This window comes from Pseudophryne corroboree, chromosome 1 (genome assembly GCF_028390025.1).
Source record: "Pseudophryne corroboree isolate aPseCor3 chromosome 1, aPseCor3.hap2, whole genome shotgun sequence".
NCBI lineage: Eukaryota > Metazoa > Chordata > Amphibia > Anura > Myobatrachidae > Pseudophryne > Pseudophryne corroboree.
Genome location: NC_086444.1, coordinates 938,965,789 through 939,254,146, shown reverse-complemented (window position 1 = coordinate 939,254,146; position 288,358 = coordinate 938,965,789). Strand labels below are relative to the sequence as shown.

The 288,358-nt window shown below is 45.9% G+C and overlaps 1 long non-coding RNA gene and 1 pseudogene across 1 annotated transcript; one reads left to right on the top strand and one right to left on the bottom strand.

Annotated features, from left to right (window-relative positions):
• Positions 1-65,240: 65,240 nt before the first annotated feature.
• On the bottom strand, positions 65,241-184,636 carry LOC134972046 (uncharacterized). Its single transcript, XR_010190269.1, has 4 exons — positions 184,309-184,636; positions 155,914-156,027; positions 122,757-122,865; positions 65,241-65,321 (listed from the first exon to the last, which is right to left on the bottom strand). It is a non-coding gene; the product is annotated as an uncharacterized LOC134972046 (long non-coding RNA).
• An 8,799-nt stretch (positions 184,637-193,435) lies between these two features.
• On the top strand, positions 193,436-193,553 carry LOC134944718 (5S ribosomal RNA; annotated as a pseudogene).
• The last annotated feature ends 94,805 nt before the right edge of the window (positions 193,554-288,358 follow it).

Genomic DNA, 288,358 nt, shown 5'->3' with positions numbered 1-288,358 from the left:
AGAACAGAAACCACAACAGAGGTTTTTTTAGACAAACGCCCAAACAAATTACATTGGGATCAAATACCACATGCGAACGAACAACAGATATCATCAAAAAGAGGAAGAAGAAGAAGTACAGATTCAGAGGTAGAAGAGGGGGTAAGAAAGAAAAATACAAGAAACTAAATAGAAATAAGAATAAGGGTACAAAGACCTCCACTATTTTCAATCTATCTACAAAGGTTCTTTCAGACTCTGAAATTACCCTCCTAAATAAGGGCCTGAAATTCTCCCCATCCACTCCCCCAAACATCTTCACTCTGTTTGTGGAACTTAATAGATATATTAGAACCTTATGTCATAAAAGATTCTTCGCCAAACAACATATAAAACAAAGGAAAGAGGAAGCTATACCTATAGTGCTTGATGATGGGGACCAGATAGCTCTGGATATATTGGAGGAATTGGTCAGTACAGAACAATGTACCCCCAACAAAACAGAGAAACTGTACGACATATCTAGAAAGAACTTTAAACAGAGGTCAGAATTTTTCCCAATTAAATCTAAAGGCTCAAGCATAGAAACCTTTTATAAGGTGACTATGGACGATTTTAAGACAATGTGCTCTGACATCTATCTCAATCCACAAAAAAATAAATCTAACCTGTCTAGACAAGAGAAGAGGGCTATTAATAACCTAACCAGGGATAAATCCATTATTATTAAGGAAGCTGACAAGGGGGGAGGGCTTGTCATACAGAACAAGACAGATTATATACTGGAGGCCACAAGACAGTTAGAAAACCCCGAGTTCTACACCAAATTAAGTAGTGATCCCACCCAAGAATTCCTCCTGGAGCTTGCTACTCTTCTGGGGGGGGCCCTAGATGATGAAGTCATATCCAAAGACGAATACAATTTTCTTTATTCCGCACACCCTGTCACCCCGGTTTATTATCATTTACCTAAGATACACAAATCCCTCACCTCACCCCCAGGGCGCCCTATTATTTCTGGTATTCACTCCCTCACATCCAACCTATCCTATTACGTAGATTCGTACCTACAACCACGTGTACCTACACTCAGGTCCCACATCAAGGACACTACTCACTTTTTATCCCTCATCAAAGATGTGAAATGGCTAAATTCATATGCTTTCCTCACCTTGGATGTCCAAAGCCTCTATTCAAATATCCCACACGAGAAAGGCTTACTCACAATATCTAATCGACTCACCCAAGATGGGGACCTGAGTGAGATACACAAGAAATTTATAATTGACTCAATTTCCTATATCCTTCATCACAATTATTTTTTGTTTCTTCAATCTCACTATTTACAAGTCAAGGGTACCGCCATGGGGACCAGGTTCGCCCCCAGCTATGCCAACCTATATGTGGGTGAACTGGAGGAACAACTTATTTGGAGGGGAGGCTGGGAGGCGCACCTGGTCCTATATGGCAGGTACATTGACGATCTTTTTATTATTTGGGATGGGGATTCACACTCAGCACAGTTATTTGTTGATTCCCTTAACTCTAACACTTATGGTTTAACTTTCACTCACCAATATCACTCCCAATGTATCAACTTTTTGGACGTGTCACTTGAAGCCAAAGATGATACAATCTACACCACTAATTATGCCAAGGAAGTGGGTACTAATGCATATTTACATTATTCCAGTGCACATTACCCCCCCTGGAAGAGGAACATCCCCAGGGGACAACTTATACGCCTCAGACGTAACTGCTCCGATATAATATCTTTTGAAGCCCAAGCATCTGAGATGCTAAAATCGTTTGAACAGAGAGGGTACCCTACAGTCCTCCTAAATAAAGCACTCGAAGAAGTTAGAAAAATAGATAGAAACATATTACTAACCAATAAGAAAAAGGACAGAGCTAACTTAATAGAAGATGAGAAACCAATAGCATTTATTTCTACTTATAATAGTCACTGTTCCCAAATTAAACAAATTATAAAGAAAAATCATAATATTCTCAAACAGGATTATTTGATAGCCCCCCTGTTACCAAGTGACCCTGTTTTTATCTTCAAGAAAAATAGATCCCTTAGAAATTCATTGGCACCTAGTTTCTTGAAACCTGATCTAAAATCCACAGCCCAATTAGACTCCTGGCCTCCATCCAATACTAAGGGGTTTTTCAAATGTGGAGCAACCAGGTGTATCACCTGCAACTATATAGATAATAGAACTAAGACCATTAAAACTGAAGATAATGGGGCACTATACGAAATTAAACATTTCATTAATTGTAATTCATCATATGTTATATATATACTCTCATGTGAATGTGGACTCAAATATGTAGGGCGTACTACCAGAAAACTTAAAATCAGGTTTCTTGAACACCGCAGAAATATTATTAAAAGACTGTCATCCCATAGTGTTTCCCAACACTTCCATGAGTCCCATCAAGGCAACCCCAACAGTCTTAAATTAATTGGAGTGGAGCACATCCCAGTAACTAATAGGGGTGGGGACCGTTACAAAAAACTATGCCAACAAGAAACATATTGGATGTTCAAAATGGGCTCCATTTACCCTGGGGGTCTCAATGATGCCATAGAACTAAACACTATAATATGATATACTGCCAATAATTAATTCTTTCCCCTACATGGAGTATATATAGCTTCCCTCCAAAGATTACAACTCTCTTCATATATTAGTGTCTCGCCTTCCTAGTGCTCTGTTCACCTCGCTGAAACTTATGAATAATTATTCAAATTAAATCAAAATTATAATAAATTATAAAGGGGACATCTATATGGTCCCTATACCATCATATTTATCATAATATATAGATAAAATCATTATACCGAGTAATAATTAGTTATGAGCACCACATCTTACTGATCCGTTTGGGAAACTAATATTCTGGCCCTTATTTAATGGATGCGATAATATAATGTTTAAAATATTTGCTACTAGAACTGAAATATATCTCCCTATCCATAGTTCGAACATTGGCCCTGCTGGGTCAGATCCTTAAGCTACCTAAAAGGTTCGAGTTTCAATTGAATTTAAATTTAAATATAAGCCCTATCTCTGATTACTTGGTTGGCGGAAGTACTATGCCTCTGACGGACTGGTGGGCGGAAGCAATGCCTATGTTGATTCATAGGCATTGACGTAATCACGTCTTTCCTAACACACGGACCAGGGCGGATAAGCCGCTACGGACCCTGGTCTGTGCAACTAACTATGCTACCAGGTTGCTTAGCAACCGTCTCCCCGCTCTCCCGCACGCTATAGACATACAATACAAAGCCCCGATCACGTGACATAAGTCACGTGATCGGAACAATTACCAGGAAATACGTAATTTCAGTACCGCTCTCTACATGTTCCCCCACCTATAATGCAAGCTGTCAATATCATCTCTATGACAACAAGATCCACAACAAACTCACCCATTGGCTAATGCTTTCTAATACACTTCCTGTTTGCCTCTATTTATTTATTTATATACCAATAAAAACCTTTAAACAACTCGGTTTTTATGAATAATCTATACATCTGTTACCTATTATACTCCACTTGAAGTAGGTCTGTCTCAGCTCATAAGTTCATTTTGATTTTATATATCCAGCCCTAAAGTGATTATGCAATTGCACAACCAGGTGTTTCTAGGGGCTAATTAGCCACCATATTAGAGGTGGTATATAAACCCCACATGTTTTAAACTGCACATACCTTTGAGAAAGCTGCCAGCTGATCGCAGCGAAACGCGTCAGGTGAACCAGGGACCCCTGCCAGGAATTGACTCTAAGGAGGACCGAACCATTCCCCAAGTTTTTGTCCAGACGACTTTTCGAAATTCTCAGACTCTACATGGCAAACATCACATAAAAGGACTGCACCAACCGTAATGCATGAGGAGCTCTCCACTAAAGATTCCGGAGCACACTACCCTCTAACGGTAACTAGTCCATTCATTGGACCCTGCCTAAACTCTGAGACTATTGTATAAGCTGGACTATTATGATATAGGGGATAAACATCTGGAACGGTCACTGCATATATCTCCACAAAGTCTAATTTCCTTACCTGGCGAATTGGGAAGTCCCTTGGGATGTCTATCTAAATTTTAGAAATTATATCATTTTTTATTTCATACATGTACTTATTTCATTAATATAATTCTTATACACCGATTGTACAATTTTAGGAATAAACTTGTTTTATTGATTATACTAATAGTGTTGTATTCATCAAACTTAGCGCAGTCTCATTATCCTTTTCTTCTGTGTATCACAACGGGAGTGACTTCCCTTTTTCTGAGACTGCAGCTCGGCGAAACATCTCATACCTAAAGCGCCCAAGTACCTCTGGGTAACCAATCTTTCTACACGTACACATAGTCAACCTTGGGCTGCTAAGATATGAGCTGCTTCGCCAAATTTGATGAAAGAGCAAATAGAAGACAGACCTACTTCTCGAGATGGGACACTGGGAATGATGATAGAGGTGAAAAGTCTGAGCCACACCTGAGATTAACGGAGGAATTCTATAAATTAGAAGACCTATTAAAATCTGAGCTGAAACAATGGCTAGATGGTGTAAATTTACAAAAATACATCGATAAGAAAATGATCCCGAGGGGACTCAGACTTTTCAAACCCTCTATTTTTCAAGAGAATAAATCATTTCAGGAACAATGGGAGAATATTCTTGACAGATGCTCCTTTTCTTTAATGGAGCTAGTCATTAAATATAGAATAGAAAGAGCTAAACAAATAGAACAAGAAATTGAGGAAGTTAAAAAGAGACTCGAACCACATGCTAATATGCCTGAATTTAAAGAAAGGGACAGGATCGTTACTGAAAAAATTGATAAATTTGAACAAACGCTTCTAGACACTAAATGTAAAAAAATTAGACGAGATTTTGATGATTATACGAAAGGAACAGTGAGAACTTATAAATTAAAGAACAGGGAGGAACAGATAGAACAGCGAGGGAGACCATATGAAAAACTACGAGGTCGACCATATAATAAATCAACATCTAATAGACGTAGGAATTTCTCCACTAGAAAAACCTATCCCTCTCCTTATAGGAACTCCAACTACCCCCAACATAGAGAAGGGGAATATACGAGACACTACTGGCCCAATAGCTCTCCTTCTTCTAGGAGAAATAAAAGAAATGAAATAGAAACCCCCCATTCTAGATATCCCCATCCAGTATCCCCTAGAATACAGGATAGACCAACCTATGACACACAGAGCAGAGGGGCGAGACCTAAAGAGAGAGATTTAAATATGAGTAGAACAGAAACCACAACAGAGGTTTTTTTAGACAAACGCCCAAACAAATTACATTGGGATCAAATACCACATGCGAACGAACAACAGATATCATCAAAAAGAGGAAGAAGAAGAAGTACAGATTCAGAGGTAGAAGAGGGGGTAAGAAAGAAAAATACAAGAAACTAAATAGAAATAAGAATAAGGGTACAAAGACCTCCACTATTTTCAATCTATCTACAAAGGTTCTTTCAGACTCTGAAATTACCCTCCTAAATAAGGGCCTGAAATTCTCCCCATCCACTCCCCCAAACATCTTCACTCTGTTTGTGGAACTTAATAGATATATTAGAACCTTATGTCGTAAAAGATTCTTCGCCAAACAACATATAAAACAAAGGAAAGAGGAAGCTATACCTATAGTGCTTGATGATGGGGACCAGATAGCTCTGGATATATTGGAGGAATTGGTCAGTACAGAACAATGTACCCCCAACAAAACAGAGAAACTGTACGACATATCTAGAAAGAACTTTAAACAGAGGTCAGAATTTTTCCCAATTAAATCTAAAGGCTCAAGCATAGAAACCTTTTATAAGGTGACTATGGACGATTTTAAGACAATGTGCTCTGACATCTATCTCAATCCACAAAAAAATAAATCTAACCTGTCTAGACAAGAGAAGAGGGCTATTAATAACCTAACCAGGGATAAATCCATTATTATTAAGGAAGCTGACAAGGGGGGAGGGCTTGTCATACAGAACAAGACAGATTATATACTGGAGGCCACAAGACAGTTAGAAAACCCAGAGTTCTACACCAAATTAAGTAGTGATCCCACCCAAGAATTCCTCCTGGAGCTTGCTACTCTTCTGGGGGGGGCCCTAGATGATGAAGTCATATCCAAAGACGAATACAATTTTCTTTATTCCGCACACCCTGTCACCCCGGTTTATTATCATTTACCTAAGATACACAAATCCCTCACCTCACCCCCAGGGCGCCCTATTATTTCTGGTATTCACTCCCTCACATCCAACCTATCCTATTACGTAGATTCGTACCTACAACCACGTGTACCTACACTCAGGTCCCACATCAAGGACACTACTCACTTTTTATCCCTCATCAAAGATGTGAAATGGCTAAATTCATATGCTTTCCTCACCTTGGATGTCCAAAGCCTCTATTCAAATATCCCACACGAGAAAGGCTTACTCACAATATCTAATCGACTCACCCAAGATGGGGACCTGAGTGAGATACACAAGAAATTTATAATTGACTCAATTTCCTATATCCTTCATCACAATTATTTTTTGTTTCTTCAATCTCACTATTTACAAGTCAAGGGTACCGCCATGGGGACCAGGTTCGCCCCCAGCTATGCCAACCTATATGTGGGTGAACTGGAGGAACAACTTATTTGGAGGGGAGGCTGGGAGGCGCACCTGGTCCTATATGGCAGGTACATTGACGATCTTTTTATTATTTGGGATGGGGATTCACACTCAGCACAGTTATTTGTTGATTCCCTTAACTCTAACACTTATGGTTTAACTTTCACTCACCAATATCACTCCCAATGTATCAACTTTTTGGACGTGTCACTTGAAGCCAAAGATGATACAATCTACACCACTAATTATGCCAAGGAAGTGGGTACTAATGCATATTTACATTATTCCAGTGCACATTACCCCCCCTGGAAGAGGAACATCCCCAGGGGACAACTTATACGCCTCAGACGTAACTGCTCCGATATAATATCTTTTGAAGCCCAAGCATCTGAGATGCTAAAATCGTTTGAACAGAGAGGGTACCCTACAGTCCTCCTAAATAAAGCACTCGAAGAAGTTAGAAAAATAGATAGAAACATATTACTAACCAATAAGAAAAAGGACAGAGCTAACTTAATAGAAGATGAGAAACCAATAGCATTTATTTCTACTTATAATAGTCACTGTTCCCAAATTAAACAAATTATAAAGAAAAATCATAATATTCTCAAACAGGATTATTTGATAGCCCCCCTGTTACCAAGTGACCCTGTTTTTATCTTCAAGAAAAATAGATCCCTTAGAAATTCATTGGCACCTAGTTTCTTGAAACCTGATCTAAAATCCACAGCCCAATTAGACTCCTGGCTTCCATCCAATACTAAGGGGTTTTTCAAATGTGGAGCAACCAGGTGTATCACCTGCAACTATATAGATAATAGAACTAAGACCATTAAAACTGAAGATAATGGGGCACTATACGAAATTAAACATTTCATTAATTGTAATTCATCATATGTTATATATATACTCTCATGTGAATGTGGACTCAAATATGTAGGGCGTACTACCAGAAAACTTAAAATCAGGTTTCTTGAACACCGCAGAAATATTATTAAAAGACTGTCATCCCATAGTGTTTCCCAACACTTCCATGAGTCCCATCAAGGCAACCCCAACAGTCTTAAATTAATTGGAGTGGAGCACATCCCAGTAACTAATAGGGGTGGGGACCGTTACAAAAAACTATGCCAACAAGAAACATATTGGATGTTCAAAATGGGCTCCATTTACCCTGGGGGTCTCAATGATGCCATAGAACTAAACACTATAATATGATATACTGCCAATAATTAATTCTTTCCCCTACATGGAGTATATATAGCTTCCCTCCAAAGATTACAACTCTCTTCATATATTAGTGTCTCGCCTTCCTAGTGCTCTGTTCACCTCGCTGAAACTTATGAATAATTATTCAAATTAAATCAAAATTATAATAAATTATAAAGGGGACATCTATATGGTCCCTATACCATCATATTTATCATAATATATAGATAAAATCATTATACCGAGTAATAATTAGTTATGAGCACCACATCTTACTGATCCGTTTGGGAAACTAATATTCTGACCCTTATTTAATGGATGCGATAATATAATGTTTAAAATATTTGCTACTAGAACTGAAATATATCTCCCTATCCATAGTTCGAACATTGGCCCTGCTGGGTCAGATCCTTAAGCTACCTAAAAGGTTCGAGTTTCAATTGAATTTAAATTTAAATATAAGCCCTATCTCTGATTACTTGGTTGGCGGAAGTACTATGCCTCTGACGGACTGGTGGGCGGAAGCAATGCCTATGTTGATTCATAGGCATTGACGTAATCACGTCTTTCCTAACACACGGGCCAGGGCGGATAAGCCGCTACGGACCCTGGTCTGTGCAACTAACTATGCTACCAGGTTGCTTAGCAACCGTCTCCCCGCTCTCCCGCACGCTATAGACATACAATACAAAGCCCCGATCACGTGACATAAGTCACGTGATCGGAACAATTACCAGGAAATACGTAATTTCAGTACCGCTCTCTACATGTTCCCCCACCTATAATGCAAGCTGTCAATATCATCTCTATGACAACAAGATCCACAACAAACTCACCCATTGGCTAATGCTTTCTAATACACTTCCTGTTTGCCTCTATTTATTTATTTATATACCAATAAAAACCTTTAAACAACTCGGTTTTTATGAATAATCTATACATCTGTTACCTATTATACTCCACTTGAAGTAGGTCTGTCTCAGCTCATAAGTTCATTTTGATTTTATATATCCAGCCCTAAAGTGATTATGCAATTGCACAACCAGGTGTTTCTAGGGGCTAATTAGCCACCATATTAGAGGTGGTATATAAACCCCACATGTTTTAAACTGCACATACCTTCGAGAAAGCTGCCAGCTGATCGCAGCGAAACGCGTCAGGTGAACCAGGGACCCCTGCCAGGAATTGACTCTAAGGAGGACCGAACCATTCCCCAAGTTTTTGTCCAGACGACTTTTCGAAATTCTCAGACTCTACATGGCAAACATCACATAAAAGGACTGCACCAACCGTAATGCATGAGGAGCTCTCCACTAAAGATTCCGGAGCACACTACCCTCTAACGGTAACTAGTCCATTCATTGGACCCTGCCTAAACTCTGAGACTATTGTATAAGCTGGACTATTATGATATAGGGGATAAACATCTGGAACGGTCACTGCATATATCTCCACAAAGTCTAATTTCCTTACCTGGCGAATTGGGAAGTCCCTTGGGATGTCTATCTAAATTTTAGAAATTATATCATTTTTTATTTCATACATGTACTTATTTCATTAATATAATTCTTATACACCGATTGTACAATTTTAGGAATAAACTTGTTTTATTGATTATACTAATAGTGTTGTATTCATCAAACTTAGCGCAGTCTCATTATCCTTTTCTTCTGTGTATCACAACGGGAGTGACTTCCCTTTTTCTGAGACTGCAGCTCGGCGAAACATCTCATACCTAAAGCGCCCAAGTACCTCTGGGTAACCAATCTTTCTACATGTTCAATAACGCTTCTATAAAGAGTGGGCTGTCCTTCCCATGTCTCTTTGGCAATGTCCAACAGCCCTCTGGGGTGTCTACCATACAACAAATCAAATGGAGAAAACCCCGCAGAGGACTGAGGAACTTCTCTGATGGCCATTAACAAGTAGGGCAACAAACAATCCCAGTTTTTCCCATCTCTATCGACAACCTTTTTAACATACTTTTTAAATGTTTTATTAAACCTTTCCACCAACCCATCAGTTTGGGGATGGTAGATGGACGTCCTGAGGTGAGTGACCTTAAATAATTTGCACAATTCTTTCATGATCCTTGACATAAATGGAGTACCTTGGTCAGTCAAAATTTCTTTTGGTATTCCCACTCTACTAAAAACCTGCAACAGCTCCCTAGCTATCGCCTTGGTTGTGATTGTGCGTAAAGGGACAGCCTCAGGATATCGAGTGGCATAGTCCATTATTACCAGGATATACTGATGGCCCCAAGCGGACTTTAACAAGGGCCCCACGAGATCCATGGGTATTCTGTCAAACGGGACCTCTATAATAGGCATTGGAACTAGTGAGCTCCTGAAATGGGGTCTAGGGGCATGATACTGGCATTCAGGACAGGAAGAACAATATTCAGACACTTCTTTATAAACCTCTGGCTAAAAGAACCTTTGTAAAACTCTTTCAGTGTTTTTTTCTGCCCCTAAATGTCCTGCTGTAACGTGACTGTGAGCTAAATCTAGTACCGTTCTCCGATAAGGCTGGGGAACTACCAGCTGTTGCACCACATCCTCACCCCTTTTGACAATGTGGTACAAGAGCTCATTACAGATGGCCATGTGGGGATACGTAACCCTGTCACCTGGTACCACAGGTTCCCCATTAACAATCTTAACATTCTCTCTAGCCTTTATTAAGGTAGGATCCTTTAACTGTTCAGGCGCAAACAGATCCTTCTTTACCTCCAGGTCAGGCACGCTTTCAGTTCTAACTACTATGTCTCTGTTTCCAGCAAGAGGGTCCTCACTGGACTCCCCATCTGTCACTTCCCCAGCCAAACTAGCAAAAGGCAAAGGGTCAGAAAGTTCAGAAGACACACGTACATTATCAACTGGCTCTTTACTTCTCACATCTGTTGATAAACGTGATTCCCACAGTTTCCAAAAATGAGGAAAATCCCTCCCTATTATGGCCTCATGCACCAAGGTGGGGACCAGTCCTACTTAAACAATTGCTGACCCACAACAAGTTTCTATATTCACTTCAGCAGTGACATAATGTTGGGTATCCCCATGTATGCAAGTTACCCCAATAGGTATTTGCTGGACCTTTAAGGGGTTCACTAACCCAGCTTTCACGAGGGTAACTAAACTTCCTGAATCTAGCAAGGCCTCTACCCGGTTACCCTCTAAGAACACGTCACACATTTGTTTTTCCAGCCCAGGTGAAGGTACCACAGTACAGGCTAACCTAGCTAAGAAAGACATTCTGCAACATTCAAAGGCAGCATCACATTGCATGGGTTCTTGCGTGACTGGGCAATTGGCAATAACATGACCTGGCATACCACACCTAAAACATTTAACCACACGATTATCAACCCGTTTGGGCAGCATAGACCTTTCTAGCCCCATTGGCCTGTCTCCAGGGCCAGTGTTTACAGTCTCTCCAGCCTTGCGTTCTCTTAACCGCCCAGCAACGTTTTCCCACAGAACAGTCTTACCAGTCTTTACGGAAGGGCGCTGTCGAGGATCTATGGGTTGCTGGGTGGTCATCGGTAGTTCCTCTGCCGCCAAATACCTCTCTACCATGTCCACTAATTGGTCAGCAGTATCTGGGTTTCCATGGCTCACCCACTTGCGCAGGACCACGGGCAAAGATCTCAAATAGCGGTCCATGACGACTCTTTCAACCATCTGGAGACCAGTTAATGTCTCTGGCTGTAACCATTTTTTTGTTAGCTGAATAAGGTCATGCATCTGGGAGCGAGGAGGCTTCTCCATGGCGTACACCCAACGGTGCACCCGTTGTGCTCGTACTGACAGCGTGACTCCCAAGCGGGTCAGGATCTCAGTCTTTAGTTTATCATAGTCCCGAGCCTCAGCAGGGCTTAAATCAAAGTACGCTTTTTGGGGCTCACCTGACAAAAAAGGTGCCAGCAGACTGGCCCACTGTGCTTTCTGCCAGTTCTCACGCTCAGCAGTCCTTTAAAACGTGGTCAGGTAGGCCTCCACATCATCGGCCTCTGTCATTTTCTGCAGGAAGTGACTGGCCCGTATAGAACTAGACCTGGTCCTAGCACTGACGGCCACATCTCCAATACGGGCTGCAAGGCTCTGCACCACCTCTGCTAAGGCCTCTCTATCCTGACGCTGTTGCCTGTAAAGTTCGTCAATAGTCACCTGCTGCTGTCTGTTGGCCTCCTGTGAGCCGCTGTAGCTTGCAGCAAGGCTTTAAGCAGTTCCTCCATGTCCACAGATTTTTCGGGCGGCTTTGTAGCTGCTTTCACCAAGGACATCTATCGAATACTCAGGGGTGAGTCTCAGCAACTTCACACTGGGCTGTAGCTGCATAAACCACAGTTTTCCGCAGGCCTCATAAAGCTGCTGCTTTCATTTATGCGCAGAACGGCATGCTCGCATTCTCCACCAAGCTGTAACACTGTAAGGGAACAAGGTGCCATTTCCTGGGGTAAATGGCAGCAAGCAGCTGCTGGGGAATCATACAAGTCCAGTTTGTGGTGCAACTGGCCGCAACCAGTTTTATTAAGCAGAAAATAAAACAAACATCAAAAGAAAATACCTTGCCTGTACGGCACTAACTAAACAGAAGACGTTCCTAACTGTCTCTAAACAAAAACACAGAATTTTGCAGTCAATACTGTATGGCTCACTTGTGTAAAGAAGCGTGTTTCTCTCTTCAGAGATTCTGCAGTCTTCCCAGGCATTCTGCACACACTAATCAGGCTCTGTGAGGTCAAAGATCCGAACTGGGCCCAATGTCTGGAACTTGCCCTCTCTCTCTCTCTCTCTCAGGGCCCTTATCCAGCTTTTCCAGCAAACTGAAAAGGTTCTAACAAAACAAAACATTTTCCTGGAAGTTTTCATTTTCCAAAACATGTAAGACAAGAACCTGGGACAAACATACCTGCCCTCAAACACCATTCCAGTGTTCTTGTCACAATATATAGTAGAAAAGATGCAGCAGCACTTGGAGGCTTACTTCAAATCAAAGTGTATTCAAAGATCTCACAGCAACATACCAACGTTTTGGGCCATCCCGCCTCTTTGTCAAGGTGAGACAAAGGGGTGGGGCAGCCCCAAAATGTTGGTATGTTGCTGTGAGATCTTTGAATACACCTTGATCTGAAGTAAGCCTCTGAGTGCCGCTGCATCTTTTCTACATTGTCTTCATTAGGATCTGAGGGCACCGGATCACGTGGAAACCTAGGGGAGTGAGTGTGTCGGTCCATGGAACAGTAGTGTATATATATATATATATATATATATATATATATACTTCACCAAAAAGATGGCACTGGGAACTTTCATAAAGCAATTTAAAACTTGTATTTTCAATGGGCAATGTTTTGGAGCTACTGCCCCGTCGTCAGAACCATACAAGCGCTTGTTGTTCCTGACAACGGGGCAGTAGCTCCGAAACTTTCCAAGTATATTGGATTATGTGTTGGCATGGGAGCAAGTTGTCTTAATGAGATGGAGTGCCGGCTGATATGGCCAATGGAGGAGTAGGGATGGCAGAAGCAATGACATTTGAACTCACTGGGTCCAGCAGCAGAACTGAGATAGTTTCAGTAGCTGTCCCAAACAACCCCGTTCTTGGTGTAATGACTCCTCAGCACTAACATTTAATTTCCCACATGTATCACTGTGTAATATCAGTGGGAAGATGTTGCTAATGTGAAGCACGGCCATCACCAACTGCCGCCCGCATGCCACATTTGAATTCCCCATGGCATAAAACCGAAGTGCACAGGACTATCACTGGCATTTCTTGAGTTGAAGCTGTTGCTGAAGCATGAGAAAGAGCCTCCTAAGAGAGATCACGTTTGCTCACTACAATTTGCTGCCGATTCACCAGTGACCGGATCTCAGCGCACAGTCACATCTGTGTTTTTTTCTTTCCCTTTTCATTCTTTTTTTTTTTTCAATTTGTGTAGGTACTGTCACCAGCTACAATGAGTCAAAGGGAATTAGCCCAGCTGTTTAGAAATGGAGGAACAAACCATAACATCAGTGAGACATGGCTGAGATCAGGATGCCACAGACCATCAAATGGTGGACCATCATTAGGAAGAGGAACAGCTAGTCCATCATCTGGAAGAGGAAGAGCTGGCCCATCATCAGGAAGAACGGCACCATCATCTGGAAGAGAAAGAGCTGGACCATCATCGGGAAAAGGAAGAACTGGACTATTATCAGAAAGAAGAAGAAATGAGCCCGGTGGCAGTGAAAATCGTGCAGCACTCATGAGGACCATTCTGCCCAGTATTCCCACCTACAGCATACAAACTGTTGCAGTAGTAGATGACATAGAGTACTGTACCATCTGCATGTCTGACACAGATGTTGGATTGGAAATGGCTGTATCATTCTGCCACCATACCTTCCATGACCCTTGCCTGACACAATGGCTACAGATGAACAGCGTTTGTCCTATGTGCCAAACAAGCTGCTATGACCTGGACATTTTTCCGACCTTATCTGAAGGGCACCAAACAGAACCAGAAGCAGAGGACCCAATATAAACATCAAAAGCATATAGCGGTAAGCTTGTTCCTTTTTTTCTTTTTTCTTTGTTTTTCTTTTACTCTCTCCATATTTTATAGATAGATAGATAGATAGATAGATAGATAGATAGATAGATAGATAGATAGATAAGATCCAGCTTCAAACATAGGGGAAGATGTACTAAGCAGTGATAATAGTGGAGAAGTAAGCCAGTGGAGAAGTAGTTACCCGTGGCAACCAATCAGCATTAACATTTATAATTTGCATACTATAAAAGTATACAGAGCAGCTGATTGGTTGCCTTGGGCAACTTCTCAGCAGGCTTTCTTCCTCACTTTAATCACTGCTTAGTACATCTTCCCAATAGTTTTTTTTCTGAACAATAAATAATATACAATAAACAATAACATAATTGATACATTTTTCTTTAACTAAATTTGTACATGTACACTTACAGAACATACAGTACATTATTACAGTCACTGCTTTCTCCCTTCTCTGAGGTAACACACACATCAGAGCTGGCAAGATTACAGCAGACATTTTTTGTGCATGCCCTTTGTTGGGACTACACAAAGGGCCTAATTTATGCTTGTAAGTAAAGCAAAGAAGCAAGCGACTACACTCGAGTAGGGCACTCTTCCTGTGCTTATCCTTTTTCTTACTTTAATAATCTTCAACTGCACCAAATCCAGCAGTCTTCTGCCACCGAATACTTATTTTAGTGTCATCTGCTGATGTAGCTACAGTATGTTTATTTACCCTGTACTTGTCCTATGTTGTCTTCAACTGTAAGTTGCTGTTTTCCTGTTTTGATTATCTGTGATGTATTCTGTAATTGGGCGCTGCAGAACCCTTGTGGTGCAATATAACTAAAGGATTATAATAATAATAATAATAATAATAATAATAATCGGCTAAACCAGATTTAGATTTGGATGGGGTGTGTTCAAAGTAAAAGCTGAATTGCAGCATAAAATTAATAACTGAATTTAAATTAAACAATACAATTTGGGGTTACATGTAAAAGCAGAAGGTATTTACCCTGCACATAAAAAAATATAACCCAATATAACTAAACAGAAAGGAAAACTGGGGATTAGGGCTACTGGCGACACCCCCCTAGCCCCCCCCCCCCCCCCCCCCACCCCAAACAAAAAATTAGGCAGCCCCCTCATGGATGTGTAGGAAGAGCTGCTAAGCTGCTAATTACTTTTTAAAATGTTGAAAGTTACATCCAAATCATTGATAACTTAAGTACATGAAAATGTAAACACAGGCAACGCTGGGTACTTCTGCTGGTACTATTGTAAAACTGGTTCTGGCTGTGTAACTGCTGAGCCTTCTGTCTCTGTCTCATCCACCATTCCTGTCTGCATACACTAGCCTCTTGTATTTCTTTATCAAGACAAAGAAGCTTGCATTGTTATTGTAAGGCCTACATATACTACCGATCAGTGGCGGAACAAGCAAGCGGTGGGCCCAGGTGCAACAAAATGCTTTGCCCCCCCCCCCCCATCCCATCCAAGTCCACCCCATGGGCAGTGCGCGCCGTAGGCGCGTGCAAAAATACATAGTGGCGTGGCTTCGTGGGGAAGGGGTGTGTCCACAAAATAATACCAATTCATAAAACGGTGCACAGTAGTCTCCATTCTTCAAATTACGCCGCACAGTAGCACCACTACACCAGGTAGAGACCCTTTTACTCCTTACAGCGAACAGATTCCCCTTTTTACACATAACGGCAGACAGTGTGCACTTTTTACACATAACGGCAGACAGCGTGCCCTCGTTACACATAGCGGCAGACAGCATACACTTTTTACACAATGGCAGACAGCGTGCCCTCGTTACACATAGCGGCAGACAGCGTGCCCTCGTTACACATAGCGGCAGACAGCGTGCACTTTTTACACATTACGGCAGACAGCGTCCCCATTTTACACATTACGGCAGACACCATACACTTTTACACATAACGGCAGATAGCGTGCCCTTTTTACACATTACGGCAGGCAGATTCTACCTTTTTACACATAGCGGCAGGCAGATTCCCCATTTTTATACATAGCGGCAGGCAGATTCCCCATTTTTATACATAGCGGCAGGCAGATTCCCCATTTTTACACATTGCGGCAGGCAGATTCCCCATTTTTACATTGCGGCAGGCAGATTCCCCATTTTTACACATTGCGGCAGGCAGATTCCCCATTTTTACATTGCGGCAGGCAGATTCCCCATTATTTACATTGCGGCAGGCAGATTCCCCATTTTTATACATAGCGGCAGGCAGTCCCCCCTTTTTACACATTGCGGCAGGCAGTCCTAACAAATAAAAAAAGAAAGAGACAGAAAGAAAGAAAGAAAGAAAGAGAGAAAGAAAGAAAGAAAGAAAGAAAGAAAGAAAGAAAGAAAGAAAGAAAGAAAGAAAGAAAGAAAGAAAGAAAGAAAGAAAGAAGAATTATACTTACCCTCTCTGTTGGCTCAGGCTCCTCGGTGCAGCTTCCCGGGCAGTAGAGAAGAAGGAGGAGGGAGGTGAAGGAGGGAGCCGCAGCAGCGCTGTGTTACTGGTGGAGGCGCTGCTGCTGCTGCCCCTCTGCTTCCCTATAGGCTGTTCTCAGAGACAGCCTATAGTGAAGCAGAGGAGCAGCAGCAGCAGCGCCTCCACCAGTAACAAAGCGCTGCTGCGGCTCTCTCCTTCACTGAGAGACTGTGACCTGTTTGTATATGAGGGAGGGAGGGACGGACCCTCCTCCCTCCTTCGTGTGCGGGTGGCCAGAATCAGGGCCGGTTCTATGGTTTGTGGCGCCCCGGGCAAAATATGGGGGCGTGGCTTAAATTGGGGGCGTGGTCAAAGCGCTGAAAGAAAAAATACAAATAAATAAAAAGTGTACTTACCATCACCGTTCCTGACCTAGACCCCCTCCGCCGGCGGCGCCGCTCTTCTGCTCTCCTCTCTTCGATCTATGGGAGAGACGTTATTACGTCTCTCCCATAGAACAGCATAGACACTAGAGGTCAATTATGACCCCTAGTGTCTGTGCCACTATGCTGTGCGGTGCGCGATGACGTCATCGCGCATCGCACAGCAAAGGTCCTCAAGACGAAGGGAAACTAGACCGTAGCGTCTAGTTTCCCTTCATGGAGAGGACCTTTGCTGTGCGGTGTGCGATGACGTCATCGCGCACCGCACAACTAAGGTCCTCTCAATGAAGGGAAACTAGACGCTACGCGTCTAGTTCCCTTCAAAGCGGGGAGCACAGCAGGGCACTGCGGGGGGCACAGTGGCGGTTCTTGCCCTGGTGCGGCGCCCTCCGGATGGCGCCGGCGCCCTCCGGAAGGCGGCGCCCCGGGCAAAAGTACCGCTTGCCCGTGGCAAGAACCGCCACTGGCCAGAATCGTTCCTTATGACGGGCGGGTCACGGGAGCGCTGGTGTGCGGCTGCAGCATGACATACAATGAGTCATTGTGACTCATTCATGTAATGCCGGCCGGCGGCTGTGGGCCCTTGAGTGCGGCGGGGCCCCAGTGCAATGCACTGCCTGCCCCGCCAGTAGTTCCGCCCCTGCTACCGATACAGTATATGATCTGAGTACTAAAACACGCAGCCTCAAACTCATCTTGTTAGGCTTCATAGGATATGAAATGCATCCCTGGCTGTAATGTGTCTTTGTTTTTATATATTAGACATACAAGTATGGCAACCAGGACCGCAATCAGGGGGGTGCTGGGGGCACAGCTGTCCCGGGCCCAGCCTCTCTGACAGAGAGAGGAGGGCCCGGGATGCTCATGCAGCCACCTGCCCGCCTGCCAACGTCCCCGCCGTTCCGCGGTCGTCCCCGCTGTTCTGCCGCTGTCCTCTGACCCTCCAGCAGCTCTGTATTGAAAACTTCCCTCCCAAAATGGCCGCCACCACAGAGGAGACAGTTATTCAAGATACTAGAGGAGCCCTCTAGTATCTCGAATAACTGTCTTTTCTGTGGTGGCGGACATTTTGGGAGGGACGTTTTCAATACAGCTGCAGGAGGACGGAGGAGAGCAGCAGAACAGCAGGGATGGAGGCGGGCAGGCAGAGGCATCAGCATCCCGGGCCCTACGGACAGCACACATGTATGTATGTATGTATGTATGTATGCATGTGTGTGCATATAATACACACAAACACATACCTCCCAACATTCTGTGGGCTCAAAGAGGGACTCCTGCGCGCGAGTAGCGCCCGAAAAGGGGGCGTGGTCTAACCAAAAGGGGGCGTGGTCTCGCGGCACTGCCGCGATCGCGAGTCATGCCCCCGTTTTTCATCACTAAAGGGGGCATGACCAGCGCTCTGTGAGCCGCTGGCATGCCCCCTCTCCCTGTCTTCACTGAATAGACGCTGTGCGCATGCGCACAGCGTCTATTCACCGCTGCTCTGTTAAGCAGAGCAGCGATGACAGGAGCCTCCCAACTTCCCCTTCCACACTGCGGGACACTGCGGCCCGCGGGTGGGACAGCGGGACAGTCCCAAAAAAACGGGACTGTCACGCGAAAATCGGGACAGTTGGGAGGTATGCACACACACAAACAAAGGCTCAGCCATCTATAGTATCAGATTAACAACAGGGCACCCGGGATGGTCACTCAGTGGTTCCCACACATAGGGGTCCCCTAGACAAAGCTGTATCACCAATATGGTGAGCACTATGGTATATGTGGACTGGGGGTTGTGTGTGCAACCTATATATTATACACACACATTTATAGAAAACTGCAAGAAAATGGATTTGGACACAAATCCTCTTTATACCACATTTATGCACTCGGTGTTCTTCAGTTTCACATTTCAACATACTGCAATACCCAGGATTCAAATCTATAACCTTTTTCATTCCAGTCAAACAGACATTTTTCCCAAAGTACAAGACAAGCTTCAAATAGTTAGACTTCTCTAGCTTCAAATTCCCTACCTTTCTATGCAAGGGTAGATAGCTCAATAAATAGATTATCTGACTGTAATGCCACAAGCAATGTGTTCAAATCCCGAGTATGGGGGTCTTTGGACAAAATGGCGCAGCAGATGGCTGCCTCGGAGCAGTGCAGCTCCAGCAAACTTTCCACTCTCAGGCCCTCTTGTCTCCCCTAGCCCTTGTCTACCCTCCCTGCGGAAGGAATAACTAAGCACAACAGAGATGTCCTCCTGAGCTGGACCTCAGCCCCGCTGCCTACCTCCAGGCTGTTCCCGGAGAAGCTGGCGGGCGGAACGGCGGCCCTCGCAGCCTGTGCTGCCATTGCTGCCCTGGTCGCTGATGAGCCAGGAGATGTAGCCAGCCAAGCGGCGGCCAAGGCCCCCAGGAATTCGTGCTGCGGCGGGCAGACGGATCGGCTCCCCCGGCGAGGTGATCGAAGAGCCGGCGACGACGGGATGATCCCTTCGGGCGCCGTGGCAGGCCCTGTCCGCGACACGGCCCAGCTGCGGCCCCTGCAGCACACAACATCCAGGCTGATCGGGTGGCGGCACCCGCTGGCTGCTCCATCCTGGCCCCCAGACGACCCTGCTCCCGGCGATCCCCAACACGGCCCCCCGCAGCTGGCCCTGCTGCTCTCCTCCCGGCTACGCCCGGCGGCTCCCGCTGCAGAGGATTCCCCGCACGGCCACCAGCACCCGGCCCTGTGGCTCACCTCCCGTCTAAGCTCGGCGGCTCCCGCTACCGAGGATCCCCCGCACGGCCACCAGCTCCCGGCCCTGCTGCTCACCTCCCTAAGCCCGGCGGCTTCTGCTGCATACGATCCTCCACGCGGCCCCCAGTGCCCTACCTTGCTGACAACCTCCTGGCTAAGCTCGTCGGAGCCACCGGCGGGCGGATTGGCGGCTCCTGCTGCAGAGGATGCTGGCGACCATGACGCACAGCACACAGCACACTCCAGCAGAAGGTCTGAACATCATCCCCGACGAACTGCCCGGAGATGTGGCGGAGCAGTGTTCTCCCTGCAAGCCATGACTCCTTGGCTAATCTGGCCCCTGGGTGACCCAGCACCCAGCGACCCCTCATGCGGCCTCCGGTGGATGAACTGCAGGCATGGTACTGAGAGCCCTTGCCACTGCGATTCCCCCAGCCAATGCGGACAGCATGTATTCCCCGGTGAGTCAAGGCTTTATACCAGTCCGGCTGCGCCCCCCCCAATCTAGCAGCCAAAACAGGCTCCAGCCTACTGCCGACCTGGCCACGCCCCCCCTCGCCATGGCGCTTCACCCGGCCAACACGGTCAATGCCCCAGTGAGTCCTGGCCCTATACCGGCATGACAGCAGCCCCCCGATGCGGCAGCACCACCCCCTCCGCACCCCCCAAACCTGATGTCACTACCTCCCATTGCCTATGCAGAAGATCCCACAGAGGTGCACTCCGCAGCTGCGTAGACAGAGGCGACACCTGGGTCAGTAGAGGAGGGCCCAAATGCCGCAGCGACTACAGCCCCAAAGTAGACAATCCCTGCACGAGTGCCCCCGTGGCACGCGACCGCCACGGAAGTCCTAACATCGGCCTTTGCAGGAGACCATGGGCTAAAATGAGAGGCTGTTGCGCGGGCGCCCTTGTGAAGTGGCGGCGGAAGGGGCACCGGTCAGCACTCCCCGCGATCCTGCTCTCAAATGTGCGCTCACTAGCGAACAAGCTCGACGAACTGTCTCTTCTCCTGGGCAGTGCGTGGTCAGGCATTGCTGGGTCGTCGATCCTCTGCTTTACGGAGACGTGGCTGGATGATCTCATTACCGACCCCCCGGTGTCCCTGCGGGCTTTGGTCTCTACATAGCCGACCGCTCCAAGGAACTCTCGGGTAAATCGAAAGGTGGTGGCATCTGTTTCTACATCAACGAAAGGTGGTGCACCAATGTCACGATCCTAGGCAAATCATGCAGCCCCCACCTGGAGATGCTATGTATCAACTGCAACCCCTTCTACTTCCCCCGGGAATTTGCCTCAATAGTCCTCGTGGGAGTGTACATCCCCCCGCAAGCCTGCGCTAATGAAGCTCTGGATCACCTGGCCACCTGCATATCGAACATAGAGCAAAAACACCCGGACTCTCTGCTTCTCGTGCTGGGCGACTTCAACAGGACCAACCTAAGTCAGGAACTACCTAAGTTCAAACAACAAGTGACGTGCCCCACCAGGGAAGGACGCATTCTGGACCACTATTACACCACCCTCAAGTCTGCCTTCCGGTCAATCCCTCGTGCCGCTCTTGGTCTTTCTGACCACTGCCTTGTCCACCTTTTTCCCACATATACACAGAAGCTGAAGGCGGCTAAGCCTGTAGTCAGAACGGTCAAGAAATGGACCAAAGAGGCTAAGCTGAAGCTCCAGGCCTGCTTTGACTGCACGGACTGGGGGGTCTTTGAAGCTTCAGCAACCGATCTGAACAACCTGACTGATACCATAACATCCTACATCAGATTCTGCGAGGACATGTGTGTACCTACCAAGACCTATTGCATCTACAACAACAACAAACCATGGTTCAACGCCCAGCTCAGGCATCTTCGCCGGGCCAAAGAGAAGGCATACAGCAGCGGTGACAGAGCACTATTCAACCGTGCTAGGAACTCTCTAACGAAAGGAATCAGGCTGGCTAAAAAGCAGTTCTCGGACAAGCTGGCAAACGATCGATCAACCAATGACTCCGTATCCGTTTGGAAAGGATTGCAGGCCATCACCAACTACAAGAAACCACCTAAGCACTCTGCCATGCACCAGGAGCTAACAGACGAGTTGAACCTCTTCTATTGCAGGTTTGACAAAAATGACTCCAGCGAACCAAACCACCTCCCCCCTACTGACCTCCCCTCCGGTTGCCGACCCCAGGTATTGCACATTGCCAGCGAGGAGGTGGAGGAGCTGCTCAAGAGGGTCAATCCCAGGAATGCTCCGGGTCCTGACGGAGTGTCACCATCCGCCCTGAGATCATGCGCTGGTCAGCTTGCCCTCGTATTCTCCAGGACATTCAACAAATCGCTAGAACTGTGCAAAGTTCCCTCCTGCCTCAAAAGCTCCACAACTGTGCCGGTCCCAAAGAAACCTATCATCACAAGCCTAAATGACTACAGACTGATAGCACTGACATCTGTGGTCATGAAAGTGTTTGAGTGCCTGGTACTGAACCACCTAAAAGTTGTGACTGACCCCCAATTAGACCCCCTTCAGGTTGCCTTTCCAGCGAACCGGTGCATTGATGATGCTGTCAACTTGGGCCTGCACTACATTCTGCAGCATCAGGATGTGCCCGGTACCTATGCGAGGGTCCTGTTCGTCGACTTCAGCTCAGCCTTCAATACAATAGTCCCCAGCATTCTCTACCCCAAACTTCTCCGCCAAGGGGTCCCAGAAGCTACCTGTTCCTGGATTGTAGACTTTCTGACAGATAGAAAACAGGTGGTCAAATTGGGAGAATTCTCCTCCCAAGCACTGTCCATCAGTACTGGGGCCCCTCAGGGCTGTGTCCTCTCACCCCTGCTCTTCTCTTTTTATACCAATGACTGCTCCTCCGAGTCGCAGTCAGTTAAGATCATAAAATTGCCGATGACACCACCGTCATCGGCCTCATAAAAGATGGGGACGAATCGCGTACAGACAGGAAGTGGACCGGCTGGCCCGGTGGTGTAGCTGCAACAACCTCGAGCTCAACCCACTCAAAACTGTTGAGATGGTAGTGGACTTTAGGAAGAAGCCAGATGGAGTTCCCCCACTAATCATAGCCGACAGCATGGTGTCACTAGTGGACTCCTTCAAGTTCCTGGGGACCACAATCTCCCGAGATCTCAAATGGGGGCTCAATGCAAAGGCCATCATCGGAAAGGCGCAGCAGAGGCTGTTCTTCCTAAGGCAACTTAAGAAGTTCAATATCCCACAGAAGCTCCTGCTCCTCTTCTACTCTGCAATCGTAGAATCTGTGCTGTGCTCTTCGATAATCGTCTGGTATAGTTCCACCAGAGAGAGAGATAAACGCAGGCTCCAAAGAGTGGTAAGGTCAGCTGAGAAGATCATCAGAGCGGACCTTCCCCCTGTCCATGATCTGTATCTCTCCAGAGCCAAAAAATGGGCAACTAGAATAGTTAAGGACCCGCTTCACCCTAGCCACGGCACGCTCAACCTGCTGCCATCTGGCAGACGATACAGGGCCATCCCCACCAGATCCAACAGAAACCTCAAAAGCTTCTTTCCTCAAGCAGTCCACCTGCTGAACTCCTGACCAACCGACCCCCTGGTAGACCGCCCAGTCGCTCTACTGTATTTTCTGCACGTAATAATCACTCTGTTCCCTATGGTTCTCTATCTCAAGACTGCACATGTCCCCCCTTCCTTGTTTACTTGTTCCCTTGTGTCTGCTGCACTGTAAACCGAAAACACATTCCTAGTATACGCAAGTATACCTGGCCAATAAAGCTGATTCTGATTCCGACCCGTTCGCACGCAGCGGTTCTTCGCTGTGGTGCGAACGGGTTGGGACTGCTGTTGGCGGTGCCAACAATGTGCACACGCGTCGTTGCCTGGCGACAGTCGTCGACGGGCAGCGACGCCGCCAGTGCTGAAAGTGATCGCAGCGGCGGAGGCGTTCTGGGGCGTCTACTCACGTTTTCTGGTCGTGGAGATCAGAACGCAGGCGTGTCCAGGCATCTGAAGGGCGGTTGTCTGACGTCAATCCCGGGACCTTCGTCGCTTGATCTGTCGCACAGGGTAAGTAGGTCTGACCCATGACTTGTTTTGCAGGAAACTTTTTTAGCATAGCAGGGCAGCACAAGTGATCGCAGCCCTGCTATGCTTAAATACACTCCCCCATAGGCGGCATCTATTTGATCGCACGAGCAGCAAAAAGTTGCTACGTGCGATCAACTCGGAATGACCACCCATGTCAACATCTTGAAATGTAATAAAGGACAGTGTGATTGAATAAAAAAGAGTTATCAAGTTAAGTTCATGAATGTTGTATAGGAATTAGTGACAGAAGGGGTGGGGGAAGGAGACAGGGGCGGTAAGGAGATGCAAGTGAAAGTAATAAAAACAGATAATTGACAAGTGCTGCCAGCATCACCCCCTATCACACACCTAGTTATGGCCCTGACAGTGATGCAGAACCGGCCATAGGCATAGGCAAACTAGGCAATTGCCTAGGGCATTTGATATGCCTAGGGGCATCAGCAGCTTCTGCTGATTAGCATTTCATATGCAGATACAGCCACAGTCTCACACAGTATATAGGCATGCTGCATATCAGAGATACAGCCACAGTCTCACACAGTATATAGGCATGCTGCATATCAGTTTAATCAGCAGAAGCTGCTTGTGCATCCTAGCCACATAGCAATGCAAATAAGATGCATTTTCATTAAAAAAAAAAGGTGCCCGACGTTAGCAATGATGCAAGATTTGTGAGGACACATCTGTATCCAAGCAGAGGCAGAGGTCACAGTGTTAGTGGAAGTGTGAGTGCTGTGTGCATGTGAGTTGGTTGGTTGGTTGGTTGGTTGGTTGGTTGGTTGGTTGGTTGGTTGGTTGTGCAGTAGTGTTCGGAATATGTGTAAGGAGCATTATGTGTGTCATGTAAAAATGCATTAATAATGTGCAACATATGTGTAAAGGGCCACTATGTGTGTCATTATGTGCTAGGCATTAATAATGTGCGGCATATGTGTAACAGGGTACTACTGTATGTGTGTCATTATGTGTATAGGGGCACTAATAATGTGCAGCAAATGTGTAGGGGGCACTATGTGTGTCATTATGTGTATAAGGGCATTAATAATGTGCGCCATATGTGTAAGGTACATTATGTGTAAAAGGGCATTAATAAAGGTTGTCATAATGTGTAAGGCGCATTATGTTTATAAGGACATTAAATCATTAATGTGTCTCATATGTGTAAGGGGCATTACTGTGCGGAATTGTGTATAAATGCATTACTAATGTGTGGCATTATGTGTATAAGGTGCTCTACTATGTGGCATTGCATATAGAAAGGGCACTTCTGTGTCGTCTAATGTGAATAAAGAGCAATAAGGTGTGGTGTAATGTGAATAAGGAGCAATTCAGTGTGATGTAATGTGAATAAGGGACTCTACTGTGAGGAGTAACGTTAATAAAGTAAAGTGATACTACTGTGGGATGTAATATGAATTATGGACACTATCGCAAGATAAAATGTGAATAAAGTTGCAGTACTGTGTGGCGTAATTGGAATTGGGGTTACTATTGTGTGGTCATGCCCCTTCCCAGCAAGAAGATGCCCCTTTTTGGGCTGTGCGTCAAATGTGCGAACTATTCCTATTTAAAATATAGGGGGTACAAGGACTGCTATGGGTGAGGGGTGATGGTGCTGGGAAAGAGGTGCAAGGTCAGAGGCAGAACCAGCGGTGGTGCTAGGGGGCACCAGCCAAAATCTTGCCTAGGGCATCATATTGGTTAGGGCCGGCTCTGCAGTGACGCCATAACATCTACTGCGCTTCCCACTTGCCAACAACATAATAAGGACCAAAATGGAATACTGATTGCCTTGGGATAATGATGACATAGGGGTATATGCAATTGCGGTCGAATTCCCGAAAATGTTGAAAAACGGGACATTTTCGCCCAAAAAAAAATTCGACAATGCAATTCAGTACTTTCCGTCAAAAAAACGGACTTTCCAAATTCGACTTTTTGAAATTCGACATTTCTGCAATGGTACAAATGCGGCAATTCGACAAAAGTATATTCAATTGAAGTTTGGAAATTCGACAACGGTGCTTTTAGACAGTAAATTCGTCATTTTCAATTCGCCACACTTTGGTGACGGAATCTAATAAAAAAATGTAAAAACATGTTTTTTTTGGTGTTTTTTTTATTGGTCATAGCATATCTATTTATATTAGAAGGGATTAGGTACTTGGTTTGTCTATTTTGGAGGCACAAGTATTATTTATATATTTTTAAAAATATTATTTTTTTTATTATTATTATTTTTTAAATGGAATGGTAAAACTCAGAAAAAAAATTGCATGGGGTCCCCCCTGCTAAGCATAACCAGCCTCGGGCTCTTCGAGCCGGTCCTGGTTCTAAAAATCCGAGGGGGGAAATGACAGGGGATCCCCCGTATTTTTAAAACCAGCACCGGGCTCTGCGCCTGGTGCTGGTGCAAAAAATACGGGGGACAAAAAGAGTAGGGGTCCCCCGTATTTTTTACACCAGCATCGGGCTCCACTAGCTGGACAGATAATGCCACAGCCGGGGGTCACTTTTATACAGCGCCCTGCGGCCGTGGCATTAAATATCCAACTAGTCACCCCTGGCCGGGGTACCCTGGGGGAGTGGGGACCCCATCAAGGGGTCCCCCCCAGCCACCCAAGGGCCAGGGGTGAAGCCCGAGGCTGTCCCCCCCATCCAAGGGCTGCGGATGGGGGGCTGATAGCCTTGAGAAAATTGAAAGAATATTGTTTTTTCCAGTAGTACTACAAGTCCCAGCAAGCCTCCCCCGCAAGCTGGTACTTGGAGAACCACAAGTACCAGCATGCGGGAGAAAAACGGGCCCGCTGGTACCTGTAGTTCTACTGGAAAAAAAATACCCAAATAAAAACAGGACACGTACACCGTGAGAGTAAAACTTTATTTCACACATGTCGACACACACATACTTACCTATGTTCACACGCCGACCTCTGTCCACTTGTCCAAGTAGAATCCACGTGTACCTGTGAATAAAATTATACTCACCTGATCCAGTGTCCAGATTATAATCCACGTACTTGGCACAAAAAAAAAACGAACACCCGGACCAAACGGACTGAAAGGAGTCCCATGTTTACACATGGGACCCCTTTCCCCGAATGCAGACACCCCCCCGTGACTGCTGTCACAGAAAGGTCCCTTCAGCCAATCAGCGAGCGCAACGTCCTGGCACTCTGCTGATTGGCTATGCGCGTCTGAGCTGTCAGACAGCGCATCGCAAAGCCTCTCCATTATATTCAATGGTGGGAACTTTGCGGTCAGCGGTGAGGTCACCCGCGGTCAGTGGCTGACTGCGGGTAACCCCACCGCTGACCGCAAAGTTCACACCATTGAAACTAATGGAGGGAGCAGACGCGCATCCAGCCAATCAGGAGAGTGCCACGAAGTAGCGCTTCCTGATTGGCTTAAGAGACCTTTCTGTGACAGCAGTCACAGGGGGGTCTCTGCATTCATGGAAAGGGGTCCCATGTGTAAACATGGGACCCCTTTCAGTCCGTTTGGTCCGGGTGTTCGTTTTGTTGTTTTGCCAAGTACGAGGATTATTTTAGAAGATCCGGACACTGGATTGAGGTGAGTATAATTTTATTCACAGGTATACCGTGGATTCTACATGGACAAGTGGACAGAGGTCGGCGTGTGAACATAGGTAAGTATGTGTGTGTGTCGACATGTGTGAAATAAAGTTTTACTCTCACGGTGTGCGTGTCCTGTTTAAATTTGGGTATTTTTTTCCAGTAGAACTACAGGTACCAGCGGGCCCGTTTTTCTCCCGCATGCTGGTACTTGTGGTTCTCCAAGTACCAGCTTGCGGGAGAGGCTTGCTGGGACTTGTAGTACTACTGGAAAAAACAATATTCTTTAAATTTTCTCAAGGCTATCAGCCCCCCATCCGCAGCCCTTGGATGGGGGGGGACAGCCTCGGGCTTCACCCCTGGCCCTTGGGTGGCTGGGGGGGAGGGACCCCTTGATTGAAGGGGTCCCCACTCCCCCAGGGTACCCCGTCCAGGGGTGACTAGTTGGATATTTAATGCTACGGCCGCAGGGCGCTGTATAAAAGTGACCCCCGGCTGTGGCATTATTTGTCCAGCTAGTGGAGCCCGATGCTGGTGTAAAAAATACGGGGGACCCCTACTCTTTTTGTCCCCCGTATTTTTTGCACCAGCACCAGGCGCAGAGCCCGGTGCTGATTTTAAAAATACGGGGGATCCCGTCAGTTTTTCCCCCGGATTTTTAGAACCAGGACCGGCTCGAAGAGCCCGAGGCTGGTTATGCTTTGGAGGGGGGACCCCACGCAATTTTTTTACGGGTTTTTTACCGTTTTTCCCCGTTTTTTAAAAATCGGATCCCGTTTTTCGACAGCGGGACTGTCGAATCCGTTTTTTATTGAATATGTTGAATTCCGGCACCCACTTGCCGGAATTCGACGGTCGAATTGTGTCGAATTAAAAAACGGCCGAAAAATTGCCGCAATTCGCCGGTAATTACATATACCCCATAAGCTGATACCTCACACACACGAAAAATAAATAATTCAGACCATCCAATGTTAAAAATTATTAATCAGAACATATAAGCTTTATTTAAAATGGTTTATGGCTGATGGCAATATCAGAAAATAAATCACTCCATTTCCTGTGATGAGATAGACTGAAACATCTGACATCAGGGCCTTTACTACAGCTGCTGTTCTTTTCATTACATTACAGCAGTGAACTTCACAATCACGTCAGGGTGAATGCTGAGTAGCCACCAGCAGTAAATCTCCAGCATTTCTAACCTCCAAACTGCTGAACAAAAACAGTCCTGGCACAGAAACAATCTGATAGATTTAAATCTTACCTGAGCTGCCATCTTCTGCTTTGCAGTGCGGGGAGCAGCAAATCCTCAAGACTTACTTGAAAAGAAATCTGAGCAGTTTTCTCTATATCTTGGTTTTCACGTTGTCTGTTAAAAGGCCAGGGGCATAGGTGCAGCTGGGATACAATTGGATGGATACAAATGTCATGTGGGAGAGATAAACGGGGAGCAGCAAGGGAAGAGTCAGATCAGGCTTGATCTATGTGGCACAGTGGCACATGTTACATATTACAAGGCAAACTAATGTCGGGGCCAGCTACTTATAGGCCAGGAGTGGATCTGGTTAGCTTAAATAAACTTAAGTGAGCCAATTACGAAATATGGCCGTAGCCCTTCCAGGAAGAGGCCCATGTACACTTCACCACTGGTTGTAACAAATACTTTACCATAGGACTCAACAAATATTTGCAAAATAAAGGAGCCAAAATGTAGGAGCTAGAAAATCAAGCGTGACCAATATGAAAACTTGTATAGACCGACACACATGTCCCTTCAATGCACCTACATGCCATGAGACCACCACATGTGCATCTTTAATGGTCATCAGATTCTGCCACATGCCCATACATGGCCCCATTTCAAAATAAACCATGCAGTAGTGCCCCCAATTCATAGTATGCCACACAGTAAGTCCTAAAATCATGGTGGTCATGCCCCACCAATAAACCAAGTAAAAAAATAACATGCACGGCACAGGTGGCGCAAGCTGCCACACAGGAGGACATTTGTACATCTCAGCAACCAGTAGCAGCTCGACCCCATTACTGGTGGTAAGCAGCAGCACATTGCGTGCCCCCCTCCCATCCCCACATCTCACTCACTTATTTCTTGGTGGGCTCCGGGTGCGCTGTTATGGATGGGAGGAGGTGGCAGTGTGTCTGCATTTCACCACCACTACGGCTGATGGCAGAGTGCAGGGGAAAGCCCTCTCTCCGCTGTGTGGTTGCACTGGCCGGGATGTCCAATTTAATTGTGGGCGGGAAGGGGAGGTGCAGTCCTGGAGTTCTCTCTTGTGACCAGGTGGCAAGCAGAGTGGAGAGGCAGCCCTGTGATCCTTTCTTTATTGTGTGCATGTAATCACGCTGGGAACTGGGGAACCCTTTGCAGCCAGAGTCGGACTGGCCCACAGGGGTACAGGGGAAACCTCCAGTGGGCCCCACTGCATGGGGGCCCACCTCCTTACATCATACTGCACAAGACTATGGTGTAAAGTCTACAGTGCATTTCTGTTACTAATTTGGTACTTTATTATGCATGCACTAGCAGTTTTACTATATATATTTAACAAGGAGCCCAGACAATGCACTCCCCCTCTGGAGAACCCCCTAAGCATGGGCCCCTACCACTGCATTCCCTCGGTGGGCCCTTCATACTCCAGTCCGACACTGTTTGCAGCTAACCTAGGCACAGGTCAGGCCCATGCTAGGCCCCTCCAACAACATCGGGCTGGGGTAGATAGTACGTGCTCCCTGCTCCCTCTCAGCACACTTGAGTATGCCCCATATTCAAAGTATGCCACACAGTATACTGAGGAAACATACAGCTCAAAACATCACAGATGTTTGCACACAAAAAAACAACAATCAGTTAAACTCTAGAGCATAACACAAACACCCAAATGCTCATTGATTGTGCTCAAAGGGTCCTCAGTCCACTTAGGGCATTATTCAGGTCACATTGCAAATGCGCTGCAACCACAATTTCTGAGATAAGGTTGCAGCATGCACCCGCAGGTCCCGGCACAGTTAATGTAGTCTGCTCGCATTAACTGTGAACGGCTCTGCCTGTTTGACAGGTAGAGGCATTCGTGGGGTGGGTGGGGAGTGTTCACAAACCATTGCAGGGGCAGCGCAGGGCAAACAGGGGCGTGTCTGTGACATTTTCACGGTGGCTGCGTGTCATCAAACGCAGCAACTCCGTTCAATGGCAGCGATACTCCTGCTGTCGCAGCCAGGCTGCTTCGGAAGGAGGCTTCCCTTGTTTCTGCAACCACGCACTAATTGCAGTGCGATCGCAAATAGAGCATGGTCGCAGTTGGTGGGCAGTGGGTAGCATGCTGGGCAGCCTTGCCCTGCGATGGGTGGCCCTCAGCATGCGACTGAAAGCAGAATCTTCTACTCATACTGAATAAGGTCCTTAGGGGTCTATTCACGAAGCAGTGAAAAGTGTTGAGAAGTGAGCCAGTGGAGAAGTTGCCCACGGCAATCAATCAGCATTGACGTAACAATTGTACTTTGCATACTATAAAATTATACATAGCAGCTGATTGGTTGCCAAGGGCAACTTCTCCACTGGCTCACGTCTCCACACTTTTCACTGCTTCATGAATAGACCCCTAAGTCTACAGAAATGACTCCCCTCCCAATAACATTTGTAGATGACAATACCATACAGTATGTTACATGAAAAGATCCTCAGCATTTAGCATGGGCGTTTTAGCTGTGCTTCGTTAGTATGCTTTATAATCTGCATTAATTTGTTGTTATTTTAATTCTATTTAATTTACGGATTACCAAACTATATACTATGTGATGTTATAATAGGATTTTGGTACCTACCGGTAAATCCTTTTCTCGTAGTCCGTAGAGAATGCTGGCATCCACATTAGTACCATGGGGTATAGACGGGTCCACCAGGAGCCATTGGCACTTTAAGAGATTTAGAGTGTGGGCTGGCTCCTCCCTCAATGCCCCTCCTACCAGACTCAGTCTAGAAACTGTGCCCGAGGAGACAACATACTTTGAGAGAAGGACTTAACATAGATAGTGGTGAGATGCATACCAGCTCACACATACAAGGCACGTCAAGACAACTAGCTTGAACTACTCAGCAACAGCTGAAACATTACTTACCAAGTAACAATGCTGTACTCAACTAAAACGAAGTTGTACTGAACCAAAGAATAATGCAGGAAAACGAAGTGCTGGGCGGGCACCCAGCATCCTCTACGGACTACGAGAAAAGGAAAATCCTATTATCTCTTACATGCTAGAGGATGCTGGGGTCCACATTAGTACCATGGGGATGTACCAAAGCTCCCAGAATGGAATGGAGAGTGTGGAGGCTCCTGCAGAACTTATTGACTGAACATCAGATCATCAGAGGCCAAAGTATCGAACTTGTAAAACTTTGCAAACGTGTTCGACCCAGACCAAATGCAGCTCGGCAAAGTTGCACTGCCGAGAGACCCCGGGCAGCCGCCCAGGAAGACCCCACCTTACGAGTAGAGCGGGCCTTAACAGATTTTGGACACGACAGTCCTGCCGTAGAATAAGCGTGCTGGATAGTGAACCTAATCCAGCGAGAGATCAACTGCTTAGAAGCAGGACACACAATTTTCTTGGGACCATATAGGACAAACAGAGAGTCCGACTTCATGTGACGAGAAGTTCTCTTCACATATATCTTCAGAGCCCTTACGACGTCCAAGGACTTTGATGTGATTGAGAATTCAGTAGCCACTGGCACCACAATAGGTTGGTTGATATGAAATGCCGACACAACCTTCGGAAGAAATTGCTGATCAGTCCGGAGCTCAGCTCTATCTTCATGGAAGATCAAGTAAGGGCTTTTACATGATAAAGCACCCAGCTCGGACACACGTCTAGCAGAAGCCAAGGCCAACAAAGTGACCGCCTTCCAAATAAGAAACTTGAGCTCTACCTCCTGTAGAGGCTCAAACCAATCCGATTGGAGGAACTGCAACACCAAGTTAAGGTCCCAAGGCGCCGTAGGCGGTACAAAGGGAGGTTGGATATGCAGGACTCCCTACAAAGAGGTCTGAACCTCAGGGAGGGCAGCCAATTGTCTTTGAAAGAAAATGGACAGGGCTGAGATCTGGACCTTCACAGATCCCAACCGCAGACCCATATCCACTCCTGCCTGCAGGAAGAGGAGGAAACATAGTAACACAGTAACATAGTAACTAAGGTTGAAAAAAGACAATTGTCCATCGAGTTCAACCTATTTGTGGTCTCCTATGCAGTCTTATTATAGGACTAGTTATTTTTATGTTAGGACTAGTTAAATTAACTAAAATGCGTGCCTACGCACCATATCCCTGAATATCTTTATCCAATAAGAATTTATCTAGCCCATTCTTTTTTTTTTTTTTTATTCTTTATTTGTACGTGGTTAAATAGGATAGACAAACATTACAGGGACATATGGGACAGGTGGTCATAAGACCCAACGTCCAGCAGAAACCACAATTTTAAAATAAACAGCGAGAACAATCAAAAAAATTAACAATAGTAATCAAGTATGAGATTCGGGGAGGGAGGGAAAGGAGGGAGAGGGGGATGGGGGGGGGGGGGGGGACCACGGTATAATCCAATCACAGTACACATCCTGGAAATAGTGAGATCAGGAGAAAGAGGGAGAGGGAGGTCAAGGGAGAGACGAGAGAAGATAAGGATGAGAAAAAGAAGAGGAGAGGAGAGGAAGAGAAAAGAGAAGAAGAAGAGGAGGGAGGCGATGGAGGTGGAGCAGTAGACAATGCCCATGGGTCTGCGGAAGGAACTAGGAGCAAGAGGGGGGGGGGGGGCGGCGATCTACGTTCAGCAGCGAGCCAGGGGGCCCAAACCTCCTCAAAAATGTGACCCCGGTCGTGGAGATAATATGTAATCTTCTCCATTGACGCAATATGCCAAATTTTGGTTTTACGAGACGGGAGAGAGGGCGGAGAGGGGTTCTTCCAGTTAAGAGCTATCAGCGATTTCGCCGCCGTTAGAATATGTGTAGCCAGTTTTTGGGAGAATTTATTAAGCATCGGGGGAGGGTAACACAGTAAAAAGATCCAGGGATCCTTCAGCACGGGGGAATCCAGAAGCGAGTTAAGGAGGGAGTGGACTAGATTCCAAAAGGAAACGATGGACGGGCATGTCCACCATATGTGTAGCATAGTGCCTCTAGATCCGTAGTTCCTCCAGCAACTAGGGGAGGAAGACGGAAAGAGTTTGTTAAGTCTGTCAGGGGTGTAGTACCAACGGTAGTAAATTTTGTAAGCCGTCTCCTTAAAAGAAGTAGCAATAGAGCATTTAGCAATCCCCAGTCTCATGTCCTCCCAATCTTCGCTCTCTGGAGGAGGCCCAAGATCACGTTCCCAAGCGAGTTCGTGGGGCCGGGAGGAGGGAAGGGAAGAATCTAGTAAAAGGGAGTAAAGTTGGGAGATTAAGCCTTTGGAGAGGTGAGAGTTAATGCATAAACTTTCAAAGGGGGTGAGGACTCGAAGCAAAGCGGAGGAGGGCAGAGAACCTAGGAAGTGGCGGATTTGTAGGAATTGAAAGGGATTAAGTGAGTATGAAGGGGTCTTCTGTTGGAGGTCAGGTAGGGACAGCCATTGACCCCGATCAGCAAAATTAGTCGGGAATTTGAAGCCCAGCGCTATCCATGTATGGAATCTCGTAATCTAGAATCCACGAGGAAACATAGGGTTCTGCCAGATAGGGGTCAAGGGCGAGGGGGTAGTGGTAAGACCCATCTTCAGGGAGAGGGAGTCCCAAATTTTAAGGTTAAATTTAATAGTGGGGAGGAGTTTGGAAGTTGGGGGTCGGGAGGTAGAGGTCAGACCCCATAAGGGGGTCAGGTCCGAGAGGTTAACGATGGCTGCCTCGATATCCAACCAGGATACAGACCCCGGAGGAGCATAAGAGGTGACAATATGGGATAGGTGGGAGGCTAGGTAGTAGAGTTTGATATCAGGAAGACCTCTACCGCCAGCGGAGGTTGGCCGTTTCAGGGTATTGGTGGCGATGCGGGGGGGGTCTGTGGTTCCAGATAAAACGCACAAGGGCTCGTTGGATAGTGCGAAGAAAGGAGGCCGGGACTGCCACAGGGAGGGTCTGGAAAAGGTAAAGCCATTTGGGGACTATGGTCATTTTAACCGCTATGATCCTGCCCAGCCACGAAATGAAGAGACTGTTCCAGGATGTCAGGTCAGCGAGTGTTTTGGTGAGGAGGGGTGGAAAGTTTTCCCAGAAGAGAGAGTCGTAGCGGGAGGTCAAATAAATCCCCAAATATTTAATCTTTGTGGGCTGCCATTTAAAATTGAAGTTGGCGCGAAGGGATTCAGCCTCTCGGTGAGGGACATGAAGCAGCATAGCCTCGGATTTGGAATAATTGATCTTGTAGCCTGATATGAGGCTGTAAGAATGCAGGACTGAAAATAAATTTGGGAGTGAGATAAGGGGCTGGGTCAGAGAAAGTAGAATGTCGTCAGCGAAGAGGGAGATTTTAGGATCGATACGGCCTACTTGTATACCGTGTATATTTGGATGAGCTCTAATTTGAGAAGCGAGGGGCTCAATAATGAGGGCAAATATTAGCGGTGAGAGAGGGCATCCCTGACGTGTACCATTTGAAATGCGGACCGGAGCAGACGGGACGCCATTGATTAAGACTGTGGCGGAGGGGGCGGATTATAGTGCTAGGACACCAGTGAGAAAGCCACCAGACAAGCCATAGGCCTCCAGGGCGGCTCTCAGAAAACTCCAGGAGATCCGGTCAAATGCCTTTTCAGCATCTAAAGAGAGCATGATAGCGGGGGATCCCCTGGAGTTCGAGATGTGTATAAGATCATAAGTCTGGTGTTATCATTCGCTTGGCGGCCCGGGATAAACCCCACCTGGTCGTAATGGACAAGGGAAGGGAGATACGGGTTAAGGTGGTTGGCTAGGATTTTAGCGAAGATTTTCAAGTCCAGGTTCAAGAGAGATATAGGTCGGTAACTAGCGCAGTTAAGGGTGTCCTTGCCTACCTTAGGGATCACCACAATTCTAGCCTCCAACATCTCAGGAGGAAAGGAGTCGCCATGGACAATCCTATTAAACAGGGACTGAAGGTGGGGGGAGAGAAGATCGGAAAAAAATTTGTAGTAAAGAGCCGTGAACCCATCCGGGCCCGGGGATTTACCAATTTTTTGCATGAGTATAGTCTGGGCAATTTCTTCCACCGAGATCTCACTGTTAAGATGGTCCATGGCGTCCTGAGGCAATCTAGGCAAGTTAGAAGCTGAAAGAAAGTGAGAAACTAGGTCAGAGTGGGGCAGAGAGGAAGAACCAGGTGAGGGGGGTGGAAGGTTGTACAAGTCAGCGTAGTAGGATTGGAAGGCAGCCCTAATGGCGGTGGGGTCATGAACAAGCTGGTTGAGAGAGTTTCTGATAGAAATAATATTAGTTTTGGCTTTCGTGGAACGGAGTCGTGCCGCTAGGATCTTGTCTGCCTTGTCTCCCTTCTCGTAAAAAGATTGGCGAAGCCATTTGAGACATTTGGCCACCCGTCTGGAGAGAAGGAGATCAAGTTCCGCTTTGACAGTACGGAGTTCAGACAAGACAGCCTGGTCGGAGGACGCCTTATGCTGGGTCTCGAGTGTGTGGAGTTTAATAGAGAGTTTGTTAAACTGAGTGAGGGACTGCTTTTTGGTTTTTGAGGCCAGGCTGATAATGTGCCCACGAAGGACTGCCTTGTGTGCCAGCCAGAGAGTGGACCTAGAAATGTCAGGGAAATCGTTTAGGGTAAAATAGTTGGAAATCTTGTCCCGAAGATGGGAACGTATCTCCGGTTTGTGAAGGAGGGAGTCGTTAAGACGCCATGTCATGGGGCGGGGGCGTGAGAGCAGACCCGAGTGGTCGCAAGAGATAGGGGCATGATCAGACCAGATCAATGGGTGTATATGGGCAGCGTGGAGATTCAAGGCGAGATCATGGCTGAGCAGGACCATATCAATGCGGGAGTAGGAATTATGAGGAGCAGAATAAAAGGTAAAGTCACGAGCAGAGGGGTCTTTTATCCTCCAGGAGTTATAGAGAAGCTGGGATCGCATGAGACGGAGGAGGGATCTAGAGCGGAGGGAGTCCGACGGGGAAGCAGTGGGGAGAGAGGGAGAGCGGTCTATCTTTGGATTTAAAACAGAGTTAAAGTCCCCAGCAAGTATGAGATCGCCTTGACGGACTCGAGTAAGGAGAGTATCTAGCTTTGCAAAGAACAGTTCCTGTCGTTGATTAGGGGCATAGACGTTAGCTAGGGTGCATGGTTTGTTATTAAGTTTCCCCACTAAAACAAGAAACCGGCCATCCTTGTCGGTATGGGAATCTAGAAGCTCAAAGGTGAGGTGGCGGGCAAATAAAATTGCGACCCCCCGTTTCTTGGCTGAATGATCACAGGCATGGAAAGAATCAGGGTATGGTTTACATTGCAGCATAGGGTGGTAGTTATGTAGGAAGTGAGTCTCCTGGAGAAAGACCAGGTCGCCTTTGTGGAGTTTAAGGGAGGCAAAGAGCTTACCTCTCTTTTGAGGGCTATTCAAGCCCTTCACATTAAAGGAGAGTACCCGGAGACCCATGGGCAAGCAACAAAGAGGTAGGCAGAATAGAAGGAGTGTAGAACACTGAAAGTAGGGGAACGAAGAAGAGAGATAGAGAAGAAGGATACAAAGCGAAAGACAACGTGGTCAGAAAGGAGGGAGGAAGGAAAGGAGACCGGGATGGATGGAAGGGTAGTTGGTCATCCGGCAATAGGGGCCAGGACCGGTAGTGCTGACAGGGGGAAGGGATACTAGATGTCGGGAGGGCACCTAGGTCAGCAAGAGGGCTCAAAGCCCTAAGGGGGCGTGACATGGGATCCAGATGATGGATCACAAACCATATAGCAATGGGTAGGAGGCAAACCTCCCCTGGGGGGACCTGAGGGAAAAAGCTGGAAAGAAAGCAGGAACAAAGAACAGATAGAGTGCCAGCTCCAGAAAGAAAGGGAGGAGCAGGGGGTAGAGAAAAAACAGATTATCACTTTTCAGCATATTAACATGTTAACATTTTAACATCGTAACAAGGGGTAACAACAAAACAGTTGAGAATCAACTAAGGGGTCGGGAAATCAGGATGCGGGAGATCTAAAGTGAAACAGCTCCCCGGCTAGGGGAGTACGACCAGGAAAGGTCGACACAATTATAAAGAGAAGGCATTAAATCGGAGAGCTAGAAGTCCATCAGGGAACTGGAGGTGGAGCTGGGGAGGCCGCAGAAGCTGGGACCGTAAATCACTCAGATCGGGGAGGCTGAGGCGAGTTCCGCTGTGTCCGCGGTGGCAGGCGTTGAGTAGAAATATCCTGCTCAGCGGTGTGGATACCCAGCTTGGAGAGCAGCGTTTGAGCCTCGGGTAGGTTCCTGGCCGTGAGCAGCTTCCCTTGGTGCCAAACCAGGATACAGAAAGGGAAACCCCAGCGGTATTTAACATTATGACGGGAGAGCAGGGAAGTGACGGGTTTAAAGTCTCTACGTTTGGCCAGGGTGAGCGGGGATAAGCCCTGGAAGATCTGCAGGGGGGCATTCTGGAAAGTCACAGACCCCAACCGTCGGGCTTCTCTCATAATGGCCTCCTTCGCAGTGAAGTAGTGCAGTCGGAGGATGACATCCCTGGGCTGGGAGGAGTCTTGGGAGCGAGGTCGGAGGGCTCGATGCACTCGATCCAGGAGAAGATGTTCTTCAGGGGTGTCAGGTGACAGGTGGGCAAAGAGGCGCTTAAGGTAAAGATCAAGGTGGGCCGCTTCTACCTCCTCAGGAATACCCCGAATCCTCAGGTTATTTCTCCTCGCCCTATTGTCTTGGTCCTCATGCTCCTCCCGCAATTGGGCAACATCTTGGCGGAGTTGATGGAAGTTGGTCTCGACCGCTTGTTGGAACGACACCACCTCTTCCACTCACCGTTCAAGTTGATCCGTTCTGGAGCCAATGTCGGCAATGTCGGATTTCAGGGAGTGGAGAGCCTGGACAGAGGTTTTAACATCCCACATCTCCTTAAGGAGGGAGAGAAAGTCCCTGCGGGTAAGGGGTGTAAGATCGTCGTCTTCGGCCTCAGAATCGGAGGGACCATGGGGGGGTTCAGGATGCACCGGGCCTGCTCTTGGCCAGGGTGCTCTTTTTAGTAAGGAATGGTGTGAGGTCGGACCCCTGTGACTTTTTGCCGCCCCTGGGCATCGTGAACATATGAGAAAGGGGGTGGACAGCAGGGTGAGAGGTAGAGAAGGCGCTCCAGCAGTAAGGCTCAGGACCAGCGGGGTAAGGCGGGGGCTCTTTAGAAGCATCATGACGTGGCCAGCCGAGCAAGGCGGGTGGGACAAGGCCGAGGAGCTTCGGCAGAGAGGAGGATCCACGTGGTCCCAGAGAGGAGCCAGACAGTCAGAGGCTGCAGGAGACAGGGCCCTCTGGAGGTCCACCCCCGTCCAGGAACTGCGGGGTTGAGACCCGGACCAGCCAGTGACCGGGGCAGCCCCAGGGCCAGGCAGCAGGGGAAAGGGCATCTGGGCTCGGCAGCAGTAAAGGCCCCCACGGGGACCGGGAGAGGCAGGAGGCCGCAGAGAGGTGCAGGAGCATGCAGGCCCTCAGGTAGGGTATAATGTGGGCTCCGGAGGGCTGCAGCAGGGAGATCTCCAACGCGGGGTCCTGGGCCGCAGGAGTGTCAGAGAGGCGCAGGCCATCAGGGGGACGGGGAAGGCAGCGCCGTCCAGACAACAGCAGCACGGGGGGGGTCCGGCTAAATAATCTAGAAAGGGCCGGTGATATAGCGGAGGCCCACGGAGCCAGCCCCAGGACAAGAGCGCAGGAGGGACGGGCCTGTTCCCCCCGGCGCTCCAACCAGGGCCCCCGGCGGCAGGTGCCCACAGGGAGGAAGTGTAAGGCTGCAGTGGGGAGATGATCGTCTCCGGGCAGGAGGGCAGCTCACCTCGGCTTGATGAGGCGCCACCCGGGTCGTGCGTCTTCCGCGGCTCCCCCCGGCTCACGAGGTCCAAGATGGCCGCCGGGACTCCGGACTCCTCACGGCCGCGCTCAGCCGGTCCCCCAGCTCTCCCTGAGCACTACCAGACACAGCGGTCCCAAAGAAGGTGGTCCGGGCGCAGGTCGAGGGCCCCCGGCAGGCGCTCCACGGGCAGGTATTGTAGGTGGCCGGCAACGCCAGACCCAAATCGAGGCCCCGGCGTCTGGATGGTGGACAGGCTGCAATCAGCAGGAGCCGGTGAACCGGCTCCCCGATTCCGCGGCGCTAGTCCACCTCGGAGAGGGGGATCACTCAACAGCAGGGGCCGACACTAGGAGGGATATAGGGCATGAGGGGAGAGGCACGGAGGTATTATCTCCACAGCTATAGTGGAGCTCCCCGTTTGTGCTGCCACTCCATTCAGCGTCCAGGCCACGCCCCCCTATCTAGCCCATTCTTAAAGGTGTTGACTGAGTCCGCAGTTACTACTCTCTCAGGCAGGGAATTCCAAACACGTTTTGTCCTTACTGTGAAAAAACCTTTTCGCCTTAATGTGCGGAAACGCCTCTCCTCTAACCTAAGCGAGTGACCACGTGTTCTCTGTGCTCATCTTATAGACAACAGGTCCCTCCCAAGCTCTGTGTATTGACCACTTATATATTTGTAGATGTTCATCATGTCCCCTCTTAGTCTCCTCTTTTCCAATGTAAACATGCCTAGCCTTGCAAGTCTTTCCTTGTATTCCAGCGTCTCCATGCCCTTGATTAGTTTGGTCGCCCGCCTCTGAACCTTTTCTAGCTGTAGGATATCCTTTTTGTAATATGGCGCCAAAAATTTCACACAGTATTCAAGATGTGGCCTCACTAGTATTTATATAATGGGAGTATAATACTCTCGTCCCTTGCATCAATTCCCCGTTTTATGCATGCTAATATCTTATTAGCCTTCTTTGCTGCACTCCTACTTTGGGTACTGCTGCTTAATTTGTTATCTATGTGAACCCCTAAGTCTTTTTCCAGTACAGAATCCCCTAATATTACCCCATTTAGTATGTAGGTGTAATTTTTGGTCTTGCCCCCACAGTGCATTACCTTACACTTGTCTGTGTTGAATCTCATTCTCCATTTTGCTGCCCATGCTTCCAGTTTAGTTAAGTCGTTCTGAAGAGACTCAGCATCCCCCTCCGTATTTATAACCTTACACAATTTGGTATCGTCTGCGAAAATTGACACCATGTTCCCTAGACCTACTGTTAGGTTGTTGATGAAAATGTTGAACAAAAGTGGTCCAAGTACAGGCCCTTGTGGCACACCACTTAGTACTTTGGTCCAATTTGAAAATGATCCATTGACCACAACGCGCTGCTCCCTATTATCTAACCAATTACTGACCCAAGTGCATATTGTGCTCCCTAGCCCTATTTCTTGTAGCTTATAGATGACGCATGTGTGGTACAGTGCCGAAAGCTTTGGCAAAGTCTAAAAAGATTATATCCACCTCCTTACCCTGATCCAGGTTCGCACTTACTGTTTCATAAAAGCCAAGTAAGTTGGTCTGACATGATCTGTCCTTCACAAATCCATGTTGGTTCCTTTTAATGACCTTATTTGCTTCAAGGAACTTTTGAATACTGTCCCTTAGAATACCTTCCAATACTTTCCCCACTATAGATGTAAGACTAACTGGTCTATAATTACCTGGTTCAGCTTTGCTCCCTCTTTTTAAATATCGGCACTACCTCCGATATACGCCAGTACTTGGGAACCATACCCGATTTAACCGAATCCATGAAGATCAAAAATAGAGGTCTTGCTAGTTTGGCGTGCAGCTCCATAAGAACCCTCGGGTGAATTCCATCGGGACCAGGTGACTTATTAATCTTTAACATTTTTAATCGGCCACAGACTACCTCCTCACACAAATAAGAATTTAGCAGTGGGACATTATCTTTTTTGAGATTTTGTGTTAGACTCAGCATTTGGTCCTTTCTGGTAAATACCGTATAAAAAAACTTGTTTAGTTTGTTTGCTATGTCATTATCAGTTTTGATTAAGACTCCCCTCTTGTCCTTTAAAGGGCCTATACTCTCCTTCTTTAGTCTCTTACTGTTGATGTACTTAAAACATCTTTTGGGATTTGCTTTGCTTTCCTTTGCTACTAGTCTTTCAACGTCCCAGTTGAAACTCCATCGTAGGAAACTTCTTGGACTCACACCAAGAGACATATTTCTTCCAAATACGATGGTAATGCTTAGACGTTACCCCCTTCCTAGCCTGTATTAGGGTAGGAATGACTGTCTTCGGAATACCTTTCCGACCAAGAATCAGGCGCTCAACTTCCATGCCGTCAAACGTAGCCGCGGTAAGTCTTGATAGGCGAACAGCCCCTGCTGTAGCAGGTCCTCCCGAAGAGGAAGAGGCCTCGGCTCTTCTTGCAGTAGATTCAGAAAGTCCACGTACCAAGCCCTTCTTGGCCAGTCTGGGGCAATGAGTATCGCATGAACCCTTGTTCTCCAAATGAGTTTTAGGATTCCTGGGATGAGTGGGTGTGGAGGAAACACGTACACTGACTGGAACACCCACGGAGACACCAGGGCATCCACTGCCACTGCCTGTGGATCCCTCGACCTGGAACAATAATTCTGAAGCTTCTTGTTGAGACGAGAGGCCATCATGTCTATTTGGGGTAGGCCCCAAAGATCTGTTACCTCCTTGAACACCTCCGGATGGAGTCCCCACTCTCCTGGATGGAGATTGTGTCTGCTGAGGAAGTCTGCTTCCCAGTTGTCTACTCCCGGAATGAAGATGGCTGACAGCGCCAACGCGTGATTTTCTGTCCAGAGGAGTATTCTTGTCACCTCTGATATTGCCGCTCTGCTCTTCGTTCCGCCCTGTCGGTTTGTGTAAGCCACTGTTGTTACTTTGTCTGACTGCACTTGAATGGCCTGGTTTCTTAGAAGAGGGGCTGCCTGAAAAAGACCGTTGTAGACGGCTCTTAGTTCCAGAATGTTGATGGGCAGGCCGGCTTCCAGGCTTGACCACCTTCCTTGGAAGGTCACCCCTTGAGTGACTGCTCCTCAGCCCCTGAGACTCGCATCCGTTGTTAACAGGACCCAGTCCTGAATCCCGAATCTGCGGCCTTCCAGGAGGTGAGGCAATTAGAGCCACCAGAGGAGTGAAATCCTCGCCCTTGGCGAAACAGACAAATTCTCTGGTGCATGTGGAGGTGAGATCCCAACCACTTGTCCAGGAGATCCAGTTGAAAGGTCCGAGCATGGAACCTCCCGTACTGGAAAGCCTCGTAGGAGGCCACCATCTTTCCCAACAGGCGAATTGCATTGATAAACCGACACCCGGGGTGGCTTCAAGACATCCCGGACCATGGATTGGATCACCAACGCCTTGTCCCTTGGAAGAAATACCCACTGCACTTCCGTATCCAGGATCAGTCCCAGAAATGACAATCTCTGGGTTGGTTCCAAATGTGACTTTGGAAAATTCAGAATCCACCCGTAACTCTGGAGCAGCCACGTTGTGAGAACTGCAGCAGCTTCTCCTTGGACGACACCTTTATCAGGAGATCGTCCAGATATGGAATGATGTTCACACCCTGTTTGCGGAGTAGTATCATCATTTCCGCCATCACCTTGGTAAACACCCTTGGTGCTGTGGAGAGGCCGAATGGCAGGGCCTGGAACTGAAAATGACATTCCAGCAATGCGAAGCGAAGATAAGCCAGATCGGAATGTGAAGGTACGCATCCTTGATATCCAGTGATACCAGGAATTCCCCCTCTTCCAGACCTGATATCACCGCCCTGAGAGACTCCATTTTGAACTTGAACTCCTTTAGAAAAGGGCTCAATGACTTCAGGTTTAGAATGGGTCTGGCTGAACCATCCGGTTTCGGTACCATGAAAAGGTTCGAATAATGGGGGTCATTCCGACCCGTTCGCTCGCTGCGTTTTCACTCAGCAGAGTGAACGGGTCCCTGCTGCGCATGCGCCGGCGCCTTTGTGCGCCTGTGCATGCGGGACTGCCGACGGCAGTAGCAGGACAGCGATCGCCTCTGCCTGATTGACAGGCAGAGGCGATCGATGGGCGGGAGGGGGCGAAACGGCGATGTTTGGCTGCCGTTTTGTAGGCGCGGACCGGCCAACGCAGGCGTGGCCGGACCGAACGGGGGGCGGGCCGCAGCGGCTGCGTGACCTCATATGCAGCTGCTGCGGGCCAGGGAGCGAGGGGTAGCTCCCGGCCAGCTCGCTAAAGCTGCGCTGGCCGGGAGTTACTCCTGAAGTGCAAAGGTATCGCTGCTGTGCGATGCCTTTGCACTTCTGCGAGGGGGGGCCGGACTAGCCCCGTGCTGGGCGTCCCCCCGCATGTCAGGAAAGCTGATCGTAGCTGTGCAAAATTTTGCACAGCTACGATCAACTCGGAATGACCCCCAATAACCTTTGTTCAGCATGTGAGGTGGTACTGATACAATGACCTGTGCCTCTACCAGCTTCTGGACAGCGTCTTGAAGCACTGCGCTGTCCTCCAACAGAGTTGGTAAGCCCGACTTGAAGAAACGATGAGGAAGGAGACTTTGAAATTCCAGCCTGTATCCCTGGGACACAATATCTACTACTCAGGGATCCAGGCCGGACGATACCCAAACATGACTGAAATGTCTGAGTATCGCTCCCACAGGCCCCACCACCGGGGCGTGCAGTCCACCGTCATGCGGAGGACTTTGGGGTACCTGAAGCAGGCTTTTGTTCCTGGGAACCTGCAGCGGCAGGTTTCTTGGACTTAACCCTACCTCCCTTAAAGAAGGTATTGGATGTTCCGCTGTAGCCGTGGATATCTACGCGTCTAGAGCTTCCCCAAAGAGAGCCTGACCTGTATAGGGTAGCGACTCCACACTTCTCGATTCCGCGTCGGCCGACCACTGGCGCAGCCACAGTCCCCGAAGAACTGAAATAGACATGGAAGAAATTCCATCGTATCCCAATCCTCAAGCAAGGTAGCCGACCACTTCACTATTGCCTTTGCAATCCATGCACTAGCAATAGTGGGATGTAATATGGCCCCAGAAGCAGTATATATTGACTTAAGTAATGGAAGGTAAATCAATCAAGAGAAACCAAAAGAACGTGCGCAAACAGAGCTGGTTCTCCTTGCAGCTGTACAGGAGATAGTCACACTCTTAAACAAAACAATATCTATACAAAAAAAACAGCGCTATGGATTCAAGTGATAGGCAGTAATAGTGTAACAGATAGTGAAATAAAAACTTTAAGTTTAATACTATAAATAAAATTCACATTAAAATTTCCTAGCAAGAATTAATAACATTGATATACAGATATATAAGCAATGTGCATATTTACTCAAACAGGTTTGGATGAAAAATGGCTAACCCCTTTATACGGTCAGACATGTGAGTTCGCTCACAAGGTCCTGTGTAGTTAGAGTCCACTGGATTTGGACCTATATACATTGACTTAAGTGTATTATCAATCTTCCTATCTGCCGGCTTTTTTAAGGTAAAACCACCTTTTTTGAGAGTCTGGACACAGATGCATCAACAATCAGAGGGTTTTCCCACCTTTTCCTATCCTCCTCAGGGAAAGGAAAAGCCACCAGAACCCTCTTAGGGATCTGAAACTTCTTTTCAGGGTTTACCCATGCCTTTTCAAATATAGCATTCAACTCTTTTGACGCAGGGAAGGTTAGCGAGGCTTTTTTATTTTCAGTGAAAAAAGCCTCCTCAACCTGCTCAGGTGTGGTATCGTTAACATTTAACACATCCCTGATAGCCTCCATCAACAATTGCACCCCCCTGCAAGAGATGCAGACCCCCGCAACACATCCCCATCACCATCTGTAGTGTCAGAATCGGTATCCGTGTCATCTTGTGTGACATGCACAAGCGCACGTTTGTGGGGTTATACAGTGGGGTGTCCTGAGGTACCAGACATGGGCCATATGGCCACAGAGCTCTGTAATACCTGGGTTGCAGATTCATTACAAGCAACCCTGTCAGAAATCTGAGCAATCCATGTTTTGATAGAGGAAAACCACTGTGGTTCCCTTGCTGGTATATGTGCTAAACCAGTGCTATCCTGATTACATGGAATGGGATCATCCTGGGAGGATACATCCTCTGCAGCATATGACACAGTGTCCCCGGACATAACTAAAGGAGACCACCAGACACTCCACACACACACACAGGTGGGGGCAGACAGAGTTTCCCCCCCAAGAAAGGCAAGAAAGGCACTGAGATCGGAACCAACCCACAACACAGCGCTTATAGTAAAAGGCAACCCCTTACCAGCGCGCACTGTGGTGGTCATTCCGAGTTGTTCGATCGTTGCCGATTTTCGCTATATTGCGATTAGTCGCTTACTGCGCATGCGCAAGGTTCGCAGAGCGCATGCGCTTAGTTATTTTACACAAAAGTTAGGTATTTTACTCACGGCATAACGAGGTTTTTTCATCGTTCTGGTGATCGTACTGTGATTGACAGGAAGTGGGTGTTTCTGGGCGTGTGCGAAAAAACACTGGCGTTTCTGGGAAAAATGCGGGAGTGTCTGAAGAAACGGGGGAGTGTCTGGGCGAACGCTGGGTGTGTTTGTGACGTTAAACCAGGAACGAAACTGACTGAACTGATCGCAATGGCTGAGTAAGTCTGGAGCTACTCAGAAACTGCTAAGAAATTTCTATTCGCAATTCTGCGAATCTTTCGTTCGCATTTCTGCTAAGCTAAGATACACTCCCAGAGGGTGGCGGCTTAGCGTGTGCAATGCTGATAAAAGCAGCAAGCGAGCGAACAACTCGGAATGAGGGCCAGTGCCCGTTAATAGGAGACACAGTCATTTTGCAGCCTCCCTCCCTTCTACAACCCCTGGTACCGTGTACAGTCAGTAGAGCTGCTGTGGAGGGACCTGATCTTCCATCCAGCGCTGTGCAGGCAGGAAAATGGCGCTGGAACGCTGCTGGGTCCGCTCTGAGGAGAAGCTCCGCCCCCTTAATGGCGCTGTCTTCCCGCTCTTCAGATGATTATACTGGCCTGAGGAAAGTTGCTGGCTGAGATCCTTGGACCCCGACAGGCTTGCTGACCAGTTTGGGGGGTAAGCGTTGGCCCAGGTCGCCCCGCACAGCGCCGCACTATGTGCCTCTGGTACCATCCCAGGCCTCCCCATTGCCGCCATCTTCACACTGGCCCCTCGCTTGCTAGGGGGTCGGTGACTAACGCCTCCCCCCATAGTCCCTCGCTGCAGGGAGGCTGTTGCCAACAGCCTCCTGTAAAATAATAAACTCTAAAAATAAACTTTTACTAGAAAAGCTCAGAAGAGCTCCCCTAGCAGTGACCGGCTTCTCCGCGCACATTTTCTAAACTGAGTCTGGTAGGAGGGGCATAGAGGGAGGAGCCAGCCCACACTCTAAAACTCTTAAAGTGCCAATGGCTCCTGGTGGACTCCATGGTACTAATGTGGACCCCAGCATCCTCTAGGACAGTAATGGCTAACCTTGACACTCCAGCTGTGTTGATCTACACGTCCCAGCATGCCCTGCATCAATTTTAGCATGGCCAAATAGCAAAACTGATGCAGGGCATGCTGGGATGTGTAGTTCAACAACAGCTGGAGTGTCAAGGTTAGCCATCACTGCTCTAGGACATAAGAGAAAATGTGTTTGGCTTCAATAAAATTTGTTAGGAAAGAAAAAAAATAGCTGCAGCTAGTGGCACCAGCGTGTTGGAACTCTGCAATTTTCTGGCTGCTGTGTTGCAGATTGCCACCATTTACTCCAGGAGATGGCATCTGCTATCTGTCGCCATGACAGTTGGCACAGTGGTTCTAATACCCTAATGGTTTTGATATTTTACTTCCTCTAGTTTAGTACTAGTTTATTTGTGTTCTTCCTGGTTGCACACAAATTAAAGGGGAAGTGCTCTCTTTACACTGTTTTAAACATGAAAACATAATTTATGTGTTTTTTGCGCGATTATGCAATTGACGGTGGCAGAGCACAATGTCAAACTTTTTTGCAAAATGATAGAAAAATATGCATTTTTTTTTTATTAATAAAAGATGCATTCTGTCATGGATTGGGTGGCTATATTTGCCTTTTTATTAGATGCTGTATTAACACATACTGGTATCTAACACAACAACCATCCCTCTAAGCATTTGTCCATCAAGAGTTTTGACAGACAGGGATGAATTGCTGAAGATGTAGGCATCACGGGATGAATCAGGATAGGCAGTTACTTCACTCATGTTTTTGGTAAATTTCAATGTATTCTTCAGCAAAATTGCCAAATTCTGTGCTCTGGTGCAATCTACTGCATAATTTATTTTTCTATTTCTATAAGTATACATATGTGTTCTATTCAACTCATGAAGCTGCTGATGGTGCTCAGATTGATCCTCCAGGGTTTTCTCAGCCAGGTGGTGTTTTGCATTGCGTAGGTAGGTGCACAACATTCCATAGTCCTGGGCATCAATTTTTGCTACTTCCACACTGCCCTATGTGTTTTTGGGTACTTAAAAAATCATCACTATCAATTTTCTATCTTTACAAAGGATTTAGAAGCCAAAATCGAATGTCTAAGATCATTCTAAACATTTGGAGATTTAAGGTTCGATTTGAGGTTTGATTTTGAGGTCGATTTCAAATCAACCTCAAAATTTGGGAAATTCATGTTGTTCTATGGGAAAACATCAATGTTTTTCAAAAATAAGATTTCTATTGAGATGTGAGTTGAATCTGCCTTTAGAATTGATTTGACATGCGATTTTGGCTTTAGTAAATCTGTTCAACCCAAATTGAATGAAATCGAAAATTGAATTGAAATAGAATGCCAAATCCTTTAAATCACCAAAATCGAACTTTAATAAATTTTGCCCCAGATGTATCATCAATAAGATGTAGTTACGTCTGTCTATCTTAGTTATGTTTCTTGCTTTTTATATCAGACCATTGTAATTGCTGTTCCGTCCAATTGGTTTAGTATCTTTTACATAAAGATAGAACCAACCAAGTTCTGTCCAAAAATAGGATGAATATACGCACAAAACACTCACTGTTTATGTCCAGGAACAGTGAACCGTGTGTCTCAGGCCCACAGTGAGCATTTGGTATTAAAGGATTACAGAACTACATTATTAGGGAAAATGAACACAGGTTAGTTCTCTGTTAATGAAACTGAAAGAAGCACAGAAGTTACTGTTCTACAAACAATAAGAATTCTACATACATTGCACAATTCTTGGAATATTTAAGAACCTTGCAGACAGTACTGTAGAACTGCCTTCAAAAACTCTTAAGTGATAAAGCTAAAGTAACCTAGTTGGGGTAGCAAATCTGGCAGACTTGTATAAAAAGCCCTTTAAACAAAAACAAAAAAATCATTAGCTTAAATACAATTAAAAATGACAAGGGTATTCGTATATATACACCTTAGGAGGAATTGTGAAATCTTTTCATATAATTACTGATGAAAACTCTATAATGTAATGAAAGGCTCATCTTCACAAGATACAAGAGCCTATAAATATCAAGGAATGCCTTACAACAATAGAATTCCCATGAGTCAGAAGAACATGTCTAGAACATGCCTGGCCAAGTTGTAACTCTCCAGCTGTTGTGAAACATCAAGTACAAGCATGTCCTGACACAGTTTGGTTATTAGGGATGCTAACACTTTGGCAGGGAATACTGGGATGTGTAGTCTCACAACAACTGGAGATCCACAGGTTGGCCAGGTCTAGTCCAGAACATAGGTCCACCATAGAGAAATCTATAGCTGTAAGATCTTATAGGAAGTGTCCAGGCCAGACAGTTTCTTAATTATATACAGTTGTGCTCACAAGTTTACATACCCTAGCAGAATTTGTGATTTTCTGGCCTTTTGTCAGAGAATATTGCTGATAACTCACAAACTTTTCTTTCACTCATGGTTAGTGGTTGGGTGAAGCCATTTATTGTCAAACAACTGTGTTTACTCTTTTTAAATCATAAAACAACCCCCCAGAGCCCCCCTGTGTACCTGGCAGCTGTCCGGAATCTAAAAAGTAAAGTTGCGATGGTCGAGATGTTACCGATGTTATGATGGTATCGATGTTCCTGATCTATGTTTCGATGTTTGGAAAAATTAATGAACTAAAATATAAATGTTGTTTTTTTTATTTTATTTTTTATCTAAGATGATATTGGATAGGGTTAAATTCATGTTCTGAAACTAATTCACTCATAAAAAAACCCGACAATTTTGGAGCGGTTTTTTTTGGGAAAATATCATCAGTTAAGTGGTACCTCCGGTGTGTGGTCACAAGGTTTGCCATCCCGGTGGCTGGCGGGGCTGCGGCGACGTGGAACTGCAGCAGGAGGAACCACTGGGCTGTGTGTGCGGCTGCCAGGAACCGGAGGCCGGGGTCCGGGCAAACAGAGTGCTGCTGCAAAGGGTTGCTGTGCTTGGTCCTGGTACTAGCTCCGGCTGCCAGAGGCCATGGACCGGAGCATAGTGCACTGGGTTCTGTGTCCTGGAGTGTCCTCAGTGCTGGAGGCTGCCATGTTGGAGACCAAAGTCAGTCTAATAGCAATTCTCACTCTCTGCCTCAGCCAATCCGTGTCAGCCTTCCCTTATAAAAGGGGTCTGGCTTTTTGAGCAGCAGGGCCAGTGCTTCTAGTTACTTTCTCAGGTTAAGGTGCTCAGTTCTGTGCTCCCTGGTTACTCCAGGTATCCTGTTCTCGTTTGCTACTGTCTGGTGGTCTTCCGCTTGCCGCAGTCCTGTTGCTAACAGCCTGTCTCCACTCACGGGTAACCACGTGGTCTTTGGCCATGGAGGGGATCCAGGGGATGTGAGCAGTAGGACATTGGATGGCATTCTTCAGCCTCGTCTTAAAGCCACAGTCTTCAATTTTTCATTCTTCACCCTTGTCTTAAAGCCACAATCTTCAGTTATTCATTCTTCAGCTTTGTCTTAAAGCCACAGTCACAGTCTTCAGTTCTTCATTCTTCAGCCTTGTCTTAAAGCCACAGTCTTCAGTTCTTCATTCTTCAGCCTCGTCTTAAAGCCACAGTCACAGTCTTCAGTTCTTCATTCTTTAGCTTCGTCTTAAAGCCACAGTCTTCAGTTCTTCTTTCAGTGTTCTTCAGTCTCATTTTTCAATCATAAACTCCATTCTTCAGCTCAGTCATTCGGAAAACCTCAGTCTTTGTTTATCATAGTTACTTAATTAAATCATATTATGTCCTCAGTCTCTCCTTGGGTTCATAATTATTTCTTCATCCCATGAAAAGGAACTACATCCAGCCTCTTTGCCTTCCCTTTCCTCACGCAGCTATCTCTCAAGTTCAACCTCAATTGTCGGAGCCTCAACATCAGCCTAGCATGACAACTTTGTTGGTGGTCGTGAGCAGAGATGAGGTCGTTGTGGGAGGAGACCAAATCCTCCATTTTATGTTCTAGATGTTCAGTAACAATCTCCGATGGTGACCAACTCAGTATTAACCACACGAATAGCTGCAGTGAGAACTTTTGTAAGATCTGATTTAAAGGCCGATAGAACTTGGCACAAGGTTTTGACTGAGAGGAGCATCCAAGTCAGGGTCAAACCCATAGATAGAGGAAAGGCCCTGAGGGTTACTGGCTGGAGAGGTGGAGGCAGGTGAACCCGACAGAGGGGTAAGGGCACATGAGTCGGGAATGTCACATGGGGAGGAAGCACCCCTTTGGATTTTTGGGGGGGCATTTTGATATATCACATTTCCCAGGATAATGAAATTATGCTGAGACGGAGTAGAGTTGCTGAGGGAAAAGTCAGTAGATAAGCATAAGGCACATTGGCGGTGGAATAGCATGAGCTGGATTACATTGGCAACTTAATATTAGAGCTGCTCAGCCTAAAATGAACAGACCCACTAAATGGTCCACCCTATATGGTTACAAATACCAGCTTCTGGGGAATAATGAGAGGGAAGTTACCAATGGTGAAGGGCATAGGCAGATAAGTGCCCTTTGTGGGTAGCCTTGGGGGGTGAAGGGAGTTCTCACCCTGCCGGGAGCCTTCATTCAGGTGGATACTGGAGGGTAGTAGGGTAGCAGTGTACCTGCAGCGGCAGGGGTCCCAAGTGCCAGTTGCTGGAGCTGTGGCGACGGAATCCAGAGCACCGCACTGGAGGTGTGTTCGCGACAGGATAGGGAAACTAATAGAGCACATGGCTTCCGGGATCTGGGCAGGCCACAACCCGCAGAGATCTAAAGAACGTCTCCCGGCTCCGCAGCCACATCCGGACTACTCCCAGCAGTACGAGGGGTCCTGGGGGACCAGAAACGGCAGGTAGGAGCACTGGGAAAGAGCTTTTATGGTGCCACCAGTCGGGAGTTCACATAAAGTGGGTCTGCTCTGGACCAATGCTGAGGGGGAAGCAATATGGCTCCCAATGCAAACAGTAAAAATGCACCCAGGATATTTATAAAATGTAGCATATCGGGAAACATTTGTGCAAGCCCAAGGGGTGCATGCCAAAAAAGGGTGTGGCCTCACAGCAAGCGGTGTGGTCTTAAAGGAAAAGACTATCTTACACCTCAGTTTTACACCCTGCAACCTCCAGACATGGCCACCACAGGGAAAAAAATCCTGATTTATGCCGCTTACATTTTTTGTCAGTCATGTTTCCTCCTTATAGTAATGCTCCTTACACATTATGCACCACACTGTAATGCTGATACAACTACAGTATATACCCCACACAGAAATGCCCCTTGCACCATATTATGCCCTACACAGTAATGCCCTTTACACCATTTTAGGCCCCACAGTAATGTCCCTTACACCATATTATGCCCCACAGTTAAGCTTGTGACACCATATTATGCCCCACGCAGTTACGCACCTGACACCATGTTATGACCCACAATTATGCCCCTTACACCATATTATGCACCACAGATATGCCTCTGACACCACATTATGACCCACACAGTAATGCTACTTACACCACATTATGCTCCAGTTATGCTCCTGACACCATATTATGCCCCACACAGTACTGCCCCTTACAAATTATGCCATATAGTAAGGTAACATCAACTTTTAAACTACCTGCTCGTTGTTGTTAGGGGTTTCAAGCCACCCCCCATTTGAGGGCGCTGTCACTTGGATCTAGCTGCAGCCTCTAGAGCAGAAGTGGGCAATTATTTCACCTGTGGGGCCATTTAACATTTTCTAGTAAATATTTGAGGGTCACACACAAAAAACGTGTTTGGGCACAGTTACTAGCTCCCCCTCCCTCCCTCCTTCCCTCTCTCCCTCCCTCCCTCCATTCCTTCTTCCTTCCTTGGGCACAGTTACCAGTTCCCCTCCCTCACCCCTTCCTTGGGCACAGTTGCTAGCACCCCTCCCTCCTTGGGTACAGTTACCAGCTCCCTCCCATCTTCCTTGGGTACAATTGCCAACTCCCTCCCATCTTCCTTGGACATAGTTACCAGCTCCCTTCCCTCCTTCCTTGGGTAGTTACCAGCTCCCCCCTATACTGGCCAGACCTAGCACCCCTGCTCCGCTGCCACCCGACAGCCCAAGCATGTCCATACAAGCATGGACACTCTACAGCGGCAGTACCTTAGGTGCTCCAATCACCAGTCCACCACAGCAGTCAGTGCAACTGCATTTAAACCTCCTGCATTCACTTGCTGTCTTTAGCTCTACCGGGCGACTGTTCTAAGCGGCGGCTGTGACTTGGAGCTACTGTAGCGCAATAACAAGCAGCCAGTCAGGCCACCTGTCATTGCGCAGTGATAAGAGGCAGTGGTCTGGACAGGATCGGACATATTTTGCATACCCCTACTTTAGAGACTCTAGTAAATGTCCCTCCCAATATTCCCCATGTATAAGTGAACATGCAGAACAGACTGGCATACTACATTTTATGTGGTTAAGGAAAAATGTGTCCTAAGGGAAATATAATTGTTTCTCTGTATTCCTGATAATTACAAGAGATATCCGACCATACTCAATGTATTAAAGAAAACCACATAAATATGGTACATGAAGAATCTTGATGTTTGACTGAATGGGTAGCTCTAATGACACAAATATTTTATGGTATATTGATACATGTGTGTATTTGTTTACTCAAGTATTACTTTGCCATGCTTAGCAAACTCTTTCTAACTCATCAAGTAAAATAGAGTAGAGGTTCTGTACCCTTATTTATATACAATTAAAGAAATGTAAACTACTGTATGTACTTTGATTTAATGAACAGGGGAAAAGAAAATGACACATTTGATGAGTAGTAACATTAATGATGAAGCTGAGATGGAAAATGCTCCAAAGTTGAAAATGTGAAGTAGACATTTCATTTCTGTAAGTATAATGATAATACCAGCACTTGTTTAGTTGAAGTATTTGTGTTTGAGACTGTTAATTAGATATATGATTTTTGTGTGTGGAAAAACATAGAATATGCTGGTCCTTGTCTTATTAAATATAAGCAGTTATGTTTCTTCTCCGAAATATATGAGACTTGTGTATTTACTAAGAAAGAATGTTATCAAAGCACTACAAGGGTTCAGATTTGTGTCAGGACCCCTTTGGCTAGCTGAAAGTATTGGTGTATTGGAGAAACTGGATGATAAAATTATGCTGTTCTTCATGCGGACCAATAGAGGGTTAGGAGGTGAGTTGCAGCAGTAGAGAGAATACCATGGCCGGATTGCAGATGGTAGGAGCAGTGTGAGATAATCTTGGGTGTTGGCAATGGAGAAGGATGCAAATTTTCAGGATATACTGAGAGTGGGTGTGCAGGTACAGTCCCTTGGGAATACCTGAATGCTGGTGAGCAAAGACATGTATTTACAAAGACAAGTGCAGGTTTTTGGTATTGCCCATATGCTGAGGGTAGGTGCAAGCTTGCAGGCTGTCCAATGTGGTAACACTTACTGGTGGAACAAGGCGTAACCCTCGGAGGGGTTTACACCAAAATGCAGGCTCCTCATCATTGACAAGGACTCGGATGCTGCACTGTGACATTATTTGCAGCTCTCAGCTCCTGTCAGGGAGAACAACCCAGGCAGTGCAGCCAAAGTCTCCGGGTATGAGTATAAAGACACACTGCCGGACCCAATAATGGTGCCCCGGAATCTGGAGTGTGACATATTTTAATTGAAGAGAACTGTCTTATCCCTCAGATTGTGTACATTCCTTGAGCACAGATTTGGCGTCAGGTAAATGAAAGAAGTCATATGGGGTTAGGTTTGGCAAGTATGGAGGGTGTTCTAGCACTGCAATCTGATTTGCGACCAAAAACTGCTTCACAGAGAGAGCTATGTGGGCTGGTGTGATGAGGGATGAAACCATTTTTCCACAACTTTGACCTCTTTCTTCTTTTCTTCTGATTTTTTTCACACAAATGTGCATTTTTGTAGTAATATCGATTCACTGTTGCACCTTCTGGTACTTTCAAAATAACAGCCTTGATATCATAGAAAATAATTAACATGGCTTTGAATTTGTTATATTTGCCCATTCTTTCTTGATGATTTGCTCCAAAGTTGTTCAGTTTGGTTGGATGATGCTTGTGGACTGCTATATCTAAATAGTGCCACAAAACTTCTAAAAGAGACAAGTGGTGGTGTTGCCCATACCAACCAATCAGATTTTGTCTATCATTTTCTAGAATGCATTAGAGCAATGCTATACATAATCTGATGTTGCTATGGGCAACACCACCACTTTTAATTTGTAGAAGTGTTTTTTTTTTTTGTTGCTAAACCAGTGTTGTTTTGGCCTTGTACTTGAGATCATTATTCTGCTGAAAGATAAACGTTGTCCCAAGCTTTAGGTTTCTAGCAAACTGAACCAGGTTGGCTTACAGTATCTCCCTGTATTTTGATCCATCCATTGATCCTTTAATTTTAACAAGATGGCCAGTCCCCACAGAGGAAAATCCCACAACTCAATGCTCCCCCCTTACTGTTGGGAATGTGCATTGTTAGCTTTGCACCACATATAGCATTCTGAATTGGGGTCAAAAAAGCTTCCTTTTTGTCTCATCCAGCCACAAAACTTACTCCCACACTTTAGCCGAGTCACTGATGTGGAAAACTCCACATGTGCTTTGGTGCGGTATTTCTTCAATAATGGTTTCTATCCACCCTCACATGCTAGCCAGATGAATACAGAGCTCTTGAAAGGCTGACTGGGGAATCTTCACTTTCGTCATTAAACTCTATACCTCTGTGATATTTGGCCTCTCTGTGGCATCTCTTACAAGTCTTCTTCTTGCTGTGACACTGAATTTTGAGAGGCAGTCTTATATGAGGAGTGGCTATTACGTAACGAGACTGATGCTTAAAACGAGTTTTATGGTAAGAACTTACCTTTGTTAAAACTCTTTCTGCGAGGTACACTGGGCTCCACAAGGATAGACATAGGGTGTAGAGTAGGATCTTGATCCGAGGCACCAACAGGCTGAAAAGCTTTGACTGTTCCCAGAATGCATAGCGCCGCCTCCCCTATAACCCCGCCTCCCTGCACAGGAGCTCAGTTTTTAGTTAACCAGCCCAATGCAGTAGCAGGAAAAGAGACGACAACAGTTAGTAGCCACATACACCACACTCTCACGACAGGAGAAGTGTCAGCGGCTAATGCCATACCAACCCAAAGAAGCTAAGTGCGTCAGGGTGGGCGCCTTGTGCAGCCCAGTGTACCTCGCAGAAAGAGTTTTAACAAAGGTAAGTTCTTACCATAAAACTTGTTTTCTGCTGCGGGGTACACTGGGCTCCACAAGGATAGACATAGGGGATGTCCTAAAGCAGTTCCTTATGGGAGGGGACGCACTGTAGCGGGCACAAGAACCCTGCGTCCAAAGGAAGCATCCTGGGAAGCGCCAGTATCGAAGGCATAGAACCTTATGAACGTGTTCACAGATGACCACGTAGCCGCCTTGCACAATTGTTCAAGGGTCGCACCACGGCGGGCCGCCCAAGAAGGTCCCACAGACCGAGTAGAATGGGCCGTAGAGCAGGAGCCGAGAGGCCAGCCCTCACATAAGCATGTGCAATCACCATTCTAATCCATCTGGCCAAAGTTTGCTTGTGAGCAGGCCAGCCTCGTTTGTGAAATCCAAACAGCACAAAGAGAGAATCAGATTTCCTAATAGAAGCAATTCTCTTCACATAGATACGGAGAGCCCGTACCACAGCCAAAGACCTCTCTTTGGAAGACAGATCAGGAGAAACAAGTGCCGGAACCACAATCTCCTGGTTAAGGTGGAACGAAGAAACCACCTTAGGTAAGTATCCGGGACGAGTCCTAAGAACCGCCCGGTCACGGTGAAATATCAGATATGGGGAACTACAGGACAAGGCACCCAAATCTGACACTCTTCTAGCTGAGGCAATAGCCAGCAGAAACACCACCTTAAGGGAAAGCCACTTAAGATCAGCTGGTAAGGTCGCAATTTTTCTCTGAAACCACACCGACAAGGCAGATATTTGTACCTTGAGGGAGGCCAGACGCAGGCCTAAGTCCAGGCCCTGCTAAAGAAAAGCCAACAACTTGGCTATACTAAACTTGGAAGCGTCATAATCGTTAGATGCGCACCAAAGTAAGAATGCCAGACCCTATAGTAAATCCGAGCCGAAGCCGGTTTCCGGGCCCGCAACATAGTTTGAATGACTGCCTCAGAAAACCCTTTAGCCCTTAAGATGGAAGCTTCAAGAGCCACGCCGTCAAAGACAGCCGGGCTAGGTCCTGGTAGACACAGGGGCCCTGAACAAGGAGGTCTGGGCGTTGTGGAAGTAGAATTGGACGCTCTGACGATAGGCCTTGCAGGTCTGAGAACCAGTGCCGTCTGGGCCACGCCGGAGCTATGAGAAGCAGAATTCCTTTTTCTTGCTTGAACTTCCGAATTACCCTGGGCAGGAGTGACACCGGAGGGAACACGTACGGTAGCCGAAACATCCACGGCACCGCCAGCACATCCACGAATGCTGCTTGAGGATCCCTTGTCCTTGCTCCGAAGACCGGAACCTTGTGATTGTGTCGAGATGCCATCAGATCTACATCTGGAAGGCCCCATTTTTCCACTAGGAGTTGAAACACTTCTGGATGAAGGCCCCTCTCGCCGGCATGTACGTCCTAACAATTGAGAAAGTCCGCTTCCCAATTCAGTACTCCCAGAATGAATATTGCCGATATGGCAGGTAGATGGCGTTCCGCCCAATGTAGAATCCGTGAGACTTCCTTCATTGCCAAACGGCTTCGAGTGCCGCCTTGATGATTTATATAAGCCACTGTGGTGGCGTTGTCCGACTGTACTTGAACAGGACGGTTCTGAATTAAATGCTGGGCCAGGTTCAATACATTGAAGACCGCCCGCAATTCCAGAATGTTGATTGAGAGGAGGGACTCCTCCTTGGTCCACTGACCCTGAAGGGAGTGTTGATCCAGCACCGTGCCCCAACCTCTTAGACTGACATCCGTCGTCAACAGGACCCAGTTGGATATCCAGAAGGGACGGCCCCTGCACAATTGTTGGTCCTGGAGCCACCAGAGCAGCAACAGACGAACCTCCGGAGTCAATGAGATTACGTGAGACCTGATCCGGTGAGGCAGGCCGTCCCACTTGGCTAGAATTAGCCTCTGGAGGGGGCGAGAACGGAATTGAGCATACTCCACCATGTCGAATGCTGAGACCATGAGGCCCAGCACCTGCATCGCCGAATGTAAACACTTGCGGACGAGAAAGGAAAGCAACGAATCCTGTCCTGAAGCTTCAGGAGTTTCTCCTGAGACAAGAACAACCTCTGGTTGTGAGTGTCCAATAGCACTCCCAGGTGCACCATGCTCTGAGCAGGGACCAGGGAGGATTTCTTCCAGTTGATGAGCCACCTGTGGGCTTGTAAAAACCGGACCGTCGTATCCAGATGAAGTAGGAGAAGTTCTGGGGAATTTGCCAGGAATAACAAGTCGTCCAGATACGGCAGTATCCTAACCCCTTGACGGCGGAGTACCACCGTCATCACCACCATGACTTTGGTGAAGACTCGCGGAGCCGTAGTTAAACCAAAAGGTAACGCCCGAAACTGGTAATGGAGGTTGCCAATCGCAAACCTCAGGTATTGCTGATGTGACGCTGCTATAGGAATATGCAGGTAAGCATCCTGTATATCCAGGGAGACCATGTAGTCCCCAGGTTCCAAGGCCAGAACTATAGAGCGAAGGGTTTCCATACGGAACTTGGAAACCTTCACAAACCTGTTCAATGCCTTGAGGTTGAGACTGGGCCGGGAGGACCCATTCGGTTTCGGGACTAGAAACAGCGGAGAATAGTACCCCCAGCCCCTCTGCGCAAGAGGCACCTGTACTTTGACTCCTGTATCCAGGAGGGTCTGTACCACCGAATGTAGAATGTTTGCCTTTGTCTGGTCCAACGGGACATCTGTCCAGCAAAATCGATGAGGGGGGCGGTTTTTGAAGGCTATAGCGTAACCTCGAGTGACGACTTCCCATACCCAGGCATCTGAAGTGGTCTTCAACCATTCCTGGGTATACCCTAGAAGCCGGCCCCCCACCCTGGGATCCCCCATGGGGAGGCCCGCCCCGTCATGCGGCAGGCTTATCGGTCTTGGAAGCTGGCTGACGGGCCGCCCACGCTCTTTTGGGCTCTGGCTTACCAGGTTTGGAAGTGCGGGTCTGCTTGTTGTACGCCTGACCTTTTGCTTTACCTGAAGGACAAAAGGGGCGAAAGGAAGTACCTTTAGCCTTCGACACAGAAGGAGTGGTACTTGGCAGACAGGCAGTTTTGGCAGTAGCCAAGTCAGCCACTATCTTATTTAAGTCCTGCCCAAACAGAATATCTCCCTTGAAAGGGAGTACCTCCAGGGTTTTTCTAGAGTCCAGATCCACAGACCAGGATCTCAGCCACAATATCTGGTGAGCCAGGACTGACGTAGTAGAGGCCTTGACTGCTAGGATACCGGCATCAGAAGCCGCCTCTTTAATATAGCGAGAAGCTGTGACAATATATGACAAGCATTGTCTAGCATGGTCAGAAGAGATTTCAGCTTCTAACTCCAAGGCCCATGCTTCAATAGCCTCTGCAGCCCATGTTGCTGCAATAGTGGGCCTTTGTGCAGCACCAGTGAGGGTGTAAATCGCTTTCAGACAAACCTCCACACGTTTATCCGTAGGTTCTTTTAGAGACGTGACGGTAGTGACAGGTAGAGCTGAGGAAACCACCATCCTAGCCACATGTGAGTCTACTGGAGGAGGCGTTTCCCAATTTTTAGACAGCTCTGGTGCGAGGGGATAGCAAGCCAGCATCTTCTTTTGAGGCACAAACTTCTTATCCGGATTTTCCCAGGGTTCCTGACGTATATCCACTAGGTGGTCAGAGTGAGGTAAAACTTGTTTAACCACTTTCTGACGCTTGAACCTATCTAGTTTCTTAAGAGGGACGGATGGCTCGGGATCATCCGTAATCTGTAAAATCAACTTAATAGCCTCCAAAAGATCAGGAACATCCACATGTGAACTACCCTCCCCATCAGCAGTATCTGTGTCAGAATCTGTGGGGTCAGTGTAAGTGCCGTCTTCATCAGACGAGGTGTCAGTGACAGCAGTGGATTGTGAGGAGATAAGAGCTCGCTTAGAGGACCCCTTGGGCTTGGGTGAGCGAGGGTCAGACTTTTTAGTAGTCAGGGACTGGTTCAACTTCTTCAATTGAGCAGATAAATCGTCCGCCCACGGCGGGTTAGCTGCAGGGACCACATATGGTAGTACCGGCATAGGGGGTCTCATAGGGGGTGTTAGTTTATTAACTAGCGTATGTAGAAGCGTGGAAAAAGCGGCCCACGGTGGGTCATTATGTACCTCCGTTGCCACAGTCCCACTGAAGGGCAAGGAGACCCAGAACCAGAGCCCACAGGTGCTATATTCTCTTTATAGGGATCTGTAGCTTCAGCACCACCGGCAGTGTGTTCAGCCCCAGAACCGCTACCCTCGGAAGCAAATATGATGTAACTTGCAGTATCAGGTAACAGTGTACAATTGGCAGCAGCACAATACCTCGTACCCAAACCCCTGCGCAGTGTAGTCAGCACTAGCAGAGATAAAGGAGAGATATGGTGACTAAAATCACAGAGAAAAATCCGTATTAAAGTATATCTTTGTGAAAATCCTATATAAATATAAAACCTGACGCACCAAGCCCCCTCAGGTTATAGAATATAGGGATAGCAAGTTGAGTGAGAGACACGAAATGGACACCACTCAGCTAGCTAATGCACACACAGATGGTCACAGTTTGTACAATGCAGAGGTTATTACTAACAATAATACTGCACTGGACTAGCTTATATATAGCTATGTAGTCAATAGATATAACACTGCACAGTAAGAACTGGATGTATATCACAGGGTAATTGTACTAGAAAACCCTGACTAAATGCACTCTTTCATAACTAACACTGTCTAAAAGGCAGGTAGAATACTTAAGTGTCATGTAAAGTCACAGCACTGACAACCAGGCGGCTTTACACAGGAGGATTTGCCCAAGCAGTCCCAGGAACAGTGAAGCTGAGAGAAATGGCACCCAGACACTGACAGGGAGTGAGGGAGAGACAGACATGCAGCTCCAGGGCGGGAACATTTGCAGGAAATGGTGCCCTGGGGCTGGGGGAGGGGCTTCAGGTCTAAGCCTTATACCCCTGCTGGCAAAACCACTGGGTACTGTGGGCTACTATTAAAATGGTTTAGAGAGAAAACCTGACCTGCGCCCATGCCCTGGTGATCTAGTGGGATTGCATGTACTGCCACAGTGTCCACCGCCAGCGCGCGCGGCCCGCCTCCCACTGACCGCGCCGGATCACGATAAAGTACGGGTCCCGCAAGCGGGACCCACTCACCACCTCCCAAAGCGCAGCCACGCGATCCCGGAGAGCCCCCGTCGTGTGTGCCTGACCATGAAGAAAACCGGAGCCTCCTGCTGTAGTTACCCGGCAACCAGGGCTCGGGAGTGTACAGCACCGCTGGGGAGAGCTGGAGCTGCAGCAGTGACTGTCTGACATTTACACACCGCTGCTGCCCTTGTAGTCTTCACTTTTTCTTCAAAAAAGCTCTTCTTAGGGCTGCCTGGAGCAGCCCCTCTGTTATGTGCCTGCTATCTGCGGCACCAACTACAAAACTGAGCTCCTGTGCAGGGAGGCGGGGTTATAGAGGAGGCGGCGCTATGCATTTTGGGAACAGTCAAAGCTTTTCAGCCTGTTGGTGCCTCGGATCAAGATCCTACTCTACACCCCTAAGTCTATCCTTGTGGAGCCCAGTGTACCCCGCAGCAGAAATATATGTTTAATTATATTAAGTACATTTTAACTCTGTTCCCTTTCTATGTACTCCCTTTCTGCATCTACACACCGCTGTATTCTTATTTTTCATTGGTCAAGGCTGTGCTGTAACTCATTATCTGTCAGCTGTATCAGCATCTCCATCGTTTTCTTCTTTACCTCAGTAACTGATGCAAAATGGGTTTCCTTGAGCACAGATTTGACTTTAGGGAAAAGAAAGAAGTCACATTGTGTTAGGTCTGGCGAGTATGGAGGGTGTTCTAGCATTGCAATCTGATTTGCGACCAAAAACTGCTTCACAGAGAGAGCTATGTGGGCTGGTGCGATGAGGGATGAAACCATTTTTCCACAACTTTGGCTCTTTCTTCTTTTCTTCTGATTCTTTCCTACATAGTTGCAGGAAGTGCAGCTGCTATGGGGCCCAGAGCTGAGAGAGGCCACCTTCCCTTTCACAGTTACATGTTACATACATATTTCATTATTGGTGTATACATAGTTATGTCCCTGGCCCTGCTCATTGTAATGTGATATATAATGAACTGGAGTGCATTATAATTTTACCTAACATGAGCTGGGGCACTGTAATGTGACACAATATGAAGTGGAGGCACTGTAGTGTGGTATAATATGAACTGGGGGCACTGTATGTCACAATGTGAATTGGTGGTTCTGTGTGACATAATATGTACTGGCAGTCCTACTATGTGATATAACATGAACTAGGGCACTATTATGGGGCATAAAATCAACAACTGCTGCAGAGAAGTTTCTCTTTAGAAGCATTGGGACAGAGGCCAATTCAAAATGCTGCTATGGGGCCCACAAAGTTCTGGCTATGCCCCTGCTCAGGATCGTACTAGAAGATACATGTTTCATAACAGGAAAAAAACTTTATCTAAACTATGTGAATCCAAAATGTCTGTACAAATTCGCTATTGATTTTTATTCTGCTCAGCAGTGAAAAGCCTTAGAACCCTCTTAGTTCAAACATTTGTCATATTAAGATCTTGATGCAAAATTTGTCTAACGGTTTCTTTGTCAATGTTTACTATTTTTGCTATCATTTGGATGCTGATTCGATAGCCAATTTTAATATTTTTTTCCCTCCACATTTTCATTTTTGATGTGCAAGGCCTTCCATTACTAAATCCTTTGTGGCACTCGAACACAAGTGCACCTGACATACAATCTGTCCCGTAAGCCTCGGAAAAATACGGAAAGTTTTGGTGGGTGTTTTGTTCAGTTTAACTAAAAATGTTACGTTAGCACATTGCTGTACTTTTGCCTTAACCCTTTTTACGATGCACGGGAACAACAACTTCTTTGAACGCTGTGTGACAGCAAAATACTGTATCAGTGCGAGAGCGGTGAAACTTGCAAACCATTTTGGGATAGTCCAAGGGTGTCTTTTGTCCATAAAAGGTGATCTTAATTAATTAATTAATTAATTATTCATGAGTAGAAGCGAATTGAAATCCAATTGTTAGGTTAGGGCAGGGGTGGGGAACCTTTTTTCTACCGAGGGCCATTTGGATATTTATAAAATCCTTCGGGGGCCATACAAAAATTCTCAACTTAAAAAATTACCCTGTCCCCCAGTAGGTCTGCCCCTTAGAGGTACTGTGTGTGCGCGCCGGAGGCGCGCACGCGCCCAAAAAATGGGTGTGGCCAGTTAAAATGGGACGTGCTACACATATGCCCCCAATAGTGCGGTGCCAGATCCACAATTGCCCCCACAGTGCCAGGTATACAGATGCCCCCACAGTGCCAGGTATACAAATGCCCCCCACAGTGCCAGGTATACAGATGCCCCCACAGTGCCAGGTATACAAATGCCCCTCACAGTGCCAGGTATACAGATGTCCCCACAGTGCCAGGTATACAGATGCCCCCACAGTGCCAGGTATACAAATGCCCCTCACAGTGCCAGGTATACAAATGCCCCTCACAGTGCCAGTTATACAGATGCCCCCACAGTGCCAGGTATACAAATGCCCCCCACAGTGCCAGGTATACAGATGCCCCCACAGTGCCAGGTATACAAATACCCCTCACAGTGCCAGGTATACAGATGCCCCCACAGTGCCAGGTATACAGATGCCCCCACAGTGCCAAGTATACAGATGCCCCCACAGTGCCAGGTATACAGATGCCCCCACAGTGCCAGGTATACAAATGCCCCTCACAGTGCCAGGTATACAAATGCCCCTCACAGTGCCAGGTATACAGATGCCCTCCCCCCTCCCCTCCGTGCTTCTTACTGTGCTCCTTTCGGCGGGACACGGAGGAGAGCGCGGATATGTTGGGCGGCGGCGTGTAGGACTTGAAACCAGCCGCCGGTTCGAGAGCCAATCAGAGCTCGAGGACCGGCAGCCGCGGCTCCTGATTGGTTGCCGGTCCGCGAGCTCTGATTGGCTCACGGACCGGCGGCTGGTTTGAAGTACTACACGCCGCTGCTCCCACCCGACAGCCGCGCTCTCCTCCCTGTCTCCCTGTTCTGACAGCTGAGACACGCTGCCGCCGGACTGAGCGGCAGCGTGTCTCACTGACACAAGCTGGTGGGCCGGACCAAACGGCTTCGGCCCGCGGGCCGGAGGTTCCCCACCCCTGGGTTAGGGGAATATCTGTCATGTGTGTACACTTGGAGCTTCCACAGCACAGTAAGAGAATACTTATACAAGCAGCATTTTGAGGTTTATTTTAGATCTGAAGGCAAATAATTATGAGTTTAGAAATTTACTTTAAGAGCTTAATGACAAAATTTCCCAAACCCCCGACAGCCGTGTCAGGGATTTGAGAATATTAAACGTGTTTAAAAATCTGGATTCCCCAATTCCAACTGAAAACTGCAAATCTGGGAGTTCTAGAATGAAGAATTTCCCCAATTCCCAACAAATAACAGATAATTGATGGCAGCCAATCAGCTGACCTGTTGTGCTATTAGATCAGGAAATCTGAGAAGCTGGGCTCTGATGTATGGGGACTTAAGTATCAATTACAATACAGGCAAATCTGTCAAATTTTTAGGGTGCTAAATATGAATACTCTTGGAATATAAATAGACAGATTTAGTCGACTGGATCAGATTGTTTTGCTGATTACAGATAATGTGTACTCCATCAATGATAAACTGTTTAGTTTGACTTACCATAGTGTATTTGTTTGTCATATCTCTTGATCTGGGAGAGTTAAATTAAACCAATGACTAAAACTGGTGAAGAGCCCAATGAACAAACTGTAAAACAGAATAGAAAAATGAGTGAAAATCACATTTAGCAAGACTGCAATTCTAGGAACTGAGTTTCCAATTGTTATTATAAGAAAAACAAAATCCCTTTCATCAGTTCTGTATTATTATAAATTGAATATATGAGATAATGTACTTTTCACTTTATACCCAAGAAAAAAATAAAGAGAATTTGCAGGATTTTGATTACAAATGTGTCTTTCACAAAAATATTCATATTGTACATTAGGGCCCTCATTCCGAGTTGTTCGCTCGCAAGGCGATTTTAGCAGTATTGCACACGCTAAGCCGCCGCCTACTGGGAGTGAATCTTAGCTTCTTAAAATTGCGAACGAAAGATTCGCAATATTGCGATTACACATCTCGTAGCAGTTTCAGAGTAGCTTCAGACTTACTCGGCATCTGCGATCAGTTCAGTGCTTATCTTTCCTGGTTTGACGTCACAAACACACCCAGCGTTCGCCCAGACACTCCTCCGTTTCTCCAGCCACTCCCGCGTTTTTTCCGGAAACGGTAGCGTTTTTTCCCACACGCCCATAAAACGGCCTGTTTCCGCCCAGTAACACCCATTTCCTGTCAATCACACTACGATCGCCAGAACGATGAAAAAGCCGTGAGTAAAAATCCTAACAGCATAGCAAATTTACTTGGCGCAGTCGCAGTGCGGACATTGCGCATGCGCATTAAGCGGAAAATCGCTGCGATGCGATAAAACTTACCGAGCGAACAACTCGGAATGACCCCCTATGTGCAGTATTTAAAACTTCTACACATACAACATACAGCATACATATCAACATACAGTACTGAATATACTTCATGTTCTGCAAAACTCAACAAATCACAACTTTCCTCAGAAATTCAGTGTAATTGTTTTCCAAGATAGTATCTAGTGCTTACTTGAAGGGACTTTTGAATAACCCAAAATCATCACAATAATGACCCACAATCTTTGTTTTAGCAGGTAAAATAAAAATAAACGCATGACATTAAAAAATGGCATCTGTATTGGGAGCCCACTGTTTCAGTTTTAATTTGACCTTTTATATATTTTTAGGTTTCATTGTGAATTGATGGTTCTTTTTGTTCTTATGCTGAAATTAACACATTTTATTGCTTCCATAAATGTTCATAAATTTCCTAAAAAAAATAAATTATGGATGACTCGCTAATTGATTTATTGGTAGGGGTACAATCAAGAGACCCTACAAAATAGAACAATAATGTCTGAATTAAACTTTGAATTAATATATACAGCAATAAATCTATTCTACCCTAAGATAAATAAATAAGATAAATGTTCAATTTATGTATTCTCAATTGATTTTGCCTTGCCAATAAAATATATTGTGAATTACTTGTTTCTTAATGTCAACATTTCTTTTATTTATTATTAAAATATTAATTAAGACTTTTTTTAAGACTTTATCAACAAACATTTCATTCACTTTGCTGTTTTATTGGCCATGATAAATTAAGTTTTATTTTTAGAACATGGTAATTAAAGTTTGTTAATTGATTATTCAGAAAAAAAGTAGAATCCATTTGAGGCATAAACAAGTCACTGATGTAGATACTGATGTTGGAATGTGTCAGATGCAAAAATAGGCTAACAATGTGGAGTAGGACTAAACACCCTGGATTGAAAAACCGCTAACCATGTGTGACATACCATCAACATCAAAGGTGTGATGATTCCTGTCAGTGAGACCACAAGGGGACATCTCAGCCAGGGCCCCAGGGAGAAGGGAAGGCCCTTGAGTATCCTAAATTGTTAAAGAAAAAAGATGTTACCCTCTGTTAAGCTGTGAGGGGGAAATATCATGCAAAGTAGCCCATATATTAAGACGGAAGAATCGCTCATGAAATGGGGCATAAGCTCTGTTACAGAGAAAAGTAAGAGCCCCTTCTTATGGCTAAAGATGGAGAGAGACCACTCATACAAAAACGTCTTTCTATTGAGGTATTGTATAAGTATTATAATAGTGTAAGTAGTATTTATTGTTCTGGTGATTACATGTTCATGCCTTATGCAATAAGTGCTTTAATAGAGAAATTGAGGGAAATGTAACTATACAGAGGAGTGACCAATGTTCCATGCAAATGGTCTTTGTAAACTGTGAATTCTGATGTAAACTGTTTGTTGAAATTTAATTATTGCATTGCTGGTGAGTTCCATAGAGTTCTACCTTGGTAATCACGTTAAGCTGCGTTCCTGTAACTATAAAGTTATTACTGTAACGCTAATTGTATATACTGAGTGTGCAAAGTATTTGGCATATACTGTACAGTATGCGCTGCAAATCAGATGCATGCAAAGGCAAAAGATATGGAATCAAATTAATTTTCTTACTATATCACTAAAAGACAAAAAGTTTACATGTCCATGCTATAGATAGATAGCTATATAGAAAAATGGATGATGAATGGATAAAGTGCAGTTATGACTAAAACACTGACTAAAATGACACTAAAATAAAAATGGAGATCCTCTGACTAAAGCAGAGAAAAACACTAAAATGTGACTACAAACCAACTACAATTTTATGCGAGCAACTAAAACTATATTGAAAATCCTTGTCAAAATTAACACTGGTTGGGAGTCAAGGGGGTAATTGAGAGGGAGAAAGTGTGGGAGAGAAGGAAAGTGCGATAAAGGTAGGAAGTGGGATTGGGATGAGTGTGACAGTTATTGTGGGTGGGGTTTAGGGACAGAGGGGGGAAGTGTTGGAGGGAATGGTGCGAGGCATTTAGAAAAGAGAGAGTATGGTAGGGAGGCAAAGTACTCGAGAAGGATGGATTGCTGGTGGGAAGTATATAGGGATGGATGGAGGGTGTGTAGGAGGGGTTCACTACGGCTGGCCGGCGGTCGGGCTCCCGGCGACCAGCATCCAGGCGCCGGGAGCCCGACCGCCGGCTTACCGACAGCTTGGCGAGCGCAAATGAGCCCCTTGCGGGCTCGCTGCGCTCGCCACGCTACGGGCACGGTGGCGCGCTACGCGCGCCACACTATTTTATTCTCCCTCTATGGGGGTCGTGGACCCCCACGAGGGAAAATAAGTGTCAGTATGCCGGCTGTCGGGCTCCCGGCGCCGGTATACTGAGCGCCGGGAGCCCGACCGCCGGCAAACAGAAGACCACCCGTGTAGGAGGGAAGGAAAGTGGGCAGAAGGGTTTTAGGAAATAAATTAGGGAAAGTGGGTGGGATAAAGAGGGTTTTAGAGAAAGGGTGGGTAGGATGGAGGGTGGGAGTGCGGGATTAAAGGAGTGTCGGGATTTAGTAATGAAGGAAGTGTGGGAGGGAGGGTATTAGGGATGATGAGTAGAAAAAGCGAGCAGGAGGAAATTAGGGATGATGGAGGATGGATGAATGGATACCAGAAAGAAAAGTCTGATAATGAATTGGATGACAATATTGCTTGCTAGAAAACTGTCAAATCTCACAGTGTAATGTAAGCTAATGTTAAGTTAAATGTTATATGAAAATAACATTGGATGGGCACACCTCCAACACAGAACTACTTAATCACAACAGCGGCCATTTTATAGATTGCTTCGGACTCCAGAGCTTAGTAAATTTGGCAAGAAAGTCCCTACAGGTTTTTACGTGGGATGCTTTTGTGGTAAAAAACGAGGAGATTGCAGAAGAGATCACCAATATCTGCTGTGGTCCCCTGTAGATACATCCTGGAGATAGACAATATTTTTAGGTACCGCAAATATTAATTGATAAAGAGGCCCCTGAATAACATTGAGGTTTTTTGTTTTTTTTTTCAAAATCCAAAAACAGAATCGGTAAACGAAATACGCAGATTTTTATATTAAAAATATGTTTCCCTATTTGTGCAACAGCTACAACCCCCCTAACAGTCTCACTGAGAGACAATTTTTTATTAAAAAAAAAAAGTTTTTTCACCACAAAGCATTAATATCTCCATGTGGTTCTTTCTCTAAATAGGCCATAAAATGCATGTGATCGGATAGCATTTAGTCAGCATTGCGTTTTGTCAGCCAGCCTTAAAACACAACTGACTCCTCTGCACACGGAGATAATTTAGGGGTAGATGTATTAACCTGTAGAAGGCACAAGGAAGTGATAAACCAGTGATAAAGCAGTGTTAAGAGCAAGGTGATAATGCACCAGCCAATCAGCTCCTAACTATTAATTTACATATGGGAGCTGATTGGCTGGTGTGTTTATCACCTTGCATTTATCACTGGTTTATCACTTCCTTATGCCTTCTCCAGGTTAATACATCTACCCCTTAGTAACATAACTTAATATTTCCAAATCAGAATTAATTATATCTCCACTGACCAATAGTAGTTACCAACCTGATATCTTTGAGAACTGGACAATCAATCCTACCCCACAAGCTTGCTGCCTAGGTATCATCCCTGACTCTGAATTGTCCTTTGTTTCGCACATTCAAACTTTGTCAAAATCATGTTACATGCCTCTAAAAAGCATCCAAAATACGACCATACCTTCCACAGAACACTGCAAAAACGCTCATCCATGCTCTCATTATCTCCCACATTGATTATTGCAAGAGTGTTCTACTGGTCTTACCAAAAAGAGACTCACCACTAAAATCCATTCTGAATGCAGCTGCGAGGCTAATCTTCCTCGCTAGACGTTCATCGTCTGCAGATCCGCTCTGTCAGTCCCTCCATTGGTTACCTGTATTCTACTCTATTTAATATAAAACACTTTTACTCACACACAAGGCTATTAACCAAACTACACCAACGTACATCACTTCGCTTATCTCAAAATATCTCCCATCCCGACCTCTTCCTTAGATCTGTCTCTCATCCACACTGAAATCTAAATTACAGTGTCAAAATAAAGCAGCCAGTATTTACATAGCACAGAAACAATATAACCCACCCAAATCTAACTCTGTCTGCATGTTACATCTGCCCCACCTGCAGTGCACATGGTTTTGCCCATTAGTGTGCTCCTGGAAATCTGGTGAATTTTGATCAGAGATGTGTGGAAAAGATAGGCAGGGGAGGCACTGCCATAGACTTTTTACTCCAGAGTTTTGACTATAAAAATGATTAGAATAATACAAAGATATTTCTAACATATTCTTTGTATTTTTCATATACTTTATACAGTCAAACCTCTGGTGCAAACGTTAGTATGACAGGAAGGGCACTGCCTCACCTGCCTCACCCCACCTCACATCACTGATGGACACAGCACCGCTGGATGGACAAGCCACTGGACGGAACAGTACAACAACAGCAAATATATATATTTTTTAAACTTTTTTACAACTAACACTGCCCTGAGTCACAGTGCTTATGCAAGGTTAGTGAATTCAGAGTCACTGCAGCACCGCTGTGTGTCAGGACAGGGAGTGGATATACACAGCCACTGGATGGACACAGCACCGGTGGATGGACACAGCCACTGAATGGAACAGTATAACACCACCAAATATCTATTTTGTTTTGTGTTGTTTTTTTTTACAACTAACACTGCTCGGGGTCACAAAGCTTATGCGAAGTTAGTGAACGCAGTGGGCTATGGCCTGCATAGTCCCTGCAGCACCGCTGTGCAGAGCCGTAACTAGGTGTGTGCAGAAGGTGCATTGCCCACAGCGCACTTGCCCTGTGGGCGCACCTTCTACATACACCCCGAGTGGCCCATATCCCTCCCGCTGACGGCCGCCCTTCCGCACCCCTGTACTTGCCGCCCGCCGCAGCACCAAGCTCCGCCAGCTGGAGCCTCTGCCGCTGACCGCTGTGTATAGTCAGCGGCAGCGATGCACAGTTTGTCCACCCTGTGCTGCTGCGCTCCCGAATCCCGCGGCCCGCCCCTCTCTGTGTGTGAAGTGTAGTGTTCTGTACAGGAGCTGGCGGAACTTGGGAGCGCAGCAGCACAGGGGGAAAAATGTCTTATCACGTAAGCGCCTACAGTCACTACACTAACACTTACACCTACACTAACACCTACACTTACACTTACAACTATACTTACACCTACACTTACACCTACACTTACACTTTACACTTACACCTACACTACACTTGCGCTGGAGACGCTGTGGAAGAGCCGCCCGAGAATAGTGTCTGGTCTCTGCTGGGGGAAGCGGCACAGGACTAACGGTAGGGAAGCTCCTCTCCACTCCATTTTCGAGCTGGGCTGGCCGGGTGAGGCAGTGATTGCCTCATGAGTCACTCACACTGCAGGTGGAGAAGGGGAGTGGGGGGGGCTTTAACAAATGATGCTTGCCAGGTGAGCCCTCTCTAACCCACTATCCTGGGGAAGGGGAGGGGGGGGGAGCAGCATCTATGATAAGCCGCCTCTATGATAAGCTATGGTGGCTTATTTACTTTAATTAATTATAGTGGCTGTTTTTATGTGAAAGAGGTGTGTGTAAAAAGGGGGACGCTGTCTGCCGTAATGTGTAAAAAAGGGGACACTGTCTGACGTAATGTGTAAAAAGGGGACGCTGTCTGCCGTAATGTGTAAAAAGGGGACTCTGTCTACCATAATGTGTAAAAAAGGGGACGCTGTCTGCCGTAATGTGTAAAAGGGAACGCTGTCTGCCGTAATGTGTATAAAAGGGGACGCTGTCTGCCGTAATGTGTAAAAAGGGGGACTCTGTCTGCCGTAATGTGTAAAAAGGGAACTCTGTCTGCCGTAATGTGTAAAAAGGGAACTCTGCCGTAATGTGTAAAAAAGGGGACGCTGTCTGCCGTAATGTGTAAAAAGGGGGACGCTGTCTGCCGTAATGTGTAAAAAGGGGGATGCTGTCTGCCGTAATGTGTAAAAAGGGGACGCTGTCTGCCGGAATATGTAAAAAGGGGACGCTGTCTGCCATAATGTGTAAAAAAGGGGACGCTGTCTGCCGTAATGTGTAAAAAAGGGTCTCTACCTGGTGTAGTGGTGCTACAGTGCGGCATAATTTGAATAATGGAGACTACTGTGCACCGTAATATGAACTGGTATTATTTTGAGGCCACACCCCTTCCCATTTGAAGCCACGCCCCTATAAAAAGGCGCGCCTACGGCGGGCACTGCCCGATTTTGATGAGAGGGGGGGCGCCAATGCCGTTTCTTGCACACAGCGCTAAAATGTCTAGTTACGGCACTGCCACTGTGTGTTAGGACAGGAAGTGGGTGGACATAGCCACTGGATGGACAACACAGCACAGCCATTGGATAGAACAATGCAACAAAAAAATAAAAAAATAAAAACTTTTTTACTTTTTTTCCCCAACTGACACAGCTGCAATATCACAGTACAGCAAAGTTTGCAGTGGGGTATGGCCTGTGTGGTCAGAGCAGCACTGCTGTGTGATAGGACAGGGAGTGGATGGACAACACAGCACAGCCACTGGATGGACACAGCACAGCTGGGAGGACACAGTACAGCCACATAATGGACACAGTATAGCCACTAGATGCACACAGTACAGTCACTGGATGAAAACAGTGCAGCCACTGGATGGAAACAGTACAGCCCCTGGATGGACTCAGCAGAATGCAGCACAGACGGATGGTCACAGCACAGTCCCTGGATGGACACAGCACAGACCCTGGATGGACACAGCACAGTCCCTGGATGGACACAGCACAGTCCCTGGATGGACACAGCACAGTCCCTGGATGCACACAGCCAGGGCCGGTGCAAGGTTTTCCGGCACCCTAGGCAAAACTTAAGCCTAGCCCCCCCCCCCCCCCCCCCCAGCCCCCATATTTACGTTATGTCACAGTAGTGCCTCTTATTGATGTTTCATCACACAGTAGTGTCCCGTATTCACGTTACACTACAGTAGAGCCCATTTACATTAAACCACACAGTAGAGCACATCCATGTTATGCCACACAGTAGTACTCCCTGCAATGTGCTTTGATGGCTCCCAGGGTACACGTTATACATAACAATAAAACTACATTATATATGTATTATATACACACATATATATATATGAATCCAACCTTTTTATAATACAATATATCCTTTTCATGAAACCCAGTGAGTGCCTATTATGTTTCCTTCTTTAATTATAGTTGCAAATGCTAGTCACTCCCCTTCGTGTATATATATTTATTGATTCTGTGCCCCATATCGCCTTTCCTGTTTATAAATTAAATAAAAAATTATATATATATATATATATATATATATATATATTATATTGTTGAAGTTCAGAACATGGGACCTCCGGGTTAGCATAAGTAAACTGTTTCAGAACAGTAAAACGTACCTTTTCTCACCACAGGTTACTATTCCTATTACATGTCCACGTGGATAGTGAAACTGATAGCTCAGTGTTAATTTCAGTGTCTTTCTCTATACTCTCCTCTCCAGCCTCCTCTGCACTTCTGCCTGCCTGGCACTGTTGGGCTGAGGTAAATTGTCACTGGCTTGTGGGAGTCGGAAACTACTTGGTGGACACGCTGACACAACGGGGGTTGATCGCTCACTAGCTACTTTTAGCAGCCGTGCAAATGCATAGTCACTGCCTATAGGGAGTGTATTTTCGCTTTGCAAGTGTGCGAACACCTGTGCAGCGGAGCTCTGCAAAAACATTTTGTGCAGTTTCAGTAGGTCTGGACTTACTCAGCCCTTTCGATCACTTCAGTCTTTTTGTTCCCGGAATTGACGTCAGACACCCACCCTGCAAACGCTTGGACACGCCTGCATTTTTCCAAACACTCCCAGAAAACGGTCAGTTGCCACCCACAAACGCCTTCTTCCTGTCAATCTCCTTGCGATCGGCTGTGCGAACGGATTCTTCGTTAAATCCATCGCTCAGCAACGATACACTTTGTACCCGTATGATGCGCCTGCGCATTGCGGAGCATACGCATGCGCAGTTTTGACGTTTTTTTACCTGATCGCTGCGCTGCAAAAATCAACAGCTAGCGATCAACTCGGAATGACCCCCAAGATTCTCCTGCTGCTAACAGTCAGGGTGGTGACATAAGGAATCCAGGTGGGGTGCTGACAATGGGTCGCACTGTGTCACATCAACAAGAATTGTACCCTCTAATACAGTTCACAAAGTGGTGTGTGAGCAACATGTACCAGCAATGTCCCTGCTTACTTGTGTTGAGCCTCCTCTGGAATGGACACCAGAATCCCATTAGGGCTCCCTCTGGATGCTGACTCTGCAGTGTTTTCTCTTCCAGGCTCACCCCGTTTGCAGCTGCTTGTTGTTTCCCTTATATGGGCAGGCTGAGGTCACTGCAAAGCCCTGTTCTCTGCGGAGCTTTCTCTCCCTCCCCTGCCAGGGACTCCCTCACTGAAGCTGCCCACACACTCCTTATATGGGCAGGAGTGTCACAGTTCATCTCTGCTCCCGATGCTCGCTCTCTCTCTCTGGGGAAATCCCCGCTGTCACTGACGGGAGCCACACACTGATACGCAGGCTTCCAGAGCACTCTGGGGCTAACACACAGGACTTCAGCCTCTGCTGTCTGCCTCAGTTGAACGGAGCCGATCAGCGCTCCTCACAGATCCTCCTGTGACAGCACGCTCTCCCCAGAGAGTCCCCTTCCTCCGGGCACACTGCATTTTAACCCCTCGCCTCAGGAGTCCCCGGATGTTTCCGCGCTGACTCTCCCCCCATTGGCTGTACAATCAGGTAGGAGGGGTGGCCCCTTTTACACCGCTTGTTGCAGTAAGGATTTCAGAAGGAGGTGGGAAGGAGGATAAGGCTGCGGGCTGCGTTTTTTGTGTAGCTGGCAGCACAGGGTCACACTGCTGCCATTTAACAGCACTAAAACTGATTCAGGAGGAGCATGCCGCCCTCTAGTGGCTGCCGTCCCATAGGCAGCTGCCTAAAGCTGCCTAATGGTAGCGCCGGCCCTGGACACAGCACAGCCGCTGGATGGACACAGCACAGCCCCTGGACGAACACACTGTAGAGTACAGCGCAGCTGACACCGGAGTGAAGCAAATGGCACCGATCACCATGGGAAGGGACTTATACAGTATGCAATCCAAAACCCACGAAAATCCAACATCAACAGTGCTTAAAGTGGTCCTAGAGAGGTGGTGGAACTCAAACCCCCCCTGTGTAATAAAGGGATTGCGCAAAAGGGGTGTGGTCTCAAAAAGAAAGGGGCATGGTGACGCAATAGTATCCCTAATTCAAATTATGCCGCACAGTAGCATAATCTTATTAACATTACACCACATTGTAGTGTCCCTTATTCATGTTATGACACACATTATTGCCCCTTATACACAAAGCACACAGTAGTAGCACCCCTAATACACATAATGCCCACAGTAGTAGTGCCCCTTATGCAATGTCCACTGTGCTGGTAGTGCCCCTTATGTAGAGCCCATAGTAGTGGTGCCCCTTATGCAGTGCCCCCAAAAGTAGTGCCCCTTATGTTCCCAGGAGTGATGCCCCTTATGAAGTGCCCCATATACAATGCCCTCATTAGTAGCGCCCCCAGTAGGAATGCCCCTAGTGGTAATGCCCCTGTGTAGTATTGCCCTGAGTTGCAATGCCCTGGTGTAGTATTGCCCCCTGTAGTAGTGCCCCCAGTAGTAATGCCCCCTGTAGCAATGGCCCCTGAAGTATTGCCCCCAGTAGTAATGCCCTGTAGTTATGCCCCCATATAGTATTGCCCCCAGTAGTTATGCCCCTAGTAGTGACGTGCGGTGGGGTGAGGCAAAGCCTTTCCTGTCAAATTAACATTTGCACAAGAGTTTTTACTGTATAAAGTATATGAACATTACAAATAATATGTTAGAAATATCTTATTTGAATTATTCTAATAATTTTTATAGTCAAGACTCTAGAGTAAAAAGTCTATGGCAGATGAGGCAGTGCCTTGTCTGCTTATTTTTACCACACATCTCTGATCAAAACTCACCAAATTTCTAGCAGTATATACTGCTGCATCTTTACATAATGCCCACATGAACCCCTTGGCACATATATTGTGTGTAAGTCTGACTCTTGTACTAGCCAGTGCCTCCTCAGCCATTTACCTCACCAAACGTCCCTGGCCCCGAGTAGTTATCCCCCCAGTAGTATAGCCCACAGTAAAAGTGCAGCTTACACACATAAAAAACCCCACAGAATACTCACCTTAAGTCCCACTACTGCGTCCGACCGTTGCCATCATGACGTCTCACCCATAGCACACACTGCCTGAGCCGGAGCTCAGGAGTGAGCTCCTGCCTCCGGCTGACACTGTGGGAGCTGGGGGCCAGCTGGTAACAAAATCTAAGCGGGCACCTGGCATCTCCCAGCACTCCATTCAGACATTCTGGGTTAGGTGGGCCGGAGGAGGTGGAACTAACAGAATGCAGTTCCAGCTCACTTTAACCCCTGAACACCGGGATTGGTGACGTAATGCCTCGTTTTAGTATCACAGTCAGGTGGGAAGACCCGAACCCTAACTCGGATCTGCTATGTTTGGGTGGGACTCACTCATCTATAGCTTCCAATGTGAAAGTAGTCCCAAGCTATAACAGCAGCCCCAGGGCTTAAAGTGGTCCTGGAAAGGTGGTGGAATTCATTTACCCTGCCACCTACCCCCCCCCCCCCAACACCACATTAAGCGAAGCCAGTGCTAGTGTTTTTTTATGCCCTTTATTCACTTTGCACTACACAATGGTGCCCTTTATACATGTTATGCCACAAAGCAGTGCCCCTTATACACAATTCCCACAGTAGTAGTGCCCCTTACACATAATGCCCACAGTTGTAGTGCCCATTACACATAATGACCACAGTGGTGCCACTTATACAGATAATGCCCACATAAGTACCACTTATATACAAAATGACCATGGTAGTAGTGCTGCTTATATACAGAATGCCCACAGTAGTAGTGCCCCTTACAAATAATGCCCACAGTAGTAGTGCCCCTTACACATAATGCCCACAGTAGTAGTGCCCCTTACACATAATGACCACAGTAGTGTCGCTTATACACATAATGCCCACAGTAGTACCCCTTACACACATCTCTACTTCTGTCACTCCAGTAGTTCACCACCTGTGTCCCTCCAGCAGCTTCCCCACCTCTCTTGTCCCTCCAGCTCCCTCTCATTTTGTCTTCAAGATGCAGAGCCTGCTCCTCTTCATGGCTCCTCTTCACTTCAACAGCAGTGACAGCATGACATCACATACACCGTGCCAAAAAAGGAAGCCATTGTGAACTGAGGAGGGGATAAATGCTGTCCAACAGAAACAGCGTGTATGAGTACCAGGAGGGGTGGGCTGTAAATGGAGGACCATGGAGCCACCAGGATCTGAGGAATGTCAAAACTCCCCAGATTTGCAGCAGTCAGCTTTGTTGTATAATGCCCACATGAACCATTGGGTTCATATATGTGTGTTATAAATCTGGCTCTGATACTAACCTGTGCCTCCCAAGCCATTGCCCTCACTGCACATCACTGCTTCTAGGGACTGCAGCCAATGCAGGTAGGTATAATCCACTGCTGCTCGGGTGAAGGCTACGGCATTGTGGCACAGAGTCTCGAGGGGGTTACTTTTACAACAATATGCTGTATGTGACACTGCTGTCTGTGCTACCATTTGGTAAAATAAACAAATTAGGATACCTTTATTGATTCATTACAGCTTCTAGTATCTTATAATGAGCACATATACAAAGGAATGGTCCTGCCCAGAACTAGCTTTCCACAGAGCTCTCCAGTACCTCCTTTGTGGTAATGTACATGGCCCAGTGGGGCAATGATTTACATTGAATGAAATTCATGTTTAGTATACCTCATAAATTTATAAGTGATTGACTTTAATAATAAGTGAACAACAGTGGTGGCAGCAATTTTGCCTTTATCAAACAAAAACACTACTCTTGTGTAACACATCAGGCTATCGGTGTTTGACAAGGACCCACCCCTCTGCTAATCACTATATTATCTGTGAAGTTTTGCATGAGTGACTGCCAAATACATGTTTTGAGTTATGATGCTCCAGAGACTACTGATTGGACAATGGAAAGGATCATTTGTGCCTGACAGGCTACAATAACTCTTTTCTGGTAATCATTTAGCAGAATGGGATCAAATGAGTTAAAAGTCCAGGCAGCGAGTGCGCAGTAACATTTGCTATCAGTAGATGGCTCAAACGTGCTAGCAGCTAACTAGGATTCTAGGAAGTATATAATGCAGGTTTAATGTGTGGGGATGCTTAGCAGTATAGGAGGAAAGAAAACATGAGCTGAGAAGAATTACTGAAAGGGAAAAGAAGCAGGTCACCATCTCTTGCTCCTCGGCAGCTGGACATGTAACATGAAATAAACTGAGAAACCACAATTCTCCTCCCCAACCATCAGAAAGATCAATACATAAGAAAGCTGGAGGGGCTGTTCTCCTAGTCTTCTGCTGACAAGCTGCATCCACAGTGCATAGGAGGGGGGAGTGCAAGCGAACAGCCCATACGCCGAGATCGAACACAAAGGAAGTAGTGGAGAAATGTGATACTCTAATGACCAGAAGGAGAGAGGTTACAGGAAAAATTAGATGATGGGCTTCTAGGAGGCAGAGAACTGAACACGCTAACACTACACACAGGCATTGTAGAAATCTGTCGAGCAATGAAATAAAGACCTTGAATTTCTGGAGATACTGCAAGATTTGTGGGGAGATAACAGATGGTCAGTACTGGTTCAGATAAATAAAAAATAAAATAAAAAATACCAGCCAAGCCACCGATTATTATTCCTTGATTACACACAGGACATTCATTCTCTACAACTCCAGCACAATGTAATATTGTATAGCAAATGTCATTGTTGGTATTCCAGAAGAGAACAGTGCCGCCATAACTACTACTTAATTGTCATTGGGGGGTTTCCATGATCATATGGCTAATCAGTGGTGTGGCTCGTGATAACTGGTGTGGGTGGCAGTGTATGCAATGACAGAAATAACGCATTACTGGGACGGTAAAGGCAATTACATCACACATCGCTGAGTGTGAGTCAGCACTGAAAGGGTCATTTTCTGAATTTTATTTATAAAATGTGTGGGATAAAGGGAGGAAGAGACAGTGAGGAAAAGAGGGATCACCTCTCATTCGTCCCCTTGTCCTCCTCCCTCTCATCTGGAAGAGAACTTGCCTTCAGCAGAACTGGGAGCATTTTTTTCTAACCCGTCTGCCTGTCTGCAAGGAAATGATAGGGTCTTTTTTTCTTTGTAAAGCAGGAAGCAGACAAAAGAAAAGGTGGAAAGCCCTGCAATGCCGTGTCTCTCTTTCCATCCCCCTGAGACATGAGACCTCAAGGCAGATAAAGCATATAATAAAAGAAAGCAATAGAGAGCAGTCTGCAGCTGCAATGTACACCAAGTGTTTAACCCTTTCCTGAGAATTCTGTTTGGATGATGCTTTAATCCATACACACAAAAGTTTTTATTATTTCTTTGAGAATTCTCTGTTGGTCTTTTTCCTTTTATTGATTAAGTGGTGGCTAAGCCATAGTTACTCTGATCTTGAAGCAGAGTGGAGCACGAGTCCCTTCTGCAGACTGATCTTGCGTGATTTCGCTCTGCACGTGTTCCGAAGCTGAGTGCACACAACTACACTCAAATTAGAGTCCTATACAACCCCGTCACATCGCCACTTGTACAACCCAGTCACATATCCACTTGCGGTTAAAGGGGCATAACTAGGCGAGAACTATGTAGATGTACATCTATGAAGAGACAGATCTCTTACATCACTGTAGGGATGGACGGTGCAAAGGCCCACGGATAATGATGATGACTATGCCACCATGCATATGGATAGGAGTGGTGCAGTCGCATAGATACGTAAAACTTGGTATACAAGGGAATACATATTTAGGTCAGTGCACGCAGTACACGTGTCATTGCGGTCCAGTTGCGTTCAGCTCTACATTGGACTTTTTTGCCTCTCTCTTCCATCACATATTTATTTTTAATTTATTCTGCTATCATTTCCTATGCTTTCTCTGATCAGTTTGGGGTGCATTGGCACTTTTGGTTTTCATGTTGACATCACGTGTGCGATATACCCACTCCAACTGTCATTGCCGACGTTTATTCGCAGTGCCAACAGCAATTCGCCCACAGTTGAATTCCTCCCTTATTGCACTGTTCACACTATTTATTTTGAATGTGACCCTACTTGTAATGTTCAGTTCTCCAATAAAATATTTTGGAAAAAACAGCATTCTTAGACTGAACTAGTGCAAGGACAGCAGTTCATTTAACATGGACCTCATCCACATACTATGTCCCACTATATGTATATCTGCTGAATTGCTTAGGGACCTATTTATAAAAGCCCCTAAATCCTTAAATCCTGAAAAAATTTAATTTTGCCTGTGATTACGTATGACTGCAATTTCTCAAGACTGTAACATAGGATCAGTGATGCGAAGAGGAGGGAGGAGCTGGTATTCTTTACCCAGACCTGGGCTTGTTAGAGGGGCCCATGACCGAAACCCCCCTGTAACAGAATCCGAGTCAAACTTCTCACACTCACTTACAAAGCCATCACCCACTGCTCTCCCATTTACATCTCTGACCTTATCTCCCTGTACTCTCCCACCCGTCCTCTTCGCTCTGCTAATGCACGCCGACTCTCCTACCTACTGATTACTTCCTCCCACTCCTATCTCCAAGATTTTTCACGTGCTGCTCCCTTTCTCTGGAATTCTTTACCTCTCCCCCTCAGACTCTCCACCTCTCTACAAAACTTCAAACGGGCTCTTAAGACCCACTTCTTTACCAAACCCAGCCAAATCTAATCCTAAACCTCTGTTCCACGCTCTCTATGTACCCCGTCTATGTCACCCCTGTCTGTCCACCCCTCCCCTTAGAATGTAAGCTCTCACGAGTAGGGCCCTCTTCCCTCATGTGCTTATCCTTTTTCTTACTTTAATATACCTCAACTGCCCAAATCCTGCAGTTTTTTGGTCACCTTGGAACTTATCTCTATGTCGTTTACTGGTGTAGTTATGCTTAGTTACCCTGTACTTGTCCTATATTGTCTTCAACTGTAAGTCACTGTTTTCCTGTTTTGATTATGTGCATATGTACTCTGTAATTGGGCGCTGCGGAACCCTTGCAGGGAAGCTGAGAGGAAGCACACAAGGACAGGAGGCAGAGAGAGAGAGAGAGAGAGAGCACAGAGCAATGGGCACCGAAGGAGGGTTGTGGGGGGGGGGGGGTATTAATTATTCCACCATCACATTGCCTATCAGCAGCAGCACAGCAGTCTGTGTCCCTGCACTTGATACAGAGAGACTGCTGTCGCATTGATCAGCCCCACTCCCAAACTGCCCCTTACAGAGGGTCACAAGATGCAAATACTTTTTAAAGTATATTTTTTGTAAGGAATCGTGACTGAAATTAGGCCATACCCCAAAAACAGTACTGGGGCCCACCCAAGTTTTCTACGGTCATAACAGCGCATGCGTATGCACTGCAATGCGCATGCGCTTCGGACAACAACAACGGGCTTTGCCAGTCAGCGACAGGATGGTGCGAAAATTCCATTTGCACGGGCGTTCACAAGGTGATTAACAGGAAGAGGTCAGTTGTGGGTGGCAACTGACCGTTGATAAAGCTAAATATTTATCTTATATAAAACCCTTTATGAGGTCTAAGAACACTGTACGCTATTTACGTATGGAGTACCGTAAGGGTACGCTCGTTGCGTAACAATCGCTTAGCCGTGGTCGAGACGCTCAAGCGTCACGTTCGCTCACGGCAAAGAGATCACAGGCAGGCACGCTATTGGCTGGTGACTAACGTAATGGTTCACTATAGCGTAACGGACGCTGTATCGGGAGCGGGCTGCTCGAGCGATACAGACGCTCACAAGAATACGCTGTTGGTATCGGGCACACTTATAGGTGAGCGACTACCGTAATGCTACGCTATCAGCGTAGTGGACGCTCGAGACCACGAGGAGATCACGAGCGGCGCAGACGCTCACAATGTTAAACCTTTATATCTAAACCATAAACAATGTAATATGCTGTAAAACCTTAGTGTAGAGATAGGGTGTAGATGCAACACAGTGTAACCTTGTTAACTTAAAAGCTGTTTGAGCGTCACCGACGCTCTGAGAATACTTAACACTATAAGAAATACACAGATACCGTGCTTAGGGTCCAACGCCTAATATATATATTATGAATGTTATACTTGCAAAAGAATTAATACAATACAAGTCATACACTACAATATAACATAGACTACCTAACCAGATAACTACACATGAAATACAATACAATACTATTACGTTTAAGAGACTACGAGAGAAAAAGGAGAAGAGAGAGAGAGATATGGCCCATAACAACAAGAAAGACAATATGATTGCGGAGAAAACTTATGCACAAAGGAAACGATCGCATGCGCCTCTGGACATCCAGCTCCCGATTTTCAGCAATGATAACCGTTGAAGAGTGAGAGCTGGATGTGATCGGCTTGTCTATTTATGCCCCACACACAATACAATTCAATGGTCCCTACAATCTCATTGTTCATTGGACACAGGAATTCCTCCTCGCATTATAACAAAAGGTCATAGGTTGATTCATACAGGTGGGCTGTGACTATTTCCAACAGCTCAGGTGGGAGGGAAACTGGGTTTCCCGCCGCATGGATAAGTAAGTGCAAATACAGTAAATGTTCATAAACTTCTTATGTCCATAACTATTCGCACGAGCGATTAATCCGCTTCAAACCAACACCGGAATATTGCTAATTAAATACTCTTCCGATGGATACTAAACACCACTGTATTACTCCTGTCTGACCCTTCGTATCAAACAAAGGGGGATTTCTCTGTTCATGAACATTCTACATTAACCAAACTTTCAGATTCTATCAAAGGGACCATGATCTACAAAATACATTATATAGTGGAAATATGTAACGATTGAGTCGCACGCTACGAACACATGAACTCTACCGTAAATGCACATACCGCGAGCCCGCGGGTGCCCGCAACAGCGAGTATGCGCACGCACGGGAGAGCGCACGCATGCGCAGCGCAGACCTGTGTGAGGTGCAAATATGGCAGTGTGCATAGAGATATTTTTCTGACTTTGACAGTCCACCCTTTGGCAGTCAACAATAACTGCCACTTCCTAAAACATTTCAAAACGAGAAAAATATATGTCAGGGGTTAATACATTTACATGGTTGGGTAGGGGAGGAGAGGAGAAGGTAGGAAAAGGGTATGACCTAGTGTGATAGCAGAAGCATGTGTATGAATCCGTGCTTGGGGGTCATGTATCATCGTGCCGTACGTGTTTTAAATCAAGCTTCGAGGCATTGCGAAGTATACATTTGAATTCCTTCTTATCCCGCGGTACGGGTCTGTGGATGGGCTGTCAAACTTTACCGAGCTCTTTTCGGCTGTGGTTGTAACAAAATGGGGAGCACATTTTAGTTGATGATACATGAATGGGGGAATATGTGATTGCTGATATCTGTGCCTGTATTCCCTATACTATGTGTGTAATTACCTGAAGGTTGTAGAGATGAAGATAAGACATAATTACGGTAAATGCAGTGGTATTCTATGTCAGGTAAATGAACATTTGTCGGTTGAAGTCTTGTTCGGTGTCTGTTGAATGCAGTCTTCTTTGTGCTTTTGCCCATAAGGTGCGAGCAAAAGCTTTGTCAATGTCCATAGATTTACAAAAGTGTTGGGCTAGCGTAATTTTAAAATTTCTAGGGAAACTGGGGATCTATGGCAAAGTTCATCAAAAATCTGTGTATCAGGTTGTCAAAACTTCTTCTTTAATCCATCTGTTGTCTGTATATCGGCTCATCAAATTCCTCGTCCAAGTGGGTCTTTTTACCTTGGAGAAAACGGAAAAACAGGTGAAAGAAACGGACCGTAGAAATCGCATTTTCATCACATCATTGTTTCTACATTTGGGTCATAAATCAAATCCATTGGAATTACAATTTCCTCACTCCTTAAACTCATCACCCTGGTACTTTGTTTGCACTTTGTTAAAGCCTGACCGCATCTAAATATCAAGCCAATCGTTATGATAACACCTAAGATACATAGGAGAAACTTCCCTACATCCATTATGACTCCTTGAGCCCATTTTCCTAAACCGGAGAACCAATTTCGCGGGTTCAACCATGACACCCAACCAGTCAGCTCATTACTCACAGCAGCAAGGGTGAGATTGTGTCTCCTGCGAAATTCCCACTTCAGTTGGAGAATATCGTCCATCTTTTGGTCTATGACCTCGACCGGGTCCTCGGTACTATTTGTAATATATGTGCAACATTTCACGCCGTACTGCGTTGCCAGTGTGACACAATATCCACCTGTTACTGCTGTGAGATAATTGAGAATCATTCTATGCTGAACTAGTTCTGTTTTATAAGCTTGAAGTTCTCTTCCAGTATACCTAAACGTGTCATCAGACATTTCTGTGATATTATCTAACAAATTTGCAAGCGCAGATATGTATTTATAATTCAACACTCCTCTGGCGGTGCGAGTGATGTCTAACGCGATTAGAAACTGAATCCCGGTGGATTCATGGATCATGTCAGAGGCCGGATGCTCTGTTCTTTCTATCAGGTGCCGTTTAACTACGTGCTCGTAATGGGTGTGAGTATAAGGAGCTTGGGCAACACGGTGTATATCTTTCATTTTGGCATGTGATACAGTCATTACTTCAGGCAGTACTTTTCCAATATAACACAATCCTTCAGCGTTTGGGGCAAGCCACTTATACGCCTTCCTCCCGCATATGAAATATGCATCATCGGGGAGAACATATGGGACGGAGTAAGACATAACCATATTACACATCTTCCATGTGAAATCTCCTAACCCTAATTCTCCCATCTGTCTAGTACACGTATCAGCTTGTACGATATGTGCACAGTGTCCTGGTGATACCTCTCCAACTCTCGTAATCCTATTTCCTAGGGTATACCTATATCGGAAAGATTTTCCTCTACTGGCTATGTGGCGTATAAGCTCTGTATCTGTCGGCATTCTATCTGCTCTATATGAAAAGGTCATGGTTTGGTTACTCCATGACACTTCCCAATTTCCCGGCTTTCGGGGATTGGAAATGTTAAAACATATGAGGGATCTATCCACATGATATTGGTGGAGCTTCAAACTAGGAGGACTGGAGATATTAAACCTCCTGTCCACCGGCCTCCCACCACTTAGCTCAAGTACCTCCCCTATCGTTAAAGGAAATGGTACTAGTCCTGATTTGCTATGACCTTGAGGTACTTGAGAGCATACCCAACAATCTGTTTGATTTAACACACTACCCACTAAAGAGTGATAGTCACTCAAGGGATGCCGGTCCATGTGGATATTAAAACTGGATTGGCATTTCTTAATGCACCCATCCTCGACTACGTTGTCACAGAGCCTACAGATACAGTTTTCTTCAGCTAACAATCCTTCACAATTCCTTCTATGGTCAATGCTATCGGATCGTTTTCTGATACTCGCCTTTGCTTGTTGATTATGTTGTTCTTGGGAAACTACGCCTCCATCTCTGTCATCAGAACCCATTCCAGAACCTCTCTCGAACTCCATGGTACTCTCGCCGGAACAGACTGCTCTGGTCAACATCATGGTCAACAGGAAAATCCGGATCACAGTCTCTTGGGGCAAGTCCATCTTATAGGAGGAAACGAAGAAGAATGAGGAGGGGGAAAAATAATTTGAGGGAGAGGGGATGGGAAGTGGAGAAAAACAATAAAAGGGAAACGGGGGATCGACAACTGCTTTTGATCTTGTGATTCTCGATGCTCAGGTGCCGCCTCAGTCCTCCTGGAACAGACACTCCAGTGATACAACGTCCTCTACCGTCTGTTCCTTATCACGGGACCTCTCTGGATCAGCAACCTTCTTACAATGGGACAAATGAACCCAAGTCTCTCTCTCGGCAACTTTCAATGCTGTAGTGCTAGTCAATAAGACTTGGTATGGTCCTTCCCATCTGTCAATAAGGCAACCTGAGCGTAGAAAATTCCGTATCATTACATAATCCCCAGGTTCAATGTCATGACAATTACTATCTGGTAAATCAGGAATCACCAACTTCAAATTATCATTTTGATTCCTTAGCTGTTTACTCATGTTAATCAAGTACTTTACAGTCACTTCATTGTTACACTTCAAATCATCCTGAGGGTTAATCACAACATGCGGTTGTCGACCAAACAAGATTTCAAAGGGAGACAGATTAAGAGGGGACCTGGGAGTGGTTCTGATGCTGTACAGTACAATGGGTAGAGCTTCTGGCCATGTCAATCCTGTCTCTGCCATAACTTTGCTCAGTTTATTTTTAATGGTGCTGTTCACTCTTTCCACCTTCGCACTCACCTGTGGACGGTATGGAGTGTGCAGCTTGCTATCAATTCCCATCAACTTACACATTCCTTGAAAGACATCACCTGTAAAATGGGTACCCCTATCACTTTCAATTATTCTAGGGATACCATATCTACATACAAATTCCTGCACAATTTTCTTAGCAGTAAACATAGCGGTATTTGTGGCCGCAGGAAATGCTTCGACCCAATTTGAGAAAACATCTATACAAACAAGTACATATTTCAAATTTCGACAAGGGGGTAATTGAATGAAGTCAATCTGTATTACTTGGAAAGGACCGCCTGTAGGTGGGATATGAGATGGTTCTGTTGGTATTGCCTTTCCGATGTTCTTTCTCAAACAGGTAAGGCATGACATTGCTCTCTTACTTGCATGAGATGAAAATCCTGGGGCGCACCAATATGCTCTTACCAACTTGCACATTCCCTCCTTGCCCAGATGAGTCAGCCCGTGAGCTGCCTCAGCTAAACATGGGAGATATGCTCTGGGGGCCACCGGTTTACCTTGTCCATCCGTCCAGAGTCCTGAGGACTCCTGGCCATATCCCTTTGCCTTCCAGACTGCCTTTTTCCTGTGTGGAACACAAATTTTGCATCTCACACAACTTCTGTGTGTTGATGGTATTAAATACCATCAGTTGTGTGGTGTCTGTCTGTCTGGGGGTACCAGCTGCTAACTTAGCTGCTTCGTCTGCTCGGCTGTTACCAAGTGATACTGGGTCTTGGCTATATGTGTGTGCTTTACACTTGATAACAGCCACTCTGTCGGGTTCCTGTATCGCTGTTAGAAGCCTTTTGATGTGAGCTGCATGTGCTATCGGTGTACCAGCTGCCGTCATGAAATTTCTGAGGCGCCATAGGGCTCCGAAATCATGGACTACCCCGAATGCGTATCTAGAGTCGGTGTAGATATTGGCTGATTTGCCCTTAGCCAATTCACATGCTCTGGTTAGGGCGACCAGTTCAGCAACCTGGGCTGAGTGAGGTGGGCCTAGCGGTTCCGCTTCTATGGTGCCTTGGTCATCTACGACTGCGTATCCAGTACACAAGTCTCCCGAGTCTGACTGTCTGTGACAACTACCGTCCGTGTAGAAAGTTAGATCTACATCTTCCAGTGGGTTGTCACTGATGTCAGGCCTTGCGGTAAAATTTTGGGTCAAATATTCCATACAATCGTGTGTCTTCCTTTGTGTTAAATTCTCCTTCCCCACCACTCTCATCCTCCACCCTTTGTGCCTGTCCAGGCACACCTGGGAGATATGTTGCAGGATTTAATGCACTGCATCTCCTTATGGTGATGTTTACGGGGGCCATTAGTGCCAATTCCCATCTTGTAAACCGCGCTGATGAGACGTGCCTGGTTTGGGCAGAATTTAGCAAGGCTGACACTGCATGTGGTGTATGAATTGTGAGGTTGTGGCCTAGCACTACATCTTCGCTTTTCGTTACTAGCAATACTATCGCAGCAACGCTTCGCAAGCATGTGAGGAGGGATCGCGCTACCGTATCTAGCTGAGCGCTGTAGTATGCTACTGGCCTGCTGGCATCACCGTGCTTTTGGGTTAAGACGCCTGCCGCGCAACCCGCACTTTCTGTTCCGTACAGCTCAAAGGGTTTCCCATAGTCTGGCATACCTAATGCTGGTGCCTGCGTTAGGCACTGTTTAAGTCTCTCAAATGCCATCTCGGACTCGTCTGTATGCGAAATCCGATCAGGTTTGTTTGAGGAAACCATCTCCTGCAAAGGTAACGCTAGAATGGAAAATCCTGGGATCCAGTTACGGCAATACCCACACATTCCTAAAAATGTTCTGATCTGTTGCTGGGTTTGTGGCAGAGTCATGTCTCTAATTGCTTGAATTCTATCAGCGGTCAGGTGTCTCAGTCCTTGTGTTAGACAGTGTCCCAAATATTTTACCTTAGTTTGGCATAATTGCAACTTGTCTTTGGAAACCTTGTGTCCTGTGTCTGAAAGATGAAACAGGAGCTGTTTCGTATCCTTCAGGGATGCTTCCAATGAATCAGAACACAGTAGTAGATCATCCACGTACTGTATTAATACTGATCCACTCTCTGGTTGGAAAGACTGTAAACAATCATGCAAAGCCTGGGAAAATATACTTGGACTGTCTATGAAACCTTGTGGTAATCGAGTCCATGTGTATTGGACTCCTCTGTATGTGAATGCAAACAAATATTGGCTGTCAGGGTGCAGAGGTACCGAAAAGAAAGCGGAGCAGAGGTCAATAACAGTGAAAAATTTCGCAGTGGGAGGGATTTGCATAAGGATGACAGCTGGATTTGGCACTACGGGGAACTGACTCTCAACTATTTTGTTAATCCCCCTTAGATCCTGCACTAGCCGGTAACCCCTCCCCCCACTCTTTTTAACAGGGAAGATGGGACTATTGGCAGTGCTGGACGTTCTTACCAGAATGCCCTGTTGTAGCAAGCGCTCTATTACGGGGTACACTCCTAACTCCACCTCTGGCTTCAGAGGGTACTGTGGGATTTTTGGAGCTATCCTACCATCTTTTACTTATACAACTACCGGAGCTACGTTTGCCATTAATCCAGTGTCCTGTCCATCTTTAGTCCAAAGTGACTCTGGTATCTGGGATGTCATTTCCTCTACTTGGGATGGAGTCCTATTTGTCATAATGGTATGTGACATTAATTTTGACGGGGAGTCTAACATGTCTCGCACTTCCTGAGCGTGATTCTCAGGTATGTCCAAGAATACACCTTCAGGAGTACAATAAATGACGCACCCCATTTTGCACAATAAGTCTCTTCCCAGGAGATTAGTCGGTGCCGATGCAGCCAGCAAAAAGGAATGCTTGGTATGTAACGGCCCTACTGTAATCTCGGCTGGTTTGCTAACAGGGTAGTGCTGGACTACTCCTGTTACTCCTATGGCTGGAATTGTCTTACCAGTGGTTCTCATGCCCACTGTCGAATTTATCACTGATTTGGCCGCCCCTGTGTCTACAAGAAAGTTTAATGATTTACCAGCTACATTGATTGCAATTTCTGGTTCACTCCCAAGACTTGCAATCAATTTTACTGGCTGCAGATTACAGGTATGGCCACACCCCTATTGGGTATGGTGACCTCCCTGAATCCCGCTGGCAGCAACTACTTGTGAAGGGGTGAAATGGGAACTACCAGTGGCTTGCCAGTCTCTGTTCGGGGGGTATCTTTTTGTTTCCCCTGTATGTGGCTCATAACTCCGTCTCTGCGGACCTTGCTCCCAATGTCGTGTGTCGTGTCGTTGTCTAGGGGGTTGGTATGATCTTTGCGAATTTTTCGCTCTACAGTCTCGTGCTATGTGTCCCTGTTTATGACAAAAATAACATGTTACCACCTTTGACTTACCCACAGGGTTTGGTGATATAAACACAGGCTGTTTTGTGGTCAGGGCCTGTATACTTACTGACATTAACTTATCACCTTGCGACTCCCTGTGTCTGGTGATATTCCGGTCGTGATCAATAGCAGCCTCTCTCAAAGTAGCCACCGACAGACCTCGCCAACATGGTTGTGTGGTCTGTACCCTAGTCTTTAATGCCTCTTTTAAACCATCCATTAGCACAGATACTGCTACTTCTTGATGGTTTGCATTGGTCCTAATGTCCTCTATGCCAGTGTACTTTGCCATTTCTAATAATGCCCGGTGAAAATAATCAGCAGCTGTTTCTGACTCTTTTTGTTTAATGGAAAAAATTCTATTCCATTTGGCTACAGCTGGGAAATACTCCTTTAACTGTAAATTTATTCTTTTTACGTTATCTTTGTTGAACACATCTGTAAGAGGTACATCCTGATCCAGTCCACAGTCAGCTAAAAATTGAGCTGCGTCGACATTGGAGGGTAAACATGCCCTCAGCAATACCTGCCAATCTTTGTTATTGGGCTCTAAAGTGTTTCCTAGGTCTCTGATGTATTTTTGGCTAGCAACTAAGTCTTTTCTGGGGTCAGGGAATTCAGACACTATGGTCCTTAATTCCATTCGGGAAAACGGGCTGTACATGGCAATGTTCCTAACAGGAGTGACTCCTGAAGTGTCCGTTTTCCCATTTGGCACTATTATTACCTTAACAGGATTAATTCTAACAACATCATTCTGTGTAGATTCTACAGCCTGTGGTGAAATAGTCTCAGCATAGTGTATGGTGCCGTACTTACCCGTTGATACGACCTCACCTGTCCCTCCGCTAGGGGGCTTTGTTACTAATCTTATGGGTTGGGCCGTGCCTACTGTCGTTTCTGATATGGTGGCTGCTAGAGAGAGCGCCGATATTGTTGCCGATTCGTCTTCCTGATCACACTCCTGGGGAAAGTTCAAAACAGGGTACAACTTGCACGGGTTAATACTTGCATGGGTTAACTTATTAACATTATCCTTAACATTTATACAGTTGCTAAGTGCCTGTTTGTTACCCCCTGATGCGTCATTCTCCGCAACCAATTTCTCTCCTGGTATGTATGGTGGCGGCGGGGCCGTGGCTATCAGTTTTCTGATAGGGCCAGATCCCGCCGCCTGAGCCAATCCTCTCTGTATTTCACCCTCCTGTTGCCATAGCTGCAAATAATCATAATGTTGGATTCGTCTCTTTGCTGATTTAATGAGACATATCCTTCTCCTTAAATTCGTTAACACTTCTGGGCTGAAGCTACCTACTCTTGGGAATTTCTCCCCGTCATGTACAGTCATTTTCTCCCATTCATCACATAAAATTTCTGTGTGCCTTCCGTATTTTTCACACATTACGTACCTTGCCGACCCGACTGGTCGGTTTACAGAATCAACCCGAACCGAGGTTGATCGCCCCCTTCTTGAACAACTGGCCCCCATAATTTGCAGGTGTTGCTAACCCTTAAAAAAAACCAAAATATTCAAAGATAGGTTGACGGTGAAGTTTACCGAGCACCTCACTCACTCGCCCACGCCGACCAATATGCCCACACACTGATATAGTGCTGGCGTACTCGACCCAGGGCCCCTATTAACCTGAGTTTACTGGAACATGTGGGTGTGATCCGAAGAGCATTAACCCTATCCAGTAAAGGTGGGGTTGTCGGATAATTCCTGAGTGACCAGAGAATTTCCCTTTTTGGTTAAAATAAAAAATTACACAAATCACGTTAGAATGTACAAATAGCGTTTATGACCCGGTTTGTACACAAATGGTATTGGTCAGGTTACTAACTAATGCACACAATTACGTGCGGTACAATCGTTCAGTACATAAGCAACTAATCTTATGTACGGAGCGACCAGTGGAATCGACATTCAGCAGCTGCGAATTCATTCAGCCTGAGCTTTATTTTCCTATATGGGTGTCGCACCAACCCTTCTTTGGTGTTGTGCCTTGTTTCTATAGCGGACTTCCTTGTCTGCTGTACCTGGACCTCCTGGTCTGTTATGCGACCTCCTGGTCTGACCTCCTGGTCTGTTACAGTATGACCTCCTGGTCTGCTACACTCTAATGCTCAAATTTTACATATGTTTAACCAGGGATGCCTCCCTAGCCACCATGTATGTCACTTACACGTATGTACCTTCACGAGAACTCGATGATTTCTGTGGTTCAATCCCCAAAATTGTAAAACTTAAAAACACTCACTCATCACATACACACTTTTGTTTCTATTTCTATTTCTGCGCAGAATTTTTTTTTTCTTTAGACCAGATGTGTTGTAAATTTGGAGAAGGATCTGTTAATTTAAATTTCGGATTTAAAATAGATTTGCGTTATTTATCGCCTGATGCGCTATTTATCGCTTGTTGCGTTACTTATCGCCTGTTGCGTTACTTATCGCCTGTTGCGCTACTAAAAAATCAACACTATCGTGTGACTTGAGTTACGTGGGCGTACCCAGACGCTCTGTTGCGTAATTTACGCTGCGTGCGTCGGCCCTTGCGTACGCGAGTCTCAGTCCTTTGTTAGAGACACGTGTACACAAAACCAATGTCCACCGTAACACAACTAACACGTTTTATCAATGTAGATGATCCTCGATCGTCTACCGCGCAACACACCAATCTCTCCTTTTACCTTTAGGTAGAGCTGTGTGTGCTTTACACTTTATCCCTTAACGCATTACTTTTACACTTTAACTATGAAATAGCGACAAATCTCTCTTAGCACGTTTTATCAATTGTAAAATGGCAAACAGGAGAGTGATATATGAAAATACACGAATGAAAAAGAAATGCAGATATGTGCGTGTGTACGCAAGACAGAAATAAACAGTTTTAAAAGACACTAGCGTGTTGTTCTTACCTCCGGTTCCGGATTTCTTCAGCACCCTTTACTAAGCGAAGCAGACGCTTATCCCGTCAGCACTGCGAAGAATATGATCTCCCGCCCTTTGCTGATGGATAATGTCTGCTGAAATTACCTAGCAGAGATATGTGAAGGACAGGACGAGCCGCCAATTGATAAAGCTAAATATTTATCTTATATAAAACCCTTTATGAGGTCTAAGAACACTGTACGCTATTTACGTATGGAGTACCGTAAGGGTACGCTCGTTGCGTAACAATCGCTTAGCCGTGGTCGAGACGCTCAAGCATCACGTTCGCTCACGGCAAAGAGATCACAGGCAGGCACGCTATTGGCTGGTGACTAACGTAATGGTTCACTATAGCGTAACGGACGCTGTATCGGGAGCGGGCTGCTCGAGCGATACAGACGCTCACAAGAATACGCTGTTGGTATCGGGCACACTTATAGGTGAGCGACTACCGTAATGCTACGCTATCAGCGTAGCGGACGCTCGAGACCACGAGGAGATCACGAGCGGCGCAGACGCTCACAATGTTAAACCTTTATATCTAAACCATAAACAATGTAATATGCTGTAAAACCTTAGTGTAGAGATAGGGTGTAGATGCAACACAGTGTAACCTTGTTAACTTAAAAGCTGTTTGAGCGTCACCGACGCTCTGAGAATACTTAACACTATAAGAAATACACAGATACCGTGCTTAGGGTCCAACGCCTAATATATATATTATGAATGTTATACTTGCAAAAGAATTAATTCAATACAAGTCATACACTACAATATAACATAGACTACCTAACCAGATAACTACACATGAAATACAATACAATACTATTACGTTTAAGAGACTACGAGAGAAAAAGGAGAAGAGAGAGAGAGATATGGCCCATAACAACAAGAAAGACAATATGATTGCGGAGAAAACTTACGCACAAAGGAAACGATCGCATGCGCCTCTGGACATCCAGCTCCCGATTTTCAGCAATGATAACCGTTGAAGAGTGAGAGCTGGATGTGATCGGCTTGTCTATTTATGCCCCACACACAATACAATTCAATGGTTCCTACAATCTCATTGTTCATTGGACACAGGAATTCCTCCTCGCATTATAACAAAAGGTCATAGGTTGATTCATACAGGTGGGCTGTGACTATTTCCAACAGCTCAGGTGGGAGGGAAACTGGGTTTCCCGCCGCATGGATAAGTAAGTGCAAATACAGTAAATGTTCATAAACTTCTTATGTCCATAACTATTCGCACGAGCGATTAATCCGCTTCAAACCAACACCGGAATATTGCTAATTAAATACTCTTCCGATGGATACTAAACACCACTGTATTACTCCTGTCTGACCCTTCGTATCAAACAAAGGGGGATTTCTCTGTTCATGAACATTCTACATTAACCAAACTTTCAGATTCTATCAAAGGGACCATGATCTACAAAATACATTATATAGTGGAAATATGTAACGATTGAGTCGCACGCTGCGAACACATGAACTCTACCGTAAATGCACATACCGCGCGCCCGCGGGTGCCCGCAACAGCGAGTATGCGCACGCACGGGAGAGCGCACGCATGCGCAGCGCAGACCTGTGTGAGGTGCAAATATGGCAGTGTGCATAGAGATATTTTTCTGACTTTGACACCGTTTACTGGGAGTGTTCAGAAAAACACAGGCCTTCCCAAGTGTTTTCAGGGAGGGTATGTGACATCAGCTCAGGCCCCGATCAGCCTGATGTGATCGCACTGTAGGAGTAAGTCCCGGGCTGCGCAGAGACTGCACACAGTGGATTTTTGCAGCTCGGCGTACACATCCAATCGCACACTTGCACGGCGAATTTACACTCACCCTGGGGGCGGCGACTATCTGAACGCAGGACAGCAAAGTTTGCAGCCCAGCGATCAGGTCTGAATCTCCCCCTAAGATTTTTATGTTAGGTAATACAAAATTAGCAATTCCTGTAAACAGCTTTTTAAAGCCTGACCTGTTTTATTATTTTCTCAGTAAACACAAATTAATTTCACATAAATTAATTTTTTTGCTGTTGATAGCCATGCATATACATAAGTAGCAACGCTCATCTAGCCTGCAGCTTGCCGTATTAGCAGCAAGTGTGTCCGCAACTGTGACATGCATGTGAATTTAAGTACACGTGCCCATAGGAATACATGGACTGCGTACTAAGCTGCAGCTTAGCGCACCCGCAGCCTGTGCCTGCGCAGCCGTGTCGCAGGCTGGATGAGCGTGGCTACATATGTACTTGCTATGTCACTGTATAACGTGAGTTACCATGGAATGACCCACTTGGGAATATTCTTTTTCTTCCATAAATGGTGGATAAGGGTTAGGAGAAAATTTAGCAAAACTGAGTTATTGTGCTATACTATTCCCCATGTACATGAGTCAGGAGAACTATTAAGGAATTAAAATTATTTCCACGGTGCTAGGAAAGGTTAGCAATGGCAGTGTGAGCACATTACAAAAGATCACTTAGGCAGTGTGAGCACATTACAAAAGATCACTTTACAAATGGCTGCCATTAGAACCTTAGTCCTTCAGAACAGAATAGAAATACTGTAGACTGCCAAGGAAGTGTGTGCCCTAATTGGAAGGGAATAATGCGTCTATGTTTCTGACAAGAGATCTTGATCACGGGGAAGATTTTAAAAAGAAGTAAGAAAAAACAGCAAGATGAATGATGGAGATTGGTTGGTTGGTTGGTTGGTTGGTTGGTTGGTTGGTTTGTTGGTTTGTTGGTTTGTTAGTTAGTTATAGGAATACAGATATTTTGTGCATTTTATTATTTGTTGTTATTTCATGTATTTGCTTGTTAAGTTTATTAAAGTCCACTTTGTATGTATGTAAGTAAATGACTGAATATTCTTAACCACTTCATATCATGTAAAGCAAGGGAATAACACATAGAAACATAGAAACATAGAAGTTGACGGCAGATAAGAACCACTTGGTCCATCTAGTTTGCCCCTTTTTTATCCTTTAGGTAATCTCAACCATTTTTGAACCTTAATTCTTTGTAAGGATATTCATATGCCTATTCCAAGCATGTTTAAATTGCTCTACAGTCTTAGCCTCTATCACCTCTGATGGGAGGCTATTCCACTTGTCCACTACCCTTTCTGTGAAGTAAGTTTTCCTTAAATTTCCCCTGAACCTGCCTCCCTCCAGTTTCAGTGTATGTCCTCGAATACTCCTCTTCCTTTGAAGAATGTTTCCCTCCTGAACTTTGTTAAACCCCTTGGTATATTTGAAAGTTTCTATCATGTCCCCCCTTTCCCTTCTCTCCTCCAAACTATACATGTTAAGATCTTTTAGCCTTTCCGGGTAAGTTTTGTGATGTAGGCCATGCATCATTTTAGTTGCCCTTCTTTGTACACTCTCTAATGTATTTATATCCTTCTGGAGATATGGTCTCCAGAACTGGACACAGTATTCAAGATGCGGCCATACCAATGACCTATACAGTGGCATTATCACTTCTTTTTTCCTGCTACTGATTCCTCTCCCTATGCAACCAAGCATCTGACTTGCCTTTCTCATTGCTTTGTTGCATTGCTTTCCTGCCTTTAAGTCACTTGAAATAGTGACTCTTAAATCCCTTTCCTCCTCAGTAGTTTCCATTATAGTACCCTTGATACTATATTTAGCCTTTGGGTTTTTGAGACCCAAGTGCATGATTTTGCATTTTTTAGCATTAAATTGTAGTTGCCATGTTCATGACCATTTCTCAAGCCTAGCTAGGTCATCAATCATTTGTTTTACCCCTCCGGGTGTGTCTACCCTGTTGGAAATCTTTGTGTCATGTGCAAAAAGGCATACTTTCCCTTTAATACGATTTGCAATGTCACCAACAAAGATATTAAAGAGAACTGGTCCGAGTACAGATCCCTGGGGTACTCCACTGATAACATTTCCTTCCAAAGATTGCACTCCATTTACTACAACTGTCTGTTTCCTATCCTGCAACCATGTTCTTATCCATTTAACTGTTTTGTAATCCACCCCCACGCTTTCAAGTTTATTTAGCAGTCTGCGATGTGGGACAGTGTCAAATGCCTTACTAAAGTCTAGATATGCTACATCTACAGCTCCCCCTTGATCTATTATTTCCATCACAGAGTCAAAAAAGTCAATAAGATTTGTTTGGCAAGATCTCCCACCAGTAAATCCATGCTGTTTTGGATCCTGTAAGTTGTTTGATTTAAGATATTCCACTACTCCATCTTTTAATAGTTTTTTTATTACTTTCCCTACAAACTTTGTACTGTGATTTAAGGAATGTAAAAGAAGAAAGTTACATATTTGTGAATGATCTCTTATTAGCATTGATGGTGAAGATGAGTCAACATGGCATTTACTGCCATGAGGTAAAGGAATAGTTAATTGTGACAATAACGGGATGTAGTCAAATGCTCAATAATCACAATGGCAACATTCATATTGTCAACATCACAATGTTAACAGTTATGTCAACATTTTTAAAATGTTGACATGCAACGTGTTGCTATTCTCAGAATGTCGACAGGTAAAATATTGACATTAGAGTTAGGCTGCAGTAGGAAGTAAAGGTTAGGCTCTGCGGTGGGGTGGAGGGGGTGTTAGGGCTACACAATAGAGGGAGGTGTAGTAGTAGGGAATGGATAGATGAGAAATACTACCAGAATGCTGGAGGATCGGAGGTCTGACTCACAAGTGGCAGTCATATCGCCTGCTGGGACCCGAAAGACACCACTGGAGCTGCTGCAGCTGTCGGGAGCAGGTAAGTCACCACAGGGCCTCCAGGGACGATATGTCAACATTCTAACAAGTCAACATTTCATCACTGTCTACATCAGCGATTTTCAACCGCTGTGCCGCGGGCGGTTAGCAGGTGTGCTGCTGCCCACCAGAGATGCCCACTGCCTGCCAGAGTTGCCCGCTGCCTCCGCCCGCCACCAAAGATGTCTGCCGCCCACAAGAGATACCTGCCTGGCTGCCGCGCCACCACTATCTGTCTCGGGCAGCGCTGTGCTGAGTACTCTTCCGCGGGACAGCCCGTGACCTATGGTGAAGTGGCGTGACTCATAGGTCACACACGCCATGTAGCCTGTCCGCCCGCCCACTGCTGCTCCATGATGCCTGACTCTTCAAATCTCCATGCCATCTCAGCGCTCCTCACTGCTCCCGCCACTGACTGCCACAGTTAAATAAAAACAATTATATTATTATGTATATGTGGAATTACTGGGGTGGGGTGGGGAGGAAGCAGGCTATGTGTGGAATTACTGGGGGGGGGGGGAGACAGGCTATGTGTGGACTTAATATGGGGGGACAGTTTGTGGAATTACTGGGGGGAGGCCAATGAGTGGAATTACTATGGGTACAGTGTGTGGCATTACTGTGGGGGCCAATGTGCTTTATTACTTCTGGGCCAATGTGCTTTATTACTTCCGGTGGCCAATGTGCTTTATTACTGCGGGGGCAAATGTGCTTTATTACAATGGAGGACAATGTGTTTTATTACTGTGAGGGTGAAAGCATTTGTTTTATTACAGTTATATATAATAACAAATATTGATATTTGTTATTATCAGAGGCGTATCTAGGGTAGGGTGAGTGGGGCACGTGCCCTGGGCGCCTTGGCAGGCCCAGGAGAGGGGGGCGCCGGCGGCGGCCAGGGCATCATGCCCCACTTGCCCCCGTCAACCCTAAATGTGAGGGGAAGAGAGCGCAGCGTCTCTCCCTCCCCTCACCGCCGCTGCCAGCACTAGCAGCGCTGCCAGCAGCGCTGCTGTGTCCGGTCTCCGGCGTTAGCCAATCAGAGCTTGCGGACCGGCTCCTGATTGGCTGCCGGTCCGCGAGCTCTGATTGGCTAGCGAACCGGCGCCAGACAGCCGCCGGAGACCTGGAGCGGTGAGGGGACGGAGAGGCGCTGCGCTCTCCTCCCCTCACATTCACATATCAGCAACAAGGCGGCCGGTGAGTGACCGGGGGGGGGGGGGGGGGGGGGGCGGCACAGTGGGGCATGTATCTGGCACCAAATGGGGCATGTAACTGGCACTGAGTAGGGCCTGGCACTGTGGGGCATGTAACTGGCACTGTGGGGCATGTATCTGGCACTGTGGGGCATGTATCTGGCACTGTGGGGCATGTAACTGGCACAGTGGGGCATGTATCTGGCACAGTGGGGCAATGTATCTGGCACTGTGGGGCAATGTAACTGGCACTGTGGGGCAATGTAACTGGCACTGTGGGGCAATGTTACTGGCACTGTGGGGCATGTATCTAGCACTGAGTGGGGCATGTATCTGGCACTGTGGGGCAATGTACCTGGCACTGTGGGGCAATGTAACTGGCACTGTGGGGCAATGTTACTGGCACTGTGGGGCATGTATCTGGCACTGAGTGGGGCATGTATCTGGCACTGTGGGGCAATGTATCTGGCACTGTGGGGCATGTATATGGCACTGTGGGGCATGTATCCGGCACTGTGGAGCAATGTAACTGGCACTGTGGGGCATGTTTCCGGCACTGTGGGGCATTGTATGTGGCACTGTGGGGCAATGTAACTGGCACCGTGGGCCATTTTCAGTGGCAACACCCCTTCTGGAGCGTGGACACACCCCTTCTGGTGTGTGGCCACGCACGGTTTTTTGACGCGCGCGCACATCTTTCTTTTTGTGTTTTTAGTTTTTATTTTATTTTTTATTTTTTTGGGTTGGGGGGGGGAGGGGGGCGCCATTTTCCATCTTGCCTTGGGCTCCGAATACCCTAGCTATGCCTCTGGTTATTATATATTATATTTGATTAAAAAAACTGTCTTATCAATTTAAAAATCTTGTTTAGTGTGCCACGAGTTTAAAAAGGTTGAAAATCACTTGTCTACATGATGAATGCCAAATTGATATTGTGACCGTGTCGACATAATGACATTATGTACCCAACCCAACAATTACATCTATACTCAAGATGGACAATTGAAGGTTCTGCATTGATATTGGGGGTCATTCCGAGTTGTTCGCGCGTTATTTTTTTCTCGCAACGGAGCGATTAGTCGCTAATGCGCATGCGCAATGTCCGCAGTGCGACTGCGCCAAGTAAATTTGCTATGCAGTTAGGAATTTTACTCACGGCATTACGAGGTTTTTTCTTCGTTCTGGTGATCGTAATGTGATTGACAGAAAGTGGGTGTTTCTGGGCGGAAACTGGCCGTTTTATGGGAGTGTGTGAAAAAACGCTACCGTTTCTGGGAAAAACGCGGGAGTGGCTGGAGAAACGGAGGAGTGTCTGGGTGAACGCTGGGTGTGTTTGTGACGTCAAACCAGGAACGACAAGTACTGAAATGATCGCACTGGAAGAGTAAGTCTCGAGCTACTCAGAAACTGCACAGAGAAGTCTTTTCGCAATATTGCGAATCTTTCGTTCGCAATTTTGATAAGCTAAGATTCACTCCCAGTAGGCGGCGGCTTAGCGTGTGCAAAGCTGCTAAAAGCAGCTTGCGAGCGAACAACTTGGAATGAGGGCCATTCTGTATTTGTGCAGGATTGACCCCAGTGAATCAATGACAACTGATCATTGTTAATCAATATGCCATGCATAATCAATATGCCCAGCTTCTTCCTCGACAGAATGCAGCAAGTGATGTCAGGAGAGTGTCACACGCCCCTATCTCCTCCCACAGATTATGCTGCACTCTCAGGGCAGTATTCAAATGATATATCACACCAAATCTCCTTTCTAAAGTGATCCCCATTATCGCACATATCGTGCCCATAGTAATCAGGTTTAGCTGCGCAAAGGGTTAGGGCACCTCACTACCCCGGGGGTAGCGAGCTGAAGTGATTATACCACGCCCCCGTCAGCAACAACAGAACGGGTGTGGAAGCGGACTGAAAGAATTGAATACTGTCCTCAGAATGAAGGTTTTCATTAATGGGGAAGTGCAGGACGTGAGTGCGGGGACTATGGGGGTCATTTCCGATTTGATCGTAGCTGTGCTAAATTTAGCACAGCTACGATCAGGCACTCAGACATGCGGGGGGACCCCCAGCACAGGGCCAGTCCGCCCCGCATGTCAGTGCCCCCCCCCCCCCCGCGCAGAAATGCTAAAGCGTTGCACAGCGGTGATGCTTTTGCATCTCAGGAGTTACTCCCCGCCAGCGCAGCTACTGCTGCTGGCTGGGAGAACCTCTTCGCTGCCCCAGGTCGCAGCGGCTGTGTGTGACATCACACAGCCGCAGCGGCCCGCCCCCCCCAACGGTCCGGCCACGCCTGCGTTGGCCGGACCGCGCCCCCTAGACGGCGGCTTAAAGCCACCGTCCAGCCCTCTCCCGCCCAGCGACCGCCTCTGCCTCAGAGGCAATCGCTAGGCAATGACAGCTGGCATGCGCCGGCGCCGCAGTGCGCGATCGGGTCGGAATGACCCCCTATATTGTCATCTGTCTGTCACCCCTCCCCACTAGATTGTTAGCTCTTCAGAGCAGGGCCCTCTTTCCTCTTGTTATCTAAGCCCTCGTCTCAACACATTTCACTCGCAGCTCTCCCCTACTCAGCGACCATCTTTACCCTGCTAGTAAAGGCTCATCTCCATCTATGGCCACCAGCCCCTATTAGTACGATGATCACTCCCTCAATACTTACATCTTAGCTGTATTATGTCTTGAGAATGTGTGGTGCTCTATGTTACCTGTACTCTATTTCTGTTATTTATTTACTGTAATGCTATGTTTTGTCTCCCTGTACTGTCCTTTGTACGGCGCTGCGAAACACATGTGGCGCCTTATAAATAAAATGTAATAATAATAATAATAAAAGGCAGCACTGCAGTTTTTCTGGGAGCTTCCCAACAACCCCCACTCACTCCGTGATCAGAGAGGCCAACCCTGGGAAATAAGAGAAACAGCAATATCAGAGCAAAATTACCAATGTGACTAATATATCAGACTGTGGTATCGATGTCCATCTCTAATCTATATTTCTCTGACGTCCTAGTGGATGCTGGGAACTCCGTAAGGACCATGGGGATTAGCGGCTCCGCAGGAGACTGGGCACAAAAGTAAAGCTTTAGGACTACCTGGTGTGTACTGGCTCCTCCCCCTATGACCCTCCTCCAAGCCTCAGTTAGATTTTTGTGCCCGGCCGAGAAGGGTGCACACTAGGGGCTCTCCTGAGCTTCTTAGTGAAAGTTTAGTTTTAGGTTTTTTATTTTCAGTGAGACCTGCTGGCAACAGGCTCACTGCATCGAGGGACTAAGGGGAGAAGAAGCGAACTCACCTGCGTGCAGAGTGGATTGGGCTTCTTAGGCTACTGGACACCATTAGCTCCAGAGGGACCAAACACAGGCCCAGCCTCGGAGCTCGGTCCCAGAGCCGCGCCGCCGGCCCCCTTACAGAGCCAGAAGCAAGAAGAGGTCTGGAAAAATCGGCGGCAGAAGACATCCTGTCTTCACCAAGGTAGCGCACAGCACTGCAGCTGTGCGCCATTGCTCCTCAGCACACTTCACACTTCGGTCACTGAGGGTGCAGGGCGCTAGGGGGGGGCGCCCTGAGCAGCAATAAAAACACCTTGGCTGGCGAAAATACATCACATATAGCCCCCAGGGCTATATGGATTAATTTTAACCCCTGCCAGATTCCACAGAAAAACGGGAGAAAAGGCCGCCGAGAAGGGGGCGGAGCCTATCTCCTCAGCACACTGGCGCCATTTTCTTTCACAGCTCCGTTGGAGGGAAGCTCCCTGGCTCTCCCCTGCAGTTACTACACTACAGAAAGGGGTTAAAAAAAGAAAGGGGGGCACTAATTAGGCGCAGTATAACAATACAGCAGCTATAAGGGGAAAAACACTTATATAAGGTTATCCCTGTATATATATATATAGCGCTCTGGTGTGTGCTGGCATACTCTCCCTCTGTCTCCCCAAAGGGCTAGTGGGGTCCTGTCCTCTATCAGAGCATTCCCTGTGTGTGTGCTGTGTGTCGGTACGTTGTGTCGACATGTATGAGGAGGAAAATGAGGTGGAGGCGGAGCAATTGCCTGTAACAGAGATGTCACCCCCTAGGGAGTCGACACCTGAGTGGATGAGCTTATGGAAGGAATTATGTGACAGTGTCAGCTCTTTACAAAAGATTGATGACATGAGACAGCCGGCGACTCAGCCTGTGCCTGTCCAGGTGTCTCAAAAGCCATCTGGGGCTCTAAAACGCCCGTTACCGCAGATGGCAGATACAGACACCGACACGGATACTGACTCCAGTGTCGACGATTAAGAGACGAATGTGACTTCCAGTAGGGCCACACGTTACATGATTGAGGCTATGGAAAATGTTTTTACACATTTCTGATAATACCAGTACCACTAAAAAGGGTATTAGGTTGGGTAAGAAAAAACTGCGTGGGTTTTCCCCGATAAAAACTGTTAATTCCTAAAAAGTTATTAGCATCATACCCCTTCCCGCAAAAGCCCTCTCCCGCCTCCGCAAAGTCCTCAGCATGACGCTGGGGCTTTACAAGCGGTCTCAGGCACGGTGGGGGCCCGTCTCAAGAAATTCGAGACGTCTCCCCCTCGCCGTTTCATAAAGTCTGCTTTACCGACGTCTCCCTCAGACAGGGAGACAGTATTGCAAGCCATTCACAGGCTGTATTTCCAGCAGGTGATAATCAAGGTACCCCTCCTGCAACAGGGAAAGGGGTACTATTCCACACTATTTGTGGTACCGAAGCCGGACGGCTCGGTGAGACCATTTTTAAATTTAAAATCCTTGAACACTTACATACAAAGGTTCAAATTCAAGATGGAGTCACTCAGAGCAGTGATTGCAAACCTGGAAGAAGGGGACTATATGGTCTCTCTGGACATCAAAGATGCTTACCTACATGTCCCAATTTACCCTTTTCACCAAGGGTACCTCAGGTTTGTGGTACAGAACTGTCACTATCAGTTTCAGACGCTGCCGTTTGGATTGTCCACGGCACCCAGGGTCTTTACCAAGGTAATGGCCGAAATGATGATACTCCTTCGAAGGAAGGGAGTTTTAGTTATCCCTTACTTGGACGATCTCCTGATAAGGGCAAGATACAGGGAACAGTTGGAAGTCGGGGTAGCACTTTCTCAGATAGTGCTGCGCCAGCACGGTTGGATTCTCAATATTCCAAAAATCACAGCTGATCCCGACGACACGACTTCTATTCCTAGGGATGATCCTGGACACAGTCCAGAAAAAGGTGTTTCTCCCGGAGGAGAAAGCCAGGGAGTTATCCGAACTAGTCAGAAACCTCCTAAAACCAGGCCAGGTGTCAGTGCATCAGTGCACAAGGGTCCTGGGAAAAATGGTGGCTTCCTACGAAGCAATTCCATTCGGCAGATTCCACGCAAGAACTTTCCAGTGGGACCTGCTGGACAAATGGTCCGGATCGCATCTTCCGATGCATCGGCGAATAACCCTGTCACCAAAGACAAGGGTGTCTCTCCTGTGGTGGTTGCAGAGGGCTCATCTTCTAGAGGGCCGCAGATTCGGCATTCAGGACTGGGTCCTGGTGACCACGGATGCCAGCCTGAGAGGCTGGGGAGCAGTCACACAGGGAAAAAATTTCCAGGGCTTGTGGTCAAGCCTGGAGACATCACTTCACATAAATATTTTGGAGCTAAGGGCCATTTACAATGCCCTAAGCCAAGCAAGACCTCTGCTTCAAGGTCAGCCGGTGCTGATCCAGTCGGACAATATCACGGCAGTCGCCCACGTAAACAGACAGGGCGGCACAAGAAGCAGGAGGGCAATGGCAGAAGCTGCAAGGATTTTTCGCTGGGCGGAAAATCATGTGATAGCACTGTCAGCAGTGTTCATTCCGGGAGTGGACAACTGGGAAGCAGACTTCCTCAGCAGGCACGACCTCCACCCGGAAGAGTGGGGACTTCACCCAGAAGTCTTCCACATGATTGTAAACCATTGGGAAAAACCAAAGGTGGACATGATGGCGTCCCGCCTCAACAAAAAATTGGACAGGTATTGCGCCAGGTCAAGGGACCCTCAGGCAATAGCTGTGGACGCTCTGGTAACACCGTGGGTGTACCAGTCAGTGTATGTGTTCCCTCCTCTTCCTCTCATACCAAAAAGTACTGAGAATTATAAGACGGAGGGAAGTAAGAACTATACTCGTGGCTCCGGATTGGCCAAGAAGGACTTGGTACCCGGAACTTCAAGAGATGCTCACGGAGGACCCGTGGCCTCTACCTCTAAGAAGGGACCTGCTCCAGCAAGGACCCTGTCTATTCCAAGACTTACCGCGGCTGCGTTTGACGGCAGGGCGGTTGAACGCCGGATCCTGAAGGAAAAAGGCATTCCGGATGAAGTCATCCCTACCCTGGTCAAGCCAGGAAGGATGTATCCGCAAAGCATTATCACCGCATTTGGCGAAAATATGTTGCGTGGTGCGAGGCCAGTAAGGCCCCGATGGAGGAATTTCAACTAGGTCGATTCCTGCATTTCCTGTAAACAGGAGTGTCTATGGGCCTAAAATTGGGGTCCATTAAGGTTCAAATTTCGGCCCTGTCGATTTTCTTCCAGAAAGAACTAGCTTCACTACCTGAAGTTCAGACGTCTGTAAAAGGGGTACTGCATATACAGCCTCTTTTGGTGCCTCCAGTGGCACTTTGGGATCTCAATGTAGTTTTGGGGTTCCTAAAGTCACATTGGTTTGAACCACTTGAATCTGTGGAGTTAAAATATCTCACATGGAAAGTGGTCATGTTGTTGGCCCTGGCCTCGGCCAGGCACGTGTCAGAATTGGGGGCTTTATCCTGTAAAAGCCCTTATCTGATCTTCCATTCAGACAGGGCGGAATTGAGGACTCGTCCTCATTTTCTCCCTAAGGTGGTTTCAGTGTTTCATCTGAACCAACCTATTTTGGTACCTACGGCTACTAGTGACTTGGAGGACTCCAAGTTGTTGGACGTAGTCAGGGCCTTGAAAATATATGTTTCCAGGACGGCTGGAGTCAGGAAATCTGACTCGCTGTTATCCTGTATGCACCCAACAAGCTGGGTGCTCCTGCTTCTAAGCAGACTATTGCTCGTTGGATTTGTAGTACAATTCAGCTTGCACATTCTGTGGCAGGCCTGCCACAGCCAAAATCTGTAAAAGTCCATTCCACAAGGAAGGTGGGCTCATCTTGGGCGGCTGCCCGAGGGGTCTCGGCGTTACAACTTTGCCGAGCAGCTACTTGGTCAGGGGCAAACACGTTTGCTAAATTCTACAAATTTGATACCCTGGCTGAGGAGGACCTGGAGTTCTCTCATTCGGTGCTGCAAAGTCATCCGCACTCTCCCGCCCGTTTAGGAGCTTTGGTATAATCCCCATGGTCCTTACGGAGTTCCCAGCATCCACTAGGACGTCAGAGAAAATAAGAATTTACTTACCGATAATTCTATTTCTCATAGTCCGTAGTGGATGCTGGGCGCCCATCCCAAGTGCGGATTGTCTCCAATACTTGTACATAGTTATTGTTACAAAAATCGGGTTATTATTGTTGTGAGCCATCTTTTCAGAGGCTCCTCTATTATCATGCTGTTAACTGGGTTCAGATCACAGGTTGTACGGTGTGATTGGTGTGGCTGGTATGAGTCTTACCCGGGATTCAAAATCCTTCCTTATTGTGTACGCTCGTCCGGGCACAGTATCCTAACTGAGGCTTGGAGGAGGGTCATAGGGGGAGGAGCCAGTGCACACCAGGTAGTCCTAAAGCTTTACTTTTGTGCCCAGTCTCCTGCGGAGCCGCTAATCCCCATGGTCCTTACGGAGTTCCCAGCATCCACTACGGACTATGAGAAATAGAATTATCGGTAAGTAAATTCTTATTTTTATTCTGTAAGAAACTACATGTGAAACTCAGAAAATTAGAATATCGTGCAAAAGTTCATTTATTTCAATAATTCAACTTAAAAGGTGAAACTAATTTATTATATAGACTCATGCAAAGTGAGATATTTCAAGTCTTTATTTGTTATAATTTTGATGATTGTGGCTCACAGCTTAAGAAAACCCCAAATCCAAAATCTCAGAAAATTAGAATATTACATAAAATCAATAAAAAAAGGATTTTAAATACAGAAATGTCAGCACTCTGAAAAGTATAATCATGCATATGCACTCAGTACTTGGTTTGGGCCCCTTTTGCATGAATGAATTACTGCCTCAATGCGGCGTGGCATGGATTCTATCAGCCTGGGGCACTGCTGAGGTGTTAAGAGGAATACGACATTTGAAGCCCATGCCCAGGACCCGTCTGTGTGTGGTGACTCCAACCTCAGTCCACTCCTTGTGTAACTCCCACACACTTTTGAATGGCCTTTTCCTGACAAGAAAAAAATAACTGGTCGGTTGCTCAGTGGTCCAAAGTCCTCTTTTCTGACGAGAACACATTTTGCATCTCATTTGGAAACCAAGGTCCCAGAGTATGGCGAAAGAATGGAGAGGCACACCATCCAAGATGCTTGAAGTCCAGTGTGAAGTTTCCACAGTCTGTGTTGATTTGGGGAGCCATGTCATCTGCTGGTGTTGGTCGCACTGTGCTTTATTAAGTCCAGAGTCAACGCAGCCATCTACCAGGACATTTTAGAGCACTTCATGCTTCTTTCAGCAGACAAGCTTTATGGAGATGCTGACTTCATTTTCCAGCAGGACTTGGCACCTGCTCACACTGCCAAAAGTACCAAAACCTCGTTCAATGACCGTGGGATTACTGTGCTGGATTGGCCAGCAAACTCGTCTGACTTGAACCCTATAGAGAATCTATGGGGAATTGCCAAGATAGATGAGAGATATGAGACCGCAGAATGCAGAAGAACTGAAGGCCACTATTGAAGCATCCTGGTCTTCCATAACACCTCAGCAGTGCCCCAGGCTGATAGAATCCATGCCACGCAGCATTGAGGCAGTAATTCATGCAAAAGGGGCCTAAACCAAGTACTAAGCACATATGCATGATTATACTTTTCAGAGTTCCGACATTTCTGTATTTAAAATGCTTTTTTTTATTGATTTTGGATTTGGGGTTATCTTAAGCTATAAGCCACAATCATCAAAATTATAACAAATAAAGGCTTGAAATGTCTCACTTTGCATGTAATGAGTCTATATAATATATTAGTTTCATCTTTTAAGTTGAATTACTGAAATAAATGAACTTTTGCACGATATTCTAATTTTCTGAGTTTCACCTGTACATGGCTAAGTGATTGTGCTAAATGAAATATGTGGCTTTGAGCATAAAAACTATGAGAGTAGGCCTTATTATTCACAATATAATATGTTTCCTGGAAAGTATACAGTAATAGGGATACAAATTGTGTAATTGGCAAAAAGAAAGTATTATGATATGTATAGATAAAACATTTTTGTCAGGCAAAACCAATTGAAATGTCTACCATGCTCTCACACAGTAAATGATCATCTTTCTCCTACATAGCAAGTGACCGTTATTCTACTACATAGCAAGAAAATAACCTGTCGCTAATATATATGCAATATCCTGTCACCTGTTGCTACACGTCAATGGAATTACTCAACTCTTAAAGTAGACCGTAATCAAACAAAATACAGACACAGTGGTGAATTTCCCATTAGGCACGAGAGGCGTGTGCCTAGGGGCGGCACTTGTTTGGGGGCTGCACTTGGATGCATGTGTTGGTACTGTCAGCCCAAAAAGTACCAGTAACTGCAAAGTATTGGCACTTTACTGTACCATATGCCATCTTGAATGGAGTGTAAATGGGTAGCACATGCACATACTACCCCTGTAAACTGTCCTACTTAGCAAATATGTATACATAATTTAAAAAAAATGTCGGAGTGGATTTTTCTTTATTATTTTATAAAATTATCTATCCTAAAATGAGGGCTTATAACCAATCAATAAAAATAATAAAACTAGGCAGGCGAGGGACAGGCCGTTACTGTTGAGCCTAGTGGGGACGTCACCATTAAAGAAGCCCCTGCATAGAAGCGCTAGTAAACAGGTGCATAGTATTAATTACTGTATTATAATATCAATAAACAATATAAACATTACAGGTATTATAAATACAAAAGATCGTATTATCCCACAGTAACAATTAAGAATAATGAATCAATTATAAAAGTGTTAATGCATATAAAATAAAAACAAAATGTCTATAAGGTTCCCCTAAGAAAAAACTCCCAGCACAGGAAAGTGTTCCTTGTGGTTATTAGGTATTAGAAACTGCAGAGATACTTTCTAGCCCGTAAATATCCATCCCTGGCCAGGCAATGGGTGTTAGCAATTTAGAAACACTTTGGGCCTAATTCAGACCTGGTTGCTAACCAGCGATTTTTGCACTGCTGCAATCAGATAGTCGCTGACTACAGGCGGAGGGTATTTTAGCTGTGCAAGTGTGCAAACGCATGTGTAGTAGAGCTGTACAAACAGATTTTGTGCAGTCTCTGCGCAGCCCAGGACTTACTCAGCCACTGCGATCACGTCAGCCTGTCCAGGACCGGAATTGACGTCAGGAACGCTCCCTGCAAACGCATGGACACGCCTGCATTTTTACATACACGCCCTGAAAATGGTCAGTTGACACCCACAAAAGCCTTCTCCCTATCAATCTCCTTGTGATCGCCCGTGCGAACGGATCCGGCGCAAAATCCCTTCGCTGAGCGGCGATCCGCTTTGTATCCGTGCGATGCGCCTGCACATTGCGGTGCATACGCATGCGCAGTTTGTGCCTGATCGCCTGCTGTGCGTAAACTTACAGCAGCGATCAGGTCCAAATTACCCCCTTAGTGTGCAGTCACTCAGAGACAAATTTCTTGTCTTTTTACAGGACGTTTAAGGTGGGTCCATACTAGGCGATGTGCTCGGTGAGCGGCGACGCCCCATATTTCCCCTCCCGTGATGGGCCATGTGACGGGAGGGCATATACACTGTGCGATATCACTAATGATATCGCACAGTGATGTCATGCCGTGACCGGCCGGAGCATGAAGTTTTGGACGATGAGTCCAAATTCAGATGCAGGCATGGCCGACATCGAGGGTCGTTAACGACCTGCGGGGCCATGCATTGCTCGGCGGTGGCGGCATACACACTGGGCGATATAGTAAACAACATCACTCAGGAAGGGTCAAAATGAGCGACGTTGTTTACTTTATCGCTAAGTGTGTACCCACCTTTAAAAGAAGAAATATAGTGATTCTCCTTCCGGCTGCTGGTGTTGTACTACTGTATGTTGCAGACTTCTCCAGAGGGCATCAATTTTCAGTCACTGCAAACCTTGTAGGAAGCTGGAACCAGTTAAAAGGTCTCACATGCCTGGTGGGAAATCTGCCACTGAAATGACCTCTATTCTCTTACATAGGAAGTGACCGCTATTCTAAATAAATACCTAAACAACAAATTACTGCTATTCCATTTAGCAAATTACTAATATTCTCCTACATAGCAGATTACTATTATTCTTATACAGCTATCCTAGAGTACTTAGCAAGTGACCACTATTCTACATATTCACCATTCTCCTACATAGCAAATTACTGCTATTCCAAATAGCAAATGACTGCTATTCTCCAACAGATGTGTCCACTTACATCTAGCCTCCCTGTACGTTAAACAGCCCTTTCAGTCACATCACGCTGTGACTTAGTAGTGCCGAGCATGTTTACGTGCAACTTTTTCCATTAATATTTTCCAGTAAAAATCTGTTAGCAAACGTAGCTATATCCTAGAAAGCACTGTAATGTACCATTTCGTATGCAGATGCAGACACACAGAGAATATAGGCATGAGTCATTTTAATCAGCAGAGTCTGCTTGTGCGTCTTATTCACATGGCAATGCACATAAGACGCATTTTCACCAAAAAAAAGACGCCCATCCATCACTATCAGAGTTGCACGAGACCTGTTCAGCTTACTCATACCAGGCATCTCCCACTACGTGGCGTATTGAGACTAGAGATGTGCACTTGAAATTTTTCGGGTTTTGTGTTTTGGTTTTGGGTTCGGTTCCGCGGCCGTGTTTTGGGTTCGACCGCGTTTTGGCAAAACCTCACCGAATTTTTTTTGTCGGATTCGGGTGTGTTTTGGATTCGGGTGTTTTTTTCAAAAAACACTAAAAAACAGCTTAAATCATAGAATTTGGGGGTCATTTTGATCCCAAAGTATTATTAACCTCAAAAACCATAATTTCCACTCATTTTCAGTCTATTCTGAACACCTCACACCTCACAATATTATTTTTAGTCCTAAAATTTGCACCGAGGTCGCTGGATGACTAAGCTAAGCGATCCTAGTGGCCGACACAAACACCTGGCCCATCTAGGAGTGGCACTGCAGTGTCACGCAGGATGGCCCTTCCAAAAAACACTCCCCAAACAGCACATGATGCAAAGAAAAAAAGAGGCACAATGAGGTAGCTGTGTGAGTAAGATAAGCGACCCTAGTGGCCGACACAAACACCTGGCCCATCTAGGAGTGGCACTGCAGTGTCACGCAGGATGGCCCTTCCAAAAAACACTCCCCAAACAGCACATGACGCAAAGAAAAAAAGAGGCGCAATGAGGTAGCTGTGTGAGTAAGATAAGCGACCCTAGTGGCCGACACAAACACCTGGCCCATCTAGGAGTGGCACTGCAGTGTCACGCAGGATGGCCCTTCCAAAAAACACTCCCCAAACAGCACATGACGCAAAGAAAAAAAGAGGCGCAATGAGGTAGCTGTGTGAGTAAGATAAGCGACCCTAGTGGTCGACACAAACACCTGGCCCATCTAGGAGTGGCACTGCAGTGTCACGCAGGATGGCCCTTCCAAAAAACACTTTTCATTTTTCTAGCGAGAGGCTGAGTGCTTCCATCCTCATGTGAAGCTGAACCACTAGCCATGAACATAGGCCAGGGCCTCAGCCGTTCCTTGCCACTCCGTGTGGTAAATGGCATATTGGCAAGTTTACGCTTCTCCTCCGACAATTTTATTTTAGATTTTTGAGTCCTTTTTTTACTGATATTTGGTGTTTTGGATTTTACATGCTCTGTACTATGACATTGGGCATCGGCCTTGGTAGACGACGTTGCTCGCATTTCATCGTCTCGGCCATGACTAGTGGCAGCAGCTTCAGCACGAGGTGGAAGTCGATCTTGATCTTTCCCTATTTTTGGAACCTCAACATTTTTGTTCTCCATATTTTAATAGGCACAACTAAAAGGCACCTCAGGTAAACAATGGAGATGGATGGATACTAGTATACTTATGGATGGACGAGCGACTGCCGACACAGAGGTAGCTACAGCCGTGGTCTACCGTACTGTGTCTGCTGCTAATATAGACTGGATGATAATGAGATAAAATTAAAATATATATATATATATATCACACTAGTACTGCAGCCGGACAGGTATATATTATGTAATGACGGACCTGCTGGACACTGTCTGTCAGACTCAGCACTGCAGACTCCTAAAGTAAGCTACTAGTATCAAGAAGATAGAAAATAAAAAAACCACGGGTAGGTGGTATACAATTATGGATGGACGAGCGACTGCCGACACAGAGGTAGCTACAGCCGTGGACTACCGTACTGTGTCTGCTGCTAATATAGACTGGATGATAGTGAGATAAAATTAAAATATATATATATATCACACTAGTACTGCAGCCGGACAGGTATATATTATGTAATGACGGACCTGCTGGACACTGTCTGCAGAATGCGTTTATAAAAACACCACACGACGAGTGTTTAACTTTTTCAGGCAGACAATCACAATATACTGGTGGTCAGCAGACAATCACAATACTGGTGGTCAGTGGTCACTGGTCAGTCACACTGCCAGTGGCACTCTGGCAGCAAAAGTGTGCACTGTACTTAAAATATGTACTCCTGCTATAACTGCTCCCCAGTCTCCCCCACAATTAAGCTGTGTGAGCAGTGAGCACTCAGCAGTCAGATAATGATATACAGTATATGATGCAGCACACTGGGCTGAGCACAGATATGGTATGTGTGACTGTGTCACACTGTGTATCGTTTTTTTTCAGGCAGAGAACGGATTAATTAAACTGGTGGCACTGGTCACTGGTCACACTATCAGCAGCAAGTAGTACTCCTCCTATATGCTCCCCAAAATTTGTGTCTCTCTCTAGTACTCTAGTCACTCTAAACGGAGAGGACGCCAGCCACGTCCTCTCCCTATCAATCTCAATGCACGTGTGAAAATGGCGGCGACGCGCGGCTCCTTATATAGATTCCGAGTCTCGCGATAGAATCCGAGCCTCGCGAGAATCCGACAGCGGGATGATGACGTTCGGGCGCGCTCGGGTTAACCGAGCAAGGCGGGAAGATCCGAGTCGCTCGGCCCCGTGTAAAAAACCCTGAAGTTCGGGCGGGTTCGGATTCCGAGGAACCGAACCCGCTCATCTCTAATTGAGACAAGATGTATGAGGACACATCTGTACATAGCAACTGACAACTATTCTTATACAGTACATAGCAAATGACTGCTATTCTCCTAAAGTACATAGCAAGTAATAGTATGTAACCGATATTCTACATAAGCACCATTCTCCTGCATAGCAAAACACTGCTATTCCACATAGAAAATTACTGCACTCATTGTGGCTACGCCTAATTGGTGGTGCGAATAGGATGCCGCAAAGCGTACACATGCATATATTCGAACCCGCAAATATATTGATGGGTCGCGGGTGCGAATAGGTGCAGACAGACGCAGCTAGTCATTATCACAATGGGTATGCACGTGTGTACGTATCACGGCAACGATGAGCCTGTCTACATCTGTATTTACAGGCAAGTACTTATCCATCATGCAATACAATCAGGAAACCATCTGCAAACCGGATTGGGACACCGGGACAGTGGACCACTTTCCGCTGTGCTGGGCTGGGTACAACTGGACTGGGCTGGACCCCTCTCTCAACAGTGACCCCGCTTTCTGCTGGACCGGGCTGGAACTCCAGCTCAAGTTGCCACCATCTCAATAAAATTCACCCGGGGTCATTAATATATTTTGGTTATAATGAACTACACTACCAGATACACGGAAGTGGGATGTGGTTGCCATTCTGACGTACCAGATGCCAGTGGTCTGGAGACCAGCGCCAGAATCCCGACAGCTAGGAGAATGCCATGCCAACAGCTGACATCACTAATGTCAGTATCAGTGGGGAGGATTAGGGTTAGGCTGTAGGAGGGAGAGGTTAAGGTTAGGATGCAAGAAGGTAGGGTTAGGCTGCAGGGCAGAATTAGACTGTGGGATGGGAGGGTTAGGGTGAGGGAGGGGGAAGGGAGAATACTTACCCTAAAAGATTTGGGATCCTGGATGTCAGAATGCTAGTATCGGTCTTCTGACCACTGGTATTCTAAGTGCCAGGAACCCATACCCAACACTTTAGAAACAATATCATTGCACAATACATCAACAAAGACCATTGCTAGAGAACTAGTACATATCTTTAGCAGGTCGGGAAAACCTAAGGAAAACCTGATTGACCAGAGTACCTCATTTATGTCAAAAATCTTTAAAAAATGATGCCGTCTGTTTGAAATTACTCAGTTAAGAACCTCTGTTTATCACTCCCAGCTGATGGGTTAGTGGAAAGATTTAACCAGGGCTTAAAGTAGTCCTGGAGAAGTGGTGGATCCCCCCTCCTATTAGGCAAAGCCAAGGCTAGTGCTAGGGATTAGGCACCTCCCTAGTTGCAAAAAAAGGTGTCATCTCACAAGGAAGGGGTGTGGTCCAACAATAGTACCCCCAATTCAAAGTAGACACACAGTAGAACAAACTTATTCACAATACAACGCAAGTAGTGCCACTGATTCATATTTCACCACATAGAAGTGCCCCTTATTCACATTACGAGACACAGCAGTATCCAGTATTCACATTTTGTCGCTCAGTGGTCTCCCTTATACCCTTATACACACTACCTACAGTAGTAGTGCCCCTTACACATAATGCCCACAATAGAAGTGTCCCTTACACATAATGCCCACAATAGAAGTGTCCCTTACACAAAATGCCCACAGTAGTGCCCATTAAACACATACTGTAATGCCCACAGTAGTAGTGCCCCATAATGCCCACAGAAGTGCACCGTATACACATCTGTCTCTGTCACTCCAACAGTTCACTTCCCATGTCCCTCCAGCAGCTCCATGCTCTGTGTCCCTCCAGCAGCTTCCCAAAATCTCTGTGTCCCTCTAGCCCCCTCTTACCTTGCCTTCAGTATGCACAGAGCCTGCTCCTCTTCGTGGCTCTTCTTCACTTCAGCTGTAATGACGGAAGCTGCTGGGACCTGAAGAGGGGATGAATGCCTTCCGAAAGACACAGCACATTTGAGTACCAGGAGCAGCGGGCTGCAGGCGGAGGCACATGGAGCCACCAGGACCTGAGGAAGTGGGAGGTTGCTGCAGTTTATCAGTGACACTAGCGCCACGTACATCATCTATTGTGGGCATGCTTCTCTGTTGGAATAACTGGGCAGGGCCATGGTGGAGTCGGAACTAATTCCACCTACAGGTGGTGGAACTCAGTTATCCCCCCTTCTTTAACCCTCGGGTGTAACAAACCTTTAAAAAACATGCTAAAGAAAGTGGTGGATAAAGATGTAAGAGATTGGGAATATTTACTATTGTATTTATTGCTGACCATAAGAGAGGTTCCCCAATACTCCACAGAGTTTTCACCTTTTGATTTGTTGTACGGGAGACACCAAAGGGGTATACTGGACATTGCCAAAGAGACATGAGGGGGTCAATCCAGTCCGTATAAAGCTATTATTGAGCATGTTTCTCAGATGACGAAAGGATTGCTGCAGTGGTGCCAATAGGGAGAGAGCACTTGGAACAGGCACAGCAGGTGTACAATTGCAAAACCCAGTTACGTGTCTTTGCTACTGGGGACAGAGTACTTGTTTTGGTTCCCACAGTAGAAAGTAAACGTTTGGCTAAGTTCCAAAGACTCTTTGAAATCCTGTAAAAAGTAGGGTACATTCAGTGGCAAACGCAGGATTTCTAGAGGGGGGTTTCCAATGTAATCCACAGTCTACCACTCTGCAGAACATGGAATACAGTATTAATATGTAACATTATAGATGGTCTATAGTATAGACTGTATCAAACATTTAAATAATATAAATAAGATAAGTGGTCATGAAAAAGGTTAAACATACTATAATAAATAAATACGCCAACACACTGGAACCAGTACTACACTTTCTAAGAACACATTCTTCCACCTCATGATAAGGCTCCTGTCTCATCTTCCTAGTAGCTGCTCTCTGGTCCAGTGCACTGATTCAGTGCTCAGATCCACACACAGCAAACTTGATAGAAGCTGCTACCACTGGGCATGTGTAGCAGCTCCACTCTGTCTCTTAACTTACATGATGTGGCAGCAGCTCTAGTAATCGTATGATATACCGTTGCTATTGTCAAAATTTGAGCCAATTGCCAAGAGAAGGGGGGTATCCGGGCAGCCACAACCCCTACCCCCGTGTTTGCCTATGACATTAATTTCTAAAGTGTACCATCCTGGGGAAATAAAGCTAGAACAGATCTACCATGTAAATCTTATAAAAACTTTTTAAGGATAGAGCAGCTATGTCAGCCATCCGAGTCCCTGCAGTAAATTCAGTGTATTTGGTTGCCGAAGTAACAAGAGCTAAAACTGTTCAACAACAGGAGGTTAAAGAATTTCTCATAAGAAATCGAGTTTTGTTTTAAGATTAATATTGGGTAAAACAACAATCATTAAATATGACATAATCACTGACCTCGGAGTTAAGGTTAACCTAAAGCCCTATAGAATACCAGAAGCCCAATGGGAATCAGTGTCCAAAGAAATTTAAAAAATGTCAGAGCTGGGAGTAATTGAAGAGTCACATAGTAATTGGTCAATTCCAATTGTGCTTATTCCAAATTCGGACGGGAGTTTGCGCTTCTACAATGATTTCCATAAGTTGAATAATGTGTAGAAGTTCGATGTCTACCCAATGCCTTGGGTGGATGAACTTATTGAAAGACTAGGAACAGCATGGTATTTGACCACTCTAGACTTAACCAAACGATATTGGCAAGTGCAGAGAATTACAAAGAAAAGACAGCTTTTTCTGCACTGATGGGTTGTTACAATATAAGATGTTGTCACCTTTCAAAGGATGATGTATAGATTTCTAAGGCCTCATAGACAGTATGCTGCTGCTTATCTGGATGATGCAGTCATCTAGAGTCCTGATTGACAGTCTCGCTTACCCAGAGTACAAGCATTGTAAAAATGTTGTCTAGTGATGGAAAAAATAAAGTACCCTGGATACACCATTGGCAGAGGTTTGATAAAGCCCGAATTTAATAAAATTGAGGCAATACAAAATTGTTCACAACCTCTAAATAAGAAGCAGGTAAGGGCATTTTTAGAAATCACAGAGTATTATAGAAGGTGTATACCCAATTTTGCCACCCTTGCAGTCCTACTGTCATAGCTTACCAAAGGCAACCAGAAAGTTCTGGTTAAATGGAGCCCTGAAGCAGAAAAGGGGTTTCAGGAGTTGAAAGTAGCATTGAATACTCCTGACTTTCAAAGGGAATTTGTGGAGCAAACTGATGCATCGGATGTACAGTAAGGAGGTATTGTCTTGCCCCAGAACAAAGAGCGTGAAGAACATACTCATATTTACTTGAACAGAAAGTTAAATATACACGAGAGAAACTATGCCACTGTTGAGAAAGTGGGCATTAGAAATTCTCAGGTACTACTTGCTGGGAAGAAAATTCAGGTTGATCACTTGTCATGCATCATTGGAATGGATGTATGAGAATAAAGACAGCAATGGGAGAATAGCAAGGTAGATCTTGGCTTTACAAAACTTTACATTTTCAGAAGAACATTGGCCCTCATTCCGAGTTGTTCGCTCGCTAGCTGCTTTTAGCAGCATTGCAAACGCTAGGCCGCCGCCCTCTGGGAGTGTATTTTAGCTTAGCAGAATAGCGAACGAAAGATTAGCAGAATTGCTAATAAATATTTTCTTGCAGTTTCTGCGTAGCTCCAGACCTACTCCTAGATTGCGATCAGCTCGGTCAGTTTAGTTCCTGGTTTGACGTCACAAACACGCCCTGCGTTCAGCCAGCCACTTCCCCATTTCTCCAGACACTCCCACGTTTTTCCCTGACATGCCTGCGTTTTTTAGCACACTCCCGGAAAATGCTCAGTTACCACCCAGAAATGCCCCTTTCCTGTCAATCACTCACCGATCAGCAGTGCGACTGAAAAGCGCCGCACGAACAACAGCAAATCTACTAAGTTTTGTGTAAAATAACTAAGCGCATGCGCTCTGCGTACCATGCGCATTTAGCAACAAATCGCAGCATAGCGAAAATCGGCAACGAGCGAACAACTCGGAATGACCACCATAGGCCAGTAAGCCAACCAGTCAATGCAGATGCATTGTCACGTGTGTTTTGTTTGGGGGCTGAAGTTGTTCTGCCCCACAGGTTGAAACAAAGGAGGGCCATATGTAATAGAAGCACTGGTAAAGTGATAAACGGGAGATGTTTGTCCCAGGTTTTTGCCCTTTGTATTTATGTAAAAGCCGGATAAGAGTTCCTAGGGTATGGATGTGAGAGAGAAGGGAGGGATCCATCCATGAGGCCCATTTCTGGTCATTACACCATCAGCCTAAGAGCTTTCTTTTTAGTACCTGCATCTGTAAGAGGCTGATAGAAAGATGTGACAGGACTCAGCTCAGGGTCTCACTACCTGGAAAAACAGGCAGCAGGCCTGTTATGAGACACTGTGAGTTACTGACTGTAAGTATTGTGCATAAGCCTGTGTTTTTGATAGGGGCATTAGGTCCTACCATTTTGAGAGAGGAATTCTATTATGTTTAGTTGGTGCCCATACGGGCTAGAATGTATTTTTATGTTTTGTTTTTGTACTGCACCATAAAACTAGCCAACCTGGGCACATATATTTTTTGTGAAATTCACGAAAGATGGCTCTTGATTGCTAATGTTCTGCCTGAGAACGGGGTAGCCAAAGTGAAATTGTCCCTACATCTTGCCTAAATGTTAGTTTTTGCATTATTTTGTGATTCTTCCTATTAACCATTCTTTGAAGATGTGTTGCGTATCACTGCTGATGACCATCGTAATGGCCCTTCTGTGATACTGTAACTTGCCTATACAAAGCATATTTGCCACAGGTACTCAGCACCGTAAAAGGGTAACCTTCCACCTCATGTAGAGGGGGATTACGGTCATTAGATCGACAAGACTTAGGTCGACAGTCATTAAGTCGACCACTATTGGTCGACATGCATTAGGTCAACATGGTCATTAGGTTGACATGTACTAGGTCGACATGGAAAAGGTCGACACAGGTTTTTAAATTTTTTTTTACTTTTTCATACTTTACAATCCACGTGGACTACGATTGGGAATAGTAACCTTGCCCGAAGCATGGCGAGCGAAGTGAGCCATGCGAGGGGACACGGTTCACTAACTGGAGTTTACTATTATTGTACGAAGAAAATGACACCAAAAAAAGTAAAAAAAAACACCTCATGTCTACCTTTTCCATGTCGACCTAGTACATGTCGACCTAATGACCATGCCAACCTAGTGACCATGTTGACCAATAGTGGTCGACCTAATGACTGTCAACCTAAGTCTTGTTGACTTAATGACCCATACCCGTAGAGGGGGTGCGGCACCAGGATGAAGAACATTGCCGGGATTATCCTAGAAAGGATGGTCAGGGCATCTATATAGACTACAAGCCAGAGAGTCATTTGAATGTTCTACTGGCTGCAGAGTGCAGCTTCATCTTTGGATCAAGCTTATTAAGATGCCATATTTTTTGTCCGGGATTCCTCCTTGAAGTCTGGACACAAGAGATAACGTTTGTTTTTGTTTTTTTGTTGTTGTTTGTTTTATCTAATTTTTTTTTTTTACGCCATCTTATACACCTGCAGGAAAAGCATCTTGCTTTAGTTAGTCTGACCTAAACTGATGCATATTGCTACACATCGCCAGTGAATCCTATATCACTGGCAGTGATGTAGTATTCACACACCAAACTGCTGGATAGTAAAACCTGTAGTTTGGAGATGGAAACTACTAGCTACGTGCTTACTTACCAAATGTCACACATTTTGCCGGACAGTCCCAATTTTTGAAGACTGTAAAGTGATCCTGTGATTAAGATGTTCATCCAGATACCCGATGGGGTTGGGAAGTATACTGCTACATGCTGTGGAGACAGGTGTCCACGGGTGTGTATCATCAAATCAACAGTGTCTAGGTCGACAATGTTTAGGTCGACCACTATAGGTCGACAGGGTTGGAAGGTCGACAGGGTTTCTAGGTCGACGTGTGCTAGGTCGACAGGCCAAAAGGTCGACATGAGTGTTTTGGTGTGTGTTTTTGTGTCGTTTTCTGCGTACAGTGACCGGGAAGACGAATTAGTGCACCTTGTCCCCTCGCATGGCTCGCTTTGCTTGTCATGCTTCGGGCAAGGCAGATTACCGTTCCAATCGTAGTCCACGTGGATCATTAAGTATGAAAAAGTTCAAAAAAAGAAAAAAGTGTGAAAAACTCACGTCGACCTTTTGACCTGTCGACCTAGCACATGTTGACCTAGAAACCCTGCCGACCTTCCAACCCTGTCGACCTAATGACTGTCGACCTAAACATTGTCGACCTAGACAGTGTCGATCTTTAGACCGGGTCCCGGTGTCCACAGCGTGTAGCGTTTAAAAAAAAACAAATAGTATTTCTCTTTTTAAAAACTCCCATTAGGGACATACCCCCGATGTGCAGCAGCCTTGTCTCCCATCCCAATGCCAGGACATCCTATGTTTGGTGCTACAATAGTTATCTGTAGGAGAATGGATTATCTCCAATCCTGTACCCAGAACCACCTTAGTATTGTTCATTAAAACAATTTCGTAAGCTGTCTAAAATCTGAGGTCTACAACCCCAATTAAGAATACCTGTTCTACTTCAGGTATTGTACAATGTATTAATATAAGAATGATTGTTAAAGTAAAAGGATTGAAGCTAACTTCTTAAGACTAATTTACAGTACACTCAGGTTACAATGGGCAGACTAGATGGGCCAAGTTGCTCTTATCTGGCGTTAAAATTCTATGTCAAAATTCTCACACTTAGGGCCTGATACAGGGATGGACGCAGTGTCGATGTCACATACAGTACAAGCAGCCTATGTGTTAAGTCTGCACATGCGTCTGAGTCGCGTTGCGCATTTTCCAGCAAGTTATAGTAGATTGATTATTAGGCTGTGAGCAGAATCAGCCTTCTGAGACGTAACTTAGGGGGACATGTACTAAGCAGTGATAAAAGTGGAGAAGTGAGCCAGTGGAGAAGCTGCCCATGGCAACCAATCAGCTGCTCTGTATACGTATATAGTATGCAAATTCTAAATGTTAATGTCAATCCTGATTGGGCGCCATGGGCAGCTTCTCCACTGACTCACTTCTCCACTTTTATGACTGCTTAGTACATGTCCCCCTTAGGCAGCTGCCAGTACCTGTTCCAGAGGCTTCCATGGATAACTGAATCCGGCCTTAAACATGTACATATTTTAGTCACTATTTACAACATGTAGGTGTACAATTTTGTAATAATATATGAAATAAAAATGCTCAAAAGAAAATAAAAATACATAAAACAAAAAAACAGTTTACTGATATTGTCACATGTGCATTCACCAGATCAGCAGCAGAAGTGCATGCTTAACGACTTACAGTAATATCAGACTTCAGGTCATTTCCAGAGAGGCAACCTGATTTGAGCTGTGGGAGGGGCATGGTGCCATGATCTCGATGGCTACTTTCAGATGGAATTAACCGTTGCGGATATGGAGACATTGTCACATATGAAGCTTCGAGGCGCTCTCTGGTCAATCCTACTTCCCGGCCATGCATCCCACTTTATTAATTCACATGTGGAGTGTCAAAAAAGCAGTATAATGACAAGGGTTAGCTATTACTTCATTGGCAGCTCTTCACTCCTATAATGGGTGCAAGCTGTGCAAGACACATGGGCCTCTGGGTTCAGGGGGGTTCACATCACACAACCTGCATCAATATCTTTAGTACTTACCTCTATGGAGTCCCACATCAGCAGCGCTGCACAAATCACTGGGAAAATTTGCGCCTGTGCAGTTTAAAAATCACTGTAAAATGGCCCCCGCACTATTTCCTAGATGGAGACTGCACACGGTCCCCTTGTCACTTAATAGACACCTGCCTACAGCTTCTTACTGTATCTGAGCTGCTGTTCCAACAAAAATGTTTTGAAAATTTGCTACAAAGAAGTTATAATTAACAGGGCCTATTTCTCAATAATGAAAAAAAGGCCTTTCAGTGATCTAATTCGCAAACTACTTGGATAAATGGCACACGTGAATTTGTCCTGATTTACGTATTAGGCCAGGGCTGCTCGTTAGCCCCAGTCTGTTCCCTCCCCTGTCACCATGGTTGCACTGCTCACACTTTCTGGGTGGCAGTTAATAAGTTGTATACAGAGAGGTCTAAATAAAACTCTAAAATGACATAGCATTATTGAGAGAAATTGGTGGAGTTACTATTCAGATGATTTATTTAAAATTAGCTGTAACGTAGTGGGGATGTAGGGGAACTGTCTGAGATACATAATACCTATGAAAACATTTTATGGGTGTATTTTATTATAAGCAAAAAGAGCTTTCGTCTATTAATCAAAGTCACCTTTACGATGAAGACAAACGTCGTCTATCGCAGGTAGTATCCTTCATCGGGGCACATCTGAATGCGGGGGCCGGCCTCCGATGGCAAAATCCATCTCAGTCATAGGTACCTGTATTAAAAAATATTTTTATTATTTTTTTGATATTTGTTGTTTCTATATTTTTTTTCCTTAATAAAAAAAAAAGTTTATTCAAAGATTGTGGTGGGTATTCTGTGATTTGCGATTTCCTCCCTTGCCCACCCTTTTTCTTTTCTGTACCCCTCCCCTTCTATGTATTTTTTTTTTCTCGCACAAACTTTAATAAAAACTTTTGGCGGGAAAAAAAGTTTGTGGGTATTCTAGAGCTCAATGGTTTGCTGTTTTGAAAAGTTTATTCTTAAAACTTTTGCAAACAAGATTTAAAGTAAATAAATTGAAACCCTACACAAAAAGTGCACCATACTAGCTTGATGAATTATGCAGTGCACCAAATCTCAGGATAGTTTTTCTCTAATGTGCCCAGACTTCCCCACAGTAACATCATTAATACAAACCTAGAAGAAAGCATACTAACCTAACTTTGCTGATCTGAGAAATATCTTTACCTCAATCAAAGCTAAAAATTTGAAATGCACAGTTTGGTATTTAGCCAGTGTTTATTATGCCATTGTATAATGGATGTTTTATAAGTTGAATGTACATGTAATGTATTAGAAAGTACAATGGCTTCTTCACTTCAGGGTCTTTGATGTCCTATTTTTGAGACCTAAAATTGCAGTTAGATTTGGACCTGTAATTTAGCTGTCTTCTTGCATAACATCTCAAGGTCAGGAGAGGAACTGACTAGGATGTCACATGACACACAGCAATTTTCAATATACTGCTTAATTTCCAGCTGTTTACTTGGTCAGTATAGTATTAATGTACCAGCTTGAAAGGACTATTTTAACTCTTTTAGTGCTATTTAGATTTTAAGTAATATAGTAAGTCATAAATAAATAAAAACGTATAATAGTCATTTGTTATTTGACCTTTAATAAGCATGAAGCAGCGTAATGTAAAAAAAACATCCTCAATAATGCTTATATGGTTGCACCAATACATGCATGACTGCTCACCGTTACAGAACAAACCCAAAAGCCGTGGGTCACTGATGTTGTAGTTTAACATGTGATAAAGAGGCTTAAAGTGTATTTAGTGTTCATAGGTTATCTTAGAACATTTCTATCAGAGTTATGCTGCTTTCAGATCGCAAATGCCGGATCCTACCCGGTAAGAGAAACGTGTCCTTACCGGGTGGGATCCGGCATTTGCTCTCCTCTGCTGGCTTTCCGACCTGGCAATATACCGGGTCGGATGCCATAGCAGCGGGGGGCGCAGCAGCAGCAGGGGCGGGGGTGGAGGCGGCGCTGGGAGATGAGCTCATCTCCTGCGCCGCCTCTCCCTATGCTGTGAATGGGAGCCGTGTCGCATCGGAACGGCTCCTATTCACACTGCACCTGACCCGGTATTCAACCCGGTAATAACCCTTCTTTTTAACCGGGTTGAATTACCGGGTCAGGCGACCCGCTAATTCGGGAAAGGCGCTTTCACATCGCACACTGACCCGTTTCGACACGGCAATATACCGTGTCGATACCGGGTTATTTGTGCGATGTGAAAGGGGTATAACTAAAAAGGCAATCAGGTACAGTGAGAGATTTTGGGTGAATTCTCTTGTTTTTTTTTTTTAAAGTAGCAATGATTTACATGGCAAAATCAACCTGGGGGTAAATTTACTAAGGTGGGAATTTTTTTAGAACTAGTGATGTTGCCCATAGCAACCAATCAGATTCTACTTAACATTTATCAAGCTGCTTCTAGAAGATAATAGATAGAATCTGATTGGTTGCTATAGGCAACATCACCAGTTCTAAAAAACTCCCACCTTAGTAAATTTCCTATCCGTTTGATAGATAGACAGTGTCTAGTTAGACAGTCAATAGATAGACACCATATATTAGACAGACATTAGGTCGACAGGGTCAAAAGGTCGACAGGGTCAAAAGGTCGACATGAAAAAGGTCGACAAGTCAACAGGTTGACAAGTCAAAAGGCCGACATAGTCAAAAGGTCGACATGAAAATGGTCGACATAAAAAAGATAGACACATTTTTTTTTTATTTTTATGTAACATGTTTTTGGACTATTTCATACTTTCTCTATCCATGTCGGCATAGAGTTGGTTATAAACCTTGTGGCGAGCGCAGCGAGCCACCGTGCCCGAAGCGTGGCGAGCGAAGCATGCCCCGCAAGGGTATGCCTTTCTACAATTGGGGGTCCCAGATGACAAAACTATCCACACAGACCACAAAAATGCAAAAAAACATGGAGTCTACCTTTTTCATGTCGACCATTTTCATGTCGACCTTTTGACCCTGACGACCTTTTGACATGTCGACCTTTTGACCTGTCGACCTTTTCATGTCGACCTTTTCACCCTTTTGACCCTGTCGACCTAATGTCTGTCTAACACATGGTGTCTATCTATTGACTGTCTAACTAGACACTATCTATCTTTCATACCGGAACCAGTAAATTTACCCCCTGGTTTTGCCATGTAAATGATTGCCACTTTAAAAAAACAAGATAATTCTCCCCAAATCTCTCACTATCTGATTCTCACACCATATTACATTCCCCCCCACAGTGTTCTGTATAATAACAGGTTATAGCAGGCCCTGAGCTGCCCCTGCCCCAGCACATGTTACATTGTCATGTAATAGAAGATGGGGCAGGGAGCTTAGCGCTCACCTTTCACTGTAGGGCACCGATCGCACACTCCTAGTTACAGCCTTGATAATCGGACCTGGCGTATCTATAATGGGGGCAGTTGAGGTTGATGCCCAGACCGAATGCCCTGCACCCATTTCTGTAATACTCACCTCTTCGGAGTCCCCGTTGTTAGCAGCAACAGAGCACAAATGACCAGGAAAATTGTGCAGTGACCATTTTCACGACATATTGGACATACGCGGTAAAGAAATCGCGCATACGCATTAGAGTATGAGCTTCCAGTGTCCAGAGTCCACACAGCGCAGCCAGGTGGAGAGGAGGGACCCAGACGGAGGCTACACACAGGTCTCCTCCTCTCTTAAAACGCCCCTGCCTCAGTAATATTTAATTAAATGAGCTCTACCTATGCTATAGTAATTACAGTTTAAAAATTGTTTATTGTCATCTACTGGTGTCACGAAAGTAGCAATATATTAAAATGACTTTACCTAATATCCATGGGCATTATGCTTTCTACATATAACCAATCCATAGTTTTAATTACGGGGTGTAGTATGTTTCCTCGACACTTGGGTTCCCGGCGCCCAGCATACCGGCGCTGGGATCCCGACCGACGGAATTCTGGCAGCGGGGCGAGCGCAAAAGAGCCCCTTGCAGACTCGCTGCGCTTGCCACTCTGCGGGCATGGTAGCGCTACGCGTGCCACACTATTTATTCTCCCTCCAGGGGTGTTGTGGACACCCTAAGAGAGAGAATACTTGTCAGTATACCAGTGGTCGGGATTTTGGCGTCGGTATGGTGAGCGCCGTGATCCCGACAGCCGGTATATCAAGTGCCACCCTTAATTACAAATACCTTTCATAATGTAGGCGATGCCCACAGTTATTACTTCTAAAATGTAAGTTCTTTAAAATTAGTAAATACTAGCTGAATACCCATGCTTCACTACGGCATTTCAAGTATAATGCCAATCTTTGTCAGGCTGCACTTCCAGACAAGCCTTCCCCGGATTGATGCTGACAAAAGGCTGGTGCTGAGAAGAATAATCTGCCTCCTTCTCTTCCCCATCACGCCTCTGATACTAGCCTGCTCAGTGCTGTGAATGCTGGGACGACAGGCCAAGCTCCACCCGCTGTATGTTAAATATGTAATGTTTGCATGGATAGGCTGATTATATTCCAAATGGCCCTAGGTCTCCTTGCTTAGCTTCTCGCACTCCATAGGGCTCCTCCTTTGAGGTAAAAAGATTAAGATTTTTGCACAACACTTAGGGTCACTGGGAGAGCTGTCTGTACCCTTTACACAGCAGATAAGCAGTTGCTGACTATCAAGCTTTCCTTTAATGCATTTAAGAGTGAAAATATTGGACTTCCGGTTCTGACTTGATGGAGTGAGGAGCTCCATATTTGAGCTCCGCTCCCTGATTCCCAAAAATCCCCCTTGACTCGGCTCCTGGAGCCTCTTTGCAGCCCCGTACTTCTCTACAGTGCCTCCCGTGATCACCTGTTACCGCGGTATGGACCGCTTCCTAGCGTCCCCAGCACAACAAACCAGGCACGTGCGGTGAGCTAAATGGCTCAGGAGGCACTGTCTAGCACCAGAGCCAGAATTACATGCAATATATGAGCCAAATGGTGAATGTGGGCATTATACACAGGTGCAGCAGTATAAACTCCTTGAAATTTGGTGAGTTTTGATCAGAGATGTGCGGATAAGATTGGCAGGTGAGGCACTGCCCCACCTGCCATAGACTTTTTCTCCAGAGTTTTGGTTATAAAAATAATTAGAATAATTCAATGAAGATATTTCTAACATATTGTTTGTATTTTTCGTATACTTTATACTATAAACACTCTGGCACAAACGTAAGTTTAACAGGAAAGGCTCTGCCTCACCTGCCTCATCCCACCGCACGTCACTGCAGCAAACACCGTAGCCCCTGCACCAAGAGAAGAGGCGTACAGCGGGGAATATGGTGGCGGATGCCGCCACTGAAAGCGCACTCCCCCTGCATAAGAAAGCAGCAGCTGAGGGTTTCAATACTGCTGAACATGTGAGTCAGGACTCTGATGCCCCAGTTACATATAGAGAGGTGGAAGAAGCGATTACAGCCACCATGAACCCCCTTCTCACAAAAGCTGTGGCTGACATTACTGGCCAATTACAGCAACTGACACAGGGAATCTCTGTGACTGAGCAGCAGCTGGGTGTTGCTTCCCATGATATTGTTGATCTCCAGCACTCAGTTAAACAGCTTTCCACTGAAAACTGGGGCTAATTCAGGTCGGATCACAAATCGCGATCCAACCAGAAATTTTTTGTTCGCCCCGTGGGTGCATGCGCAGGTCCCATCCTGTGCATGCACCCACTTTTGCTGCAAGTGACCCGCTGTAATTACAAACGCCTCTGCCTGATTAAACAAAAATAATTGAAGCGCTATACAACCAGATTGTATTTTTTAAAAATTTAATATCACCAATAGACGACACCTATAAACAAACAAACACTTAACACACGGCCGGTGTATAAAATATTAAAACATAGCAATTGCTTCAGGGAATAATTATTACTATTAGAACCACCAAACCATTGGGACTAATCATTAGTTAATTAACCAGTGCACAATGATAATTCAACTCAGATGTATTATGTTGATCTTCTATTGATTGAAACCACAGTCCAGATTGAACAATTAGCAAACAGTCACTTAGACGTGGATATTAAATCATGTCCACAGCTTATGATGCATGCATCGATGTATTTAAGCTTTCCTGTGAAGCCAAAGCAAAACTTGCGTGATGGAATATATAATCCAATCCAGATTTAGTGCTTATAGTGCAATTGATTTTATTAATGATTTAAAAGTTCGCAAGCACTCTTTAACTTATTATGTGTCCCGTCAGCACGGGTAAATAAGGACAATGGTATCTTGGTTGGCTTACTGTGCATTAATCGTCATCAGTGTCTGCAGACTCCACCGGGAGACAAGCCCCCCTCCAGCGGCCGAGGGTGCTGTATGCCGCAAAAGCTGATCCGGGGTCTGGCCACACCAAGTCCGTTCGTTGTATTGTCCCAACAATGGTCAGACAGTCACAGCCGTGTTTAAGGTGCAACCTCTCTACGCGTTTCTCCGCCTTTAACTCGGCGGCTTCCTCAGGAGTAATTACTCCTGAGGAAGCCGCCGAGTTAAAGGCGGAGAAACGCGTAGAGAGGTTGCACCTTAAACACGGCTGTGACTGTCTGACCATTGTTGGGACAATACAACGAACGGACTTGGTGTGGCCAGACCCCGGATCAGCTTTTGCGGCATACAGCACCTTCGGCCGCTGGAGGGGGGATTGTCTCCCGGTGGAGTCTGCAGACACTGATGACGATTAATGCACAGTAAGCCAACCAAGATACCATTGTCCTTATTTACCCGTGCTGACGGGACACATAATAAGTTAAAATAAGAATTTACTTACCGATAATTCTATTTCTCGTAGTCCGTAGTGGATGCTGGGAACTCCGTAAGGACCATGGGGAATAGCGGCTCCGCAGGAGACTGGGCACATCTAAAGAAAGCTTTAGGATCACCTGGTGTGCACTGGCTCCTCCCCCTATGACCCTCCTCCAAGCCTCAGTTAGGATACTGTGCCCGGACGAGCGTACACAATAAGGAAGGATTTTGAATCCCGGGTAAGACTCATACCAGCCACACCAATCACACTGTACAACTTGTGATCTGAACCCAGTTAACAGCATGATAATAGAGGAGCCTCTAGAAAAGATGGCTCACTACAACAATAACCCAAATTTTTTGGTAACAATAATCATGTACCAGTATTGCAGACAATCCGCACTTGGGATGGGCGCCCAGCATCCACTACGGACTACGAGAAATAGAATTATCGGTAAGTAAATTCTTATTTTCTCTGACGTCCTAGTGGATGCTGGGAACTCCGTAAGGACCATGGGGATTATACCAAAGCTCCCAAACGGGCGGGAGAGTGCGGATGACTCTGCAGCACCGAATGAGAGAACTCCAGGTCCTCCTCAGCCAGGGTATCAAATTTGTAGAATTTTACAAACGTATTTGCTCCTGACCAAGTAACTGCTCGGCAAAGTTGTAAAGCCGAGACCCCTCGGGCAGCTGCCCAAGATGAGCCCACCTTCCTTGTGGAGTGGGCATTTACAGATTTTTGGCTGTGGCAGGCCTGCCACAGAATGTGCAAGCTGAATTGTACTACAAATCCAATGAGCAATCGTCTGCTTAGAAGCAGGAGCACCCAGCTTGTTGGGTGCATACAGGATAAACAGCGAGTCAGATTTTCTGACTCCAGCCGTCCTGGAAACATATATTTTCAGGGCCCTGACCACGTCAAGCAACTTGGAATCCTCCAAGTCCTTAGTAGCCGCAGGTACCACAATAGGTTGGTTCATGTGAAATGCAGAAAACACCTTAGGTAGAAATTGAGGACAAGTCCTCAATTCTGCCCTGTCAGAATGAAATATTAAGTAAGGGCTTTTATATGATAAAGCCGCCAATTTTGACACACGCCTGGCTGAAGCCAGGCTAAGTCGTCACTTCCATGTGAGATATTTTAAGTCCACAGTGGTGAGTGGTTCAAACCAATGTGACTTTAGGAAACTCAACACAACATTGAGATCCCAAGGTGCCACTGGAGGCACAAAAGGAGGCTGTATATGCAGTACCCCTTTTACAAATGTCTGAACTTCAGGCACTGAAGCCAGTTCTTTTTGGAAGAAAATCGACAGGGCCGAAATTTTAACCTTAATGGACCCTAATTTTAGGCCCATAGACAGTCCTGTTTGCAGGAAATGGAGGAAACGACCCAGTTGAAATTCCTCTGTAGGGGCCTTCTTGGCCTCACCCCACGCAACATATTTTCGCCAAATGCGGTGATAATGTTTTGCGGTTACGTCCTTCCTGGCCTTGACCAGGGTAGGGATGACTTCATCTGGAATGCCTTTTTCCTTCAGGATCCGGCGTTCAACCGCCATGCCGTCAAACGCAGCCGCGGTAAGTCTTGGAACAGACAAGGCCCCTGCTGGAGCAGGTCCTTTCTTTGAGGTAGAGGCCACGGTTCGTCCGTGAGCATCTCTTGAAGTTCCGGATACCAAGTCCTTCTTGGCCAATCCGGAACCACGAGTATAGTTCTTACTCCTCTCCTTCTTATGATTCTCAGTACTTTTGGTATGAGAGGCAGAGGAGGGGACACATACACTGACTGGTACACCCACGGTGTTACCAGAGCGTCCACCGCTATTGCCTGAGGGTCCCTTGACCTGGCGCAATATCTGTCTAGTTTTTTTGTTTAGACGGGACGCCCTTATGTCCACCTTTGGTTTTTCCCAACGGTTTACAATCAGGTGGAAGACTTCTGGGTGAAGTCCCCACTCTCCCGGGTGAAGGTCGTGTCTGCTGAGGAAGTCTGCTTCCCAGTTGTCCACTCCCGGAATGAACACTGCTGACAGTTCTATCACATGATTTTCCGCCCAGCGAAAATCCTTGCAGCTTCTGCCATTGCCCTCCTGCTTCTCGTGCCGCCCTGTCTGTTTACGTGGGCGACTGACGTGATGTTGTCCGATTGGATCAATACCGCCTGACCCTGAAGCAGGGGTTTCGCTTGACGTAGGGCATTGTAAATGGCCCTTAGTTCCAGAATGTTTATATGAAGAGATGTCTCCAGGCTTGACCATAAGCCCTGGAAATTCCTTCCCTGTGTGACTGCTCCCCAGCCTCGCAGGCTGGCATCCGTGGCCACCAGGACCCAGTCCCAAATGCCGAATCTGCGGCCCTCTAGAAGATGAGCACTCTGCAACCACCACAGGAGGGATATCCTTGTCCCTGGTGACAGGGTTATCCGCTGAAGCATCTGAAGATGCGACCCGGACCATTTGTCCAGTAGGTTCCACTGTGCGTGGAATCTGCCGAATGGGATTGCTTCGTAGGAAGCCACCATTTTTACCCAGAACCCTTGTGCATTGATGCACTGAGACTTGGTTTGGTTTTACGAGGTTCCTGACTAGCTCGGATAACTCCCTGGCTTTCTCCTCCGGGAGAAACACCTTCTTTCTGGACTGTGTCCAGGATCATCCCTAGGAACAGAAGACAAGTCGTCGGAACCAGCTGCGATTTTGGAATATTGAGAATCCAATCGTGCTGCCGCAACACTACCTGATATAGTGCTACACCGATCTCCAACTGTTCCCTGGATCTTACCCTTATCAGGGAATCGTCCAAGTAAAGGATAACTAAAATTCCCTTCCTTCGAAGGAATATCATCATTTCGGTCATTACTTCAGTAAAGACCCGGGGTGCCGTGGACCATCCCTACGGCAGCGTCCGAACTGATACAGTTCTGTACCATAACCTGAAATACCCTTGGTGAGAAGGGTAAATTTTGACATGAAGGTAAGCATCCGTGATGTCCCGAGACATCATGTAGTCCCCTTCTTCCAGGTTTGCAATCACTGCTCTGAGTGACTCAATTTTGAATTTGAACCTCTGTATGCAAGTGTTCAAAGATTTTAGATTTTAGATTTTAAAATCGGTCTCACCGAGCCGTCTGGCTTCGGTACCACAATAGTGTGGAATAATACCCCGTTCCCTGTTGCAGGAGGGGTACCTTGATTATCACCTGCTGGGAATACAGCTTGTGAATGGCTTCCAAAACTGCCTCCCTGTCAGCGGGAGACGTCAGTAAAACAGACTTTTGGAAACGGCGAGGGGAATACGTCTCGAATTCCAATTTGTACCCCTGAAATATTATTTGAAGGATCCAGGGGTCTACTTGCGAGTGAGCCCACTGCGCACTGAAATTCATTGAGAACGGGACCCCACCGTGCCTGAACTTGTAAAGCCCTAGCGTCATACTGAGGGCTTGGCAGAGGCGGAAAAGGGTTTCTGTTCCTTGGAACTGGCTGATCTCTGCAGCCATTTTCCTCTCCCTCTGTCACGAGCAGAAAAGAGGAACCCTTTTGTCCGCTTGCCAACCAGGACTGCGCCTGATAATACGGCGTTTTATTTTGAGAGGCGACCTGGGGTACATCCCCTCTTTTAAGGCAATACTTCCAAATGCCGTTTGGAATCCGCATCACCTGACCACTTTACTGGAATAATTGGACAACGCACTTATACTTGATGCCAGTCGGCAAATATTCCGCTGTGCATCATGCATATATAGAAATGCATCTTTTAATTGCTCTATAGGCAATAATATACTGTCCTTATCTAGGATATCATATTTCCAGTCAGGGACTCCGACTACGCCAACCCAGCACTGCACATCCAGGCTGAGGCGATTGCTGGTCGCAGTATAACACCAGTATGTGTGTAAATACATTTTAGGATACCCTCCTGCTTTCTATCAGCAGGATCCTTAAGGGCGGCCATCTCAAGAGAGGGTAGAGCCCTTGTTCTTACAAGCGTGTGAGCGCCTTATCCCCCCTAGGGGGTGTTTCCCAACGCACCCTAACCTCTGGCGGGAAAAGGTATACTGCCAATAACTTTTTAGAAATTATCAATTGTTATCGGGGGGAAACCCACGCATCATCACACACCTCATTTTATTTCTCAGATTCAGGAAAACTACAGGAAGTTTTTCCTCACCAAACATAATATGGTATTCATATTATCAGAAAAGTGTAAACTTTTCCCATTGCCTCAATCATGCAATGTGTGGCCCTATTGGAAATCACGGTTGTCTCTTCACCGTCGACACAGGAGTCAGTATCCGTGTCGGCGTCTGTATCAGAGGTAACGGGCGCTTTAGGGCCCCTGTATGAGACGTCTGGACATGCACAAGCTGAGTAGCCGGCTGTCTCATGTCAACCACTGTCTTTTATACAAAGCTGACACTGTCACGCAATTTCAACAGTACATCCACTCAGGTGTCGACCCCCTAGGGGGTGACAACACTATTACAGACACTCTACTCCGTCTCCTCATCATTTTTCTCCTCATACATGTCGACACAAACGTACCGACACACAGCACACACACAGGGAATGCTCTGATAGAGGACAGGACCCCACTAGCCCTTTGGGGAGACAGAGGGAGAGTTTGCCAGCACACACCAGAGCGCTATATATATACAGGGATAACCTTATATAAGTGTTTTTCCCTTTATAGCTGCTGTATTGTTTATACTGCGCCTAATTTGTGCCCCCCTCTCTTTTTTAACCCCTTTCTGTAGTGTAGTGACTGCAGGGGAGAGCCAGGGAGCTTCCCTCCAACTGAGCTGTGAGGGAAAATGGCGCCAGTGTGCTGAGGAGATAGGCTCCGCCCCTTTCTCGGCGTCCTTATCATCCTTTTTCTGTATGTTTTGGCAGGGGTTAAATGCATCCATATAGCCCAGGAGTTATATGTGATGCATTTATTTTAGCCATATAAGGTTTTTATCGATGTATTGCGTCTCAGGGCGCTGCCCCCCCCAGCGCCCTGCACCCTCAGTGACCGGAGTGTGAAGTGTGCTGAGAGCAATGGCGCACAGCTGCGGTGCTGTGCGCTACCTTATCTGAAGACAGGATCGTCTTCTGCCGCCGATTTTTCCGGACCTCTTCGCTCTTCTGGCTCTGTAAGGGGGCCGGCGGCGCGGCTCCGGGACCCATCCAGGCTGAACCTGTGATCGTCCCTCTGGAGCTAATGTCCAGTAGCCTAAGAAGCCCAATCCACTCTGCACGCAGGTGAGTTCGCTTCTTCTCCCCTTAGTCCCTCGATGCAGTGAGCCTGTTGCCAGCAGGTCTCACTGAAAATAATAAACCTAAACTAAAACTTTCACAAAGAGCTCAGGAGAGCCCCTAGTGTGCACCCTTCTCGTCGGGCACAGAAATCTAACTGAGGCTTGGAGGAGGGTCATAGGGGGAGGAGCCAGTGCACACCAGGTGATCCTAAAGCTTTCTTTAGATGTGCCCAGTCTCCTGCGGAGCCGCTATTCCCCATGGTCCTTACGGAGTTCCCAGCATCCACTAGGACGTCAGAGAAAGAGTGCTTGCGAACTTTTAAATCATTAATAAAATCAATTGCACTATAAGCACTAAATCTGGATTGGATTATATATTCCATCACGCAAGTTTTGCTTTGGCTTCACAGGAAAGCTTAAATACATCGATGCATGCATCATAAGCTGTGGACATGATTTAATATCCACGTCTAAGTGACTGTTTGTTAATTGTTCAATCTGGACTGTGGTTTCAATCAATAGAAGATCAACATAATACATCTGAGTTGAATTATCATTGTGCACTGGTTAATTAACTAATGATTAGTCCCAATGGTTTGGTGGTTCTAATAGTAATAATTATTCCCTGAAGCAATTGCTATGTTTTAATATTTTATACACCGGCCGTGTGTTAAGTGTTTGTTTGTTTATAGGTGTCGTCTATTGGTGATATTAAATTTTTTAAAAATACAATCTGGTTGTATAGCGCTTCAATTATTTTTGTTTGGTTGCACTTTTTTGGGAGAAACAGTGATCTCCCTATTATTTGGAGCAGCAATACACCCAGATACAAGTAGGAATTATCCCTAATTAAGTCAGCGCCTAGACCAAATCTTTTGTGTTTTATTTAGCCTCTGCCTGATTGACAGAGGTGTTCGTGGGGTGGCAGTGCTCCACACACCCCCTTTCTCCTCCCTGGGATTCCCTACCATTCCCAACCCTCACCAACTACATAGACTATAAAATAAATTATTGGTTAAGCTTTTGGTGGATTGCCTGAAATGGATACTTCCTCATATTTTTCATCCTGACTGGACTTGCTTTATTTCAGGAAGACACTCGGTGGTCAATGTGAGGAAAGTCGTCGCGGCGCTATCTGCTTGTCACCACTCAGCCTCCCCCTCAGGAAATGCCATTTCTCTAACGTCCTAGTGGATGCTGGGGACTCCGTAAGGACCATGGGGAATAGACGGGCTCCGCAGGAGACATGGGCACTTTAAGAAAGAATTTAGATTCTGGTGTGCTCTGGCTCCTCCCTCTATGTCCCTCCTCCAGACCTCAGTTTGAATCTGTGCCCGGACGAGCTGGGTGCTGTTCAGTGAGCTCTCCTGAGCTTGCTATAAGAAAGTATTTTGTTAGGTTTTTTATTTTCAGGGAGCTCTGCTGGCAACAGACTCCCTGCATCGTGGGACAGAGGGGAGAGAAGCAGCCCTACTCTCTGAAGATAGGTCCTGCTTCTTAGGCTACTGGACACCATTAGCTCCAGAGGGATCGTACACAGGATCTCACCCTCGTCGTCCGATCCCAGAGCCACGCCGCCGTCCCCCTCGCAGAGCCGGAAGGCAGAGGCCGGGTGAGTATGAGAAGCAAAGAAGACTTCGAAATCGGCAGCAGAAGACTCCGTTCTTCACATGAGGTAACGCACAGCACTGCAGCTGTGCGCCATTGCTCCATACACACCTCGCATACTCCGGTCACTGTAAGGGTGCAGGGCGCAGGGGGGGGCGCCCTGGGCAGCATATGGACCTCTGTTGGCAAAAGTAAACATATATACAGTTGGGCACTGTATATATGTATGAGCCCCCGCCAAAAAGATATGTATTTTAGCGGGACAGAAGCCTGCCGTCGAGGGGGTGGGGCTTCTTCTTCAGCACTCACCAGCGCCATTTTTTCTCCACAGCTCCGCTGAGAAGAAGCTCCCCAGGCTCTCCCCTGCAGATCACGGTAGAAAAAGGGTAAAAAGAGAGGGGGGGCGGCACATAATTAGGCGCTAAAAACACAAATACAGCAGCTACTGGGTTAACATTAAGTTACTGTGTTATTCCTGGGTTATATAGCGCTGGGGTGTGTGCTGGCATACTCTCTCTCTCCGTCTCACCAAAGGGCCTTGTGGGGGAACTGTCTTCAAAAAGGGCATTCCCTGTGTGTGTGGTGTGTCGGTGCGCTTGTGTCGACATGTCTGATGAGGAAGGCTATGTGGAAGCAGAGCGGGAGCAAATTAATGTGGTGTCTCTGCCGACGGTACCGACACCTGATTGGATGGATATGTGGAAGGTTTTAAATGATAATGTTAATTCCTTACATAAAAGGTTGGAAAAAGCTGAAGCCCAGGACAGTCAGGGTCCCAACCCATGCCTGATCCTATGTCGCAGAGGCCGTCAGGGTCTCAGAAGCACCCACTATCCCAAATTGTTGACACAGATACCGACGTGGATTCTGACTCCAGTGTCGATTACGATGATGCAAGGTTACAGCCAAAATTGGCTAAATCCATCCGTTATATGATTATAGCAATTAAGGATGTGTTGCACATCACAGAGTAAACCCCAGTCCCTGACAAGAGGGTTCATATGTATGGGGAAAAGAAGCCGGAGGTAACCTTTCCCCCCTCACACGAGCTAAATGAGTTATGTGAAAAGGCTTGGGAATCTCCAGATAAAAAACTGCAGATTTCCAAAAGGATTCTTATGGCGTATCCTTTCCCGTCACAGGATACGGCTACCCTCAAAGATGCTGCGGATAGAAAACAGGAGGGTACCCTGAAGTCCATTTATACACATTCAGGTACCTTACTGAGGCCGGCAATCGCGTCGGCTTGGGTGTGTAGTGCTGTAGCAGCATGGACGGATACCTTATCTGAGGAACTTGATACCTTAGACAAGGATACTATATTAATGACCCTGGGGCATATTAAAGACGCTGTCCTTTATATGAGAGATGCTCAGAGAGACATTAGCCTACTAGGTTCTAGAATAAATGCTATGTCGATTTCTGCCAGAAGGGTCCTGTGGACTCGGCAATGGACAGGTGATGCCGACTCAAAAAGGCACATGGAGGTTTTACCTTACAAGGGTGAGGAATTGTTTGGGGAGGGTCTCTCGGACCTGGGCCAGTATTTACTAAAAATCCGAGTTTGGTCGATTTGTTTTTTTTTTTCTAAGTCCCAATCCGGGAATTCACTAAGCACCAATCTCGGCAGTGTCTGGTCTATTCGTAATGGTTTGACTGACAACGTCCCGAAATACGAATGAATAGACCATCGGTCAAACGCGGCTGTTATTTCATAGAATGCGGGAATTCACTATTCATTCGTATTTGGGTGTTAGTCTCTGAGGGCTCAAATGCGGTCGTATTTTTTTGCGATTCGTTAAAAAAAAGCGGCAAAAAAATAGACCTGCTTTTTTCAGTCGTGTTTACATGTGTTGGCAATAAAAAATCACTCACACCTGAATTAGGATGCCTTTAAAAGGATGTTAGGCCCATTTCAATACACCTACACTCAGAAATAGCAGCAGGACTGTGGGCCAGTGATCTTTTGTGTGCTGTGGGATTCCTCAGACTCAGACATCAGCCTGTAAGTACCCAGGGCCAAGAAAATGAACATGGTCAGCAGGTTGTACAGGTTCCGCGGAGGCTGCGCAGGCCTCGTTTTTTTAGGGGGCGTTTAAACTTGAACGCATTGTCCGATGATAAGGTCATACAGATGTTCCGTCTAAATCGTAACAACATTTTCCGTCTGTATGACCTTGTCAAACTGGGCCTAGACCCTGAGACAGCACGCTCTCAGGCCTGCACAAACTCCTGGCTGTGTTGCACTTTATGGCTACTGGCAGCTTTCAGGCTGTGTCTGGGGATGTCATAGGAATCTCACAGCCCTCATTTTCAAGAATCTTAATACAGGTGATGTATACCTAACAACCTCTTCTGTTTTGTGTTTGTTTTAATTTCTCGGTGGCCAGTTCTATCCTAAAATCTCAAGTTTATTGTTCGTTAAAATGTTCACACAGGTTTTGGCTGTTTTGCAGCCCCACATCGAGGCCTCAATCTGCTTCCCTACCCAGGAGTCTCAGTGGCATGCCGTCAGGGTAGATTTCTATGAGCTGGCTGGCATGCCCAATGTGCTTGGAGCCATAGATTGCACACACATTCAGCTGAGACCACCTAGGGGCAGGCAGCACATATATACTAACCGCCATTTTCAACACTCCACAAATGTGCAGGTGGTTTGTGATGCAAATCTCAAAATAATGAGTGTTGTTGCTGGTTACCCTGGGGGCTGCCATGACTCCTTCATCCTCAGTCAGTCATCCCTCTTTGATAAGTTTGAGGACGGTCAAATGCCAGATGGATGGCTGCTGGGTATGTAATTTGATTTGTGTAGGCCTGCGTATACTTTGTCCAAATACAGGGGCAGATGTATTAACCTGTAGAAGGCATAAGGAAGTGAGAAACCAGTGATCTGTGCAAGGTGATAAAGGCACCTGCCAATCTGTGTAAATTAACATTTAGGAACAGATTGTCTGCTGCCTTTTTTACCTTGCACATATCACTTGTTTTTCACTTCCTTATGCCTTCTACAGGTTAATACATCTGCCCCACAGTGTGTTACTTATGTGTTGCTGTATCTTAACATGAATCACGTTACTATATCTGTCTTTTAGGTGATGGAGGATATGGCTGTTACTCTTGGCTTCTAACTCCATTGTCCCGACCTGATACCCCTGCTGAACACAATTACAATAATGCACATAAGTCCACGCGGAATGTGATAGAAAGATGTTTTGGTGTGCTGAAATCTAGGTTTCGGTGTCTGGATAAGTCTGGTGGACTTTTGTTGTATAGTCCCTCCAAGGTGACTCAAATTGTGTTCTGCTGCTGCTTTCTTCATAACATGTGTTTGCAACAACATCTGCCACATGTTGAGGAGGAGGAAGAAAGCAGCCAGCAAGCAGATGAATTAGAGACATCTGGTGATACTTGGAGTACTGATGTAGGGAGGCAGGTTAGGCAACAGATCATAAATCGCTATTTCTAAGGTAAGCTTGGTTTGCTTATTTCATTTGTTGTGTCTTCATAAATAGATGTTTTGTGTTTTTTGCCAAAATCCATTACTCTGAATGTGTCTGTCTCCTTGACACATACAAACATACCCTCGCTATATGCTTAAAAAATGTCGCATGTGTATTGTGTGTTTTTTTAATATCAAAAAAACAGATTATGAGTGGCATGCATTAAGTCTGGATAAGTGTTCGAAATCTTGCAGTGCTAATTTCTTACAAGCCAACATCAACCATTTAGTATTTTACTTTATCATTGTGTGTAATGTCCTAATGCACAGGTTCACAAACTCGGCCCTCAGGACCACACACAGTGCATGTTTTTCAAGTAACACAGTAGAAGCACAGGTGTATGAATTACTCACAGACATATGTTAAAAGGTTCACAGGTGGAGCTAATTATGTCACTTGTGATTCTGTGAGTAGACCTGCAAAACATGCACTGTGTGGGTTCCTGATGGCCGAGTTTGAGAACCTGTGTTCCCAAAAAACACTCCTCAACATATAATATGTTAGCCTGGAGGAAAACATGTGTCCCTATGTGTGATGCACCATCATATTTAAGACTCACAAACTTACTGTAATCATGAATATTTTTTTTACTCATGTTTGATGCTGTAAACTTGATGATGTGTAAGTAAATACACAGTTTGCCACACATATACATTATTGTACACTTTTTTTTTTAAAGGGTAAAAGTACATATTTGTTTGTTTATGCATCATGTGTAAAAACATGCTTAATAATTTTTAACACACACTAACATGTCCCAACAATACTGACATTCATTTGGACAATGTTTTATAAACAAAACAAAGGCAACATATTACAAGCTTTTTACGCCACTCAATTGAGTTCATCTTGTAATGTTGTATAGATAAGATAGCTAAGATATGTATCACTAACATTGTAATTTGGATTGTCTGCAGGCAAAGAGAATGATTGGAATCTAGAAAGAATAATGATTAGAAAAAAATCAAGTGGTCAGTTTACTTCCTGCTAAAGACATTCAGCCTGGCAGGCAATTATTGTATCTGCAGGCAAAGAGAATGATTGGAATCTAGAAAGAGTAATGATTAGAAAAAAAATCAAGTGGTCAGTTTACTTCCTGCTAAAGACATTCAGCCTGGCAGGCAATTATTGTATCTGCAGGCAAAGAGAATGATTGGAATCTAGAAAGAATAATGATTAGAAAAAAGTCAAGCGGTCAGTTTACTTCCTGCTAACATGTATGTGTGGCTACATCAACTTTTCCTCCTCCAATACCCTAAAAAAAAGAAAAGGAATAAATGTGCGTACTATTTTTTTCTATTATTTTGGCCCACTTATAATTAATGATGTTAAAAAAAGGGTCAAGGAGCTAAGTGTGATATTTTGTAAACCATCAAAAACACTTGCAAACTATTTTGTGTTAATTATCACAAATGTCTAACTTTTTTTTTTACTTTTTTTGGGTGGCTGCTTGTCCTGGCCTTTGCCTTTAGCACTGTCATGTTGGCGTGCTCTGGTGGACCGTCTTGGTGGTGATGAGACTGGCGTGATATTTGGAGTAGTCGTACCAGAACTGCTGGTTGTTTGCTGTTGGTGCATGCATCTGAGAGTTTCATTCAGGTTAGTGAGGGTGGCATTGAGTTCATGTGTAGCAGCATTTTGATTGTCTACTATTCTGATTAAACTTTCATTAATCTTTTGACTGTTTTGAAAAATGTTCATATAACTTTGCTGTTGTCTGTGCTGTTCTTCCATTATGCGCTGTAAGTTGCCCATGACCTGTGTAATGTCTGTACGCATGACTTCCATGGTATTGCCTATTCTGGTTGTTTGCTCATTTTGTCGACTCAGATTTCTTGAGATTCTTCTGAGGTGAGATGGTAGGCTTGCAAACATTTGTGTCTGCTTACGCAGGCAATCTTCATTAGTGGCCTGCTGTCTAGCCCAAATAGTCCAAAACACCTGATCAGGGCCTTGTGTTCCTGGTGTTGTTGGGCTGTGTTGTGGTGGTGGTGTGCTTTGCTGTGGTGGTGTACTCACAGGTGCTGGGGGGCTCATTCCTTGCATTAATGGCTGCATTTCTAAGATGTTTGTCTCCTCCATGTCACTGTGTTGTTGTTGTTGTTGTTGTTGTTGTTGTTGTTGTTGCGGAGGGATGCTGGTCCCAGGACTCGAAGCTGAAATATTAAACATATCTACGTTAGCTATCCATATGTTTGTGAAATGATAAAAAAACACTACACATGGAACACATGTCATTCACTGTTGCTTTCAACTATTCTGCCTAGCAACATCATCACTCATAGCTTAAATGCATACATATGCCTGTTTGTGGCAAATGTGTCTGGTTACTTAATTGTGAAAGCAAACACTTTAGTTTTATTGTAGCTCACACATACTCCACCATAAAAAAACTTTGGAATACATAATGTGTTACCTTATAGCTTTGTTCCAACAAACATAGTAATGTTTTTTAATGTATTTTGCAATGTAACCTCAAGCACACATGAGAGTTTCAGAACAAAAAAAACTTTTTAAAAATAAACCAACATGCATTTTTGTTGCAGCATCTTATACCCAATGCCATACTGTATGACTCAAGTGGACATACATATCTTTACTGGATGTGGACAAGGACATTTAGTTTGGATTCCATTTCAGCTTTTACTTACTGCGGTAAGTGTTTTTGTTTTGGAAGTGTTTTGACTTAATGCGGTTATGACTGATTATGATTATGTTCTGACATTTTTCACTTTGATTCCAGTTTGATACTCACAATCAAGATGAGGGGAGTGTGGATGACGTCTTGGAGGTGTGTCCATAATTTGGAGTGAGGGCACCGAACATACGGACGATAATCTGCATGGCGGGGTAGCCTGCTGTGTTTGTGCCGGGACAGACGACCTTGCTTTATTTTCCGCCACAGGTTTCTTGTGGTGATGTCTTCCAGAAGAGCCACTTCTGCTGCTCCATACTTCTTTTGATGGACCTTTTAATGAAAGTGCAATTTTGTTATGGCCATTCCTTTACAAGCATACCCTATACTACAATGGACACTTTACCTGCTTCCGCAGCGTCATCATCATCAGATGTGTTAGGATTTACTGGCCGACGAGTAGTACTGCTTTTTTCAGACACTGTATAAAATGAGATATATTCATAAATCATGCTATTGTGTATACATCCACCCATTATGCTTATAAACAGTTTTACATTTAGAAATGCTTGGTTTTTAATTCAAACAAACATAAGGACCAGAAAGCCAAAAATTAAACACAAACAACAACCAAAACACATATGCACTATGGCAACATCAAGACAGCCAAACATGTACAGGACACTGACATAGGCCACAAGTTCAAGGAAAGGTTTTTTATTTTTATAAAAAATAAAAAAATCATTTTGTATTGATTTTAAAAATATTACAGATGCAATATCTAATTTGCTCTGTGATGTGGCACTCCAAAGACACATTACCAGTATATGTCCAAAAAATTTACAAAACTAATTTTTGGGTAAAAAAATATGCAGTATGGTGTCACGGTACAAATACAAGCCAAATAAAAAATAAAATAAAAAAAAAACAAGAACATTCTCTAAAGATGACATTACACATGTAAGTGGTTTAAAAACAACTTTCCAGTACTCCAGCCTCTAGCATGACAACGAATTTGTTAACTTAAAAAAAACATGGAACACATATATAAAACATAGTCATAATCTAAAAAAAAAAAAAAAAAAACCCAAAAGGAACACATTATTGCAGGACAAATCAGAGACACACCAAGTCCAAACTACACATGCAAAATATCTGTCTGAAAAACACATGACATACAATAAAGTAAGATGTTACATTGGCTTTTAGCTAACACATGACCCAAAACAATTAATTTGCAGACACACACTTGAAGATGGGAGTAATATGCAACGTCACATGACACAGATTACAAAATAAAACATTTTAACACAAAAAGACAAAAAAAAAACAACATGCTCACCATTCTTCCTTGGCCTATCTGAATCCTGGACATGGGTTGCAGAGACAACTTCAGGAGGTATTACACTCCGCATGGGCTCCTCATACTCCAGATAACTTGCTATATAGGGCTGCCCACCACCGGTTTCCGAGCAGACTTGGCCTCCTTGGCCATTTTGGACTTGACACGTCGCTTTATGTCATAGTACCGTTTGCGGCATGTGTCCTCCGTCCGCTTGACCACCCCCTCACTATTGACAGCAGCAACTACTTTCGACCACAACACCGTCTTCCTCCGTGTTGGCACCTTGGCAGACTCAGGGCCAAATAGCTGCCTCTGATACTTCATCAGCTCACGCACCAATGCCACATTTTTGCAAAACTAAACTTAACATTCCGCCCAGTCTTAGTAGTGGTGCGTGGCTGCGGAGCACTCTGACTGTCACTGTCACTTGAGGCTGCTGCAGCAACCTCACCCACCTCCTCCACCTCACTAACCTCACTAACACTCACCTCCTCCACCTGACCGACCTCCTCCCCCTCACTCACACCCTCCACCTCTGAGTCACACATAATTGTGTGTCTACACAGTTAACACAGGAAAAAAAAAGACAAACAACACACTCCTCCACTACCACTACACAACTCACACACACACACACACACACACACCCACACAAACACTGACAAGGGACTATAAAGAAAAATAACTTGGATAAAAATGAGACAAAACCACAAAATACAAGACAACAAGAATGACAAGACGACTTTCAAACACAATACCACACTCAGAAATCGCTACCAACACTCCTCAACAAACCACAAATTCACCTACCTCCACAGCACAACCTCCCTTCTCCTCACCACTAACTAAACCCACGAGGTGCGGACGGTTTGGGGCGTATTTATATGGTTGCGCACAGACACTCCTACCATCTGAAACACAACCAATCACGAACGGGGATGAAAATCGAAACTGAAAGTGAAAATGCGGCCGCGGGAAAAAAAAAACCTGCTGCGTTTAACTTAGGAAAAAAAGCTGCAAATCCAACAAAAACACGTACGCAAACGACAATGACGGCCGTAAATGTGCCAAAAAAAACCGACTGGCATCGACATCGGAAAACTCTAAAAGCATAAAGTCGACTGCTTCGTAACTTTGCGTATATGGATTCAAAAAGTTGCATGAAAATGCACCCGATACAAAACGAGTTTAAACACTACACAAACCGAATCAAACACGAATATTAGTAAATATTGGCCCTGGTCTCCACAGCTACGGCTGGAAAGTCAAATTTTTTGCCATATGTTTCCTCAGAGCCTAAGAAAGCACCGTATTACCAAATGCAGTCCTTTCGATCACAGAAAAACAAGAAAGTCCGAGGTGCGTCCTTTCTTGCCAGGGGCAGGGGCAGAGGAAAGAAGCTGCACAACACAGCTAGTTCCCTGGAACAGAAGTCCTCCCCGGCTTCCACTAAATCCACCGCATGACGCTGGGGCTCCACAGGCGGAGCTAGGCCCGGTGGGGGCGCATCTCTGAAATTTAAGCCACAAGTGGGTTCACTCCCAGTTGGATCCCTGGGCAATAGATATTGTGTCTCAGGGATACAAGCTGGAATTCGAAGAGATGCCCCCTCACCGATACCTCAAATCGGCCCTGCCAGCTTCCCCCTTAGAGAGGGAAATAGTGTAAACTGCAATTCACAAATTGTATCTTCAACAGGTGGTGGTCAAGGTTCCCCTCCTTCAACAAGGAAAGGGTTATTATTCGACCATGTTTGTAGAACCGAAACCGGATGGTTCGGTCAGACCCATATTGAATTTAAAATCCCTGAACATGTACCTAAAAAGGTTACGGTTCAAGATGGAATCGCTGAAAGCGGTCATTGCAAGCCTGGAAGGGGGGGATTTTATGGTGTCTCTGGACATAAATGATGCATACCTTAATGTCCCCATTTATCCACCTCATCAGGCGTACCTCAGATTTGTGGTACAGGATTGTCATTACCAATTTCAGACGTTGCCGTTTGGTCTCTCCACGGCTCCGAGAATATTTACCAAGGTAATGGCGGAAATGATGGTGCTCCTGCGGAAGCAGGGGGTCACAATTATCCCATACTTGGACGATCTCCTCATAGAAGCGAGGTCAAGAGAGCAGTTGCTGATCAGCGTAGCACGTTCTATGGAAGTGTTACGGCAACACGGCTGGATTCTAAATATTCCAAAGTCGCAGTTGGTTCCTACGACTCGTCTGCCTTTCCTGGGCATGATTCTGGACACAGACCAGAAAAGGGTTTATCTCCCGATAGAGAAAGCTCAGGAACTCATGACACTGGTCAGGGGCCTATTAAAACCAAAACAGGTGTCAGTGCATCACTGCACTCGAGTCCTGGGAAAGATGGTGGCATCATACGAGGCCATTCCCTTCGGCAGGTTCCATGCGAGGACCTTTCAATGGGACTTACTGGACAAATGGTCCAGATCACATCTTCAGATGCCTCGGTTAATCACCCTATCCCCCAGGGCCAGGGTGTCTCTCCTGTGGTGGCTGCGGAGTGCTCACCTTCTCGAGGGCCGCAGATTCGGCATTCAGGACTGGGTCCTGGTGACCACGGATGCAAGCCTCCGAGGGTGGGGAGCAGTCACACAGGGAAGAAATTTCCAAGGTCTGTGGTCAAGTCAGGAGACTTGCCTTCACATCAACATCCTGGAACTAAGGGCTATATACAACGCCCTATGTCAAGCAGAGACCCTGCTTCGCGGTCAACCGGTTCTGATTCAGTCAGACAACATCACCGCTGTGGCTCATGTAAACCGACAAGGCGGCACAAGGAGCAGGGTGGCGATGGTGGAAGCCACCAGAATTCTTCGCTGGGCGGAGAATCACGTTAGTGCACTGTCAGCAGTGTTCATCCCGGGAGTGGACAACTGGGAAGCAGACTTCCTCAGAAGGCACGACCTCCACCCGGGGGAGTGGGGACTTCATCAAGAAGTCTTCGCACAGATTGCAAGTCGGTGGGAACTGCCACAGGTGGACATGATGGCATCCCGCCTCAACAAAAAACTACAGAGGTATTGCGCCAGGTCAAGGGACCCTCAGGCGATAGCTGTAGACGCCCTGGTAACACCATGGGTGTTCCAGTCGGTCTATGTATTCCCTCCTCTTCCTCTCATACCAAAGGTGTTGAGAATCGTAAGAAAAAGAGGAGTGAGAACAATACTCATTGTTCCGGATTGGCCAAGAAGGACTTGGTATCCAGATCTGCAAGAAATGCTCACGGAGTGGCCTCTTCCTCTAAGACAGGACTTGTTGCAACAAGGGCCATGTCTGTTCCAAGACTTACCGCGGCTGCGTTTGATGGCATGGCGGTTGAACGCCGGATCCTAGCGGAAAAAGGCATTCCGGATTAGGTCATTCCTACGGTGATAAAGGCTAGGAAGGACGTGACGGCTCAACATTATCACCGTATTTGGCGAAAATATGTTGTTTGGTGTGAGGCCAGGAATGCCCCTACGGAGGAATTCCAGCTGGGCCGTTTCCTTCACTTCCTACAGTCAGGAGTGACTTTGGGCCTAAAATTGGGTTCCATTAAGGTCCAGATTTCGGCCGTATCCATTTTCTTTTAAAAAGAGCTGGCTTCTCTACCTGAAGTTCAGACGTTTGTGAAGGGAGTGATGCATATTCAGCCCCCTTTTGTGCCCCCAGTGGCACCTTGGGATCTTAACGTGGTGTTGAGTTTCCTGAAATCCCACTGGTTTGAACCACTCAAAACGGTGGAATTGAAATATCTCACGTGGAAGGTGGTCATGCTACTGGCCTTGGCTTCGGCTAGGCGTGTGTCAGAATTGGCGGCTTTGTCACATAAAAGCCCCTATCTGGTTTTCCATGCGGATAGAGCAGAGTTGCGGACCCGTCCACAATTCCTGCTAAAAGTGGTTTCATCTTTTCATATAAACCAACCTATTGTGGTGCCTGTGGCTACTACTGACTTGGAGGATTCTGAGTTGCTTGATGTGGTCAGGGCTTTGAAGATTTATGTAGCCAGAACGGCTAGGGTCAGGAAAACAGAATCTTGTTTATCCTGTATGCTTCCAACAAGCTTGGTGCTCCTGCTTCAAAGCAGACTATTGCTCGCTGGATCTGTAACACGATTCAGCAGGCTCATTCTGCGACTGGATTGCCGCTGCCAAAATCAGTTAAGGCCCATTCCACTAGGAAGGTGGGCTCTTCTTGGGCGGCTGCCCGAGGGGTCTCGGCATTACAGCTGTGCCGAACGGCTACTTGGTCAGGTTCAAACACTTTTGCAAAGTTCTACAAGTTTGATACCCTGGCTGAGGAGGACCTTGTGTTTGCTCATTCGGTGCTGCAGAGTCATCCGCACTCTCCCGCCCGTTTGGGAGCTTTGGTATAATCCCCATGGTCCTTACGGAGTCCCCAGCATCCACTAGGACGTTAGAGAAAATAAGATTTTACTTACCGGTAAATCTATTTCTCGTAGTCCGTAGTGGATGCTGGGCGCCCGTCCCAAGTGCGGACTTCTTCGGCAATACTTGTATATAGTTATTGCTGCAATAAGGGCTATGTTATTGTTGCATCAGGGTTGCACTGATGCTCTGTTGTTGTTCATACTGTTGACTGGGTAAGTTTATCACAAGTTATACGGTGTGATTGGTGTGGCTGGTATGTATCTTGCCCTGGATTACCAAAATCCTTTCCTTGTACTGTCAGCTCTTCCGGGCACAGTTTCTCTAACTGAGGTCTGGAGGAGGGACATAGAGGGAGGAGCCAGAGCACACCAGAATCTAAATTCTTTCTTAAAGTGCCCATGTCTCCTGCGGAGCCCGTCTATTCCCCATGGTCCTTACGGAGTCCCCAGCATCCATTACGGACTACGAGAAATAGATTTACTGGTAAGTAAAATCTTATTATTATCCCTAGATGCTGAAAAGGCTTTCGACCTGATTGAATGATCACATTCATACGCTACCCTCCATCGTTTTAGTTTTCTGGAAGCCTTATTAATTGCTATTCCATTATTACTGTATATTTATCCCCAAAAACCCAGGTCGCATGTAATGGCTTTCTTTCAGACCCATTTACTATTGAAAAGGGTACGAGACAGGGTTGCCCAATTTTCCCGCTACTTTTTGCCATTGCCTTTAAACCATTGGCTATGGCTCTAAGAGCCTGCTCGGTCTATACGGGTATCTATATTGGTGATCTTGAGCTTGAAGTCGCCTTATTTGCAGACGACATGCTGCTGTTTGTCTCTAACCCTGCCTCCTCGATTCCAGAAATCCTTCAGTTGATTTCAGAGTTTAAGAGGAAGGCAGGCTGTAAGAACAATGTCGCCAAATCTAAACTTCTTCCCATGAATATTTCTCCCACTCTACTCTTCTCCCTCACCTCTGCCTCACCATTCAAAATCACATGATCCCACTTTAAATATCTAGGGGTTAACATAACAAGTGAATTATTTACTCTCTATGATTTAAACTTTTCCCCTGCACTTTCTAAGATGATTGCCAGGTTGGATGGTTGGGCTAAATTACCCCTTTCCTTACTAGGATGGATAGCTGTTCTAAAAACAATTATATCCCCAATTTTTTTTACATAATGCAGTTGCTCCCTATCCATCTCTGAGAATCAGATGAGCTACCCTGATGTCGTACTATGACACACTTCTTGTGTCAAGGGAAAAAGCCAAAGTTTGCTTTTTCGAAATTAGTGACGGATAAAACTGTCGGTGGCGCAGGTGTTCCAGATTTTCTTTCCCATTCTTTGTCCATTTTTCTATGTTATGCTGCTGATTGGCTTCATGGAAAGAGCGCTTATACAGATCTAGCTTTAGACACTAATATCTTTAGGCCTTTTTCTCCTTGTGCTCTACTTCATTCAAAAAAGTCTCTTATCTCTTTCCGCATTTTGAGTCATCCTTTATTCTGGGATACTTATTTTAGTTGGGTTAAACTTCATAAAAAGCTAAAGAGTGATCACACTACCTCTCCTTATGTCTCCTTATGGGGCAATCCATCTTTTCTTCCTTCTCTCCATAATGTTTTGTTTCTTCAGTGGCGGGAGAGGGGGCTCTGCTCTGCGACTCAGATCTTCGATTCCGTGAGGCCACATCCCTCAATTTGCTGTACTTAGAGACAAATATTTTCTCCCAAATTCACATTTCTTTATGTTTCTCCAGGTACGGCATTATTTGGCTTCATTGCAGCTGGGAGCATATTTTCCCATACTGGCACTTCGTCTTAACCTTATCCTTCTTGTTGACTGATGTGTAGTTTGTGCCATTACTCTTTTGTACAATTGTTTGTTACACACATGTACTATGTCATAGTGTGATTGACAGGAAGTGGGGGTTTCTGGGTGGAAACTGGCCATTTTCAGGGAGTGTGCTAAAAAACGCAGGCGTTCCAGGTAAAAACGCAGGAGTGGCTGGAGAAACGGGGGAGTGGCTGGCCGAACGCAGGCGTGTTTGTGACGTCAAACCAGGAACTAAACGGACTGAGGTGATCGCAATCTAGGAGTAGGTCTGGAGTTACTCAGAAACTGCAAGGAATTATTTAGTAGCAGTTCTGCTAATCTTTCGTTCGCTATTCTGCTAAGCTAAGATACACTCCCAGAGGGCGGCGGCCTAGCGTTTGCAATGCTGCTAAAAGCAGCTAGCAAGCGAACAACTCGGAATGACCACCATGGTTCAGGAGAGTTTGTGATGAGTCAGTGGTATTTGCCTTTTATATATATATATCGATTAGATTATAGAAAAAAAAAATCCTTTCTATTTTTGGGTACATGGATTTGCATTGTCATTAATTTATTCACTTACAGGTCAGGCTCCTCAGTGGACCAGTTCTAAACTCTTCACAACAATTAAGGCTTTCCTTTTTCAAACTAATATTATTATATAAACATTATTGCTTAACTAAAATCCATAACATATGTTGGTATCAATAAATACAAACTCAGCAAATAAGACTTGCCCATATAACATAACTCACCTTCAAATTATTCCAGAAAATACATCATAAAAGAAGTTTAATCCTAAAGTTAGTACCAGTGGCTTCCCCAGTAAAATCCACCACCCCCAGTGAGCCAGCTGCAGTCAGTGACTGCACTGGCTTCACTGTCTCTGGTAGTGACTTCCTATTGGAAGTTCTACCCGTCAGTCAGACAATACCAGCAGTACCATTCGGCGGTGTTTCCCTCCAAACCGGGCTGTGATTAGCAGACAGTGTGATTGGCAGAGAGCATTATTTCACACAAGACCTCTGGTCTGTGCTGACTCCAGTGCTGCTGAGGTGACCTACAGTATCTACTAGTGTCCATCCACACCAGTGCTACTTAACTGACCTATCTGTCCAGTGTACATCCACTCCAATGCTGCTGACATATTTGTCCAGTGCCCATCCACTCCAATACTGCTGATGTATCTGTCCAGTGTCCATCCACTCCAGTGATGCTGATGTATCTGCCCAGTTTTTTCCATACACTCCAGTGCTGTTGACGTATCTGTCCAGTGTCCATCAACTCCAGTGAAGCTGATATATCTGTCTATTCCATTACCCTCAGGATCCTTAATGTTGTTAATATTGGCCAAGCTAGATTACAATACAGGCATTTAGCAAGTCATTGTTTATTATTTTTTATAGTGCATGAACTTAGTTACAGCTATTGCCTAAGTGTATCACACTGGTACTGCACTGGCAGGCCAAACTCTACTGTGTTCACATAAAAAACTATAAGCATTGTAACTAATTTTGCAGGCCGTACCTCACTATGTTCACACTGTGACTCTGCAGTGTGAGTTTTCATTTGCGAAAAGACGTTAAAAAAGTTTGAAAAGTTAAAAAGTTTAATAAAGTTACAAACCTATAAAAAAATTTCAAAACTATAAAAAAAATAGTAAAAAGGAAACAAAAATGTTTTTTTTTGTACAACTTGTGTGTGCTGTACCCTACTGAATTTATATAAATAGATGCACAGTCAGTATACAGTGGGAGTTGTCATTTGCAAAAAAAAGTTAAATATATACTATAATTATTTTTTTTGTACAACTGATGTGTGGTGTGCCCCACTGCGTTTATATAACATATAAGTAATGTGACTTTGCAGGCCACACCCCACTGTGTTCACATATCATAAGCACTATCAGTCTGCAGCGTGAGTTGCAATAAAGAAATTAAACACTTTAATTGTTTTGTTTTTTTACAACTGGTGTGTGGTATAGGTGACGTACCCCACTGCATTCACATAACATATAAGTACTGTGACTCCGCAGTGAATGGTGATTGAAAAAAAAAGGTTCAGTAAAATAAATAACACTATTATACTCAACCATCAGTCGAGAGCAGGAGCAACAACCAAATGCTAGCGCTGCACCTGCTGCCAGTCATGATAGTACACCACTACTAAAGGTGGTCCAGGGGGCAGAAAGTTTAGAAAAAGGCACCTGAAATCGAAATCTTTCACAATGTTACAAAAAATGGCTAGAGGTGTCATCTTAAAAAGTGGCAAATCAGTGCCCAAAAAAAGAACATTAAGGCTCAAACTGTGTGTTCACAAATGCCTTATAGAGTCTAGGGGTGTCCATGTTAGCTATGTATGTTTCTGATGTTTTTCACACTGTCATCATAGAGAAGCCTCTCTCACCTCCTTCCACCATTTCTGTACCATCTACACATGTAGGGAGCAGTACAGGTAAAGATGGTGATGAGGACATAATAGAAATTGAGGATGCACGTGTGAAAGTGGAACAGAATGAGGGGAATAATTCTGTACTACTATCTGACACTGAGGAGGATGAGGATGCTGCTGATGTTGTTTGTGTAAGTCAGCCACCAGTGGCAGCAGTTCTTGTCCGTGATTGTGAGGCCTGGGCATAAGACCAAAAAAGCCACCTCTTGAATGTGGAATTATATTTATCCAAATCCTAATAACATCTGTGAGGCCAAAGTTTGCACAGATATGGATATTAACAATCTAGGCACCTCCTCCATGTTACATCATTTGCGGTGAGTTCATGAAATGTATTTTACAAGATGATTATGTAATTAACACTCATCATCAACCTCCTCATTAGTGATCATAGGTAGTTATTCCAAAAAACTGGTTTGTGGGGCACCAAGCAAACAAGCACTTTAACTACAAAAGTGTCAGTCTCTGAAGTGCTCATTTTGTTAAACGGTGCATGTCCTTATAAATGTGTGTGTGTGTGTGTGTGGGGGGGGGGGGATCAAGGACAATTCCATCTTGCACCAATTTTTCTTTTATAATGGGCTGTATTTTGGGGGTGCATTGGAGGTGGTCTTTTTTGCATAGATATTTTTATTGGTTATTTCTCCAAGTCAAATTTAATTAATTAATCAATCAATTAATTATTCTTGTATTTTAGGCCTTTTTTCCCCTGCAGAACAGCCTCACACATGTTGAATTTAATCAATCAATCAATCAATCAATCAATCTATCAAGGGGCCAAATGTAATAGATTGAGAGTTTCAAAAAGTGAGAGATTTGGTAAGGTTTTGCAGTTTTTTTTAAAGTGCCAATCATTTACACAGAAAGATCAGCCTGGTTTTGCAGTGTAAATGATTGCCACTTAAAAAAAACTACTGAAAAACCTTACCAAATCTCTCACTTTCCGAAACTCTCACTCTATTAAATTTGGCCCAATGTTTCTTGTATTTTTTATGGCCTTTTGTCTCATGAGCAGCTGTAAAACAGAATAGTAGTGATGGTCTATCTTGCATACACAAACCTCACTTCTAATAAAAGGAAAGTTTACTGCCGAAAAATATAAAATTGGCAACACTGGAATCCATCAGTACAGAAGTCCATGTACTTTATTGCATTGGGTGGCAAAGGTCTTCCTCAAAGAATTTGTAGTTCACTTTTACGAACATGAGTCTTCAGGAATTGCTACTTCAAATGGATTTTTCAGTAGCTTGCCTAATACAAAGTAGTCTCAAATTTGCTGGAGTAAGGTACATTCCCCCTCCTTTCCCTATGTTATAGCTTCTTGTGTAGGTTTTCTTGTTGCTGTTCCTCCATTGGCTGAAGCATATAAAGGGTGCGATTCCACCTGATTACTAACTCTCGCTTCAGTTGGTGGCATGCAGATGGAACTGTGGCATGGCATCTGGATGCTGCTGAAGGTATTCTTACTGCTGGCATCCCAAGCGCTGGGATCCCGATACCAAGCTAGCTATACTTCCCGTCCTACTCCCTCATAAATTTTCTTAGCCAGTCAAACTATTAAAGTAAAATTGGGAAGCAGTTACCTTCCCGACAGTGGGACGCACTGCCATCCTGCTGCGGGGGGGGGGGGGGGGGGTGAGGTTAGGGGTTAGGTTTAGGCTGCAGTAGGGCGGTTACGGTTGGTGTGCAGCGCCGGAAAGGTTAGGGTTAGGCACTGGGGAGGGAGGGTTAGGGTTAGGCACATAGAAGGGGAGGTTAGGGTTAGGCACCAAGTGGGGAGGGTTAGGTTTAGGCAGTGGGGAAGGGAGGGTTAGGGATAGGCACCAAGCAGGGAGGGTTGGGGTTAGGCACCACCCGGAAGGGTTAGGGTTAGGCACCCATAAGGGAGGGTTAGGGTTAGGGCAGGGAAAAGGTGAGTGTTAGGGGGCTTCCTGGTGGGCTGTCAGGATTTTGATGGACGTGTTGCCGTTGTCGGTATACTGACTGCCGGCATCCCGTCCATCACCCAATCATACTGATCCCAGTAAATTAACTAATAAATCTTTATTTTACAGTAACTAAGGCAGTATGGATGGTGTAATGGTTAGCATTACTGGCTCACAGCTCTGAGATCATGGGTTCAATTCTCACCATGACCCTAACTGTGTAGAGTTTATATTTTCTCCCTGTGCTTGCATGGGTTTCCCCTTGGTGCTCTGGTTTCATCCCATAATCCAAAAATGTACTGGTAGGTTAATTGCTTGACACAAAAGATTAACATGTGTTTACGGCAGACTAGATGGGTCAAGTGGTTCTTATCTGCCATCAAATTCTAAAATAATCCTGAGAGAAGAATTTTCGATCTCTATCATCGCATATGCCCCCATTGATTAAAATTTTCAGAATCAAAAATTAAATTAAGTTATGAATCCTTCCTATCTTTCTCCTTCCATCCCTCCCTCCTCGCCTATCTGACTGACGGAGCGCTGGCAATGACTGACAAAATGAGCACTGACAGCAGACAGGAGATAGTGGTACTGGGCTTAGGCAGGCAACAGGAGCATTGGCACAGGCTGAAGTTGGTACCGGTAACCACATAGAGTAACTGGTGGTTGGAGAGCACATACTTTTAAGAAGTGAGTTGTTCAGACAATGGCTGAGCCACAATTGCAGGTATAAATAGTATGCTCTTGGATGCTATTGGAGGCAGGAATTATGTGAGCATAGTAACAGGATCTGGTGGGACAATCTGTTCACTTGACTTGGAAAAACATGGCTGCAACCATGCAGCTTTGGAGAGGTGATCAGGAACACTGTAACAGGCCAGGAGCAGCGCAGTCCACCTGATAATGGCAATGACCCCACCAGAAAAGATGGACTAAGACCCTGGTTTGTGACATCCACACTATACTTATCCTATATGTAAATGTCCAGTTGCTGCCCAGTTACACCAAATCACCTGCATGTGGAGTTGTGACTGATATGGGCATGATTCTGAATCACCACAGATACATATGTTTAACTTCAGAGCAGAGGCGTCACTAGGGTTGGTGTCACCCGGTATGGTAACTCATGGTGTCACCCCCCATGGACCTCCTTCCGTATCACACCACGCGGAACCCTTAGTAATGTTTTTGTACTAGTTTTAGAGCACTTGATATCGTGAGTCCAGGACTGCCGTGGAGCTTCTGGGGAGTTCAAGGGAAATCGCATGCGATGATCACATGCGATTCATCTTTCTGATGTATGGCCACCTTCAGGTATGCATATGTATTTGCAGGTCCCCACTTACAGATGTGTCCTGTTATACGCTTGCTGCAGGAGACAGATTATCCTGGTGCTGCCACATCGCAGCATGCTGTAGCTTCCCACAGATAACAAAGGGCCTAATTCAAACCTGATCGCAACAGCAAATATTTACTCTTCTGGGCAAAACCATGTGCAGTGCAGGTGGTGCAGAGGTAACATGTGCAGAGAGAGTTAGATTTGGGTTTGGTGTGTTCAAACTGAAATCTAAACTGCAGTGTAAAAATAAAGTAGCCAGTGTTTACCCTGCACAGAAACAATATAACCCACCCAAATCTAACTCTCTTTGCACATGTTATATCTACCCCACCTGCAGTGCATCATGGTTTTGCCCATCAGAGACATATTTTCCTTTTGCGATCAGGTCTGAATTAGGCCCAAAATCCATTGAAATGCTAATAGTCAAAGGTGTGTGTATATACAGGCACCCACTAGCGGCCTGAACATTACTGCAATAACTACAGGTATCATGGGCATTGCTTCCCCCCAGTAGTACAAGTAGAAAAAACGGCTTAGTGGGGCTGTGCATGCGCGCCACAGGCGCGCATCGAAAAAATGGGCGTGGGCGTGGCCATGTGCCACAAAGGGGCATTGCCAGTGAAAATTACGCCCCCATTTCTCGTCACTCTGGGAACATTAATTAACATTCCATATGCACCTTACCTTTATGGTGGTTTCTCTGAGGAATGGGGAACCTCTGAAGATACGTATCCTCCCTGGTCAGTCTTTAGTCAGTATTCACTTTTCATGTAGGAAATCACATGGTCTGGAAGATGCCTGTTTGTGGAGGAATATAACCAATGTCATCGTCACACAACAGAGGTTCAACCAGATTCATGCCAGCTGTGTCACCTTCTACCCCCTGTGTCTCTCAGTTACACCATTATCTTCCCCCCTGCGTCTCCTAGCCACACCATTATATCCACCCTGCATCTCTCAGCCACACCGTCTTCTCCCCTTTGATACTCTCAGCCACACCGTCATCTCCCCCTAGCGTCTCTTAGCCTTCGTTCCCCCAATCATTCATTCTGTGTCTCTGAGCCTGCGTAGTCCCCCCCTTTATTCTGTGTCTCTCAGCCTGCGTTCCCCCCTCCTTCATTCTGTATCTCTCAGCCTGTGTCCTCCCCCTTTATTCTATGTCTCTAAGCCTGCGTCCCCCACCTTCATTCTGTGTCTCTAAGCCTGCGTCCCCCACCTTCATTCTGTGTCTCTAAGCCTGCGTCCCCCACCTTCATTCTGTGTCTCTCAGCCTGCGTCCCCCACCTTCATTCTGTGTCTCTCAGCCTGCGTAGTCCCCCCCTTCATTCTGTGTCTCTCAGCCTGCGTCCTCCACCTTCATTCTGTGTCTCTCAGCCTGCGTCCCCCACCTTCATTCTGTGTCTCTCATCCTGCGTAGTCACCCCTTCATTCTGTGTCTTTCAGCCTGCATCCTCCACCTTCATTCTGTGTCTCTCAGCCTGTGTAGTCCCCCTCTTCATTCTGTGTCTCTCAGCGTGCGTAGTACCCCCCCTTCATTCTGTGTCTCTCAGCCTGTGTAGTCCCCCTCTTCATTCTGTGTCTCTCAGCTGCGTAGTACCCCCTCTTCATTCTGTGTCTCTCAGCCTGTGTAGTCCCCCCCTTCATTTTGTGTCTCTCAGCCTGTGTAGTCCCCCTCTTCATTCTGTGTCTCTCAGCCTGCGCAGTACCCCCTCTTCATTCTGTGTCTCTCAGCGTGCGTAGTACCCCCCCTTCATTCTGTGTCTCTCAGCGTGCGTAGTCCCCCCCTTCATTCTGTGTCTCTCAGCGTGCGTAGTACCCCCTCTTCATTCTGTGTCTCTCAGCCTGCGCAGTACCCCCTCTTCATTCTGTGTCTCTCAGCCTGCGCAGTACCCCCTCTTCATTCTGTGTCTCTCAGCGTGCATAGTACCCCCTCTTCATTCTGTGTCTCTCAGCCTGCGCAGTACCCCCTCTTCATTCTGTGTCTCTCAGCGTGCGTAGTACCCCCCCTTCATTCTGTGTCTCTCAGCGTGCGTAGTACCCCCTCTTCATTCTGTGTCTCTCAGCCTGTGTAGTCCCCCTCTTCATTCTGTGTCTCTCAGCGTGCGTAGTACCCCCCCTTCATTCTGTGTCTCTCAGCCTGTGTAGTCCCCCTCTTTATTCTGTGTCTCTCAGCGTGCGTAGTACCCCCCCTTCATTCTGTGTCTCTCAGCCTGTGTAGTCCCCCTCTTCATTCTGTGTCTCTCAGCGTGCGTAGTCCCCCCCTTCATTCGGTGTCTCTCAGCGTGCGTAGTACCCCCTCTTCATTCTGTGTCTCTCAGCCTGCGCAGTACCCCCTCTTCATTCTGTGTCTCTCAGCCTGCGTAGTACCCCCTCTTCATTCTGTGTCTCTCAGCGTGCATAGTACCCCCTCTTCATTCTGTGTCTCTCAGCTTGCGCAGTACCCCCTCTTCATTCTGTGTCTCTCAGCGTGCGTAGTACCCCCCCTTCATTCTGTGTCTCTCAGCGTGCGTAGTACCCCCTCTTCATTCTGTCTCTCAGCGTGCGTAGTACCTCCCCTTCATTCTGTGTCTCTCAGCCTGCGCAGTACCCCCTCTTCATTCTGTGTCTCTCAGCCTGCGCAGTACCCCCTCTTCATTCTGTGTCTCTCAGCCTGCGCAGTACCCCCTCTTCATTCTGTGTCTCTCAGCCTGCATTCATCCCCTCCACCACCATTCTGTATCTCTCAGCTTGCATTCTCCCCCCCCGCCCCCCCATTCTGTCTCCCTCAGCCTGCATCCCCCCATCCTTAACTTGTCACTCTAACTCACCTTGCACTCCAGGACAACATTCACGTAGCAGGAGGAAGTACTGAAGCAGCGGCTCTTCCTTCCTGCTACGACGCTGCGCTCCTAGCACGCAGCGCTGGACAAGCAAGAGCCGCTGTGTACGCCGCTTGGCTGTGTCCCTATCTGACTGTCAGTCCCGGCCGCGGGCGGGTGCGTAGCTGGCTCATGGAGCCGGCGGTGGTGCAGGCGTGATTGCAGGGGAGCTTGATGCCGCAGAGGAGGGGGTGCAAGTTTGAGTGTGCGGCTCTATTTGGTGTCACCCCATGGAAGGGTGACACCCGGGTGCGGGCCGCACCCCCCGCACCCCCCTCATGACGCCACTGCTTCAGAGCATACTCAGTACTAGAAATCACAGGATCTATCCACAATACCAACTTGCTTTCAACTCTTCATCAGCAAGTAAGTATAATTAAAAGACAGATAGCAAGGTAGTCAATTACTTTTTATTTTATACATTTTTAAGTTTTGCATATACACTGCTCAAAAAAATAAAGGGAACACTAAAATAACACATCCTAGATCTGAATGAATGAAATATTCTTATTAAATACTTTGTTCTTTACATAGTTGAATGTGCTGACAACAAAATCACACAAAAATTATCAATGGAAATCAAATTTATTAACCCATGGAGGTCTGGATTTGGAGTCACCCTTAATATTAAAGTGGAAAAACACACTACAGGCTGATCCAACTTTGATGTAATGTCATTAAAACAAGTCAAAATTAGAGATGAGCGGGTTCGGTTCCTCGGAATCCGAACCCGCCCGAGCTTTTTTTACACGGATCCGAGCGACTCGGATCTTCCCGCCTTGCTCGGTTAACCCGAGCGCGCCCGAACGTCATCATGACGCTGTCGGATTCTCGCGAGGCTCGGATTCTATCGCGAGACTCGGATTCTATATAAGGAGCCGCGCGTCGCCGCCATTTTCACACGTGCATTGAGATTGATAGGGAGAGGACGTGGCTGGCGTCCTCTCCATTTAGATTATAAGAGAGAGAGATTTACTGGAGCTTAGGACTAGGAGGAGTACTGTAGAAGTGTAGAGAGTGCAGAGAGTTTACTAGTGAGTGACCACCAGACAGTGCAGTTTATTTAATATATCCGTTCTCTGCCTGAAAAAAGCGATACACACAGTGACTCAGTCACATACCATATCTGTGTGCACTGCTCAGGCTCAGCCCAGTGTGCTGCATCATCTATATATATTATATATCTGTCTGACTGCTCAGCTCACACAGCTTATAATTGTGGGGGAGACTGGGGAGCACTGCAGTGCCAGTATAGGTTATAGCAGGAGCCAGGAGTACATAATATTATATAGTGAGTGACCACCAGACAGTGCAGTTTATTTAATATATCCGTTCTCTGCCTGAAAAAAGCGATACACACAGTGACTCAGTCACATACCATATCTGTGTGCACTGCTCAGGCTCAGCCCAGTGTGCTGCATCATCTATATATATTATATATCTGTCTGACTGCTCAGCTCACACAGCTTATAATTGTGGGGGAGACTGGGGAGCACTGCAGTGCCAGTATAGGTTATAGCAGGAGCCAGGAGTACATAATATTATATAGTGAGTGACCACCAGACAGTGCAGTTTATTTAATATATCCGTTCTCTGCCTGAAAAAAGCGATACACACAGTGACTCAGTCACATACCATATCTGTGTGCACTGCTCAGGCTCAGCCCAGTGTGCTGCATCATCTATATATATTATATATCTGTCTGACTGCTCAGCTCACACAGCTTATAATTGTGGGGGAGACTGGGGAGCACTGCAGTGCCAGTTATAGGTTATAGCAGGAGCCAGGAGTACATAATATTATATTAAAATTAAACAGTGCACACTTTTGCTGCAGGGGTGCCACTGCCAGTGTGACTGACCAGTGACCTGACCACACTGACCACCAGTATAGTTAGTAGTATACTTATATTGTGATTGCCTGAAAAAGTTAAACACTCGTCGTGTGACTTCACTTGTGTGTTGTTTTTTTTTTTATTCTATAAAAATAAAACTCATTCTGCTGACAGACAGTGTCCAGCAGGTCCGTCATTATATAATATATAATATATACCTGTCCGGCTGCAGTAGTGATATATATATATTTTTTATATCATTTATCATCCAGTCGCAGCAGACACAGTACGGTAGTTCACGGCTGTGGCTACCTCTGTGTCTGCACTCGGCAGGCAGTCCGTCCATAATTGTATACCACCTAACCGTGGTTTTTTTTTCTTCTTTATACATACATACTACTACGACATCTCTTTATCAACCAGTCTATATTAGCAGCAGACACAGTACAGTACGGTAGTTCACGGCTGTGGCTACCTCTGTGTCTGCACTCGGCAGGCAGTCCGTCCATAATTGTATACCACCTAACCGTGGTTTTTTTTTCTTTCTTCTTTATACATACATAGTTACATAGACATCTCTTTATCAACCAGTCTATATTATTAGCAGCAGACACAGTACAGTACGGTAGTTCACGGCTGTGGCTACCTCTGTGTCTGCACTCGGCAGGCAGTCCGTCCATAATTGTATACCACCTAACCGTGGTTTTTTTTTCTTTCTTCTTTATACATACATAGTTACATAGACATCTCTTTATCAACCAGTCTATATTAGCAGCAGACACAGTACAGTACGGTAGTTCACGGCTGTGGCTACCTCTGTGTCTGCACTCGGCAGGCAGTCCGTCCATAATTGTATACCACCTAACCGTGGTTTTTTTTTCTTTCTTCTTTATACATTCATAGTTACATAGACATCTCTTTATCAACCAGTCTATATTAGCAGCAGACACAGTACAGTACGGTAGTTCACGGCTGTGGCTACCTCTGTGTCTGCACTCGGCAGGCAGTCCATAATTGTATACTAGTATCCATCTCCATTGTTTACCTGTTGTCCGTGGGAGGAATATGGCCGTTGACATGCCAGGTGAAAATACCAAAAAAATCAGCTCTTCGGTGTGGAGGTATTTCACCAGAAATGCGGACAACAGGTGTCAAGCCGTGTGTTCCCTTTGTCAAGCTGTAATAAGTAGGGGTAAGGACGTTAACCACCTCGGAACATCCTCCCTTATACGTCACCTGCAGCGCATTCATAATAAGTCAGTGACAAGTTCAAAAACTTTGGGTGACAGCGGAAGCAGTCCACTGACCAGTAAATCCCTTCCTCTTGTAACCAAGCTCACGCAAACCACCCCACCAACTCCCTCAGTGTCAATTTCCTCCTTCCCCAGGAATGCCAATAGTCCTGCAGGCCATGTCACTGGCAATTCTGACGAGTCCTCTCCTGCCTGGGATTCCTCCGATGCATCCTTGCGTGTAACGCCTACTGCTGCTGGCGCTGCTGTTGTTGCTGCTGGGAGTCGATGGTCATCCCAGAGGGGAAGTCGTAAGCCCACTTGTACTACTTCCAGTAAGCAATTGACTGTTCAACAGTCCTTTGCAAGGAAGATGAAATATCACAGCAGTCATCCTGCTGCAAAGCGGATAACTGAGGCCTTGACAACTATGTTGGTGTTAGACGTGCGTCCGGTGTCCGCCGTTAGTTCACAGGGAACTAGACAATTTATTGAGGCAGTGTGCCCCCGTTACCAAATACCATCTAGGTTCCACTTCTCTAGGCAGGCGATACCGAGAATGTACACGGACGTCAGAAAAAGACTCACCAGTGTCCTAAAAAATGCAGTTGTACCCAATGTCCACTTAACCACGGACATGTGGACAAGTGGAGCAGGGCAGGGTCAGGACTATATGACTGTGACAGCCCACTGGGTAGATGTATGGACTCCCGCCGCAAGAACAGCAGCGGCGGCACCAGTAGCAGCATCTCGCAAACGCCAACTCTTTCCTAGGCAGGCTACGCTTTGTATCACCGCTTTCCAGAATACGCACACAGCTGAAAACCTCTTACGGCAACTGAGGAAGATCATCGCGGAATGGCTTACCCCAATTGGACTCTCCTGTGGATTTGTGGCATCGGACAACGCCAGCAATATTGTGTGTGCATTAAATATGGGCAAATTCCAGCACGTCCCATGTTTTGCACATACCTTGAATTTGGTGGTGCAGAATTTTTTAAAAAACGACAGGGGCGTGCAAGAGATGCTGTCGGTGGCCAGAAGAATTGCGGGACACTTTCGGCGTACAGGCACCACGTACAGAAGACTGGAGCACCACCAAAAACTACTGAACCTGCCCTGCCATCATCTGAAGCAAGAAGTGGTAACGAGGTGGAATTCAACCCTCTATATGCTTCAGAGGTTGGAGGAGCAGCAAAAGGCCATTCAAGCCTATACAATTGAGCACGATATAGTAGGTGGAATGCACCTGTCTCAAGCGCAGTGGAGAATGATTTCAACGTTGTGCAAGGTTCTGATGCCCTTTGAACTTGCCACACGTGAAGTCAGTTCAGACACTGCCAGCCTGAGTCAGGTCATTCCCCTCATCAGGCTTTTGCAGAAGAAGCTGGAGACATTGAAGGAGGAGCTAACACGGAGCGATTCCGCTAGGCATGTGGGACTTGTGGATGGAGCCCTTAATTCGCTTAACAAGGATTCACGGGTGGTCAATCTGTTGAAATCAGAGCACTACATTTTGGCCACCGTGCTCGATCCTAGATTTAAAGCCTACCTTGGATCTCTCTTTCCGGCAGACACAAGTCTGCTGGGGTTGAAAGACCTGCTGGTGACAAAATTGTCAAGTCAAGCGGAACGCGACCTGTCAACATCTCCTCCTTCACATTCTCCCGCAACTGGGGGTGCGAGGAAAAGGCTCAGAATTCCGAGCCCACCCGCTGGCGGTGATGCAGGGCAGTCTGGAGCGACTGCTGATGCTGACATCTGGTCCGGACTGAAGGACCTGACAACGATTACGGACATGTCGTCTACTGTCACTGCATATGATTCTCTCAACATTGATAGAATGGTGGAGGATTATATGAGTGACCGCATCCAAGTAGGCACGTCACACAGTCCGTACTTATACTGGCAGGAAAAAGAGGCAATTTGGAGGCCCTTGCACAAACTGGCTTTATTCTACCTAAGTTGCCCTCCCACAAGTGTGTACTCCGAAAGAGTGTTTAGTGCCGCCGCTCACCTTGTCAGCAATCGGCGTACGAGGTTACATCCAGAAAATGTGGAGAAGATGATGTTCATTAAAATGAATTATAATCAATTCCTCCGCGGAGACATTGACCAGCAGCAATTGCCTCCACAAAGTACACAGGGAGCTGAGATGGTGGATTCCAGTGGGGACGAATTGATAATCTGTGAGGAGGGGGATGTACACGGTGATATATCGGAGGGTGATGATGAGGTGGACATCTTGCCTCTGTAGAGCCAGTTTGTGCAAGGAGAGATTAATTGCTTCTTTTTTGGGGGGGGTCCAAACCAACCCGTCATATCAGTCACAGTCGTGTGGCAGACCCTGTCACTGAAATGATGGGTTGGTTAAAGTGTGCATGTCCTGTTTTGTTTATACAACATAAGGGTGGGTGGGAGGGCCCAAGGACAATTCCATCTTGCACCTCTTTTTTCTTTTCTTTTTCTTTGCATCATGTGCTGATTGGGGAGGGTTTTTTGGAAGGGACATCCTGCGTGACACTGCAGTGCCACTCCTAAATGGGCCCGGTGTTTGTGTCGGCCACTAGGGTCGCTAATCTTACTCACACAGTCAGCTACCTCATTGCGCCTCTTTTTTTCTTTGCGTCATGTGCTGTTTGGGGAGGGTTTTTTGGAAGGGACATCCTGCGTGACACTGCAGTGCCACTCCTAGATGGGCCCGGTGTTTGTGTCGGCCACTAGGGTCGCTAATCTTACTCACACAGCTACCTCATTGCGCCTCTTTTTTTCTTTGCGTCATGTGCTGTTTGGGGAGGGTTTTTTGGAAGGGACATCCTGCGTGACACTGCAGTGCCACTCCTAGATGGGCCCGGTGTTTGTGTCGGCCACTAGGGTCGCTAATCTTACTCACACAGCTACCTCATTGCGCCTCTTTTTTTCTTTGCGTCATGTGCTGTTTGGGGAGGGTTTTTTGGAAGGGACATCCTGCGTGACACTGCAGTGCCACTCCTAGATGGGCCCGGTGTTTGTGTCGGCCACTAGGGTCGCTAATCTTACTCACACAGCTACCTCATTGCGCCTCTTTTTTTCTTTGCGTCATGTGCTGTTTGGGGAGGGTTTTTTGGAAGGGACATCCTGCGTGACACTGCAGTGCCACTCCTAGATGGGCCCGGTGTTTGTGTCGGCCACTAGGGTCGCTAATCTTACTCACACAGCTACCTCATTGCGCCTCTTTTTTTCTTTGCGTCATGTGCTGTTTGGGGAGGGTTTTTTGGAAGGGCCATCCTGCGTGACACTGCAGTGCCACTCCTAGATGGGCCCGGTGTTTGTGTCGGCCACTAGGGTCGCTAATCTTACTCACACAGCTACCTCATTGCGCCTCTTTTTTTCTTTGCGTCATGTGCTGTTTGGGGAGGGTTTTTTGGAAGGGACATCCTGCGTGACACTGCAGTGCCACTCCTAGATGGGCCCGGTGTTTGTGTCGGCCACTAGAGTCGCTTATCTTACTCACACAGCGACCTCGGTGCAAATTTTAGGACTAAAAATAATATTGTGAGGTGTGAGGTATTCAGAATAGACTGAAAATGAGTGTAAATTATGGTTTTTGAGGTTAATAATACTTTGGGATCAAAATGACCCCCAAATTCTATGATTTAAGCTGTTTTTTAGTGTTTTTTGAAAAAAACACCCGAATCCAAAACACACCCGAATCCGACAAAAAAAATTCGGTGAGGTTTTGCCAAAACGCGTTCGAACCCAAAACACGGCCGCGGAACCGAACCCAAAACCAAAACACAAAACCCGAAAAATTTCAGGCGCTCATCTCTAGTCAAAATGAGGCTCAGTAGTGCGCGTGGCCTCCACGTGCTGGAGTGTGTCAGCAGTTCCTGCAAGACGAAGGCACTGATGACGAAGGCACTGATGCTATGGACTGGCCCGCCCGTTCCCCAGACCTGAATCCAATTGAGCACATCTGGGACATCATGTCTCGCTCCATCCACCAAAGCCACGTTGCACCACAGACTGTCCAGGAGTTGGTGGATGCTCTAGTCCAGGTCTGGGAGGAGATACCTCAGGAGACCATCCGCCACCTCATCAGGAGCATGCCCAGGCGTTGTAGGGAGGTCATACAGGCACGTGGAGGCCACACACACTACTGAGCCTCATTTTGACTTGTTTTAAGGACATTACATCAAAGTTGGATCAGCCTGTAGTGTGTTTTTCCACTTTAATATTGAGGGTGACTCCAAATCCAGACCTCCATGGGTTAATAAATTTGATTTCCATTGATAATTTTTGTGTGATTTTGTTGTCAGTACATTCAACTATGTAAAGAACAAAGTATTTAATAAGAATATTTCATTCATTCAGATCTAGGATGTGTTATTTTAGTGTTCCCTTTATTTTTTTGAGCAGTGTATTTCAAAACATAGCTAATTTGATCATTTGATAATATCCTATATGCAGGGGAGGATTAGGAACAAGGCATTACAGGTGGTCGTCTAGGGCTTTGTGGAGCCTAGAGAGCCTCCCTATTGCCATTAGCCCCACTAGCCTTGACTACCTTTGATTTGGGCCACTAACAGTGTTACTCACAGAATGAGTACCCCAGCAGTTGATCGGAACAGCAGCAAGCTCTTGCCATAAAGGGAGCAGCACCATCTGTGCTGCACTGCAGGTGGCTGGGAGCAGCCACCAATGTGCTGCCATTAGTAAGCAACAAGTCCCCACCCCCTTCCTGGAGTCTCTACCACCTCCCAGAGTCTCTCCTGTTCTACCCTGTCCAGACATCTTCTCCCCTGCTGCCGGTGTGTACGGAAAGCATAACACCCAGAGTCTCCCCTGTATATACATACAGGCAGTGGCGTAACTAGACATTTTGCTCCCCCAAGCCCAAAAAAGTTTCTGGCGCCCCCCTCCCTTCTCACCCCATTGCCATGTAAATAGTAACTAATTTGCCTGTGACATAGGCACGCTACAAAAAAGGGCGTGGACTTACTGCAAGGGGCATGGACTCACTGCAAGGGGTGTGGCATTGCAGGAAAAGACTACCCTATACCCCAGTTTTGCAACCTGCATGCCCAGACATTGGCCACCACAGGAAAAAAAATCCTTATTCATATCCTTGCATTATTTGTAATTTTTCCTCCTAATAGCAATGCCCCTTACACATTATGCCACACACTGCAATGCCCATTACACGTTATAACACATACTGTAACATAACTCCCAACTTTTAAAATGTATGAAGGATGACATCTGCGCGCACGAAGCGCTTGCACACACCCCTTTTACGGTCACTAAGGGGGCATGCCCAGTGCTTTATGAGCTGCTGGCATGCCCTCTCTCCCTCGGACTCAAGTGAATAGACTCTGTGCGCATGCGCACGGCGTCTATTCACCGCTGCTCTACTAAGCAGAGGCACGCTAAGCAGAGCAGCAGTAACAGGAGTCTCCCATCTGCCTCCCCCCCCCCCACTGCGGGACACTGCGGCTCCCGGGTGGGACAGTCCCAAAAAAACAGGACTGTCCCATGAAAATTGGGACAGTTGGGAGGTATGCTGTAATGCCCTTTACACATTATACCACACACTGCAATGCCCATTACGTAACATGCCACACATCATAATGCCTGTGGCACATTATGCCACACACTGTTATGGCCATTACACATTATGCCACATACCACAATGCCCATCACACGTTATACCACACACTGTAATGCCATTTACACATTATGCCACACACTATAATTAATGCCCATTACACAATATGCCACACACCGTAATGCCCGACACATTATGCCACACACTGTAATGCCTGTGACACATTATGCCACACACTATAATGACCATTACACACTATGCCACACACCGCAATGCCCCTTACACATTATGCCACATACCACAATGACCGTAATACATTATGCCCCACAGTAAGGCTTCTAATTACTTTTAAATGATCTGCTTGTTGCCAGGGTTTCATGCTGTGGGTGTAATGCTCATTGGCAGGGGTTTCATGATCTGGGTATAATGATCGTTACCAGGGGTGAATGCTCGTGGCCAGGGGTTTTAATGCTCTGGGTGTCATGCTTGTTGCCAGGGGTGTAATGCTCGTTGCCAGGGGTGAATGCTTGTTGCCAGGGGTTTCATGCTCTGGGGGTGTTATGCTTGTGGCCAAGGGTGTAATGTGTTGATGCTGTGTAGTTGCTGAGCGCTCCCAGCACTTCCGGGTAATGCAGTAGTGCTATGCAGGGACAGGAGAGTCAGAAGCTAGAGGTCAAGTATGACTTCTAGCATCTGTCTCCTCCAAAGCAGTGGACACTTTAGGAGGGGCATTAACAGGGGCTGGCTGGCAACTTTTAGCCTGGGGGGCAAATGCATGCAAGTGGCCGCAGCTTTTCTATCGATGCTCAGCAACAGAAACACGGGCATATACTAAGTGTACGCAAGTACAGGAGATGCAGAGACATTCCATTTCAAGCACATCAAGCACAGCTGCACTTACAGCTGAAGGGACATAACCATAGCTCCCAATCATCACGATTTTAGCAGAACAGTCCCTCTTAGCTGTGCAGAGCAGCGGTGTCAGTGAATTTGAAAGGATGCTGTACAATCCCAGTTTTGCGTTCTTATTTTACTTTAAATTTAACTTTTTATTTAAGAACTTTAATTCCCAATTTTACTGTGCTGGGTGAGAGAGAGCACTGTCACGTGGAAGGACCTGATTGTATAAAAGTGCCATGTGTTTGTGTGGTATTTAAGGGTGGAAAAAATGAAAAAATAAAATAAAAAGATTGCAGTGATACTGCTCCAAAATGGAGGAATATGCCATATCCAGTGAATGTCTATTGTGTTTCTTTGATTATAGTTGCACATGCTAGTTACACGTATATAATTAATAAATGCACACCCCATCACTTGTAAATATTTAATAATTCTGCACTGAACCCTTCCTGTGGGATAGTATCCGGATCCCGACGCTTTGGATGCCGGGTGGTCAGAAGACCGACAATGGCATCCCGACGTGTAGAATCCAGACACCTGCTAAGTAAGTATAATAACTCTACCCCCCTAACCCTCTTCCCCAGCATCCTAAACCTAACCTTCCCTGTAGTACCTATACCTAACCATTCCTCCTCGCAGCCTTACCCTCCCTCCCTGCAGCCTAACCCTAACCTTCCTCCCCCCCCTGCAGCCTAACCCTAACCTCCCCCCAACCACAGCCTAACCCTAATCCCCTTCTGCAGCATAACACTAACACCCCCACCCCCACCATAGGCATTACTAGGGGGTCACCGCCAGATGGGCGTGTCTAGCACTGGCCAGGGACATGTGTAGCACTATTTAAAATTCTCTCAGTAAAATCACATGGCTTAATCTAATTTATCACTAGTTCCTAATAATAAAGTAGATGCACTCCAGAGAAATAAAATGAATCATAATGGTGCAACCACCAGCAGGTACTGACTGTCCACTGTGGCATAACCCTGAGTCCTAGCTGCCGCTGCACCCTATCGCTGCTTACTCTTCCCCAACCTATCCCTGACCGAGTGTAGAACTAGAGAATGGTGGGCCTAGGTGCATATGCATTCCCCTCCCCCACACACACTCCCACCTCTTACAACCCCCAGCACATACACCGTGATTTTGAGTGGGCCACTCTGAAAAGTGCGGGAGATTCAGGGGGGCGAACATTTAAGTTTTAATATAACAGAAGTAAAGTTTAAAATATACACATGTGCCATCAGAGCCACATCTGTCTCTTTCTATGCCATCAGACCCCTCCTCTGCAGGACACCAGTATTTGTCACACATGTCCCCATGCTCACCAGCTACTGACAGTAGTGCCCCTTATTCCCATTATGCCATACAGTATGAGTCAAAATTCATAATATGCCACACAGTATGAGCCAAGTTCATATAACACCACACAGTATGCCCCCAGCAGTGCCAGATACACATAATACCCCCAGCAGTGCCAGATACACAATGCCCCCAGAGTGGTGCCAGTTACACAATGCCCCCAGTGTAGTGGCAGACACACAATGCATCCAATATTGCTCACCCCATGTCTGTTGCAGGGCTGCATGCCTGCTGCTTCTGCCACCACAGCCCATGTCAGAGTGAACAAGAGCTCAGGGCGCTTCTCTCCTGCTCCTCACTGTATCTCAACTCCCGTTTCAGGAGCCACCACAACCAGCCCTCGAGCACTTATTGCCTGACGGACAGCACCATTGGTGGGGCACAGGAATAGTTGCGGCAGCATGCATGATGGAAGGGGGGTGTCGGACATTAGGGGATGCCTGTATGTACCAGGCATCCCCCATGTGCACGCCTATGCCCCCTGTGCAGTCTAACCCTAACCTCCCCCCGCAGCCTTACCCTAATCATACAATCATACATACAATCAGGATGCTGCCAGTTTGGATTCCGGCACCGGCATTGTGATCGATGGGATCCCGCCATCGGTATTCTGATTGCGAGCCTCCTGCAAAATTGGTTTTGTGCCCCATACCCTTTCCCATATATATATATATATATATAGCTGCACAAACACATAATGTACATATACTGTATTACAAGTTTGTGTATGTCAATCACCCCTCTCACTCCCCCTCCCCTTTTACTGTATATACTGGACATTATGCCTTACATCACCAAACTCTCCCCTACTCCCCCGCCCACCTTATATCTTTTATGATATGTGCCATACACTATTCTTTGTGTGCATATTGTGGTTGGGAGCTGTTTATCCAAGTGAGGATCCATGGAAAGCAGCGGTGCTTCTCCCCACACGCTGCATTCTCTACCTGAAGGGGCAGGAGGCGGAGCTGGTCAGGCAGCTGATAGGGAACCGAAGAAAGCCAAGGCCCGGTAGCATTTTATGCTCTGGCGGCTGGGTGCAGCGACTTCCTCTCCCTGAGTGGTGCCACGGAGCCCGATCGATCACCAGAGCTGCAGGCAGATTAAGGGAGGAGGAGCTTGGGGGAGCACTATGTCCGGGGAGGAGGGGGCTAGGCTAGCTTGGCAACAACGTCGGACAGAGCAGTGGGCTGATAGGCAGACGAGTGGGCAGCACTGCGGCACAAATAGTTATAAAGTAAACTGACACGCCGGTGGGGGGAAATGTCACCCTGACCCGGCTCAGCCTGCCACCGGTCATCAACAGATTAACATGCGGACGACTAGTCCGCATGGGAATCTGCTGCGCCCCCCCAAGCCTCGCACCTCCAAGGCCCCGCAGTGGCTGTGGGGGTTGTAGTTACGCCAGTGCATACAGGGAAAAGAACCCAATGCAGTAGCTTGCCAAGGGACCTCCTTGGGATCTCAATCTGGAACTGCCTACATGGAAGATAGGCAGAGTCAATGGAGTTGTTTTTAATTGAAATTATAAGAAATTGAGCTACAAAGAAATGTTTAGAATTTTTTTTTTTTTCACACAGTACAGTACATTGTGGATCTTGCTTTGGCATTAGTCCACCATTCCAAAATAGTCAAAAGTATGAATCTTAGTGCATATGCGTTCTGTTGAGTTCTTCTCTGGATACCAGCTTTAAATATGGGTTGAGTATGATAAACTTAAGCTGTCGACAGCATAATGTTGATAAGATAATTCTTTACCATCATGTTAGAAGTTATAATGTTGACAAGGTTAAAATGCTGTAAATAACAGTAGTGCTGCATTAGCATTCTCCCAGCTACTTTACACTGTTGACAGGATGCCTTTCAAAAGCATAAATGTTGACTATTTAAGTGCCTTCTTCACGATTCTAGTAGACCAGGCAGTACTCAACCCTACTTTACCCTCTGTCTATGTCTCTACCAGCTGTTGCCCACCAAGACTTACACTATGCTCCTGCATGTGCTCCAAATCTAGGCTGTGGCGTTTGCCTTGCAATAAGTGCAGATCCATCCTCCAGTTTATGTGCATTCTTGGATCCAGCTACTCCCATTGAATACTCTGCCTTCCAGATACTCTACCTCTGCAGCTGTTAGACACCTAGGTTTTTGCCTCATACCCTCGTCAACCTACATAATGCTCCAGATCTCATCCAATTTAAGCTGCAATTCAAGCCTAGTTACAGCCACCAAGTCATCGACATACACTACAGTTCTTCCAGGAAACAACTTCAACATCCCAAGCTAGCTGATGATATCTTGCCTTGCCACCTGAATTCCTGCCTGCTGACCTCCAGCCATATTTATCTACAGTCCACTTTTGCCTCACAACTGCTGTCTTCCTCTAACTGACTCCTTCCCAGACCTGGGCCCAGTATCCCCATACCCCTCCACCTGGAATGTGATCATTGCTCCATACGCCTCTCTACTGCAACAGTCCCCTGTGTTGTCTGGTTTCTGCTTCATTTCCTTGATATCTGGACCAGCTGAACATCTGCCAAAAACTCCCTTTTCTCAATCTCCATGGACTCTGTTTTACCTTGTGCTGTATTCTCCTACAGCTACTTTCATTTATTCCCAAACTATTATTGATATATTTCCCTATTATGTATGTTTTACCACTGCCTATTATAGTATTCTAGATCGTTCTGTCAGATTTTTCCTATCATTATTTTACCAATACGTACCCCTCTTACTATATTTTGCTTGTATGCCATTGTTTGCTACCATTTTCCCCTTTGTTTGCTACCATTTGTCCCATTTGTTTGATAACTTGCCCTCTTTGTGTGCTACCATTGTACTCATTGCATTTACACCATAGTTTGTCATATTGTTTTGGCTATCTTGTTACCCTTGATATAACATTGCACTTTACCCACCATACCACTTTACCCCATTTACCTGTCTACCTCACACCTGCTGTCACGGTCCGGGGTGTTGTTGGTCGGGAAGCCCAGGACTTACCGGTCCAGGCGTTGTGGCGGGGCCCCTCTGGGAGTGGCAAGGGCTGCTGGAGGCAAGTGAGGTGTGCGGGCAGGCTGGTGGGAGGGCACGACAGATGGATCCAGGCTCAAGATGGTTGCATGGAAGCCGGCATCTTGGATGCAGTCACATGACCTTAGGTGCCAATCAGGCTGAAGGAAGTTCTATGCTGTGTTTTGCCAATCAGCACCATCCTGCAGGTATTTAACCAGCGTTTCCCTTCTGTAAGGTTGTCTATGCAATGTCTCAGGCCACACAGGAGCAGTGTGGCTAATCTGTGCTTTGCAGCCTTGTTTCCTAAGCATCCTGAGTGCTTTTAGCATCTGACCTCCAGTACAGTGCAACTGCAGCATTAGTCCTCACAGTCTGGCAAGCTACAGAGAGCTAACCGCAGCACCCTTGGCACTTTGCTTCTGCTACCGCAGTCACCAAGCCTTTCAGGGGCTAGTTCCTCACAATCCGGATCACATTAGTGGTCTCCCAGGGGTACGACACACTCCAAGTTATATTCTGGACTTTACCTGCTATGCATGTTCATTTCTATTTAATGCTTTACTTATTAAACTTATTAAAAAGAGCTTCATACGGCCAGCCCGGATATTATTTAAAGAGACAGTCAATTCAGCTCCTTGAGCACCCAATCCGGGTTCATTATTCACCCCGGACTTGACACCTGCCTTCTACCTTTCATGGTAATAATTCCCCTCTTTTTCTGCTCCCACACTGCAGTTGTCCTTCATTTTTTTACCCCCCCCCCCCCTCTTCCCTTATCCACAACATGTCCCCCCAGATATACCAATTAGACATAATAATTTTTCTTGCCCCTGGTCTCCCTCCTTTACTCTATGTATTCCTTCCTCTTTCTCCCCTCCTGCTCCTGCCATATGATACTCACCCCTCTAATTCCTCCCTCTCCATTTCCAATCATATCTTTCACTCACCCCTGGACCTGCACTCACCACAGCACCCACATGTCTCTACCCTGCACCTCTGCCCACCTCCTCCAACTTCTCACAGCATTCTCTCCTTAACCTACTCTGACAAATAATCCTCCTTGAACATCTGGGAGTATCCACAGCACTAACACCTGTGGGGTGTAAACCTAGGAGGTTTATATTCTAATTTAGATAGCGCTATACCACAATATTATTTTGTATGTCCAAGTTTTAAAAGTGAGGGTTACAGTACCTTCTTAGTGGTTTTTAGCTGCACCATTTTTTTGATGTGCAGAGTTTGTTCCTTGTGTTTTCCATTTTTTTCTCAAGCTCCCACCCCTTCCTAACACTTTCCTCATCTCTATGTTCCAAATTTAGTTCACTGCTATACTCTATCAACCATGATAATTTCATCCACTTCTCTTCCTCTCATTTTTCTCCCTCTTTCCTGTGACCCCTGGAATGTCATATCTATCTATCTTCATTTCCAGCTCAGTGAACCTCTTAGCCATCATTGAACCTTTGACCGCTCCATCTGTCACTGCTCAGACTGTCCTCTTCTCTGGTGGCATCTCATTCTCTCACACTCCTTATGCTGGGAGTTGACAAGGTGGTGGTGTGGGGGGCTTCTTCCCCATGCTTTCCATTTAAATTCTTACCTCAATAACCCTCAATATCATTCTCTTCATTTGAATTGCACCACCTATCCAGTTAATTTTCACCTCCAAATTCATAGATCACTTTACTGCATGGCTCCCATACTTCCTCTCTTCCTACCTTCCCTCCCTCATCTTGGGTGACTTTAATATTGCTACTGATGCACCACTCATCTCTCCATCTCTGAACTTTTTCCTTCACATCATCTTTTGGTCTCTCTCAATGGACCTGCTCATCCTCCAACTCAAGTAGGCAATCCCCTTGATCTGGTCTGCACGTAACAATGTGAAAACTTTGATTTCATCAATTCCTCTCTCTGACCATTATCTTCTTTCCATTAACCTGTCCTCTTCATCACCGCTTACTCCCAAGTCTACCATCATTAACCATAACCTTTAGGCTTCTGCCCATGATACTTTCTCCTCCTTATTCAAATAATTTAAACATACTGTAGAGAAATCTAATTTGACTTAATATATTTGAAAGTTACTATCATGTCACCCCTTTCTCTTCTCTGTTTCAAACTATACATATTAAGCTATTTTAGTCTTTCCTAATAAGTTTTAATGGTGTAGATCATGCACCATTTTCGTTGCTCTACTTTATACAGTCTCTAATGTATTTTTATCCTTCTGGACTCCAGAGCTGAACCCAGTATTCTAGGTGAGGCCGTATCAACGACCCATACAGTGGCATTATTACGTCTTTCTTTCGGCTACTGATTCCTCTCCCTATGAAACTATACATCTGACTTGCCTTTTCATTGCTATGATACATTGCTTACTTGCCTTTAAGTCTCCTGAAATAGTGACTCCTAGATCTCTTACTTTTGTGTCATCTGCAAAAAGGCATACTTTTCCTTTGATACTATTTGCAATATCACTAACAAAAATATTAAAAGCACTGGTCCAAGTACAGATCCCTGAGGTACACCACTTGTAACATGTCCCTCCTGAGACTGTACTCCATTTAATACAACCCTCTGTTTCCTATTCTGCAACCAAGTTCTTATCCATTCAACCATCCATTCAACTATCCATTCAATTCCATGCATTCAAGTTTATTTAGCAGTTTTGGATAATGTAAATTGCTGTATTTGAGATATTCCACAATTCTTACTTTTATTAATGTGTTTCCATCAGCTTCTTTACTACTGATGTATGGCTCACTGGTGGGTAGTTGATTGCCTCTTCCTTGCTTCCACTTTTGTGCAGTGTGACTACCTGAGTTATTTCCAGTCCTCTGGAATTAATCCTGTAGCTAATGACTGGTTAAATAATTCTGTAATTGGTGTTACCAGCACCCCATTAAGCTCTTTTAGTATCGTTGGATGTATCCCATCTGGCCCCATTGATTTATGCACTGTCAGTTTTGAGAGTTCTATTAGGGTCGTGTCATCTTAATTGTACTTGTATCTAACTCATTTTATGAATGTTCTTACAACTTAATTGTAGCCAATTCCTTCCTCTTTCTGTAGTGTAAACTGAGCAAAACAAATTATTTAAATGATCTGCAATTGCTTTGTCTCCTTTGACCAGTCTCTCACTCTCTGTTTTAAGTCTTATACCTATGTCTGCTTTTCTCCTTTCATTTATACTGTATATCTAAAAAAGGTTTTGCCCCCTTTACCTACTGACTGGGCAATATACTCCTCTTTGTCCTCAATATTTTGAGTCTGCTTACTATTTCCTAAATGCCATCCTTTTTTCTTTCACACTAGTTGATACCTCTTTTGTAAACCACACTGGCTTCCTTTTCCTTTTGCTTTTTTACTAACCTTTTCGATACAAAGGTCCGTTGCTTTTAGTATTGCACTTTTCAATTTTTCCACCTCTCTCCCACTCCTTCCAAGTTGCTCCAATCTGCCAATGAATCACTTACACATCTCCCCATCTAATAAAATCAGCCTTCCTAAAATGGAACACCATTTTTCTTCTTCATGAGATGAGTTGGACCCTGTCTTTATAGTAAACTATAACACTTGATAGTCACTGGATCCTACGTTTTCTCCGAAATTTATATCTGATTTTCTGTTGCCATTTGTATTATGTATAATATTGCAGCTTTGTTTGTAAGCTCCTTCATCAATTGCTTGAGTGATGCTCTCTGCAAGGAATTTATAAAGTCCCCACCATGGCTCTAACTGTGTGGAGTTTGTATATTTTCCCCGTACTTGCGTGGGTTTCCTCCGTGTACTCCGGTTTCCTCCCAGATCCAAAAATATACTGGTAGGTAAATTGACTCCCAACAAAATTAACCCTAGTATGAATGTGTGTGTGTGTACATGTGATACGGAATAGATTGTAAGCTCCACTGGGGCAGGGACTGATGTGAATGGCCAAATATTCTCTGTAAAGCACTGCGGGATATGTGTGCGCTATATAAATATTAAATGGTAATAATAATAAGTCCCCACTTCTAGTGGAACTTACAGAAGAGCTTTCCCAGTTTATATCAGTCAGATTTAATCTCTCATGGCTATTACCTCCCCTTTTAAAGCCATTTTAGTGATGTCCTCCAACAGTTTCCTGTCAAGTTTTTCTGCCTGGCCTGGTGGTCTATAGATCACTCAGGGCGTAATTCAGACCTGATCACAGCAGCAAAATTGTTCTCTAATCGGCAAAACCATGGTGGTCATTCCGAGTTGTTCGCTCGCAAGCTGCTTTTAGCAACTTTGAACATGCTAAGCCGCCGCCTACTGGGAGTGAATCTTAGCATAGTAAAATTGCAAACGAAAGATTAGCAGAATTGCAAATAGACACTTCTTAGCAGTTTCTGAGTAGCTCCAGACTTACTCGGCAACTGCGATCAGTTCAGTCAGTTTCGTTCCTGGTTTGACGTCACAAACACACCCAGCGTTCGCCCAGACACTCCCCCGTTTCTTCAGACACTCCCGCATTTTCCCAGAAACGGCAGCGTTTTTTCACACACACACCCATAAAACGTCCAGTTTCCGCCCAGAAACACCCACTTCCTGTCAATCACATTACGATCACCAGAACGAAGAAAAAACCTTGTAATGCCGTGAGTAAAATACCTAACTGCATAGCAAATTTACTTGGCGCAGTCGCAGTGTGAACATTGCGCATGCGCAATTAGCGGAAAATCGTTGCGATGCGAAGAAAATTACCGAGCGAACAACTCGGAATGAGGGCCCATGTGCACTGCAGGTGGGGCAAATATAACATGTGCAGAGAGAGTTAGATTTGGGTGGGGTGTTTTCAAACAAATCAAAAATGCAGTGTAAAAATATAGCAGCCAGTATTTACCCTGCACAGAAACAATATAACCCACCCAAATCTTTTCACAAACATTGCTGCCCTTCCTCCGATCTTTCCCATTCTATCCTTTCTAAATAAAGTGTAACCCGATATAGGGGGTCATTCCGAGTTGATCGCTCGCTAGCTAGTTTTAGAAGCCGTGCAAACGGTATGCCGCCGCCCACTGGGGAGTGTATTTTAGCTTAGCAGAAGTGCGAGCTCTGCAAAAAAAGTTTGTGCAGTTTCTGAGTAGCTCTGAACCTACTCAGTGCTTGCGATCACTCAGCCTATTCGTGTCCGGATTTGTAGTCATACAACCACCCAGCGAACGCCCAGCTACGTCTGCGTTTTTTCAGACACGCCTGCGTTTTTGCAAACACTCCCTGAAAACGGTCAGTTGACACCCAGAAACGCCCCCTTCATGTCAATCTTCTTGCGGCCGTCAGTGTGACTGAAAACTTCGCTAGAACCTGTGCACAACCACAATGGGCTTTGTACCCGTACGACGCGTGTGCGCACTGCGGCCCATACGCATGCGCAGAAATGCTGATTTTTAGCCTGATCGCTGCGCTGCGAACAACGGTAGCTAGCGATCAACTCGGAATTACCCCCATAGCTATGTTCCAGTCATGTTTTCGTTGCACCAAGACTCCATAATAGTCACAATCCAAATCACCCCTTGTCACTATTGCAATTAGTTCAGGAATTTTATCGCCCAAGCTCCTAGCATTTACACACATTGGGGGTCATTCCGAGTTGATCGCTCGCTGCCATTTTTCGCAGTGCAGCGATCAGGTCTCTACTGCGCATGCGTATGCACCGCAATACGCAGGCACGTCGTACGCATCGCCAATTGGCCCTCATTCCGAGTTGATCGCTCGCTAGCTACTTTTAGCAGCCGTGCAAATGCATAGTCGCCGCCCACGGGGGAGTGCACAAACGCCTGTGCAGCCGAGCTGTGCAAAAACATTTTGTGCAGTTTCTGAGTAGGTCTGGACTTACTCAGCCCTTGCGATCACATCAGTCTTTTTGGTCCCGGAATTGGCGTCAGACATCCGCCCAGCAAAAGCTTGGACACACCTGCGATTTTCCAAAAACTCCCAGAAAATGGTCAGTTGCCACCCACAAATGCCCTCTTCCTGTCAATCTCCTTGCGATCGCCCGTGCGAATGGATTCTTCGTTAAATCCATAGCTCAGCAACGATCCGCTGTTTACCCGTACGATGCGCCTGCGCATTGCGGTGCATACGAATGCGCAGTAGAGACCTGATCGCTGCGCTGGGAAAAACAGCAGCGAGCGATCAACTCGGAATGACCCCCATAGTTCTAAGAGTTTTGTTTGTGCATCTCCTATTATTAGCCATGTGCAGACACTTACAGTATGTCAGTAAATAGGACAATGATAATTTATAAGTTGAAAAACCTGGGTTTAGATGTTTTTGATGTGCTGTTCTGAATAATTATTTATTACCAGTTATTTATATAGGCCCTCATTCCGAGTTGATCGGTCGCAAGGCGATTTTAGCAGAGTTACACACGCTAAGCCGCCGCCTACTGGGAGTGAATCTTAGCTTCTTAAAATTGCGACCGATGTATTCGCAATATTGCGATTACTAACTACTTAGCAGTTTCAGAGTAGCTCCAGACTTACTCTGCCTGTGCGATCATTTCAGTGCTTGTCGTTCCTGGTTGACGTCACAAACACACCCAGCGTTCGCCCAGGCACTCCCACCGTTTCTCCGGCCACTCCTGCGTTTTTTCCGGAAACGGTAGCGTTTTCAGCCACACGCCCCTGAAACGCCGTGTTTCCGCCCAGTAACACCCATTTCCTGTCAATCACATTACGATCGCCGGAGCGAAGAAAAAGCCGTGAGTAAAATTACTTTCTACATAGCAAAGTTACTTGGCGCAGTCGCAGTGCGAACATTGCGCATGCGTACTAAGCGGATTTTCACTGCGATGCGATGAAAAATACCGAGCGAACAACTCGGAATGAGGGCCATAGTGCACACGTATTCCATAGCACTTAGCAGAGAGTATTTGGCCATTCACATCAGTCCCTACCCCAGTGGAGCTTACAATCTATATTCCCTGCCACATGTATTGTACACGCGCACACATTCACACTAGGGTTTGTTGTTTTTTTGTTGTAAGTCAGTTTACCTACCTGCATATTTTTGGATTGTGGGAGAAAACTGGAGTACCCAGAGGAAACCGACACAAGCACAAGGAGAATATGCAAACTCCACACAGGTCATGGTGGTAATACAACCTATGACCTCAGTGCTGTGAGGCAGTAATGATAACCATTACACCGTCTGTGATGCCCAATATGAATTCACTTTGTGATTCCCACAACAGCTGCCCCTGAAGCTGAGTTATAGTATGTTTGATTAAGACACAGAGGAAATACTACCAAGGTAGTTAGTCTGGCGCTGCAATGGGTGTTTTTTCCTTAAAAGCAGCTGATAAAAGGGGTAGATAATCCCAGAGAACAATGAATATAAATAGAAAACAGCGCTTTAAGCTGGATATGGTAAAAAAAAATCCACGTCATTTATTTACAACACCTCCTCCCGCTCAGTGACATGCAGCTGCAGCACGCTGTTCTTACTTCTTGCTCTCTAGGCTCCGCACCCGTTCATTGAGCTGCTGCAGCACCTCTTTCTTCTGCAGGCAGGAGATGTGGTTCGTGCTGATCGGGGTGCTCATGCTGCTGTGTCTACTTGACTGCCGGGTGAAGGGGGGGCTGGGGCTCAAGGTGACAGCGTGCGTAAGGCAGCGGGTGCTAAATGGTGGCTCCAGCGACTGCGGCAAGTAAGGGAGACCCGGGAGCAGCAATAACAGGCATCAGGAGAGTGGGAGGTCTGGCTTTCGGGCGGTACGGTGTACCAGCTGCCAATCTCTTAGCGGTACACTGTACCGCCATACTTTCACCACTGCTGCTCATGTGTGAAACACCGGGAAAAGACGGTCTGAAGAAGTTCTGAAAACTTGACCACCTCTTTATTACATTTTTGTTAATTCAAATGGCCTTGGAGTGTATTCTTTGTAGCTATGCATCAGTGTGACTACTGCCAACGGCTATTGCATTGCACTACAGTCACAATATTATAATTTTAAAACCAGATGCATTCTCTCCTTAATAAATACCTTCTATACCTTTGGTAACTTCTAGGAAGATGCCATTTACCAATTCAAATTTGAATGTAAAGTAGTCCCCAGCATACCATTCTCACACCATTCCATATTATCATCAGTAGTTAGAGTAATCTTTTCTTCTTCCAGCACAGATAGATACAGGATACATGTCCTTATACTCTCCTTTAAATTGATCCATTTTGCTAATGCTTAGAGACTCTTAGAAGATAGTCTTTTATATTTTATTCAGGCTCAGAAAAAAGCCATTATCTTACCTAATTTTTATTAAAATTGGATTCATTAACTGTGATTGAATCCTTCAATGATCAGTATTGTGAAATTTCTAGACCTGAGTATTAGAACAGAAATCCTGTGATATTCATGTAGTACAAAACGTAAGAAAAGTAATATAGGCAAAATTATATATGACATTTTTGACTATTTTTATATCATACAAGATGATGTAAAGATGTACATACTATTTTACAGTATTTGTTTAATGCAATGCATCACTATAAAACCAATGGCAAATCCATTTATACATCCTCACTTCCTCCAGGGGATACAGAGGAAGCCCACTAACCGTCAAAAGGCTCCACATTACTTTTAATCTCAGTAACAAGTCAAATAATACATTTAATCAAATAAATATACATTTATCTGTAATAACATCAGCAGTCATTTTATAAGTGCTACAAGCTATAACAAACATATCTGACAATTAAGCAGAAGGCGCTAGGGGGCAAAGGTGAAACATTTCAAATATTAACAATGCCAAAAGCACAAATATATGATAAGCTACTGACATGCATCACCAGTTAGCCACCCCCCCTCTCCCCCTTTTTTGGCACACTGGAGGCATGGCCACCTCTCCCACTGGGAGCGGTTTGTCGTGCCCCCAGTCCCTCTCTATGGCGAGTAAATGCTGCTTGCATGCACTCGGAACCTAGTTTATATGCTGCTTGCATGCGCTCACCACCTATCACCCGCTGCTCTGCTCCACTGAGCAGAGCAGCGGGTGATAGGTGGCCTCCCTTAGGGCTAGTGCAAGTTTTGATGGCACAACATATGGTAGCATCCTAAGAACACACCAATTGGTATTACAGCAGGCACGGGTGCTAAAAGAGGGCAGCTCAATCCTTGCATATTCGGCCAGATGGATGTGCACAACAGAAGGAGTTTGTATCAGCATTTGCATAAAGTCGTAGATAGGCGGCTGCCAATAGACACTGCTGCAAGCGCTTTTGCATGTGACTCAGAATCAGCCTCATAGTATTGTAGAAATCAATCCAATTAAATATCCATGCTTAGACCATGCATGTCTACTCTTCAGAACAGCCAGGAAGCTCCTGAAAATAATAAATCAGGTGGTGTTCTTGACTGCCCGGTATAGTAGGCTAGTCTCCCAGAGCCACCGCCCACAAGGCCATGGCCACCCTCTTGCGGAGTGTAGTGGGCGGTACAGTCAGTTGACTTCTGCTGCACTATGCCCAAAGTTCTGCAAGTATGAGTATTTATTTTACCCTTACTTGTGGCAGAAGGAAGCCAAAAAAATCAGTTTGAATTATTTCCTTATTACATACCCATTCCTTAATCATCTGTATATTGGGGGGTCATTCCGAGTTGTTCGCTCGCAAGGCGATTTTAGCAGAGTTACACACGCTAAGCCTCCGCCTACTGGGAGTGAATCTTAGCTTCTTAAAATTGCGAACGATGTATTCGCAATATTGCGATTACAAACTACTTAGCAGTTTCAGAGTAGCTTCAGACTTACTCGGCATCTGCGATCAGTTCAGTGCTTGTCGTTCCTGGTTTGACGTCACAAACACACCCAGCGTTCGCCCAGACACTCCCCCGTTTCTCCAGCCACTCCCGCGTTTTTTCTGGAAACGGTAGCGTTTTTATCCACACGCCCATAAAACGCCGTGTTTCCGCCCAGTAACACCCATTTCCTGTCAATCACATTACGATCGCCGGAGCGAAGAAAAAGCCGTGAGTAAAAAAACTATCTTCATAGCAAAAATACTTGGCGCAGTCGCAGTGCGAACATTGCGCATGCGTACTAAGCAGAAAAACGCTGCGATGCGAAGAAAAATACCGAGCGAACGACTCGGAATGACCCCCATTGTACAACATGCTGTTTGTGACCTGTGGTAATAAACCATAGCTGCATTTCCTTTTGAGACCTTTATATCTTATTCTAACAGCACCTGGTAACCTCTGCTCTATAATCCAATGTACACACTTACTGTACAGCATGAATTGCACCCGTGCATGAGGAAGTGAATGTGACAGAGCTACACATCAGACTAGTAAAAAAAAACAGTACAGGTATTTTATGGAATGGGGCACATGTACTGTATAATGATATGAGCAAGCTGGTATTTAATTGTATACTGTAGTTGTGTTGCTGATACTGTATAATCATAAATGGGTTCTAATTTGTATAAATCATAGATACCTTGCAGTTCCTGCACATCATTATAGCAGACGTGCTTACTAACCACAAGTTTCGGGAGACTGATCTGTTATTGTCCAGTACCCCGCACCCACGGAAGAGTGACCAGATCTCCTGCATTCCACCTGATTCCTAGATGAGAAGATCATCTAGAGAATTGCAGTAACGTATGGAGGCGCGGGGTTAAATGGTGTGAATTCACATCATTTAGAGCCACCCGTACCTGCAAATTGCAGCATTTTGGAGGGTGGAGCCTAGTGATGTGCAGCTGAGCCCCGGCCCACACCGTGGCAGGCAGCATTTTCTCTTTGAGCTTCTCTTGGAGAGATTTTTAATGTAGACAAGTATGCAATTTCCTGCCATGTATGCACGGCTTGGCATGTCATATCCTCCAAGATTTAGCCATGCTTTGTGATTTTTCTTAATTTGCTTCTTTAATATGCAAATTTATACATATTCCACTATGGAAAACTTAAATGTTAAAATTAATCCACTCGCTACTGGTAGACAAAAGCTTATCCATGCTATGCATGGCATGCCAAATTACAGGGGTCATGTCGAAGGGTCTGCATTGTGAAATAAAAAGTATATTACAAGTCACTTGCAGCTTGTGTATGGTCACAGAACTTATATATTACAGCCAAGGGTATAATATTTAGATTAGATTACATATACAGTACAGGTTGAGTATCCCTTATCCAAAATGCTTGGGACCAGAGGTATTTTGGATATCGGATTTTTCCGTATTTTGGAATAATTGCATACCATAATGAGATATCATGGTGTTGGGACCTAAATCTAAGCACAGAATGCATTTATGTTACATATACACCTTATACACACAGCCTGAAGGTCATTTTAGCCAATATTTTTTGTAACTTTGTGCATTAAACAAAGTGTGTGTATATTCACACAATTCATTTATGTTTCATATACACCTTATACACACAGCCTGAAGGTCATTTAATACAATATTTTTAATAACTTTGTGTATTAAACAAAGTTTGTGTACATTGAGCCACCAAAAAACAAAGATTTCACTATTTCACTTTCACTAAAAAAAGTCCGTATTTCGGAATATTCCGTATTTCGGAATATTTGGATATGGGATACTCAACCTGTATTATGTATCCTTCCTACAAATGCTCATAAATAGTTTTCATACAGGGAAAGTTATGTTTTTTGATCAAATACTATGAAGAGCTTCTCGTCAGTTGGTATGCTGCTATACGTTTTCACTAATACCTCTTTTAGACAGCCAGCTTCTTTAACACGGGTTATTGCACATGAGCGTGCATAACCCATGTTGCTGTGCGGTCTGTAAGGGCCCATTTGGAATTATCCAGGTCGAGCGAACCAGTATTCAAACTCGGGAAGCAAGCAGGGTTGAACACGTTTTTGCTGTGTGTACGGGAAGCCGGGTCGATGCGACCAGTTTCCCGTTCACTTGGTGTAGATGGCTGGCTCTTGGAGATCATGTGATCTCTAAGCGCTGCCATCAGCAACCCGGCATAGTGCTGGGTTGGTTGATGTCACTAACCCAGCAATATGCCGGGTTGGTGGACAGCGACGGCAAGGGGCCTGAGGTGGGTCGCACATGGGAAGCACCTGTGTAAGGATCCCAGGTGCGACCGCCTCAGGCAGTGTGAAAGGGGTATAAATCTTATGACTACTACATGTCTTAACATTGTTATATTATTTTGGATCAGAACCATGCCACAGTTGTTTTATATTTATGAAATAAGTTATCATGGGTTGGCTACTCTATCAATCATATAAACTCTTGTTGTTACTTGTTCTGCATGAATCTTTTCTCAATAAATACAATTTAAAAAATTACCATGAAAAGCTGTTACCATGTTGTTATCAGGGGATGCAGTCAATATACCATCTATGGGCATCCCGGCCTTCATGAGACCAACGCCGGAATCCCGACACCTGGTGAAGTCCTCACACCCGGAATCCTGACAATCGCACGGTATACTATTCCCACTTGGTTGCAGAGCCGGCGCAGCCCATTCAGCAGAGCCTGCAAAGCAGGGAGGCGCCGGCTTCAGAGAGGCGCTCTCCCTGCACTGAGACTCTGCTGCTGTGTGCTACTGCTGCTGCCATCTGCCACAGCGTCTATCAGACTCTACAGGCAGTGGTGCCGGCAGCATCTCTCCTCCCTCCCCCTCTCCCTCCTAGTAGTAGCAGAGAACACAGTAAGGGTTTCACTGCGTCCGCACAGGCTGGCCACGGCACTTTCACTTTCAATTCCTGCTGGGAAATGATTTATGACTGAAGCCTTCTCCGTTCCTGCACTCCGGTTTCTGAGCCCTCCCCCTGGCTCCTACATGCTGATGCAGGAGCTTGAATTGTGTTCAGGGCAGCCTGACTCTGCCAAGTGAGTTTAACTCTTTGAAAACTTTTCTACTGTGATGGATTCTCCTGCTGCAAGTGTATGCTTCCAAGTTGTATTGTTTACGAGAGCTATATATTGCATGTGTGTGTGTATGACTATGTATATATGTATGTGTGTGTGTGTGTGTGTGTGATACATATACACACGGGGGGGACATTTATTATATGTATAAGCAGCACAGATACGGCGGGCATGTGCATAAGCGGCATTGCTACCGTGGACATGATTAGGTGTATAGGCGGCACTGATACTTGGGCATTATTGTGTGTATAAGCGGCATTCGGCGCACACTGTTCCTTTAGATGATATGGGGGTTAGGGCACAAATATGTAGTTCCACCAACTCTCCAGGTCCACTTTAAGCCCTGAATAAGGGGCACTACTGTATGACGTAAAGTGACTAAGTGACACTGCTATGTGGTATAATATGAATCAGGAGTACTGCGTGCGGTGTAATGTGAATAAGATTGTGCTACTGTGTGGAGTAATGTAAATTGGGGGTAAAATTGGGCACACCCCTTCCTTGTGAGACCACACCCCTTTTTGGAGCACGTGCCTTCAATTCTTGCGTGTCCCATTATTAAGTATTGGAGAGAGGGCGCAAATTTATAGTTTGCAGGGAGGCGCCAAACACCCTAGCACCGGCCCTGCTTGGTTGGTAGGTCCACACCACCAACCGAGTGGGAATAGAACCTGTGGCATGCGAAACGAGCCACTGGGTTCGTTGCGTGCACAGCGAGCTCACGAGGGGACTAGCTGCCTCACAGCCGGGATTCCAGCAGATGGGATGCCGCTGTCAGTATAGTGACAGCCGGCATCTTGTCTGCTGGGAAATCATATTACTGCCTCATCATGCTGTTCTGTCTACAAAACAGGGCACTATCCGTGTTAAATCTGTATGTTCTCCACATGGTGGAGAGTAGAGAGGTAGACCAGTGAAGAACTAATCAGCATCAAAGTAACATTTATCAAGTACATTCTATAAAATGCTAGATAGAAGCTGAACGAAACTTCTCCACTGCTTGATACATCAACCTCCATTGCTTTAACTAATATTATTAAATAGGCTAATATTGGATAAGGCAAAAAAAAAAAATAACCAGCATGTATATAATAAATGGTACCAATAGATTTGAATGGAAAATATACATTTATTGGGATGACCTATGATGAAAGGTAAAGAAAAAATTATGGTAAAGAAAAGCATGTGATCATAAATGGTGTAAAACATTGCCCAATTAGCTCTTCTGTTAGAGATTATTTATTAGTACAGGTTGAGTATCCCTTATCCAAAATGCTTGGGACCAGAGGTATTTTGGATAATGGATTTTTTCGTATTTTGGAATAATTGCATACCATAATGAGATATCATGGTTATGGGACCTAAATCTAAGCACAGAATGCATTTATGTTACATATACACCTTATACACCCAGCCTGAAGGTCATTTTAGCCAATATTTTTTATAACTTTGTGCATTAAACAAAGTGTGTGTACATTCACACAATTCATTTATGTTTCATATACACCTTATACACACAGCCTGAAGGTCATTTAATACAACAATTTTAATAACTTTGAGTATTAAACAAAGTTTGTGTACATTGAGCCATCAGAAAACAAAGGTTTCACTATCTCACTCTCACTCAAAAAAGTCCGTATTTCGGAATATTTCGTATTTCGGAATATTTGGATATGGGATACTCAACCTGTAGTACTATTATCATCATTTATTTCTACAGTGCTAATCTTATTATGCAGTGCTGTCCTGATTATATCTAATAATTTCCAAGAGACCCTGCACTGGTGTAGTTTACAGTCTTAATTCCCCACCCCACACAAACTTATGGGCCCATTATTTCAGAAGACAAATAACATATGAGAACATTTTTGGGATTGTAGGAAGAAACTAGAGCACATGAAGGAACACACATACAGACATGGGAAAAACATGTAAGCTCCACACCCAATGGGCCCTAGCCACATTCTGTGCAGCACCAATGCAACCACTGTTCTTATGTATAATTGCAGCAGAAATTATGACTGTGCAAAATGGATTGGATTAGATAAGAGAGTTTTAGTGCAACACAAGTGAAGTAATGTATATACAGGTTGAGTATCCCATATCCAAATATTCCGAAATACGGACTTTTTTTTAGTGAGACTGAGATAGTGAAACCTTTGTTTCTCTAACGTCCTAGTGGATGCTGGGACTCCGTCAGGACCATGGGGGATAGCGGGCTCCGCAGGAGACAGGGCACATCTAAAAAAGCTTTTAGGTCACATGGTGCGTACTGGCTCCTCCCCCTATGACCCTCCTCCAAGCCTCAGTTAGGTTTTTGTGCCCGTCCGAGAGGGTGCAATCTAGGTGGCTCTCCTAAAGAGCTGTTTAGAAAAGTTTTTTTTTAGGTTTCAATCTCAGTGATTCCTGCTGGCAACAGGATCACTGCATCGAGGGACTTAGGGGAGAGATTTCCAACTCACCTGCGTGCAGGATGGATTGGAGTCTTAGGCTACTGGACACTTAGCTCCAGAGGGAGTCGGAACACAGGTCAGCCTGGGGTTCGTCCCGGAGCCGCGCCGCCGATCCCCCTTACAGACGCTGAAGAGACGGCAGAACGGAGGTCCGGAAAGCAGGCGGCAGAAGACTCCTCAGTCTTCTTGAAGGTAGCGCACAGCACGGCAGCTGTGCGCCATTGTTGTCACACGGCTCACTGACTCAGTCACGGAGGGTGCAGGGCGCTGCTGGGGGCGCCCTGGGCAGCAATATAATTACCTTTAGTGGCAAAATAAATACATCACATATAGCCATTAAGGCTATATGTATGTATTTTAACCCAGGCCAGTTTCTTAAAAACCGGGGAAAAGCCCGCCGAAAAAGGGGCGGAGCTTATTCTCCTCAGCACTCAGCGCCATTTTCCTGCTCAGCTCCGCTGGTGAGGAAGGCTCCCAGGTCTCTCCCCTGCACTGCACTACAGAAACAGGGTAACAAAGAGAAGGGGGGCATAAATTGGCGATATTTATATATTAAGAGCGCATATATAGTAAACAACACCTTCTAGGGTTGTTTATATACATTTATAGCGCTTTTGGTGTGTGCTGGCAAACTCTCCCTCTGTCTCCCCAAAGGGCTAGGGGGTCCTGTCTTCGATTAGAGCATTCCCTGTGTGGCTGCTGTGTGTCGGTACGTGTGTGTCGACATGTATGAGGACGATGTTGGTGTGGAGGCAGAGCAATTGCCGATGATGGTAATGTCACCCCCTAGGGAGTCGACACCGGAATGGATGGCTTTAGTTATGGAATTACGTGATAATGTCAGCACATTACAAAAGTCAGTTGACGAAATAAGACGCCCGGCAAACCAGTTAGTACCGGTTCAGGCGTCTCAGACACCGTCAGGGGCTGTAAAACGTCCTTTACCTCAGTCAGTCGACACGGGTACCGACACAGATGAATCTAGTGTCGACGGTGAAGAAACAAACGTATTTTCCAATAGGGCCACACGTTATATGATCACGGCAATGAAGGAGGCTTTGCAGATCTCTGATACTGCTGGTACCTCAAAAAGGGGTATTATGTGGGGGGTGAAAAAACTACCTGTATTTTTTCCAGAATCAGAGGAATTGAATGACGTGTGTGATGAAGCGTGGGTTAACCCCGATAGAAAACTGCTAATTTCCAAGAAGTTATTGGCATTATACCCTTTCCCACCAGAGGTTAGGGCGCGCTGGGAAACACCCCCTAGGGTGGATAAGGCGCTCACACGTTTATCAAAGCAAGTGGCGTTGCCGTCTCCTGATACGGCCGCCCTCAAGGATCCAGCAGATAGGAGGCTGGAAACTACACTGAAGAGTATATACACACATACTGGTGTTATACTGCGACCGGCAATAGCCTCAGCCTGGATGTGCAGTGCTGGGGTAGTGTGGTTGGATTCTCTGACTGAAAATATTGATACCCTGGATAGGGACAGTATTTTATTGACTCTAGAGCAATTAAAGGATGCTTTCCTTTATATGCGAGATGCTCAGAGGGATGTTTGTACTCTAGCATCAAGAGTAAGCGCGATGTCCATATCTGCCAGAAGAAGTTTATGGACGCGACAGTGGTCAGGTGATGCGGATTCCAAGAGGCATATGGAAGTATTGCCATATAAAGGAGAGGAATTGTTTGGGGTCGGTCTTTCGGACCTGGTGGCCACGGCAACTGCCGGCAAATCCACTTTTTTACCTCAGACCCCCTCCCAACAGAAAAAGACACCGTCTTTTCAGCCGCAGTCCTTTCGCTCCTATAAAAAGCGACCAAAAGGACAGTCTTATCTGCCGCGAGGCAGAGGAAAGGGTAAGAAAGGGCAGCAAGCAGCCCCTGCCCAGGAACAGAAGCCCGCCCCGGCTTCTACAAAGCCATCAGCATGACGCTGGGGCTTTACAAGCGGACTCAGGAACGGTGGGGGGTCGACTCAAGATTTTCAGCAATCAATGGGTTCACTCACAAGTGGACCCGTGGGTCCTGCAGATAGTATCTCAGGGTTACATGCTGGAGTTCGAAAGGTCTCCCCCTCGCCGGTTCCTAAAGTCTGCTTTACCAACGTCTCCCTCAGAAAGGACGTCGGTTTTGGAAGCCATTCACAAGCTGTATTCTCAGCAGGTGATAGTCAAGGTACCCCTCCTACAACAGGGAAAGGGGTATTATTCCACACTATTTGTGGTACCGAAACCGGACGGTTCGGTAAGGCCTATTCTAAATCTGAAATCCTTGAACCTGTACATAAAGAAATTCAAGTTCAAGATGGAGTCACTCAGAGCAGTGATAGCGAATCTGGAAGAAGGAGACTTCATGGTGTCCTTGGACATAAAAGATGCTTATCTACATGTCCCGATTTACCCCTCACACAAGGGTATCTCAGGTTCGTGATACAAGACTGTCATTATCAGTTTCAAACGCTGCCGTTTGGGTTGTCCACGGCCCCTCGGGTCTTTACCAAGGTAATGACCGAAATGATGGTTCTTCTACGAAGAAAAGGCGTATTAATTATCCCTTACTTGGACGATCTCCTGATAAGGGCAAAGTCCAGAGAACAGCTGGAAGTCGGTGTAGCGCTAACACAAGTAGTGCTTCAGCAACACGGGTGGATTCTAAATCTTCCAAAATCTCAATTGACCCCGACAACACATCTGCTGTTCCTGGACATGATTCTGGACACGGTTCAGAAAAAGGTATTTCTCCCGGAAGAGAAAGCAAGGGAGTTATCCGAACTTGTCAAGAACCTCCTAAAACCAGGAACTGTGTCAGTACATCAATGCACAAGAGTCCTGGGAAAGATGGTGGCTTCGTACGAAGCGATTCCATTCGGCAGATTCCATGCACGAACATTTCAGTGGGATCTGCTGGACAAATGGTCCGGATCGCATCTGCACATGCATCAGCGGATAACACTGTCACCGAGAACAAGGTTGTCTCTCCTGTGGTGGTTGCAGACTGCCCATCTGTTAGTGGGCCGCAGATTCGGCATACAGGACTGGGTCCTGGTGACTACGGATGCCAGCCTACGAGGTTGGGGAGCAGTCACAAAGGGAAGAAACTTCCAGGGCGTGTGGTCAAACCTGGAGACGTCTCTTCACATAAATATACTGGAGCTAAGAGCGATCTACAATGCTCTAAGCCTGGCAAAATCGCTGCTTCAGGGTCAGCCGGTGTTGATCCAGTCCGACAACATCACGGCAGTCGCCCACGTAAACCGACAAGGCGGCACGAGAAGCAGGAGTGCAATGGCAGAAGCTGCAAGGATTCTGCGCTGGGCGGAGAATCATGTCGTAGCACTGTCAGCAGTGTTCATCCCGGGAGTGGACAACTGGGAAGCAGATTTCCTCAGCAGACACGACCTTCACCCGGGAGAGTGGGGACTTCATCCAGAAGTTTTCCACATGATTGTGAACCGTTGGGAAAAACCAAAGGTGGACATGATGGCGTCTCGCCTCAACAAAAAATTGGACAGGTATTGCGCCAGGTCAAGAGACCCTCAGGCAATAGCTGTGGACGCTCTGGTAACACCGTGGGTGTACCAGTCAGTGTATGTGTTCCCTCCTCTGCCTCTCATACCAAAGGTACTGAGAATTATACGGAAAAGAGGAGTAAGAACAATACTGGTAGCTCCGGACTGGCCAAGAAGAACTTGGTATCCGGAACTTCAAGAGATGCTCACGGAGGATCCGTGGCCTCTACCTCTAAGAAGGGATCTGCTTCAGCAGGGACCTTGTATGTTCCAAGACTTACCGCGGCTGCGTTTGACGGCATGGCGGTTGAACGCCGGATTCTAAAAGAGAAGGGCATTCCTGAGGAAGTTATTCCTACTTTAATTAAAGCCAGGAAAGAAGTGACCGCACAACATTATCACCGCATTTGGAGAAAATATGTTGCGTGGTGTGAGGCCAAGAAGGCTCCAACGGAAGAATTTCAATTGGGTCGATTCTTACATTTCCTGCAAGCAGGATTGTCTATGGGCCTCAAATTGGGGTCCATTAAAGTTCAAATTTCGGCCTTATCAATTTTCTTCCAGAAGGAATTGGCGTCAGTGCCTGAAGTACAAACTTTTGTCAAAGGTGTACTACATATACAACCCCCAATAGTGCCTCCAGTGGCACCGTGGGATTTGAACGTGGTTCTAAATTTTCTCAAATCTCATTGGTTTGAGCCTTTAAAATCGGTAGATTTAAAATACCTTACATGGAAGGTAACCATGCTGTTGGCCCTGGCTTCAGCCAGGAGAGTTTCGGAGTTGGCAGCTTTGTCATACAAAAGCCCATATCTGATATTCCATTCGGACAGGGCAGAATTGAGGACACGTCCTCAATTTCTCCCTAAGGTGGTTTCGGCATTTCACTTGAACCAGCCTATTGTGGTGCCTGCGGCTACTAGCGACTTGGAGGACTCCAAGTTACTGGACGTTGTCAGAGCATTAAAAATATATATTTCAAGGACAGCTGGAGTCAGAAAATCTGACTCGTTGTTTACATTGTATGCACCCAACAAGTTGGGTGCTCCTGCGTCTAAACAGACGATTGCACGTTGGATATGTAGTACAATCCAACTTGCACATTCTGTGGCAGGCCTGCCACAGCCTAAATCTGTAAAGGCCCATTCCACAAGGAAAGTGGGCTCATCCTGGGCGGCTGCCCGAGGAGTCTCGGCATTACAACTTTGCCGAGCAGCTACGTGGTCAGGGGAGAACACGTTTGTAAAATTTTACAAATTTGATACTCTGGCTAAAGAGGACCTGGAGTTCTCTCATTCGGTGCTGCAGAGTCATCCGCACTCTCCCGCCCGTTTGGGAGCTTTGGTATAATCCCCATGGTCCTGACGGAGTCCCAGCATCCACTAGGACGTTAGAGAAAATAAGAATTTACTTACCGATAATTCTATTTCTCATAGTCCGTAGTGGATGCTGGGCGCCCATCCCAAGTGCGGATTGTCTGCAATGCTTGTACATAGTTATTGTTACAAAAATCGGGTTATTACTGTTGTTGTGAGCCATCTGTTCAGAGGCTACTTCGTTTGTGTTATCATACTGTTAACTGGGTTCAGATCACAAGTTGTACGGTGTGATTGGTGTGGCTGGTATGAGTCTTACCCGGGATTCAAGATCCTTCCTTATTGTGTACGCTCGTCCGGGCACAGTACCTAACTGAGGCTTGGAGGAGGGTCATAGGGGGAGGAGCCAGTACGCACCATGTGACCTAAAAGCTTTTTTAGATGTGCCCTGTCTCCTGCGGAGCCCGCTATCCCCCATGGTCCTGACGGAGTCCCAGCATCCACTACGGACTATGAGAAATAGAATTATCGGTAAGTAAATTCTTATTTTTTTAATGGCTCAATGTACACAAACTTTGTTTAATACTCAAAGTTATTAAAAATATTGTACTAAATGACCTTCAGGCTGTGTGTAAAAGGTGTATATGAAACATAAATGAATTGTGTGAATGTATACACACTTTGTTTAATGCACAAATTTATAAAAAATATTGGCTAAAATTACCTTCAGGCTGCATCCTGTGCTTAGATTTAGGTCCCATCACCATAATATCTCATTATGGTATGCAATTATTCCAAAATACGGAAAAATCCGTTATCCAAAATTCCTCTGGTCCCAAGCAGGATATTATTCAGTGGATATATTCGGATATCCAGATATAGTAAAGTAAACTGAAGATGACCAAACAGAAAAAATGATTTCCATTGAAAGGGTTTATCAACTATAAATTGCACTTAGGCTGCATGTATTCAACCCTAGTACTGTCCAGTTTGTAGAAACAGGAGTAGGATACTGTATTTTCGCATGATCCTATCGTACAAAAAGGAGTGACAAGTACAAAATTAGGAATGAGATTAACAAGAACGGAAACCATAAGCAATAATACAGCTAAGAAGGGGGCTATGGGAGCTGGATGATCCAATACAAAACTATGAAGAAGGAGAATTAAACTACAGATGTGTGTGGACCCTCGTGATTTGGTTTTGCCAAAACCACCCTAAGTTGTGACAGGATCGGGCATTTTCAGGATAGTATGGCCCATGGCCATACTATCCTGAATACGCCCGATCCTGTCCAATTTCGGAAGCTAAGCAGGATAGGCCTGGTCAGTACTTGGATGGGAGACCACCTAGGAACACTGAGTACTGTGGGCAACTACTATTTGGAGGAATACTTTAACTCACCCCTTAGCCCTTATCACAGGTTGACTTTAACATCATAGAGCTTTTGGATCAGCATTGTGAATTATACTTTCACCAACCTTACCTTGAACCTTATGAATTGCCAGGTGAATCAAGATTTTTTAATATTGGACAATTAGTCTTTATTTTAATATATAAACAGAATAAATGTTAAGTTTTAAGTAACTCACCAGCACATTATTATTTTGATTTATATTTGTAGAGATTTATTTTGAAGAGTGCTCCCAAAAAGAGTCTTTTGTCTTTCTCAAGCAATCTAAAACCCAAGATTCTGATTTTAAATCCAAATTCTGAACAGAGGGAACCTCTGAATCGTGACACGTTTAACTCGGATCCCCTAAATTCGGGTGAGTTCGGATTTCTAAAAAGCCGAACCAAATGAAACACATTGAACTAAACATGAATGTATGCTGGAAAATGAAAATGCAGTGAGGTACAGTACTTCATTTAAATGAAGCAGGAGTAAATAAAGACTTACAACTGAACTGAAAGAGCTAGACTTTGGAATAATGACAAGTATAAACGTTAAGCCCAGTGAGGGGGTGCGCAGATTGATAAAGGTCTAAATAATTCTGAGTGAATTTGTATGTAATATGAATTAATGATTTGCTCAGTGATGTAATAGACCATGGGATTATATGGAATTGACCATTCACAACTATTAACTACATGGAGCAAGGAGTTAAATAGTATAATAACCGTGGGGCAATAATGAATGCTGGAAAATGAGGTACGTGAACCAAATGAAGATTTGTTCAATGAGGTGTTGAAATCAAATTTAGGGTAAGCACTAGAAAAGTGACAAATTTAACAAAAGTAGATAAAAGATGTGGGTAGGTTGAACATGTAAACTTAATGAATGCATTACTCAGAAATGACATGTAATTAACTCAGGGACTATACATTTTGGTAAATGAATAAAGGTCCGGGAGCAGAGAGTTAAATGACACAAGAATTATGAAGCAGTTCTATGTACTTTCAAGAAAATGGGTTAATAAAGTGCTGATATACTGTAAAATGTAGGCTGTGCTATGACATGCATAAAGTGACACGGGGGCAATGAGGCATTAGGATCCAATGAAGATGTGTTAATAAATTGCTAGAAACAAACTAGTGATGATAAACCGGGGGACGCAAGTAAGTAATGGCGGGGCTGGCCGTGGCGGCTGCGTGTGACAGCGAAACATGGCTGCGACCCAAAACATGGTGGGTAGTCATCTGCCTTTGCAGCTAGACTATGTAGGCAGAGGGCTACCCTAAACATGTGATAGGTTCGCCACTGTGCATATTTGAGGGGGAAGAGGGGGGCTGGATCCGGGACTATGTCAGAGTATTGGATCGTAGATGTGCGTTTTTCGCACATCTACGATCCATGCTGAAGTGGGCCCTAAATCAGTGCTAAGTGGCAGAACTTGACCTTAATTCTTGTGCAGGCGATCTCAATAGTGCGCCCTCCCCCCCCCCCCCCTCCCCCCCTCCCCCCAGTATGTTCAGTTTTAATGAAATTTTAGCTGGTTCTGGTGTACAAGCTGAATAACATGCAAGTGGGGAGTTAAATCCTGGTAAAAAGATGTTGAAATACAGTACAAAGTAATTACATGTAGGAATTCAACAGATGAAATGATAAAATAAATATGATGACATAAGAACAGACAATACCTTTTTTATAATCAAATGTGGAACCTATATTACCTGCTGTATATAGGGAAAAGCAAGAATGACTGTCATCAGAGGGTTAATCGTCTGCTTTGACCAATGGTTTCAAAATGGCAACAAGAGTCAATGACAAGCAAGTCTAATTTAGCATTGATTCCTGTGGCCGTTGATCGTCGGCTATGGCTAAAGGTCCATATGTAAATCTACCCAGGGGTTTAATTACTATAAATAATACGTCTACATGTAAGTGTAACCCCTCCCCACCGTCTTCTACCTACAGTATCTTTCCCTATATCAGCCACCGCCTGTTTCCAAAATAATGACAGTGAGGATAGGGGATATATGGGAAAGCTGTTTATGAGCCTATATATATTAAAAAGTAGCACTGACAATTATTTTCAACTGTTGCTTATCACAGCAGTAGAAAATCTGTTATCGTCACCATTTGTAAATAAAATATTAATAAGTGATACAAAGCTGCCCCTATGATACTGGCTGGGAATAATGGTACTTGATTTACAATTTTCATGGAGGGATATGTGCATGGGTAACCTGGCTAGCTGATTCATGCATTCACAATGGAAATGAAGGCCCCACTTTCAGACCTATTGCCACGGTAACCCCTTTATAGATGCACAATCACTACAAAATATTTCCTACTAAGGATAAAGTCAAACACCATCCTAATCTGCCAGAAATGCTCACTTTTGGATGAAAATGGGCTGGTGATAAAGGAGAGGCAATAAGACACAATAATTTATAAGGTGATAAAATACAAATACTGTAGCATGTAATAACATAGTGAATTCAAGATCACAGCTTTCAATAAAAATGCTTCTGGTCACAGTGATACCCAGCACTGATACAGAAGTGGAAAGGAGAGAATACATGTCAGATCCCACCCCCCCCAAACACCAATTTTCTGGGAATACCCCTAAATATTGAGGCTCTCCAGGATTTAAGGAGGAGGGACCTTCAAGATATCTCCAGTTTCAATAGCAATCTCCATAGGTATCTATAGGGACTGCAATTACTGAGATTAACAAGCTCTATAATACAATGCAATATTAACGTGTTATATTTTGTTATATTTAATCTAATTGAAGAATAAAAATAAACCTTCTTTCAAATCCATGTTTTTACATTTAAGGAGATAATAAACAATCTAGCTTTCACCAACTGATGGTCTGTACACATGGCACGATGTGTCACTGAACAACACATCGTGGCCGGCGGGGAGCGACATCAGTGACGAACGGCAGCGGGAGGGGGGGGGGGAGAGGGGGTTATTCGGCAGCGTGACATTGCTAACGACAGCCCCAGATCTTCTTGCATGTTCAAAAGATCTGGGGCTGTCATTAGCGACCCGCGGGTGCGAGCATCGCCATCGTTATCGTTCATACGTATAAACCGATGTAAACGATGTGTCGTTCCGATTGATCAGGAACGCCCACATAGTGGCTCTAATCGTTCCGTGTGTACCCACCTTAAGAATCTAGCACTCACCAAGCAGGCGCACCAAGATAGGGGCACAAAGCATTGTACTGGGGACTGTTTAGGCCCCCGCAATGCCATAGCCACAACCATTACTGCGCACACCACAAAGAAATATTTTGGCTGACTGCTACATATGCACATAGTGCACAAAAGGGATAGCCATATCCTTTCCACTGGTCAAACCTCGTAGTACCAATGTCTTAGGAGCCCTGTCATCAAATGAAAGGAAACTAATTTCATGTGAATGTTAGGAACTCTAGTACTATTTGTGTGAGATCCCTAGAGTCAGTTAGAGGGTCTTCCACCAATAACATCCCCCCACTGTTTCCTTAGTTCACGACACGTACACCGGAACTTAGGTCGCCACCTGGACTTAGGGCTTAATTCAAGGTTGATTGCAAAACAAAATTTTCTTCTAATGGGCAAAACCATGTACACTGCAGGTGGGGCAAATATAACATGTACAGAGAGAGTTAGATTTGGGTGGGTTATTTTGTTTCTGTACAGGGTAAATACTGGCTGCTTTATATTTACACTGCAATTTAGACTTCAATTTGAGCACACCCCGTTATATCTGTCCCACTTGCAGTGCACATGGTTTTGCCCATTAGAGGAAAATGTTGTTTTGCAATCAACTTTGAATTAGGGCCTTAAACCTCTAGCAGTAGTGGCTCACACAATAGACTAGAGACCACGAGACACAAACTGGGGTTCACACACCGGAGTACAGAGGGCAGTGACGTGCGATGGGGTCAGTGCCTGGTGAGGCACTGGATGAGTCACCCCTCCCATGGAGAAAAAAACAAAACGAATGGGGTTCCCCATACTTAAACAAATCTACCAGGCTGAACCAGCCAGGGGGAGTAATGCCATAGCAGGGGGGACACTCAGTGTGGGGTTCCCCTGCCATCGTATTAAACTTCCCTCAAACCAGTCATCCCAGGGCTGGAATTCCTCGGAAAGTGGGGACCCCAGAAATAAAATAAATGGAGTCCCCCCCCACCCGAGCAACAACCAGCACTGGGCTTATGCCCCGCACCCCTGGTGGCGGTGGGTTCGGGGTTATTGACATACTAATACTGTTCTTTTCAGGTGGCCTACAGGTCCCAGCAAGCCTGCCCCAGCATGCAGGCCCTTGAAGAGCCACAAGTGCCTGCATGCCCAGATATTCAGGGCCCGCTGGCACCTGTAGTCCTCCTGTAAAGAAAATATTAAAATAAATACAAGACACACTTTATTTTAAAAAGTTTATTGTACAGGGTCTTCTCCTCGGCCGGCGGCCTTTGGGCAGCTCTTTTCCATGGCCACCTCCCCAGGACTTTTGGAGTCTTCTGTCTTCACCTGGGGTCTGCCACCCCCCCAGGGCTTCCGTGTCTTCACCTGGGGAACGGCGGTCTTCGGACAGCTCTTTTCAATGGCCGCCGACTCCCCTGGGCTTCCCGACATCTTCTGTCTTCGGAAGCTCTTGTTTGCTGCCTCCCACTGGCTTTTATAAGCCAGCCTCAATGGGCGGAGGAATGACACAGCAAGCCGTGATTGGCTCATGGCGGCCATTGTAGATTTAAAAAATGAAGCTAACTGCGCCATTTTTTAAATTGGAACCGCTCCGCTGCCGAACTCTGCAAAAATGACAGGCAGGGACTGGATCCTCTTGGATCCAGGCCTGCCATCTTGCCAACTATCCCCACTGGGTCCCGCCACCGCTAACGCAGCACCTTCACCGCACATCCCACTGCCCAACCAGTGATGACAGCGAATCCATCACTGGACAGCTGTATCCAGTGACAGATCCGCTGCCCAATCACATCTGCTTGATTGACAGGGGCATGCTTTCATGTGTAGTGAAAGCACGCCCCTGTCACCGAGGCACTTAAACTAGTGCCGCTTTATATGTTATTTTCAATGGGCTTTTACTGCCCATGGCTTGGCCCTGCCCCTACCTGCCTCCCACCTCGCAGCTTTCCTATTGTCAATGGGAGGCACCGCTATCGGTGCCTCCCAAACATAATTTTAAAGTAAAAATGGTTAGCATAATACAAAGCAGATACTTCTGACACAGAATATGTGTCATAATTATCTTCTTTGTATTATTTTAACCACTAAAGTCAGGAGAGGCACTCCCTTTCCTGACTGCATGTCCCTGACAGAGGGTGAGGTCACAGCTGAGTCAGAATCTCAGCAGAGCTGATGAGGCACTGCAGAATGGAATATGGCACTGTGCAGAGAGTGCTCGTTCAGTGTAGTTGTTGCACAATGAGCGTGGCTATATCTGTATTTAAAATAGAGTTCTCACCATGTTTCAGAAGCTTGAAGAAGCACCTTTAGCTACAATAACTTTTATATAATTGTTTTGTGTCAAAATTCAATATGCTCTTTAGGATTTGTTGTCATCACTACTGGTTTGTAGAGCTTTACCTAAGGGAGTGGAGTCTAACAAGGCTTTGGTCCTTTTCAGGGAAACTTTCAAAGGAATTTAGACTTTACGAAAGGAACCTCGCTGGACAAGTTCCAGATGACTAAAGGGATATGCAACTAGAACAGGCACAGTACATAATTGGAATCCAGGAAATGGTGAGCCAAGGACCTGGATCACAGGCAGTGATTCCTATACTAGTAAATAAACCAAAAGGTAGAGGGGACAGAGAAGCAATAATCAAAAACTACTAGGCCTAGGGTCTGATACACAGGACTCTTCACACCTAGGAGAGGAGTAAGAGAGCTACTCACAAGCAGAGAAACATGGATCTGACAATGAAGAGTTTATATAGTATAGTGCAGAGTTTCTCAAATGCGGTCCTCAAGGCACCCCAACACACAAGGTTTTAAGTTTAAGTTTTGGGCAGTACAGATGGTGTAATGGTTAGCATTACTGCCTCACAGCACTGGGGTCAGTGGATTCCCACCATGGCCCTATGTACTAGCGTGGGTTTCCTCTGGGTACTCCGGTTTCCTCCCACTATCCAAAAATATACTGGTAGGTTAATTGGCTCCCAACAAAAAATTACCCCTAGCGTGAATGTGTCTGCATGTACTGTACATGTGATAGGGAATATAGATTGTAAGCTCCACTGGGGCAGGGACTGATGTGAATGGGCAAATATTCTCTGTACAGCACTGCGGAATATGTGTGTATATTAACATCTCAGTCAATTTGATTTACTCATTTGTGCTGAGCCAGGAATATACCTAAAACCTGGACCGTTGTTGTGCCTGAAGGACCGTGTTTGAGAACCTCTGAGATAGTGAAAACTGTGATCAGCTGCAGTGGTCAGCTGAGGGAAATCTGGAGAGCTGCAGATGTGTCAGTCTTCACCAAAATGGTGGTTTCAGCGCCTTTTAGAAGAGACCAAAGCTGGATCTACACATAGATGGTGGCACCCAGTGGATGGACAAGTAGCAGAGAAGACCAGAGCTCCAACCATACCAGTAGCCGCCTTCTAGACCTGGTGAGTCACCGACACACAGCTAAGCATGTTTATTAGTTTATCACTTTCTTACATTATATTTCAGAAAATCTTCCTTAGTTCTTCTTAACCTTCTTCAGTTCATTGATAATTGAGGGTAGGGTGGCCCATCCCGGGCCATTTTTTCAATCCCGGGAATCGGGATTGAAAAAATGTTCCCGGGATTGGCTGCATTTCAATGTGTGTCCCCCTCCCCCCCCCCGCCCTGCCCAAGCAAGATAACTCACAGCAATCTGGCTGGGAGGGAGGGTGGGACACTTCCTACGCGATCCGGCGGCTGTGCGGGCAGTGCAGCAGTGAGGTCCGGCAGTTGGGCAGGTGGCTGCGCAGCGTGACCTCTGACTTCACGTCACGCTGCGCAGGCCATCCAGAGCCAGGGGGGGGTAAGCAGGGGGAGCCGGGCAGCATCTGAGCATCCTGAGTATGCTCAATGCTACCCGACATATCCAAAAATAGGTTGGTGGCCAATCCCAAAATTCCCGGGATTGGAAGCTCCAATCCCGGGATTGAATCCCGGCCAATTTCAGGCCGGGATCCCACCGATCCCGGGATTGGCCACCCTAATTGAAGGCATTATTTTATGCAAAACTCTCTTAAGGTGCCACCTCAAGGGCTTTGAGGTTTGTACATGTGGCAGTGGTGTGGCAGAGTGGTGGTATAAACAGCCCAGTACTTAACCAGCGGGCTTGTTTATTCAGCTTTTGTAATTCGTACAGTCATACTCACAGTTATACATATACCGACCCTTCAGCATAGAGCGAAGCATAAAGATCACAGCCGGTGGCTGAATGTGGGTAGTGGTGCAGGACGCAAGTGGTACCAGCAGTTGCAGCAGGATGGATCTACTACAATGGTTCTAATGGTTACTGCTAGATCACAGGTTCCTAAACTCAGTCCTCAGGAACCCACATAGTTCACGTTTTCCACGTTACCCAGCAGATGTATTCATTACTCACTGATCCATTTTAAAGGATCCACAGGTGGAGCTAATTATTTCACTAGTGGTTCTGTGAGGATACCTGGAAAACATGCACTGTGTGGGGTCCTGGGGATCGAGTTTAGGAACCTGTGATCTAGCAGTAATACAGTAGCTGGGTCTCTCTGGAGCTAAGCTGAACATGACCATGTCCCTTTGTGGCACTTCATGCATGTCCACAAGTACAGACATTGGCTATAAGGATTAAAGCCTCCCTAAAGGAGCCAATATGGAGTATTGCTAGTAGCACTATCCAGCTTTTGTGAGTGTGCAGAGAATCATTGTGTGCTATTGAATTTTGAAAAAGCTTCAGTTATCTTGTAGATGGCCTTAGATGAAACTCTATAATATTCTGCAATAAAGAAGATTTCTCTATCGTCCTAGTGGATGCTGGGGTTCCTGAAAGGACCATGGGGAATAGCGGCTCCGCAGGAGACAGGGCACAAAAAGTAAAGCTTTTCCAGATCAGGTGGTGTGCACTGGCTCCTCCCCCTATGACCCTCCTCCAGACTCCAGTTAGATTTTTGTGCCCGGCCGAGAAGGGTGCAATTCTAGGTGGCTCTCATAAAGAGCTGCTTAGAGAAAGTTTAGCTTAGGTTTTTTATTTTACAGTGATTCCTGCTGGCAACAGGATCACTGCAACGAGGGACAGAGGGGAGAAGAAGTGAACTCACCTGCGTGCAGGATGGATTGGCTTCTTGGCTACTGGACATCAGCTCCAGAGGGACGATCACAGGTACAGCCTGGATGGTCACCGGAGCCGCGCCGCCGGCCCCCTTGCAGATGCTGAAGTAAGAAGAGGTCCAGAATCGGCGGCTGAAGACTCCTGCAGTCTTCTAAAGGTAGCGCACAGCACTGCAGCTGTGCGCCATTTTCCTCTCAGCACACTTCACACGCAGTCACTGAGGGTGCAGGGCGCTGGGGGGGGGCGCCCTGGGAGGCAAATGTAAACCTATATAAAGGCTAAAAATACCTCACATATAGCCCCCAGAGGCTATATGGAGATATTTAACCCCTGCCTGTATTCACAAAATAGCGGGAGACGAGCCCGCCGAAAAAGGGGCGGGGCCTATCTCCTCAGCACACGGCGCCATTTCCTCTCACAGCTCCGCTGGTCAGGACGGCTCCCAGGTCTCTCCCCTGCACTGCACTACAGAAACAGGGTAAAACAGAGAGGGGGGGCAAATTTAATGGCAATATCTTGATATATATAAAGCAGCTATAAGGGAGCACTTATTATAAGGCTATCCCTGTCATATATAGCGCTTTTTGGTGTGTGCTGGCAGACTCTCCCTCTGTCTCCCCAAAGGGCTAGTGGGTCCTGTCTTCGTTTAGAGCATTCCCTGTGTGTCTGCTGTGTGTCGGTACGTGTGTGTCGACATGTATGAGGACGATATTGGTGTGGAGGCGGAGCAATTGCCAAATATGGGGATGTCACCTCCTAGGGGGTCGACACCAGAATGGATGCCTTTATTTATGGAATTACGGGATAGTGTCAACACGCTAAAGCAGTCGTTTGACGACATGAGGCGGCCGGACAATCAATTAGTGCCTGTCCAGGCGCCTCAAACACCGTCAGGGGCTGTAAAACGCCCTTTGCCTCAGTCGGTCGACACAGACCCAGACACAGGCACTGATTCCAGTGGTGACGGTGACGAATCAACCGTATTTTCCAGTAGGGCCACACGTTATATGATTTTGGCAATGAAGGAGGCGTTACATTTAGCTGATACTACACTATAGTTTTTCCTGAATCAGAAGAATTAAATGACGTGTGTGATGAAGCGTGGGTTGCCCCTGATAAAAAGCTGATAATTTCAAAGAAATTATTGGCATTATACCCTTTCCCGCCAGAGGTTAGGGAGCGCTGGGAAACACCTCCTAGGGTGGACAAGGCGCTAACACGCTTATCAAAACAAGTGGCGTTACCTTCTCCTGAGACGGCCGCACTTAAAGATCCATCAGATAGGAGGATGGAAAATATCCAAAAAAGTATATACACACATGCAGGTGTTATACTACGACCAGCTATAGCGACTGCCTGGATGTGCAGTGCTGGGGTAGTTTGGTCAGAGTCCCTGATTGAAAATATTGATACCCTGGACAGGGACAATATTTTACTGTCGTTAGAACAAATAAAGGATGCATTTCTTTATATGCGTGATGCACAGAGGGATATCTGCACACTGGCATCACGGGTAAGTGCTATGTCCATTTCGGCCAGAAGAGCTTTATGGACGCGACAGTGGACAGGCGATGCGGATTCAAAACGGCATATGGAAGTTTTGCCGTATAAAGGGGAGGAGTTATTTGGAGTCGGTCTATCAGATTTGGTGGCCACGGCTACAGCCGGGAAATCCACCTTTCTACCTCAAGTCACTCCCCAACAGAAAAAGGCACCGACTTTTCAACCGCAGCCCTTTCGTTCCTTTAAAAATAAGAGAGCAAAGGGCTATTCATATCTGCCACGAGGCAGAGGTCGAGGGAAGAAACAGCAACAGGCAGCTCCTTCCCAGGAACAGAAGCCCTCCCCGGCTTCTACAAAAGCCTCAGCATGACGCTGGGGCTTCTCAAGCGGACTCGGGGACGGTGGGAGGTCGTCTCAAAAATTACAGCGCGCAGTGGGCTCACTCGCAGGTAGATCCCTGGATCCTGCAGATAATATCTCAGGGGTACAGGTTGGAATTAGAGACAGATCCACCTCGCCGTTTCCTGAAGTCTGCTTTACCAACGTCCCCTTCCGAAAGGGAGACGGTTTTGGAAGCCATTCACAAGCTGTACTCTCAGCAGGTGATAGTCAAGGTACCTCTTCTACAACAAGGGAAGGGGTATTATTCCACTCTATTTGTGGTACCGAAGCCGGATGGCTCGGTAAGGCCTATTCTAAATCTGAAGTCCTTGAACCTGTACATAAAGAAGTTCAAGTTCAAGATGGAGTCACTCAGAGCAGTGATAGCGAACCTGGAAGAAGGGGACTTTATGGTATCCTTGGACATCAAGGATGCGTATCTCCACGTTCCAATTTACCCCTCACACCAGGGGTACCTCAGGTTCGTTGTACAAAACTGTCACTATCAGTTTCAGACGCTGCCGTTTGGTTTGTCCACGGCACCTCGGGTCTTTACAAAGGTAATGGCCGAGATGATGATTCTTCTTCGAAGAAAAGGCGTATTAATTATCCCATACTTGGACGATCTCCTAATAAGGGCAAGGTCCAGAGAACAGCTAGAGATGGGATTAGCAATATCTCAAGAGGTGCTAAAGCAGCACGGATGGATTCTGAATATTCCAAAATCCCAATTAATGCCGACAACTCGTCTGCTGTTCCTAGGGATGATTCTGGACACGGTTCAGAAAAAGGTTTTTCTTCCCGAGGAAAAAGCCAAGGAGTTATCCGACCTGGTCAGGAATCTCCTAAAACCAGGAAAGGTGTCTGTACATCAATGCACGCATCTTCAGATGCACCTGCGGATAACCCTGTCTCCAAGGACAAGGGTATCTCTTCTGTGGTGGTTGCAGAGGGCTCATCTTTTGGAGGGCCGCAGATTCGGCATACAGGATTGGATCCTGGTGACCACGGACGCCAGCCTGAGAGGCTGGGGAGCAGTCACACAAGGAAGAAACTTCCAGGGAGTGTGGTCGAGCCTGGAAAAGTCTCTTCACATAAACATTCTGGAACTAAGAGCAATCTACAATGCTCTAAGCCAGGCGGAACCTCTGCTTCAAGGAAGACCGGTGTTGATCCAGTCGGACAACATCACGGCAGTCGCCCATGTAAACAGACAGGGCGGCACAAGAAGCAGGAGTGCAATGGCAGAAGCTGCCAGGATCCTTCGCTGGGCGGAGAATCACGTGATAGCACTGTCAGCAGTGTTCATCCCGGGAGTGGACAACTGGGAAGCAGACTTCCTCAGCAGACACGATCTTCACCCGGGAGAGTGGGGACTTCATCCAGAAGTTTTCCACATGCTAATAAACCGTTGGGAAAGACCAATGGTGGACATGATGGCGTCTCGCCTCAACAAAAAACTGGACAGGTATTGCGCCAGGTCAAGAGATCCGCAGGCAATAGCTGTGGACGCGCTGGTAACACCTTGGGTGTACCAGTCGGTGTATGTGTTTCCTCCTCTGCCTCTCATACCAAAGGTATTGAGAATCATACGGCAAAGCGGAGTAAGAACGATACTAGTGGCTCCGGATTGGCCAAGAAGGTCTTGGTACCCGGAACTTCAAGAGATGGTCACGGACGATCCGTGGCCTCTACCTCTAAGACAGGACCTGCTTCAGCAGGGACCGTGTCTATTCCAAGACTTACCGCGGCTGCGTTTGACGGCATGGCGGTTGAACGCCAGATCCTAAAAGGAAAAGGCATTCCAGAAGAAGTCATTCCTACCTTGATTAAGGCAAGAAAGGAAGTCACCGCGAAGCATTATCACCGCATTTGGCGGAAATATGTTGCGTGGTGCGAGGATCGGAGTGCTCCGACGGAGGAATTTCAACTGGGTCGTTTCCTACATTTCCTGCAATCAGGATTGTCTATGGGTCTCAAATTGGGATCTATTAAGGTTCAAATTTCGGCCCTGTCAATATTCTTCCAAAAAGAATTGGCCTCAGTTCCTGAGGTCCAGACTTTTGTCAAAGGAGTACTGCATATACAGCCTCCTGTGGTGCCTCCGGTGGCACCGTGGGATCTAAATGTAGTTTTAGATTTCCTCAAATCCCATTGGTTTGAACCACTAAAAAATGTGGATTTGAAATATCTCACATGGAAAGTGACTATGTTACTGGCCCTGGCGTCCGCCAGGAGAGTATCTGAACTGGCGGCTTTATCTTATAAAAGCCCTTATTTAATTTTCCATTCGGATAGGGCAGAACTGCGGACGCGTCCGCATTTTCTCCCTAAGGTGGTATCAGCGTTTCACCTGAACCAGCCTATTGTAGTGCCTGCGGCTACAAGCGACTTGGAGGACTCCAAGTTGTTGGACGTTGTCAGAGCTTTAAAAATATACATTTCAAGGACGGCTGGAGTCAGAAAATCTGACTCGCTGTTTATACTGTATGCACCAAACAAGTTGGGTGCGCCTGCTTCTAAGCAGTCGATTGCTCGTTGGATTTGTAACACAATTCAACTTGCACATTCTGTGGCAGGCCTGCCACAGCCTAAATCTGTTAAGGCCCATTCCACAAGGAAGGTGGGCTCATCTTGGGCGGCTGCCCGAGGGGTCTCGGCATTACAACTCTGCCGAGCAGCTACGTGGTCAGGGGAGAACACGTTTGTAAAATTCTACAAATTTGATACCCTGGCAAAGGAGGACCTGGAGTTCTCTCATTCGGTGCTGCAGAGTCATCCGCACTCTCCCGCCCGTTTGGGAGCTTTGGTATAATCCCCATGGTCCTTTCAGGAACCCCAGCATCCACTAGGACGATAGAGAAAATAAGAATTTACTTACCGATAATTCTATTTCTCGGAGTCCGTAGTGGATGCTGGGCGCCCATCCCAAGTGCGGATTATCTGCAATACTTGTACATAGTTATTGTTAACTAATTCGGGTTATTGTTTAGGGAGCCATCTTTCAGAGGCTCCTCTGTTATCATACTGTTAACTGGGTTTAGATCACAAGTTGTACGGTGTGATTGGTGTGGCTGGTATGAGTCTTACCCGGGATTCAAAATCCTCCCTTATTGTGTACGCTCGTCCGGGCACAGTACCTAACTGGAGTCTGGAGGAGGGTCATAGGGGGAGGAGCCAGTGCACACCACCTGATCTGGAAAAGCTTTACTTTTTGTGCCCTGTCTCCTGCGGAGCCGCTATTCCCCATGGTCCTTTCAGGAACCCCAGCATCCACTACGGACTCCGAGAAATAGAATTATCGCTAAGTAAATTCTTATTTTCATAGTAGAATAGATGGCAGTGAGGCATTTCACGTAGCGGAAAAATAATTCTAATTCATAACCCTTCCATGATTGTGATGATGGTGAAGAAATGTTGTGTTCAGTTCTTGTCAAGTGCAGCATTGTGCATTTGAATCAAACCACTCAACTTTAGCATCATCTGTCCAGAGGACATTGTTCTAGAAGTATGTTATTATATTCAATGTTCACTATGTGTAATTTGAGGACTCTTCTCCATGGCACTGTGTTAGTACAAATCTTAATGATTGTTCCATGCTAAACTGGGGAGAGGGTTAAACTGCTACCAAGTTTAGCACCTTGTTTTTGTTTTTTTAATACTTGGACTGATTTGCAAACTCCCCTTCATTCAAACCTTGGTTCATACTGACACGGATGGGAGGTATATAATTTTAGTTGGCAGGCTGGGGCACCTGGAAGTGACTATAGCTAATAAATCTATGGCCAACGGCGTTTTTTTTAATCCTTTTCCACATTCTCCAAAAACATAGAGCAGGTTATGTATTCTTAGGAGGGGATTTTAACGCTGTTCTGTATCCTTTCTTAGATAAATCCGCTCCCCAGAAACACTCCCGAACCTGCCCTATATCCACTGCTTTCTCTAATTTGATTAAAGATGCATATCTTTTTAATACATGGCGCGCCCTCAACCCGTCCTCTAAGGACTATACTTTCTTTTCCACCACCCCATCGTTCTTACTTCAGAATTGACTACATGTTCTGCAGTCCCCCGGCTTCTAAACACATTCTATCTTCATCAATCGTCCCTAATGTTTGGTCGGATCACTCCTCTGTCACGTCCACATTTGACCTGCTAGATGTGCCAAATTCCGGCCCTTCTTGGCGCTTGACTGAAACCCTTCTCAAAATCCCATATTTCAAGGCTGAGATTGGTAAAATACTCTCAGAATATTTTTCTCTTAATAACCCTGACTCAGGCTGTTTCCCACTAGTCTGGGAAGCTCATAAAGCTGTCCTTAGAGGTCATGTAATTAGCTTTGCATCTCACTGCAATAGGGAACATAAATGTACTCTCAGAACCCTCACTTTCCAAGTCCACACCCTAGACTCTCTTCATAAGCGTAACCCCACGGACTTGAACTACAGTATAAGCAGTTTATCGCTGCTAGGGCAGCTCTCAATTCAATACTGTATTAACTGAAAAAAACAGAAAAATCTCTACGTGTGCTCAACCAACGCTTTTATGAGAAGATTAATAAGGCTGACACTCTTCTTGCAAACAGATTAAACGCACGCAAAGCCCTTTCTTCTATAGTCTCAATCAAGGATCCTAAAGGTATTACTCAGTACAATCCCTCTGACATCAACTCTATCTTTAAAGAATACTACACCCGCCTATATAACTCTCCAGACGCTAAAACCACCCTATCTGAACCCCACGCGCTCATCTTGGAATACCTGACCTCATGTTCACTACGGCAGTTAGACTCTCCCTCATCCACTGGATTATGTAAGCCAATATTGGACGAGGAGGTATCAACCGCCCTTAAACTACAAAAACCATCCAAAGCTCCGGGACTGGACAGTCTACCTTTTGCTTACTATAAGACGTTCGAGTGTACACTAGCCCCTCATCTGACATCTACTTTTAATAAAGTTCTTAAAGGAGACTTCTTCCATAACGAAACTACAAAAGCAATCATTACTGTTATCCCCAAACCAGGTAAAGATCACCAACAGGTCTCCAATTACTGCCCTATTTCCCTCCTAAACACAGACCTGAAAATCTTTGCAAAAATACTAGCCTTACGCCTGAACCCCCTTCTTCCGTCTCTTATACATCCTGACCAAGTCGGATTCGTCCCCTCTGTCAAGCTCTGGATAACACCAGATGCACCATTAACCTATTCATCATTCTAATACCATCAAACTCCCTTCTCTTCTGTTGGTTTTAGATGTGGTTTAAACCTTTGATAGGTTCTCCTGGGCTTTTCTCAATCAAACCCTTCGTAGCTTTGGTTTTCAAGGGGAATATCTCCAAGCCATTACAGCACTCTACTATAACCCCTCCACTTCTGTCCTAACTAGCGGTATTCTTTCAGACTCTTTCATCATCACCAACGGCACACAACAAGGGTGCTTCCTGTCGCCCCTTATATTGGCTCCCATAACCTAACCACTCGCCTGCCGAATCCATCTAAACCCGGATATTATGGGGGTTCTCTATTAAGGAATCACTGTACAAAATTTCCCTTTTTGCAGATGATGTCCTCCTTACTATTACTAACCCGTTCATTTCCCTACCTTACCTTTTCAAAGAATTGACTTTTTACGGGGACTTCTCCGGATATAAGGTTAATAATGACAAATTAGAAGCTCTCCCCCTACACATCCCATCCAACACACTGAATCTTCGTAAAACCAAATTTTCTTTTTCATGGCGCCATACCTCCATTAAATACCTGGGTGTTCATATTACTAAATCTTACCATTCCCTATATGAAGCGAATTACCCTCCCTTATTTAAGGAGATCTCTCAAAATATCTTAGGCTGGAAAAACACTACGTTTCCTGGATAGGCAGAATAAATGCAATTAAGATGAATGTTCTCCCAAAGATTTTATATCTTTTCCAGACTCTCCCTGTTCCAGTTCCTTTCCGGATTTAACATCCCTCCAGACACAATATGGTAAATTTATCTGGAACAACAAAAAGCTGTGACTCCGTTGGGAAACTCTCCAGAAAAGCTCTACGTGTGGCAGTTTGGGCCTACCTTCACTGCCGAGATATTACTATGCCTCAGCACTCAGCCAACTAGTTGCCTGGCATTCCCCAAGACACATGAGGAGATGGGTAGACTTAGAGAGTGATCTGGTTCAAGTAGATTCTACTTTTCTCCTTCCATGGCTCCCTCGCCCCCACAGGCCTAAAACTATTCAATCAATACCAACAGTTTCCCTAACGCTATCGGTTTTGGACTCTCTAAATACTAAACTCTCACTTCACACATCCCCATCCCCCTGACTCCCATTTGGCACAACTCCTCCTTCGTCCCGGGTCAATCCTCTCATTTGGCTTTCAACTGTTCAAAGGCCGGTATCACCTGCTTTAATCATTTACTTCATAATAACATACCATACACCTTCGCAGACCTCCAAACAAAACACTCCCTCCCAACTTCCTATTTCTATCAGTACCTTCAAATCCAAAATTTTGTCATGACTTCTACTAGGACAGCGCCTCTTCCTAATGTCCCGACACCAATTGAATTTCTTTGTATATAACGCCCAACGAATCGAGGCATTATCTCTCTTTTGTATCAGTCCATTTTGTCGCCGGATACCTCCCCTCGTGCACTACATGAACTTGCTTGCGAAACCGATCTGAGGACTTCCCTTGATGACGATGAGTGGGACACTATACAATTAAATATCTGTAAATGTTCTATCAGCGTCTCCTTCCGGGAAAATTCCTATAAAATCTACTCGAGCTGGTATCTAGTCTCAGAACGCTTACACTAAATATATTCGAACACTGCAAACCTTTGTTGGCGCCACTGTGACCAAATAGGCTTTTATTATCACATTTGGTGGAGTTGCCCAAAGATCGCTTCCCTTTGGTCCGAACCAAGTCAATTATACCTGATTGCCAAACCCCCCCCCCCACCTGAGATGCTTCGCTTGTGTGCCCCAGCCTGTAAGTTATCTAAGTCTGAATACAAACTGGTTCTACATATAGCCTGCGCAGCCAAACTCCAAATCGCTAAATCATGGAAACAACCCAACCGCCCCTCCCTCCCGTCATGAACTTGTGAGCTGTATATGGTTTGTAGCGAAGATGGAATACCTTTCTTCACTGATGAACAACACAGTGGACAAATTCTACAGCATTTGGACTCCTTGGTATGCTAAATTTCAAATGGCTCTTCCTGGTCTCCACTAATCCGCCCTTCCCTCTTCCTTACTTTTCTTTTCCTTCGACTTGCTCCTAACTTCTGTCTTTTCTTTTCTTTTTCTTCTCTCCATCTTCACCTTTTTCTTTTCTCTCCCTCTTCTCAATAGCATTCCTCATTCCTAACCCCTCTTTTCTTCATCTGTCTCTAAAAAAGTTCTCCTGAGGGTTCCACTGGTTGGCCCTCAGGAATGTACTTTATGTATTTTTTTTTATAATTGTTTTTTGCAGATCGGCCTGCAAAACTTAGTTCTCATTTATGTTTCAGATTACGTTGAATTACACTTATATATATATATACACACACAGTGCATCCGGAAAGTATTCACAGCGCTTCACTTTTTCCACATTTTGTTGTGTTACAGCCTTATTCCAAACAAGTGAATTTATTTTTTTCCCTCAAAATTCTACGCACAATACCCCATAATGACGTGAAAAAAGTTTTTTTGAGATTTTTGCAAATTTACTAAAAATAAAAAGCTGAGAAATCACATGTACATAAGTATTCTCAGCCTTTGCTCAATACTTTGCTGCGCCTTTGGCAGCAATTACAGCCTCAAGTTTTTTGAATACGATGCCACAAACTTGGTACACCTATCTTTGGGCAGTTTTGCTCATTCCTCTTTGCAGCACCCCTCAAGCTCCATCAGGTTGGATGGGAAGCGTCGGTGCACAGCCATTTTCAGATCTCTCCAGAGATGTTCTATCGGATTCAAGTCTGGGCTCTGGCTGGGCCACTCAAGGACATTCACAGAGTTGTCCTGAAGCCACTCCTTTGATATCTTGGCTGTGTGCTTAGGGTCGTTGTCCTGCTGAAAGATGAACCATTGCCCTAGTCTGAGGTCAAGAGTGCTCTGGAGCAGGTTTTCATCCAGGAAGTCTCTGTACATTGCTGCATTCATCTTTCTCTCTATCCTGACTAGTCTCCCAGTTCCTGTCGCTGAAAAATATTCCCACAGTATGATGCTGCCACCACCATGCTTCACTGTAGGGATGGTATTGGCCTGGTGATGAGCGGTGCCTGGTTTCCTCCAAACATGGCGCCTGGCATTCACACCAAAGAGTTCAATCTTTGTCTCATCAAACCAGAGAATTTTGTTTCTCATGGTCTGAGACTCCTTCAGGTACATTTTGGCAAACTCCAGGCGGGCTGCCATGTGCTTTTTACTAAGGATTTGCCCTGCCCCCTGCCCGCCCCCCTCTACCCGAACTTTAGTATTGGCAGTGGGAGGCACCTCTCCCGCTGCCTCCCAGCCCAACATGCAGGGATTTTCATGGGAGGGAAATAATGAAAATAATAAAAGAAGATATTTAATTATCACAGAATCTGCACGTCCCTGGCTCTTGGTCACCTCCCTGACGAGGGCCCTTCTCCCCTGATTGCTCAGTCAAATTTGTTAGCAGTTGGGCAAAACCATGTGCACTGCAGGGGGGACAGATATAACATGTGCAGAGAGAGTTAGATTTGGGTGGGGTGTGTTCAAACTGAAATCTAAATTGCAGTGTAAAAATAAAGCAGCCAGTATCTACCCTGCACAGAAACAAAATAACCCACCCAAATCTAACTCTCTCTGCACATGTTGTATCTGCCCCTCCTGCAGTGCACATGGTTTTGCCCAATTGCTAACAAACTTGCTGCTGCGATCAACTCAGAATTACCCCCATGGTTTTGCCCAACTGCTAACAAGTTTTCTCCTGCGATCAAGTCGGAATTAGGCCCAATATACTAACACGCCACTAGATGGCGACAGAAACCTGAACAAAGAATGTCTCTTAACGTGATACACAATCCGGAGAAGTTCAATTACTACTTTAGATGGATCCCCAAAGTTACCTTGTTAAGAGAAACCAGCTATGAATGGCTAAAATGGTAGTTAGCATAAGGACAGTATTTGAGCACGGTGAAGATCCTCTCCCAGTGTTGCGTAGGCTATCAGGTGTCCCTGTGGTAGACAGGACAGACTTGGCTAACAGACCTGGCGGGTATAGTGCGGCTAGCACATAATAGGGTTCAGGAGTGCCAGATACGTAAACCGGCCCTTGGCCGTGGAAGAGTAAAGAAACAATGCTGGCTTGTATAAGTAAACTGATGTCTTTAGAGCACCACAGAGTTGTGACAGCTTGGACCATGAACTACAGCAGGGACCAATGGATTTGACTCAGACCGGGTCCTCTGGATTTACTGTCGTGCCAGTAGTTCTAGCAGGGCTAAAAGTCTGGTTCCTAATTGGAGCTGAGGAGCAGGGGAGTAACGGGCTAATCACCCCAGTGGCTTGTCTCAACTAATAGGGTCCACTTTGGGTTGTGGTGGTACAGTGTGGGTGCAATTCTCCTTACCAGCTCACATGTACTTTGCTGCGCCTTTGGCAGCAATTACAGCCTCAAGTTTTTTGAATACGATGCCACAAACTTGGTACACCTATCTTTGGGCAGTTTCGCTCATTCCTCTTTGCAGCACCCCTCAAGCTCCATCAGGTTGGATGGGAAGCGTCGGTGCACAGCCATTTTCAGATCTCTCCAGAGATGTTCTATCGGATTCAAGTCTGGGCTCTGGCTGGGCCACTCAAGGACATTCACAGAGTTGTCCTGAAGCCACTCCTTTGATATCTTGGCTGTGTGCTTAGGGTCGTTGTCCTGCTGAAAGATGAACCATTGCCCTAGTCTGAGGTCAAGAGTGCTCTGGAGCAGGTTTTCATCCAGGAAGTCTCTGTACATTGCTGCATTCATCTTTCTCTCTATCCTGACTAGTCTCCCAGTTCCTGTCGCTGAAAAATATTCCCACAGTATGATGCTGCCACCACCATGCTTCACTGTAGGGATGGTATTGGCCTGGTGATGAGCGGTGCCTGGTTTCCTCCAAACATGGCGCCTGGCATTCACACCAAAGAGTTCAATCTTTGTCTCATCAAACCAGAGAATTTTGTTTCTCATGGTCTGAAACTCCTTCAGGTACATTTTGGCAAACTCCAGGCGGGCTGCCATGTGCTTTTTACTAAGGAGTGGCTTCCATCTGGCCACTCTACCACACCGGCCTGATTGGTGGATTGCTGCAGAGATGGTTGTCCTTCTGGAAGATTCTCCTCTCTCCACAGAGGAATGCTGTAGCTCTGACAGAGTGACCATAGGCTTCTTGGCAGTGATGTGCGGTTAGGGCAGTGACTGGGGAGACACTTGGTGATGTGCAATTCACCAACCCCCCCACCCCCAAAAAGAAAAAGCATAGGGTTCCCCCTATTTAACCAATACCAGCACTAGGCTGAAGCAGCCAGGGGGGATAATGCCATAGCAGGGGAGACACTCAGTCCATGGATTTGCCCTGCCCCCTGCCCGCCCCCCTCTACCCGAACTTTAGTATTGGCAGTGGGAGGCACCTCTCCCGCTGCCTCCCAGCCCAACATGCAGGGATTTTCATGGGAGGGAAATAATGAAAATAATAAAAGAAGATATTTAATTATCACAGAATCTGCACGTCCCTGGCTCTTGGTCACCTCCCTGACGAGGGCCCTTCTCCCCTGATTGCTCAGTCAAATTTGTTAGCAGTTGGGCAAAACCATGTGCACTGCAGGGGGGACAGATATAACATGTGCAGAGAGAGTTAGATTTGGGTGGGGTGTGTTCAAACTGAAATCTAAATTGCAGTGTAAAAATAAAGCAGCCAATATTTACCCTGCACAGAAACAAAATAACCCACCCAAATCTAACTCTCTCTGCACATGTTGTATCTGCCCCTCCTGCAGTGCACATGGTTTTGCCCAATTGCTAACAAACTTGCTGCTGCGATCAACTCAGAATTACCCCCATGGTTTTTCCCAACTGCTAACAAGTTTTCTCCTGCGATCAAGTCAGAATTAGGCCCAATATACTAACACGCCACTAGATGGCGACAGAAACCTGAACAAAGAATGTCTCTTAACGTGATACACAATCCGGAGAAGTTCAATTACTACTTTAGATGGATCCCCAAAGTTACCTTGTTAAGAGAAACCAGCTATGAATGGCTAAAATGGTAGTTAGCATAAGGACAGTATTTGAGCACGGTGAAGATCCTCTCCCAGTGTTGCGTAGGCTATCAGGTGTCCCTGTGGTAGACAGGACAGACTTGGCTAACAGACCTGGCGGGTATAGTGCGGCTAGCACATAATAGGGTTCAGGAGTGCCAGATACGTAAACCGGCCCTTGGCCGTGGAAGAGTATAGAAACAATGCTGGCTTGTATAAGTAAACTAATGTCTTTAGAGCACCACAGAGTTGTGACCGCTTGGACCACGAACTACAGCAGGGACCAATGGATTTGACTCAGACCGGGTCCTCTGGATTTACTGTCGTGCCAGTAGTTCTAGCAGGGCTAAAAGTCTGGTTCCTAATTGGAGCTGAGGAGCAGGGGAGTAACGGGCTAATCACCCCAGTGGCTTGTCTCAACTAATAGGGTCCACTTTGGGTTGTGGTGGTACAGTGTGGGTGCAATTCTCCTTACCAGCTCACATGTACTTTGCTGCGCCTTTGGCAGCAATTACAGCCTCAAGTTTTTTGAATACGATGCCACAAACTTGGTACACCTATCTTTGGGCAGTTTCGCTCATTCCTCTTTGCAGCACCCCTCAAGCTCCATCAGGTTGGATGGGAAGCGTCGGTGCACAGCCATTTTCAGATCTCTCCAGAGATGTTCTATCGGATTCAAGTCTGGGCTCTGGCTGGGCCACTCAAGGACATTCACAGAGTTGTCCTGAAGCCACTCCTTTGATATCTTGGCTGTGTGCTTAGGGTCGTTGTCCTGCTGAAAGATGAACCATTGCCCTAGTCTGAGGTCAAGAGTGCTCTGGAGCAGGTTTTCATCCAGGAAGTCTCTGTACATTGCTGCATTCATCTTTCTCTCTATCCTGACTAGTCTCCCAGTTCCTGTCGCTGAAAAATATTCCCACAGTATGATGCTGCCACCACCATGCTTCACTGTAGGGATGGTATTGGCCTGGTGATGAGCGGTGCCTGGTTTCCTCCAAACATGGCGCCTGGCATTCACACCAAAGAGTTCAATCTTTGTCTCATCAAACCAGAGAATTTTGTTTCTCATGGTCTGAAACTCCTTCAGGTACATTTTGGCAAACTCCAGGCGGGCTGCCATGTGCTTTTTACTAAGGAGTGGCTTCCATCTGGCCGCTCTACCACACAGGCCTGATTGGTGGATTGCTGCAGAGATGGTTGTCCTTCTGGAAGATTCTCCTCTCTCCACAGAGGAATGCTGTAGCTCTGACAGAGTGACCATAGGCTTCTTGGCAGTGATGTGCGGTTAGGGCAGTGACTGGGGAGACACTTGGTGATGTGCAATTCACCAACCCCCCCACCCCCAAAAAGAAAAAGCATAGGGTTCCCCCTATTTAACCAATACCAGCACTAGGCTGAAGCAGCCAGGGGGGATAATGCCATAGCAGGGGAGACACTCAGTCCATGGATTTGCCCTGCCCCCTGCCCGCCCCCCTCTACCCGAACTTTAGTATTGGCAGTGGGAGGCACCTCTCCCGCTGCCTCCCAGCCCAACATGCAGGGATTTTCATGGGAGGGAAATAATGAAAATAATAAAAGAAGATATTTAATTATCACAGAATCTGCACGTCCCTGGCTCTTGGTCACCTCCCTGACGAGGGCCCTTCTCCCCTGATTGCTCAGTCAAATTTGTTAGCAGTTGGGCAAAACCATGTGCACTGCAGGGGGGACAGATATAACATGTGCAGAGAGAGTTAGATTTGGATGGGGTGTGTTCAAACTGAAATCTAAATTGCAGTGTAAAAATAAAGCAGCCAATATTTACCCTGCACAGAAACAAAATAACCCACCCAAATCTAACTCTCTCTGCACATGTTGTATCTGCCCCTCCTGCAGTGCACATGGTTTTGCCCAATTGCTAACAAACTTGCTGCTGCGATCAACTCAGAATTACCCCCATGGTTTTTCCCAACTGCTAACAAGTTTTCTCCTGCGATCAAGTCAGAATTAGGCCCAATATACTAACACGCCACTAGATGGCGACAGAAACCTGAACAAAGAATGTCTCTTAACGTGATACACAATCCGGAGAAGTTCAATTACTACTTTAGATGGATCCCCAAAGTTACCTTGTTAAGAGAAACCAGCTATGAATGGCTAAAATGGTAGTTAGCATAAGGACAGTATTTGAGCACGGTGAAGATCCTCTCCCAGTGTTGCGTAGGCTATCAGGTGTCCCTGTGGTAGACAGGACAGACTTGGCTAACAGACCTGGCGGGTATAGTGCGGCTAGCACATAATAGGGTTCAGGAGTGCCAGATACGTAAACCGGCCCTTGGCCGTGGAAGAGTATAGAAACAATGCTGGCTTGTATAAGTAAACTAATGTCTTTAGAGCACCACAGAGTTGTGACCGCTTGGACCACGAACTACAGCAGGGACCAATGGATTTGACTCAGACCGGGTCCTCTGGATTTACTGTCGTGCCAGTAGTTCTAGCAGGGCTAAAAGTCTGGTTCCTAATTGGAGCTGAGGAGCAGGGGAGTAACGGGCTAATCACCCCAGTGGCTTGTCTCAACTAATAGGGTCCACTTTGGGTTGTGGTGGTACAGTGTGGGTGCAATTCTCCTTACCAGCTCACATGTACTTTGCTGCGCCTTTGGCAGCAATTACAGCCTCAAGTTTTTTGAATACGATGCCACAAACTTGGTACACCTATCTTTGGGCAGTTTCGCTCATTCCTCTTTGCAGCACCCCTCAAGCTCCATCAGGTTGGATGGGAAGCGTCGGTGCACAGCCATTTTCAGATCTCTCCAGAGATGTTCTATCGGATTCAAGTCTGGGCTCTGGCTGGGCCACTCAAGGACATTCACAGAGTTGTCCTGAAGCCACTCCTTTGATATCTTGGCTGTGTGCTTAGGGTCGTTGTCCTGCTGAAAGATGAACCATTGCCCTAGTCTGAGGTCAAGAGTGCTCTGGAGCAGGTTTTCATCCAGGAAGTCTCTGTACATTGCTGCATTCATCTTTCTCTCTATCCTGACTAGTCTCCCAGTTCCTGTCGCTGAAAAATATTCCCACAGTATGATGCTGCCACCACCATGCTTCACTGTAGGGATGGTATTGGCCTGGTGATGAGCGGTGCCTGGTTTCCTCCAAACATGGCGCCTGGCATTCACACCAAAGAGTTCAATCTTTGTCTCATCAAACCAGAGAATTTTGTTTCTCATGGTCTGAAACTCCTTCAGGTACATTTTGGCAAACTCCAGGCGGGCTGCCATGTACTTTTTACTAAGGAGTGGCTTCCATCTGGCCACTCTACCACACAGGCCTGATTGGTGGATTGCTGCAGAGATGGTTGTCCTTCTGGAAGATTCTCCTCTCTCCACAGAGGAATGCTGTAGCTCTGACAGAGTGACCATAGGCTTCTTGGCAGTGATGTGCGGTTAGGGCAGTGACTGGGGAGACACTTGGTGATGTGCAATTCACCAACCCCCCCACCCCCAAAAAGAAAAAGCATAGGGTTCCCCCTATTTAACCAATACCAGCACTAGGCTGAAGCAGCCAGGGGGGATAATGCCATAGCAGGGGAGACACTCAGTCCATGAATTTGCCCTGCCCCCTGCCCGCCCCCCTCTACCCGAACTTTAGTATTGGCAGTGGGAGGCACCTCTCCCGCTGCCTCCCAGCCCAACATGCAGGGATTTTCATGGGAGGGAAATAATGAAAATAATAAAAGAAGATATTTAATTATCACAGAATCTGCACGTCCCTGGCTCTTGGTCACCTCCCTGACGAGGGCCCTTCTCCCCTGATTGCTCAGTCAAATTTGTTAGCAGTTGGGCAAAACCATGTGCACTGCAGGGGGGACAGATATAACATGTGCAGAGAGAGTTAGATTTGGGTGGGGTGTGTTCAAACTGAAATCTAAATTGCAGTGTAAAAATAAAGCAGCCAGTATTTACCCTGCACAGAAACAAAATAACCCACCCAAATCTAACTCTCTCTGCACATGTTGTATCTGCCCCTCCTGCAGTGCACATGGTTTTGCCCAATTGCTAACAAACTTGCTGCTGCGATCAACTCAGAATTACCCCCATGGTTTTTCCCAACTGCTAACAAGTTTTCTCCTGCGATCAAGTCGGAATTAGGCCCAATATACTAACACGCCACTAGATGGCGACAGAAACCTGAACAAAGAATGTCTCTTAACGTGATACACAATCCGGAGAAGTTCAATTACTACTTTAGATGGATCCCCAAAGTTACCTTGTTAAGAGAAACCAGCTATGAATGGCTAAAATGGTAGTTAGCATAAGGACAGTATTTGAGCACGGTGAAGATCCTCTTCCAGTGTTGCGTAGGCTATCAGGTGTCCCTGTGGTAGACAGGACAGACTTGGCTAACAGACCTGGCGGGTATAGTGCGGCTAGCACATAATAGGGTTCAGGAGTGCCAGATACGTAAAGCGGCCCTTGGCCGTGGAAGAGTAAAGAAACAATGCTGGCTTGTATAAGTAAACTGATGTCTTTAGAGCACCACAGAGTTGTGACCGCTTGGACCACGAACTACAGCAGGGACCAATGGATTTGACTCAGACCGGGTCCTCTGGATTTACTGTCGTGCCAGTAGTTCTAGCAGGGCTAAAAGTCTGGTTCCTAATTGGAGCTGAGGAGCAGGGGAGTAACGGGCTAATCACCCCAGTGGCTTGTCTCAACTAATAGGGTCCACTTTGGGTTGTGGTGGTACAGTGTGGGTGCAATTCTCCTTACCAGCTCACTGGCAGTTAGTGGCAGTGTTCAAACCCCAGCTCCCGGCATCTGCTCACGGCTGCTGGGCTCCCCTCTGACTCGGCTGCGGCTGGCGGCTTCTCCTCAGCCCGACGTGGCTGTATCACAGTCTCGTCGCTGACCCCTGTAGCGTGCAATGTGCGGCAGCGCAGGGCTCTGTTCTCCCGGCGGCGTCTCTCGTCTTGGCAGCCAGCGGCAACGGGCTCTGATCTCCCGGCGGTCAGTGTGATGTCACCCCTCTGCGAGCCGTCCCGGCTCTCTCGCAGCGCTGCATATAGCCGCGAGGTGGTTCGATCTCAGCTCCTCCCCGGCATTCAGTCAAATTTATAACTTTCAGGTGGGTCCCTCCTCAATTCTTCCCGCGCGGCTCCAGGCAATCCCCATGGGCACAGGCTTCCTGCGCTGCTGCAACAGGCACCACGGGTCCTAGTGCCCTAATCGTTTCTCCACCCAGCGCTGCTGTTACCTAGCAACCGCGGTGGAGAGATTAACCCCCGCAGTCTCTAGTCTGAGGGCTCCTCATTAGGCTGCTTTGGCACCAGTGGTGGCCCACACAGTTACAGCAGGGGTACCCCCAAAGGCAGGGTACCACACATGTCACACAAGACGACACGGATACCGATTCTGACACCACAGACGGTGATGGGGATGTGTTGCGGGGTCCGCATCTCTTGCAAAGGGGGTGCAATTGTTGATAGAGGCTATCAGGGATATGTTGAATGTTAATGATACCACACCTGAGCAGGTTGAGGAGGCCTTTTTCACTGATAATAAAAAGACCTTGCTAACCTTCCCTGCGTCAAAGGAATTGAATGCTATATTTGAAAAGGCATGGGAAAACCCTGTGAAAATCCAGGTCCCAAAAAGGGTCCAGGTGGCGTTTCCTTTCCCTGAGGAGGATAGGAAAAAATGGGAAAACCCGCCGATTGTTGACGCATCTGTGTCCAGGTTCTCAAAGAAGGTGAGAAAGACAAGGAATAAAGGACTGCGCTGATATGCCTCACCTAATAGACTTAAGCTGCTATGGAGGAGAGATGAGGATTTCCACTATCCTCACAGTTATGCAAAAGAAAAGAATGTCTCCCAGCGCTAACGTTATCAGGTGTGTACTCTATAATTTATAGTAGTATCTACTCATAGAGATATTATATATAAAAATAACTCTAACACCAATATATTTTCAAAATAAAAGTAATATTTTATTTCCCTAGCACAGAACAAAAACATTAAAAGATGGACCATATAAGAGGGATCCTCACTGATTCCAATAAAATAATTACTAGTGAATCCTAATACCGGTATACTGAATACAAACGAAACAACCACATACAACATAAAACATAAAAGACCAGTGATACACTAGGTAGCGAATTATTCACTGGATGGATATTTGTAATCCTCAGGTAAGTACAGATCGGTGTAAGCATGTAAGAATAGGTACTGTAATGTAGTCACCTATCAAACAGGGAATTTGCCCATCAGATATTCCGGTTAATACCAGCCAAAGTGTAGTCCTTCCAGTGTAGGTGTACACAAGTCACTCTAAAAGGGATAGCCAGATCCTCAGTCTATGTACCCATAACGCTGAAAGCACTTACTTAGATATCACAGGAAGTGATAGAACGGGTGTCTGCCGGCAGACTGTAACTGATAGCTCCGCGATCAACTAGTTTCGCCTGTCACCGCAGGCTTCCTCAGGATTGCCGAGCAAGATCAATACCCCGTTCTTTATACTTCCCTGGCGTGTCAGTAGTCATGGTAACCGGATCTCCTTACGCGCTCCGTACGCGTTGGTTACCATAGTGATCAATCCTCCGTCTACGTCCTCAGCGTATCACATAGGTAGTCCTGGTAACTGGAAGTGTTTACATGCGCCGCTCCGTCGCATTGGTTACCATAGTAACCGGACCTCCGTCCACGTCCTCAACGTGTCATATCAGTTGTTATAGTAACTGGGAATGCTTAAATGAGCCGCTTGTGACTCGTAGCACTTCCCTCCTCTCCTCCACATGCGTCTATCGTAGTTTTTACACTCTATAGTAAATAGTCGCAGTAAGATAGCACTCCCACCTACCCCGGTCATTATCCTCGTCAGTCATATACAGGATTGCTGTTTATCGCTCCCTTTGTGATATTCCTGATTTTACTCCTCCATATCAGTTTCGTCCCCTATCTCATGGTCTTACAGGGGATAGACATAGAGCTCATCACATCTGGCTAGAAGAGCAATTCTGGAAAGGCCATCTTCCAAAAAAATCCACATAATATAAGACAACAAAGAACAACAAACAACAACTACACAAAAGACAGTGCCTCTTTCTCCTAAAAATAAAAATTCAAAATTATTACTAACACCCCCCAGTTTCCTCAAATTAAGTCCCATAAGGTCTAATTCATTCTTTGAGGAAGGGGAAGAGGTCCCATTCTATATTGAGGCCCTTAGGCACCAAAGTTTCCAACTCAAAGATCGTTCTTGCTTCTTCTTTCAATAATGCATTATCCCAATCCCCTCCTCTCCATGATTTTTGTACAAATTTAATTCCAATAAATTCTAGGCCCATAGGGTCACTATTGTGCATCTTAGTAAAATGCTCCGGAATATTGTGGTTCTCTTTATTAGTCCGGATGTTGTTTAAATGCTCATTTATCCTAGTGCATAGACTACGGTAGGTCTTCCCTACATATTGTAACCCACAGGGACATGTCACCAAATAGATTTCCCTGTACTGTTAGATTTATACTTATCCACACGATAAGTATAAATCTAACAGTACAGGGAAAGAATACACAATAAGAGATAAAATTACGTGTAACTCGAAAGGCGTAATCTATTTGGTGACATGTCCCTGTGGGTTACAATATGTAGGGAAGACCTACCGTAGTCTATGCACTAGGATAAATGAGCATTTAAACAACATCCGTATTAGGATTCACTAGTAATTATTTTATTGGAATCAGTGAGGATCCCTCTTATATGGTCCATCTTTTAATGTTTTTGTTCTGTGCTAGGGAAATAAAATATTACTTTTATTTTGAAAATATATTGGTGTTAGAGTTATTTTTATATATAATATCTCTATGAGTAGATACTACTATAAATTATAGAGTACACACCTGATGATGTTAGCGCTGGGAGACATTCTTTTCTTTCTCAAAGAAGGTGGTTTTGCCTGTTCCAGGATCTACCGCCTTAAAGGGGCCGGCTGATAGGAAAATTGATAATACGCTTAAATCAATGTACACTGCTTCAGGGGCCATATTACGCCCCACTATTGCTACTGCATGGATTGCAAAGGCAACTGTAAAGTGGTTGGCTGCCTTACTTGAGGATTTGGATACGATGGATAGAGATGACGTTGCATTATATTTTCGCAACATTCATGATTCAGCAGGTTTTATGGTAGAATCCATGAAGGACCTGGGTTCCATGGCTGTGGGAATATCTTCCATGTCTGTTTCAGCTCGTCGGGGACTGTGGCTGCACCAGTTGTTGGCCGACGCGGAATCCAGAAAAAGTGTGGAGTCCCTACCCTATACAGGTCAGGCTCTCTTTGGGGAGGCTCTAGATGCGTGAATTTCCACGGCTACAGCAGGAAAGTCTCTGTTTCGTCCCCCAGCAGCACCTGCTCCGAAGAAATCCTTCCCTTCATCTTCAACGCAGTCCTTTCAGCCTAACAAGTCTAGAAAGGCCAGGACGTCCAATACCTTCTTTAGGGGAGGTCGGGTTAAATCAAAGAAACCTGCCGCTGCAGGTTCGCAGGGACAAAAGCCTGCTTCAGGTATGCATAAGTCCTCCGTATGGCGGTGGACCGCGCGGCCTGGAGGTGGGGCCAGTGGGAGCGAGACTCAGATACTTCAGTCATGTCTGGGTATCGTCTAGACTGGATCCCTGGGTGATAGAAATTGTGTCCCAGGGATACAGGCTGGAATTTCAGAGTCTCCCTCCTCATCACTGTTTCAAATCAGACTTACCAACTCTGTTGGCAGACAGCACTGTATTACAAGACGCTGTTCAAAAACTGGTGGAGGCACAGGTCATTGTGCCAGTACCACCTCACATGCAGAACAAAGGTTACTATTCGTACCTTTTCGTGGTACCGAAACCGGATGGTTCGGTCAGGCCCATTCTAAACCTAAAATCATTGAACCCCTTTCTAAAGGAGTTCAAGCTCAAGATGGAGTCTCTCAGGGCAGTGATATCAGGTCTGGAAGAGGGGGAATTCCTGGTATCACTGGATATCAAGGATGTGTACCTCCACATTCCGATCTGGCTGTCGCATCAGGCATATCTCTGTTTCGGGTACAGAGAGAAGGAGTCATTAATACCCCATTGCCCACAAGAATTGGCGCGTGTCCTCCTAGCAGCTGATTACAACATTTGCCGGCAATTGTTCAATCTCCAGCGAGACTGCACCGTTCATCCTCCTGGATCACACCGGGAACGCCTTACATCCTGCCCTGGTGAGCACTATTCCACCGGTGCTGGGGGTAGAGAACGGTATACTGGTGCATCCACACTCTGTCGGAGTGGAGAGCGGCTCCCCGCTTGCGCTGCAGACGGACTACGCCGCTGACGAGTCCCGCCGCTGACGGATGTCTCACCCGTGCACAGGGTGATAAAGAGCGGCTACAAACAAATTACTGTGGTGCAGCGAGGAATAACCGTCCAAGACTGTGAGTAATAGATATTCTACAACTCCCATTTTTTTGCACCGCTCATACATCCAGTGGATCTGGAAACTGATGAACTTTTTCCTATCGGAATCGAACTTACATTACTTTGAGGACACCCATATGCACGACCGTGCTAAAAATTCTTGTGCTTTTACATTTGGGCGAGTAATCAACTACAGATAAAAGCTATTAGAGAATTATCTCTTATTCTAGGTTATTATGACTGCCTTCCGAGTACATACAAATAGTTCATACCATTGCTTATTCTAGAGGTCTCCGGAACCTCAGTTTTATATGATTACTGTGTTGTGGTCTTGTCTATTTTAATGTGTTATATGTTATTAGTTTATGTAATAAATTAGTTTATTTTTATTTCTGTGTCCATCATTGGTATTGAGCGCTCACCTGGTCATTTTTCACAATTGCTCTGTTGTTTGAGGAGGCTGGCTACCTCCCCACGTGGTGGCAGCTAATTCCAGGGTGCACACACACACAGGTCTGCCCAGCGCCATCATTACCTCTATTCTTTTTCTTGCTCATATCTCCGTTTCGCATTGCTGGACTGTCATTTCCAGTTCCAGGCCCTACCATTCGGCCTCTCCACAGCACCAAGGGTGTTTACCAAGGTGATGGCAGAAATTATGGTTCTCCTCCGCAAGCAGGATGTGAACATCATTCCATATCTGGACGATCTGCTGATAAAGGCATCGTCCAAGGAGAAGCTGCTGCAGTCCATTGTTCTCACAACACGACTTCTCGAGAGTCACGGTTGGATTCTGAACCTTCCAAAGTCACATTTGAAACCAACCCAGAGGTTGTCATTTCTGGGAATGATCCTGGATACGGAAGTGCAGAAGGTGTTTCTTCCGCAGGAAAAGGCGTTGGTGATATAAGCTATGGTCCGGGATGTCCTGAAGCCAGCCTGGGTGTCGGTTCATCAATGCATTCGCCTATTGGGAAAGATGGTGGCCTCCTACGAGGCTCTCCAGTACGGGAGGTTCCATGCTCGGACCTTCCAACTGGATCTCCTGGACAAGTGGTCGAGATCTCATCTCCACAAGCACCAGAGAATTTGTCTGTCGCCAAGGGACAGGATTTCACTCCTCTTGTGGCTCCAATTGCCTCACCTTCTGGAGGGCTGCAGGTTCAGGATTCAGGACTGGGTCCTTCTAACCATGGATGCGAGCCTTTGGGGCTGGGGAGCAGTCACTCAAGGAGTAACCTTCCAAGGACGGTGGTCAAGCCGGCCTGCCCATCAATATCCTGGAACTAAGAGCTGTCTACAATGGTCTTCTTCAGACGGCCCCTCTTCTAAGGAATAGGCCCATTCAAGTGCAGTCGGACAATGTAACAACAGTGGCTTACATAAACCGACATGGTGTAACGAAGAGCAGAGCGGCAATGTCAGAGGTGACAAGAATACTCCTCTGGACAGAAGAGCACGCGTTGGCGCTGTCAGCCATCCTCATTCTGGGAGTAGACAACTGGGAAGTAGACTTCCTCAGCAGACATGATCTCCATCCAGGGGAGTGGGGTCTCCATCTGGAGGTGTTCAAGGAAATAACAGATCTTTGGGGGTTACCCCAAATAGACATGATGGCCTCTCGTCTCAACAAGAAGCTTCTGCGTTATTGTTCCAGGTTGAGGGACCCACAGGCAGTGTCAGTAGATGTCCTGGTGTCTCTATGGGTGTTCCAGTCAGTGTACGTGTTTCAACCACTCCCACTCATCCCAAGAATCCTAAAGCTCATAAGGAGAACAAGGGATCCTCATTGCCCCAAACTGGCCAAGAAGGGCTTGGTACGCAGACTTTCTGGATCTACTGCAAGAAGAGCCAAGGCCTCTTCCTCTACGGGAGGACCTGCTGCAGCAGGGGCCATTCGCCTATCAAGACTTACCATGGCTACGTTTGATGGCATGGAAGTTGAGCGCCTGATACTTGCTCGGAAGGGCATTCCAAAGAAGGTCATTCCTACCCTCATACAGGCTAGGAAAGGGGTAACATCTAAACATTACCATCGTATTTGGAAGAAATATATCTCTTGTTGTGAATCCAAGAAGTTTCCTATGGTGGAGTTTCAACTCGGACGTTTGCTCCTCTTCCTGCAAGCAGGAGTGGATATGGGCCTGAGGTTAGGCTCTGTGATGGTCCAGATTTCGGCCCTATCCATTTTCTTTCAGAAACAATTGGCTGCCTCCCTGAGGTTCAGACCTTTTTGAAGGGAGTTCTGCATATCCAACCTCCCTTTGTACCGCCTACGGCGCCTTGGGACCTTAACGTGGTGTTGCAGTTCCTCCAGTTGGATTAGTTTGACCCTCTACAGGAGGTAGAGATCAAATTTCTTACATGGAAGGCGGTCATGTTGTTGGCCTTGGCTTCTGCTCGACGTGTGTCCGAATTGGGGGCTTTATCCTGTAAAAGCCCTTACTTGATCTTGCATGAAGATAGAGCTGAGCTCCGGACATGTCAGCAGTTTCTTCCGAAGTTTGTGTTGGCATTTCATATCAACCAACCTATTGTGGTGCCAGTGGCTACTGACTCCTCAATTACATCATAGTCCTTGGATGTCGTAAGGGCTCTGAAGATATATGTGAAGAGAACTTCTCATCACAGAAAGTCGGACTCTCTGTTTGTCCTATATGATCCCAAGAAAATTGGATGTCCTGCTTCTAAGCAGACGATCTCTCGCTGGATTAGGTTCACTATCCAGCATGCTTATTCTATGGCAGGGTTGGCGTGTCCAAGATCTGTTAAGGCCCACTCTACTCATAAGGTGGGGTCTTCCTGGGCGGCTGCCCGGGGTGTCTCTGCATTGTAACTGCCGAGCTGCAACTTGGTCTGGGTCGAACACGTTTGCAAAGTTTTACAAGTTCAATACTTTGGCCTCTGATGATCTGAAGTTCAGTCAATCAGTTCTGCAGGAGCCTCCGCGCTCTCCCTCCCGTTCTGGGAGCTTTGGTACTTCCCCATGGTACTAATGTGGACCCCAGCTTCCTCTAGGAAGAGAAAATAGGATTTTGGTTACCTACCGGTAAATCCTTTTCTCGTAGTCCGTAGAGGATGCTGGGCGGCCGCCCAGTGCTTTGTTTTCCTGCAAATGTTATTTGGTTCAGTACCACTTCGATTTAGTTGAGTACTGCTTTGTTACTTGGTAAGTAATGTTTCAGCAGTTGCTGAGAGTTTCAAGCAAGTTAGCTTGGAGTGCCTTGTATGTGTGAGCTGGTATGAATCTCACCACTATCTGTGTTAAATCCTTCTCTCGAAGATGTCTGTCTCCTCGGGCACAGTTTCTAGACTGAGTCTGGTAGGAGGGGCATAGAAGGAGAAGCCAGCCCACACTCTCAAACTCTTAAAGTGCCAATGGCTCCTGGTGGACCCATCTATATGGTACTAATGTGGACCCCAGCATCCTCTACGGACTACGAGAAAAGGATTTACCGGTAGGTAACCAAAATCCTATTTTTGTTGTACCCTTCCCCAAATTTGTGCTTCGAGACAATCCTGTATCGGAGGTCTACAGACAATTCATTTGACTTCATGCTTGGTTTGTGCTCAGACATACACTGTCAAGTGTGGGACCTTATATAGACAGGTGTGTGCCTTTCCAAATCATGTCCAATCAACTGAATTTACCACAGGTAGACTCCAATTAAGCTGTAGGAACATCTCAAGGATGATCAGTGGAAACAGGATGTACCTGAGCTTAATTTTGAGCTTCATGGCCAAGGCTGTGAATACTTATGTACATGCGATTTCTTATTTTTTTATTTTTAATACATTTGCAAAAATCTAAAAAAAACTTTTTTCACGTTGTCATTATGGTGTATTGTGTGTAGAATTTTGAGGGGTAAAATGAATTTATTCCATTTTGGAATAAGGCTGTAAGATAACAAAATGTGGAAAAAGTGAAGTGCTGTGAATACTTTCCAGATGCACTATATATATATATATATATATATATATTATTTGTATTCGGCACTCATGAAATAAACATCACAGTCAGCTTGCCCGGTGCCCTCTAAATCAACTTTGCAGGTTGAAGATATAAGCACAATGAAGCGGCACTCCAGGACTTAATTCAAATAAACGGGTCCAGTCTCCCGATTTTGATGTGCAACGTTTCGGTTTTAATCACAAACCTTCGTCAGGCATGCCTGATGAAGGTTTGTGATTAAAACCGAAACGTTGCACATCAAAATCGGGAGACTGGACCTGTTTATTTGAATTAAGTCCTGGAGTGCCGCTTCATTGTGCTTTTATATATATATATATATATATATATATATATTTACATACATGCACGCACACACGCACATATAGCCAGTTTGGTACTAACCTTATATTTGTAGCTAGTGCAAACATTGTTGATCATCCTTTTAGAGAACAGAATTTTCCGCTGTCTCCTTTAGTGATCCTCTGGCTGCAATCACTCTTTTTTGTGACATCATTACTTTAAATCTGTGCTGTGGTTGATGTCATTTGTATGATTAATAGATACTCAGGTCACACAACATGATTAAATCCTCGGCTATCCACCCATGTGTGCTGCATTGTAAGGAGGCAGATAAGGATGCAGGCATTCAGACTTGAATGCAGGAATTATATCCTTGAATTCAGGTGTCATATTAAACAATTAGGAATTAAGTCTTCTGGTTTGGCAATATGGCACCAGTGCTCCTAAATGTAGACACTGTTTTCATCAATTAAATTGCAGTTATATGGTGCAGTTTTAAATATGGCATCATTTGTATTAGATGATACACAATTTCTATAACCTTTTTTTCATGTTCAAGAAAAATACAAAAAAAACTTCTAGATTTAATTTGTATGCGGCATTTGGTGTTTCTGAATGGTAGCAAACCTTAGCTGTGGACTGGGATCTATAAATATTACCGTTTCATATGAGAAGATGTACATCCACTGGTTAAATAATTCCCCTCCCTCATTAAATTACTTGAAGCTGAAGGGCACTAAGAAGCCCTGGTACGGCACTGTTGAAAAAAGTTATACTGAAAATACAATCATACTGTATGTATTTTATTGATGTATTGACAAAAAAAATCCTACCTTTAAATCATCTCTTGTTTATACTCTCTTGTTTCGTCAGGATCTTTCACTAGCTACTGTTCACTAAGGGTCTAATTCAGACCTGATCGCAGCAGCAAATTTGTTAGCTAATGGGCAAAACCTTGTGCACTGCAGGGGGGGGGGGGAGACGACGACGACGATATAACGTCATACTTGCCTACCTGACCCTCTCCATGAGGGAGAAAATGCTCTGCTCCTGGACTTTCCTGGTAATGTACGATTGCCATCACCTGTGGTGAGCTAGTTAATTGATCAGGAAAGGTGTTTCACCACAGGTGATGGCAATCATACATTACCAGGAAAGTCCAAGAACAGAGCATTTTCTCCCTCATGGAGAGGGTCAGGTAGGCAAGTATGTATAACGTGCAGAGAGAGTTAGATTTGGGTGGGCTATTCTATATCTGTGCAGGGTACATACTGGCTGCTTTATTTTTACACTGCAAATCTAACTGTCTCTGCAAATGTTATATATGCCCCCCCCCCCCCCCCCCCCCGCAGTGCACATGGTTTTGCCCATTTGCTAACATATTTGCTGATGCGATCAGATCAGAATTAGGCCCCATGTTGTGTACAATAGCAAATCAGAGTTTCTTTGTGACTTCTTTTGCCCAGGACACTGCTTTTGGTCAAGTTCTATACTTTAGATTTCATTTTATGCTCTGTCTATAAGGGTACGTGGTATGGTACGTGATCTATCCACCATAATCCTGTATATCCTTATCCATTAGTAATTTACCTAGGCCATTCTTAAAAGTATTGACCGAGTCTGCCATCACTACTTTCTCAGGCAGGGAATTCAAAACTCTTATTGTCCTTACTGTGAAAAAACCTTTCCGTCTCTGTGTGCGGCATCTCCTCTCCTCTAACCTAAGTGGGTGTCCACATGTTTTCTGTGCTGGTCTTAACAAAACAGATCCCTGAAAAGCTCTGTGTATTGTCCCCTTAAATATTTATAAATGTTGATCATGTCCCCTCTTAATCTCCTCTTTTCTAGTGTGAACATGTCAAGCCTTTCCTGGTATTCCAGCGTCTCCATCCCCTTAATTAGTTTGGTTGCCTGCCACTGAACCTTTTCTATTTCCAGGATTTTCCTTTTTGTAGTAGCGTGACCAAAATTGTGCGCAGTATTCCAGATGGGGCCCCACTAGGGCTTTCTCATCCCTTGCATCAATACCTCTTTTTATGCATGCTAGTACCTTGTTTGCCTTTTTTTCCGCTATCCTACATTGGGTGCTGATGCTAAGTTTGTTATCTATATGCACACCTAAATCTTTTTCCAGTACGGTGTCCCCTAAAATCACCCCATTAAGTATGTAGGTGTTATTTTTGTTCTTGCTACCAAGGAGCATTATCTCACACTTGTCTGTATTAAACCTCATTCTCCATTTTGCTGCCCATGATTCCAGTTTAAATAAATCATTCTGGAGAGACTCAGCATCTCCCTCTGAATTTATAACCTTACATAGTTTGGTGTCGTCAGCAAAAATTGACACCATGCTCTCTAGACCTTCCGCTAGATTGTTAATGAAAATGTTGAACAATAACACCACTTAGAACTTCAGTCCAATTTGAAAATGTTCCATTTACCACAACGAGCTGCTCCCTATTATCTAACCAGTTACTAACCCAAGTGCATATTGTGCTCCCTAGCCCTAGTTCATGTAACTTATAGATAAGTCTCATGTGTGGCACTGTGTTGAAAGCTTTCGCAAAGTCTAAAAAGATTACATCCACCGCCAAACCCTGGTCAAGGTTTGCACTATTTCATAAAAGCCTAGTAAGTTTGTTTGACCTGATCTATCCTTCACAAATCCATGTTGGTTCCTAATAATAATCTTTTTGGCTTCAAGGATCTTCTGTACACTATCCCTCAGAATGCTTTCTAGGACTTTCCCCACAATAGATGTAAGACTAACTGGTCTATAATTGCCTGGTTCAGCTTCGCTTCCCTTTTTGAAGATTGGCACTGCTTCCGCTATACGCCAATCTTTGAGAAACATGCCTGAGGTAAGTGAATCATTGAAGATTAAAAATTGCTAATTCGGAGTGTAGCTCCATGAGAACCCTTGGATGAATACCGTCTGGACCAGGTGATTTATTAATCTTAATTTATTTCAATCGGTCAAAGACTTCCTCCTCACTTAAATAAGCACTAAGCAGTGGGAAATTATCCTTATTGGGGTTGGGTGTTAGTTCATGCATCTGATCCTCTATTGTAAATACCGATGAGAAAAACTTGTTTAATGTATCCGCTATGTCGTTATCATTTTTTATAAAGTCTCCCAGTTTGTCCTTTAAAGGGCCTATACTCTCCTTCTTTAATCTTTTGCTGTTGATATATTTAAAGAATTTTTTGGAGTTTGATTTACTTTCCTTTGCTACTAGCTTTTCAGTTTTTACTTTAGCCGTTCTTATTTCTTTTTTGCATATCTTGTTGCAAACCTTATAGTACTAGAATGACTCTGCCTTCCCATCTGATTTGTATTTTCTGAATGCTCGCATTTTTCTGCACATTTGCTCCTTAATAATTTTATTAAGTCACACTGTTTTGGAGTTTTTAGTCCTTTGCTGCCCATGGGAATAAATTTACGAGTAATCTGTGTTAGGATCTCCTGCTCTGTGCTGCCACGTCGCCATGGCAACCGGGAGGCAAGTGTTAGCGAAGTAACCTGAGCGCAGCTGATACTCCGGTCCTGGTTTATACTGTGTAGTGGTTACAGGCTCTGTGCACGGCAGGGAATCCGGCGCTGGTTTTGTGCTCACAGTCTGAAAAGTCTGAATGGGGCGTGGACGGCACCTGCTATATAAACCATCCTCTCAGGCTAGGCAAATGCTGCTGAATCTTTGTTTGTTAGTCAGTTCCAGAGAGTTAGCTAGTACTGTGTGACTTTGTATTTACTTGTTGCTTACTGCGAATAGGCCTTGGGTTCGTTGCGACCCTGCATCGACTTCAGGGAATTGAACCGTATCACGATTAAAAACTCGTACCCACTGCCTCTCATTTCGGTTTTGTTTGACCAGCTTCTTCCTGCCACCATTTTTTCTAAGATTGACCTACGCGGTGCTTACAATCTAATCCGAATAAGAGAGGGGGATGAATGGAAGACTGCCTTTAATACCCACTCAGGGCATTATGAATATTTGGTGATGCCTTTTGGGCTCTCTAATGCCCCGGCAGTCTTCCAGGAATTCATGAACGATGTGCTCAGGGAATATTTGGATAGATTCTTAGTTGTTTATCTAGATGACATCCTAATCTTCTCTCATTCCCTGGAGGAACATCGGAAGCACGTACGCTTAGTCCTCCAGAAACTCAGAGACCACCAGCTTGGGGCGAAGCTGGAGAAGTGCGAGTTTGAAGTCCAGCAAATCGCATTTCTAGGGTATATTATCTCCTCAGAAGGTTTCCAAATGGAGGGTTCTAAGGTACAGGCAGTCCTGGATTGGGTGCAGCCCACTAGTTTGAAGGCGCTTCAGCGTTTTCTGGGCTTTGCGAATTTTTATAGATGGTTTATCGCTGGATTTTTGTCTATAGTGGCCCCCTTGGTGGCACTCACTAAGAAAGGGGCGGATGTTGCTCACTGGTCTTGTGAGGCCAAAGCGGCCTTTGCCCGTCTCAAAAGGGCATTTGTCTCGGCCAAGGTGCTGCGACACCCAGATCCAGAGCGTCCTTTTGTGGTAGAAGTGGATGCCTCTGAGATAGGTATTGGGGCAGTGCTCTCTCAGATGGGGGTGTCTGATAATCGCCTTCATCCCTGTGCTTACTTTTCTCGTAAATTTTCGTCTGCCGAGATGAATTATGATGTGGGTAACCGGGAATTGTTGGCTATAAAGGATGCACTCGGGGAGTGGAGACACTGGCTTGAGGGGGCTAAGTTTGTGGTCTCAATTCTCACCGACCATAAGAATCTGGCATATTTAGAGTCAGCGAAGCGGCTCAATGCCAGGCAGGCACGATGGGCTTTGTTTTTTGCTCGCTTTAATTTTTTGATAACATATCGCCCTGGGTCAAAAAACATCAAGGCTGATGCGCTCTCGCGGAGTTTTGCTCCAGTTCAAGAGACCACCGAGGAGCTATTGCCCATTGTGTCCCCATCATGTATTAAAGTGGGCATTACCCAGGACCTCTTGTCATTAGTCCTTAGAGCACAGGAGCAGGCTCCTCCAGACCTTCCGGTAGGTCTCTTGTTTGTGCCTCCTAGGTTAAAACAGCGAGTGTTCCTGGAATTCCATGCCAAGAGGTCGGCAGGGCATCCGGGTATTGCCAGAACTCGGGAGTTGCTGTCTAGGGCGGTGTGGTGGCCCTCGGTGGCTAGGGATGTGGATCAGTGGGTTCGGGCATGTGACGTTTGTGCCCGAAATAAAACTCCTAGAGGGGTTCCTGTCGGCCCATTACATCCACTCTCTATTCCGTCTAAGCCATGGACCCACATTTCCATGGATTTTGTGGTGGACTTGCCCAAATCCTCGGGGATGACAGCCATTTGGGTTGTCGTTGACAGGTTTTCGAAGATGGTGCATTTCGTTCCACTGGTTGGGTTGCCATCGGCCAGACGCCTGTCTGAGTTATTTATGCAGCATGTTGTGCGCCTCCATGGGTTGCCACTTGATGTGGTCTCTGACCGTGGATCCCAGTTTGTGGCCAAATTCTGGAGGGCATTTTATTCTGATCTCCAGATTTCTGTGAGCTTGTCGTCAGGCTACCATCCACAGTCTAATGGGCAGACTGAGAGGGTGAACCAGTCCTTGGAGCAGTTCCTCAGGTGTTATGTCTCCAAGTGTCATACTGACTGGTTGCTCATCTGTCCATGGCGGAGTTTGCCTATAACAACGCGGCTCACTCTGCTACAGGGATCTCTCCCTTCCTTTGTGTGTATGGGCATCATCCTAAGGCCAATTCTTTTGACCCCCTGGATTCCACGCCTGGTGGTTCCTCTGTTGTTTCGGTCCTTAGGGGTATTTGGAGGAAAGTGAAGAAAGCCCTTGTGTCTGTATCATTAGTGACCAAAAGGGTTTTTGATAAGCGGAGAAGACCCTGCAGCTTCAAATTAGGAGACTTCGTCTGGTTGTCCACCAAGAATTTAAAGTTGAGACAGCCATCTCATAAGTTAGGCCCCCGGTTCATCGGCCCTTATAAGATCACCAGGGTTATCAATCCGGTGGCATTTCAGTTAGATCTGCCCCGTTCATTGGGTATCAATAAAACATTTCATTGTTCCCTTTTAAAACTGGCGGTTAGTAATCCTTCTTCCAGTGGAAGACCTTCTCCTCTTCTGATACGGGGTCAGAGGGAGTTTGTGGTTGAAAGGGTTCTTGACTCCAAGATAGTTCGGGGTCGGCTGTCATTTTTGGTGCACTGGAAGGGGTATGGCCCGGAGGAGCGGTCGTGGGTGCGCAGTTGTGATCTTCATGCCCCCAGACTGATACGCTCTTTCTTCTCGCAGTTCCCCGATAAACCCGGTGGTAGGGGTTCTTTGACCCCTCGTCAGAGGGGGGGTACTGTTAGGATCTCCTGCTCTGTGCTGCCACGTCGCCATGGCAACCGGGAGGCAAGTGTTAGCGAAGTAACCTGAGCGCAGCTGATACTCCGGTCCGGGTTTTTACTGTGTAGTGGTTACAGGCTCTGTGCACGGCAGGGAATCCGGCGCTGGTTTTGTGCTCACAGTCTGTGAGGTCTGAGTGGGGCGTGGACAGCACCTGCTATATAAACCATCCTCTCAGGCTAGGCAAATGCTGCTGAATCTTTGTTTGTTAGTCAGTTCCAGAGAGTTAGCTAGTACTGTGTGACTTTGTATTTACTTGTTGCTTACTGCGAATAGGCCTTGGGATTCGGTACTTCATTCTGCCAATCCGGACCTAGCAGTAAGACTGGAGTCAGTTGTTTGACCTGCTGGGGTTCTTTTGCTATTCTGTGAACCCAGCAGGTTTACGGCTGTACTCTCAGACCTGCTTGCTTAATCCTCCCTCACTGTGCAGGGCGTCCAGGTGTCAGTTTAGTGGCAGTAAGCTGAACCTGTGCCCTGCAAGTGGGGGTTAGGATTGTGGATACTCTCCTTGTGTCTATATTTCTATCTCTGACCAAGGAATTTATTCCCACACCCGTTGGTAACCCTTTGGGGTTTTTTCTGTTGCTCTTAGCAACATCATTTCAGGTGCTCCACATGTGAAATCACTACACATCGCTTCATTGTCCGCTCTATTCCATCTGAGCATTCCTGACACTAGGGAGACACCCAATTCCTGAGCCTTTGGGCTTCTCCGTTCACTTTGTGTTTATTAGTTATTCCATCACCTCCTTTGTATGTTATGTTATACTGTCTGTGAGTTCGTTTGCTTCGCTTCCCTCTCTGTTCATACACCGGTATACTCCTGTTAGCACTGGTGTGCGTAACAATCTGTTAGGATCTCCTGCTCTGTGCTGCCACGTCGCCATGGCAACCGGGAGGCAAGTGTTAGCGAAGTAACCTGAGCGCAGCTGATACTCCGGTCCGGGTTTTTACTGTGTAGTGGTTACAGGCTCTGTGCACGGCAGGGAATCCGGCGCTGGTTTTGTGCTCACAGTCTGTGAGGTCTGAGTGGGGCGTGGACAGCACCTGCTATATAAACCATCCTCTCAGGCTAGGCAAATGCTGCTGAATCTTTGTTTGTTAGTCAGTTCCAGAGAGTTAGCTAGTACTGTGTGACTTTGTATTTACTTGTTGCTTACTGCAAATAGGCCTTGGGATTCGGTACTTCATTCTGCCAATCCGGACCTAGCAGTAAGACTGGAGTCAGTTGTTTGACCTGCTGGGGTTCTTTTGCTATTCTGTGAACCCAGCAGGTTTGCGGCTGTACTCTCAGACCTGCTTGCTTAATCCTCCCTCACTGTGTTATTCCATCACCTCCTGTGTATGTTATGTTATACTGTCTGTGAGTTTGTTTGCTTCGCTTCCCTCTCTGTTCATACACTGGTATACTCCTGTTAGCACTGGTGTGCGTAACATATTCAGCAGCCTTACTTCTGTTGAAATTTTGTGGGAATATGGAGCATACCCCTCAAAATACTTTGCAACAGGTGGTCGATCAGGTGCAGGTCCTGACTCGACAATTTAATGAGATGTCCATTAAAATGAACACCCCGCAGGCCACTAGCGGAGCTCCCGCAGCAGCAGCGGCAAGTTCAGGGGTTAAGGAGCCGAAAGTAAATCTCCCGGATCGTTTTTCTGGAGATCGCTCGCAGTTCTTTTGTTTCAAGGAGAGCTGTAAGCTATATTTCAGGCCTAGGCCCCAGTCTTCTGGGTCGGAGATTCAGCGGGTGGGCATGGTGATTTCCTTGCTACAAGGAGACCCACAGGTCTGGGCATATGGGTTACAGCCTGACTGTCCGTCGCTTAAACGTGTTGATGCTTTTTTTACGGCACTGGGCATTTTGTATGATGACCCTGACAAGATGGCTTCAGCCGAGGCTCAGATTACGGTTCTTAAGCAAGGGCGACGGCCAGCTGAGGTTTATAGTACGGAGTTTCGGAGGTTGGCTCATGATACCCAGTGGAATGAGCCAGCCCTGAGAAACCAGTACCGAAGGGGCCTTTCTTACAAGATAAAGGACCAACTGGTACAATATCCCTCGCCTGATAGCTTAGATCAGCTCATGCAGTTATCCATCCGGGTGGATAGACGACTGAGAGAGCGTAGGCTTGAAAGGGAGACCGCAGTTTCCTTTTTTCCCAAGGGAACCTCAGACTCTGAGGAATATTCCGAGGAGCCTATGCAGATTGGGGCTACCCGCCTCTCCTCGCGTGAGAAGACGTGGAGGAGACAGCAGGGTTTGTGTTTGTACTGTGGGAATAAAGGTCATGTTGTAGTATCATGCCCAGAAAAACCGGAAAAATTCAGGGCCTGAGGGTGATGGGAAATATCCTGTCAGGCCAGAAGTCAGAATTTCCCAAAAAAACTTTTCTCATTCCGGTGACTTTGGTGATCCTCGGTCAAACTGTCAAGACTGAGGCCTTTGTTGACAGTGGGGCCGATGGGGTTTTCATGGACCGTCAATTCGCCCTGGAACACTCTGTTCCCTCAGTACCTTTGGCATCAGAGATTGAGATCTGTGGGTTAAACGGGGAACCATTGTCCCAGGGTAAAATTACCTCCTGCACCAGCCAAATTCCTTTGTTTATTGGAGCCACACACTCTGAAAAATTGTCTTTTTATGTGACTGTCTGTTCTTTTGCCCCATTGGTTTTGGGGTTACCCTGGTTAAGGGCCCATAACCCTCAATTTGACTGGGTCTCTGGGGAGATTCTTAGTTGGGGTAGTGATTGTTTCAGGAGTTGCTTGAGCCTTCCAGTCAGGCTCTCGCAGCTAAGTTTGCCAGGATTGCCAGGATGTTATGCAGATTTTGCGGATGTGTTCTCCAAAAAAGTTGCGGAGGTACTGCCTCCCCATCGCCCCTATGACTGTGCCATTGATTTGTTGCCGGATGCTAAGCTTCCCAAGAGCAGGTTGTACTCCCTGTCACGTCCTGAGACTCAGGCTATGGCAGAGTACATTCAGGAGAACTTGGCTAAGGGATTTATCAGACCCTCACAGTCCCCAGTTGGGTCGGGGTTCTTTTTCGTGGGTAAAAAGGACGGTTCATTGCGACCCTGCATCGACTTCAGGGAATTGAACCGTATCACGATTAAAAACTCGTACCCACTGCCTCTCATTTCGGTTTTGTTTGACCAGCTTCGTACTGCCACCATTTTTTCTAAGATTGACCTACGCGGTGCTTACAATCTAATCCGAATAAGAGAGGGGGATGAATGGAAGACTGCCTTTAATACCCACTCAGGGCATTATGAATATTTGGTGATGCCTTTTGGGCTCTCTAATGCCCCGGCAGTCTTCCAGGAATTCATGAACGATGTGCTCAGGGAATATTTGGATAGATTCTTAGTTGTTTATCTAGATGACATCCTAATCTTCTCTCATTCCCTGGAGGAACATCGGAAGCATGTACGCTTAGTCCTCCAGAAACTCAGAGATCACCAGCTTGGGGCGAAGCTGGAGAAGTGCGAGTTTGAAGTCCAGCAAATCACATTTCTAGGGTATATTATCTCCTCAGAAGGTTTCCAAATGGAGGGTCTAAGGTACAGGCAGTCCTGGATTGGGTGCAGCCCACTAGTTTGAAGGCGCTTCAGCGTTTTCTGGGCTTTGCAAATTTTTACAGACGATTTATCGCTGGATTTTCGTCTATAGTGGCCCCCTTGGTGGCACTCACTAAGAAAGGGGCGGATGTTGCTCACTGGTCTTGTGAGGCCAAAGCGGCCTTTGCCCGTCTCAAAAGGGCATTTGTCTCGACCAAGGTGCTGCGACACCCAGATCCAGAGTGTCCTTTTGTGGTAGAAGTGGATGCCTCTGAGATAGGTATTGGGGCAGTGCTCTCTCAGATGGGGGTGTCTGATAATCGCCTTCATCCCTGTGCTTACTTTTCCCGTAAATTTTCGTCTGCCGAGATGAATTATGATGTGGGTAACCGGGAATTGTTGGCTATAAAGGATGCACTCGGGGAGTGGAGACACTGGCTTGAGGGGGCTAAGTTTGTGGTCTCAATTCTCACCGACCATAAGAATCTGGCATATTTAGAGTCAGCGAAGCGGCTCAATGCCAGGCAGGCACGATGGGCTTTGTTTTTTGCTCGCTTTAATTTTTTGATAACATATCGCCCTGGGTCAAAAAACATCAAGGCTGATGCGCTCTCGCGGAGTTTTGCTCCAGTTCAAGAGACCACCGAGGAGCCATTGCCCATTGTGTCCCCATCATGTATTAAAGTGGGCATTACCCAGGACCTCTTGTCATTAGTCCTTAGAGCACAGGAGCAGGCTCCTCCAGACCTTCCGGTAGGTCTCTTGTTTGTGCCTCCTAGGTTAAAACAGCGAGTGTTCCTGGAATTCCATGCCAAGAGGTCGGCAGGGCATCCGGGTATTGCCAGAACTCGGGAGTTGCTGTCTAGGGCGGTGTGGTGGCCCTCGGTGGCTAGGGATGTGGATCAGTGGGTTCGGGCATGTGACGTTTGTGCCCGAAATAAAACTCCTAGAGGGGTTCCTGTCGGCCCATTACATCCACTCTCTATTCCGTCTAAGCCATGGACCCACATTTCCATGGATTTTGTGGTGGACTTGCCCAAATCCTCGGGGATGACAGCCATTTGGGTTGTCGTTGACAGGTTTTCGAAGATGGCGCATTTCGTTCCACTGGTTGGGTTGCCATCGGCCAGACGCCTGTCTGAGTTATTTATGCAGCATGTTGTGCGCCTCCACGGGTTGCCACTTGATGTGGTCTCTGACCGTGGATCCCAGTTTGTGGCCAAATTCTGGAGGGCATTTTATTCTGATCTCCAGATTTCTGTGAGCTTGTCGTCAGGCTACCATCCACAGTCTAATGGGCAGACTGAGAGGGTGAACCAGTCCTTGGAGCAGTTCCTCAGGTGTTATGTCTCCAAGTGTCATACTGACTGGTTGCTCATCTGTCCATGGCGGAGTTTGCCTATAACAACGCGGCTCACTCTGCTACAGGGATCTCTCCCTTCCTTTGTGTGTATGGGCATCATCCTAAGGCCAATTCTTTTGACCCCCTGGATTCCACGCCTGGTGGTTCCTCTGTTGTTTTGGTCCTTAGGGGTATTTGGAGGAAAGTGAAGAAAGCCCTTGTGTCTGTATCATTAGTGACCAAAAGGGTTTTTGATAAGCGGAGAAGACCCTGCAGCTTCAAATTAGGAGACTTTGTCTGGTTGTCCACCAAGAATTTAAAGTTGAGACAGCCATCTCATAAGTTAGGCCCCCGGTTCATCGGCCCTTATAAGATCACCAGGGTTATCAATCCGGTGGCATTTCAGTTAGATCTGCCCCGTTCATTGGGTATCAATAAAACATTTAATTGTTCCCTTTTAAAACTGGCGGTTAGTAATCCTTCTTCCAGTGGAAGACCTTCTCCTCTTCTGATACGGGGTCAGAGGGAGTTTGTGGTTGAAAGGGTTCTTGACTCCAAGATAGTTCGGGGTCGGCTGTCATTTTTGGTGCACTGGAAGGGGTATGGCCCGGAGGAGCGGTCGTGGGTGCGCAGTTGTGATCTTCATGCCCCCAGACTGATACGCTCTTTCTTCTCGCAGTTCCCCGATAAACCCGGTGGTAGGGGTTCTTTGACCCCTCGTCAGAGGGGGGGTACTGTTAGGATCTCCTGCTCTGTGCTGCCACGTTGCCATGGCAACCGGGAGGCAAGTGTTAGCGAAGTAACCTGAGCGCAGCTGATACTCCGGTCCGGGTTTTTACTGTGTAGTGGTTACAGGCTCTGTGCACGGCAGGGAATCCGGCGCTGGTTTTGTGCTCACAGTCTGTGAGGTCTGAGTGGGGCGTGGACAGCACCTGCTATATAAACCATCCTCTCAGGCTAGGCAAATGCTGCTGAATCTTTGTTTGTTAGTCAGTTCCAGAGAGTTAGCTAGTACTGTGTGACTTTGTATTTACTTGTTGCTTACTGCGAATAGGCCTTGGGATTCGGTACTTCATTCTGCCAATCCGGACCTAGCAGTAAGACTGGAGTCAGTTGTTTGACCTGCTGGGGTTCTTTTGCTATTCTGTGAACCCAGCAGGTTTACGGCTGTACTCTCAGACCTGCTTGCTTAATCCTCCCTCACTGTGCAGGGCGTCCAGGTGTCAGTTTAGTGGCAGTAAGCTGAACCTGTGCCCTGCAAGTGGGGGTTAGGATTGTGGATACTCTCCTTGTGTCTATATTTCTATCTCTGACCAAGGAGTTTATTCCCACACCCGTTGGTAACCCTTTGGGGTTTTTTCTGTTGCTCTTAGCAACATCATTTCAGGTGCTCCACATGTGAAATCACTACACATCGCTTCATTGTCCGCTCTATTCCATCTGAGCATTCCTGACACTAGGGAGACACCCAATTCCTGAGCCTTTGGGCTTCTCCGTTCACTTTGTGTTTATTAGTTATTCCATCACCTCCTTTGTATGTTATGTTATACTGTCTGTGAGTTCGTTTGCTTCGCTTCCCTCTCTGTTCATACACCGGTATACTCCTGTTAGCACTGGTGTGCGTAACAATCTGTTAGGATCTCCTGCTCTGTGCTGCCACGTCGCCATGGCAACCGGGAGGCAAGTGTTAGCGAAGTAACCTGAGCGCAGCTGATACTCCGGTCCGGGTTTTTACTGTGTAGTGGTTACAGGCTCTGTGCACGGCAGAGAATCCGGCGCTGGTTTTGTGCTCACAGTCTGTGAGGTCTGAGTGGGGCGTGGACAGCACCTGCTATATAAACCATCCTCTCAGGCTAGGCAAATGCTGCTGAATCTTTGTTTGTTAGTCAGTTCCAGAGAGTTAGCTAGTACTGTGTGACTTTGTATTTACTTGTTGCTTACTGCAAATAGGCCTTGGGATTCGGTACTTCATTCTGCCAATCCGGACCTAGCAGTAAGACTGGAGTCAGTTGTTTGACCTGCTGGGGTTCTTTTGCTATTCTGTGAACCCAGCAGGTTTGCGGCTGTACTCTCAGACCTGCTTGCTTAATCCTCCCTCACTGTGTTATTCCATCACCTCCTGTGTATGTTATGTTATACTGTCTGTGAGTTCGTTTGCTTCGCTTCCCTCTCTGTTCATACACTGGTATACTCCTGTTAGCACTGGTGTGCGTAACATATTCAGCAGCCTTACTCCTGTTGAAATTTTGTGGGAATATGGAGCATACCCCTCAAAATACTTTGCAACAGGTGGTCGATCAGGTGCAGGTCCTGACTCGACAATTTAATGAGATGTCCATTAAAATGAACACCCCGCAGGCCACTAGCGGAGCTCCCGCAGCAGCAGCGGCAAGTTCAGGGGTTAAGGAGCCGAAAGTAAATCTCCCGGATCGTTTTTCTGGAGATCGCTCGCAGTTCTTTTGTTTCAAGGAGAGCTGTAAGCTATATTTCAGGCTTAGGCCCCAGTCTTCTGGGTCGGAGATTCAGCGGGTGGGCATGGTGATTTCCTTGCTACAAGGAGACCCACAGGTCTGGGCATATGGGTTACAGCCTGACTGTCCGTCGCTTAAACGTGTTGATGCTTTTTTTACGGCACTGGGCATTTTGTATGATGACCCTGACAAGATGGCTTCAGCCGAGGCTCAGATTACGGTTCTTAAGCAAGGGCGACGGCCAGCTGAGGTTTATAGTACGGAGTTTCGGAGGTTGGCTCATGATACCCAGTGGAATGAGCCAGCCCTGAGAAACCAGTACCGAAGGGGCCTTTCTTACAAGATAAAGGACCAACTGGTACAATATCCCTCGCCTGATAGCTTAGATCAGCTCATGCAGTTATCCATCCGGGTGGATAGACGACTGAGAGAGCGTAGGCTTGAAAGGGAGACCGCAGTTTCCTTTTTTCCCAAGGGAACCTCAGACTCTGAGGAATATTCCGAGGAGCCTATGCAGATTGGGGCTACCCGCCTCTCCTCGCGTGAGAAGACGTGGAGGAGACAGCAGGGTTTGTGTTTGTACTGTGGGAATAAAGGTCATGTTGTAGTATCATGCCCAGAAAAACCGGAAAAATTCAGGGCCTGAGGGTGATGGGAAATATCCTGTCAGGCCAGAAGTCAGAATTTCCCAAAAAAACTTTTCTCATTCCGGTGACTTTGGTGATCCTCGGTCAAACTGTCAAGACTGAGGCCTTTGTTGACAGTGCGGCCGATGGGGTTTTCATGGACCGTCAATTCGCCCTGGAACACTCTGTTCCCTCAGTACCTTTGGCATCAGAGATTGAGATCTGTGGGTTAAACGGGGAACCATTGTCCCAGGGTAAAATTACCTCCTGCACCAGCCAAATTCCTTTGTTTATTGGAGCCACACACTCTGAAAAATTGTCTTTTTATGTGACTGTCTGTTCTTTTGCCCCATTGGTTTTGGGGTTACCCTGGTTAAGGGCCCATAACCCTCAATTTGACTGGGTCTCTGGGGAGATTCTTAGTTGGGGTAGTGATTGTTTCAGGATTTGCTTGAGCCTTCCAGTCAGGCTCTCGCAGCTAAGTTTGCCAGGATTGCCAGGATGTTATGCAGATTTTGCGGATGTGTTCTCCAAAAGAGTTGCGGAGGTACTGCCTCCCCATCGCCCCTATGACTGTGCCATTGATTTGTTGCCGGATGCTAAGCTTCCCAAGAGCAGGTTGTACTCCCTGTCACGTCCTGAGACTCAGACTATGGCAGAGTACATTCAGGAGAACTTGGCTAAGGGATTTATCAGACCCTCACAGTCCCCAGTTGGGTCGGGGTTCTTTTTCGTGGGTAAAAAGGACGGTTCATTGCGACCCTGCATCGACTTCAGGGAATTGAACCGTATCACGATTAAAAACTCGTACCCACTGCCTCTCATTTCGGTTTTGTTTGACCAGCTTCGTACTGCCACCATTTTTTCTAAGATTGACCTACGCGGTGCTTACAATCTAATCCGAATAAGAGAGGGGGATGAATGGAAGACTGCCTTTAATACCCACTCAGGGCATTATGAATATTTGGTGATGCCTTTTGGGCTCTCTAATGCCCCGGCAGTCTTCCAGGAATTCATGAACGATGTGCTCAGGGAATATTTGGATAGATTCTTAGTTGTTTATCTAGATGACATCCTAATCTTCTCTCATTCCCTGGAGGAACATCGGAAGCATGTACGCTTAGTCCTCCAGAAACTCAGAGATCACCAGCTTGGGGCGAAGCTGGAGAAGTGCGAGTTTGAAGTCCAGCAAATCACATTTCTAGGGTATATTATCTCCTCATAAGGTTTCCAAATGGAGGGTCTAAGGTACAGGCAGTCCTGGATTGGGTGCAGCCCACTAGTTTGAAGGCACTTCAGTGTTTTCTGGGCTTTGCAAATTTTTACAGACGATTTATCGCTGGATTTTCGTCTATAGTGGCCCCCTTGGTGGCACTCACTAAGAAAGGGGCGGATGTTGCTCACTGGTCTTGTGAGGCCAAAGCGGCCTTTGCCCGTCTCAAAAGGGCATTTGTCTCGGCCAAGGTGCTGCGACACCCAGATCCAGAGTGTCCTTTTGTGGTAGAAGTGGATGCCTCTGAGATAGGTATTGGGGCAGTGCTCTCTCAGATGGGGGTGTCTGATAATCGCCTTCATCCCTGTGCTTACTTTTCCCGTAAATTTTCGTCTGCCGAGATGAATTATGATGTGGGTAACCGGGAATTGTTGGCTATAAAGGATGCACTCGGGGAGTGGAGACACTGGCTTGAGGGGACTAAGTTTGTGGTCTCAATTCTCACCGACCATAAGAATCTGGCATATTTAGAGTCAGCGAAGCGGCTCAATGCCAGGCAGGCACGATGGGCTTTGTTTTTTGCTCGCTTTAATTTTTTGATAACATATCGCCCTGGGTCAAAAAACATCAAGGCTGATGCGCTCTCGCGGAGTTTTGCTCCAGTTCAAGAGACCACCGAGGAGCCATTGCCCATTGTGTCCCCATCATGTATTAAAGTGGGCATTACCCAGGACCTCTTGTCATTAGTCCTTAGAGCACAGGAGCAGGCTCCTCCAGACCTTCCGGTAGGTCTCTTGTTTGTGCCTCCTAGGTTAAGACAGCGAGTGTTCCTGGAATTCCATGCCAAGAGGTCGGCAGGGCATCCGGGTATTGCCAGAACTCGGGAGTTGCTGTCTAGGGCGGTGTGGTGGCCCTCGGTGGCTAGGGATGTGGATCAGTGGGTTCGGGCATGTGACGTTTGTGCCCGAAATAAAACTCCTAGAGGGGTTCCTGTCGGCCCATTACATCCACTCTCTATTCCGTCTAAGCCATGGACCCACATTTCCATGAGTTTGTGGTGGACTTGCCCAAATCCTCGGGGATGACAGCCATTTGGGTTGTCGTTGACAGGTTTTCGAAGATGGTGCATTTCGTTCCACTGGTTGGGTTGCCATCGGCCAGACGCCTGTCTGAGTTATTTATGCAGCATGTTGTGCACCTCCACGGGTTGCCACTTGATGTGGTCTCTGACCGTTGATCCCAGTTTGTGGCCAAATTCTGGAGGGCATTTTGTTCTGATCTCCAGATTTCTGTGAGCTTGTCGTCAGGCTACCATCCACAGTCTAATGGGCAGACTGAGAGGGTGAACCAGTCCTTGGAGCAGTTCCTCAGGTGTTATGTCTCCAAGTGTCATACTGACTGGGTTGCTCATCTGTCCATGGCGGAGTTTGCCTATAACAACGCGGCTCACTCTGCTACAGGGATCTCTCCCTTCCTTTGTGTGTATGGGCATCATCCTAAGGCCAATTCTTTTGACCCCCTGGATTCCACGCCTGGTGGTTCCTCTGTTGTTTCGGTCCTTAGGAGACTTCGTCTGGTTGTCCACCAAGAATTTGAAGTTGAGACAGCCATCTCATAAGTTAGGCCCCCGGTTCATCGGCCCTTATAAGATCACCAGGGTTATCAATCCGGTGGCATTTCAGTTAGATCTGCCCCGTTCATTGGGTATCAATAAAACATTTCATTGTTCCCTTTTAAAACTGGCGGTTAGTAATCCTTCTTCCAGTGGAAGACCTTCTCCTCTTCTGATACGGGGTCAGAGGGAGTTTGTGGTTGAAAGGGTTCTTTACTCCAAGATGGTTCGGGTCGGCTGTCATTTTTGGTGCACTGGAAGGGGTATGGCCCGGAGGAGCGGTCGTGGGTGCGCAGTTGTGATCTTCATGCCCCCAGACTGATACGCTCTTTCTTCTTGCAGTTCCCTGATAAACCCGGTGGTAGGGGTTCTTTGACCCCTCGTCAGAGGGGGGGTACTGTTAGGATCTAGTTCTAGTTGCACCTATATAGGACTGCTTTTGAAAATTTTTATTGAATGTGACCATATTGTGGTTGCTATTTCCTATGGGCTCCCCTACTATAATATTTGATATCAAATCCCCATTGTTTGTCAATAACAGGTCTAAGATTGCGTTGTACCTAGTTGGTTCCTTGATTAGTTGAAGTAAGTAGTTATCATTTAGTGTGCTTAAAAACATATTACCCCTAGCAGTATCGCATGAATCGTTTGTCCAATTTATCTCCAGATAGGTAAAATCTCCCATCACTATTACGTCACCTGCTCCTGCCGCTTTATCAATTTGCTTCATTTCCTCGTCAGATATATTAATGCCAGGGGGCTTGTAGCATAGCCCCACTACTATCTTTTTCTTTACCTTTCCTCCACATGTAATTTCAACCCATAACATCTCCACGGTGTTTACAGATTCCTCATGAATATCCTCCCATACATCAGGTTTTAAAAACGGAGACAAACCTCTCCACCCCATTTGTTTGATCTGTCTCTCCTGAACAGCGTATAACCCTCCATATTAACTGACTAGTCATGAGATTCGTCCGACCAGGGCCAGTATTTACTAAAAATCCGAGTTTGGCCGATTTGTGTTTTTTTTTCTAAGTCCCAATCCGGGAATTTACTAAGCACCAATCTCGGCAGTGTCTGGTCTATTCGTAATGATTTGAATGACAGCCTTCCGAAATACGAATGAATAGACCATCAGTCAAACGCGGCTCTTATTTCATAGAATACGGCCATTCACTATTCATTCGTATTTGGGTGTTAGTTTCTGAGTGCTCAAGTGCGGGTCTGTTTTTTTTTCTCGATTCGTTAAAAAAAGCAGCAAAAAAATAGACCTGCTTTTTCCAGTCGAGTTTGGATAACCATGCACGGATCAGTGAGATCTGTGCATGGTTATCTATGGGAAAGGGTCTGTTTAGTGTAAAATCCTAAAAAAAATTGCGTGGGGTCCCCCCTCCTAAGCATAACCAGCCTCGGGCTCTTTGAGCCGGTCCTGGTTGAAAAAATATGGGGTAAAAAATTACAGGGGTTCCCCAATATTTAATCAACCAGCACCGGGCTCTGCGCCTGGTCCTGGTTCCAAAAATACGGGGGACAAAAAGCGTAGGGGTCCCCCGTATTTTTTAAACCAGCACCGGGCTCCACTAGCCAGGTACATAATGCCACAGCCGGGGGACACTTTTATCCTGGTCCCTGCGGCCCTGGCATTACATACCCAACTAGTCACCCCTGGCCGAGTTCCCACCATTGGTTACAATGGAGCGCATAGGCGCTACTTTGTATCACTGCCGTGTGCTACCTGACAGACACTACAGGAGCACACAGCCAATCAGGAGGGTGCCACGACGTGGCGCTCCATGATTGGCTGAAGGAACCCTCTTAGACAGAAGTCAGGGGGGGTTCCTGGCAGTCGGGGAAAGGGGTCCCATGTGAAAACATGGGGCCCCTTTCAGTGCGTGGTCGGGTGTCCGTTTTTTTGCATGTATGGAATAAACTTATACTTTCAAGGTGTGTGTCCTGTTTTTATTGGGGTATTTTTTTAGTAGTAGTACTACAGGTACCAGCGGGCCCGGTTTTCCACCGCATGCTGGTACTTGTGGTTCTCCAAGTACCAGCTTGCGGGGGAGGCTTGCTGGGACTTGTAGTACTGCTACTAAAAACAATATTCACATTTTAACAAAAAGGCTATCAGCCCGCCATCCGCCGCCCTTGGATGGGGGGGACAGCCTCGGGCTTCACCCCTGGCCCTTGGGTGGCTGGAGGGGGGGACCCCTTGATTTAAGGGGTTCCCACTCCTCCAGGGTACCCCGGCCAGGGGTGACTAGTTGGGTATGTAATGCCAGGGCCGCAGGGACCAGGATAAAAGTGTCCCCCGGCTGTGGCATTATGTACCTGGCTAGTGGAGCCCGGTGCTGGTTTAAAAAATACGGGGGACCCCTACGCTTTTTGTCCCCCATATTTTTGGAACCAGGACCAGGCGCAGAGCCCGGTGCTGGTTGATTAAATATGGGGGAACCCCTGTAATTTTTTACCCCATATTTTTTCAACCAGGACCGGCTCAAAGAGTCGAGGCTGGTTGTGCTTAGGAGGGGGGACCCCACGCAATTTTTCCCAGAATTTTAAAGACTTTAATGAACTTTTTAAGGTACACAATGAAGCCCTGCATGGATCTCACAGATCCGGCCGGGTTTCCTTGTGTTTTTTCAGGCAGCGTTTTACTCATCACTCCCGTAAAACACTGCCTGATATTACGAATCACATCGACATCGGGAAAAACGATTGTGCAAAACTCGGCAGCTTAGTGAATGACCGTATCAGGATTCAAAAAGTTGCAGTAAAATGCACCCGATACCATTCGAGTTCAAACACCCTTCAAAACGGTCAAAACACGAATATTAGTAAATAAACCCCCAGGGTTCAGTAATGCCTATAATATCGTACTGATTGCTTGCGGCAAGGATTTCTAGTTCCCCCTTTTTACCTATTAGGCTTCTAGCGTTTACATACATACAATTAAGATAAGTATTTTTCCTTGCGCCAAGGACATAATTTTCTGTATGCAGTAACGGTGACCCATAGTCAGTGATTTGGCAATACCCTTGGTAATACCCTTATTAGTACCCATATTAATGGTTGTGAAGTCTGCTCTTTCCCTCCCCCCCTTCTCCACCCCCATTTGGTTCACTACCACCATCTTTCCTGTTCTCACTGCATGACCAGTAGTTTCTAACTAAACCCACCCCCCTGGCACCTAGTTTAAAGTCTCCAACCTTCTATCCATCCTTCACCCCAGCACTGCTGCCCCCTCCTCGTTCAGGTGCAATCCATCATGACAAAAAAGATGGCGCCTGACTGAGAAGTCCGCCCAGTGTTCCAGGAACACAAACCCCTCTTTCCTACACCAGTCCCTAAGCCACACATTTACCTCCCTAATCTCCCTCTGCCTCCCTGGGCTAGCGCGTGGCACGGGTAATATTTCGGAGAATATTACCTTAGATGTCCTTGACTTAAGTTTCTTGCCTAAGTCCCTATAATCTTTCTAAAGGACATCCCACCTACCACTAACTTTGTCGTTGGTGCCAACATGCACCAAGACCGCCGGGTCATTCCCAGCCCCTCCCAACAATCTATCTACCCGGTCTGCAATGTGCCGCACCCGAGCACCCAGGAGACAACAGACTGTAAGAGCAATCTGCTACCAGGACCGTGATAGCCAATCTGTCTTCCTGATAATAGAATCCCCTACCACCACAATCTGACTAGGTATCTCACTATCTTTTATCCCAACTGCGCCAAAGGGACCACTCCACTGGTTCTTCATTGTTTCTGTACTGTATTACCATCCACGTGGACTACGTTTGGGAGCGCAGTGGTAGTGGAGCGAGGCACCTTGCCTGAAGCATGGCTTGCGAAGTGAGCCATGCAAGGGGACGCAATATACTAACTGGGGTCCCCAGTCATTTTACGGAGAAAATGACACCAAATTTAAAAAAAAACAACTAATGTCAGCCTTTTTCAGGTCGACTCATTGATAAATAACCGATTGTGCATACCTCCCAATATTGGGGGTCATTCCGAGTTGTTCGCTCGTTACCGATTTTCGCTATGCTGCGATTTGTTGCTAAATGCGCATGCGCAAGGCACGCAGGGCGCATGCGCTTAGTTATTTAACTAAAAACTTAGTAGATTTGCTGTGGATTCTGCGGCGCTTTTCAGTCGCACTGCTGATCGGTGAATGATTGACAGGAAAGGGGCGTTTCTGGGTGGTAACTGAGCGTTTTCCGGGAGAGTGCTAAAAAACGCAGGCATGTCAGGGAAAAAAGCGGGAGTGTCTGGAGAAACGGGGGAGTGGCTGGCCGAACGCAGGGCGTGTTTGTGACGTCAAACCAGGAACTAAACATACTGAGCTGATCGCAATCTGTGAGTAGGTCTGGAGCTACTCAGAAACTGCAAAGAATTGTTTATTAGCATTTCTGCTAATCTTTCGTTCGCTATTCTGCTAAGCTAAGATACACTCCCAGAGGGCGGCGGCCTAGCGTGTGCAATGCTGCTAAAAGCAGCTAGCGAGCGAACAACTCGGAATGAGGGCCATAACCCATTCCCGGAGGGACAAAATGCTCACTACCTGGACTTCCCTCTTAATATACAGTATGATTGGTGTCACTTGTGTTGAACTATTTAATTAATAAGAAAGGTGTTTCAAAACAGATGATTTCAATCATAAATTAAGAGGGAAGTCCAGGGAGAGAGCATTTGTCCCTCCTGGAATGGGTCATGTTGGGCAGTATAGATTGTGCATATTAAATTTAAACCAATAGTGTATATTAGATTTAAACTAATAGCTACCTGAAGCAGCTTCTGATATCATACTGCCCCACTCGATTACTGCGATCTGTGGATGTAGGACTATTAGCAGTACCTAGAATCTCCCGTAATTCATGTGGGATTCGAGCTTTTAGCCATGTGGCTCCACCTCTATGGAACTCACTTCCCCAGTTCGAGAGTCCCCCACTATAGAAACCTTCAAAAATGAACTCAAGACTATCCTGTTTACTCAAGCATTTCCATAATGTCCCTTTAATATTTCCATGCTTTCTGTATTTTATGAAAACCTTTTCTGTTCCTCATTGTTTCTGTACTGTATTATGTTAATTTTGTTAAGTGCCTTGAGTCCTATTGGAGAAAGAGCGCTACATAAAAAAAATATTATTATTATTATTATTATTATTACTACTGCTATTATTAATATTATTTATTAATAATGACTGGGTACTGTTTATACTGTAGCTCCACCTAATTGAAAGACAACTATTATATAAAGTTTTCTTGCAATGGAAAAAAGACAACTTAAACAACTCAAAAAATACAAATAGAAAAATAAAATGTATAATTTTTCTTGTCACTTGCAAGAATAGTAGCAGCGTCTGCATTACTTAGATGCAGCCCTTATGAAATAAAGACCCTTCACCAGTCTTCAGAAAACACAGATAATAATAATTTTCTCACAAGATGGCGCAAACAAGGCTACAAAAAGATCTTACATTGAAGGTTCATTAGTCCCACTGATTTTAGATGAATGCAGGTGAAACAGACTACTGTATATACATATATATATATATATATATATATATATATATATATATAAGACAACGGTGTCCGGCACTCCAACAAATTTTCCAACTGGTCCCGGTGCCAGAATCGTAACGATTAATATAGAAGTGAAGAAAAAACGGCACTCAGGAAACTTCAATATTGTAAAGATGCTTGGTCTACGTTTCGGAGACCTTTAATCTCCTTCGTCAGGACAATACAGAATAACAGAAAAAGACATACCTTTATTTAACTCACCCAGGTGCACACTAAGCCCGTCGGCCGCTTCCCGTCGCCGTCCTGCTGGTGTCACCGGAAGTGAACTCATATCCGCGTCACACGGCTGGTAGAGCTGGGCGGGGGGCCTGGGCGTTGCTATAGTGATACCCATCACCATTGTAACAATGCTGCACAATAGTAAAAACGGAGAAAATAGAATATAACACTCTGCTTGTGGTTATAAGGAACATTAATACTAGATGACTCTCTGTGAATTAAATGACATTACATAATAACACAGCTGATCTAAACAGCATATATTGAAAGAAACAGTTACATTCAAAAGATCAAAACCATTACTGGTATAACGTGTCCTATGTTTCTAAAAAGCAAGTGTAAGATAATTGCTCATTCAACCCGAGCGGCTGCAGGGTTTGTAGCTTATAAATCCACTTTGTCTCTAATCGCAATAGTAAGTTGTCCCTATTGCCACCTCTTCTACAGTGGGGTACCCAATCGATCATCTTGTACCTTAATGCGGCTAAACTGTGGCGAAAATCACGCAAATGCCTGGCGACCGGTTGATCGTTCATTTTATTTTTAGAGGTGGTTTCAGCGCTCTCAATGGCCTTTCTAATACCCGATCGATGGGCTGCCATCCTTTCCTTAAAACTGCAAATTGTTTTGCCCACGTATAGTAAGCTGCTACATCGATGATGTGTGTATGTTCTGGACTGGTCCAGAACCTGAGCTTAGACAGTTCTTGGTTGACCTCAACGTCTCCTGCGTTTACAAACGTTTGTACTTCATTCTGACCGGAGTGCCGCCTAACGGTTTGTATGTTCGTCCCGTCGCCGTACGGGTCCAGGAGGGCACCGGACTTTAATCAAGTTGTGGGAGTGCTGCCAGAAATTGTTTCTGCATGTGGACACGCTGCTGGCAGGTAGCAGTGAGTCTAGGGCTTTAGCACCCACGAGTTATTCTGCATTTCGTCTGATTGTGCCTCATTATTTGTCAGCCGTGATATGGCTGAATTGAACTTGCCGGTGGGCACAGATACGGTGGACCATGTCAATCTAGCACTCTTGACACAGGGGACGACTCTCACCTTCTCTGAAGCAGAGGCTGAAGTTATCTTGAGAGATCAAGGGCTCAATGATGAAACCAGGGCCGGATTAACAATGGGGCGGATGGAGCTGCAGCTCCAGGCCCCCCATTGAAAATAGGCCCACAGATCCCCTGCAGTGGAGACAGGAAAAAAAAATCCTGTCACCACTAGCAGCTCACTCACCACACGGCTGCTCAGTTGCCTTGAGCCCGAACTGGCTGGCCGAAGTCCCGAGACTCCCGACCACTCCAGGGCCTGCCTGACCAAAACTGGCTGTCCCGGCATGATGAATCTGCCCGAGGCTCCGCCCCCAGACCCGTTCGAGGCTCCGCGACATACCACCGAAGCTCCGCCCCTATCATCCGAGGAGTCACACTGGCAGCACGATAAGCCTTGCTTGCACCATTTACCCTGGCTGTTGTGGGGCTGCACGTGAGAAATCTAACAGGACAGCAAAAGAGCAAGGTGGGTGGTGGGGTGGTGTAATAACTTCACTACATATACAGTATATTATGCAAGAGAACAGGAGGCAAAAGTCAATTAATTATATTATAAAAGGGAATACATGATGCTCAAGTTGTATAAATAGATAAAGGGGATATAGTGGGGGATAAGTTAAATAAACATATAAGGAGAAACAAGGCCACAAGTTTAATATAAAGAATGTCAGGAGGCACAACTTAAATATAAAAGGAGGGGATCTTGGTACAATGCAAATAAATATATATAATGGGGCAAGTGACAATATAATTAAATATGTAAGGGAGCATGTAGAATAAATTAATAAAAGTATACATTAATATATTATTAAGATGATATAGCGGCATGAGTTATATATATATATATAAGGGCGGGCGGGCACAAGTTAAATTAATATGTAAGGGGGACAGGAGGCACAACTTAAATATAAATGAGTGGGGGTGCAGGTGGTATAGCAATATATTCTAAGGTAGGGACAGGGGCATAAGTTAACTATATAAGGGAGAATTGGAAGCACAAGATAATAAATAAAGGGTGGACAGGGGACACATTTGAAATATAAGGGGAGACCGGGGTTCAGCTTAAATATACAGTATAAATATGTAAGCGGAGGGCAGGTGACATAAATAAAGTACACATTAATTACACATAAAAGGGGACAGGTTGCACAAATTAATTAGATATTATATAAGGAGCGAAGGCAGGTGGCATATAAGAATTAAATACTGTATAAATATTTATTTACAGGGAAATTACACAAAAATTAAATTGGTTCAGTTGTTTAACCGCAGGTATTGGCACAGTTTTAGTATGCCCTGGCGGTCTATGGGGCTAACTGCATGGTCAGACATTATGGGCCGGATTTAAATGTTCCCCCCTGCGATTCTGCTCAGTTATTCTAATGTTGCTGTGGACGGGCGCGGAAGTTCATTTCAGCTTGCTACCCCCAGCGGTAGCGATCTGAAATGCGCATAAAGAGACCCGTTTGGGTGCCCAAATGGGTCTTTTCACGATCGCGCCCATTAGTTTAGTCGGGTTTAGGTGCTTTGCGCACCTAAGCCCAACTGCTCTGGGCGCGATAACGGGGGCCATTTGAATATCGCCCTTTAGACGGGAGATAGGGGGTGCGTTAATATTTTCATTCTTCACTACGTGTTTCTTACTCAAGTTTTATGGTGATTTTCTTTAAACCAGGCTGTTGTTGCTGTTGGTTAATGTACAGTAGGGTGTGCTTGATATTGCTTTCATATCATAGAAAGAAACTCATGTGGCTAATCTGTGTATTATAGAGAGATGGAGTTTTCTCCAATTAAAGGTCATTTTTGTGTCATAAAGTTATAGATGTGTCCATTTATTCACACCACTGAGGTTGTGGGTTTGATTTCCACCCTGGCCCTAATTGTGTGGAGTTTGTATATTCTCCCCGTACTTGCGTGGGTTCCCTCCAGATGCTCCACTTTCCGCCCACAGGTTAACTGGCTCCCAACATAAATTAACTCTATTGTGTAAGCGTGTGCGTGTACATGTGGTAGGAAACGGGCCTAATTCAGTAAAGATTGGAGCAGCTTTGCAAATGCAAGCCTTAGCAATGCAATGCAGGAGGAGGTGCATAGCACCTCCTGCCTCCATGCCACCTCCTCCCTGCACAGCACTTCCTTCCTGCATTTGCGATCTCTAAACTGCGATGCGATCGCAGTTCTGTGACTGCAGACTGAGTAAGCCTCAGCTTACTCAGACTAGCAGTCGCTGTGCGGCTTGCGAGGCCAAGGAAACTGAGTCTGGGACGCAGTCCTTGGCCTCACCACTTTCCATGAATGCCGGGCGTCCGCTCCCCTCCCTCCGAATGCCTCTGTTTGCTCTTAGCAATAACAGTAAGGTGAGTGTGTCATATATTAATAATACAATGTAGAACCATTGTTATTGTTGAAGGTCAGTGATAGGTGGCAATAGCCCCACTTTAACTAACGCTGCTGCTTGTCACATTTTCTTCACCATATGGTATTGGCCTCCTCCCTGCCAGGCCTAAAGCACCATAGTATGGAGGGCACAGCCCTGTGCCCCCAGCCGTGGGCTGAACATCTGTTCTGGGCTGTGCTGGACTCATCTTCTAGCTCGGGGGCAGCCTGGGATTCCCCTAGACACTCCTCCCACTCTCCCGTCTCCTCCTTCTCTGCATTGAGCAGGAATCTACACCACAGTGCGAAGAGTGTGTGCTGTGTATGAAGGCGGGGAGCACATGATATGGATTGATAGCTACCCCCCCCCCCCCCCCACAAACACTCTTGTAGCTCAAATAGTCATAAATTGCTCACCTGTACGCAGAGGCGGATTGGCCATAGGGCTTATTTATAGACACAATGAATAAGAGGCAAAATAATTTGCATATATGAAAATGACTTTGCCACTTAGCCTGTGATTGCAGATGATCTAGTGTATGCTCTGTCTGCCTGCTTGGCTGACATATAAGATTGAGTGAATAGTGATTGGGATACGCGGTTGGTGTAATAAGCAAGAAAATATATCTTTCTAAAGAATGATATAGTTTCCTATATTCTGAAGGTGTATCATATAATGTGCTCATAATATTTAATTTTATTTCCTTTTAACTTCCCCCTTGATGCTGGACATGCCCACTATCTGGAAAGTCTTGGGGGGAGGGTGCTGCTGCCATGGCCCATGGCTAGACCTTACACCTCTGGTGCTGCCCGTGTGGGGCCACTAGTACAAATTTTTCCAGGGCCGCTTTTTGTTCCCAATCCGCCCCTGCCTGTACGGTGCCTGGGCGTAGACAAAAGTGAATTACCAGAGAGAGGCCAATGTTAATGTATTTACAGTACTTAATTTGTGTTTCCAGAGTCGGCTTATTTAATAACCAGTATTAGCATTCCGGCAGACTTTGAAAGAATAGTTTTCAAGGAGCATCATTTTCTTATTTCCCTTATGTTTCACACTGGCTGCGCAGCCTGCAGGGGTAGAGGGGGCAGGCATGGAAACATGCAAGGAGCGGCTGCAATACTGCAGACCGGGTGGTCTTCAGTATACCGGCGGTCGGGCTTCCGGCGACCAGCATACCGGCGCCGGGAGCCCGACAGCCGGCATACCGACACTTATTCTCCCTCGTGGGGGTCCAAGACCCCCCTGGAGGGAGAATAAAATAGTGTGGCGCGCCACCGTGCCCGTAGCGTGGCGAGCGCAGCGAGTCCGCAAGGGGCTCATTTGCGCTCGCCACACTGTCGGTAAGCCCGCGGACGGCCTCCCAGCGCCGGTATGCTGGTCGCCGGGAGGCCGGCCGCCGGCAGATCGTAGTGAACCCCTGCAGACCTGCTCTCTCTGATATTTACTGAGTACTGCAGCTGTAAAGTAAGGCGGGTAATGGAAGAGAGGATGGGCCAGAATGTGAGGGATGGAGCAGAGTGATAGTGGAGAGGAGGGGATCAGTGTGGGGGGGGAGGTGCTTGTGATGGAGGAGAGATGGGGCCAGAGTGTGAGGGATGGAGCAGAGTGATGGAGGAGAGGAGGCGCTGGAGTGTGAGGGATGGAGCAGAGTGATGGAGGACAGGAGGGGCCAGAGTGTGAGGGATGGAGCAGAGTGATGGAGGAGAGGAGGAGGCCGGATGTGTGAGGGATGGAGCAGAGTGATGGAGGAGAGGAGGCGCTGGAGTGTGAGGGATGGAGCAGAGTGATGGAGGACAGGAGGGGCCAGAGTGTGAGGGATGGAGCAGAGTGATGGAGGAGAGGAGGCGCCGGAGTGTGAGGGATGGAGGAGAGGAGGCGCCGGAGTGTGAGGGATGGAGCAGAGTGATGGAGGAGAGGAGGCGCCGGAGTGTGAGGGATGGAGGAGAGGAGGCGCCGGAGTGTGAGGGATGGAGCAGAGTGATGGAGGAGAGGAGGGGCCAGAGTGTGAGGGATGGAGCAGAGTGATGGAGGAGAGGAGGAGGCCGGATGTGTGAGGGATGGAGCAGAGTGATGGAGGAGAGGAGGGGCCGGAGTGTGAGGGATGGAGCAGAGTGATGGAGGAGAGGAGGGGGCCGGATGTGTGAGGGAAGGAGCAGAGTGATGGAGGAGAGGAGGGGGCCGGATGTGTGACAGATGGAACAGAGTGATGGAGGAGAGGAGGGGGCAGGATGTGTGAGGGATGGAGGAGAGGAGGGGCCGGAGTATGAGGGATGGAAGAGAGGAGGGGCCGGAGTGTGAGGGATGGAGCAGAGTGATGGAGAAGAGGATGGGCCGTAGTGTGAGGGATGGAGCAGAGTGATGAAGGAGAGGAGGGGCCGGAGCATGAGGGATGGAGGAGAGGGGGGCAGAATATGAGGGATGGAGCAGAGTGATGAAAGAGAGGACGGGCCGGAGTGTGAGGGATGGAGCAGAGTGGGGTGGTATGTGGGTAACAAGTCTCCTCTCTAATATTTATTCATTAAGTGGTGTCTGTCTCAGTAACTGGTATCTGTATTAGTAAGTGGTGTCTGTTGTATGTGTCAGTAAGGGGTATCTGTGACAGTAAGGGGTATCTGTGTCAATAAGTGTGACTGTCAGTATGTTTGTCAGTAAGTGGAATCTGTGTCAAGTAAGGGGTGTCTGTGTTAGTAAGCGGTATCTGTAAGGTTTGTCTGTGTCAGTAAATGTGTCTGTCAGTAAGTGGTATCTGTCATTAAGGGCTGTTTGTGTCAGTAAATGTGGTTGTGTCAGTAAGTGTGTTTGTGTCAGTAAGGAGTGTCAGTAAGTGTGTATGTGCTAGTAAGTGTGTCTGTATCAGTGCTTTTGTGTCAGTAAGTGGAATTTTTTTTAGTAAGGAGTGTCTGAGTCAGTAAGGGGTATCTGTCAGTAAGGTGTGTTTGTGTCAGTAAGTTGTATCTGTGTCAGTAAGGGGTGTCTGTCATTAAGTATGTATGTGCCAATAAGTGATGTCTGTGTCTGTAATGGGTATCTGTCAGTAAGTGGTGTTTGTGTCAATAAATGTGTTTATCAGTAGGGTGTGTCTGTATGTGTCAGTGGTTTGTGTCAGTAAGTGGAATCTGTGTCAGTAGGAGGGGTATGTATCGTAAGTGGTGCCTGTGTCGGTAAGTGTGTCCCAGGAGCCTTCAGTTCCCTGTCTGCTCTATATTGCCCCCATATTTTCTAATCTCTCCACATCTGCTCTGTTTTGCCTCATCATTGCTCCCCTTTCTACTTCTGTGCAAGTTGATACAGCTCTCTGTATTATATGGTGGTCACTGCGATGCTCCCTGCATGATATGGCTGTTACTGATGCTCTATATTATATGGTGGTCACAAACTTTTTCTTGTTATAGTTAACTATTAATTGGTTGAAGGTAGGCCCTAGCTATGATCTTCATGGAGATAGCCACACTCATAGCACAGGCCACACCCCCTATTTAGACCATACCACACATATCACATGTAGTCATACCACCGCAGCGCTTCTCACACCTCTTTCCGGGGCACACAATAGGCCCTTCATAAATTTCAGCTCCAGGCCCATGTGAACCTTAATCTGGCACTGGATGAAACTGATGTACAGTCTGCTAACATCTTATATAGAGATTGGCTGAAACTGAAGCAAAAAGAGGTTGATTTTCTCTACCATGGCATCACCTTGAGTGACTATTTTAAGTAAAAAATGGATACCAAGGGGCTTCAGAATTCGCAATGCCCTGACGATCGGGCGCTATAACACTGCATTTTGTAAAGGCTGGATAGCGATTTTAAATAAATGCAGCTTCGATCTATTACTGCTGGTTATTGAGGAATCCACAAGAGAATTGGCAGTCTCCAGAGAGAAGATTTCTGTCTTTGAAGATAAACACAAAGAGACTATCATCAGTGATACACGTTGCAATTGATTGGAGAAATTGGAGAAACAGGTTTCCACATATCGTAAGGAACTTATCCAATTTAAACGCCAAAAATTGGCTAAAGTTAATGCAGATTACAAACAAAATCGTGTGTATATGTGGGCCTGTGGAACACGTAATGATCGGCAACGATATCACCGCCAACGGAATTACAAACAACTGTAGCAATTCGATTCATCAGGAGAAAGGAATACCACTAGTGATTCGGATCTTCCTTCAGATGCAACCCCTTCTACATCACATTCCCCTTTAGGGGTACGCACCCGGCATGTTATCGTCGACAGAGGCGGTGGACGCGCAGAGGGGGCCAGTGGAAAAGGTCGAGGCCGTGGCAGAGTGGGACGTCCACCATTATACCGGAAGAAATAGTATTCAATCTCTCTTCTCATACTTTCACCCCTACAGAATTGCAGGTATTGAGAAAAGGATTGTCTTTTGTCCCCACTGTGAAATTCAATCCCTTTCAGTGGGAAATTGAGAAATACAAACTTAACCGTCAGCTAAAGCTACATGAACATTTCAGGGGGGCCAAAAACAGTCAACCCTCCAGGGGGACTGAGACATTACCTACTGATGTGACTGAGACATTACCCATACAGTTGTCACGTTTACAAAATCGTAGTAAATTTGACCCAGTCTCCTATAATGCGATTTTAAAAACCTATGGACGGTTGTTGAATCATGAGGTGTCTGAGTTGATTTCTTCTGATGTACATAAGCAACATTTTAATAATTTGAGTTTTGCTGAGTATGATGCATTGAGAGATTTGTCATCTTATACTGACATCACAATACGCCCTGCCGATAAAGGTGGGGGTATTGTGATTCAGGATTTGGGTACATATAAGGAGGAGTTGTATAGGCAGTTGAGAGACACCAATGTATACAGAGTACTTGAGAGCGACCCTACTTTGTCTTTTTCTAAAGTGTTATACGATAAATTGCAGCTAGCGGTAAATTCAGGGATAATTTCTAACATGTTAATGAAAGCTTTGATTGTTGAACACCCTATGGTCCCTGTACTATATTAACTGCCTAAAATACATAAATGCCTTGATAATCCACCAGGGCGGCCGATCATTGCCGCCCGCAAGGGTCTTTTTCTTAATGTTCTTGCATGTTTCAGTTTGTATTTAGTGAGATATCTCCGGTGGGCGGATTGGCATGATGACGTCATTCGTGGGCGTCGAAACGCCGTGACCACGCCGGTGCTCACTGCACATGAGGGGGGATATAAGGTATGTCTGTTTGTATTACTTTTTGACCTGAGGACGAAGTAATAAACTTCGAAACGTTGTTTTTGCTAACCTGCGTTTGTACTTCATTCTGACCGGAGTGCCGCTTACCGATTTGTGTATATATATATATATATATATATATATAAAACTGGGAATGAGGAAGCGGCACTCGGCATCCTTAAGCAGCAATAAAGTGTATTAGAAAATCACTCTATAGGTCCAACGTTTCGGAGCTTACATGCCCCTTTGTCAAGGTGTGTAACAGTGTATAACAGTGAAAAACATACTTTTATACTTAGAGAAGAAGCCCCGTTTGTGCATATGGTGGACGCCTCCCGGTCACGGAGCTCGGCGTCTTCCGCTGACGTCATCACAATGCGGCCGCCCGGTACCATGGAAACCAGATGTCCGCCGCTGCCTCTGTGACTCACTAATAGACAAGTGAGCAGTGACATGAAGAAGTGAAATAAAAACATAGATACCTAATACCACATACCATAAGGATCATAGTTGACCAAAGTAGTGAGCCATATAATAGAATGTGAGTTAAGAGGAGTCCTATATAGAGGACACCCACAGACTAAATTCTGTGTGTGGTAAAAAAAATGGTGGTCCCATATATCATATTACAGGGAATATCATTAAAACAAGGGGACAGCTATTGGTAGTTGGAAACCACTAAGGGTACAATTTAGCTAACCATAACAGCTAAAAATCCAGATGCTATCCACATCTAAAACATAATAAATCCATGTGTTAGGCAAACTGCTGGGTGTTCACTACTTTCTAGAAATAGAAATTAAGAGGTAAGAGGGAAATAATGAGTGATAAACACCAGATGAAAGAGCGCACATAATAATAATACAAAACAGTATCAAACAAAGTCCCGGAGTTAAGAAACAACTACTGCTTATGGGTAAATAGATTCCATGGCATCAACTCGTTCAGGCCCCTAGGATTGATGATTCCTAATTTATGGATCCACTTGGCTTCCATCCGGAGGAGTCTGCCTTCACGATCGCCTCCTCTTAAGGTTTTTTCCACATGGTCAATAACCATGTGCTTTAAATCATTGATGGAATGGCCTGCATCTGCAAAGTGTCTAGCGACGGGCTGGTCCGCGGCTTTTCCAGAGATGGCCTGCTTAATTGCAGACCTGTGAAGGGCCATACGTTCCCTCATAGTTCTGATGGACTTCCCCATGTAGACCAAGTTGCAGGGACAGACTGTGATATAGATTATATGAGGAGATGCAAGTAAGGATATGCTTGATATTAACAAATCTCTCCTCATGTGGATGCTTGAACGAAGGACCAGTCAGCATATGTGTACAGGTCGTGCATTTCGGGCACTTGTAGCATCCTGTCGGTCTGGTGAGAAAATCGGAGGGGCGTTCAATCTTGCTACTGAAGCCCGTAATGTCCGTATGGACAACAATGTCCTTAATGTTACTTAATGAAACAGGGCATAGGGCGTTTATTTTTAAAAATGGGGAGATAAGAATCGGTCGATACCAGTGGCCATAGTGCCCTTGATGCCCGTGGGATGACTGCACTCGCTGTATTATGCTGTGTGACAAATGGAATGACTTCCCCTTTGGTTTTTTTATTGTTAGAAGACAACAAGCTGTTCCTTGGAATCGCCAACACCTCCAGTTTTTGTGCCTGTAAAATTCTATAATCATACCCTCTTTGTAGAAATGTATTAATGAGTTTATCAAGTTCCGCTTCCAGTGTAGATCGATCACTTGTTATCCGGTCTATTCTTATCATCTGTGACCTAGGGAGGCCTTTGATAAGTCCTTTAGGGTGATGGCTATTGGCCCGAAGTAAAGTATTTTGGTCGGTAGGTTTAGTGTAAAGACCAGTATGGATTTTTCCATCAGCAATGGTAACTTGAACATCCATGTAGTTCATTGTTGTATCATTAGTGAGATAGGTAAATTTGATCGGTGAATCACGTGAATTAGCTGTCGTCATCAATGCTTCAAACAGAATTTGGGACCCAGTACAAAGAATGAACAAGTCGTCTATAAATAGGGTGTAAAGTAGTATATACTGCGCTACTTCTGGATTCTTGAAAAAAACTTCAATTTCCTCTTTGAACATAAAAATATTAGTAAAGGATGGGGAGACATTGCTCCCCATCGCACACTCCATTTTTTGGCGGAAAAAACGACCGTCAAATAAGGAAAAAATTCCGGGTAAGGGTCAATTCAAGAAGTTTGTGATCCAAATCCGTCATTTGTTCAGAGATGAGGAATTCTTCCATTGCTTGCAGGCCTTGATGGTGGGGTAAACTCGTGTAGAGACTACACACATCTACAACGCATAATAAGGAACCCGTCGGTAATGATGTTACAGAGGATAACTGCTGGAGGAAACACGTGGTATCCTTGATGAAGTTCTGATGTTTAAGGATGAACGGCTGTACAGAATTTATAAGTATCCACCGTATGGTACACTTTTAGATCATATATACCCCTGAGGAAGTCCTGTTAAAAGGACGAAACGCATAGGGTTTTAAAATAAGAGGGTATCTTGTAGGTACCTGGCTGAGTACAATCAAGCATCGGATCCAAAATATTAATTCCAGGCTGGGACTTTAATCAAGTCCAATTGAAATACGGCTGAAAGCATTCAGATATCTAAAACCATAAAACTATATGGACTTTTATAGTGTTCACTCTAGGCTGTTTTAGCAGGGCGCCGCGCCCTGCCCGTTTTTTAACAGGCAAAACCCGCCCTGCCCCTTTTGCGGCGCCCTGCTAGAACAGCCGCCTGCTCCCTGCCCTCCCGGCGTGTATAGATGCCGTGCGCATGCGCGCGGCATCCATTCACGCATTGGGAGAGGGCTGGGGGAAGCCCAGCACCGACGGAGGTGCTGGGCACGCCCCCAACAGTGACGTCGCCGGCCACAGACGCTCTCTATAGTAGCGTCTGTGGGCCGCACCGCCCCCTAAAATGACGGAGGCGTGGCCACGCCCCCTAATTTGCGTGGTCGCGCCCCCATTTCGGACGCGCGCCCCCCTGAGTCCGGCGCCCTGCCCCTTTTCACTCCTAGAGTGAACACTACTTTTATATGGACAAGTGTTTTTTGATGGTCTACAGCCCTCCGGTTTTATTTTTTGTCTATATATATATATATATATATGAAAGTACAGAAGATTTCCAAACCAGCGCCCCAATACAATGGTGCCGCACCCTCTGCTAAAGTGGTCACCCCCACTTCCAAAAAGTCCACAAATAACGTCACAGATTGCAGATGTGCGCACCCCCTGGGATCATACGGGTCAGTGAGTGTAGGCATTAGGGTATTACTTCCCAATTAATTCGTATTGGATGGTCAGTTTCTTGAGGAAGCTTAATCAAAGGTTACTATTCCTCTTCTTTTCCTCAAATAAACAAAGATGGAGGGATATAGTGAAGTACAGTTTTATTGATAACAATTAAAATGATAGTTAAAATAATACAAGCAGTACCACCATCATGTGTGGAGCAAATGTGCGTACTAGAATGTGTGGAGTGACCAATGAAGGCTACCCTGAAGCGCTTATGGGATTTTGTAAACAGGTACCTCCCGGGAAAACAGCACCGTCTATCCCCTGGCTCCCACCTCACTTCCGCCCGCCGTTAGTTTATATTCGCTGCGGAGGCCGATTAAAGCTCTTTCCCCTGCCGGATGTTTGTGCGCTCCAATGCCTGGAGCGCACCTTCAATCCGTTTCCGCCCGTACATGGCTCTAATAGGCGGCATGGGGCTGATGTCACCCGTACTTCCGGTAAGGGGTATTCTTGATCGTGGAACGCACTGTTTTATTTTGCGTTCCACGGGTACAGCAGGCAATGGGGACTATTATAAGAGGTTTTGATATAGGGAAAATGCAGGGTTTGATTGATACCTCACCTCCTCTGGTAAAAATACATCAGCCCCATGCCGCCTATTAAAGCCATGTACGGGCGGAAACGGATGAAAGGTGCGCTCCAGGCATTGGAGCGCACAAACATCCGGCAGGGGAAAGAGCTAGAATCGGCCTCCACAGCGAATAGAAACTAACGGCGGGCGGAAGCGGAAGTGAGGTGTGCGTTCCACCTAGCTGGAACGCACAAAGCACTGGACACTTTTTATGTATTTCGGGACCCTAATAAATCTTACTCACACTTACAATGAATAGGGCATATTGTAATAAGTAAATGGGATCCTATAGGATAAGTGTTTATCAAAAGTAGTGATATTAATTACGTTTTCAGGGACTGAGCAGTCTGAGCCAATCACGCCAGAGGACGGGGTTTAAATAGCCCAGCAACTTTGAATCCAACACACACAACGAAAAAGGCTCTTCAAGAGCAGAAACGCGTTGGTGTTTTTGGGACAGACTGCAGCAGACCAGAAAAATTGGTGGAAGTGTCCAGGAGTCTGGGAGCCAGGACATAGATGGTGCTGTTTTCCCGGGAGGTACCTGTTTACAAAATCCCATAAGCGCTTCAGGGTAGCCTTCATTGGTCACCCCACACATTCTGGTACGCACATTTGCCCCACACATGGTGGTGGAACTGCTTGTATTATTTTAACTATCATTTTAATTGTTATCAATAAAACTGTACTATATCCCTCCATCTTTGTTTATTTGAGGGAAAGAAGAGGAATAGTAACCTATGAGGAAGCTTCCTCAAGAAACTGACCATCCAATACGAACTAATTGGGAAGTAATACTCTAACGACTACACTCACTGACCCGTATGATCCCAGGGGGTGCACACATCTGCAATCTGTGACTATATATATATATATATATGTATATCACCAATACCCGGTGGCACTCTGGACTTCTTAGTCAGAAAAAATCACCAACACATGCTTATGTTTTATCCGTTTATGTGTTGGTGATTTTTTCTGACTGAGAAGTCCAGAGTGCCGCCAGGTATTGGTGATATATAGGATTGTATGCTGAGCAGCCTAATACGGAGGGCACCTGGCAGGATTTGTGTCGGATTCAGTCTGAGTGTCGGATTCTTGCATGTATATATAAGTCAGAGATGAGCGCCGGAAATTTTTCGGGTTTTGTGTTTTGGTTTTGGGTTCGGTTCCGCGGCCGTGTTTTGGGTTCGACCGCGTTTTGGCAAAACCTCACCGAATTTTTTTTGTCGGATTCGGGTGTGTTTTGGATTCGGGTGTTTTTTTCAAAAAACCCTAAAAAACAGCTTAAATCATAGAATTTGGGGGTCATTTTGATCCCAAAGTATTATTAACCTCAAAAACCATAATTTCCACTCATTTTCAGTCTATTCTGAATACCTCACACCTCACAATATTATTTTTAGTCCTAAAATTTGCACCGAGGTCGCTGGATGACTAAGCTAAGCGACCCTAGTGGCCGACACAAACACCTGGCCCATCTAGGAGTGGCACTGCAGTGTCACGCAGGATGTCCCTTCCAAAAAACCCTCCCCAAACAGCACATGACGCAAAGAAAAAAAGAGGCGCAATGAGGTAGCTGTGTGAGTAAGATAAGCGACCCTAGTGGCCGACACAAACACCGGGCCCATCTAGGAGTGGCACTGCAGTGTCACGCAGGATGTCCCTTCCAAAAAACCCTCCCCAAACAGCACATGACGCAAAGAAAAAAAGAGGCGCAATGAGGTAGCTGACTGTGTGAGTAAGATAAGCGACCCTAGTGGCCGACACAAACACCGGGCCCATCTAGGAGTGGCACTGCAGTGTCACGCAGGATGGCCCTTCCAAAAAACCCTCCCCAAACAGCACATGACGCAAAGAAAAAAAGAGGCGCAATGAGGTAGCTGACTGTGTGAGTAAGATAAGCGACCCTAGTGGCCGACACAAACACCGGGCCCATCTAGGAGTGGCACTGCAGTGTCACGCAGGATGGCCCTTCCAAAAAACCCTCCCCAAACAGCACATGACGCAAAGAAAAAAAGAGGCGCAATGAGGTAGCTGACTGTGTGAGTAAGATAAGCGACCCTAGTGGCCGACACAAACACCGGGCCCATCTAGGAGTGGCACTGCAGTGTCACGCAGGATGGCCCTTCCAAAAAACCCTCCCCAAACAGCACATGACGCAAAGAAAAATAAAAGAAAAAAGAGGTGCAAGATGGAATTGTCCTTGGGCCCTCCCACCCACCCTTATGTTGTATAAACAGGACATGCACACTTTAACCAACCCATCATTTCAGTGACAGGGTCTGCCACACGACTGTGACTGATATGACGGGTTGGTTTGGACCCCCCCCAAAAAAGAAGCAATTAATCTCTCCTTGCACAAACTGGCTCTACAGAGGCAAGATGTCCACCTCATCATCATCCTCCGATATATCACCGTGTACATCCCCCTCCTCACAGATTATCAATTCGTCCCCACTGGAATCCACCATCTCAGCTCCCTGTGTACTTTGTGGAGGCAATTGCTGCTGGTCAATGTCTCCGCGGAGGAATTGATTATAATTCATTTTAATGAACATCATCTTCTCCACATTTTCTGGATGTAACCTCGTACGCCGATTGCTGACAAGGTGAGCGGCGGCACTAAACACTCTTTCGGAGTACACACTTGTGGGAGGGCAACTTAGGTAGAATAAAGCCAGTTTGTGCAAGGGCCTCCAAATTGCCTCTTTTTCCTGCCAGTATAAGTACGGACTGTGTGACGTGCCTACTTGGATGCGGTCACTCATATAATCCTCCACCATTCTTTCAATGTTGAGAGAATCATATGCAGTGACAGTAGACGACATGTCCGTAATCGTTGTCAGGTCCTTCAGTCCGGACCAGATGTCAGCATCAGCAGTCGCTCCAGACTGCCCTGCATCACCGCCAGCGGGTGGGCTCGGAATTCTGAGCCTTTTCCTCGCACCCCCAGTTGCGGGAGAATGTGAAGGAGGAGATGTTGACAGGTCGCGTTCCGCTTGACTTGACAATTTTCTCACCAGCAGGTCTTTCTACCCCAGCAGACTTGTGTCTGCCGGAAAGAGAGAGCCAAGGTAGGTTTTAAATCTAGGATCGAGCACGGTGGCCAAAATGTAGTGCTCTGATTTCAACAGATTGACCACCCGTGAATCCTTGTTAAGCGAATTAAGGGCTCCATCCACAAGTCCCACATGCCTAGCGGAATCGCTCCGTGTTAGCTCCTCCTTCAATGTCTCCAGCTTCTTCTGCAAAAGCCTGATGAGGGGAATGACCTGACTCAGGCTGGCAGTGTCTGAACTGACTTCACGTGTGGCAAGTTCAAAGGGCATCAGAACCTTGCACAACGTTGAAATCATTCTCCACTGCACTTGAGACAGGTGCATTCCACCTCCTATATCGTGCTCAATTGTATAGGCTTGAATGGCCTTTTGCTGCTCCTCCAACCTCTGAAGCATATAGAGGGTTGAATTCCACCTCGTTACCACTTCTTGCTTCAGATGATGGCAGGGCAGGTTCAGTAGTTTTTGGTGGTGCTCCAGTCTTCTGTACGTGGTGCCTGTACGCCGAAAGTGTCCCGCAATTCTTCTGGCCACCGACAGCATCTCTTGCACGCCCCTGTCGCTTTTTAAAAAATTCTGCACCACCAAATTCAAGGTATGTGCAAAACATGGGACGTGCTGGAATTTGCCCATATTTAATGCACACACAATATTGCTGGCGTTGTCCGATGCCACAAATCCACAGGAGAGTCCAATTGGGGTAAGCCATTCTGCGATGATCTTCCTCAGTTGCCGTAAGAGGTTTTTAGCTGTGTGCGTATTCTGGAAAGCGGTGATACAAAGCGTAGCCTGCCTAGGAAAGAGTTGGCGTTTGCGAGATGCTGCTACTGGTGCCGCCGCTGCTGTTCTTGCGGCGGGAGTCCATACATCTACCCAGTGGGCTGTCACAGTCATATAGTCCTGACCCTGCCCTGCTCCACTTGTCCACATGTCCGTGGTTAAGTGGACATTGGGTACAACTGCATTTTTTAGGACACTGGTGAGTCTTTTTCTGACGTCCGTGTACATTCTCGGTATCGCCTGCCTACAGAAGTGGAACCTAGATGGTATTTGGTAACGGGGGCACACTGCCTCAATAAATTGTCTAGTTCCCTGTGAACTAACGGCGGATACCGGACGCACGTCTAACACCAACATAGTTGTCAAGGCCTCAGTTATCCGCTTTGCAGCAGGATGACTGCTGTGATATTTCATCTTCCTCGCAAAGGACTGTTGGACAGTCAATTGCTTACTGGAAGTAGTACAAGTGGGCTTACGACTTCCCCTCTGGGATGACCATCGACTCCCAGCAGCAACAACAGCAGCGCCAGCAGCAGTAGGCGTTACACGCAAGGATGCATCGGAGGAATCCCAGGCAGGAGAGGACTCGTCAGAATTGCCAGTGACATGGCCTGCAGGACTATTGGCATTCCTGGGGAAGGAGGAAATTGACACTGAGGGAGTTGGTGGGGTGGTTTGCGTGAGCTTGGTTACAAGAGGAAGGGATTTACTGGTCAGTGGACTGCTTCCGCTGTCGCCCAAAGTTTTTGACCTTGTCACTGACTTATTATGAATGCGCTGCAGGTGACGTATAAGGGAGGATGTTCCGAGGTGGTTAACGTCCTTACCCCTACTTATTACAGCTTGACAAAGGGAACACACGGCTTGACAAATGTTGTCCGCATTTCTGGTGAAATACTTCCACACCGAAGAGCTGATTTTTTTGGTATTTTCACCAGGCATGTCAACGGCCATATTCCTCCCACGGACAACAGGTGTCTCCCCGGGTGCCTGACTTAAACAAACCACCTCACCATCCGAATCCTCCTGGTCAATTTCCTCCCCAGCGCCAGCAACACCCATATCCTCCTCATCCTGGTGTACTTCAACACTGACATCTTCAATCTGACTATCAGGAACTGGACTGCGGGTGCTCCTTCCAGCACTTGCAGGGGGCGTGCAAATGGTGGAAAGCGCATGCTCTTCACGTCCAGTGTTGGGAAGGTCAGGCATCGCAACCGACACAATTGGACTCTCCTTGTGGATTTGGGATTTCGAAGAACGCACAGTTCTTTGCGGTGCTTTTGCCAGCTTGAGTCTTTTCAGTTTTCTAGCGAGAGGCTGAGTGCTTCCATCCTCATGTGAAGCTGAACCACTAGCCATGAACATAGGCCAGGGCCTCAGCCGTTCCTTGCCACTCCGTGTGGTAAATGGCATATTGGCAAGTTTACGCTTCTCCTCCGACAATTTTATTTTAGGTTTTGGAGTCCTTTTTTTACTGATATTTGGTGTTTTGGATTTGACATGCTCTGTACTATGACATTGGGCATCGGCCTTGGCAGACGACGTTGCTGGCATTTCATCGTCTCGGCCATGACTAGTGGCAGCAGCTTCAGCACGAGGTGGAAGTGGATCTTGATCTTTCCCTAATTTTGGAACCTCAACATTTTTGTTCTCCATATTTTAATAGGCACAACTAAAAGGCACCTCAGGTAAACAATGGAGATGGATGGATACTAGTATACAATTATGGATGGACTGCCGAGTGCCGACACAGAGGTAGCTACAGCCGTGGACTATTGTACTGTACTGTGTCTGCTGCTAATATAGACTGGATGATAATGAGATGTAGTATGTATGTATAAAGAAGAAAGAAAAAAAAACCACGGGTAGGTGGTATACAATTATGGATGGACTGCCGAGTGCCGACACAGAGGTAGCTACAGCCGTGGACTACCGTACTGTGTCTGCTGCTAATATAGACTGGTTGATAATGAGATGTAGTATGTATAAAGAAGAAAGAAAAAAAAAAACACGGGTAGGTGGTATACAATTATGGACGGACTGCCGAGTGCCGACACAGAGGTAGCTACAGCCGTGGACTACCGTACTGTGTCTGCTGCTAATATAGACTGGTTGATAATGAGATGTAGTATGTATAAAGAAGAAAGAAAAAAAAAACCACGGGTAGGTGGTATACAATTATGGACGGACTGCCGAGTGCCGACACAGAGGTAGCTACAGCCGTGGACTACCGTACTGTACTGTGTCTGCTGCTAATATAGACTGGATGATAATGAGATGTAGTATATATAAAGAAGAAAGAAAAAAAAACCACGGGTAGGTGGTATACAATTATGGACGGACTGCCGAGTGCCGACACAGAGGTAGCTACAGCCGTGGACTACCGTACTGTACTGTGTCTGCTGCTAATATAGACTGGTTGATAAAGAGATGTAGTATGTATGTATAAAGAAGAAAGGAAAAAAAACCACGGGTAGGTGGTATACAATTATGGATGGACTGCCGAGTGCCGACACAGAGGTAGCTACAGCCGTGGACTACTGTACTGTGTCTGCTGCTAATATAGACTGGTTGATAAAGAGATGTAGTATGTATGTATAAAGAAGAAAGAAAAAAAAACCACGGGTAGGTGGTATACAATTATGGATGGACTGCCGAGTGCCGACACAGAGGTAGCTACAGCCGTGGACTACTGTACTGTGTCTGCTGCTAATATAGACTGGTTGATAAAGAGATGTAGTATGTATGTATAAAGAAGAAAGAAAAAAAACCACGGGTAGGTGGTATACAATTATGGATGGACTGCCGAGTGCCGACACAGAGGTAGCTACAGCCGTGGACTACCGTACTGTACTGTGTCTGCTGCTAATATAGACTGGTTGATAAAGAGATGTAGTATGTATGTATAAAGAAGAAAGAAAAAAAAACCACGGGTAGGTGGTATACAATTATGGATGGACTGCCGAGTGCCGACACAGAGGTAGCTACAGCCGTGGACTACTGTACTGTGTCTGCTGCTAATATAGACTGGTTGATAAAGAGATGTAGTATGTATGTATAAAGAAGAAAGAAAAAAAAACCACGGGTAGGTGGTATACAATTATGGATGGACTGCCGAGTGCCGACACAGAGGTAGCTACAGCCGTGAACTACCGTACTGTGTCTGCTGCGACTGGATGATAAATAATGATATAAAAAATATATATATATCACTACTGCAGCCGGACAGGTATATATTATATAATGACGGACCTGCTGGACACTGTCTGTCAGCAGAATGAGTTTTTTATAGAATAAAAAAAAAAACACCACACAAGTCACACGACGAGTGTTTAACTTTTTCAGGCAATCACAATATAGTATACTACTAACTATACTGGTGGTCAGTGTGGTCAGGTCACTGGTCAGTCACACTGGCAGTGGCACTCCTGCAGCAAAAGTGTGCACTGTTTAATTTTAATAATATGTACTCCTGGCTCCTGCTATAACCTATAACTGGCACTGCTCCCCAGTCTCCCCCACAATTATAAGCTGTGTGAGCACAGTCAGATATATACATAGATGATGCAGCACACTGGGCTGAGCAGTGCACACAGATATGGTATGTGACTGAGTCACTGTGTATCGTTTTTTTCAGGCAGAGAACGGATTATATTAAATAAAACTGCACTGTCTGGTGGTCACTGTGGTCAGTCACTACTAAACTCTGCACTCTCTACAGTACTCCTAAGCTCCAGTAAATCAAGTGTCTCTGTCTCAAATCAATCTCACTCTCTCTCTTCTAATCTAAATGGAGAGGACGCCAGCCACGTCCTCTCCCTATCAATCTCAATGCACGTGTGAAAATGGCGGCGACGCGCGGCTCCTTATATAGAATCCGAGTCTCGCGAGAATCCGACAGCGTCATGATGACGTTCGGGCGCGCTCGGGTTAACCGAGCAAGGCGGGAAGATCCGAGTCGCTCGGACCCGTGAAAAAAAACATGAAGTTCGGGCGGGTTCGGATTCCGAGGAACCGAACCCGCTCATCTCTAATATAAGTATGGCTTTTCCCTGACGAAGGTGCTGCTGCACCGAAACAGCTGTTGGAGTTGCCACTATGGATTGAACTGCTAAGTACTCACTTTGTATAGCTGTATACATCAATGTTTGCACGTTGAACTTTAAAATGAAAATTCAGTAGATTATCTACTGCTGCTTAAGGTGTGCTGGTTTATGTGGACTATTTTCACAATACCTATATATATATATATATATATATATATATATACATATATACACACACACACCTTTTTATTTTTGTTCATATGCACTAATCCTGATGCATCATCTTGGTATTCAGTGCTGTGGTGCAATATTGGTGCACACAAACACATCTTGATTACGTCCAGTGTATCACACCTAATTTTGACCCTTTAACCAAGGCAGCCAACAGACTGGGTATGGTGCTGTGGTGGGCATCTTCTACACATAGGTCAGGAGAAAAGAGACCAGACAGGAATAAAGGGCAATTAGCAAACAGAAAGAAGAAAAATTGCTAAATAGAACAGAAATTGGAGGACAGAAACACAAAATTATATATTTAATAAAACTTATAAGGAGCACTCTAGAGACAGCTTTTCCATGTTCAATAGCTGGAGGAGACTCTCTCATCACTGGCGTATTTATAATGGGTGCAGTGTGTGCCCACACCACACACCCTACACCCGTTTTTTTCAATACATACCTTCCAGACTCCCACGCCGGCAACAGCAGTGCTGCAGAAATCACCAGGAAAATGGTGCAGCGGCCATTTTCACGGTGTTTCACACGTGTATAGAAATGAAATCAAAGGCAAAATGGCCACTGCGCTATTTTCCCAGAGACAAGCGCACTAGACTCTGGGACAACACTAGGGTCTCCTAGTGACCCTAGTGTCCAGAGCTACAGCGCTGCCAGCTAGAGACGAAGGTCCTACATGGAGCATGCACACAGGTCTCTGACTCTCTAGAAGCGCCCCTGTCTCTCATAAGACATACATACTCTCTCACAAGAGCCAAGTGCATTTAGTGTACCTGTAACTTTGTTGCCGATAGCAAAAAATTTGCCTCTAGTGGTTATTTTTCTAGTACAGATTGTAAAAGACTAGTTGTTGTTAGCATATATATATTCCATTGCCACCACTTTATATACTGACACAGGTGTCTCATACTACTATACCTGCGCTCCCCTATACGTTCCTGGCTGGATCTGGTCTATACATCATATACCGTGCTGTGTACCAGTTGTACATACTAGTGATGTGCACCTGAAATTTTTCGGGTTTTGTGTTTTGGTTTTGTGTTCGGTTCCGTGGCCGTGTTTTGGGTTCGGACGCGTTTTGGCAAAACCTCACCGAATTTTTTTTGTCGGATTCGGGTGTGTTTTGGATTCGGGTGTTTTTTTCAAAAAACCCTAAAAAAAAGCTTAAATCATAGAATTTGGGGGTCATTTTGATCCCATAGTATTATTAACCTCAATAACCATAATTTCCACTAATTTTCAGTCTATTCTGAACACCTCACAATATTATTTTTAGTCCTAAAATTTGCACCGAGGTCGCTGGATGGCTAAGCTAAGCGACCCTAGTGGCCGACACAAACACCTGGCCCATCTAGGAGTGGCACTGCAGTGTCACGCAGGATGGCCCTTCAAAAAAATACTCCCAAACAGCACATGACGCAAAGAAAAAAAGAGGCGCAATGAGGTAGCTGTGTGACTAAGCTAAGCGACCCTAGTGGCCGACACAAACACCTGGCCCATCTAGGAGTGGCACTGCAGTGTCACGCAGGATGGCCCTTCAAAAAAATACTCCACAAACAGCACATGACGCAAAGAAAAATGAAAGAAAAAAGAGGTGCAAGATGGAATTGTCCTTGGGCCCTCCCACCCACCCTTATGTTGTAAAAACAGGACATGCACACTTTAACGAACCCATCATTTCAGCGACAGGGTCTGCCACATGACTGTGACTGAAATGACTGGTTGGTTTGGGCCCCCACCAAAAAAGAAGCAATCAATCTCTCCTTGCACAAACTGACTCTACGGAGGCAAGATGTCCACCTCATCATCATCGTCCGATTCATCACCCCTTTCACTGTGTACATCCCCCTCCTCACAGATTATTAATTCGTCCCCACTGGAATCCACCATCTCAGGTCCCCGTGTACTTTCTGGAGGCAATTGCTGCTGGTGAATGTCTCCATGGAGGAATTGATTATAATTCATTTTAATGAACATCATCTTCTCCACATTTTCTGGAAGTAACCTCGTACGCCGATTGCTGACAAGGTGAGCGGCGGCACTAAACACTCTTTCGGAGTACACACTGGAGGGAGGGCAACTTAGGTAGAATAAAGCCAGTTTGTGCAAGGGCCTCCAAATTGCCTCTTTTTTCTGCCAGTATCCGTACGGACTGTCTGACGTGCCTACTTGGATGCAGTCACTCATATAATCCTCCACCATTCTTTCAATGGTGAGAGAATCATATGCAGTGACAGTAGACGACTTGTCAGTAATCGTTGGCAGGTCCTTCAGTCCGGACCAGATGTCAGCATCAGCAGTCGCTCCAGACTGCCCTGCATCACCGCCAGCAGGTGGGCTCGGAATTCGTAGCCTTTTCCTCGCACCCCCAGTTGCGGGAGAATGTGAAGGAGGAGATGTTGACGGGTCGCGTTCCGCTTGACTTGACAATTTTGTCACCAGCAGGTCTTTGAACCTCTGCAGACTTGTGTCTGCCATAAAGAGAGATCCAAGGTAAGTTTTAAATCTAGGATCGAGCACGGTGGCCAAAATGTAGTGCTCTGATTTCAACAGATTGACCGCACGTGAATCCTGGTTAAGCGAATGAAGGGCTCCATCCACAAGTCCCACATGCCTAGCGGAATCGCTCTGTTTTAGCTCCTCCTTCAATGCCTCCAGCTTCTTCTGCAAAAGCCTGATGAGGGGAATGACCTGACTCAGGCTGGCAGTGTCTGAACTGACTTCACGTGTGGCAAGTTCAAAAGGTTGCAGAACCTTGCACAACGTTGAAATCATTCTCCACTGCGCTTGAGACAGGTGCATTCCACCTCCTTTGCCTATATCATGGCCAGATGTATAGGCTTGAATGGCCTTTTGCTGCTCCTCCATCCTCTGAAGCATATAGAGGGTTGAATTCCACCTCGTTACCACCTCTTGCTTCAGATGATGGCAGGGCAGGTTCAGGTGTTTTTGGTGGTGCTCCAGTCTTTTGTACGCGGTGCCTGTACGCCGAAAGTGGCCCGCAATTCTTCTGGCCACCGACAGCATCTCTTGCACGCCCCTGTCGTTTTTTAAATAATTCTGCACCACCAAATTCAAGGTATGTGCAAAACATGGGACGTGCTGGAATTTGCCCAGATGTAATGCACTCACAATATTGCTGGCGTTGTCCGATGTCACAAATCCCCAGGAGAGTCCAATTGGGGTAAGCCATTCTACGATGATCTTCCTCAGTTGCCGTAAGAGGTTGTCAGCTGTGTGCCTATTCTGGAAAGCGGTGATACAAAGCGTAGCCTGCCTAGGAACGAGTTGGCGTTTGCGAGATGCTGCTACTGGTGCCGCCGCTGCTGTTCTTGCAGCGGGAGGCAATACATCTACCCAGTGGGCTGTCACAGTCATGTAGTCCTGAGTCTGCCCTGCTCCACTTGTCCACATGTCCGTGGTTAAGTGGACATTGGGTACAACTGCATTTTTTAGGACACTGGTGAGTCTTTTTCTGACGTCCGTGTACATTCTCGGTATCGCCTGCCTAGAGAAGTGGAACCTAGATGGTATTTGGTAACGGGGGCACACTACCTCAAGAAATTGTCTAGTTCCCTGTGAACTAATGGCGGATACCGGACGCACGTCTAACACCAACATAGTTGTCAAGGCCTCAGTTATCCGCTTTGCAACAGGATGACTGCTGTGATATTTCATCTTCCTCGCAAAGGACTGTTGGACAGTCAATTGCTTACTGGAAGTAGTACAAGTGGTCTTCCGACTTCCCCTCTGGGATGACGATCGACTCCCAGCAGCAACAACAGCAGCGCCAGCAGCAGTAGGCGTTACACTCAAGGATGCATCGGAGGAATCCCAGGCAGGAGAGGACTCGTCAGACTTGCCAGTGACATGGCCTGCAGGACTATTGGCTTTCCTGGGTAAGGAGGAAATTGACACTGAGGGAGTTGGTGGTGTGGTTTGCGCGAGCTTGGTTACAAGAGGAAGGGATTTACTGGTCAGTGGACTGCTTCCGCTGTCGCCCAAAGTTTTTGAACTTGTCACTGACTTATTATGAATGCGCTGCAGGTGACGTATAAGGGAGGATGTTCCGAGGTGGTTAACGTCCTTACCCCTACTTATTACAGCTTGACAAAGGCAACACACGGCTTGACACCTGTTGTCCGCATTTCTGTTGAAATACTTCCACACTGAAGAGCTGATTTTTTTGGTATTTTCACCAGGCATGTCAATGGCCATATTCCTCCCACGGACAACAGGTGTCTCCCCGGGTGCCTGACTTAAACAAACCACCTCACCATCAGAATCCTCCTTGTCAATTTCCTCCCCAGCGCCAGCAACACCCATATCCTCATCCTGGTGTACTTCAACACTGACATCTTCAATTTCACTATCAGGAACTGGACTGCGGGTGCTCCTTTCAACACTTGCAGGGGGCGTGCAAATGGTGGAAGGCGCAAGCTCTTCCCGTCCAGTGTTGGGAAGGTCAGGCATCGCAACCGACACAATTGGACTCTCCTTTGGGATTTGGGATTTCGAAGAACGCACAGTTCTTTGCTGTGCTTTTGCCGCAAGTCTTTTCTCTTTTCTAGCGAGAGGATGAGTGCTTCCATCCTCATGTGAAGCTGAACCACTAGCCATGAACATAGGCCAGGGCCTCAGCCGTTCCTTGCCACTCCGTGTCGTAAATGGCATATTGGCAAGTTTACGCTTCTCCTCAGACGCTTTTAATTTTGATTTTTGGGTCATTTTTTTACTGATCTGTTGTGTTTTGGATTTTACATGCACTGTACTATGACATTGGGCATCGGCCTTGGCAGACGACGTTGATGGCATTTCATGGTCTCGGCCATGACTAGTGGCAGCAGCTTCAGCACGAGGTGGAAGTGGATCTTGATCTTTCCCTATTTTTTTAACCTTCACATTTTTGTTCTCCATATTTTGCGCACAACTAAAAGCCACCACAGGTATACAATGTAGATGGATGGATAGTATAGTATTATATTACTTATGGACGACGAGTGACGACACAGAGGTAGGTACAGCCGTGGCCTACCGTACTGCTGCTTATATATATAATATACTGTATAACGGACCTGGTGGACACTGTCAGCAGACTGCGAAACTAGGATGAAGAAAAAAAAAACACCACAGGTATACAATGTAGATGGATGGATAGTATAGTATTATATTACTTATGGACGACGAGTGACGACACAGAGGTAGGTACAGCCGTGGCCTACCGTACTGCTGCTTATATATATATAATATACTGTATAACGGACCTGGTGGACACTGTCAGCAGACTGCTAAACTAGGATGAAGAAAAAAAAAAAAAACATAGGTATACAATGTAGATGGATGGATAGTATAGTATTATATTACTTATGGACGACGAGTGCACTGACGACACAGAGGTAGGTACAGCCGTGGCCTACCGTACTGCTGCTTATATATATAATATACTGTATAACGGACCTGGTGGACACTGTCAGCAGACTGCTAAACTAGTATGAAGGAAAAAAAAACACCACAGGTATACAATGTAGATGGATGGATAGTATAGTATTATATTACTTATGGACGGCGAGTGACTGACGACACATAGGTAGGTACAGCCGTGGCCTACCGTACTGCTGCTTATATATATAATATACTGTATAACGGACCTGGTGGACACTGTCAGCAGACTGCTAAACTAGGATGAAGGAAAAAAAAACAACACAGGTATACAATGTAGATGGATGGATAGTATAGTATTATATTACTTATGGACGACGAGTGCACTGACGACACAGAGGTAGGTACAGCCGTGGCCTACCGTACTGCTGCTTATATATATAATATACTGTATAACGGACCTGGTGGACACTGTCAGCAGACTGCTAAACTAGGATGAAGAAAAAAAAAACACCACAGGTATACAATGTAGATGGATGGATAGTATAGTATTATATTACTTATGGACGACGAGTGACGACACAGAGGTAGGTACAGCCGTGGCCTACCGTACTGCTGCTTATATATATAATATACTGTATAACGGACCTGGTGGACACTGTCAGCAGACTGCTAAACTAGGATGAAGAAAAAAAAACAACACAGGTATACAATGTAGATGGATGGATAGTATAGTATTATATTACTTATGGACGACGAGTGCACTGACGACACAGAGGTAGGTACAGCCGTGGCCTACCGTACTGCTGCTTATATATATAATATACTGTATAATGGACCTGGTGGACACTGTCAGCAGACTGCTAAACTAGTATGAAGAAGAAAAAAAAAACACAGGAGTGTTTTTCAGGCAGACAAACGTATACTGGACTGGTGGTCACTGTCAGCAAAACTGTGCACTGTACTCCTGCTATATAACTGCTCCCCAGTCCCCACAATTAATCAGTGTGAGCAGAGCAGTGCACTCAGCACAGATATATCATGCAGCAGTGCAGCACACTGAGTGAGCACAGATATGGTGGTCGGAGCGTTTTTTTCAGGCAGAGAAACAAAGGATTAAACTCACTGGTGGTATAATCAAAACCCTGCACTGTACTCCCTAACAGCTGCTCCCCGTCCCCAATCCTCCCCACAATTATAACTAACTAAGTCACTCTGTGTTCTACTATAACGGAGAGGACGCCAGCCACGTCCTCTCCCTATCAATCTCAATGCACGTGTGAAAATGGCGGTGACGCGCGGCTCCTTATATAGAATCCGAGTCTCGCGAGAATCCGACAGCGGGATGATGACGTTCGGGCGCGCTCGGGTTAACCGAGCAAGGCGGGAGGATCCGAGTCGCTCCGACCCGTGTAAAAAAAAGGTGAAGTTCGGGCGGGTCGGATTCCGAGGATCCGAACCCGCTCATCACTAGTACATACCTGATGCATTAACCTCTGTCATCCTTTAAACTTGTTCTGTTTGGTTAATAACCCCAAAACCTGGTTAAGTAATCTACCGTGTGGTCTAATCTCCATCACAGACTACTGCCATGCATGCCATCTATAGGTCTGACAGTAGTTTTAAAGCTGATGTAAGATCACTGTGGTATTTATAGTTAATGCCATCCTCAGGAAGCATTAGGCAGCATCAGAAAACCAGGTGTCACAATTCTGGTATCTTGTTGGCATGGGTCAGGAGCCTTAGGACTGGGCCTCCTTTTCAGGAGAGTAGATGAAGCTGAGGTTTAAGGAGACTGCAGCTACTGGATGGATGTGAATGGAATGTAGAGCAAGTATAAAGAGCCAACTACAGGAGCTGGTGGCATATGTCCCAATGGACAGTAGAGTCCAAGGCAGCTTAGGTGATTAGCCTGAGGCAGGTGAGGCATTTGCAGACTGAAGTGGACAGCAGACTGAAGTGGACAGGTGAAGCCTTTGCAGACTGAGGTAGGTAACTGAAGACAGGTGGCACTTTTGCAGACTGAGGCAGACAGCTGCAGACAGACGTATCTTGCAGACTTAAATGGACAACACAACAGTACCTTTGTGGACTAGAGTGGACACAGATAGCTCTTTGCAGACTGGAGTGGTCAGACTGGAGTCAAATACTGGAACAGCGGCAACTGAGCCAGGGGCCAGGGAGATGATCTCTGCATAGAAAGTTGTTCTGGCACTGCTTAGAGAGCAAGTCCAGGTTTAAATAGGGCACGCTATGTGCCAGTAGGCTAAGTAGCCACGTGATCAGAACAGCTAGGATCCAGGTGGTTGGAGACTGTCAGGTGACTCACACCAAGATCATGGCACCCAAAAGCTGGTCTGTTCTTTCTATCTATCTCCCATTATCATCTGAAACTAGCAATGCCTTATATATTTGTACACTTTCAATCTAACTGAACCTTACCCAGATAGTCAAAACAGACACCTTAAGGGTATAATATGAAAAAAGAAACATGACAGATAACATCTTATTGAAAAAACAACTTCAACATACAGAATCAGCAAATTCTTATTTTATTAAATGTTTTCAGTAGATAGTACAGGGTGTCGGCCTACCAATCTGAAAGGGATATTTGCACATTTCCACATAGAAATGTGGCTACCAGTCTGATAGTGATATTTGCACATAGTAACATAGAGGTTGAAAAAAGACAAAATGCCCATCGAGTTCAACCTGTATTATAATTCTTACACTATTCTATATTTAGCTAAAGTTTATTATAATGACTCAGCTGAAGTAATGTTTTAAGTTTAATTAACAACTATAATTCGTGCTATTCCTAAAATATATTTATTTTAAATACTATATCCTTGGATATCTTTTCAGTTGTAAATTTATCTAAACCATATTTAAACTAGTGATGTGCACCAGAATTTTTTTGGGTTTTGGTTTTGGATTCGGTTCCGCGGCCGTGTTTTGGATTCGGACGCGTTTTGGCAAAACCTCCCTGAAAATTTTTTGTCGGATTCAGGTGTGTTTTGGATTCGGGTGTTTTTTTTTCAAAAACTCCTCAAAAACAGCTTAAATCATAGAATTTGGGGGTCATTTTGATCCCATAGTATTATTAACCTCAATAACCATAATTTCCACTCATTTCCAGTCTATTCTGAACACCTCACAATATTATTTTTAGTCCTAAAATTTGCACCAAGGTCGCTGGATGGCTAAGCTAAGCGACCCAAGTGGCCGACACAAACACCTAGCCCATCTAGGAGTGGCACTGCAGTGTCAGACAGGATGGCAGATTTAAAAAATAGTCCCCAAACAGCACATGATGCAAAGAAAAAAAGAGGTGCAATGAGGTAGCTGTGTGACTAAGCTAAGCGACCCAAGTGGCCGACACAAACACCTGGCCCATCTAGGAGTGGCCCTGCAGTGTCAGACAGGATGGCACTTAAAAAAATAGTCCCCAAACAGCACATGATGCAAAGAAAAAAAGCGGTGCAATTAGGTAGCTGTGTGGCTAAACTAAGCGACCCAAGTGGCCAACACAAACACCTGGCCCATCTAGCAGTGGCACTGCAGTGTCAGACAGGATGGCAGATTTAAAAAATAGTCCCCAAACAGCACATGATGCAAAGAAAAAAAGAGGTGCAATGAGGTAGCTGTGTGACTAAGCTAAGAGACCCAAGTGGCCGACACAAACACCTGGCCCATCTAGGAGTGGCACTGCAGTGTCAGACAGGATAGCACTTAAAAAAATAGTCCCCAAACAGCACATGATGCAAAGAAAAAAAGAGGTGCAATGAGGTAGCTGTGTGGCTAAGCTAAGCGACCCAAGTGACCGACACAAACACCTGGCCCATCTAGGAGTGGCACTGCAGTGTCAGACAGGATGGCAGATTTAAAAAATAGTCCCCAAACAGCACATGATGCATAGAAAAAAAGAGGTGCAATGAGGTAGCTGTGTGACTAAGCTAAGAGACCCAAGTGGCCGACACAAACACCTGGCCCATCTAGGAGTGGCACTGCAGTGTCAGACAGGATAGCACTTAAAAAAATAGTCCCCAAACAGCACATGATGCAAAGAAAAAAAGAGGTGCAATGAGGTAGCTGTGTGGCTAAGCTAAGCGACCCAAGTGACCGACACAAACACCTGGCCCATCTAGGAGTGGCACTGCAGTGTCAGACAGGATGGCAGATTTAAAAAATAGTCCCCAAACAGCACATGATGCAAAGAAAAAAAGAGGTGCAACGAGGTAGCTGTGTGGCTAAGCTAAGCGACCCAAGTGGCCGACACAAACACCTGGCCCATCTAGGAGTGACACTGCAATTTTCTAGCGAGAGGATGAGTGCTTCCATCCTCATGTGAATCTGAACCACTAGCCATGAACATAGGCCAGGGCCTCAGCCGTTCCTTGACACTCCGTGTCGTAAATGGCATATTAGCAAGTTTACGCTTCTCATCAGACGCTTTTAATTTTGATTTTTGGGTAATTTTACTGAACTTTTGTAGTATACTTGACGACACAGAGGTAGAGCAGTGGACTACTGTACCGTACTGCTATATATATACTGGTGGTCACAGCAACATTCTGCACTGTCCCCTCCTACTATATACTGCGCACAACTAAAATGCAGCACAGGTATGGATGCATAGTATACTTGACAACACATAGGTAGAGCAGTGGACTACTGTACCGTACTGCTATATATATATATACTGGTGGTCACTGCAACATTCTGCACTGTCCCCTCCTACTATATACTGCGCACAACTAAAATGCAGCACAGGTATGGATGCATAGTATACTTGACGACACAGAGGTAGGTAGAGCAGTGGACTACTGTACCGTACTGCTATATATATAAACTGGTGGTCACAGCAACATTCTGCACTGTCCCCTCCTACTATATACTGTGCACAACTAAAATGCAGCACAGGTATGGATGCATAGTATACTTGACGACACAGAGGTAGGTAGAGCAGTGGACTACTGTACCGTACTGCTATATATATACTGGTGGTCACAGCAACATTCTGCACTGTCCCCTCCTACTATATACTGCGCACAACTAAAATGCAGCACAGGTATGGATGCATAGTATACTTGACGACACAGAGGTAGGTAGAGCAGTGGACTACTGTACCGTACTGCTATATATATACTGGTGGTCACAGCAACATTCTGCACTGTCCCATCCTACTATATACTGCGCACAACTAAAATGCAGCACAGGTAACTATGGATGCATAGTATACTTGACAACACATAGGTAGAGCAGTGGACTACTGTACCGTACTGCTATATATATACTGGTGGTCACAGCAACATTCTGCACTGTCCCCTCCTACTATATACTGCGCACAACTAAAATGCAGCACAGGTATGGATGCATAGTATACTTGACGACACAGAGGTAGGTAGAGCAGTGGACTACTGTACCGTACTGCTATATAATACTGGTGGTCAGCAACATTCTGCACTGTCCTCCTACTATATACTACAATGCAGCACAGATATGGAGCGTTTTTGAGGCAGAGAACGTAGATATTTTCAGCACACTGAGCACAGATATTTGCAAGCACACTGAGCACAGATATTTGCAGCACACTGAGCAGATATTTGCAGCACACTGAACACAAAAACTGAGAGAACGCTGCACGTCCTCTCGCTATCATCTCCAATGCACAAGTGAAAATGGCGGCGACGCGCGGCTCCTTATATAAAATACGAATCTCGCGAGAATCTGACAGCGGGATGATGACGTTCGGGCGCGCTCAGGTTATCCGAGCAAGGCGGGAAGATCCAAGGCTGCCTCGGAACCGTGTAAAATGAGTGAAGTTCGGGGGGGTTCGGATCCCGAGGAACCGAACCGGCTTATCACTAATTTAAACATATTTACCATGTCCACCATTACTACATTCTCTGGCAGAGAGTTCTAAATCCTTACGGCTCTTACTGAGAAGAACCTTTTCCTTCATTGGGTACGAAATATTCTCTTCTCTAGCCTCCGAGGGTGACCGCGTGTCCTGTGTAGAGTTCTCTCAATAAACAAATCACCTGATAGCTCCATGTAATGTCCCTTTATATATTTGAAGATACTAATACTGTCTCCTCTTAAATGCCTCTTTTCTAATGTAAACATATTCCACCTAGTAATCCTTTCCTCGTAATCTAGTGCCTCTAACCCCATAACCAATTTTGTAAGTCGCCTCTGAACTCTTTAAACTTCCAAGATATCTTTTTTATAATGTGGTGCCCAGAACTGTACACAATATTCCAGATGCGGCCGTACCAATGATTTATACAGTGGCAGGATCACACTCTCATCCCTTGTCTCAGTTCCCCGTTTTATGTATGCTAATACCTTCTTTGCTGCACTTTGACATTGGGTACTGTTACTAAGGTGTACATATACAATTCCTGTCGGAATTTTCGACAGGTCAAAAAAACTGCACTTTTCACAGTTTTTAGGGCGAATTTTGATTCGCCCTATTCAACGTAAGTGGCGTTTTTTCGACTTGTCTGAAATGTTGAAAAACAGGTGGATCTGCGAATTCTCTGCTAATCCACCTGTTTTGGCGACTTTGCGGGCATTTCAACAGTTTTTGTCCCGTTTTTGCCTATGCCAATTCGACTTTAAAAAAAGTCAGATTAGCATGTCGAAAACGGGACAAAAGTAGTCAAAAATGCCCACAAATTAAATAAGGAACGGTCGGATCATCTCCGTTGGAGAAGATCCGACAGTAATTTAATATACCCCTAAGTTTATTATCAATGAGCACCTCCAAATCTTTTTTAACTACCGTTTCCCTTAGATTTTCCCTATTTAATTTATAGGTTGCATGTTTATTTTTAGTCCTAAAGTGCATAACTGTACTTTTCTTTTTCATCCACTAGGTGTCACTGGAGTACTCTTGGGATATGGACGGCTTCCACAGGAAGAAGGCACTGAATAAATTAATTTTGAAACTACTCCTCCCCTCCATATCCCCGAGTACCTCAGTGTTTTTTCTGTGCTCGACACAGTTAGAAGGCTTGTGGAGTTTGTCCACATTTCATTGGAATTTTTTCTAAGTTTTTCAACGATTTACCACATCCCTCCCCCCCTTCCAATAGGCGTGGGTCCGGGATAGTGAAGGCTGCTATAGCAGCTGTGGGTGTCGGGCCTCTCTAAAAAGAGCTCCCTCACTACCACGTGCAGGACTAAAACCTGCAGTAAAGGCTGGACGGAACTTACAGAAGAAGCCCCGTCATAGCCCTCACCACAGGGTCCAGGTATGCTGCCCCGCTATGTGGGATACTGTGTGTGGCCGCCCGCCGCTGCCTTCAGCCGCCCGCCGCCGCTTCCAGCGCCGCTGTTTATGCTGTCTCCCCCGCCGCTCTGAGCCGCGTCGGCCATGTGGTTTTATGCATAGGCCGCTCCACGGCTCTATGCAGCGCGCTCCCCGGCCCTTGATGCCACTTCGGGCTCCCTCTCCACCATAGCCCGGCTCCGTGTATAGAGAACGGTACACGGAGCACGGGGGGGCACACAAATGAGAGTTGTAAAAGGCAGGCTCCATAGCCTAGTGAGTAACTTTGCTGCCACAGTGATGTTCCCTGCACACAGAAATGTCAGGGTCACTGGATAAAATCTCATGTTTCAACTCTTATTGATAAAGGGAATACAGCAGCGCTGCATATGTATTACAATAGGCTATGAAGTCTTTGTTAAACAGGATACAAGTTATATGTGCAGGTTTGAATGCAACATAAGATGTTTTTTGAATCTGCTTACATAATTATAAGTCGGCACTTTGTGTTATACTGTGAGCATGGGGACATATTAACCATGCTTCCTGTTGTTTTTCCTGTTGTATTTCCAGAATTTCCTGTGTTACATCTCTCCTCCATTGAAGGCGCAGGGGTGTTAAGGGGAATTTGGATCAGGCATATTGCTGGCGTGCACTGCACTTGGCCAGATATATATTTATAGAGACACCTTAGTGCTATTTACTGAGTCGTGCAAGTTGTCTGTCTTTGTATTTTTTGTATTGTCTGTCTGCATAATGAGTAAGACACCAGCAATTACTAATAAGCTGTTTCCCTGCCATGTCTAAGAGTGTATTACATGGATATACACTCACTTCTCTTACTATTATTTATATCATGACTGTTTATAATGATATTATCCTAAAGACTGCAATCTGAATCATGGCCGTGGCAGCCAAATACTGGCTTTGTTCACTGTTGTAAAGTAAGATATGTTATAACAATTGGTCAGCACATGGTGCTTATAAAACAGTATCTGTGGAGCACTGCAAGCATTGTGAGTTCAGGTCTCACCTGCAGCAGCTTTGGCTTAATTCACTTGGCCAAACCACACTGGATACGCCCAATCTCATCTGATTTTGGAAACTAAGCAGTGTTGGGCCTGGTTAGCCACCTGGGAGTATAAGGTGCTGTAGGTATTTTTAATCTACAGCCACACCACACTGGATACTTCCAAACTCATCTGATCTTGGAAGCTAAGCAGTGTTGCATATTGTTTTGCCATCTGGGAGGAAACTGGTGATCCAACTAGATTGCATACTAATGCATGCTAGTTTAAACTGTTAAAAAATATACATTCTGGTTAGCTCAGTTTGGGCTTACACTATCAATATAAACCTACCATAGGTTTTACAGTCATGATAGCTCACCAGAGCCTGCTCCCTAGAGCGCGCTCCCGGCGCCGGCCACTAGATAGGGCCCATTAACTAAGCTGCGGTAAGCAGCAGTCATCTCAGGTTTTAAGCCTGTGTGAGGTCACATTTAGTTTCAGACTTCTAAGAATTATTATACCTCTGTATCAGGATATATCTGGATATATGTATATGGGTATATAATATATATGTGTATGTATGCATATACGGAATATATATATATATTTATTAAGGTCTGAGTATGTGTGAATATACATTGTTGTATGTATGTGTGTATATATATATATATATATATATAATATGCTGACATTAAAAAAATCTATTTTGCAGTAAGCAAGACTAATTGGTCAGCACACAGTGCTTATTAAACAGTATCTGTTGAGCACTGCAAACATGGTGAGTTCAGGCCTCACCTGCAGCAGCTTTGCTTATTGTTTTTACAGGTGGCTCTGTAGCCAAGTGGTTAGGCTTCCCGGCCACAGTGAACATTGTGATTGCATGGACACTGGTTCAGATCCTGGAACAGGTGTTTAAAAAAACCCAAAAAAAAAACATGGTAGGACACCATTTTTTTGTTGTTACTTCCTGGTTCTTTCCCCGGAGGTTGCTGCCCTACAACACTCAGCCTCTGGAGGAGCGGAGTGTTGTTAGGAATTTAATTTATTAATTGTTTTTGTACAGCATGACTCTACAGGAAGATTCACTATTGCTGGTAACCACATGCACGGTAATGCAGGTTTATACACACGTTACTTCCGTGGTGTACTTACTAGTTGGGGTACATGATCACTAAGTCTAATGCATAGTCAAACAAGCAGCTTCGCTGCAAAGTCGGTCACACAGTGTGTCGGACAAATACGAATCTGGGCCAGTGGCGCAATGTATAACGCATCTGACTACGGATAACAAGATTGTAGGTCCTACCTGGCTCGTTTAAGTTGCCGTGATCGTATAGTGGTTAGTACTCTGCGTAAAAACTGCACAGACAGACCCTTACTGGTCCTCTTTAGGGGGAATGCGGGGGCATGTACTGCCTGGAAAAAAAAAATATTTTTTTTGTTTTGTTACTGTTTCAGTTAGATTGTTGCGGTCGTTTCGCCGCCAGCCCTCATAGAACCAGGCCAGTACGTCAGGTTCTCAGCAAAGGCTGAACAATTTCCAATGAGAGACAATTGCAATTATTGAGAGTTTAACTACCTATCGGAGTGTACCCTACACAGCAGTAGGGCTGTTGCTTCGCCCTGCTTTGGTAAGGGTTTGAGGTAACAAGGCTGTAGTGGCAGGGCACTCCAGTTCAGGTTTGCCCTAAATAAAGACCACCTTACACTTCTTGCTGCCTACAGCTTCTCTGGACGTTGGCAGTTGGTTCTTGCATTTTCAGCTTCGCTAGTGGCGCATAACGTCCACTTTGGCTACGTTCCTAACAGGCGGAGTCGGATTCCAAACGAGATAGATCGCAGACCAAGTGGGGGGGGAAATCTGATTTCCTACCATTGTCTACGCGAATTCCTGAATGATTCCGTCTCAACGACTTAAATTCCTAGGTATGATTCTCGATACGGTAAATCAAAGAATTTACCTACCCGAACAGAAAGTACAGCTCATTCGTCATCTGGTACAATTAGTACTCAAGCCACGCACAGTCTCGGTTCATTTGTGCATTCGCCTATTTGACACAATGGTGGCGGCTTTCGAAGCGCTTCAGTTCGGAAGACTGCATTCACTTTCTTTTCAATTGGATGTGCTCGCATAGTGGTCGGGCTCGCATCTGCACCGCAGGGTGAGGTTGTCTCCAAGGGCCAGAGTGTCTCTAATCTGGTGGCTCAAAGTACAGAATCTAACCGCAGGGAAACGGTTCGGCGCCTGGAATTGGATAATTCTCACGGCGGACGCGAGTCTCAGAGGTTGGGGAGCTGTAGTTCAAAATTAT